This window comes from Bactrocera tryoni, chromosome 2 (assembly GCF_016617805.1).
Source record: "Bactrocera tryoni isolate S06 chromosome 2, CSIRO_BtryS06_freeze2, whole genome shotgun sequence".
NCBI lineage: Eukaryota > Metazoa > Arthropoda > Insecta > Diptera > Tephritidae > Bactrocera > Bactrocera tryoni.
In genome coordinates this window covers 63,201,216-63,409,993 of record NC_052500.1, presented here as the reverse complement: position 1 = coordinate 63,409,993, position 208,778 = coordinate 63,201,216, and the positions used below count along the sequence as shown (strand labels likewise).

The 208,778-nt window shown below is 35.7% G+C and overlaps 2 protein-coding genes and 1 long non-coding RNA gene across 4 annotated transcripts; 1 reads left to right on the top strand and 2 right to left on the bottom strand.

Moving 5' to 3' along the window:
* Positions 1-22,607: 22,607 nt before the first annotated feature.
* On the bottom strand, positions 22,608-72,830 carry LOC120768478. The gene is made up of 3 exons (XR_005704765.1): positions 72,494-72,830; positions 64,204-64,940; positions 22,608-22,653 (listed from the first exon to the last, which is right to left on the bottom strand). It is a non-coding gene; the product is annotated as an uncharacterized LOC120768478 (long non-coding RNA).
* Positions 72,831-91,208: 18,378 nt separating this feature from the next.
* Positions 91,209-185,416, bottom strand: LOC120769137 (nuclear hormone receptor FTZ-F1 beta). 2 transcript variants are annotated; one of them, XM_040096009.1, is made up of 7 exons: positions 184,687-185,416; positions 96,973-99,182; positions 94,400-94,705; positions 94,186-94,335; positions 93,980-94,082; positions 92,066-92,220; positions 91,209-91,964 (listed from the first exon to the last, which is right to left on the bottom strand). In XM_040096009.1, the coding sequence occupies exons 2-7, from the start codon at positions 98,965-98,967 to the stop codon at positions 91,881-91,883; spliced, it is 2,793 nt and encodes a 930-aa protein (XP_039951943.1). In that variant the 5' UTR covers positions 98,968-99,182; positions 184,687-185,416; the 3' UTR covers positions 91,209-91,880. The 2 variants fall into 2 exon arrangements, with proteins under 2 accessions (XP_039951943.1, XP_039951944.1); XM_040096010.1 differs by lacking the exon at positions 184,687-185,416 and adding an exon at positions 144,422-144,467.
* Positions 185,417-187,224: 1,808 nt separating this feature from the next.
* LOC120769528 (ras-related protein Rab-9A) lies at positions 187,225-201,225 on the top strand. Its single transcript, XM_040096567.1, has 3 exons — positions 187,225-187,799; positions 200,006-200,200; positions 200,272-201,225. The coding sequence occupies exons 1-3, from the start codon at positions 187,608-187,610 to the stop codon at positions 200,680-200,682; spliced, it is 798 nt and encodes a 265-aa protein (XP_039952501.1). The 5' UTR covers positions 187,225-187,607; the 3' UTR covers positions 200,683-201,225.
* Positions 201,226-208,778: the final 7,553 nt, after the last annotated feature.

Sequence of the window (208,778 nt, the reverse complement as noted above, 5' to 3'; positions counted from 1 at the left end):
AATTTTTTTTCTGTTATTTTTTCAAAAAAATTTATTGAAAAACGTTATATAACCGATCATTTATTTATTAAATTTATTTATTTTTTTATCAAATCTCCAATATTTGTCGCTACTTCAATTTCACACTATTTGTAATTTAAAAATATTTAATTTATAGCATTTTCCGATAAAACCTTGACCTTTGGCGCTTGCCACTAAAAAAAACTAAAAAGATTACAAAAAAAACGAACGGAAAATGGCAAAATCTGTCTGAAAATCGTTTTTTGAAGTTATAAATTCAGCTTGCGGCGCTTGGCGCCTGCAAGTGTGCTACCTCCAAATGCATATACATCAAAACAGAAATTGTTGACAACAATGCTGAGCACAACAGCGCAAGTATGCCAACATGCAAGCGACGCACACTCACACACACGCATATGAGCCACCACGAAAGATCCGCCACCAGTCACCGACGAACAACAAAGAATGTCAAAAGTTATTTTCTTTGCTGACTTTTGGAAAAGTAAATCTTTAAGGCGAAACAGTGCTGTGCGGGTGCGGCGGCAGAGCGTGAACCGCGAATGCACACAACAACGGTATGTGTGAGAGAGGAAGTGGTTGCAATGCGCAGGGAGTGTCGAGCGCAGCAGAGAGCCGGTACAACTACCGCAATTGCACTGCAGTGAAACAGCAATTTGTGTGCAGCGCCTAAACATGTGCTAAGTTGCCTTTAATATTCCAGTTTTTTGTTTTTTTTGTATAACAGCAATATTTTTTTTGGTTTTTTTGGTTTTTTTGCTGATATACATATATATATATAGATGTATATATGTATATATATTTTTTTTTAATTTTTACATTTGTTGCCAGACCATGCCATTGCTGCAAGGCTACATGAGGCCGTCAAGCTGCCAACAACTAGATAAGTACAATGGCAACAATAAAGAGAACACCAAGTGTTCACTGTTGGCAGAAAAATTACGATTCAGATTTTAGTGGGTCTTTGCGGTGTGCAGGCATAGGATGCTGTGTGTTAGCATTCGACGCGTCGGGGCCACCGTGCAACACTTGGCTTAGTCGCACGAAAGCAAGAGTGTAAAGAAAGGGATAAGCGTTGCAGCGAGCTGTGCGCTTAACGGATTTCGAGAAGTATACCTATGTATATGTGTATGGTCTGGGTAGCAGATCAGACGTTTGGCTGCTTGGCTTGTCGGAACTGCTTGCTTTGTGTGAAGAATTCCGTTTTGAAGAAAGAAACTTGAAAATAAAGCAGAAAACTGTTGGTATTGCGAGTTTTAGCAATTTTTATCCAAGTATTTAGCTTGAATTTATGCAAAAACAAAAGTTCATCGAATGGACGTATAAGCGCTAAAATGCAGACCATGAGATATACATTGTGACGAAAAAGTACTAAAAAATTGTAATTTAAATTACCCGGGTAATCGAATGATCGTCGATAACACCCCTTGTTCTGGACGTTCTTCGACCTCGTCAACTGATAAAAATACTAAAAAGTGAAGGATACGGTGCTTGAAACCCGTCAGGCAAGTGCAAGAGGGATGGCAAGAGAGCTCGATAGCTCTCGTGAGTCCGTTTGAATGATTTTGCTCGATATTTTGGAAATAAAATGCGTTCTTACTCGACTCGTCCCGAAAAAGCTGAATTTTTTTCAAAAAGAATACCCTAAAGAGGTCTCTTTGGACTTACATGGCCTTATGAGTTTGACATACAATCGAGCCGAAATCAAAAAACCCACGCCAAGACTTCTCAAAAATCAAGTCAAGCTGTTCATTGCTTTTTTCGATATTCGGGATTTGGTGCATCGTGAACTGGTTCCAGAGTGGTAGATGGTTAATAAGGAGTTCTATTTGGCCGTATTGAGGCGTTTCCGTGAGAACAGCCGTCAAAAATGGCCGGAATTGTGGAAGAACAATAGTTTTGCTTATTTCTGGGTACAAACATCCATTATGAATTGAAAATTATTTTAAAAGTTGCGTTAATGGAGGAATTATTAGATGAAGCTTGTTCCCAAACGCTCGCAAACACTTTGCTAGGCCCTCAAGCAGTAATTTTAAAATCTTTGAAAGCAGCCGTATACAATTCAAAAGTAAGGAAATCGGATGCCATATTAATTTGAATCAAGCGACATTGAAAGATCACTTTGCATGTCAACAGTGCTGCTTGGAAGCTACAAAAAGCATCCGTTTTTTCTTCGGGATGTGACTAATGAACAAAAATGGATCCATTACAACAACCCTGAACGTAAAAATAATATGTGAAACCTGATCAATCAGCCAAAGCAAAGGAATGCTCCGACGTTCGCTAGCTTTTATATTTCTGGATTCGGGAACACTAGTGTTGCAATTTGGCAACTGACAACTTTAACGTAAAGTTCGACATTTTTGATGTTATAATTATTCGAACACTTTGCCATACGAGCGCTATTAACTAACGATGTATTGATGGAGCTAATTCAATTTTTGGTGATAAAGCTCCACTGATGGAGTCAGGTATCTCGGTAGTATGGTGAATGCAATAGAGGACAAAGATCTTCCCAAGACGAATTTTGTAAAGATCGTCCAAAAGCAGTTGTTGTTCCGGAAACATTTAATGCTGTGCGGAAGAAATATTGCAACTTTGTCATGTGACCTATCGTGGGTTTGAGACAACTACTAAACTACAACTAAAGCCACATTGATAAGGTCCAATCAGTTTGTTGACGGTGGGCTTTAATCTTTCACACAATACGCTCGATAGAACCTTATACGGGATGTTGAGGAGGCTTATCCCACGGTAGTTGGCGCCGATTGAGGGGTCTCCCTTTTTGTGGATTGGGCAGAGCACACTTAAATTCTAATCGTTGGGCATGCTTTCGTCCGACCATATTTTACAAAGAAGCTGATGCATGCTTCTTATCAGTTCTTCTCCGCCGTGTTTGAATAGCTCGGCCGGCAATCCATCGGCCCCCACCGCTTTGTTGTTCTTCAGTCGGGTAATTGCTACTCAAACTTCTTCATCGTCGGGCAATGGAACGTCTGCTCCATCGTCATCAATTGAGGAATCGGGTTCGCCTTCTCCTGGCATTGTACTTTCACTGCCATTCAGCAGGCTGGAGAAGTGTTCCCTCCATAATTTTAGTATGCTTTGGACATCGGTCACTAGATCACCTTTGGGGGTTCTACAAGAAACTTCTCTTAGCCGCCACATCTTTTCGTAGAATTTTCGAGCATTACCCCTGTCGGCCAGCTTGTCAAGCTCCGTACTCACGCATTTCGGCCTCTTTCTTTTTCTGTCTGCAAATGCGTCTCGCTTCCCTCTTCAACTCTCGGTATCTATCCCATCCCGCACGTGTAGTCGGTCGTAACATTTCGAGGTAGGTAGTCTGTTTTCCCTCCGCTGCGACATGGCACTCCTCGTCGTACCAGCTGTTCTTTAGCATTTTCCAAAAATTAATGGTTTCGGTTGCAGCTGTACTTAAGGAATTTGAAATGCTGTCACACAGTTTACTTATACCGAGCTGTTGACGAGTGCTCTCAGAGAGCAGGAGTGTAAGCCGAGTAGAAAATCGTTCGGCTGTCTGTTGTGATTGCAGCTTCTCAACGTCGAACCTTCCGTGTGTTTATTGCCGTGCGTTTTTTGCTGCACAGAGGCGGGTGCGAATCTTAGCTGCAACAAGATAGTCGATGTTAGGACCTCGGAGCGCACGCACTTCTAAAACACTGGCGACGTGTCTTCCGTCTGTCACAACGTGATCGATCTGGTTGGTGGTTTTTCGATCCGGAGACAGCCAGGCGGCTTAATGAATCTTCTTATGCTGAAATCTAGTACTACAGATAATCATATTTCGAGCCCCGGCGAAGTCGATCAGCCTCAACCCATTCTGCGGAGTCTGAGTTTACCGACCGTAGTGCCAAAAGTACCTTCTTGCCCACTCTGGCTTATAAAGCTTACTAGCTTCTGCAAATTAGTCTTAAATCAATAAATCCTTCAAAATACAAGTCCAAAATACATACGTCTGTTGGATGTATGCCTAGAATTGTTGAACAGTTTGGTATTTGCCACTGAAAATTCAAACTTCAAAGCAAGATTTCATTAAAAATATTTATCGATACTAAATACGTCCATTGGATGTATGTGAAAATTTTAAGAAATACTAACTTTACTGAAAATTATTTTCAAGGCTTTGAATTGTTGAACAGTTTGGTATTTGCCACTGAATATTCAAACTTCAAAGCAAGATTTCATTAAAAATATTTATCGATACTAAATACGTCCATTGGATGTATGTGAAAAATTTAAGAAAAACTAACTTTACTGAAAATTATTTTCAAGGCTTTGAATTGTTGAACAGTTTGGTATTTGCCACTGAATATTCAAACTTCAAAGCAAGATTTCATTAAAAATATTTATCGATACTAAATACGTCCATTGGATGTATGTGAAAATTTTAAGAAATACTAACTTTACTGAAAATTATTTTCAAGCCTCCAAAATAATTATCAAAACTATGTATATACATAAATTAGACGTATGAATAAAAAAATTCATATTTAAGTTTGCATAAAAGCGTTAGTCATAAAAAATAAAATCACAAAAAAGTGCTTATTCAAATAATATATGAAAATGCTAACCATTCTTACCAATTATTATTATTATCACCACATAGTACATTATACTAGCATAAAGTAAGTACATGCCATAGCACCCACTTGCGCCCACAACCTCATCAGCATTTCTGCAAATTATAATATTCCTCTGTCTGCATTGTGTGCTTTGTGCATTGTTCTATTGTGTTATTGAAATTCAAACGCCCTCTGTGAACAAGATAATTAAAGTCTTCATAAAAATTTCTCAAGAAAGTGCCTAGTTGCGTTGCACAAAAGTGTATGTCTTGCTATGCATTGCCGCATTTTTTCTAGCATTGCTGCATTTCTTATTTGAACTTAGCCTGCTTGTCGAGCGGCTGCTTTATTGTTTGGGGACCAAATTAATGGCATTCGAGGTTCAAGCGGGCAAGGCGAGTCAAGCGCACAGCGCGAAGGTGCTCCTTCAGTCTAACAAACACACACACACAAACACTTACATGCTTATGTATATGTATGTAAATGGAAGCGGAAGTGGGCTATGCATTTTCTACATGTGTGTGTGAATTTTTCTTGGTATGTCTATGTATGCGTGTATGGATGTGTAAGCACAAAGGCGCGCTTGCAAAAGCATGGCAGCACTGAAAAGGCATAACAGCATGCAAGCGAGGCACTAAAGGCAGAAGAAGAAGCAGCAGAAGAATAGAACTAACGGCATAGTCAAATACAAATACAGAGAAGGAAATAAAACAAAAAAAAAACAACGAAAAAGCACACAAAAAAGTGGCATCCACAAATGAAACAGCTTGAGTTGTAAGAGAAAATTAAAAGGAAAAAAAATGTAAGGCATCCTTTAACTTGGCGCTGCATGCTGCAGCTGCATTGTGGCACTACACGTTTGCAAGAAATTTATGCATACTCGTACATCCTTTTGCATTCGTATTATTTAAGTCGCACTGCCAGTATTACATATGTAGATATATGTATATACATATGTATTCTCACACATATTTGTATTCTCAAACTTATACATATTATATATGCATGATGTATGTTTGTCGCCTTACTTGAGTTGCGCTTGTGCTTTCTCCACTGAAACCTTGACCGATTTAACAATAACAACAAACGCTAACATGTGCAGATTCACTTTCAATTGCCTGGCAAGCGCTTTCTATCTCTCATGGCATCTTACTTTTTTGTGTCTCTTTTAATATGCCTTTCTTTTGATTATGTAATTTCAATGATAATATATTGCATTACAGCAGAAAAAGTGGCATCTTAACGCTATCAGTGCTTGCCACAGCATGATTTACATGAACAAAGCATGGAAAGTATGATAATTCAATCGGCATAAATTTCGTTGGATTACTTATAATAAGAAAAAAAAGTTAACTACGGCTACGATGCTATAATACCCTTCACAGGCGCATTTCGTATAGCATAAAAGGGTATAAAGAGACCTTCATCTTGACTTCCATCGTTCAGTTTGTATGGCAGCTATATGCTATAGTGGTCTGATCTGAAGAAATTTTTCTGAGATTGTACCGTTACCGTGGAAAATAGTAAAAATGTAAAATTTCATGAATATAGCTTGTCAAATGAAAAAATTGTTCATACCAGCACTTAATTTTTAACGCTCAGATTGTATGACAGCTCTATGCTATAGTAGTCCGATCTGAAAATTTTTTTTCGGATATTGTAGCATGGTCTTGTGTAATAAACTGTACCAAATTTTGTGAAGATATCTTGTCAAATAATAAAGTTTACCATACGTGGACTCGATTTAGACCGATCAGTTTGTATGGCAGCTATATGCTATAGTGGTCTGATCTGAACAATTTTTTCGGATATTATAGCGTGACCTTGTGCAATAAACTATACCAAATTTTGTGAAGATATCTTGCCAAATAATGAAGTTTACCATACGTGGACTCGATTTAGACCGATCAGTTTGTATGACAGCTATATGCTATAGTAGTCCGATCTGAAAAATTTTTTCGGATATTGTAGCATGGTCTTGTGTAACAAACTGCACCAAATTTGTGAAGATATCTTGTCAAATAATAAAGTTTACCATACGTGGACTCGATTTAGACCGATCAGTTTGTATGGCAGCTATATGCTATAGTGGTCTGATCTGAACAATTTTTTCGGATATTATAGCATGACCTTGTACAATAGTCTACACCACATTTCGTAAAGATATCCTGAGAAAACAAAAGTTTTCCATACATGTACTTGATTTAGACCGATCAGTTTCTATAGTAGCTGTATGCTATAATGGTTCGATCTAAGCAATATGTTCGAAGATAGTAGCGATGTCATTGAAAATAAGCTATACCAAATTTCGTGAAGTTATCTCATCAAACAAAAAAGTTCTCCATACAACAACTTGAGTTTGATCAATCAGTTTCACTTCAGAGACTGCAGCGTTAACTTGGAAAATCAATATCGGTGGTTCTGACAAATGAGCAGAGCCTTGCGAAAAATAGGACGAGTATAAAATTTCAAATCGTTAGTAATTGTATTGCTCTGAAAGATGGATTACCTTACTTTCTTATAACCACCAGAAATACCTTTAAATAAGATTTCCAAACTTCAAACAACTTCGTAATTAGTTCATTAGTCGGTTGCAATATACAGAAATTCTCAGATATACATATGTATTTTGTATTTGTTTTCTGATAAAATTTGACACGGATCGGTCTATTTAAATAGCGCGAGCTGGATCTTTTGCAAAATCAACAGCCAGTAAAGGTCGCTAAAGAGCTGCTGGACAACTGATCTGATGATTAGCAAAGTTGTTCATTAAGTTTTGTCGTTCGTTAAGAGAGGGTGTTGCTTCTTCTTCTTAATTGGCGTAGAAACCGCTTAAGCGATTATAGCCGAGTTAACAACAGCGCGCCAGTCATTTCTTCTTTTCGCTACGTGGCGCCAATTGGATATTCCAAGCGAAGCCAGGTCCTTCTCCACTTGGTCCTTCCAACGGAGTGGAGGTCTTCCTCTTCCTCTGCTTCCCCCGGCGGGTACTGCGTCGAATACTTTCAGAGCTGGAGTGTTTTCGTCCATCCGGACAACATGACCTAGCCAGCGTAGCCGCTGTCTTTTAATTCGCTGAACTATGTCGATGTCGTCGTATATCTCGATTATTTTACACATGGCTCAAGCAGCTCACTACTTCCGGTCTTTGACCAAGTATCCTCTGGGTAGCCTAAGAACATCCGTTCGAAGGCGAGCTAAAGTGAGAAGGCGAAACATTCCCTACAAGGGTTGTGCGCTGGGTTTGGCACCCGCCACGTAAAAAAACACCCCCAGTGAAGAGAGGGCGTTGCTACTAGCCCAAAATTTGTTCATATGAAGAAACCAGAAATCATAGCCAGATATAGGATATGGTTTTGGAAGATCGTCGATTGACTGAAAGAGATTTAGTAGAGGCTTTAGACATTTCATTAAGCAGTGCAAGTCATACTTTAAGTGAAATTTTGGATTTTAGAAAGCTCTGTGCACAATAGGTGCCGCATTCGCTAACAATGGAACAAAAACACATTCGAATGCGACTTTCTCAGCAACATTTGGACCAGTTTAAAAAGGATAAAGTGGATTTTGTGCATAGATTCATCACTATTATAGAAACTCGAGTCTATCACCATGATCCTGAATCAAAAGAAGAGGCTAAAGAGTGGTGTGAACCTGGTTATTCGGCTTCGAAATGAGTTCGTGTCCGGAATTCGGCCAAGAAGGTTGTGGCATCAGTTCTTTGGAATGCGAGAGGAATTTCGTTTGTGGATTACTTGCAAACTGGCTAAGAAATAATTCTGAATATTTTTGCAACCTTTTGAACCAGTTGAAGGAAAAAATTCGTGAAAACCCGATTTGCAGAAGAAAAAAATCCTATTGCATCACCTGAGCATTTTGATAATGGCTAAAATCCATGAATTAAAGTTCGAATTGTTGGAGCATCCAACGTATTCACCATATTTGGCCCCAGCAAGTTCTATTTGTTTCCAGAACTAAAAAAATTTATGCGTGGCAAGCGTTTTTCTTCAAATGAAGAGGTCAGAACGACTATTGAAGCGTATTTTGCAGACCTTTCGGATTCTCACTTCAAGGATGTGGATCCCAGATCGGGGGGTCATTTGAGCAAGTGTATTAATGTTCAGCTAGATTATACTGAATAATAAAGTGTAATCTGAATCATAAAATTGTGTTTTTCTTATCAAACGACAAAACTTATTGAACAATCTGGTAGGTTCGAAGATATGAGCGCATTTGTAAGATTTTCTTAGCTCAGTGTACTCGTATTCGTCTCCCAAACTTTAAAAGGGTTTAAAAGGGTTTGATTTCCAAGTCGTTGAGGAAAATTTTTCCGAAACGGGTAGACCGCTCAATTTGAAATTTTTACACAAAGCGACTCCGAAGTGTAAATTAAATAATTTTTGTTGGATACCGCCTTTTTGATCAGAAAAAACTTCTATCCTTCATTTTCCATTGACTATTACCTTTATCTATCTATTGTAATAATACATCTCTTTTGTTTTAGATTTGAGGCAGTTTTTCACCCAAAAATCTTTCTCGCCGCTATTTTGAGCAGAATAGATATTGCCACCATGAAGAATCCACCACAGTTTTCATCGCCTTTCATTAGTTTTGGTCCAAGCTGGATAATTCTGTGGGTACTGTTTCTCAGGGCAATGATGAAAAATGTTAAGATTGCGTCTATTTTTTTCTTATTCCTGAAGATTATATACGTAAATCTGCCAAAACAGTGCAATCATAACATTCAAACGAAGTGGAAGGTGCATAGGTTCAGTATATGATAAAAGCTTTTCTCTTAATGAAATTTTAAAGTAAATGAATTACTTCCGAAGGAATAACAGTCAAGGTGCGAGACTACTTGGCATTAATTCATCTGGTAGAGTTTCAGTGTGGGCCGACCTTTTAAAACTAAAGTGATATTTTAAAATGACGGAATTTTCGATAGAAAATTTGGGTTTTTGCCGATTATATGCAGTTAAAATTTTCAAAAACTCTATTTTTTTAAATTTCATTTTCTCAATATACATATATGTAAGAATACATACAGGAAGTTTCATGTTGTTCCGGTAAATATTTTCGAAGTTATACGCAAATTTGAGAAGGTGTTTCACAGTGCCTGGAAAATGGTGTATTCAAAGTGACCAATATTCCTCGAAAACGGCTTATCCGTTTTGTCTCAAATTTTTATACGAGTTTATTTAATATATTTTTTAGTAATTAAACGCAAATTTCTTCTCATCGATAAATATTTTTTTATAAACAATTTTAAGTCGAAATTTTGGTCAAAAATCAAAGAACAAAAAAAAATACAAAAATTTTATTTTTCTTTGTGGTTCGATTTGCTTTACTAGATTTAACATTACTTTAACGAAATCAGTTTGCTTTTCAATTTCATAGCATCCAGTTTAGAGATATAGTGGTCATAGCAAAACGTCGTTTTTGGTAGAAGCTCCCGGAGAACAGCTGTAGTTCCTTTCCAAATAAATATTTTTACTAGTACTAAGTCTTAAAATGCAGCTAAAAAATAACATATTAATGTGTACAAATTTTCGGATCAATAAATTTAAATTTTTTCTCAGCAAAAATTCTGCAAAATTCGTTTTTTCGGCTTACTAACCTCTATAACCTTTCAATATTTAGAAAGCTTCACTTTACCGTTGACTTAACTCGGACTTATGTAAATCTAGAAATTTTTAATATTGAGTTTAAATAAGATTAATCAATTTTGGTAAATTATAGCATACTCATAGGCGCATTAACGGCTTCAGCTAAAGCCAATAACTACTGAAGCAAAAAAACAAGTCAAAAAAAAATAGAAAAATTATTTTGTGTGCTTACTTTCAATCAGCTAAATGCAATTGTTTTCATTTCTCTTCTCTCTACATTTTCATCTATGATTTTCACAATAATGCACACATATTTATTATAAATATTTTTTCCCCTTTCAACTGCAGTAAAATACTGCCGTTGACCGATGCATGAATTCACTTCGTTGTTGTGGTTTGCAAAATAAAAATAAATATATATTTTTTGCAATAAAAAACAACAACAGCAAAAATCATAACGCCACAATAGCATTTTTATGTAGTCTTCTTTCAAATCAGCAGACGCGCCAATGCACAAACAACAACAACAAGCAATGCAAACAACACAAATAACACAATATTGCAGACACATAAATCATAAAATATTGAAACTGATAAGCAAAGAGGTTAGCGGAGTGAAGGGGGTCGGCTTATGTATTTTTTCCATCGAAGTGCAGTGATTTGTGGGAAATGCCGGTGGAAAAAATATCCATGATTAGGTGTGCATGTATGTGATTTTTGAAATATTTCGCAATGGCAGCCATCGCTCGGATTGAAAATTCGTTAGCTTGTGCGGGGCTTTAATATTTTATATGAATTTATTTTTATTTTTAATTTTTTCTTTTTTTATATGTTATCGGTGAACACCTAGTATTTTGTGCATTCAAGCGCTTCAATGTTATTTTTATGATGAAATTTTGGAATTTTTAGCATGATATTTATATACTGATATACAAAATAACCCAAAAAATATTACAATATTTTTAAAAATTAAGCTTATCGAACACACGTGATAAAATATTTGTCAAATTGATGAGAAGACTCTCGCGAATATGTTAAGTTGAGAATTACTAAAACATCCAATCTCTTGCTTAGAACACTCTGGCGCTTTTAAGCCCCATTTTTGCTATGTGTTGCAATATTTCTCGAAAACGGAGAGTCCTATGAGTTTAATTATGCCTCCAAAGTACTGAAGTATTCTTTGAAACCCGCTTTTTATATTTAGAAAACTTTTTTCCATAATTTTAAACTTTTACCACGCTTAAATTGAGCACATAACCAAGACTTCAATATAGATAGATATATGTAGTACAGAAAAATGCCTAAAACGGGTGAAAAATATTCATCGTCAATGAAAATTGACGTTACTTTATTTTATATAGGGGAAAGAACAGAATATGTCTCAGCCAGTTGACTCAATTCATTATTTCTTAAAAACAAACTTCAAAAATATCTATGAACTAACCTAACTTTACCCATAACTGGATGACATACCCACAGCCAACATTAGAATAGCCAATGAAATTTCTCAAACGAAGCTACAAAATATACCATAGTTATATAAAATATCAATGTACTTATCTAACTTAATATAACCTATAACTGTATGATATACCCACTACCAACATTACAATAACTGATAAACTTTGCCAAGCATAGATATTTGTCATTTAGAAAACTGTCAAGAAAAAACCAAGAAATAATCATCGTCTATTTTGATCACCATTACTTGAGGTTATATGAGAGGAAGGACAGAAACTTTACTATTTGCAAAGGACCCCCATTACTATATAAAAATCACCTAAGATAACTTTCAATCGGAAAGTACAATATTAAACTACAAAAACGGCAGCAAATCTCTAAAGCAAAGATATTTTTCATACAGAAAAAAATCCTAGAAGTACCAAATGATTATCGTTACCATTCGGGTTATATGGGTAAGAGGTTAAAATCGGCTTATTCCAATATATGTCATTAATTCTTCTAAGGAACTTTCAGAAATATACCGTAGTTATATAGGTAAAAATCTATGACCTAATCTAACAGAACCCATAACCGAATGGCATACCCACAACTAAGAGTACAATAGTCAAACACAGCAGTCGAGCAAAGTTCGCAAGCAAAGCTATTTGTCACACAGAAAAAAGTACTTAGAAAAGTCGAGAAATGTTCATCGTCGAATATAATTACCGTTACTGGTGGATAGTATATGGCTAAAAATACGAACTCGGTTTGTACCACCCTTTGAAAGATATCATAATTTTATAAAATGCCACAGATCTAACCTCATTCAATATAAACTATAACTACCTAAACCTACCTATACTCCAACAACAATATCAGCCTTGAAATCCAACAGAGAATCACTATAGCCAGCAAGTGCTACTTTGGACTGAGTAGGCAATTAAGAAGTAAAGTCCTTTTTCAACGAACAAAGACCAAACTCCACAAGACCTTTGTTATTCCCGTCCCGGAGACATGGACAATGACATCATTCGATCACTCCATTAGGAGTGTTCGAGAGAAAACTTTTGCGGAAGACTTTTGGTGCTTTGTGCATTGGTAACGGCCATTACCGCAGTCAATGGAACGATGAGATATAAGGCAATATTGACATGTTGTCCGAGTGAAAGAGAACACTCCAGCTTTGAAGGTTAAAGAGAGGAGGAAAAAGAAGACATTCACTGTGTTGGAGAGATCAGGTGGAAAAAGAACTGGTGCCCAGGTCAAAAGCAATTTAAAAAAAGGCGAAACGTAAATCTGTGTTGACCGATACGATGCAAGCAAAAAGAGAAAGTAATAACTGAAACTTATTTTATTTAGTTAGAGTGGCATTAATTGATCACTGAGACCTTACAACACTCATGTTCATTTTTTAAGACCCAACTTCTGAACGAATATAGTTCCATGTCAATAGCGGACAATGAATGCAGCAAAAGAGATTAGCTCACTATACATAATATGGGACATACTATAACTAAAGAACAGAACTTTATAACATTGGCTAAGCTGGACTGTTTCTTCCGCTCTAAAAATATAATTTAACTGGAGCTTACAGCAAATGATCTAAAGTACTATAGAGGAACTACATGAAGATATCACACTTGAATATTCAGACAAACAGCTTTCAAGGTAGAAGAATTGTGTTCGCTCACTCAATACTAAGATGACAATTGGCTGGTATTCAAATCAGCAGAAGAGAAACTCAAACTCTTCGAAGCCTCAAACCATAGGAACAAAACTCCGATATCGATGAAGCAACAGCGGTGGGAAGATTGTTTTAAGTAACGGAATCTAATCAACATTAGGGATATTTGATACTTTGATATTTGTACTTTTCAGGTTTTGTTGAGTTTTTGAGTCGATACTAGACTAGCTAATTACCATTTCACATTTTCTAGAATTTTGTATGAGGTGTGAGATTATGTGTGCTGCAAGCTAGCTGTCAAACTGTAAGCTTCCAAAATACTTAATTGGCATTTTCGTAAATTAGACAAACTTGAAGGTCTTAATAGAAATCTTGAAACCAAAAATTGCTTATATTTTATTCTTCATTATTGACTATCATTGACAGAATCTAAAAAAAATATTATATTCTTTGTTGACTACTTCTTGAGGAGGTCATTTAAAGCTAAAAACAAACTTTGTTCTTATCTCTAAAATTTTCTCAAGCTTAAACTGTTGAGTCTTGAAGGTTGAATACTCCTGGTTAAATAGTTTTAAAAGCACACTTTGTTGTCTGTTGAAATTTTAATATTTCTTTTAACGTTCTCTAAATTATATAATTAACGTGTGTACAGATGTATTATTTCTCGGAGCAAAGACTCGTAAAGCTTTACAACGAAATACTGCTACATCATTTTTAAGACATTTAAATGTGCCATAATTTTCCACAAAAGTAATTAAAGTGAATGATGTGCAATGAATTTTCATACTTAGCTAAACAAATACAAAAGCAAAAATCATAAAATGAAAAATAAAATACAATAAAAATGAAACACCAAATAAAAATAATTGTTCGTGGCTGCCCAGGCATTTTCAGTAATTGGGAAATATGACAACGAAGAAAAAATTACTTTTTAACACAAAAACAATGAACAACGTGTATAATATACATATGTATATATGTATAAGTGTATATTTTATAGGTTCATAGGTAAATATGCGCAGTCATGACGCGCAAAAATATTATAAATATTATGAAATAAATATACCTTTAGACATTGACGGACAAAACTGACAACACATTACGACACTGACGTGGATTAGTCAACAAAGTGTTCAGTGTGTGCTTGGGAATTAGAATTTTTTGTGTTAGAACCTCAAAGATTTAGGTATTTTAAATAAGTACTGACACTATTTTGAATAAAAATATTGACATTTTTAAATAAAATTGATATTTAAAAATAAATGGACTGTAAAAAAAAATAATTTTTTTTCCGGTTATTGAACCAATTCAAGTTTTTTCGAGAGATTGTGTTATAACTAAAAACATGAACTCTGTTTCGAAGTTAGCATCTGAAGTCCTTAAAAATATTGATAAAATATACTTTTTTAATTTTGTGCATAATTCAGATTTATATGAGAGTTGCTTTGTGAGAGGAAAAATCAATTTTTCAAAAAATATACATATTTTACATACCAAAAATACTGGCGCCATTTTGTCCACACATAGCAATCTTTTATACGCCTGATCGATAATACAAGGTGGGTTCCAAAGTAAACAGGACTTTTTGAATCTAGCACCATCCGGTGGCGCCATCTATATGTCGACTAGTGCGTTAGAATCTACTATCTTTATCGATTGTTCAGTGAAAATTTCATGACCTTTCATTGATTTGAAATGAAGCTATCGCGTTTTAAGTGTCAGTACGTTTGTGTTATCGGTGCGAAAATGCGCTTCGAACAAAGAGCCAACATTAAATTTCGTTTTAAAATTGGTAAAACTTCTACCGAAACGTTACAATTGATGAAACAAGTTTATGGCGATAATTGCCTATCCCGTGGCAGAACACACAAGTGGTTTCAACGTTTTCAAAGTGGTCATGAGGACATAAATGACGAACACCATTTGGGCCAATCAAATTCCGTGATCAGTGAAAATTCCATCGAAAATGTGGTGAACTCATCAAAAATCAGCCGAAATCATCATTGAAATTCATGAAATGAAATCTCCAAAACATCGATTTATCGTATTTTGACCGAACATTTCGGCTTACGAAAAGTGTGTGCACGATTTGTTCCGCACAAATTGACTGACGACCAAAAATTGCTGAGAATCCAACATTCGATCGACGCTTGTGACCGATTATTTGACCAAAAATCACATTTTAACCATTAACCACTCACCGTATGCACCTGATATGGCACTGTGCGACTTCTTCCTTTTCGGAAAAATAAATTTGCCCATAAAGGGAAAACGTTATGCAGACGTGGAGGCCATTCAAAAGACTTACACTGGGATACTGGCGACCATACCGGCCAAGGAACACTCGTTCGACATACTTTTGGACCGTGTAAAAAGCTGTATTGAATCAGAAGGAGACTATTTTAAATAAAATAAATTGATTTTGCCGAAAAACCCATTTGTTCTGTTTTTTTAAGTCCTGTTTACTTTGGAAAGCACCTTATATTTATTCATCATCGAAATAAAAAAAAGAAATGATCATGGTTTCAATAAACTCAATTTCTGTTTTCGAAGGCAAATCTTGGGTTGTCAAAAAGTCTTCATATCAAACTTCAACTTATTTTTTTGATATTTATAATAAACTTTAATGAACCAAATATGTACCAATTTGGTCGGTCGCTTTTTGCTATTTTTCCGCTAGCGACATTATTCCATCAGTGAAAAATTTTCTCGGCGAAAACCTGCCGCAAGTAATTTTCACAGGCTTCTCTTGAAGCCAACTTTCCCAATTAAGGGAGTTCAGCATTGACCGAAACAAATGGAAATCCGATGGTGCAAGGCCAGGGCTATATGATGGATGCATCAAATCTTCCCAACCAAGCTTTCCTAGTTCTTGCCGAGTCATCAAAGATGTACGTGGTCTATCGTTGTCCTGATGGAAGACAAAGCACTTTCTGCTGATCAGTTCTAACCGTTTTTTTTCGATTTCTTGCTTCATTCTCATCATTTGTTGAGAGTAAAATGTAGACTCAATCGCTCGACCAGGCTGGAGCATCTGGTGATGATTCCTGGCCAATCTCAACAAACACTCAGCGTAACCTTTCGAGACGTCAATACTGGCTTTGCGACCATTTGTGGATCTTCACCATGTTAGGACCATGATCTTTTTCGCACATTATTGTTTTATTTGATCCACTTTTCATCTCCTGCTACTATTCGTTTCAGAAATGGTTCTATTTCATTTCGTTTCAGCAAAGAATCGCAGATATTAATTCGGTCCATTAAATTTTTCACAGACAATTCGATGTTTGGGTACCATACATCGAGCTTCTTTTTGTAGCCAGCCTTTTTTAGATGGTTCAAAACCGTTTGATGATGAATGTTAAGTTCCTTAGCGATGTCATGTGATGGTTCTGGTCAATATTTTCCATAATTTCATCGACTTTTTCAACGATAGGTCGACCAGAGCGAGGTGAATCTTTCACATGAACACGAACTGATACAGCATCGTCTCCGTAAATTTCACAAATTTCATTGGTGGCTTGCGTGGCATTCTTCCCTTTTTTATACAAAGGGGCCAAGGGGCGCTCCTGTTTACTTTGGAACGCGCCTTGTACTTCTATGAGTCTTGTTACTACTATGGGCAAAAAGTAGTAAGACTTTTTAATTTATATTTCGTGCGAAAGCCCATTCAACAAGATATTGTTTTGTGGGACGGTATGATTGTCAGTGACATCTACTCGAATTCCAAATGTCACTTCAAAATAATCATTAGTGCTTGTTTTTCTGAAGTACACAAAGTGCATTCGACGATGTTTACGATGAGTGAAATTATTCAAGAAAGAAGTTCCATTAAATTTTGTATGCGGACTCAAATTTCTGGTGCCAGTTCGTTCAAAATTATGTAAGGAGCCTTCGATAATAATTGTTTGTCGCGAATATGTATTTCAGATTCGTAGAAATCATTCAGAGAGTGTCTAGAACCCGTTGACGACTAACCACGTTCAGGACGGCCATCAACATCAAGTGATGATCAACACGTCAATGAAATAAAGTAACTGGTGCTTGAGAATAGGCGATTAACAGACAAAGATCTTACTGGCATCGTTGGAATATCGGAAAGATCAGAGAAAACCATTTTGAAAGATCCAAAATAACTCAAATTTTTTGAAAAACAGGATATCATGAAACAGTTTAGTACTGGTGATGAGTCTTGGATATATACATCCGACCCGGAAACAGACGATCAATCGACGAACATTTTTTGATTTTTCACAGTTTTCTACAATTATAGTGGTATGATGCACTCCGAATACCTTCACCGCCCAAACTGTCAACAAAGAATACTATTTGCGTATTGTGCGTCGCTTGCGCGAAGCTATACGTAAAAAGAGACCGGTATTAGGGGTTGAAGACATTAAACGTGAATCGCTAAGTGCATTGAAGGCTATTCTGGAAATTGACTTCAACAACTGTTTCGAGGATTGGGAAAAACGTTGGCACAAGTGTATTGGAAACAAAGGGGTTCGGTTTGAGGGGAACGATATAGATTTAGAAAAATAAATTAAATTAATAAAATTATGAAGAAAGTCTTACTAATATTTGCTCATAGTAGTATGTTAGTACACATAAAAGTCAAAGAAACTACCTACCAAAATTTTAATGACATTTATAGGGCGTAGAGCCTGAAGAATGAGATCCTCAGAGATCATAGTCATACAAAAAATGAGCTTGACGAATTTTATTATAACAAAATTTCTGAGATGATATTTTGAACGAAAATAAAGTACTTCGAGGCTATGTAATATACTATAAATGACGGCAATGAACTAGGTTATGTCAGAAAAGCGAGTTGACAAAGACTTCTACCAAAATTTTACGAAATAACGAAGGCAAATGTTGCGTTTAAAGCATATAAGTCTCAAGTCTTTATAGTTTCGAGTAATCTATCAGTTAATAAAAATACGTAAATAATGTTTAATAAAGATACAAAATCATGCATTCGCAGTTTTGATGGAAATCGGGATAAACCATTATTAAATGCCTTAAAAAATCAACCACAATCCTCCACATACTTTTCCCAATCTCAAATTGACGTAAATTATTTTTACTTTAATGTTTGTTGTACAATGAATTTCTTACTTTTTTATCATTTTCAAAGTCTTTTTATTAGTCTGTTACTTAAGTATTTGATTTTGAGTTGTTTTGCTTATAATTTATTAGTTCTAAAAAAATAAATGTAACTTTTCACTTTCTTCAGAAAGATTTCGACCCACAAAAACAGAAATTGATCACAAAACTTGATATAGGGTTTTCCAATATGAGTAATATGATTTATTTTCAAAAAAGAATACACTAACATCATTCAAATGACCTCCACAACTTCCTAATTCGCTAACTAATTCGATGAAGCCAAATTTCGAGTACTTTTTTAAACTAAATCATGTCATATGTCATAAATTGCAAGTTCAATATTGACTTTTAAAGCTTGAAGAGACTCTGGTTTATTGCTAAAGATCAAAGATTTCAAAAAAACCCACAACAAGTTAAAATACAACTTGAACAAAATACAATTTGAAATAATCAAATCTTCTAACTTCTCGCAATAATTCGGTTGTTGCAGGGGCTCTGAGTCATATAGCGCCGTCTTGTTGGAAACAGATGTTGGTAAGATCTACAGGGTCCGGCATTCGAAGTGTTTGGAAAATTATATATATTTATTTTAAAATACAAAATGTGTGAAAATAATCATAAATTCAGGACCAATTCACTTTTGCTCGATATGACCACCTTTTGCCTTAACTATGGTCTTGAGACGGTCAAAAAACGAATCGCCAGCTGCCCGAATGTGACTTGCCCGTATTTTGGCCCACTCACGGACAATGGCTTTTTTCAGCATCTCGGGACTGGTGTATTTTTTACTTCGGATCTTGCTCTCCAAAATGGCCCAGAGAGAATAATCCATTGGATTCGCATCTGGTGAATTCGAGAGCCATTGTGTGGTCGTAATGAGGTTCGGAACGTTGTTTTTCAGCCATTCTTGGTTCACTCGCGCTTTGTGAGACGGTGCTGAGTCTGGTTGAAACGTCCATGGTTTGCGACCGAAATGTTTGTTTGCCCACGGTTTCAAAACAGATCAAATTTGATTGGCACTTCGTCGCGGATTTCGCTCAAGTCGCCTCTTCACTATCCGAACCAACTCTCATGACGTTGCAGTCTTTTGATGACCACCTCCATGGCGTTTTGCGATGCTACCAGTAAAATTGTAACGAGTGATGGTGCGATAAACAAAAACTTTATTCACATTAAGGTGTTCGAGCTCACGAATAATTTCTGGCTGTGATTTTCCAGCTAAATATAAATCAATCACACTACTACGTTTGAATTCCATCGCTGATCATTTTTTTTGCGTTCACTTTTGGCAAAACGCTTTTGTACACTTGTGAACAATACTCCGAACTGTCATTCAGCAAATTTATAAACAGCTGATTCCAGTGCGACAGCTGCGCGAAAGGTCAGAAGTTGGTTACAGAGCCGGACCCTGTAGTTTTGCCAATTGCGCCCATAAAATGTTGGTTACATCGAGCTATACCGCTCTTCAGTTACAGCAACGGTGTCACCACTTTTATTTCGAAGTAAGTGCGGACGGATAATTCCACCAGACCAAAAACCACAGCAAACTTTCAATTTAGGTAAATGTAATGGTTTCTCGTGAATGCTTTGTGCTTTTTTTTCGAACCAGAATCGAAGTTGATTTTCTTAAAAAGTTGTATTCGTTTTTAAGTTTTGCGATGTTTCAGGTGCTCCAATGGCTTCAGTTCTAAAGTGAGAAGAATTTTATACCGATGCAAGCCAAAATCCTTCCTCAAACTTCGCCAGATTGTGATTTGAGTCAGTTTCAATTCTTAAGAACGTCTTGCAATCGACAAATAGCGGTCTTCAGCAACACTTAGCTGAACGACAGCAATATCTTCATTACTGCGAGCGGTTCTTAGGCTTATTGGTACTTGAACATTATGTAGAGAAAATGGACGAGCACAGGTGGACGATTATTACGACCATAAAATGACAAAAGCGCATGAAAAGTTGCAATTGGAGAACGATTAATTTGATAATAAAATCCAATAATTTGTAAATGTTGTTCTTGAGTGTCTTTCCATGATGAAAATGTAAACATTAATGAATGCAATGAAAAGAAATTACATATCATGACTTATAGGTTGTCAAAAAAGTCTTGCGGTATTTTCGCTAGTTGGCGCTGAAAGCGCATAGTTCCAGTTTTATTCGTCGCATTGGGTCATGCTATACCTTTTTGGAAAGCTCATTTCACGCGCTAACACGTGTTTGATTGATTGTCGTTTCTTTTAAGTCGTTCGTGAGTTATAGCGTTGCAAACATGGAGCAAAATAAAGAGAAAATACGGCATATTTTACAGTACTACTACGATAAAGGCAAAAATGCATCTCAAGCCGCCAATAAAATTTGTGCAGTTTATGGACCCGATACAGTTTCCATTTCCACCGCACAACGATGGTTTCAACGTTTTCGTTCTGATGTAGAGGTGGTCGAAGATGCGCCATGCTCCGGAAGGCCTGTCGTCGAAAATTGCGATAAAATCGCTGAATTAGTCGAAAGAAACCGGCATAATAGTAGCCGTAGCATCGGTCAAGAGCTGGGCATGAGTCATCAAAAATTCATTTCAATTTCAATAAAAAAAAATCAATAAAAATACCGCAAGACTTTTTTGACAACCCATTATTAAAAATGGCCGAAACGACACTTAGAAATTATATCAACCCTTTTGAAAATACTGACACTTGGAATAACACTTGATAATAGTACCTTTTTACATATATCAATTTTAGTCGTTGAAGTCGGTTTGAGATCAAAGAGTGAAGTTCAGAGCTTGCAGTTTGAATTTCGCGGCTATATATAAAACGCTCGTATCAATAATATACATCTTTGAAAGGTCTTGACATAACCTACAAAACGACGCTATGCACGATTAGTTTGGATATTGCGTTCAACAGTTATAGACGTGTAAGCAAGGAGTTCACTAACGCCGAAATTCGCGCTATTTTAAAGTTTTCCTTCGTTAAAGGATAGAGAAACGTTCCGTGAGATTAATGGTGTTTTGAGGGATGGCACTCTATTACTTCGAACTGCGGAGGAATGTTTCCACGATTCAGAGCGAGTGAAAACGACACCATGGATAAGGCAGCCGGCGGAAGACCTGTGACGACGAATACCGATCAAATCATGGAAAACATCGTGTTAGACCGGCATGTGGCATCTCGTGATATCGCCCAGAAGATGGGAGTTAGTCACTAAACCATTTGCAGAAGGCTGGATACACAAAAAAGCTTGATAATTGGGTGCCGCATGATTTGACGCAAAAAAACCTTTTGGACTGAAACAACGCCTGCGATACGCTGCTGAAACGGAACTAACTCGACACATTTTTGAAGCGTATGGTGACTGGCGACGAAAAATGCATCACATACGACAATATCAAGTGAAAAAGGTCGTGGTCGAAGGCCGGTGAATCGTCCGAAATAGTAGCCAAGCCGGGATTGACGGCAAGGAAGGTTTTGCTGTGTGTTTGGTGGGATTGGAGGGGAATCATCTCCTATGAGCTGCTCCCATATGGCCAGACGCTTAATTCTACCATCTACTGCGAACAACTGGACCGCTTGAAGCAGGCGATCGACCAGAAGCTTCCAGAATTGGCCAACAGGACGGGTGTAGTGTTCCACCAGAACAACGCCAGACCACACACTTCGTTGATGACTCGTCAGAAGCTACGGGAGCTCGAATGGGAGGTTTTATCGCATCCACCATATGTCCGGGCTGGACATAGCGCCAAGTGATTACCACCTGTTCCTGTCCATGCCGAACGCCCTTCTTTGTGTAAACTTGAACTCAAAAGGCGCTTTTGAAAAGTGGCTGTCCGGAGTCTTCGCAAATAAGGAGGGGGGGGAGGGGGGGCTGGGAGTGTGGGTTCTACGAGGGGGTATTATGAAGTTCCCGTCTAGATGGAAACAGATTATCGAAAGAAACGGCGAATATTTGAACTAAATCCGATCACTGTAACATTTTTTATAAAGCATTGAATAAAGAGCAAAAAAGCAGAAGGGAGATATTTGACAACAAAGATAAAAACAAAGGTAAAGATATATTTATATTATTTTATATTATATTAAATGCAACCGTGAAGAGTAATATTGTTGAGGTTTGTTCGTATACCTTAGTGAAATTCAATTCATATATCATTACATTATTTATTAATAGCCACATACCTTTATTTAAATTCGAAGAAATTTTCGCTCACGCGCATTGAAATCTGCAATAAATAATTCAAAATGTAAGTTCTAGTTGTTTTTGTGTTAATAAATTCATACAGTGTAATCCATTTATAATGGACTCGCTTAAGATGGAAACTCTGTTATTATATACCTCTGTGTCAAGTCCCAGTTCAAACATATGTAAAAAACTCGGTTAAAATAGACTCGGTTATAATGGACTCCGGTTATAATATACAATAAAACCGGATTTTGTCCATTATAACCGAAGCTTTCAAAATCAAATTTCAAAGTTGGCAATCAGTTGGCAATAAGCAAAATTTTGTACTTCCCCGAATTCGATCAAGAGACACAATCAGTCTCTGCAGCAGAAAATGTTTATTTTTTCTTGGAAATAAGTCAAAGAAGGCAAACAACTTCTGCGGTGGGCTATAAAGCTATAATCGAAATTGAAGGAGGAACTTCCCAAGCTGACATTTGCTTGAACAAAAACCTAAAAAAACAGACTGTTTCGAACATATTTTTTAATCGGGAAAAAATTAAAAATGATTGGAAAGTCAACGACAAGAGAAAAAAAATAAGATTTTCGACACATCCTCAAGTTGATGAATTACAGTTTAAATGGTTTCAGCAGAAAAGGGCCAATAATTTTCCAGTAAGTGGTCCAATGCTAATGATGAAAGCCAATGAATTCGGAGAAGCTGTCACTGCTAATATTAAATGCAGTTCCGGATGGCTAGACAGATTTAAAAAGAGGCATAATATTTGCTTCGGCAAAATTTGTGGTGAATCGGCTTCTGTGGACCAAGGTGTTACAAATGACTGGCTATTACAAACCTGGCCTACAATAAGTAACAATTATTCCATGGACAACATTTTTAACGTGGACGAAACGGGAATTTTCTATATGATGCTGCCTGACAAAACACATAAGATCAAAGGTGAAACATAGTGGTGGAAAAATGTCTAAAGAAGAATAACTGCCATGATTTGTGCTAATGCGTCGGGCACGGTAAAACGGAAAATATTGGTTATTGGTAAGTTTTAAATACAATCCGCTGTTTCTGAACAATGCCTGCTTTCAGGAAAATATAACAACCCCAGATGCTTTAAAAACGTTAAAACGTTGCCGGTAGATTATTGTGCTAACAACAAATCCTGGATGACTTTTCAGACCTTTACTGACTATTTAAAGAAATGGGATTGTGAACTTATAAAAGCCAAGACTGAAATTTTGCTATTAGTAGATAATTGCCCTGCTCATCCTCAAGTTCATCTTCACAACATTAAACCACATTTTCTTCCGCCTAATACTACATCGGTTCTTCAGCCTATGGATCAAGGCGTCATTAATAGCTTGAAACAATCTTATAGAAAGCAGCTTCTGATGAAAATTATGAAGAACACTCAGACAATGACTTAATTCAAGACTTTCTGCATGAGCTGCTTGAAGAAGACTCCGGTGATGAAGATTTAGCACAGCCCGAAACTATAATAAAAATAGAAGACGCTACCATTTATTCTAGGAAACTGAAGCTATATTTTCAACAAAAAGAGAATAGTTCAGATGCAATCAATTTGCTCAATAAACTCAAAATCAGACTACAAAAAGATTTTGCCAATAAGGCATTCACCCAAAAGAAAATCACTGACTTTTTTCAAAAGACTTAATTAAACTTATTATTTTCTTAATTTTGTATTTTTATTCATAAACTTTATTGCTTTAATAAAAAAAACACATTGAATTTACTTTTTGAGTTAAAAATTTTATATTCTGATTAGATGGACACTCGGTTATAATGGACAATTTGACATGGTCCCGTGGAGTCCATTATAACCGGATTACACTGTACATATAATAATTTGTATGATAAAGTTTAAATACCGGAAATATAACAAATAAATTAGTTAAATAAGTTTGTGTGTGTGTATGTGTGCATTTCCATATCAATTGTTGTCTTTAAAATTGCCATTGAAGCTTTGACAATGACGACTTAGGCAAATAATTTATTGAATGCACAAAGCTTAGTGCAAGCACAGCTGTCTACACACATACATACATACATATATGTGCAAATCTAAGCCAACAAAAAAGCAAACAAGCGATTAAATGAGGACGTTTGTTATTGCATATTTACTGAGCTAATATCTTTTTATGAATGAAAATTTTGCTTGCTTGCTTGTATGAGCGTGTGTATGTATGTATGTGCTTTTAAAATGCAGTCTGTGCAATTCACATGACAATAAAATAGAAATTATAAATAAATTACAATGGCAAAATCAAACAACGGCACTTGAGCGAAACACACACACATATAGTATATGTCGTGCTTGTGTCAACATGATAATGTTTATATCTAATTTTTACGCTTATCAAAGCGTTTTGCTGGAAATGAATGCAATTCATCAAAGCAAACTTCGACAGAACGATAAAGTTATGCATATTTATACATATATGTATATGTGAGTATACATATGTAGTACACAAATATCAGGGTGGATGAAAAAAAAACAATATTTTTTTTTCGTTTGGTACTCTGAAAAATAGGTTCCTAGACACCTCTAAGAAAGCCTCTCCAAGCATGAGTTCTTAACTGTAACGGGAAGGTCCTCCTTCTTACAGTTTTCTATTTTTTCTTATTATCAGATAGAAAAATTTATATCTCGCTTCCAACTACTGCAAAAAATATCTTGTTCCTTAGATTTTGTAGGAAATTGAATGCTCTACAAAAATGGTATCTTACGATTTTATCGTAAACCCAACCGTTTAAAAGATATTAACGGTTGAAGTTTGATTATTCTTGGCAAAATTTTTTATTTCGTATGAATTTTATTTTATTTTTATTTATTTATTTATTTAATGAAAAAAATCATTATGAATGATGAAACTCATAGGTTTTTGAAGCGGCTTTCTTAAAGGTTCAAACGAAAAAAAAAACGTTTTTTTTTTGATCCACCCTAATAAATATATACATATGTTTTACATAAATATATACACACACATACATACATATTCAATATTATTATTGGGCTTGTCTTTTATCAAGCAAATGTTTTACAAGTGATTTGTCATTACTTCTTCACACAATTAATGATTGCCTATTAAAGTGGGCTTACGGCATTATTATAGCAAAGTAATTCGACCAAATGTTGACAAACACTTGATTAATAGAATGACATTTATCGAAAAGTTCTGCAGATATAGTGATTAATGACCGGCATTTGTTCCATTATATCATTTCACTGGGGTTAAATTTACAGAGAAACGAGTAAGAAAGGTTTAAATTCGGGTACAACCGAACATTTTATGCTCTCTACAACTAGCAATCTTTTGATGACGACCATGGCAAACGAAATAAGGACTACGATTTGAGGGCATGTACCTTGAATGTCCGGTCCCTTAATTGGGAAGGTGCCGTTGCCCAGCTGGTTGATGTCCTCGTGAAAAAAAAGGCTGACATCACCGCCGTCCAAGAAATGCGATGGACGGGACAAGGACAGAGACGAGTAGGTCCTTGAAGCATTTACTACAGTGGCCATATAAAGGAGCGCAAGTTTGGTGTGGGATTCGTGGTGGCAGAGAGACTCCGTCGCCGAGTACTATCATTCACAGCGGTGAATGAACGTCTAGCCACAATCCACATCAAAGCGAGATTCTTCAAAATATCACTGATTTGCGCCCACGCCCCGACGGAAGAGAAGAACGATGTGACCAAAGATGCCTTTTATGAGCGCTTGGAGCGCACTTATGAGAGCTGCCACCGCCACGATGTCAAAATCGTACTTGGCGACTTTAACGCCAGGGTGGGGAAAGAAAAAATCTTTCTCACTACGGTCGGTAAATTCAGTCTCCACGAGGAAACATCCCCAAAAGGGGTTGAAGCTGGTCGACTTCGCCGGGACCTGAAATATGGTTATCTGTAGTACTAGATTCCAGCATAAGAAGATTCATCAAGCTACCTGTCTCTCTCCGGATCGAAAAACTACCAACCAGAACGATCATGTTGTGATAGACGAATCCTAACATCGACTCGGACCACTATCTTGTTGCAGCTAAGATTCGCACCCGCCTCTGTGCAGCAAAAAACGCGCGCCACCAAACACAAGGAAGGTTCGACGTCGAGAAGCTGCAATCACAACAGACAGCCGAACGATTTTCTACTCGGCTTGCACTCCTGCTCTCTGAGAGCACTCGTCAACAACTCGGTATAAGGGAACTGTGGGACGGCATTTCAAACTCCTTACGTACAGCTGTAACCGCAACCATTAGCTTTCGGAAAGTGCAAAAGAACAGCTGATACGACGAGGAGTGGCGTGTCGCAACAGAGAGAAAACAGGCTGCCTACCTCGCAACGTTACGATCGACCACAACACGTGCGGGATGAGATAGATACCGAGAGTTGAAGAGGGAAGCGAGACGCATTTGCAGACAGAAAAAAAAAGAGGCCGAAACGTGTGAGTACGAAGATCTGATTTTTCGAACGGAGTGGAGGTCCTCCTCTTGCTCTGCTTCACCCCGCGGGTACTGCATCGAATACTCTTAGAACTTTAGAACAGCGTAGCCGCAGTCTCCTAATTAGTTGAACTTTGCCAATGTCATCTTTATATCTCGTACAGACAACGGATCATAAATCTTCCGAAGAACATTTCTCTCGAAAACTCGTAACGCCGACTCATCAGTTGTCATCATCGTCTATGTCACTGCACCATAGAGCAGAACGGGAATAGTGAGTGACTCATAGAGTTTGGTTTTTGTTCGTCGGGAGAGGACTTTGCTTCCCAATTGCCCATTCAGTCCGAAGTAGCACCTCTGTTAATACTGATTCCAAGATAGACGAAATTGTCTACGACTTCGAAGTTACGACTGTTAACAGTGACTTGAGAGCCAAGTCGCGAATGCGACGACTGTTTGTTTGATAACAGTAGATATTTCGTCTTGCCCTCGTTCTGTCTCAGACCCATTTTCTTCGCTTCCTTATACAGTCTGTAGAAAGCAGAACAAACAGCGTGGTTGTTGAGGTCAATGAGATCAATATCATAGGCGTATGCCAGCAGCTGCTCCTTATCAGTTCTTCGCCACCGTATTTGTATAGCTCGGCCGGCGATCCATCGGCCCACGCCAGTTTGTTATTCTTGAGACGGGTAGTTGCTATTCGAACTTCTTCATGGTCGGTCAATGGAACGTCCGCTTTATCGTCATCGATTGGGGATTCGGGCTCACCATTTCCTGGTGTTATGTTTTCACTGCCATTCAGCAGGCTGAAGAAGTGTTCCCTCTATAACTTCAGTATGCTCTGGGCATCAGTCACTAGATCACCCTTGAATGTTCTACAAGGGTACGCTCCGGTCTTAAAACCTTTAGTTAATCGCCGTATATTTTCGAAGAAATTTTGAGTGTTACCTCTGCCGGCCAGCAGTTTTTGTTGTATTTGAACAATTTTAAATCACAAGGTGGAATGCTCTAGAGGAATTACTGGTGCAAAGTTGTATCTCGTTAAATTAATTGCTTCTTGATTTTTATGAAATGATTTAAAAAATTGTGTGATATGAAAAGTAGGAAAAAAGTGCCTACGCTTTTCAAGATGGACGAAAAGGCTCGAAAGAGCTAAAGGCTATCCCAAAAAGCGAGTTTGAGTAGTGTTTCGACGATTGAGGACTATTTCGCAGACAACAAAAATTAATGTAGATGAATGAATAAACATTTTTTCGAAAATCCAAATTACTTGTTACTTTTTGATCACACTTCACAATGTTAGCTTGGCAAAATCTCTCAACTTTGTGCTTAGAACAGTGAGGTCTACAAATTGCACGGCTTCTAAATTTCCCGTCACTTCTGTTTATTGGCTACAGAGACCTCTAAACTTTACGCGATAAGTGAAAGTATAAAGAGTTCTTGAAACAATTTTGTATGCTTAAGAAGTTTACTAAACAGCCTTAAATATGCTAAAATACAGTCTACACGAATATTAAATTATGGACCAAATACTCAGAACAGCTAGACCAGTAATCAAGCGAAAGCTTACATAATCAAAATAATCTTGTGAATATGTAATAATTATATTAAGAGGAGGACGAATTAAAGCTGTCAACGGCTTTCGACTTCGAACCGGAACTATTCACATGACTTTGTACCGCACTAACTGAGAGAATACCGAACTTGAAGTTCGTATCACATACAATTTATCGAAGCTTACCGGTGCTCAGACCGAGAAACTTGAATTATGAACTACTTAGAACTAATTGAAAACCTTTTTTTCGAAAATTTCATTAAACAAAATCATGCTCTATCTCAGCTCATGTCTTTTTTACAAAAAAAAAAAAATTACTTTGAGATTATATAATTATTATTTCATATAAAACTCCACGCAATCCACTGCAGCCGGAGACTCAATGCTATTGACCATTTTGTGCTAAGTATATTTAAACAAGATACTACGTCGATTATTTTGCCTTAAGACTTGTAAGTGCGCAAATCTAACTGTAGTTTCCATAATTCATGCCAGAAAACAGCATAACTCAAATATTTACAAACTTCTTAAAGCAAATGTACAAGGCAAATATGCATGTAAATATGTGTCTACAAGTAACCGCTGCGGGAGATTCTTAACAAACACATGACTACATACATACATACATATGTGTATACATGGATCATACATACGACCTACGCTTTTCCCACATTTCTTTGGGCCAAAATGGGTAACCTAAATAATTCAACATTCAGCCATGGCTAAGCAAATCTGCAAATAATGGAAGAATCTCAAACAATGCCAAAGACATATACAAGTGTATAAATGCATATATGTATGTATTAGGGTGAGGAAAAAAAAACAAGTTGAAATTTAAAAAAAAAATTAAAAATTTTAATTTTTTTAATTTTAAAAACTTGAAAATCTTTCCTATACAAGTGTATAAATGCATATATGTATTAGGGTGAGGAAAAAAAATTAAAAATTTTTTTAATTTTAAAAACTTGAAAATCTTTCCTATACAAGTGTATAAATGCATATATGTATGTATTAGGGTGAGGCAAAAAAAAAAAGTTGAAATTAAAAAAAGTTTGTAAAAATTTTAAATTTTTTGATTTCAAAAATTTGAATTTCTTTGCTGTACAAGTGGATAAATGCATATATGTACATATGTATTAGGGTGAGGAAAAAAAATATTTTAATTTTAAAAATTAAATATTTTTCCATAATAAAAGAAATCCTAGATACGGTGTGAAAATGGATGAAATCGGATGATAAACCCGCTCACTCCCCATATAACTGTACTGTTAAAAACTACTAAAAGCCCAATAAATCTCTAAATAAATAAGCGAGAGACGTTTAATTTTACCTGCGAGATAGTATGAGAGGGCTTTATGGTATCCAATGTGAAAATTGGACGATGGGCGTGACACCGCCCACTTTTAGGTGGAAACACTTATCCCGAGATCAAACCGAATGTGCTTAGAATGGACGAAAATAAGGTAAAACTCGCCCTAGACACCATATAACTAATAAGCCTTATATACCTGAAAGTATTACCCTGCCGTTCATCTTTGCAAGTTGCAAAAGTATGAAATGTTCGGTTAGACCCGAACTAAGCGCTTCGTTACTTGCTTAAAAAAATATAATGTTTTAGCCAAAAAAAATTTTGGCCATTTCGGAGAAGATTTTAACGGTATCTAAAAAATTTTAAAAATTAAGAGAAAAAATTAATTTGAAATTTGAAATTAATTTTTTTACCCATCCTAATTTTTTCGACATTTTGAACAAATTTAAAAAAATTTTTTAAAATTAAAAGAAAAATGTAGTTGAAAAAATGTTTATGATTTTTTATCTAAATAAAAAAAAAATAAAAAATTTTTAAATTAAAAAACAATTTTAAAATTAATTTTTATTTGAAAAAAATTTTTTGACCCACCCTAATAAGTCTGCACATCGGTATATGCACATATACATATGTATATACATATATGTATATAACAAAAAACTTTTAAAGTTAAAACAACAATTTTAAAATTAATTTTTAGTTGAAATTTTTTTTTTTTTTACCCACCCTAATATGTCTGTACGTCGATATATATGCATCTATGTGGCGGCAACAACAAATACCGGTAAGTGAATAAAGCCGCTTTCAGAGCAAGAGTTAGACAAAAGCATTGCTAGAGACGAAGTTGGTGAAGAATTAGAATACAAATTAGTAGCGTTGCTAGAAGAATGAACGCCAGTAACACCCGCTAGAGGAGACGACGACGAGTAGAGTAGAGCGGCGTGGGGAGGAAGCAAACGGGAAACTCATTGAAAATTCCATAAACGTAATTAGAACATGTAAATGTTGCAAAAAAACGTAAAGCCCGGCCTATTTGAATGGCTGACTGGCAGGCGGATGGCTTGAGGAATGCAGAGCAGTTGTTTGTGTGTATGTGTATGTGCATACAAATATCACCAAAGAAATGATTGCTTAATGGCTTCGTTTGGCTCATGGCTTTGCTGACGACGATTCTATGAATGAATTATTCGCCACTCTTTGAATACTTTGCCGCTTTTTCCCGCTACATTAGTTATTGTTGGTATTGCTGTCGTGGTTTTTGTGCAGCAGCAGCTGGGAACCAAGTAGTACATGAAGCACTTGCGTTTGCATAGAGAGATTGCGGATTGCAGAATTCGATACTTTGCTACTGTGCAATATATGTGAGTGTGTACATACATATGTATGTATGTAAATGTGAGCATGTCTCTATATAAGCACACTCTTGGCTATTGCCAACCATACTCCACTTAGCATTTGTCATTCGTAATCGCCGAGACTGCTTCCAGGCGAGCGAACATACTTTTGGCTATTGTTACTTGTCATTCCCTATTCACTTATATGTACATACATATACACGAATAGTAACATACAGCGCTCGAAAAGTCGATGAAGCTTTACGATTGAAAAGTACATACTTGGATTGAGTCACCGCTAAAGATAGAATCACTGTTGACGAGAAAAAGAGCCTTCTAACACACCCAAGAGAATATTTGACCTTAAATGGCCCTATAGGAGGATGGAGTTATGTGTAGAAGTTCACGAAAGTGAGGAAAGTTCTCTGATTCTTTTACTTTTGACTGAAGCAGCTCACGTCTTTCGGTCTTAGACCAAGTATCCTCTGGGTAGTCGAAAAAACATCCGGTTGAAGGCGAGCTAAAGTGAGAAGGCATCCTCAGGCAAAACGTCTCCATTGAAAATAAAACAACAGCCTCAGATGAAAGACTCCCCTTTTGATGACGATCACGGTAAACGAATTAAGGATTCCGATTTAAGTGCATGTACCTGGAATGCCGCCCAGCTGGTTGATGTCATAGTGAAAGTAAAGCTGACATCACCGCTGTCACAGAAGTGCGATGTGGATGAACGTATTTCCACAATCCGCATCAAAGTGAAGTTCTTCAACATATCGCTAATTTGCGCACACGGCCCGAGGAAAGGAATGGATGTAGTAAACAAAGATGTCTTCTATGAGTGCTTGGAGCGCAGCTATGAGAGCTGCCACCACCACGATGTCAAAATCGTGCTTTGCGACTTTAACGCCAGGGTCGGCAAAGAAAGTACTTTTGGCGCAACGGTCCGTAAATTCAGCCTCCATGATGAAACATCCCCAAATGGTTTGACGCTGATCCACTACGCCGGGGCCGGAAATATTGTTATCTGTAGTGCTACATTCGATCATAGGAAAATTCATCAAGCTACCTAGCCTTCTCCGGATCGAAAAGTCTCCAACCAGATCGATCATGTTGTGATAGACGGAAGTTAGGTCTCTAGTAATTTTGACGTGTGTACCCTCCGAGATCCTAACATCGAATCGGACCACTATCTTGTTGCAGCCAAACACACAACAACACAAGAAAGGTTCGATGTCGAGAAGCTGCAATCACAACAGACATCCAAACGGATGTTCTCCTGTCCTCTGAGAGCACTCATCAGCAACTCGATGTAAGGGAACTGTTTCAAGCTCCTTATGTGCAGCTACAAATGAAACCATTGGTTTTCGGAAAACGCAAAAGAACAGCTGGTACGACGAGGTGTGCCGTATCGCAGCGGAGAGAAAACAGACTGCCTACCTTACAACGTTACATTCGACCACAACTCATGCGGCATGGGATAGATACCGAGAGGTGAGGAGTGAAACGAGACGCATTTGCTGAAAAAAAAGGAGAGAGGCCGAAATGCGTGAGTCCGAAGAGCTTGATAAGCTGGCCGACAGGGATAATGCTCGAATATTCTAAGTAAAGATGTGGCGACTAACAGAAGGTTTCAAGACCGGATCATACTCTTGTGGAACCCTCAGAGGTGATCCAGTGACTGCTGTCCAGAGCATACTAAAATTATGGAGGGAATATTTCTCCAGCCTGCTGAATGGCAGTGAAAGCATAACACCAGAATATGGCGAATCCGATTGCCCAATCGATGACGATGGAGCAGATGTTCCACTGTCTGACAATGAAGAAGTCCGCTGGATTGCCGCCGAGCTATTCAAGTGCGGCGGCGAAGAACTGATAAAGTATATCCGACAATATTTTATGATATTTACTAGGCATTATCAAACGTCCCTCATCATTTTGACGCACCTTGAAATGCGCCGTCAAGTAAACACATACGTTTGTATACCTAAATTGTTTAAATGCATATCTGCGGTGATATTGGAAAATGCATGCTTCAAGGTGTAGTCGTATCTTTCGTATATGCAAATATCTAACCAAATATCTCTCGTATAAAACGAGCTTGCAGATGTTGCTGCAGTGGGAAATATGCAAATACCCCATATATCAATGGGGAATCACGAGATCTAGCGCAGCGTTGGAAGTAGGGCAGTTGGGAGAATTTATTCATTGGCTGCGTTGGTAAGTAGTCTGCTAGGAGATAAAGGAGTGTAAATATTTGCATATGACTATATAGATATATTTCTACAAACAGCGGTGGTAGTTATAACGGGTTTACGGGTTTACTTAATAATACTAATGCGGTGTTTACACTTTTATTAGATGTGATCGCATTTACTCTTTGGATTTGATGCAACGGGTACTACCAACCAAGAAATCCATGTTGGTGTCTTGTGAACAGTTGGATTTTGAACCTGGATAGCATGTGTATCGATCATTTCTCCTGCTATAAATGAACCAACAATTCAATAAATGGTATTATAAGATCCTGAAGGCTAAACTGTAAAGAGAATGGATTAACCGCCAGTACCGTCTATATACGTTTCGTTAACTTATCCGACAAAGCAGTAGTCATGGTGAAGGTCCAATAGCAATTGGCTGCCATTTTAATGACAATGGAGGATTTTAATTTCGCTCCCGACGCGCATAAAACATTTCTGAGTCCACGAAATATTTTTTATAGCTGCGACCCTACTTTATATGCTTTGGTTTCTCGTAAAGATCACGAAATCCGTTTGTATTTTCCCTACTCATGAAAGATGTTCTATAGTCTCTTCTTCTTCTACCATTTGGTAGCTTCTACAATAGCCAATAAGACAGTGATTTATTAGCCCCGCTAACAGAGTTTTTATAACATACGTTCTGAATTTTATTCATCTTCAGTCTTCACCGCGATTTAGCTTAATTTACATATAACATATTCGTCGATACAATATCTCCAATTTTTCCTGGAGTCTTATTGTAGGATGATGCCTGATTTGACTGGCGTTCATCCGCTTCACAATTGTCAGTACTAAAACTGTGTTCTAAAACCCATTGCCGCTTTATCGTGAAATGGAATGTTCGATCCATTAAGAGATCATTGTTTCACTAACTTTGATAAAACCCTAAGAGACTTTAGGGATTTCAAAGCCGCTTGGTTATCTGTATATATAAAAATATTCCATGTTGAGGGCACATACTTTTTCAGAATAAAAAGATTTTCTTTAATTGCTGTGAGCTCCGTTTGGTAGACACTACAGTAGTCTGCTAGTCAGAAGGTGATTCTGATTTCTAATTTTACTAAACAGATACTATTTCCCACCGCATAGATACTTATCCCTGTGGCCCTGTCCACCTCATCCCTATCCCACTGCTCTCTGGAACGGAAAGCAATATTGGGGACCGAATTTAAGTTTAAGTTTAGGGATTGTGGGGTTATGAAAATTCGTGATATGGGGTGGAAACGCGAAATTGCTAGGTATCTTAGAATACCCCTTATTACAGGCGACTAATAGAGAGAATCAAGCCCCATCCGAGCTCAATTGTCAGAGGTCAAAATATGTACAATAATTCATATTTATGAATCCTTATAACGTGAAGTTTTTGTATAATTCTCCGAAGACTTCAAGCAAAGAGTGTTATTAATTATTACACAAAATGGACCGAAACTCTGCCATATTTTATAAGGTTGCCATGGTCAAGTGTAAGCTCAACCAGCTACAATATATTAAAACTTCCTTTTGAAGCTGTGTAACTGAGAAAAAAAACTGAGAGATAATTGTTTCAATCTTACAGCTCAATCTTAAGCCGAGACTAGTCGGCAAAGCACATAGTAACTTGAAATCAACTCAGTCGGACTACAGGCTATCTAGAAACAGCAATAGTTATACTAAAAAATGAGAAAAAACTGAAAAATTCTTTTTTGAGCTCTACATCTTAGTCTCAAACCAAAACTAGTGGGCAAAGCACATAGTACGACCTTGAAATTAACACAGTCGCACTACAGTGAAAGCAAAAGTTAAAAATAACTCTTAAAGGCGTTGATTGGGTTTTGCAATTTTATAATTTTTTATTATTATTTTTAATACTATGATTTGTCTGAATTATTTTCCCAAAATTTCTATACAATCGCAATAAAATCATAGGAGAGCGGCCCGTCAGGCTAGACCGGTGGTCTCCATCAATCTTTGATTGTATTTTTCTCGAAACATCATTCTCAAGGTCTGTGCTCACGATTTGTCTGAAACTAGTGAAGCATCTTATTGAAATTTTTCAAAGTTCGTCTAAGTAGTATGACCTTGTGAATGACCCAAGAACGTTTGTGATTACAACTAATTTTTTTAAAGCAATTTGTGGTAAGAATTAGACCTGAAATCATACAAAAGAACTTTTTTTCTTCAAATCTTTCGATTAATCATGCACTATACGCGTCTACCAACCGATGAGTGTTGATTTTTTTATTTTAAATGGATAATTCGTCTGTTATGCTGAGCACCGCGAAGCGACGTTTTTGGGTGACGCCTCCGGAAAGCAGCTACCAATGGGTGAATTTCTAAAAAAAATGTATGAAAAATGCTGCTGGCATTTCTGGAATTATCACAAAAGCATATACAGAGTTGCCAGCCATATTATTTTTTAAGAAATAACCCACCAACAGCAATTAATATACAAATCACATATAGCATTTTTGGTATTGACGAGAGAATTTCATGCAACAAATGAACAATAAATCACACTAAAGCGAAGAAAGGACAAAACGATTTTACATTATTCAATGCAAAGCAAAGCGGAGCAAAGCGTACAAAAAGTACTGTTGAAAAGCGTCATCGCAAGTGTCAAATAGCTGGGATTGCTATGGAAACACGTTCAACTGCCAATTTGTCATTGTGTCAAGAATTAACATTTTCGTTACAACCGTTATGATTTGCATGAGTATTTTGCATTTTTAGTTTTATTTTGGATTTCTTGCGTTACGCTTGAGTTTCGGGTAAACGCTGTTCGTAGTAGGTATTCGTAGTAGTCACAGAGTGCATGCATTTTAACCTTAAATTGTGGCATTCATTTCCGTTTCTCTTTCGCTCTGCTTTCTATATTAATATATAAATATATATTCCGCTATTTTCACTTTTGCGTATTTAAGACACTCTTTCTATGCAAATTGTATTATTATTATATTCATTTGGGTGACAAGCTGTCAAAGCAATAAAAAGTTTGTTTACATACATACTATATATGTAAGTAGTTGTGTGAGGAGATAGGTCTCCCTTTGGATTGCATGAGCAAAAAAGTCGAACTTCAAACTTTTTTTGTTGAATTTTCTCTTCATAGACAAAAACTTGAAAAACGGTTGCTTAACCCTTATTTATAATTCAATCAAGTTAAATGCTAGTTGAGTAGGGAATTATAAATATTTTAAGCCCTATTAACTACTTTATATATTTTTTTTATTATTTTTTATAACGTCTATCCCTTATCATATTTGGGGAAATGAAAGTTTTTCGGTGTTTTATTAAAACTTAAATATTTTGAAAATTTTGCACACTGCTCTTTAAATGCAACACTGCTGTATACTTGTTCGATAACTTGTGGTCAATTTGAAGGCAATTTCATAATAATGCCACTCTCATAGAGACCCTCAAGCCTATTTGCAAACAACACTGGGATACCCGAGTTTCACAAGCTTCTCTTGAGTAGAATTTTTCACCAGGAAATCATATACGGGGTATCCGCACTAAAAGGTGTATGCATAAGAACCACCCAAACAAGCTTGCGGAACTTTTGACAAGTCACTAACGAAGTGTGTGGCCTTATGGAACACAATTCCTCTCCTATTGAGCAAAGCTGGCTGGTCGTAGACCGTTGTTTCTTTCGAACAGTCTAATTGTTGACGGTACCTGACCCTAATTAAGAGTTTGACCGTAGAGAAGCAGCTCATACCAAAAGACTCCTTACCAATCCCTCTAAAATATCTGACAAAACCTGTGCGTCAATTCGACTTGAGTGCTATGTGTGCGATCCACTTTTCATTGCCAGTAACAAGAGCTTATTTTGGGTCGCTTGTGGGAACCATGCATCGAGCTTCATTTTGCATCCAGTCTTATTAATCCCACGAAACATCTGACAAAACCTGGCCATCAATCCGCCTTTTCATCACCAGAAAGCAATCGCAAGCGTTTAAAGATGGATCGAACCATGAGGTTATTAGGTAAATTCTTGTGGAACCCACGCATAGAGCTTTTTTTTGTATACAGCTTTAGTATAATGAAGACAAACCGTGTTTTATGCAATGCCTACCTCATAGAAACTTGAAAAGTGCTTACATAATGGTCGAACTCGAAAATTTCCATTATTTTATTGATATTTTCGAAAATTGTACCACCTATTGCCAAACCCGAACTAAAAAGTGCAACCATAAGAACCTGCCAACCGGGAGCTTCTGACGAGTATCCACCGATATGCCGCTTTGGTCGTTCCCTGATGCAACACAATTCCAAATTTCAATTTTTAGATGATTGTTTCTTTGAGACTGTCCAATTGTTGACACTAAAGCTCCAAATTTTGATTTCGGTTCATCAGGTCGTTCAGGTTTTCAGCCACCTGACTTTCGTTTTTGCCTCAAACTTACTCCACCAATTCCTATTAAAGGATCAAAATCCGCTGAAAGAGCAATGAAGCCAGAGGTAATTGGTCCAGGTCCTTCTCCACCTGATCTTTCCAACGGAGTGGGGGTCGTCTTCTTCCTCTGCTTCCGCCGGCGAGGATTGCGTCTTGAGATGGACTATGTCAATGCCGTCGTATATCTCATACAACTCATCGTTCCATCGAATGCGATAGTCGCCGTGACCATCACGGTGAACCTTTCTCTCGGAAACTCGTAACGTCTACTGATCAGATGTTGTCATCGTCCATGCCTCTGGACCATATAGCAGGACGGGAATAATGAGTGACTTTTAGAGTTTGGTTTTTGTTCGCGTAGAGAGGCCTATACTTCTCAATTGCCTACTCAGTCCAAAGTATCACCTGTCGGCAAGAGTTATTCTGTGTTGTATTTGGAGGCTGACATTGTTGTAAATGTTAATGCTGGTTCCAAGATAGATGAAATTATTTACAACTTCAAAGTTATGACTGTCAACAGTGACGTGGAGCCTAGCCGCGAGTGCAACGACAATTTTTTTTTTTTTTTGGATGACAGGAGATATTTCGTTTTGCCCTCATTCACTGCCAGACTCATTTGCTTTGCTTCCTTATCCAAACTGGTTCAAGCAGAACTAACGGCGCGGGTGTTGAGGCCAATGATATCAATATCATCGGGATACACCAGCAGCTGTACCAAATACAGATATAATAATTGACAATTCCATTTCTAGAGGAATAAAGGATCTTTCTAGGTGAGACCAGGAAATCACAGTGTCCAAATGATTTCATAGTTATTCAGCGGCCAACGCAATAAGACAACTTTTTCATATTCCGAAAAAACATTACCACAACTGATAGGTATGTCAACTCATCTGTCAGAAGACCACATTTTGTTTTTTAATGACAATTCCACTTCTAAAAGAACAAGGAATCTTTGCACACTAACCTCTGAAACCCAGAGTGCGTAATTTACTGTGAAGAAATAGTTGTTATCAAAAACATAAAAGATAATTTAGCGTAACTTTAACAGGGTGCATGTTTCACAAGATGTCACATGAGTTCGCCGTCTTATCTTAAAAGTCATAGGATGTTCAAATTTGATTGAAATTTGACCGCGGTTCGGTGATTTTATTTACACTCATTGGATGAATCATGTGAATCAACACGCGCTCGTGAATGGAAACAATGTTTGCTAGAGTAGAAATGTGCGACAATCTTCCATCTGCGAGTAATTGCGGTAAAACATGACGCCAATTAGCGCGTGAGTGCGCAAAACCTTAGACGAGACATACGTACATATGTATATAAACAGGGTTAAATATTTACAATTGACATTAGAATACAGTGGCCACAGGGAAGAAAAGATAAGATACGAGAATTTAGAATTGAAAAATATTACAACAACGAGTAATTACCGAATAAAAGCAAAAAAATTAAAATTAGTCGCAATTTCGATGGGTTTAACATCATTATAGGTTGGCAAAAATTCCCCGCTGAAATCGGGATAATGTCAATTTATGTATATGCACCTTGTTTTATTTCTTTTTGTATGCGCAATTATCCAGATATTCAGCACCTTGTTTTGATCCGCTTCTCATGTTTATCGTATGGTATATCTGGTACCAGAATTTGTTTATGCGGATATCCGATTGTTGGAGCTGTTATTTGTTGATATCTGTGGACATTGTTATATCGAACGAATTGGTTGAAGAAATTTGTTGGAATTCCCAAACATTTGGTGAATCTATCATGTATCCTTATATTATTTTTTTGTATTCTGTGTATCATTTGCTTACTGCTTCCTAAAGTAATTAGCAAATTAACCAATATAAAATCATCCCTGCGTTAGTAAAAAACCTCCATAGGGACTCAGACAAAGCTGACGCTTTATTTACACCCACACAAATAAAACAAATAATAAAGTTAATTAAAAAAGAGTCAGTTGCTGTCTATCAAATTAAATTAACCTAATTACATTATTAAATTATCATGTGCGAGTACAACTACAACTAAAACAAGCACCACAAATGCTAATTATAACCATAAATTCAAACTATATTCGTCATACATGCATTGGGGTGTTTCAAAACAAATTTTGAATTTTTTCCAGCTCTTGCTCTGTCTAATTTTTCTATTTTATGTAAGAGAAATTCTCACTCGTTCTTTTTATGTTAGTTTTTCATATACTTAACACAGGAATAATCTTTCTTTTATGTCCTGAACAGGGTATATTCAGTTTGCCACGAAAATTTATAAAACACAGATAGGTTATTCGACGTGATTAGCGTGAGAAGCTGACTCGATTTAGTCAGGTACGAAACTGGTCGATAAAAAAAAAGTCCTTGCATGAAAAATTTTTTTATTTGACGAGATATCATCACGAAATTTGCCATGGATTATTCTCCAAAGCAAATTTGAAATTTCCAAAGATATTGTAAGTATCGAACTACTATGTCATATAGCTGCCATACAAACTGACCAATCAAAATCGTATCCTTATATGAAAAACTTTTTTATTTGACAAGATATCATCACGAAATTTGGCATGGATTATTATTCAAGATAACGCTTAAACATAGGGAAATCTTATTCAGATCGAACAACAATGTCATATTGTTGCTCAAAAATATGTCATTGTAAGAAAACGGTTTTATTTGATAACATATCATCATAAAATATTGCATAAATTCGTATCCAACACAACGCAGAAATATAGGGAAATCTTGATCAGATCGAACCATCATGTCATATAGCTGCCATACAAACTGACAAATCAAAATCTTATGCTTGTATGGCAACTTTTTTATTTGACCAAATATCTTCACGAAATTTCGTATGGATTATTGTTCAAACCCACACTAAAAGCTTCAAACATTTTGTACAGATCGAACGTCTTTATCATTTAGCTGCCATACAAACTGACCAGTTATACGATTTTTTCGAAGCACCCTAATGCAAAAATATATGTCGGTAAAGGCCAAAAACGAACGGATATTCAATTCAATTAGTATGATGATACTAACTAATAAATGCATTGCTGCATACTAACTATAATTATTGACGGTTGCTAATTGATGCACCATTTTTAATTAGAATATTGATTGCAACACACAACAACAAATAATAAATTTTATGCGGAATTTTCCGCTTTCTGTGAAAGAAAACGCGCATTCACGAACAAAAGCACGCGCCCACAGAGAAAATTGCTTTTTCCAAGTGCTTGTCAATATTTATTGAACGTAAATAATGTGTGGATACCACGCAAAACGAAACTCAATTTAATTGAAAACCAACCAATTGTCACCTTTTTTCATGTACACGACCTCTAAAGTGCATTGTAATCAAATAATTAGGGAAACAAACTACTACTTGAGGCTGAAAATATATTAAAAGTCATAAGTTATGACTATTACGGTATAAAAATTGCTATCGTTAATTAATTTAGCAGCAATTGAGTCATTAGATTGTGCAATGCTTTGACAGTGCTGTTATAAATTCGTACATATATACTATACTTTATATGCATTTATGTATGTGAAAGTCGACGAACGATAAATAATTAAAATGAAGTGGTTTCTGTAGCCGCTTTAAAAACCGCACTGTGTTTATTTATACAACGCATTGTTGCACTAAGTCTTTACAATGTAAATACGAGGCAATATACTAAACAGACTTATGCACATACATATTAATTGTGTTATAAAAATTTTAATTAATTTGTTAATCATGCGTATTATGTTTATACTGGTTATAGCAACTCTAATCGACACACAACAGTAATTAAGACGAAAAGACCTTAGAACAGCAATCAGGAAAAGCAAAGCTGCATGCTTTAAAGAAAGATGAAGCAGATGAAAATCCGTGAGAAGGAGCGTATGAAGCAGTAGTGACAAAAGTTAGAGTTAATAGAGGACAAATGCCGACCTGCCCTGTACTACTTAAGGATGTAGTAGAAAACTTGTTTATAGTACAACAAAAAAACTAGCAAAGGGAGAAATATCTTCGAATAACTTCGAGTCTCCTGTTTTTCTGCCAGTGAATCACAATGAGGTCGTACAAGCATCGGAGCGTTTGGGTAATGCAAAAGCAGCTGGTTTTGACGACATTCCAAATAGGACTTTAAAAATTGCTATAAAACTCACAACCAAATATTTCACGGATGTGTTCAATAAGTGCCTGCGAAATGACATTTTTCGAAATATATGGAAAATACTTGTTCGGTTCTGCTTTCAAAACTGAACAAGCCGCCAGGAAACCCAATTTCGTACAGGCTGCTCTGTACGAGGGCTGCTATATATATTCTGGCCTAGGGCAACACTAAGTGTTGCCAGGTGCAATCTGACATTTCCATTGGAAAGTTTGACATTTTTTAGCATAACATCACTCAGAACGTTTTGTCATTTAATCGTGAATTGTTTTATTTACAGGGAATTAAAAAAATCATCTCGGCCAAAAAATGGAATTAACTCGTGAACATTTTCGTGCGATCATTTTTCACAACTTTCGATGTGGATTATCATGACAAGAGTGCATCGATGAACTAAAATCTTTGTATGGCTATGAAGCACCATCCTATAGCACTGTGAAAAACTTGTACAACGAATTCAATCGTGGCCGACGCTCGCTCAAAGACGAATTCCGTGAAGGTCGTCCAAAAACAGCCGCTGTGCCAGAAAATATCGATGCCGTACGTGAACTGATAATGCAAGACCGTCATGTAACATACCTTTAGATAGAGGCATGCCTATGCATTTCTCCCACCAGCATACATTCGATATTGCATGAACACCTGGCCGTAAAAAAGGTTTGTTCTCATTGGATCCCGCACAATTTGACAATCGCTCAAAAAAAAAGGCTCGTGTGGATTGGTGTAAAGAAATGCTGAAAAAATACGATCGCGGTGCTTCAAAAGACGTTTATAAGATCAAACAGCAAAAAAAAATTAAAACAAAAAAATAAAAAAATAAAAAACATTTTCGTTGATAAATATGCCTATTTACATTATTAGGCCAGAAATATATATAGCAACCTACGTATGAACGATACCATTGGTAGAATTTTCGAAGAAATAATATGTGAACGAGTAGAAAAACACCTAGAAGAACTTAGAAGAAGTACAGAGCTTAACTGACAAGCAATACGATTTTCGCAGAAGACGCTCGACCATTGACACATGAAAAAAAATCATGCTGAGCCGTCGCAAATAGTGGCCAAGCCAGGATTGACGGTTAGAAAGGTTTTCATAATGTTTGATGCGATTGGCAGGAGATCATCTAATATGAGCTGCTCTTCTACGTCCAAACTCTTTATTCTGAACTGTCAACAATAAGATTTTAGATAACATATTTCTGCCGTATACCCTCAGAACCTCATACAAGGTGCGTGCCAAAGTAAAAAGGAATTCAAAAAAACATAGAACAAATGGTTTTTTCGGCAAAATCAACTTATTTTATTCAAAATAGTCTCCTTCTGCTTCACAACAGCAGAAGCACGGTCCAAAAGCATGTCGAACGAGTGTTTTAGCTCGTTGACCGGTATGACCGCCAGTACGCCGGTGCAAGCTTTTTGAATGGCCTCTTCGTCTGCGTAACGCTTTCCTTTCATGGGCAAATGCATTTTTCCGAAAAGAAGGAAGTCGCAAGGTGTCATATCAGGTGAATACGGGGAGTAGTTAATGGTTTAAATGTGATTTTTGGTCAAATAATCGGTCACACTGATGTCCTTCGAATGTTGGATTCTCATTTTTTGGTCGTCAGTCAATTTGTGCGGAACAAACCGTGCACACACCTTTCGTAAGCCGAAATGTTCCGTCAAAATGCGATAAATCGATGTTTTGGAGATGTTCAATTTCATTTCCATGAATTTCAATGATGATTTCGGCTGATTTCAGCTGATTTTTGATGAATTCACGCAGAGTTTCGTTGGAGTTTCCGCTGATCACGGATTTTGATTGGCCCACATGTTGATCGTCATTTATGTTCTCACGACCACTTTGAAAACGTTGAAACCACTCGTGCACTCTGCTACGGGATAGGCAATCATCGCCATCCTCTTTTTTCATTCGCCATAGCTTGTTTCATCAATTAAAAGGTTTCGGTAAAAGTTTTACCAATCTTAAAACAAAATTTAATGTTGGCTCTTTGTTCGAAACGCATTTTCGCACCGATAACACAAACATACTGACACTTAAAACGCAATAACTTCACTTGCAATCGATGAAATGTCACTGGACAATCGATAAAGTTCGCAGATTCTAACGCTCCAGTCGACATATAGAAAAAGTCCTGTTTACTTTGGAACGCACTTTGTATTTTAAGCAATATAGATGCTAACAGATTTATCTGAATTGAGCATTATTTTACTACTAGCTTATAAGCTACTTACAGTCAGGTAAAGAGGCACATAGGACTACCAGGAAATTTTCGCCATTATTAATAAAAAATTTTTTCAATTCTGCCATAATCGTAAATTAAATAATAATTGGAAACTACCGAAAATAAGTCAGCACTAATTTTCAATATTTATTTTCCTCGAAAAGCTCTTAAATAACGCCACTTAATTTGAAATAATTTAACCCCAATTACTGTTGAGCAGCAAAACGAGTATTAAATGCTCGGTTGCGCATGAAATTACAAATTTTTTCTTCAAGTAATTCTAAGATTTACGCACCGATCAGAAATAAATGAGCAATAGCCAAGCATACAACGAAAGATTTAGGCGAAATCTTTTGGAGCACATGTGTTGCATAAGTTATGCCAATTAATCGCATATACATACATTGGAGATTATAGCAATTGCGCCCTTTCTAACTTAATCTGCACATAGATATACATACATACATACATCCATACATATGTCATAAGTACACTGTAAATATATGTGTGAACAAATGTGCTTGATTGTATTGTTTTACAAATTAACATTTGTGTGCTGCAAATGTGTGTGTGCGTGTGTATGCAAACTACACTTGGTGGAAAATTCAGCAGGCCGGAAATGTGATAAACATGTGTAAGTTTATATGTAGGTCTGCCAGACCTACCAGAAACGGGAATTGAGAGCTGAATGTATGTATGTACATTTTGAACATATGAATGTATCGGTTATGCGACTAGCTATAATATTCAGAAAAGGCTGTGGACAACTGTTGAGTATCGCAAAAGATAATTTGCTCGATATTCTGAATAATTTCTTACAAATTTAATTTTTTGCTTGCTCTTTTTTCTTTGGTTCTGCTCTCCTTGTTTCGGATTTATTAATCCGTTGCTTTCAGTTATGGTAAGTAGTAACCGGTCTTCCTATATTTCCTGATGATTCCTGAAACTTTTGACCTCTCAAACCAAAGTACAGATACTGGATAGTTGAACGACGTCCAATAAGTAGAGGTAAGGATTCATTAGAAACAAAAATTTGTATATCGCAGATAATATATTCAGTTCAGAACAAAAAGTGTTGTTTGGAAGCTAAAAACCCAAAACTCAAGAACCAACAAATATTAATCGCACCATACTACTTTTCAAATAAAAACACCTAGATCTTCTTAAGCTCTTTACTCACGGATATTCTCCATACTACTTTTCAAATAAAAACCCCTAGATCTTCTTAAGCCCTTTACTCACGGATTTTCTCCATACTACTTTTCAAATAAAAACCCCTAGATCTTCTTAAGCTCTTTACTAACGGATTTTCTCCATACTACTTTTCAAATAAAAACCCCTAGATCTTCTTAAGCTCTTTACTCACGGATTTCTCCATACTACTTTTCAAATAAAAACCCGTACATCTTCTTAAGCTCTTTACTCAGGGATATTCTCCAAGCGAATACACATTTTGTTGGTTATAAGACCCATGTATATACTTTTTTACACCTCTTGCTTGACATAAGACCATAAAAAAGTCAGATGCAGTCAGATCAGCTGACATCGGAGGCCAGCGGAAAGTGTTTCTTGATATTAATTTGTTTTCAAAATTTCGTTAAAACTCTGCAATAATCAGTCTGGCTATGTGTGCAGTTGTCTTGCATGAACTAATCGCTATTGGAAGAGATAAGTCTTCGGGGCAATTCTGGGTAAAAAACTCATTCAACATCTTTAAAAACCGGTGCCCATTGCCACTTACTGTTACACCGTTTACTTCAAAGAAGTATGGCCCGACAATACACCTTGATGAAACTGAGTACCACACAGTGATTCGTTCTGAGTGCAGATCCGTCTCGTGGATAATTTTTGGCTTTGATCCACTCCATATACGGCAATTTTCGTTCTATCAACATTTCCGTTTAGATTAAAATGGGACTCATCAGACATAAAGAGGCAATTTATCAAGGCCAATAGGCACATCCAGAGGATTTACCGGCTTGCTATTTGAACTTTGTATGGAAAAAAATTAAGGTCATTATGACTTACGGCAAGTTGCACCGATAAGTTGCGAGTCAAAATCCTTGGATTTGCCTGAATTGACGATGCAACAGCCGCGATTGTGTTTTGAAAGCGAACATACGGATCTCGATGGTACGGTCGTCTTGCGATTCTTCCACATTCGGCAAACTTGCTTATCAACCTCATAATGGTCCATCTACTCGGGGGAGTGCCGCCAAAATCACAACTGAATTCCCTTTGAACAGAAATGAAAGACTACAAGGAATGGTACCGATGCACTCTCCAAACCTTCTTTTCGATATCCCAAGCACTCATTAAAAAAAATTGAACTAATAACTTGCCAAATAAACAAAAAGTAAGTCGATTACTCACACAGAAAAAGTTATTAGAGTTGGTTTTTAGAGCACGATTCGTTGGCCATGCTGTAGTTGCCTAGAATAAGGCATTCAATGAAGATCGTAAAGTCATCCAAAGCTTGCCTCGTGTGAATCGTCCATGCGTCTCTCTTAATGAGAACAACATCAAAACAGTTAAAGAAATCGTACTTCAAAACCGTCATTTAGGCATTAGAGGAATAGTAGATGATCTCAACATCTCTTAGAATCGACTCAACACATATTGATTAATATATTGGATATGAAACGTGCCAATGCTATACTCATTCTAAAAGCTAAAAATTTTGCAAAAGCGATGTCGAGTAAAAGACGCGTAGGAGATGCTTGGCAACATAGCTGAGAACCCGACATTCATCGATGGAATCATGACTGCTGGCAAAATTTGGGTTTATGAATATGACGTCGAAACTGTCCAACAATCTAGCGAATGGTGATACAAAAATGAGTCGAAACCGAAAAAAACCAAAATTCGGCATCACAGCCGGGCCTCGTAACAACTATTTATAAGGAAAAAGGGAATGAGGATTAGCATGCTTGTAATTGTAATGTCTCAGAAACCTATTTCGATAATAAAGATTTGTTTTAAAATACATGAAAAAATACATTTTTATCAGTTCATGTCAAATTTGATCAGATAGTAATGAAAAAGAAAGTTTTACGAACAGCGCTCACTGCTTTGTAGACAATATTGCCCATAACATTGAGATGTTTTTTCAGGAAAACTTATAGCATCTTATCTTGAACCACACTTATCTAGAGATCTACTAAACAGCTCTGTTTCCAAAACTAATTTCAGGAAGGAAGGACAACTGGAGTCTAAATTCACGCTACTTAATTTAAAATTTCGCCAATAATTCTATATTCTCACATACACAATCTCTCTTATCGATTTTATAGAATATATACGAAGTTTTAAAAGAGTTATATGAGCTCAAAACACCATTCAGGATATTAAAATTGAGCGGCTACGCTAGATAGATCCTTTTAAGATGTAAGCACTCACCAGTTAGGACTTCGAAGCAGGTTCTGGTGATGCTAATCGAGTTTTTGGAATATTTGAGATTAAGAGCAACTTATATTACATTTTGAGATAAAATTTTGAAATATTTAAAATATACAAAATTTGTTTATACAGGAATTAGTCCAACGAAAAAATAAATAAAAGACGTGAGAAAAATTTCAAAAGGACATTAAAACGATCATAGTGTTCTTTCCTCAAATATTGTGGTTACTGCTTCTTACCTCTTTAATATAAATTACGGAGAGAGAAAAAGAGAAAGTTCAATGACTAACCTTAAGGGTAATTGACAACTAATACAACGTAGATGAATTGACATTTTAGAAAAATTTTATGACCTAAACTAATGCAATGAAACTCCCTTATATTTTCTGTTGCTTTTAACCACAAAACTTAAACAGTGTTCATAAGGAGTTTAGGTTAAGGCCAGGTTCCTCCAAACAATTTTGAAAAAATCGAAATTTTTTTTCATAAATTGCTACTGTATACTCGTAGAAATAGTATATAATTAGTCCCGAAGGTCAGCAAGACAGAGAAGCAGGTATAAAAGTGTGAGGAGCGCTGCGGAAAATCCGGCCGATCGAACGCCTTCGGTAGCGGCAGCTACTGCGTGCTGTGGCTTAAACTGATTTTTCGCCGAACCACGTTTTTTTCACATGGATGACACTCTCATTTCAAAACTATTGAACTTATCGATATGAACCAAACGGCATTTTACTCTTCAGATGTCTGGCTATAGACTCAAGCAGAAACAGAAATATTCATTATTATTTAAAAAAGTTATAAGCAATTAAAAGTGAAAAAAAGGGTTAAAAAGATTCTAAAGTCCGCCATTTTGTTTTTTTTTTTTTTCATTGAAAATGTTTCATTCTGCTTGAGGCCATAGCTAATTCGATACAGAACAAGAAACCCTTTTGTTTTTTGCTTTGAGATAATTCTTTTCCAAGAAATGATGTCATCCATCAACGAATCGGATGAGTTTCAGTAGGCATTTTCAGGACCGCCATTTTGAAAAAAAAAAAAAAAAAAATTCAAGTAATTTAATATATGTATGTACTTTCATATGTAAAAAAAAATTGATTACTCAACATGTTTTGTAATAAAAATAAAATGGATTAAAAAAATTGCGTTTTTTAGAGGAACCTGGCCTTAAGTTAGCTTATTGAGTATCACACTTGAACTGCTTTGTGAAGTCAGAACACGGCTTAATATCTGTTGTGTAGAACATCCCAAAAAATGTATTTTTTTTTTTTAATTTACAAATGCTTTAAATGGCTAATGCCCAAGTTGAGTGTCACACTTTGTCTGCTTTAGGAGTATATAACATGGTATATACATATCTATTTCGATGTATTGACAAAAGGGCCTTATCAGAAATATTGCTATCGCCTTAGCTACAATTAGGACAAAGAAATGAGAGATGGACGGGTTTACAAAATTGGTCTTAAATCGACAGGCACAGGGCTATTTCAATGGAGTTTTCAAAACCTTGGAATTTGAAAGATCGACTTAACTGACTGCACAACTTTGAAAAGAAGAAGAATTGCACCAACATGATATCGGCAGAAAACTCTAAGTCTAAATTCTTTACAACCTAAGTTCAAAATGGAACTAAAAAATGTAAACAAATATTTCAATTGCATAACCACAATAATAAATTTGCTCGAAGGAAACAACTCAACCAGCGGTACGTGTGTGCGCTTCGTCTCTTTGCCATAAATACCGGTATAAAATGTGCGCGAATGTAAAACAAACTTTCTGAAATATGTATTTCCGTTATTAAACGTTGCATAAACAGTTATTGCACACGCCCACGCAATAGCAAGTAACGAACAAAACAACAACAACTATGCGAGCACATATAAAATTAGATACGAAAAGACTAGTGGAAGATATTCATTATGAAAGGTGGCGTTGTCATAACAACAACAGCAAACAAGGCGCTAATCGAGGGGTAAATTTTTGTACCGTTATGTCGGATATGTCGGTAACACAACGAAAGGATAACACGCCAAAAAGGTGCGAGAAATGTTAGATGAGCATGCATGCGGCTGCGTGTGCTGAGATGTGTATGTGTGTACAGAATGCTTATTTGCAGCGATTGCACATGAGCGGTGGGCACGCATGAAAAGGGACAGTTTATCAAGTGGCAGGCGTTTGACAGCTGAAATGGCCTGCTACGACAAACCGTACGGGTATTAAGGGTGTTCAAAATAGCAACTTATAAATTTAAGATTTATTATTTGTTATTTATAAGGGAAACTTTGACCGTCACCTTCTTAAATTAATGTAAAAATCTTGTGCTATCGAGACATTTTTTTCATTTTAACCTGTAAATTCAATAGAGTAGAGGCCCGCTAATCCGGACACGGCCTAATCCGGATTTCACTGTAATCCGGACAGGGTTAAAAAATTCAAAATTTCTATTATGTCACTTGTAATCCGGACCGACATTCTCTATCCGTATTCTCTAATCCGGATCACATATTTATTATTCACTACATTCGCTTTTATGCTTTATTGTTTTAAGTTTTTTTTTTTTGTTTTTGGACATGTGTATTATTTGTTATAATAAACAAACAGAAATTATAAATATTTTTTCTTAATACATAGTTCTGATATGTATTTTGTAATCCGGATTTCCTTATATTCCGGATAGGGGCCGGTTTTAATTGATCCGAATTAGCGGGCCTCTACTGAATAAGTTTTTTTGCACACCTTTTACTTTTATCCACTAGTTCGACAAAATTATGAACGATAAAATTTATTTTCCGCAATAAGTATAACAGATATAATCCTCAAAGGGCTGCGAAAACGCCAGAGCCTTACAAAAATAACTAAAGCCGCCTTGGAATTGAGATCCCGAACTGTCTTCAGAACTTACAAAAACCTTAAAAAAAATAGAAACAGCTAAATTGGTTTTTTAGAAATGGTAGAAATGAAAACCGCTTGAAAAGGAGAGTTTAAGTCAAATAGTCGTCAGAACTTTGGTGGTAACTCATGCATTATGCTCCATTCGTCTACCTTATTGAAAAGTCATGTGCTCCAAACCTAATACATTCAAATGAACAAGATGAATGTCTTCTCTTTAAAAATACCCTTTTAGTCGCCTAAAATCTCCCTCTGTTCTATAGACTTCAAAACATCTAAATTCCAAAAATTGAGCGTCTAGTGGAAAATTTTGAATTCACAGGCACAGTACAAAATTTACCCGTGCTAATGAGACAAATAAGTGCCCGTAGTTTCGAGAATATTGCTGCCGCCAGCGCATCATTTGAAGAAGACCCAAATCAGTGTCTTACACATCGTTCTCGAGCGTTAGACATCTCTGTGACATCGTTGTGGCGAAATTTTCGAAAAGATCTTGGCCTACATCCTTACAAGATCAAATTGACACAAGAACTGAAGCTGCTAGACCACCAGAACTATCGTATGTTCGTGAATTGCGTTGAGCCACAACTTGAAAATGATCTGGATTTTCATCAAAGAATGATCTTCGGCAATGAGGTTCATTTCTGGCTGAATGGCTTTGTCAAAGCAAAATATGCGTTATTAGTCAGGCAGCAAACCACACGTATTCTATAAGTCACCATTGCATCCCCAAAAAATTACGGTTTGGTGAGGCTTATGGACCGGCTGCGTCATTGAGCCGTACTTTTTCCGTGATTACCAAGACCGACATGATATCGGCCGATTTATGCTTGAAAACCGTCGAAAATTGGATTCAGCGTCTGGACTTCTATAAGCCACTTCCACACATAATGGTCGATGCCATACTTTTACAGAAATAAAAAAATTCATTGGTATCCGTTTCCTTTTTCTTAAAAAAACGCTCTTAACCGCTATACCCGTTATAAGAACTCTGACGTTTCCTTTCTAGATGTTACAAACTTCGTGGCAAACTTAATATACCCAGTTCAGGGTATAAAACTAATCGGCTGCTACTCTAACTTCCTTCCAGAAATTGTTAGACAGCTTTCGTAGCATTTTATGTTGGAACTTACGCTTCTAGGTGAATTGTTAAACGTCTCTCTTTGCTCTATCGAATTCGGAGAACTTAAAATTTTGGAAAATTCTAAACTTACGCTAACTTAAAAACTGGTTACTTCGCTAAAAATTTAATGAAATCAAATTACTTTGAAATTTGAAATCCAAAACTAATAAGTCCAGTATTGCCACTATTATTTACCGTCTTTTTTGTAAGTGTCAAACTAATGTTTGCAGAAAACGGGTTAGGGAGTTTAAAGACAAAGAAGATAATGCTTATATTCACAGCTCAAAATTCCGAATTGAATAAATTATGGGAATATAAAAATTAATATTATTGTATTCTTAAGTGAGTGCAAAACTGTGTGGATTTCTCCAGCTCGGTGAGTTTTCTAACCCGTGAAATGCCGACTAATAAAAAATTTTGATTTTTTTGAGCTTTGAAATGAATGACACTCAAACTTATAAAAAATTGTTTTGGAAAAACCATTAAAATATAGTGTTATCCTTTTATTTCGTTCGTTTTTGTACAGGATTTATAATTCTCAGCTGGTTTAAGCTAAAATCAATATTAAAGCGAGTATTTCAAAAAAGATCATTTTCCATCTATAAATAAGTTAAAAACTTTTAAAAATAAAAACTATTAGTTTTTGAGACTTGAAAAACATTAAAAAAAACATAGTTTTTGCGGCAATAAATATATTTCGCTACAAAATACTTTTTACATATGGTACATATGTATATCAATATTAACCACTTTGGAACATAATCTCAAAATTGCGCTTGAAAAAATTGTGGTTTAGAATATTGAACTATTGATATTAAAGGATAGTCAAATTACTCCTATATAACTTAATACATATTATACAGGGTGGCGCAAAAATCAGAAGATGCTATAAATTATGCAATTGACCTCTAATGTCAGTTCTGTTTTGGCATTTGTGTAGTAAGCACATGCGAAAAGATATGAAAAATGCCATAGAAAAGGGCTCAAATGACAATCAACTGTGGCGGTGGCTATTTACATGATATCATATTCTCGACTTGATGTAAAAAAATTAAAAGACCAAATAAAAGTAATCCACAAGCAGAATCAAAGTTTTTCATTTTTTAAAACAGTTTTTCATTTTCCTAAAAAATATCGGAAGGAAATTTTTGCGCCACCTGTTATATATCAGCTCAAAAAACAAATTAAGTAAATAAATAACATTTTTGCTCTTCCAAAATAATTAAGAACACCCCTAACATGTACAAATGTAGCATACTTATGGGTACAAACACATTACACCAGGGAAAATGAAATCAAAAGGATAACATGTGTGAGGCGAAATTCACTTGACAATTGAAATGAACAGTAAATGTTGGGTTCAATTTAAACACACAAAAATAAATAACAATACATTTGGACTGTAAGCTGCAAAAATACAAAAACCTTTCTACGCCTGAGTGAACAGCACAATGACCAAAAATTAGTCGGAGCGAGGTTAGGCTATGAATTTTTTATGAGCGCTTTAAGGGAATACTGATCATTTGAGTTGAAATTGGTAATATTTTTCCGGTTTGAACAATAATTTTTATACACTTGCAACATGTTGCTACAGACTACAATAGCTTTGTTACAGGATTTGGATTGCTTATAATAAAAAGTTAGAGGATTGGATGCCAACTATTTTTAAATTTTAAGTGAAAAAATCTATCTGATATCAGTAACTAGCGTGGTTTAGGTTGAAAATTATTGCTAAAGGGTTGCCAGCTGTTTCGAACTATCAAGTAAAAAAAATGATGAAATACTAAACACTACACTCTGGATACCACAATTAATTGATTTGAAAGCAGCTTGTCAAAATTTATATTTGAGAAGTGTTGCCACCTGTTTAAAAAAATTAATTTTCTATATAATTGAAAAATTAAAATTTGGTTATGGCACTAAAGAAGTTTAAGAAAACTATCCGAAAACAATAATTCTAGTAAGAGTTGCCACCTTTTGAAAAAATAATTTTCTATATTAATTGAAATATTACCATTTGTGTATGGAACTAAAGAGGTTTTTGAAAAATATCCAAAAACAATAATTCTAATAAGAGTTGCCACCAGTTTAAAAGTATTTTAAAAAACATGCTAAGGGTTAGATTTGTACAATATAGGTACAAATGAAAAATATTTAAGAAACAAGTGAAAATAGTTTGGAATACACGTTTAGCTTAAAAAAAATTTCAGAAGCGTTGCCAACGGTTTTAAAAATCTGAAATTAATTTACTGATAAAATAAATGAAATATTTCGATTTAAAATATTTAAGAAAAATATTAAATTACTTGGACTTAAGCAAAAAAAATACAATTTTGACATAAAACAAAATAATACAATTTTTGGGTGCATCTAAGTGAGAATCCTTTTGAGAAGAGTTCCCACATTTTTAAATTGTTTAAATTGATTATTTGCTCTTTCTCTGTATGATGTAACGGGTCAGACCAATAGCTGCTAAATTAGTATCGAACCTGGCGATTCAAGTGACCTCGAAAAGTGTTATAAGATTTTGAAAGTGATTAGAAAGGCAATTTTTGAACAATCACAGTCAAAATCTCTCAAATCACCAATAACAAAGTAAATGCAGCAGTTACCTGAGCATTGAAATATTTTCAGTAGAGTTAAATATATTCAGCTAGACTTTTTGTTTTGTATTCTTTCGCAGCTCGCTTAGAGACCCATTGAAATTTCAAATATTTTTTGTTTATAAAATTCTGATTCATATTTTTTTAGTTTTAGTTTTACGTTTCCACAAAGCCTAGGTTCAGAAACGTCACTTAAAACCTTTCTGATAATAATAAATAACCGAGTGTTCAGCGGTATAACCGATTAACAGCTATCTGCTAACGGTAATATTTGGAGATTTTAGGATGATGCCAGCTTCGATGGCTTCGGAATGCATAAAACGCAGAAGTTGCTGGCCGGCTATCGAAATATATTATTTTGGACCAACTACCCACTACGATGAAGTACTATTGATTAAAATAGCCATAAGAACTCTTCTGATGGAGAAGATGTGAAAGAATTTTTCAAGCTATCTAAAGAAATTAGCAAAAACAAGTTATTTTTTAGTTAAAGGTGACGACATCCTGGTCATTAATATACTAGTATAGTATAAGCAAGTAGAGATCGGGCCATTTTAACAAGCTCATGAATAATAAGCATAATGAAATATCTGAGGAGATCCCTATAATAAAAAAAACGTAACTATAATAGAAGCATCGCCTGTCGATGTAGGTGAGAGACACCATATATTTAAAGCGAGTGGTACATACATACAAGTATGTATATCTTACAATCTTCATATCATAAAAAAAGCTATGAAAAGCAAACTGCTACTTCCTAATCCTTAAAGATCATCAAAAATCTATCGGACAAACGAAACTTTTCTTGTTTTCGTCCTTTCAAAAAGCTTTATAAATTTCATTGAAATCTACCGAGCGGTTTTCGAGCTACAGTGGTTACTAATTAAAAAAAAAACATAGTCCTTTGAAGTTTTGCACGTGGTTTTTTATAAACGTTCCAGAGCGCACGAGAAGCCTAGATTTTTTAACTTAAATTTCGCGCGAAACTCCATTCTCATCGAAATATTTTATTTCCAAGGTTGGTATGACTGTTGGTTAGTATTTTTGCCAAATGTCACATCAAAATCAATCATTAGTGTTTAGTATACGCTTGTCTTTCTTAAGTACCATTCTTAAGTGCATTTGGTGATTTTTACTATGAGTGAAATTATTTAACAAGGAAATTCCATTAAATTTCGTGTACGGAATCAAATTTCTGATGCCGAAACGTTCAAAATGTTAGAAAAGACCCTCACTGATAATTGTTTTTGGCGAGCAAGTGTTTTTGATTAGTAAAATTCATTTCAAGAACGAATTGACGAAGAACCACGTCCAGGACGGGCATCAACATGAACTGATAATGCACACGTCAATAAATAAATGAATTGGTGCTTGAAAATCGACGATTACCAGTACGAGACTTTACTGCCACCGTTTGAATATCGGAAGAATCAGTGAAAATCATTTTGAAATACCATTTAGGCCTAAAAAAAGAGTAAAATCACGATTGGTTTCAAAATTACTCAATTTTTCCAAAAAACAAGATGGCGCTAACGTCTGTAAAACAATGCTTTCCGACTATCAGGATGTCATAAAATTAATTATTACTGGTGATGAGTCTTGTATCTATGTTTACGACCCGGAAACAGACCATCAATCGGCCGCATATCGTGGCTAAGGTAAGCCGCAGCTGAAAAAACCACGTCAAAGCAGGTCAAAAATTAAAGTTATGTTGACAGTTTTTTTCGATTTTCGAGCTGTGGTGCACTCCGAATTCCTACCGACCAACCAAACTGTCAAAAAGGAATAAACACCATATTCTTCTGATTTAGCTCCGTGGGACTTTGGCTACTTAACAAACTCAAATGGCAGCTCTAGAAAAACTATTTTGAGTAAATTTACTTTAAAAACGTTTTCGAGAGTTGGCAAAAACATCGGCACAAGTGTAATGGGGCCAAGTGGGATTGCTTTGAGGGGAACAACATAGATTTTGAAGAATAAATTAAGAATTTTAAAGAACAAATTCTTACTATTTTTTGCTCATAGAGAAAACCAAAACCGAAATTAGAAACATTTTCGGTATAATCTAAGTTCCCAATTTACGTCTTAACTTTAAGAGCATGTTGTAATAATAATAATAATATTTCCACAAAAACAAGGTTATTGCTTTTGTTACTAATAGTTTATTGACCCAGATGCTTGTTATCAACTTCTGTTTAGCCAAAGAGATTTTCGAATTTATTTAAAATGTTATGTAGGATTTGGAAGCTTTTTGAAATGGCTGAGATTGCGGCAATCCAAACTTTATAAGCATACATTTTATCATTGTTCTCAGAATTGCGCAGCATTTCGGTGTTGCCTGATAATATTTTGGCGCATTTTTATCTCTTTTAATTTGCGACACGTTAGGCAATGACTTCCAGCTACTGCGCTTATCTGGTTATTTTTGTATTTGACTTCCGAATACATATGTACGTGTGCTTATCACAGGCTTGTCACATAAAAAAAATAGTTGCATGAGATACTCTTTGCTACAAAGCAACGGTAATTGTAGTAATTAAATTAAACAAAAAAATGCGTTTGCAATGTTAGTTATTTTATCTGCAAATTTAATCAGCGTTTGTCATAGCATTTTTTATTTACAACTATAAAAACAGGTATCGCAATTTACGCTTTATTTATAGTAAGCACACGAGCAAAATTTATCTGAGAATTCTTTGGTGCGCCCATTAAATGCAAAATATGTTACCTTTGATTACGGTAAAAGCATATATGCATATATATAGTATTGTATTTACGTTTATAGCAGTATGTGAGTTGAGCTACTGATTGCGCCGTTTAACAGCGCAGGCACGTGATCTAGTGCTAAACGAACTTCCGGGCCAACATTTCATTCACTCAGCATACTCACCGTTCAATTGAAATTATTATCAAGAACAAGCAGACGTGATGTTGTGAACTTAAATTTATATGCAAATATTTCAATGCTGACTTTTCTTTAAACATTTACCAAGAAAATTATCGCTTTTTTTAAGAATTCATTCGAATTTTATATCGAGAAAAATGAAAAATGCAAAGCGAACGTATAAATGAGGCATTGTGGCAGCATATAGTACATTATATACAGAAATCATATGTAACATACATATGAACGTATGTAAGTATATAATATATTCTTTTCATACACACTATTATATAGTACGTACAAGTAAAAGTGATTGTAAGCGTCTGAATGCGGCTTATGTATGGATAGGGTGATTTTTTAGGGACGTAGAGTTTTCTGGTAGGAAATGTTATGAAAATAGACTCGACTGCACACATTCGTAAAGATCTTTGTAAGTTTCCAAATACAACTTAAAAGTATATAGGGTGTTTTTTTAGACAAATATATGAATTATTTTAAGAAATCTGACAAACCAGCTGTCAATATATGTATGTAAATACATATATCACTCTGAAAGTGCTTGTAAGCATCTAAATACGACTTATGTATGTATAGGGTGAGTTTTCAGGGGCGTAGAGTTTTCTAGTAGAAATTGTTGTGAAAATAGAATCCACTGCACACATTCGTAAAGGCCTTTGTAAGCTTCCAAATACAACCTAAAAGTAAATAGGGTGTTTTTTTAGACATATACAAGAAATATCTTAAGAAATCTGACAAACCAGCTGTCAATATATGTAAATCATCTCACTCTAAATGTGCTTGTAAGCATCTAAACTACTTATGTATGTATAGGGTGAATTTTTATGCGCGTAGAACTTTTTAGAAGGAAGGGTTATGAAAATAGACTCGACTGCACACATTCGTAAAAGTGTTTGTAAGCCGCAAAATACAACTTAAAGGTTTATAGGGTGTTTTTTTTATACATCTAGAATTTTTGAAGTAATAGCTGTCAAACCAGCTGTCAAGTTGAGCACATGTGTTTGACATTTCTGTTTCTTTTCTTCTATGTAAGCTATACAATACGTGAAACTACTTTCTACCTAAAGCCTGAGCTCTAGTGAAGCTTGGATTTTATTGAAAGCTAGAGCTTTTACAGAAAAAGCTCAGAATAAATATAAATTTCTGGGGGTCTCTTTCCGTCAATGACAAAAAATAATTAATAATTTTAGGAGGGTACAATATGAATACTTGTAATGATGTTCTGTAAAAGCGTGAGTTTTAGTGAAACTGTGACATTGGTGAAAGCTCGAGCTTTTTTAAATCAGTATCAAAAAAAGTTTTCAATGCTACAAAGCATCAATGTATTAAAACAGACTACGTTGTTGGTGCTTCGATAAAAGCCATACAGTATGTGAAACTACAGCTTTAATGAGGCAAAATGATTTTGACGACCGAAACTTATCAAAAACAAAAAAAATTGTTAACTTCGGCTGCATTGAAACTATAATACTCTTCACAGGAGCATTTATTACAGCAAACAAAAGTATAAAATGTTGTCTATCTTGATTTTAATCAAGAAATAAAGAATTTGTTCAGAGATGGTAATGTGGCCTTGGACAATAATCCATATGAATCTTTATGAAGATAATTTGTAAAAAAAACAAAGTTTTCCATATAAGATTTTGATTCAGTTCGTATGGCAGCTATATGTTATAAGGGGCCGACTTGAATTACACTCGTAAAAACTGTTTTTGTCACATGAACTTTGTTATGATTTTCATTTATGTTGGTGTACCACCATTAAAAATATATAACAGTTTTGTTTCTGTCATATCCAGTTTTCTTGTGACAGCTACATATTCATTTCTGATCTCATATACGTTTCTTTATTTACATAACTGCACTTAGTCGACTGTGTAACTATTGTGTTTGCTAAATTACATTTTATTTACATTAGTTAGATCGTAAATATGCCACGAAAGTGTTTGAACAACCGTGACAATTTTTGTTATGTGTGTGTGGAGAATTAACTTTTACATCTCAGCGTCGAAATTTCACATCACTAATTGAACAGTGCTATTTAGACTATTCTGGTTTTCCTGTGGGGAATCAAGTCGAATCCTGGGTTCCACATAATTTTTATGTAACGTGTGTGAGGCTCCTTTTAGGTTGGGCTAAACAAGATCCTAGACATTTGTCATTTGTTATACCAATGATTTGGACGGAACCAAAGGATCATGTAAGTGATTGTTATTTTTGTTTGACTCAAACAAAAGGTATTACTACCACATCCAAACATACTATCCAGTATCCAAACTTGTCTTCGGCCAAGAGACCGTAGGATAGTGCCGAACTGCCTGTGCCGATGCCTCCAAATCGATCAAAAAGTGAGAATTCTAGTCCGAAAGATGGAGATGGATTTTTATATCTAAAAGAGAAATTCCCTAAACTCAGCGAGGCGAAAATCAAAGAGGGAATATTTGTAGGCCCACAAATACGGCAATTGCTGAAGGATAAGAGCTTTGAAGAAAAACTGAATGATCAGGAAAAACTCGCCTGGAAATGTTTTGTGATTTTCTAGGTAACCATAAAGCGGAAAATTACAAAGATTTAATAAATGAACTTATGATATCATTTAAAGCTTTGGGGTGTAATATGTCCTTGAAAATACATATGCTAGACACTCATTTGGATTTCACCGGCTTTGCTGTGAGTGACGAACAAGGTGAGAGGTTCCATCAAGACATTTCCTTAATAGAGAAGCGTTATCAAGGGAAATGGAGTCCAGGAATGCTAGCAGACTATTGTTGGAGACTTAAAAGGGACCTACCGGAAGCCAAATATTCAAGAAAATCATAAGTATCTATTAGATATTAGGAAATAATTCTGTGAGTGTGGCTGAATTTTGTACTTTTTACGAAAATATATGTTTTGATGTCACAAGAAAACATGATGTGTACATTTTTTTTATTGATATATTATAATTTGGCGGCCCTAGTATATTCAAAATTTGATATAAATTTTCACGTGACAAAAAAAAATTACAAATTTGTTGACCAGTGTTATTATTCGGAGATTGTTCCTTTACTTTAAGCAATAATCCATGTCAAATTTCGTAAAATATCTTGTCAAATAAAATAATGTTCCATACAAGGACTTGATTATGATAGATCAGTTTGTATGATAACTATATGCTAAGTTTGTCCAGTAACGACGACTTCTTGTAAAGAAATGGACATGTGCAAAAATTCCTCTAATGTTATAGTTTTGAGACTATAAAGTGAGATATAGAGTTTAGTACACAGAGTTTTAGTGCATAAAATTTTGACCTAACCTTTGACGCTCTAATTTTTCTAAATATGCATTACTTATTCATAATTCATAAAATCATTATAATTTCACTAAGAGCTAAAGACCACCTATATTGATAAAGCATCAAGGTGGATTGGGACACCCTGTATTTAAATATAATTTTGCGTTAATTTTGGACCACCCTTTACAAGAGTTATTACCGTTAAAACATTTTCTACTTTTGTGAATTCTTCTGTTTTATTTAAAACAAAATTTCTACCTCCTAAAAAATACCCTTTATATATGCATTCACTTGCTCTTATATCTACATTGTACATTGTATGCGCACACGGATAAAAAACGACATAAGTATGTATAGCACACATCCAGTACGGATGTTCTCAAGTATGTTAATCGTATTCTTGTTATCAGCAAAAAGTACCAAGAAAGCAAAAGTCAGACTTAGAAAACCTCATTTCGCGTTCAAGTGATAAAAGTAGCACTTATGCTTAGCGAATAAACAGAGTATGAGTTTTGATGATATTACAGAAATACAAGTGTCTATAGTATAGTATGTAATAAACATCATATAATATAATAGACATATGTATTTCAACTAAATATGTATATTATAAATAATCTGGCGGTTATTACACTTGTGAAGGTCGCTCAAGCTTTATATTTCTATAATATCCGTAATAACCAAAAATATATAAAAACACGTTAAATCTCGAAACAAAAGCTGCTACTAAAATATTTGAAACAATATTCCTATTCACTTAAGACTCTAAAATCGTAGTACTAGATGGATAGAAATATTTGACCCCGAACTATATTAAGCTCTATTGTGCCCTCTCCTTTGATACAATGAATCACTTAAGTCCAGCACACTGATAAATTTTTATACCTTTTCGGATACATACATCAAAGGTTTACACAAAAGACAAAACTCATGTCAAGTAGGTGCTTTTTGCGTCTCCAGTGCCCAGTGTAATACCAGAAATTGTCAGAATTTGTCCCTCAGGAGCATTACGCTCTTGAGATTAGACTGTAACCACCCACTAGCCTCTCACTTTTCCTGGTGGTGCACCTTCTTTAACGGTGTGAGAACCAAAGCAATGCAAGGTTTCGGTTCTACTAATTTGGCCCCGAAACACTTGCGCCAACGATCACTCATTGTAAAAATTATCGAATGCACTTTATGTATTTAAGAAATATAAGTATATAGCAAACACTAATGATTATTTTCATGTGACATTTGGAACAGATGTCATTGACAGTTATACTAACCTAGAACAGAAATATTTGAAATGAAATGTGAAATTTAAAATAAAGAGTCTTACTACACAGTAGTATTTCTAAGCATCGACTTCTGCTGTGAAAATGTCCGGTAAACCAGCAGTTCTAATATCAAGGAAACGAAAGTTGGAAAAATTGCCGCAAAAGCTTTCGGGTTATAAAACTTTATATTGGGTATATTCGCCTTCTGTTGGAGATCTACTCAAACTACAGTTGTTTCGATGGTGGCGCTCCTTGTAATTTTCTGTAACTACGTCTATACTAACTCCAGCAGTTAAACTTCAGGCGCTTTTTTACTAAGTTTCTTTAAATTGGCATTTCAGAGATTAGCATTAAGCGTGTTTAAAGGAACAATTCGGAATTAAAAATAAAACAATACAGATAAAAGTGATTGTCATCGATAAAAGGCCGTAATTCATAACTGCATTGTGCTCTGCATATAAAAATGGTTCGAGAAGTCATTCGCGAAACGGCATCGAAACATGCTATAAGGTTACAAAATCGTGTAAACGCTGAAGTCCTACAACCAGGAGAGACTAAAAATAGCGGTCGGAGACTAGAAAGAACAAAGTTTCATGACCTAATCATAACATTATTACGTTTCAATAAAAAAAAACAATAAAACTGATAACTTCGATATGTTTGTTCATTGCCAAGATTTGTATGCTTCCAAACATCCAAATTCGATGTACTTTGGGTCAACTATGAAAGCAATCAATGTGGTTTTTTTTATCGAAACAATTAAATCCACATTTCAGGGTGAAAATTGCATCTTATTGGGACAATTAGCGCTCGAAATCTCATCGCTACGTTCAAAACTATCCAAAAATAACATTACGATCAAAGTCGTACTCATGCTGAATCTGCTTGATGATTCTATGAGTACATTCCCAAAATATCCAATTCTTAATCTTATTCTATAAGATTCTATAAACGAACTCATATTTGGAACTAAATCTTTCCATAACAGCTTTAGAAATACATTAAATAGCTGGAAGATAATTATAAGGTCACTCAGAAATAAAAAAATTGACAAAATGATGAAAGAATACACCGGGAGAAATTTCCATGATCAAAGTCTATTGGCGTGGTGTCAAAGTACTGAATCGTTCAGTCAATCTGAAATACTGGCGACCTATGGTTCCACAGACTTTTGATACTTATACTTAGGGTACCGCTCACCGATCCAAACAGGAGTAGATCGCCGGAACAACAACTCTAGGCAGGATAAAATCGGGTTATGTGAATTTAAGGTTTTACTTTTCTATCAACAAAAAAAAACATAAATTTGAGAGAGCATAAAGTAAATAGATGAGCTTTACTGAAAGCCTGTGCTTTAGGGAAACTTCAATTTTAGCGAAAGCTAGAGCTTTTACAGGAAAAAACTCAAAATCAAAATAAAATTCGGTCGTTTTAACACTCAGTATACAGAAGAGCCTACATTAAGCAGGCACTCACGCTATACGCCGCTTTCAATAACAAAAAATAATAAATTTAGGAGTGAATAATGATGTTTTGTGTAAGCTCGAGCTTTTACAGAAAAAATCTCAGAATCGGCATAAAACTCTGACGTTTTAAAGAATCAGTATACTAAAAAAGTCTAACTTAAAGAGGCACTCACACTTTACGGTCACTTTCCGACAATAGCAAAAAAAGTTTAGAAGGATATGCAGTGAACAGTGATATTTTGTAAAAGCGTGAGTTTTAGTGAAACTGTGGCTTTAGTGAAAGCTCGATTTTTTACTGAAGACATTTTAGAATCAATAAAAACTTTCTGACGTTATGAAGCATCAATGTACTAAAACAGCTTGAATTTTTACGACAAAAAGCTCGGAATCAATAAAAATATCTGTCTTTATAAAGAATCAGTATGCTGAAAGAGTCTGCATTAAGGCTAGATGTACCAGAACTATGGATATCCAACATTAATAAATTTATTACTCACTGAGCTATACTAAAAGAGAAGGCATTTATAAAATAAAGCTTAGAACCAATAAAAAATTTCTGACAAACTTTGTTAGAACTCCAGATTTTGTTTTTCTTCATACACCAAAATAATAATAATAATTCGCTTCGAAAGCTTTTTGAAAATGACAAAAAGTGAAGAAATCACATTAGGTTGAAACCCTTTGTAAATGGAGGAAGAAAAATAATTTACGCGCGATCTGAAGTCGGGAAGAGAAAGGTGAGACGTCGAATTTTTAAGAAGTGAAAACGGTTTCTCTTAATTTGCGACAAAGCTACGATTCCTATGAGAAGAAGTTACGGCGCAAAGTTGTAGGTAATGAATAGATATATTAATTTTGTACTGCTTTAACATAACCTTCAAATTTATGCAAAAAATTCAAAAAAGTAAGATTTTCGGTTTTGTTTAAAACTTTCAGCTTTACTTTACAGAAAATTGTAAGAATTTTTGTGTTTCCAAAAAAATATAATTATTTTACTTACATAAAAATGCAACTCCACTATATGCAATAGTAAGAAAAATTCCATTCCAAGGCGCTGAAGTTAAAATGTGTTAGCTCTTCACTTGTTGATAAATTTTTAAAATGATTACGATTTAATTTTTTTTGCACACTTTTCTCACAATTATGCAATTCATTAATTACTTTTACAATACACAGTGTTGCCAATGGTTAAACAATTTGATTTTGGTATTTTTTTCGCAAGTTTCGCGAGCTGCGCGTGTCATTGATATTTTTAGTAAAAATATTTTCTTATTTTACATATGTAAATATGAAAAGACAACGTGTTGCGTTGTAAAACATGCGCGTGTTTGTTGTTGTATGTACATACATATATCAACACCACATAGCTACTGATTTTTTAGCGCACAAAACAAAGCACAACAACACCAAAAACACTTGACATGTAAATATGTTTGTAAGCATGGACTTTTATGCGCACTTTATATAAAAACATAAATATATATGTACATACGTTCATATGTATATATGTACATATGCCTAGACTTTTACTAGCTGGGTTTGCGGTCACTTTTTTGTTTGTTGTTGTTTATTTTCTTGCTTTTTTTCACTGCTTATAAATATTACAGGGCACAGTGAGCGAATTCATTCACTTCTATTTTCTCGCTCACTTTGACGATTTATCATACACATATTGTATGTATGTTGTACGCTGGCTTGGTTTTGAGCATGAAAGCGGTGTTTGGACTTGTAAAATGCCTATAAAGAAATTGGAAGTGTTATGTAAGTAACTTGGTATGAACTTGTTTAATTAAATATATTGTTTTGGTTGTTGTTGTTGCAATGTTAGTTACAGAATTGGAGATTTTGTGGACTTTTGATAAATAAATGGCTATTCTAATTATTTTTATGAATTTTAAATTTTTTTAAATTACTAGTCTTTTTTAATTTTGTAAAATATTATTTAAAAAAATATTTTTTTTTAATTAGCGATTATTTTTTTATATTTTAATATTTCTTTTAGGAATTTTTTATTTATTTTTTAATTAATAAGAAAATCATCAATTAAAGGCCACTAAGTTAGGTTAAGTTAAAAATCTGAGTCGATTAAAAAATTAATTTTTTAATATTTTTCAATTGTCATTTTCTCGAAATCGTATTAAGAAATGCAACCCTGCTTTTTAGTATTACCGCCAATAAGTTATTATATGCAGAGAAACTAGTTAGTCATCACTTCAAAGCCGCTAAGTTAGGTTAGGTCAAAAGGCCGAGTTTGTTATAATCGCCAACAGAGATCTCCCTTGAACAACCTTGAACGCCCTTGTATTGTGATATCTCGACAAAACGCCTAGAAACAAATTTCTTGCGGCGCCTATCAGTTTCGGCTATCTCTTCTCGTTCTCCAAGAGTATGACTGAGCGGATTTTTTAACCTCAAGCTTGCAAAAGTGCTTAGATCTCATCTTTCTCCATACCATAAAAAGCATTCAACATTCAACAAAATTATAATCTAATGATTAATTAGAAAAATATTTAAGTAGAGCAGATCTTTTGGCGCCCACTGTAGACTAATTAACAACATAGTACTTTTAATTTCTAACTCCAACGAAAGGAAGAATTTGTACATCTTGAAACCAGCATAAATTCGACCAATAATGTAAGTCTGGAGATCAAGCTCAGAACTCTTTCCAACAGGTGCTACTTTGGGATTGTTAGGTATTTAAAAGCAAATCCCCTTCTCGACGAAGAAAAATTACGCTCTATAAGTCTCTCATTATTCCCGTCCTATTATAAGGCGTAGAAACGTGGACGATAACGACACGAGACGAGAAAACCGATTGGACCTTATCAGTGTGGCTTCAGACCTGGAAAATCAACAACCGACCAGATATTCACCATGCGCCAAATCCTGGAAAAGACCCGTGAAAGAAGAATCGACACACACCACCTCTTCGTCGATTTCAAAGCTGCTTTCGACAGCACGAAAAGGAGCTGCCTTTATGCCGTGATGTCTGAATTCGGTATCCCCGCAAAACTAATACGGCTGTGTAAGCTGACGTTGAGCAACAACAAAAGCTCCGTCAGAATCGGGAAGGACCTCTCCGAGCCGTTCGATACTAAACGAGGTTTCGGACAAGGCGATTCCCTATCGTGCGACTTCTTCAACCTGCTTCTGGAGAAAATAGTTCGAGCTGCAGAACTAAACAGAGAAGGTACCATCTTCTATAAGAGTGTACAGCTGCTGGCGTATGCCGATGATATTGATATCAACAACACCCGAAGCACGTTAAATGGGTCTGGCAGTGAAGGCGAAAGGTCTGGCAACGAGGGCAAGACCTGGTCATCAAACAAACAGTCGTCGCACTCGCGACTTGGCTCTCACGTCACTGTTGACAGTCATAACTTTGAAGTTGTAGATAATTTCGTCTATTTAGGAACCAGTATTAACACCACCAACAATGTCAGCCTGGAAATCCAACGCAGGATTGCTCTTGCCAACAGGTGCTACTTCGGACTGAGTAGGCAATTGAAAAGTAAAGTCCTCTCTCGACGAACAAAAGCCAAACTCTATTCATAATTTCCGTCCTGCTGTATGGTGCAGAGGCTTGGACGATGACAGCTACCGATGAGTCGACGTTACGAGTTTTCGAGAGAAAAGTTCTGCGAAAGATCTATGGTCCTTTGCGCATTGGCCACAGCGAATATCGCGTTCGATGGAACGATGAGCTGTACGAGATATACGACGACATTGACATAGTTCAGCGAATTAAAAGACAGCGGCTACGCTGGCTAGGTCATGTTGTCCGGATGGACGAAAACACTGCAGCTCTGACAGTATTCGACGCGATACCCGCCGGGGGAAGCAGAGGAAGAGGAAGACCTCCACTCCGTTGGAAGGAGCAAGTGGAGAAGGACCTGGCTTCGCTTGGAATATCCAATTGGCGCCACGTAGCGAAAAGAAGAAACAACTGGCGCGCTGTTGTTAACTCGGCTATAATCGCCTAAGCGGTGTCTACGCCAATTAAGAAGAAGAATAACTTTATCGCTTAAATTCTTAATTTTTTTTTTTATATTATGCTTTAACTGATTAATTGAATTATCGAAGTGCTGCTATATTCGCTGCGTTATTATTAGATAACGCACCTTTATTTATATAAATATTGTTTATTTTGACACTGATAGCTCGGTTTCTTTTGATATTTTGAAAGGCACTCATAAAAATAGTAGCAATTGGATAATACCGATAAACAGATTTATGAGCATTTAATTGCCGCATCTTATCTTTAATTCGTAGAACCAAAAAGAAAGTATAAATGGAAAAGCCAACTTTCAAAACGAAGAAACAAAAAGCTAGGGAGACGACCAGAGTATTATAATTAACTTAGAAACAAGCAAAAAGAACAAAAAGTCTAATCGTCTATTGGGTGAGTGATGACCTTTACTAATATCGAGATACACGTTTGAAAAGCTTAGAAGATAACATAAACTTGGAAATTTGCATTCTCCTCAAGAAGAAAAAAATTATGAAACTCGATACACATATTTTTTGGCTTCATAAAAAGGTTGGTGTTGCAAATGGGGGGAATCGAACCTAGCCACGCTCACAAAATACCAGTAATATAAAATCCATAAAGAGCTATATTTAAGCTCGACCTTACCATGATATGCCATCTCACGTAAATTGTCGAAATCGGATCATAACTTTTCAAACACCCAGATACCGAAACTGTGTCTATGGCTAACTTGTCACCGAAAATATCGGTCAATCTGTGAGATTCAAAGAGAATAAGGATACGTGCTGTATCGACGTAATCAGACCATAGAGAGAATGAGCTTTGATAAGTGGAATTTGCTGGGCCTTCAAAGTGGTCATTAGAGTCATGCGGGGCTCATTGCACGCTGGACATATATGTACATATTTAGTATGTGGAGGTCCATTCTGAATAAGTAACCTGTTACAGTGTCCAGAACGAAATTGGGTAAATACTTCCCCTAGATCACTACACCAAATGTAAAGGTTTTCAAACATCCGGTTGACTTTATACCATAAATGTCGATCAACGCTAATAATGATAATTATCACCAAGCACTAAATTCCATAAGATCTTAAAATTAGCGAAGAAAAGTTTTGGCCATTTCATGGGCTTTTCAAGAATTAATTGAAGTAAAAGCTCTAAAATATGTAGATCTAGATGAAGAGTCATACAACCACTACACTTTTTGTTGTTCTAAATTTCAAAATGAATACTGATTTCAATTTTCAACATTTATTACGGTTATTTCAAATTGCACTTTTTGGTTTTTTTGGTTTGTATTCATTATTATTATTTTTAACATTATAATTATTTTTTTTTAATTTTAATTATTATTATTACTTTTTAATTCTTGTTATTATTTTTTAATTCTTATTATTATTTTTAAATTTTTATTGCTGTTTTTTAATTTTTAATCGAGACACACTTTCGGCACCCAGCACACTTTGCGCCACCAACACGCTCCACTCCGCTAAGAAATAATTGATGAAACCAATTTGCAACGCTTTTTGCAAAAATATTTCCAAATTGTCAAACAGTAGCAAATGCGTTAAATTAGCATCACGAATTTTTATTGCTTGCGTCAATACAAATATGTACATTTATTTATATTAAAAACAAAAAAAATCACGAATTTTTGCCACTTGCCCGGTTTTTTGCTATTGGATTTCTAAAAAACAAACTCCAAGCACAATAGGCGAATTTCAAGCGAAGGCTGCTTTGAACAAACGAACGAACATCTTGAAAATAAACAAATGTCGCGGTGAGCTCTAACGGCTGCGTGTTTATTGTTGGTGTGCTGCTTGATTTTATTGTTACTGTATTTACTGCAACATGTTTCTCTTGTGACTCTTGCGAATGCATGCATAACAGTCACATACATATGCTGCTTGAACAGTGTATGTTATAGGAGTTAAGAGTGAATGTTAAAGGAGTTAACAGCGAATGTTAAGCAATTAGCAGTGAATTTTAATGAAACATGTTTACAGTAACAAGCTCCGCTAGAAAATTACATTAACAGCGTAATGTTAAAATGCTTACAGGGTATACGGCATGTGTAATGCAACTTGTATTTGCTTTTCTTATTAGAAAGCCACCAAATGCCGCTAATTGTACATAAACATATTGACAGCGTTCAAAAGAATTAAGCAGAAATCGTGTTTTGGGCGCATTTTGTACATTTTAAGTAATAAACATTTTTTTATAGACACAAAAGTGAACACAACTGCATATGTATGTACATATACTATATATATATATTTTATAATTTCTTTTAGTTTGCCGCAAAATGCCGCATGCATGTGATTTTGTGACTCAAAATTGCTTGCAAAAAATGTGCAAATTTAGTGCAGAGAGCGCGAGCATGACCATGCGTTGAGTAAATAAGCGCGTTAACTGTTAAAAATTTCTCTCGCTATTGCACAATTGTCAGATTTTAAAGCAGAGTACGAAAGTCTTGTCTGCTCTTAAGTTTAGTTTTCTTTATGCTTTGTTTTGCTGCACGATACTTATTATTTGGTTAAACATTTCATTGTTGTTAACATTAATTTGAATTTATTTTTATTGACAGTTAATTTAGCATGCTTTCTTTGCAACTAATCAATTACTCTTTGCAGACACAAATATACACAAACGATTGTGTGTCACTAAGTAAATAAATTAAAAACTGGTTTTCTAATTGAAAAGCATATGTTATGCCAAATTCATGTGAGACGATAAATTTGCGCATTCTTTTGGCTTAGATTAATATCATAACGAAATCAAGAAATTTCTGTGTTGTCTTTTCATCTTTGTTTCTTCTAGTTAAGTGCCGAAAATAGTCAAAAAAAAAAAGAAGAAACATTAACTTCCGTTATAGCTGTATATACACGTTGTGAAATTTTGTTATTTTCTTTCCAAAAAGCGGCTCATTTGCCTAAACTGACGTTATCGGACTGCTATAGCATATCAGGGTATTGTAAGCTGTTTTATTTTTATGTTCGCATCTGTATAAACGATTTTTCAGATCGGACCAGTACAACATCTAACTGCCATACAAACTGAACTATAAAAATCAACTTCTTGTATGGAAACTTTTTTTATTTGTAAAGGGTATTATAGCAGTTGTGCAACTGAGGTTAAGTTTTTCTTATTTTCTCTTATGGAATAAACAACATTAAATATTTTTTCAAAATTATTAATTGCAAATATTCGTTTCGTTATTTAAGCAGATATGTCTCTATAAAAAGTAGTTATTTCAAGAAATATTGTGAATAATTTAAAAAACGATGCTCCGTAAGTTTTTAATAAAACAATGCTTTTGAATTTAATAGTTAAAAACATATAATTTATGAAAAATATATGAATTGTTTTATTATTATCTGCCGAAATTTTAACACAAGCTGTGAAAGCTTTCAATAATGTAGGATTATTGCTTAAGTCACATGCTTATATATTCTTTTATTTATTAATTATTTTTCATATTATTTTTTATCAGATTTAATTTTATTTTCTTTGATTAGATACCACTCACTCGACATCTCCTTTCGATTAAATTTACATTGTATAGCATTTTATTTATTTATTAATTTTATATTTTTTTTAGTCATACCACCATAGCTCATTCTTATTATATTTCAATATATGTATGTGACCTGGTCAACGGAAAGGGGGCTTAGGTGTCAAAAAAATTAATGAGATAACGAGAAACTGACGAAACGAGTTGTTTATTTTTAACAGCTGTTTCCCAGAAAACTAGTTTTCGCACGTTAGCTCCCTTTTCGTAGACCAGGTCACATATGTATGTATATCGAAACATACAAAAAAAATGTTTGTTTCAATTCTATTTGCTTTTTGGTTTTTTTATATATATATTTTTAAGTCAAACTTTTTCTAAGTCTCTGTGGTAGCTTAACAGTTAAATCGCGGCTTAAATGTTATTTTAATACTTTTTACGTTTTTTTTTTAAGTGAAACTTTATTCGAATCACAGGGTTTTGTATTCAACTATTTTGAAAAAAAAATTATTGAAAATATTTAAAATTCTTTAAAAATTTAATTCTTTGGACGCAAAACCTTGTGCACAAGACTTGAAAATTTTCAGTATTTGAGGTTAATGAATAACACAGCTTATATATTATTGTATTCATTCATTAGTCTTTATTTTATGTTTTTATCTTATTTATTTTTTATATTTTATAATAAAATAATAGATTAATGCAATCGTCCTCCTTGACGAATTATTGCAAAAATCACAGCTTTAATGTTATTTTATTTAATTATGGCATTAGTCTTCATTTTATGTTCTATTAATTTTTGTTTTGTTTAGTTTTTAGATTTTACTTGATTTTTTAATGAAAATTAATAGAATCTTTCTTTCTGCAAAATTAGTGTAAAATTCGCGGCCAAATTTTATTTAATCATTATTTTTATTTTCTATTTTTAAAGTGAACCTTTTTTTTATTTATTTCTTCATTTTCATTTTTCTACTATTTTTTTTTTAATTTTCCATTTTTTTTTTTATTTTTGGACAAATATAATTTTCCCCCGCATACGCGAAATTTGATTTCCTCTCACAAAATTATAATTATAATGAAATAAATTTGAAAGAAACATGCAACCGAATTAAAAAATGTGCGAGTAAAAACAAATAGCGTTAAAGAATTCACTAAATTATGTTTGTAGAGCACACACACCGCTAGTGCAAAAAATCCGCTCGTCCATAAACTGCAAAATATCTGCGAAAACATCAATATTTTGCACGGAAACACACAACTTTTTCTCGGCCAATCGCCAATTTATTTATATGTATGTACATATGTATGTTGTTTTCTTTTCCTTTCCTTTCAGCTTTCTGCTGCCGCTGCTGTTGCTGTTGCTCTACAGCTGCGGTGGCACTCTGCGCAAACAGCTGATTTCAATTTATTATGCTATGTTTGCCTTGCCGCACCTACTTGCTGTTGTTTTTGCAGCAACAACTAAACGAAAACGAAATAACACAATATTATTTTGCTCGCTCCACGTTCGCACAAGCGCTTCTACCAGACCAACGACGAGACAGTGAGGCAACAGCGAATTCGCCAGCAGCGGCGGCAATGGCGCTAGCGCTACTTCCTTGACACAAAATAACACAGCATCAACGAATTTCAAGCGATTTTCGCATAAAACTCGTAAGCCAAAAAAAGTCTAAATTTTCTGCACTTTCCTAACTTGGCAAGAAAACACAACACAAACGCTAGATCCTTGCAGCAACAAACAACCACAAGTAATTGCAAAAAAGGCACACAGAAATAATAAACAACCTGATTTTCGCCTATAAATTTATGCCGTGTTGTTATTGCAGCTTTTACACATGTACGTACGTGTTTTGGCTTCACCCACTCGCTCGCTCGCTTGTTGTGTGACTTGATTTTTTGGTGTGTGTTTTAACTTTTATTACAATTTCCATCAATTTCTAATCATTTGTTGTTTACACACTAAATACGCACTACACTTTTTTGATTACATTCAATTATGTTTACTTTTTATTACGAACTAATAATATCTATGAAAATATTAAACTTTTACTACACAGCGACACGTTTTGTTGTTGCATGACCCAATACGCAACGGGAAACACTCGCGACCGTATGACCAATATCGTTGAAAATCCGTCTAAAACTGAATTCCAAGCAAATTCGGACGCAACATATTAATGTCAGTCCACGCTGCTCTCAGCGCTTCGCTATGTCGTTATGTTTGTTCACTGTTATATGCATATCTAGTTAACATACTCGCCTGCATGTACATGTTTGTGTGTATATTGGATAAACAACAAATGAATGGAGAAACAAACAAATTCTCACAACACTTTGCCATATGACATTCGCAGCTCAGCACTTAACACTTGTGAGCGTAATTTTTAACAGCATGTGACGCTGTCAAGTGACTGCATTATGGCGACTGCTGTTGAGCGTCGAATGCCAATTGGCATGGCTCTCTACAGTTGCATTCAGTTGCTCTCGCTCTCATATGTAAAGGGGCTAGTACATTTGTTTACGAATTATATCGTGCTCACTTGGTGTTTTATTACAGAGCGGCATATAGCGCATCTGTGTGCGTAATTCACTTGTACTTTTAGTTAGAAAGAGATAAGTATTGTGCTTTGTTATTAACTGTCAGCTGAAGTTTAATGGTGCGCTAATGCAACACTAGTAGAATGTGACAGTTAAGAGTGGTGGCGAGTTTTAGGCATCACTGTAGCTTTGTATTATGTTTACATTTGAAAAAATAAAAAGTAAGAATAAATAAATTAACAAAATTTAAATATAATTAAAGTTAAAATTAAAGCAAAATTAAAACCATAAAAAATTAAAAAAAATAGTAAAATAAAAAGGAAGAATAACAAAAATGAATTAAAATGAAAAAAAAAATAATAATAAATAAATTTAAAAATATATTTAATATAAAAATATCAAATAAAGTGAAATAAAAAAAAGGTAACAAAAATAAATAAAGACATAATTAAAAAAAATTAAATTAACTTAAAAAATGTGTTTAAAGCCAATTTCGAAAAGTATAATTCAATCCTGTTTTTGAAAATTATTAAAAAATATTTTTTGAAAATTATTAAAAAATAATTTTGAAAATTATTAAAAAATATTTTTTGAAAATTATTAAAAAAAAATTTTTAAAATTATTAAAAATATTTTTTGAAAATTATTTTAGAATTATTCATGCTTTAACGAAACAACAACTTGTTTAATTGAGTTGAAGAAAGAGATCAGTATCGTCACTGCTTCTTCCACTTGTTTACTCCACCACAGACACAGTCCACCACTAAGTCTTTTACCACCGACTGTCGTTTTGAAACCCTTTTCACTGCAGTCACCATTCATACTTACAACACGACCAAAAATTCTGCTTAGGACTTTTCTATCAAACGCTCACAAAAGCTCGGGTACTGACAGTGGCTTGTAGAGTCTTAATTTTGTATGTCTAAATTCTATATCTCTCAACAACCACACCAAGTACCTTGGGGCAGTCTTAGCAAACTGATGTGGAAGCACAACGTGGAAGAAAGAGTAAGGAAATTCAGCAATGCATTATATGCGTGCAGGCAGATGATTGACACAACTCTCCCTCTCTCATGCACTGCTGCACCTATTCTGCTTACGGTATATGTCGGACAGGCGTACAAAAATGCACCTACCGGAAGCCAATAGAAAGAGTTCAGGGGCTCGCTGCGCTGTGCATAACGGGAGCTTTAAGAACAATTCCAACAGCGGCTCTTGAACTGGTACTAAACCTGCCGCCTATGGACCTCTTTGCTGAAAACTCCGCAGCAAAATCGTCGGTACGACTACTGGCTGCAGGAGAATTTCAGGCATAGCTCGATGGGTAATGGCGGTTTGGCAAACACCGTCTACATGATCCCATTTTTCAACTGGGAAAGAAGGTTCAAAAAGAGGGTTGACGTTAAGGTTGGGTACGCGCAACACTCTAAACTGTCCATAGTAAGGCATAAGGCTATCTTTTAAGTTTGCCGCATCACTGCAGTATATTTCAAGCTAAGGTCTTTGTCTTTGCTATTGCGAATGCCGCGGAGCTGACCTCTAATGCTTCTGCTGGCAAATTTCTCGTACCGCATATCGGCCAGAAGTGTCTTGGGAACCAGGGCAACAGTGTAAAGTGGATATTGCTAGCAACTTTACTTCTACTGGGTGCCTGACCTTAATGGCATCGAGGGAAATGAAATAGTTGACAAGATTGCCAAGAATGGTGTACGACTAGCACCAAGGAACGTGATCAATATGCATTGTCTATACGACGATCTGAACACAAGAATGGTAAAGAAAATCAAAACTGCGCTGCGTAGCATAACTGCTGAGAATTTCTGGATAATCCCCCAATTTGCTACACTCTCCAGCATGATACTGATTAAATTTTCCGTTTCTATTGGGCCAAAAGGTCTTCTACGGCGGTAAGTTCTCGTTGCAATCGCACACATCCAAAAAATGTGTGTTCAGCGTCGTCTTCTGTCGCGTCACTATATAGGCATGACGGCTCTTTGACTTTATTCTGAGTAGATTAGTTGTGTAAAAGTCGACTTCTCCGAATTTACGGCTTGCCCATAGGTTTAGATCTTTTATTAGACTGGCCGTCCATCTGCCGCGACTTTCATTCTTCCAACTTCATTGCCATGTTGTCATTGCATCTTTCTTTATTTGTTATATTGCACTCTTTTTATTTTCGGATGTTTTCTTTAGCTCCTACAGCTTTTTCCTTTCGTATGCCAGAAGACCAATTTGGGACATTACTCATAACTAATATTGCCTCACTTGACACTGTTCGATTGGCTGATGCAACTCTGAGAGCTGCAGTGCGGTGCGTCGACATTAGGAGCTTTCTCTTCCCTTGTCTGGAACCCACTATGTTGGCAATTAGTCTGTTAAGTTGGGAGGTGATTTTCGTTAAGAAACGATTTTTTTCTGTGGCTTACTGGATTTATACTCAGAAAGTTAGTGTGGGGTCCAGCCTTTCGCCAGGTAGTTTACTGATTTTTGTGCCCTAAGAATATCCATAGTCGTTTGTAAACTTATGTGCTTATTTTTTAGCAGTAGTAGCTTTGTTTTTTCCATATCATGACCTCATTTAGTTTTCTTCGCACTCCTTCTGTGTCTCGTGCTGTAATTACTGCTGCAATGTCGTCCACGTAGCCAATTAAGCATGATTCGACTGTCATTTCGAGTTTTAGCATATCGTGGATCCTTGTGCTGCTCTTGAGGTGACAGCAAAATAGTCGGTGATTTTAATACTTTTTTAGAGAGCGTCGATCATATCCACCCATTTAGCGCTGTTGAAGGCTTTTCAGACTCTTAAAGTTACCAGCAACATTTATTTTGTATTTATGACATCTACATATGCTGTTTTATAGCATCAAAAGTTGATCTGCCGAGAGTTATCCAGGTTGATAGGCTCTTCGAGACTGGACTTAAGTAGCCTTTCATAGCATGGCAAGTTGGGATCTCCTTTTCCTTTACTGATCAGCACCAACCGTTGTTTTTTCCAGGGTTTAGAGAATATTCCGGCTTCGAGGTAGGCGTTGTACATTTTCAATAGTAATGCCGGCCGCTCTGCAGCGATTATTTTCAGGATTTCTGCTGGGATCCCATCCGGGCCGGGTGATTTGTTGATCTTGACCTTGCCAATGGCTAGTTGCAGCTCTTCGAGGGTGAACTGGTGGATTTGCGGAAGCCTTAGAGTCTATTGATCACTAGCCCTTTTTTCGTGTGTGAGGAGGAGTGAATTTAGTGGATTTTGGCAGCGTTTAAATCTGGTGACTTTGTTCGTACACCGAGTTTCTTCTGTACTATTTTAATAATATTTAATATTCTCGCGTAGTTCCTTCCATTTTTTCTTTTTGCTATCATAGATGGCATGCTTCTGCTTCTTTTTTGCTGCAATGTATTGCTCGGCTTCTTGGAATGCGGCTCTTCTACCCCTTTATCTCGTGTAGGATCTGCGAATGCGGAGGCATGTGCGTCTGAGCTATCATGCTTTGTGTTTGCTGAGCGAAGCCTTGGGCAATAATTTTTGGCTATATATTAAACATCGTGTGCTCGACAGATTTCCTTGCAGTTTTGGGGGAATTGCTAGATGAATTCTGGCTGTCTATTGTGGACATTAATTTCGAAGAGTTTAGTTTCGAAATGTTCCACTTTCGTTTTCCAGTATTTTTTTCTGTGCTGATTATCGTTTGTTCGTAAAAGAAATGTACTGATGATTGCTGCCAGTGTAATCTTCTAGAACTTTCCATTTCTTTATTGACCATGGTGATAGGGAAATGTCTAGTGTGGTTTTCTTGCATCCTGGCCTTCTAAACGTTATTGCATTTCCCATATTGAGCACTATTAGACCAAGCCCCGCAGTCATTTCAAGAATGCGCTTTCCTCTCGAGTCCGTGCTTGGCATACCTCATTCTAAGGCTTTCGAGCTGAGGTGATACGGCTTTCGAATTTAGGTCGCCGGCCGTTATTAGTTGATCTTCTATAGACCTCGCTGTGTCCTCAATATTATCGAGCTTTTCTTGGAATTCCTGTATGTTATCGCTTGCTGTAGAAAGGTCGCATTGAGTCCAGACAAAACCGTAGTCGTACAACCTTTGTTTACAGTGATGGTGTTACTGCCTGGTGGTAACCATATAGCTGCGGTCTATCTTCTAGCCAAGTACATCTATCTTTCTCTTTGTATTGCTCGCTTATGAACATTTTGTGGAGCCCGGGATATGGTCCACTTTCTCGTGTTTAGCTTCTTCGCAAAGGCTCTCTTTCAATTTGTGACCTGACCGCATTTTATGCCTTTCGGGCCCTTTGCAATCTCAGGTTAAGTGCCCCGGCCCAAAGCAGCTAAAGTCTCTTTTGGGGTTTTCTTTGGGTCGCAACTTACAGTTAACCCAACCAATTTAAATGCATGCCTATCGCATCAATAAGTCAGCTTTATCCTGATCGAACGTTATGTATGCCCCAAGAAAGCTGAACCAGGTCATGATACGGACGCAAGCATGGCTCGACACACACAACCTCCAGCTCGCTGCGGAGAAAACAGAGCTACTACCGCTAACAAAAAAGCACATACCTCTCGAGATAAGCATGCACACGACTTCGGATACTCTTAGGACACAAAAAGCAGTAAACACCTAGGCGTAAGACTAGACCCCAGACTAACCTTCTGGGTACAAATCCAGCACGCCGCAGGTAAGGCAGCGAAGATCACTTTTCAACTGGGCCGATTAATGGCTTACATAGGAGGCCCCAGCCAAGAAAAGAGAAAACTCTTAATGTCGACGACAATCAGCGTCCCGATATACGGAGCATAAATCTGGGCAGACGCGCTTAAAAAGGAAAACCGGAGTGAGGCAGTGGCCAGAGTGTACCACACCGCAGCCCTCAGAGTTGCATCAGCCTACAGAGCAGTATCAGGCGACGCAATATTAGTTATAAGCGGCAATTCTCCAATCGTCCTTCTAGCATATGAAAGGAAAAAGCTGTGGGTGCTAAAGGAATCACCCGGCAATAACAAGAGCGCACAACCCAGCTGTTATCCAGCCACGGATACTTCAAAAGTACCTCTACAGAATAGGAAAAGTCGAAGAGCCATGACGGCTCTCCAACGACGCGACAGAAGACGACGCTGAACACACATTCTTTGAATTTGAGCGCTGGCAAGGAGAACGCACTGCCGTAAAAAACCTGGTCGGCCCAATAAACGCTGACAATTTAATCAGCGTCATGTTGGAGAGCGAAGCAAAGGGGGATTATCCAGAAATACGCAGCACACTCTTGCTACGCATCAAAAAGCGGGACCTAGGCGCAGGTGTGCAGATGTAAATCTCTCAATGAGAAAAATGGAACGCCTCCCTGAAGTAATGCAAACGCGGTCCCAGGGTGGGCGACGGTTCCTTAGAGGGTTCTTAGTGACCTGCAATTGGCGCATACCGCTGCTGTGACAATAGGACCGATGATGCGGAAGGCATTTTCCACCCCCTCACCGGCCAAAAAAACGATACCTGCTCTCTTGTGTTGGCTGCTGTTAAGTTTATCGTCGAGTCGAGATGGGGCCCTTCTTTTACAGCCCCTGCTACTTCCTCTTTTTCTGTAATTTGTTTTGAAATAATTTATGTTATAAATATTGCTATCAATATAACCTCAAAACTCTTAGGGAAAAGCACAGTTTTTTATTCAATTGTATTAAAGTATAAAATTTGTATTTTATTAAACTATTTTAGTTTTTTTTAGTTCATACAAAAGTTAAACACACAGAAAATTAGCATTTAACACACAAACACCATGTACATACATATTTTGAGAATAAATTATACTGCTATGTATATACTTATATACAAATTTATGTCTACATATTTTGTCTATGTTAATACTACAACGCTGAGCTACAAATCAACAGACATATTTACATACATTTAGGTCCAGGTATACCCAATCATTTAGTATATTTTGTAAAATTTTCCAAATTTTTCCAGTTGGGGATATTTTCGTTTTTGTTTGTAAATAGATCGCAAAATATATAATTGTATACATATATGCAAGTATTTATGTATATGTATATATATGTTATATAACATATATGTATATATTATGTGTTACTTTTATAGTTATTTGGAAGAGGCAAAAATACGTCACAAAATAAAGTAGTCGGTCTTAATGGGTATATAAAATCGGAACATATATCCATATATAGTAATTGTGGCGATTTCTTTTGGCAATACAGCAAGTTAGAAATAGACTTACGAATATATATATATACTATTTACATAATTTTTTATTAAAAAAAACTTTTCTTTAAAATTAAGTTTTAAAAGTAATTTTCTATTATTATAATTTATAATATTTTTTCATATTATTATTTTTCGTTTTTAATATTTTCTATATTTTTCCTTACTGTTTCCTTAGTTCTCAAGTGAAAAGGCACATTTCATTTATTTTCACTATTTTCTAACACATTGTACGACATCCACTAAAGCTGAAGGAACCAAATACACGGATCAATTTACTAAGCAATGTAAGTCTGCTATTTATAAAGCTTAAACTAGTTACTTTTCTTACATTACTAGTTCATGCTTAAACTTCAAATAACTTTGACTAATATACTAGTATAATAATTTGGCCCTTCATCCTGTTTCTTCAACCAACGACTTGATATATGTACTTAAGGAAGTCGTTGATCCATCCAAGCAATCTGTGGTATGGTAATAGAGAGTTTTAGGCAATTCGAAAACTCTTCCAAGACCCAGCGTATTTTTGCGAAACCCTTTCCCTATCTTGCATAAATATTTTAGTTTACTTCACTTTCTCTAACTGATTTGAATCCATGACCGAGCAATGATTGACTGAAAACTAATATCCGTACCTCTTGGCTATGATGTTCCTTCAAACGTTTCAGAAGAACTTTATCGGGAAACAACCAACTTCTAATTCAAAACTAATTCTCGTTAAAAGAATTTTTAATAGATTTGACAATCAGATATAAATACCGGCCATTTCAGAGCTCGAAGATTTGGCAGTCTGAAAACAAATGACCTCCAAGATAGTTCATAATAGTTTTAGCGATCAAATAATGAAATAATAATAATCCCGAACGGATTTAAATATTGTGAAGGATTGCCATTGTGGCAATTAATCAAACTGATTACTGTCAAATATTGACAGAAGTTTAAGACGTGTTCGGACTAAGTTCGCCCAACAGTCGGCTCTACTTAACCTGAACGGATTTATGCCTTATGAAGGATTGTCATTGTGGCAATCAATTAAATTCATTACTGTTCAAACAACTTTGGCCGGAACTTAAAAAATCAGAGACCACTATTGTCTATTTCAGGAGTAGAGCTCGAAGTACTTGGTTTTTACGTTTTATCAAACAGACAATGCTTTGAATGCTTTGTTTTCCAGGCCATTGTGATAAAAGTATGCTTCACACTTAAGATTTATATGACCTAATTTTAAGATATTTTTAAAGCAAATACAGCTAACAATCGGTTCGGATTTATACTTTGTCAGGACTTGTCATTGTGGAAATCAATTTAGATTCAAAATTTATTCCGTTAAAACAATTCTAGCCAGATTTTAAGAACTCGAAAGACAACTACCGAACATGTTAAGGGAAGATTTCGTAGTGTTTGATAAACGTTTGACCTACGAGATGTCCTACAAGTTTTATCAAGCAGCCAATGCTATGATATCTGCTTAAATTGTTTAGTTCTCAGATCTTTGGGAAAAAGTTGTGTTCACTTTTAGGATTTATGTGACGAAAGCTTAAGTGGTTTTCAAAGCAGTTCCGCTAACAGTTGGGTGTACTTAACCGGAATGGTCGCAGGTTTATACGCGATCAAGGATTTTCGTTGTGGAATCACGTCCCTGCCATATGTCACCTCCAAATAATCATTAGCTTTTAGTGTACGCTTGATTTTCTGAAGTACATAAAGTGCATTCGCTGATTTTTACGATGAGTGAAATAATTCAACAAAGAAGTTCCTTAAATTTTGTGTGCGGAATCAAGTTTCTGTTGCCGAAACGTTCAGAATGTTGGAAAATGCCTTCGGTGATAATTGTTTGTCGGAAAAAAAGTGACAATCAGTTTTTTTAATTACAAAAAAAAAGCATTGAAATGAAATTTAAAACTTAATTGCATTTTATATAATTTTGAACGAGATTTTTTTCGAAAAAATTTCATAAAATAATATTTAAAAAAATAATTATAAATTAAAAATAAAATGAAAATTTTCTCTTTTGTTTGATTAAATTTTTTATATTATTTTTATTTTATTTTATAAACTTAAAATAAAAAAAATTAATAAAAAATATAAGTTCATAATTTAAAATATTAGGTTGCAAAAAAAAAAAAATAAATCAATTGTAATAATCCCTCTTTTATCCAGAAGTACAGTGTATAAGTAATACATAACAAATAAAGAAAACACTGCAAATTAATTTAAAAAAATATTGCATTGACATCATTTATTCAGATATTTTTTTGTAATTAAATTAATAAAAATTATAATAAATTTTTAGCAAAAAATTATTTCACTATTCAATGAATCTTTATTGTAACAATGCGCAACATTGTAAATTAATTACATTTTATTCACTATGTAAAAATTAACACTAAATAAAGTAAAATTTTTTAATGAATAACTCATTTTAAAAATATGTGTATATATGTATGTATGTATACAAGTATATGGAAATAAATTTATGTATGTAAATAATAGTTTTCAACGCTCCACATTTCACACGCTTTCTCACTAACTAACAGGCGCTCACTACACATTTCCTTAAGTGAATAATACAAAAAAATTAAATTAATTAAACACTATTTAAAATTAATTTTAAATACTTCAATTAGCAGCAATAAATCGTATTGTTTTGTGCTTAAGATAAATGATAAATTAAAAATATGTTTTTTTATAAAAACTATAAAGTTTTATAAAATATAATAAAAATATTTTTTTATAAAATTTATAATATTTCTTTAATTTTTATATTTTTTATAAGAATTTTCTTAACTTTTTTTTGAAAATATTTTTTTTTAATGTTTATATGCATGTACATAAAACTTAAGGCAACGAAATACTTGCGTAAACAAATTTACTAAACATTAACTTTTTTAATTCTCTATTTTCTATTAAAAAAAATAATAATAATTAAAATAATATGTGCTTCTTTAGTATGATATGCAGTTATTTATTTTTTATTATAAACATTTTTATAGAACTTTTATCATTTTTGAATTAAAAATGCATGGTTATAAATTTTTAAGTTAAAAAACAACAAGTTGTTAATCAATAAAAAAAAGTAATTTAAAAATTTTTAAATTTTGGTAATTCCATTAATTATAAATTAATTCAATTAATTTAAAATTAATTGAAATTTATAAAAAAATTAATTAATTTTTAATTACATTGATTCATTAACTTAATTAATGAAAAATTAATTCGAATTTATTTAATAAAATACTTTTAATTTCATTAATTCAATTGATTTAATTTAATTCAATTAATATTAAATTTTTCATTAATTTTTTTAAATTAAATTAAATTAATTAATAATTATGAATCAATTCAAATAATTACAAATTAATTAAAAATGAATTCAAATTTATTTAAAAAATACTTGTAATTTCATTAATTCAATTGCTTTACTTTAATTCAATGAATTAAATTTTTCACATATTTTTTTTAATCAAAAGTATAACATTTAATAATTGTGAATCAATTCAAATAATTACAAATTAGTTAAAAATGAATTCAAATATATTTCATAAAAATTAATTCGTTGTCAATTTCATGAATTCAGATAAATAAAATTAATTAAATTTTTCATTAATTGCATTAATTTTCATTTCAAAAAATTGAATTAATTAGATATTTGAATGAATCAATAAAATTAAAAGTTTATTAAATTTTCATAAATTTTTTTAATCAAAAGTATAATATTTAATAATTGTGAACCAAATCAAATAATTACAAATTAATGAAAAATCAATTCAAATTTATTTCATAAAAATTAATTAGTTGTCAATTTCATGAATTCAGTTAAATAAAATTAATTAAATTTTTCATTAATTGCATTAATTTTTATTTAAAATTTAAAAAAAAACTCAATTGATTAAATATTTGAATGAATCAATAAAATTAAAAGTTAATCAAATTTTTCATTAATTTTTTTAATCAAAAGTATAATATTTAATAATTGTGAATCAATTCAAATAATTACAAATTAACTAAAAATGAATTCAAATTTATTTCATAAAAATTAATTAGTTTTCAATTTCATGTATTCAGTTAAATAAAATTAATTAAATTTTTCATTAATTGCATTAATTTTCAATTAAAAAAGTTCAATTAATTAGAAATTTGAATGAATCAATAAAATTAAAAGTTAATTAAATTTTCATTAATGTTTTTAATTAAAATTATAATCTTTAATAATTATGAATTAATTCAAATAATTACAAATTAATTAAAAATGAATTCAAATTTATTTAATAACAATTAATTAGTTTTCAATTTCATGTATTCAGTTAAATAAAATTAATTAAATTTTTCATTAATTGAATTAATTTTCATTTCATAATGAATGAATCAATAAAATTAAAAGTTAATTAAATTTTCATTATTTTTTTTAAATTAATATTAGAATCTTTAATAATTATGAATTAATTCAAATTATTTCAAATTATTTAAAAATGAATTCAAATTTATTTAATAAAAATTAATTACATTTTTCATTAATTTTTTTTTAATAAGAAGTGTCAAGTTTTTAATTTTTTTATTATTTTAGTTTATTGATTAAAAACATTTTAATCTTTTTATGAATTGAAAATTTTAATTAAAAAAACATTATTTAATATAAAGATCGGAATATTAATTTTTTTAATTTTAAATTTTAATTGTTATTTTAAATTAAATTAATTTTTAATTTTTTTATTAAAAATATCGAATTTAAAATTTTTATAATTATTTTAGTTAACTGATTAACAATATTTTGTTTTTATAAATTAAAAATATTTTCCTAATAAAAGAAAATTATTTAATAATATATTATTTAACTGTTAAAAAATTTATTTAACAAAGTATGATTTAATTGAAAAAAATATTTCTTTCATATTAAAAATATATTAAATTTTTTATTTATTTTTTAATATAAAATTGATTTTTTTCAGTATATTTTATTTTTCTCTTTATTTCACCTGGTTTTATTGCTAAGTTTTTACTTCACAGGATACTAAATAAAAGTCCAAATATAATGTACCAAATTAAAAAAATACATATATAGTACATGTATGTATGTATGTATGTATGAATTTGAATAAAAAAAATTGTTTCGAAAAATTATATTTTTTTATAAGTTTATGCAAAATTAATAAATTTAAACACTTTTATATAAATTAAAAATTTCAGTATAATTTGAAAAAATCAAAATATTTTTTTAATTAAAATTAATTTTGTAATCCTTTTTAGCAAAAGCTTTTGTAATTTTAAGAGTGTTTTCAGAGAATCGGATTAGGTGGGATATTCGCTGTAAACAAATGTGTGTGGCGGCTTGTTGTGGCATATTTCGGTATACACATTTAAATAGTTTTTAATCCTGTTACAGGATTTACACCGTTAACGGTAAATTATATTCTAACGAAAGTCACATATTTGTAATAAAACAGTTGGCGTAAAAAATTTAACATAACTTAATTAACTTAAATTAAATTAAAGGCAAAATCTTGAATACGAAGTGCGCTTGCAACGAACCGTTATGCAACCATATTAAATTATAGCTATGCATGCGCATATTTTCGTTTATTTAATTTCTAAAGCATTAAAATTGCAACACATTTCGCTAAGGCAATGAGAAAGAAATAAAAAGCAAAAACAACTTAAGTGAACATATATATATTTTAAATATTTGCTTAAAAGAATCACTGGTTGCTGCTGGTGCTAGCAGTTTAATAATAACTGACTTTAACAGACAGAAATAAGATTTTTCTAAGGTTTGGAAATCTCGCAAATATTTTTTTTTAATTTTTTTGTTATATTAATTTTTTTTTTATACATTTATATCAAAATATAGTTTTTTTTTGTTTAAAATTATGTTGTTTATAAACGTTTTTATTAAATAAAAAACTTTTAAAAATAAAATATTAAACAAATATGATAAAATTTGTAAGTTACTTTAAAGATATTGAAGTACTCTGTTAAATTATTAATGTGTAATGAGAATTTACTGCGCCTTTTCACATCGATTTGACTTTTTTTTTTAAATAAATTTTCTGTTTTGTTTGTTTGAAATTAGCAAAAAAATATTTGAAATAATTAAAAATTTAAATTTACGGATTTCTAAAGTTAAGTAAGAAAATATTTTAAAAAGAGATAATAAAATTATAAATTTTAATTACAGACAGCTAAAAAAAATAGATACTGAAAATTTAAAACCAAAAAATTTCCTAAAAATAAATTACGAAAAATTAATGAAACTATATATTTCAAACACAGAAAGCTAAAAAATACATACCAAATATTAAAAGCAACAAACGTTTAAAACTTTCAATATTAAAAGTTTACTAAATATTAAAAAAATTTAAAAAAACAATTTTTTCTAAACTTAAAAAACCCAAATTTAAATAAAAAGAAAACCAAAAACTAAAATGAAATTATATATTTTATTTAGAGATAGCAAAAAAGTAAATATCAAAAATTAAAAATAAGAAATGTTTGATTTTTTCAATATTAAAAGCTTATTAATTAAAAAAAAAAAAATATTAAAAATTGATTTAATTAAAAAAAAATTATAAATTAAAAAAAGAAAAACAAAAAACTAATAAAAGTATATATTCAGATTAAAATATTCAGATTAAAATATATACTTTTATTAAGTTTTTTTTATTTAATTTCTTTTTTTAATTTTTTTTTAAATAAATTTTAATCTGAATATATACTTTTATTGGTTTTTGTTGTTTTTTTTTTTAATTTTTAATTTTTTTAATTTAAATAATTTTTTTTTTTAATTAATAAGCTTTTAATATTGAAAAGTTTAAACATTTCTTATTTTTAATTTTTGATAACTACTTTTTTGCCATCTCTAAATAAAATATATAGTTTCATTTTAGTTTTTGGTTTTCTTTTTATTTTAAATTTGGGTTTTTTAAGTTTAGAAAAAATTGTTTCTTTAAATTTTTTTAATATTTAATAAACTTTTAATATTGAAAGTTTTAAACGTTTTAAACGTATTTTAATCTGAATATATACTTTTATTAGTTTTTTGTTGTTTCCTTTTTTTTAATTTTTAATTTTTTTAATTTAAATTAGTTAAAAATAGATCCAAAAAATTAAAAACAAAAAAAAAATAACAAAACATAAATAATTTAATAATTAATAATATTAAAAATTCATTTTTCACACAAAACAAAACAACAAATGATATATTGTTTTTGTGCTGTCAATTTAAATTCAAATTATTAATAATAATTAATTACTAAATGTCAAAGAAACATTATATTGCTAATTTTTATTAGTCCAATCCAAAAAACATTCATTGAAAGGAAACCAGCTCCCGTAATAAATTTACAAAAAAAAAACAATAAAAAAATTCTGTTGTACAACTAAAATGTTTCTTAATCATTCTTATATAAAATAAAACGAAAATCATAAAGAAACTTCGATAAAACTTTAGTTCAACACAAAACAAGCTGCCTATGCTTAAACTAAACCTATTTACCAATTTATTTGCTGTTAAATAATTTTTAATTAATTATTTTGTGAAAATTTAAACGAAATCTATAAATTAATAATTTTTGCTTTCATTTAAAATTATTTTGCAAGCATACATAAAACATGGTAAATTTTTCTTTTATTCTCTTTTATAATTTATAGAATTGTTATATGTTTTTATTATAAAAGCATTTGTGCGTTTTTCAATATTTAGTCTCTTGTATTAAAAATGAATACTAGAATTTCAAAAATTGTGATTTTCAGCCTTTTTAAGCTGGCGCTGAAAATTATTCGCTTTCGTACTGAATGTTATGAGCTCAAATTCGGAGAAAATAAAATATTTTTTTAGTATTTGTATACAAAAAAATTTTGCTTATGCAATTTTTTTAGTATATATATAAAAAAAATTGTTTAATTAATTTATTTAGCATATTTTATCATGTGGTTGAGGCATTTTTACTAATTTTTTTTGGCAATATCTGTAAAAAAAAAATTAAAAAATTATCGCTTACAATTATAAAAACATTTGATATTTATTTTTAATAAATTGTGTAAATAAATAGGTTTTAACCAAAAGATAAAATTGTCTTGTTTTTTGGAGACATACTATTTCCAAAACATATTTCACGCATAGGTTAGGTTTTGTGTTTTAAGAATTTGGTGCCGCCGATTTTAGTTTATGTTTTAATCACCAATTATTCTTTTAAAATTCAAAGGAAATAAATTTCAAGTATATATGTATACATCAATTTTTTTATAAATTTGGTTTAGGCGATTTTAGGTTATATGTTAAAAATCTCACAATTTGGTTTATTTTTTTACCATCGCACTTAGCAAAACTCGCAATGCATACTTTTAGGATGAACTAAATTGATTTAGAAAAGAAAAAAATGTAAAATTACTATCCAAATAGCCTTTTTAGCTTTCAAAAATATTGTTTTTGTTGTTATGATTATTAAAAAATCGCCAGAAGTTTATAGATTTATTAAAAACGATTGAATAAAAAGTTCGGTACTAATGCGACCAAAAGTTCAATGCTAGATATTTGAAAGATTTTTTAGTGTATGAAAATCATTTAGAATTTAAATGAAAATATAAATTTTTAATTAAATCATTCTCTTTGCTGATTATTATTTTTCTTGCAGTAAATATTTTTTAATGACCAAAAAAGTATTATTATTATTATAAAACCGTGTTCGTTCTGAATTTTCAGCGAGCATTTTGAGATTTTCTTTTTTGTTGCTACGGCATGCGTTTTGTTTCCACAGCAACAATTATCATTATTAACATATATACATATTTGGGCGGATCAAAAAAAAAACGAGTTTTTTCGCTTCATACTCCAAAAAACAGTGGTTGATAGACAACTCTAAGAAAAGCTCTTCAAGTATGCGCTCTTAATTGTAACTTGAAGGAGCGCCGCCTAACGGTTTTCTTTCTATTTTTTGCTTACTATTAGATAGAAAAGCTTGTATCTCGCTTCCAACTGTATGAGAAGATATTTCGTTTTGTGGATTTTGTAGGAAATTGCTCTTCCAAACAGGCCTACGACGATTTTTCCGTAAACCTAATCTATTAACGATTACAATTTAATTATTAAGGAAAAAAACTATATGAATTTTTCAATGAAAAAAATTTTAATTGTACAGCTCATAGTCCTGTGGAAATATTTCAGTTTTTTTCAGAGTACCAAGCGAAAAAATTCTTTTTTTTTACACACCTTTATACATACATAAGTATTAACCGTTGCGAAGACAGATTCTACGTAACCGGAATGAACCCGATTTTTTATCCGGTCAAAGACTGTCAACTCAGCAGAATTCTGCCGCTACAGTAACCACATGTGTTATTTTTAACACAGTTTAAATACCGGTCAATACAATTTTTAGAAATTCGCTTCAAACAGCTTTTGACTGCAAAAGCTCAAAGCTTAACTTAAATTTCAATATTTTCACGTAATATTTCAATAGGAAATTAATGGATTTTTCAAGATAAATAGTTTTTTACTAGCACGAAATATTATAATTAAGGCTTTTTGAAAAAAAAAATTACAAAAAAATTACAAAAAATTAAAAAATATATAAAATTACAAAAGATATAAAACTACAAAAAATATAAAATTACAAAAAATTAAAAATTTTCAACTAAAATTTTATTTTAAAAAGATCAATAACATAAAAAAGTATATGCTAAGAAATATTGATATTAAAATTTTATTTAAAAATTATTAAATATGTAAACCAAATATAATTTTAATTAAAAATACACTTTAAGGAATATTTAAAGATGTTTCTAATTACAAAAAAAAAAATTTTATAAAAAAAGATATGAATATTTGCATGGAAAACATAAATATTCGAACAATGAAATTAAATATTTTTTTATACAAAAACAAAAAACAGACATTAAAAAAATTTCTACATAAAAAAAATTTGATAAAAAAGTATGTAAACATTTGCATAAAAAACATAAATATTTGAACAAAGAAATTAAATATTTTTATACAAAAACAAAAAAAAACAGACATTAAGAAAAATTTCTACACTTTGCTAATTAAACAAAAATCCTATTTTTGAAGATTTTTTTTGGTAAATTTCATTATTTTTGAAGTTTTTTTTTGTAAATTTCATTAGTTTTGAAGTTTTTTTTTGTAAATTTCATTATATTTCTGATCTGATTAATTATAAAAAACATATTTTAAATTAAAATTATATATATTACATATTTTTTCAATTTAATTGTAAAAATACAAAAGTAGCAAGTTATTTTTCCAATTTTATTTAAATAAATTATTTGTTTTTAATTAACATAAATAAAGAAAAAATAATTTTGCTTATAATAATTAAAAAAATTATTTTATTTAAATCAAAATTGGAAAAATAACTTGCTACTTTTGTTTTTAATTCTTTTCAAAAGCGAATAATTTTCAGGCCCACAAAATCATAAACATTTTACTGTTTTTGCTTGTACTTTCAAATTATTTTTTTTAGTTTGAATAAATCAATTGTTTTAATTTACTTTAATTTCATTAAATTAAATTTTTTTATTTTTTTATTGATTTTAATTCGAAATATATTTAATTGAATTAAAAATTAATAAAAAATAAAAACAGTATAAAAAATAATATATTTTATAGGTATACATATGTTGTAATTATTATTACTTTACTTCAACTTAAAAAAGAATTTTTTTTTCAATATTAAAAGCTTATTAATTAAAAAAAATATCTATTAAAAATTTATCTAAATTAAAAAAAATTTAAAATTAAAAAAAAGAAACAAAAAAACTAATAAAAGTATATATTTTCATCTGAGTTAGCTAAAAATAGATCCAAAATATTAAAAACAAAAAAAATAACAAAACATAAATCATTTAATAATTAATAATATTAAAAATTCATTTTTCATTGTATTGTACTTAAATAAAATTTTAGAAAAAAGTCCTGCTTTTAATTCTTTCCAAAATCGGTTAACTTCCATGCGCACAAAATGCTAAAAACCTTGCTATTTTTTTTTAATTTTAAAGAATTTTTAATACATAAATTTTTTAATTTTCATTAATTTCATTAAATGAAAAAATTGTTATTTTGTTTAAAAATTAATAAAAATAAAAAACAGCTTTCAATTCTTAATTAAAACATTAATATATTTTATAAAATTTAATCAATTTAAAATTAAGTTAAAATTACAAAAAAATTAATTTTATTAAAATTAATTTAAGTAAAATTAATTTAATTTAAAATTAATGAAAATTAAAAAAGTCTTTCAATTTTATTTTGACTTATTTTAACGTGTGCTCTTCCGATCTTTTAATTAAAATATTATTTTATTTAATTAAAAAAATATTTTATTTAATTAAAAAATTATTTTATTTAATTAAAAAACAAAAAAGAAAAACTTTCAATCTACCTTTTGCAATTCTTCAAAAGCGAATAATTTTCAAGCTCATAAAAATTTACTCTTTCATACACATGTATACACATACATACAAAGAACCTGGCTCTCTACCACTTACGATTTTCATTTTTTTATGCAAATTTCTTTGCAAATGCAACCTTAAGCACTACACACAAGTTTTCTTTTATAAATTTGGCAAATATTTTACTGTTACTATGGTCCACAATTTCAAACACGCACAAGCCTGTGTCTGTCAAAAGCTTATGGAACACACTCCACTTAAAGGAAGGTTTCTACATACATAATTTCATACGCAATTTTCACACTCTCATTTTCTATAGCAATAAACAGCGAAAAAAAATACTTTAATTCCTTTTTATATGTTGCATTTTACTATCAGTTTCTTTAACGTTTACTCATTTAGGCACATGTTTTTCATATTCAAGTTTCTTTTGTTTTTCTTTTAAGTTGATTTAATTACATGCTTACTTATGTAATCAGATGCTAAGTCTAGTTACTTAATTTAATACACTTAAAATACTTAAAATAGGGTGTTTTTTATGGGCATAGTAAAAAATACTAAAATGTTAGATACTACTTGTGTTTTTAATTTAAAACTGCACAATCGATTACTAAAGTTATACTCTTGCGTAGTATAACTGCTAAAATATTTTAGTTTTCGCACTGTTTGCCATTCTTAGATATCTAACATTCACTAATATAAACTTTTTTCATTTCATATTTTTATTTATTTTAAGCTGTCTTCGTTCTATTTACGCGGCATGTCGTGTATATTTTGTTGTTTCATGCGCTTGCGCAAACTTTTTCGGAAACTTTAGCGGCATATTTGATAAACTAACGGTAAAACATGCGCTCGCCGCCATTTTAAGCACAACCAATAGCCTTCCAGGCGGCTAAATCCATTGCACTTTGCCAATTCAGCAGCTGGCAATTTGCATACGTTGACGCCCTTGCTGCTTCTTCTCGTCGTTGTTGTTGTTGTTGTTGCGCTCTACTACACGCACTATGCAACAACATTTGTCAATGCTCTCCGCGCAACAATTCCATCAGCAAATTGAAATCACCGCCGTCACGTGATTTAATCGTGAGCATTTCCTTGCCGAGCTGTGGTAATGCCGAGGGAAGAGTGGTTGGTGAGTTTGGTAATTAAATTAGGCTTATATGTGGTATGTAAATTATTTAGTACGTGGCTAGTTATTGCTTACCTGGCATGTCTTTTGCAGATCTGGTATGCGCAGCAGCAACTCGCCGAATTTCGACGGCGTGTCTGGGTAGTGCGCAAGCGTGTAGGCTTGTAAGGCCTGCAGCGCCTTCTCCTGGCATTCACGCACCTTGACGGGCTCGTGCAGTTCACTGGTGTCTGTGGGATACGAAGATAGTGTTGAAATTATTTTCGAAAATGTTTAAGTTAAATATATATTTATGAATTATAAAAAATTAATTGCAAATTCACTAATAATAATAATAATAATAATAATAATAATAATAATAATAATAATATGGTCGACGCGTAATGCTCGAAAACTCTATGAGAAGATGCGGCAATCTAACAGAAGGTTTCAAAACCGGAGTATACTTTCGTAAAACCCCTAGAGGTGATCTAGTGACTGATACCCAGAGCATACTGAAACTAGGGAGAGAACACTGCTCCAGCCTACTATATTCCAGTAAAAGCATAACACCAGGAGATGATGAACCCAATTGCCTAATCGATGACGATTCAAAAACTTATAAGAAACATGCATTTGCTTCTCTGTAGAATATGGTCGGACGAAAGCATGTCCGATGACTGGAATTGAGCCGTTCCCACGACAGTCGGGTCTACGTAATCGGAACGGACCCGGATATTTTTTTATCAGGTCAAAGACTGTCGACTCGGTAGATTTCTGCCACTACAACAACAACAACTGGAATTTAAGTCTGCTCTTCGCAATCTACAAAAAAGGAACCCAACCCATAATCTGCGTCAACTACCGTGGGATCAACATCGCATACATATAAGGTTCTATCGAGCGTGGTATATGAAAAATTACAACTCAACGTCAACAACCTAATTGGACCTTATCAGTGTGGCTTTAGACCAAATCAACAACCGACCAGATATTCAACATGCGCCAAGTCTTGGAAAAGAGGATCGACTGCAGCGGATTGCTTTTGACTGCACAAAAGGGAGCTGGTTTTATGCCGCTCTATTTGAATTTGGTATCCTCGCAAAACTAATACGGACGTTGAGTAATACCAAAAGCTCCGTCAGAATCGGGAAGGACAAACAGTCGTTGCATTCGTGACTTGGCTGCCACGTCTTTGTTGACAACGTCCGGTATGTTTTACGTGGGCACCTGCTGACGACAGCCTTACTTAACGGCGCTCAAAAGCGCAGCGGATCAAATCAATGCGTTGAATGCTAAGCATTTTTAGTACCAATTGGCGGTGTGGAATGGACACTCTAACCACCTTGGTAGGGTTCGAGTCGCATCTAAAATCTCTGCCGTGCTTTGGGTCCGGCACCCGGTTGCAATGCAACTCCACATTGAACTGACAAAGTCAGTTCTTCGTCTTTGTTGACAGTAATAACTTCGGAGTCGTAGTAAATTTCATCTATCTTGGAACCAGGATGAACACAAGCAACAATGTCAGCCTCGAAATCCAACGCAGAACAACTCTTTTCAACAGGTGCAATTTCCATCTGAGTAGGTAATTGAGAAGTAATTTTCTCTCTCGACGAATAAATATCAAATTCTGCAAATCACTTATCATCCCCCTAACATGACCCAGAGCGATGTATGATGACATCTGATGAGTCGGCGGAGTTTTCGAGAGAAAGGTGGAAGATTTATGGTTTTTTGCGCATTGGTAACGGAGAATATTGCAGTCGATAGAACAATGGGCTATACCACGACATTGACATAGTTCAGCGAAATAAGAGAGCGTCTACGCTGGCTAGGTCATGTTGTCCAAATGGATGAAACACTCTAGCTCTTGGCGTATTCGACGCGGTGCCCGTCGTGGGAAGCAGAGGAAGTCATCCACTCCGTTGGAAAGACCAGATGGAAAAGGCGCCACATTGCAAATATAAATATATAGTATAGTATACAGCTTAAATTATATACAACATTTACCCGATTGCAGCAGCACAATCACTTTCATGGCAACATATTCATAGCGATCGACGCGCAAACGTCGCAAATTCTCTGTCATGTTCAACATGCGTTCAATGCAGGCCTATTTAAGCAAAAAAGAGAATGAGAGAGACAAAATTAGAAATTGTACAAACAGCTACACACTCAAACTTTATTATTCTGACATTTCTTTGTTTGCTGCTCACCTGTAAGCCACTGGATTTCGCCTGCGCCAAGCTGATCTTCTTGCCTTGTGACATTTTGATTTCGCCCGGTGTATCGATCGAGCGATAGCAGCATGAGAAGAGCAACAGCTCACACCACGAATTGATGAGCAGGCAAATTTGATCGTCGATCTGCAAAATAAGTGAGAAAAACAATAAAAAAGTGTGCTCTGAAATTAAATAGATTTGGATATACCGATATATGCTTGAAGAGCGGCAAGCTCTTGCACCATTTCACGATCTTATACAGCCGATGATCGGCCACATTGCACAGGTGGGCAATTAAATCGGGATTGGTGTTTTCGCCGTTGCCAAACCCGGCACTGGCCAGTAGTGGGTTTGTCATTTGTGGATTGCCGGTTGGAGCGCCTCCGGCGGACGCTGTGGATGATGAAGACGAAGATGCATTGGAAGAGGAAGAAGACGATGTAGAGATCGGTTGATTGAGACGTGCCAATTCTGCTTCATTATATTGCCACAGGTGCTCAACATCCATGATTTCCTAGAAAACGTAAAGGAACAGATTTTTTACTTGTGCTTGATTCAATTATGAAATTTAAATTTATATATGATACTTTGTGCCTGAAAAGTATGTTGTGTTTTTGAGGAGGTTTCTTCTTTATTACTTTAATATGAGGAAAATCACAGCTGTACCAGAAAACTTCAGTGGTGATTTTGTCTTAGACCGTCAAGAACATTCTAGGCTGCCAAACTAATTTTAAGATTTGGAACTAGCAGCTTTACTCAAGGAAGATTGCGGCTAAACACACAAAAAGCTTGCTTAGGAGACGCTTAAGCAACCATTTCAAGCGTTTAAGAGCATCCGAGCAGTGGATACACATTCAAAAGTAAGGAAAATGAATGACGTATGAATTGAAGCCCAGATTGTATGAAAAATGTATCCATTATGACAACCTTAAACCCAAAAATATTTATATGAAAATTGACCAACCATCTGTATTTGATGGCATCGGAAGCGCGTACTGTACTGAGCTTCTAAATCCGGAAGAAATCATTAATGAGGGACGTTACCGACAACAACTTATTAAATTAAACCGAGCGATTGCAGAAAAACGATCGGTATTCGCCAACAAGCACGAGGAAATATTTTTCAAGAGTTGGATCTCGGTTGTCATTCTTACGGGTTCCTTCTGGCTTAGAGTAGGGTTATACTAATAGCCGAAACAGCCAAAAACGGTACTCCCTTCTTTCCTTTGCCTTCCTTAGCGAGCAAAATGTGTTAAAACGACTTGCCCAATCGTATGAGTTCTTACTGAACATTGTCCAATAGACATTCAAGCTTAAGACTAAACAATCAGTCAAAGTTGTAGGGAAGAAGGTGAAAAGGGAACATCCATTGATCGGTCAAAGCGCTTTGTTGATTTATGCGGGTCTTAATTATCAAGCCAACACTCTCATCTGATGAAGCCAGGATTCTCATCTGATATTGTCACAACGACCAATAAGCCTTTGGATTAGAGCCAGAAGCTAAAACTGACTCAAAAGAATTATTCTGTTTCTGACAGAATGATTGGCCACATTCTTTATAGTTCGCTACCTATAAACGTTTATCAATTTATTGAGAAAAGCATTTTAATCTCAAGAATTTCTAGATTTTCTTGTGGAATTGCTAGTTACCTTCGACAGGTTTTATCTAAATCCATTTACCTTCTGTTCCAGAGAAGAATGATACGGATATCTCCAAACTAGACAACCGAGTGGGAGTCTTATCTACTAAACTATATACCGAAATCGCCTTCCGTCTACCAAACCACTGCAGTGTCTTCCAAAGGGAGATCACAGCAATAAAGAGAGACTCTAACAAGGAGTGTGCTCATAACAAGGAATATATCTAAATATACAGTAGTCAGGCGGCTTTGAGATCACCAAAGTCTCTTAGACGAAGTCAGTGAAATAATGACTTGATCTCTTAGTGGATCTAAAGTGCTATATCACAATGAACGTGCTATGGCGCCCAGTAAATGGTGATAGCGCAGGGAACTGTGAAGCAGATATATTAGCCAGAACTGGCACCACCCGAAAATTATACTCTGGAAAAGAGGGAAATCTTATGCCTCTGGCATATGCTCTCTACGCAGACATGCCAGTAGACTAGGAACGCCTTACAACGCCTATTGTAGAAGCTGTCAGGAGGTAGAAGAAGAGGAAGGTACCAAACATTTTCTACGCGATTGTAAAGCTCTATATAGAAAAATAATCGCAACTATCGGTAGATAGTTTCTTGAAGACGTCTCGGAGGTTGTTTAGGTAAAACTTTTCACGCACGGTGGTAACACAATGGGTCTTCCAAAGGCCTAGGTGTGTCGTAAGACTACTTCCGACAAGGAAAATACCGCCTTACAGTTTCTTTTCACAATGTAAGCTTTCATTGAATATCTTATTATTTAACTTGAACAGACTGAAGGAAGCGGGTTCGTAGTACTCAATGAACAAAGACGGTTAGAACTTGTTTGGGATCTAGCTATGATCCTCAAGCAGTGGACTACAAATTGACCACTTTCGAACAGCTGGGTCTGATGTGTTCGTCAACAGTCTATGGACCGTCATTCGATCTGTCCTTTATCGTTCTCCTAATTGAAAGCAGCCACAGGATAAGGAACTAAGAGAAGAGAGAATTATTTTCAGTTTAAGGGTTGTCTCACATTTTTTAAACTGTGGCACTCTCAAACAGCAGAAATAGTTTTCCACTACTGTAAGTACAGATGCTTTTCTTAATTCCAGTTCATCTCCATGAAATAACAAACTCACCTGCAACAGCGTTGGAATGTTTGTTGCGCGCGCTGAAGCGCCACTGTCGTCGCATTGCTCCGACTTGATTATGGATTGTCCGGCGCCGAGACCACCTGAGAGCCCGTTCAACGTGTGCTGTTGTTGTTGCTGCGCAGACATTGAGTGAGCCATTGGCGCACCCAACCGTCCATGCTGTTGTTGTTGCTGATTAGCCGCTGCCGCTGCAGCTGCCGCAACCGCCGCCGCCACACCCTGCTGCTCCGGACACATTAACGGACTCAGCATCGAGTTGGGCAGCGTATATGAGCACTGGTATGTGGAACGACCACCACGTGTACGATCTTCACGTATCGCTTCGAGTTTCATGCCCTTCTGCAGGCATTTCTCAAAACGACAGGCTGGACATTTTTTACGCGTCGAAATACTAACCGGACACGGACCACCGCGTACACACACATAATTCTTGCGATTCTGTACGGTACGCTTGAAGAAGCCCTTACACGATTCGCACGAGAAAATACCATAATGGAAGCCAGAAATTTTATCGCCACAAATCGGACACGGCGAATTGATGAGCTGCTGACGTGAAATACCAGCCGGTGAAGCGGGCAAACCTTCCAAACCGATATTCAGCGGCGAGACCTTTGTGTCCATGCTAAGATTTTGCGCTTCCGTACTGCAGTTACCACCAGCATTACCGTTACCAGTTACAGCGCCAGCAGCGCCATCCGCTACCGAGATGGGTCGATAGATCACCGAATGATGTAATGAACCATTGTAGTTGCCATAGAGTGCGGGCGCCGGTGGCGCATGTCTGCCCTGTATGGGTGAATGTGTCGGGCTGAACTCCGAGCTGTAGGAGTAGCATGAGCTATGCGATGCATCGCTATTGTTGCGACTCAGCGAAGGCGTGTATGGCGCATGACGCGATGTCAACGGCGACTGGGACGGTGAACTGTGCGTATAGACGGAATGTATGGCAGAATCGGGGCTGGGATTGGCAGGCAGTGGCAATGTGGCAGACTTGTTGCGCGTCAAAAGCGGCGAATTGACATTAGCTCCAGTAGGCATTAAACCTGCAGCAGCAGCCGCCGCCTCGGGTTCATACTTCAAATTGATGGGATCACTTTGTGTGGGCGCCAACTTTGTATGCGTGGCGGAATAAAGACTACCCGCGCTACTGCTGCTGCCCAAACCGCTGCGCATGGTGGTACCCAGTCCAGCTAAAGCGCCACCATGCACTTCCACGGATATCTGTTCCATTTGCTCGGGTTTTATGGGATGCGTAGGCGTCGGCGCTAATGTGTGTCCTGGCGTTGTTGTCGTCGCCTCGCTCTTAATCACCGCTACACCTATGCTTGTTGCATTGAAATTATGTGTCGCCACACCACTGTTACTCAACGAGTTCTCCGTCTCCATTAGCTCCGTTTCAGTCGTCTCCGTTTCGGAGAGTTCACCCTCCCATGACATGGGTCGCGGCCCATTCTTATTGTGATTTCCGTTATTAGCGCTGCCACCGCCGCCAATACTGACCGCACCACCCGCGCCCATTGTGCCACTGCTGCTGTCCGCATTGTTGTGCGCACGTCGCGTCACTTTTAAATTTTCAATATTCGTCAACTCAGCTTCGGAGTCAGAATCTTCTGCTTTCGTCACTGGTATGCGTATACCCACGCCACTGCCGCCGCCTCCTCCACCGCTAGCACCGTTATAATAGCTAGCAGCGCCCGTTGTGGCGATGACAGGCACTATATTGTTGCCGTTGGGCATTAGTGTTCCCACAACTCCCTCATCCATTTCGCATTTGATATTCGTCACGGATATATTGTTTCGCGTTGTTGTTGTTGTGGTGGTTGTAGTTGTGCCATTCGTACTGTGTCCATTGCTGCCATTCGCGGCAAGCTGTGCATGCATATTCACAGGCAGCTGGAATGCACTCCCGGCCAGCGTTGAGCCAAAGGCAGCCACGGCGGGATTGGCGCCAGCGGCGCTCTCTGCCTTTGTGGAGGACATTATTACTTATGATTAAAAATTGTGTGTGCTTTTTGTGAAAGAAATAAATCGAGCTTGTGCGCTATTCCGTTATTCTTTGTTTTTTTTTGTTTTTAAAGATGGTTATGTGCCTATGCTTCTCTATAAAATCTTTTCTTGTTTCAAGGTGTGCTGCTGCAATTTGTAAAAGTTCGATAGATGTCGTTGATGTAGTCCCATGTTGGATGAATTTTTACCTGGAAAAGAAAATACTGTTTAGAAACAAATTTAAACCGTTATTTGTAAGCGGCGTATATGTGTTCAATATTAGCATAATTTGTGAGTTCTTGGTTGGAGACCAGACAGCAAACTTTTCATATGTAAATCTTAGATAATACGAAAATCAGTCTTAGAGGTATGGTTTATATTTACCTAAACCTCTAAACTCTTTATATAAAAAGCGGTTTCAGTCATTCGGGAGTGTAGAAACATTAAAGACTGTTTTCTTAATATCTGCTTAGCAGCCATCTGTCAGTTATATTCTGGTTAGTTTAACAAGGACTCCTTCTTTCGGTAAAGAACCTTTTTTTAACCGAAATTTAACTGACAGTTGGCTACTAACCAGCCATTGAGAAGCGGCCCTAAAGCTTTCCTTGTAACATTTGGATCACTGGTACGTAACGGAAATATTAAATTCGATGCTTCAGTTGTTTCAGAGAAACCTACTATTTTATCACGATTAATACAAAAAACAAGGCGAACTTTGATCTTTCAACTAAGAAATAACAACTAATAGATTGCTAAAATCCTCAATTGTTCTAAGCCTTACATCAAAGCCAAGATCAGAATCAACTTTTTTAACGGGATATTCAACCAGCAGAAACCTAACCTAACCTCTATAACGCTTGCTAGTCCTCAGTTGCTTGAGAAGAGGCGCACGGATCTTTTTCACGGATGTTTCGAAGGTAGGAGGGAACGTTGGAGAGGTGTCTTTTGTAAGGACCTAACCTCTATAACGCTTGCTAGTCCTCAGCTGCTTATGGACGGTTAGAAATCGCTGGAGAAGAGGCACAATGAACTTTTTCACGGATGATTCGAAGGTAGGAAGGAACGTTGTAGAGGAATTTTTTGTAAGAAGCTCTCCGTTAACCATAACTTCAGGCTACCGAACTAGTTTTAAAGTAGTTTGGAGTACTGCTCCAAAGTGTAGCTTGTTTAGGGAGGTGAGCAATAACTCCGACAGCATAGTGGCAATAAAAGTTATAGCTATCACAACGAAGAGCCTATTAGCTGTCCCAGTTAGATGCCTGTTTGGATTGATCATTTAACTTAACCTCACCTGGACGTCTGAAAATGTGAACTTCTAAGTGTTTAAGGCTTGATCTGACAAAGGCGAAAAAATCAATACGAAAGTGAGTTGAGAATTGAGGAAGTGAGCGAATCGTACGATTCTCAACTTTATCTCTACAACTAGGGACAGGTTGGTCTTACTGGGAGCGAAAAGTCGCCAAACCTCTTGCCATCTACTTTCCACAACGCAAAAAGTAAATGTTGCCCAGCTAACAATGAGGCTTTATCTTAATTGTTTCTCACGAAAGTTCGTTTTTTTTTTCTTAATTTTGGCAGTGAAACAAGATATGGGCCATGCTTTGCAGTCAGTCATTTCCGTCCAAAAGAATTCAGACGGTAGTTTGGCGTCACTTCCCAGAGTAGATGGATCATTATGAGGTTAGCAAACATGTTTGCGGAATATGGAAGAATCGCAAGAAGACCGTACTCTCGAGATCCGTATGTTCGTGTTCAAGAAACAATCGCGGCTTTTACATGGTCAATTCAAGCAAATCTAAAAGTTTCGACAGGCATCTAATAGGCCAAATAATAAGCCTGTTAAACATTCTAGATTTGCCTATTCGCCTGGAATTTGATCAATAACTTATTGATATGGCCGAAGAAGACTATAACTTGATAAATTGCCTGTTTATGTTTGATGGGACCCATTTCGATTCACACGGAAATGTAAACCAGCAAAATTGGCGTGAATCAAATCCAGAAATAATCCACGAGATGGAACTTTACCCATAACGAGTCACGGTGTGGAACTCCAAAGAAAATTTGAGAACAAATTAATATCAAAAAACTCCACTTTGCGCTGGCCCCCAAGGTCACCTGACCTGAATGGACCAGACTTTTTTAATGAGGTTATGTCAAGAAAGCGGTGTGCAAAACAAAACCCAGAAATTTGACTGAATTGAATTCAGTAAATCGTAAATTGAGGCAATGCCGACTGAAAGAATGTGTTTCGCGCGCTTCGCGCACTATTTGCTCAACATAATCGGCCTACCGAGCGTAATATTCGCAACACCATCACCCATCTCGAGACCCAGCATTCATTATGCATAATATTTGATCGAATAGATGTCGTCCAGCACGCAGAAAAAAAAATATAATAGCCGTAACTGTGAGTGTACACGCAGACCGTGGAAAGTCACAGCAATTCGGACTGACATATGGAATGACTTGGTGCACTTTACGTCGAGATTTTAAGTGTAAGCGTACAAAATACAACTTGTACAAGAACATAAACCGCTGGACCTTCCCAAGCGATATTGCTTCGCTCTAAGAGCTCTTGAAAAGTTCCAAGATACGACGATTTCGAGCCAAATTTCTTCCATGATGGCGGTGATAACGTAACCGTCAATGAATCAATTTCAAAATTTTGGCCGGTCGATTGGCCAACAAGATCGTGTGATATCACACCGTTAGACTTTTTGCTGTGGGGATACGTAAAGTCTAAAGTCCGTACGTACAATCTCGCATAGAGTCAGGCTTTGGGGCAAAACATTTCGAGTGTCACCAATTACTAGTCGGAATTCTCGAATGAGTCAACGACCATCTGAGTCGTAGCCAACATTTGAAAGAGATAATCCTTAAATAATAAATGCGAAAGAATCGAATGTTAATAAACATTCCCCATTCAATTTGAAGTTTCTGTGACTTTCTTTAAAAAAGTAGTGAACCTCGAAATAGATCACCCATTATAATAATAAATTTCATTTCAAGACGGTTGGAGCAGTTTATGAAATCACACGACAATACATTATAAGAAACTAAAATACAGTTCTGCTTTCTCCAGACTGGACAAGGAAGCAAAACAAATGGATCTAGCAGTGAACGATGGCAAGACGAAATATCTCCTGTCATCAAACAAACAGTCGTCGCACTCGCGACTTGGCACTCACGTCACAGTTGACAGTCATAACTTTGAAGTCGTAGATAATTTCGTCTATATTGGAACCAGCGTAAACACCAACAACAATGTCAGCCTAGAAATCCAACGCAGGATAACTCTTGCCAACAGGTGCTACTTCGGACTGAGTAGGCAATTGAGAAGCAAAGTCCTCTCTCGACAAACAAAAACCAAACCTCCACTCCGTTGGAAGGACCAGGTGGAGAAGGACCTGATTTCGCTTGAAATATCCAATTAGCGACACGTAGCGAAAAGAAGAAACGACTGGCGCGCTGTTGTTAACTCGGCTATAATCGCGTAAGCGGTGTCTACGCCAATTAAGAAGAAAATACAGAACACCTTCTCTTTGGTTCGAACATAAAACAGAGGGTTTTTTCACCTAAGATATAAAATCGTTCAAATTTATGCACAGACTCTACGCTTAAGTATCACATGAGTACATCAATATAAATATGTATGTATGTATGTATGTATATATTTTCAAGATTCCAAGAAGTATATTTAAAGAGTAAACGAGTATTGACACTTCTGTGACGCTTTCACCACTTCGTTGGAGTTTTGATAGAAATTTCTCCAAACAAGATAAAACCAAAAACAAAAGAAGTAAATAAAAATCTCTGTTATGAATATTAGATTTGCTCAAAAACAACGTTTTTTATGATTTTTCGCTTTGTTTCAGCAAAGCTCAACACACATTGTTTTCGAATGAAAGGTGGCTGGCTGGCTGGGCGTCTGCTATCGCGGCGGTGTCATCGGCGAAAAGAAACGTGTCAAAAACACGCGTCGCGTTCGCACACTTGGAGATATGACAGATTAAGCAATTGGTCGCTGCTTCAAGCGACCGTTGTTAGCCGCAATCAGAGCAAATATGTTTTGAAAATATAACAACAACAACAAGAACAAAAACACGTGGAAAAATAACTTCAGCTTTACAAGACAAAAGTGGCGAATAAATGAAAAGGTGAAGCTATTAAAAAAACTGATGATTCTACAACATGACAGCAGAACAATAGCAATAACAACAACAACAATAAGAATAAGTATAAACATCGACTGCAATAAGCCCGTTGGCAACAAAGCCGCTAGAGCAGCGACGAGCAGTTGAAAAAAGTGTCAACGACCCAAAAGCAATATTTATAAGAGAACAACAGCAACAACTGCAACAAATTAAATAACGCATCACATGGGTGCCAGCCACAGAACTGTGTATGCTGAACCTGCGCTTCGTAAATAAGCCATTTACAGAAACAAAAACAACAACAACACAAAAAGGTGGAAGTGGCAAGTTCAGAAATACACACACGTACAAACATACAAAAGAAAGCATGTAAAGAAGATGGCGCAAGCAGGCCAACAAAATTTTGTTTCCAATAAATTTAAGGTACATTAACCTTCAACAAAGACACTAAAGCGGGCCACAGCGAACGCATGAAGAAAGAAGCCGAGGAAGCAATCTGTGATGAATTCAATGGACAGTGGACAAAGCGACAACCACGCAACAGTTGGTGGATGAATAGTGGTGAGCTTAAAGAGTTTGTAAAATTTTTCATAAAGACAACAACTAAAACAATGTTGTAAAGAAGAACAGACAGAACAGACGAGTATAAAATTATTAATAAAGAAAACATAACGTTAAAGCTATAATACCCTTCACATGTGCATTTATTACATCGTAAAAGGGCATAAAAAAAAACACTTTATCTTGATGTTGATCTGTCAGTTTGTATGACAGCTATATGGTGCAGTGGTAAGGCTGAGCTCAGGCTACTACCGGGGTCACAGGTGGCGGACGGTGTACGCTAAGTAGGTTAGCTGCGAATATTAATACGCAGCTCGAACAAGATCTGCAGGAGAGGAGGGAGGGCTTGGCTCTAAATGCCGCCATGAACCTCTGGCGAAGAGGCAAGCACCGAGGTAGAACCTATTCCCGACGCAAACCCTGGACAAGGGCCCATCAGAAACGAAACCAATATGATTCTGATTATGGTTTACTGGAAACCCAAAATGAATCAGTCATGACAAAGGGATGGTTAGAGTAGCGTTCTAATACCTCAGTAGGTAAGAGTGACATCTCACGGAAATAGCTGGTGGCTAATGCTATTCTCATCTCCGTCTCAATAACCCTGAGAGGTCTTCAATTTAGTTCATATTTTTTGCCGTATAGATTCAGTTGTGACAAACTCCTGATTAGTGCCCGAACCTGGCTCTGAACATAAGCTCCCATAAGAACTTATGTCAACCTCGCGCGTGGCCTCCATGCTTGCATAGATAACCACGGGGTTCATATAGGGCAACTGTTACAACGCGCGGAGATACTTGAAGTGGAAACCCATTAGATCAAAAATGAACACACCACAATAACAATAGAAAGAGCAACAAAGAGAAAACACAACACATCAAAGGTGGTCAAGATAAGGAATATGGAACCGTCTTCCGTAGGAGTAGTTGAATACTTAGATCCCCTGTACTAACTAGTATTCCAAAACAACAAATAATGAAAATGGCGATGGCAAAACAAAATAACGTCAGCATGGCAGTTAAGAACGGAGCGGCACAGTTACACGGACGTAATCAGGAGTAAACTGGCATACCGCAGAAAGCGAGAAAAGGCGATCACAATTAATCAGGCGTGCCACTACCCCTGAACCAATTACCTCAAAGCGGCGCGCGACAAGCCCTGTGGAATCTCGAGAAACAGTACGACCGCGCAAGGAAAACGACGGTCAGTAGCAAAAAGTTTTGCCTAAAAGGACAAAGAAATCTGACATAGAAGCAGGAAAGGTGGCGGAAGCACTTAAAAACACAGAAGAAAGACAACAAGGGAAGAATACAACTGCAAGTCATAGAGCATATAATAGGCCAAGCGACAATCAAAAGCGGTGATCATTAAGGCAGCAGAAGGCAAGAGCTACACAGAAGTCCTCAAGAATGTTCGAAGCAAGGTAAATTTCAAAGAAACAGAGCCGGGGCGCTACTATTAGAATCGGACGCTACTATTAGAGTCGGCGAAGGGGAATACTAAAAAAGTCAGCTTTTGCGAGGCACTCAAGACCACCCGTCAGGCATCTGCAGCTGTGGCCTGTGTGTCTCAAACCAAAGACCACTATAGAGATTAGAAAAATCCCGTTATATTTGTTTCCACTGCCTTCTCTATGACGCATTTCTATATTTTTTTGAAATCAGAGTGCTCTTTCATTTTTTGTGGATAGAGGAAGAAAATGTTCAATTGAAAACAAGGGAACAAGACAGATGCTGTAGGTAATCGTTGCTATAGTGGCATAAAGCTCGGCAATGAATCGTGGTGGCTGGGATTATACGATATTTAAAAACCATACTCAAAAATTACAAAAAAAGGTTTAAATATTATTGCTTATTACTCTAATAGGATTTAGAAAGTATATCCGACACTAAACCCATAATATCATTCCAGGTACACTATCAAAATTTTTATACATAGTGGTCTGAGCACTATGATAAGTAGTGGTTTGCATCAGAAAGGTTCGACGTAATATGTCCTGGCCAGCGCTGGACTTGAATTCAATCGAAAATTTATGTTGAAATGTTAAACGAGTTGTTCATTCAGCAAATTTTTGTATCTTGGAATGTCTAGTTTGACCGGATTAAAAAAGAAACAAATAATATGTTTAAGAAATATATCCAAATGCTCACAAAGTATTAGTAAAAACCAAAAAAAAATATATAAATTCCAGAATCAACAAAACAAAAAAAAACAGAAATCACTACCGAATATTATTCTTTAAATCTCTGCTAAGTAGACAATTGAATAAGTGCTGCAGATTGAAATCATAATAACCAACCAACGCTAATAGAAAAGTAAAATGATAGGGGTAAACAAAAAGCATAATAGAACAAATAAACAACAATAATTATGAACAAATAGTAAACTGGTGTAAAAATTGACATTGAGCAGCAACAATAAGCAAGTTAAGTCAACGAAACCACCGAAAAGTACACCAAACCAGCTGAGAATGCTCATAAATTCAACGAATTCGCTGCACGAAGCTGAAAATGTTAAACGAATGGTCTTTTCTATGCAGATTATAGATCTGATCTGCCACTAGTATGGTAAAAAATACATCATGGCTGGTTAGATGGGCGCTCAATGCATAATTTGACATACTCATAACGGTGTTGATAACCACATACTGTCAGCGACTTAATATTAGAGTGCTGAAAGAGTAGTCTATTTTGGACAGCTGATGGTTGAGAGGAATTATATGCTTAAAATGTAATACATTTTTTTTTCAAATAAAAAATATTAAATAAAAAAAAAAATAAATAATATTAAAAAAATATATATATATAAATATTTAATGTCAGCGACTTAATATTAGAGTGCTGAAAAAATAGTCTATTTTGGAAAGGTTATTGAGAGGAAATACATCCTACATCTATATGTATATGCTTAAAAAGAAATTAGTTTTTGGTTATAAAAAAAATAATATTAAATAATAGAAGATTATAAAAAAGAAAAAATATAAAAAATAAAAATTTATTAAATATAAAAAATTATTAAACATAAATATTGTTTAAATAAAAAAAAATTATAAATAATAACAGAAACAATGTCGTTCGTCCCTTTTACTAGAATATTTAATTTTTTTTACTAAGAAATTAAAAAAAATAACTAATTAAACACGGGTATATAAATATAAAAAAATAAATTAAAAATTTGTTTCAATCCCTCATATAGAAATATTTAAATTTTTATTAACACTAAAGAAATAAAAATTATAATTAAAAAAATTATAAATAATAACTGAAACAATGTTGTACGTCCCTTTCACTACAATATTTAATTTTTTTTTGCTAAGAAATTTAAAAAAACCACTAATTAAACACGGGTATATAAATATAAAAATATAAATTAAAAATATTTCTCAATCCCTCATATAGAAATATTTAAATTTTTATTAACTCTAAATAAATAAAAATTATAATAAAAAAATTAATTCATTTTTTCTCAATTCCATACACCAGAACATTTAAATTTTGTATTCATATTAAATACCTAAATATTACAAAAAAAATATTAAAAAATTAACAATTAAATAAAATAATTTTTTTTTTCAGAAATTTTCTCTTTCTAATGCACTAAAATAAAAAAAATATTCAAACATTTTTGTCAATCATCTAGACAAGAATAAATATAAATAATTTTTCATTAAATTATAATAATAAAAAAATAAAATAAAATAAAAAAGTTTATAAAAAAATAATAATTAAAACTTTTTCGCCATTCCTAATACTAAAATAAAAAATAATTATACAATAAAATAAAACTAAATATAAATAATGTGGCAATAAAATATACATTTAAATTTTGATTCATATTAAATAACTAAATATTAAAACAAAAAATATTAAAAAAATAACAACAAAATAAAATAAAAAATTTGTATAGAAATTTTCTCTTTCCCATGCACTAAAATAAAATAAATATTCAAACAATCCCCTAGAACAGAATACATATAAATAATTTTTCGTTTAATTATAAAAAAAAAATAAAATGAAAAAGTTTATAAAAAAATAATAATTAAAATTTTTTCGCCATTCCTAATACTAAAATAAAAAATAATTATACAATAAAATAAAACTAAATATAAATAATGTGGCAATAAAAAATAATAAAAAATTTCATTTTTCCATCACTAAATACTAAAATAAAAATTAATAATAAGACAATAAAATAAAAATAAAAAGAAGTAACGATACAATAAAAAAATAATAAATTAATAAAAAAATGAGAACAAAGAATAAAAATAAATAACTATATAATAAATAACACTAAAATAAAAATAAATAACTATAAAATAAAATAAAAATAAAGGAAATAATGGTACAATAAAAGAATAATAATAAATAAAAATTTTAATTTTTTATTAGTGTTAAATAAGCAAAAATAAAATATTAAAAATAATTTAAAAGATCTCATACACTGTAATAAAAAATAATTCACATATTTTCTCAATCCCTGAAACCGAATATTTAATTTTTTATTAATAGGTACTAAATAAGAAAATAAATAAATAAAAATATTTAAAAAATAGGAATAATAAAATAATTCGAAAACTTATTTCAAACCTTTACTATAAATACAAAAAAAATATAATATATAGCAAAAAGTATCTCAAACCCTTACTCTAAAATAAAAAATTAATTATTTCAATTATTATAATTAAAATTTCAATTAATTCTTCCAATTCCAATTAAAATCAAGTTTTCTTTCAAATAAAAAAAATATCTTTATAATTTATTTTAAATCAAACAATATCTAAACCACACAAAAATCAACCAAATTACCACCAATTTGTAGACCATTATGAATGATTTATAGAGCTTAGCAACACTATATACAACAAGTAGCTGTTCATCCATATTTTTATGTATGCACATATCATATGACCATTTGACAGTTCAGCTGATCAGTGCTTGAAAGTTAAGCGACTGATAAAAATAAATTAATATTTCCTCGTTTTTGGGCTTTGTGTGCCAAAAGTGAGCAACTTTGTTTGAAATAATATAAACATTAAGTACTTGGCATATGTAGCTAAGCAGTGGGTTGGTTGGCTTTAATGAGTAAATATAAATTGATGATTTATCTTTTGATCGCTGAAAAATGCCAATTTGTTCTCTTGGCTCTTTTTGAATGGCTGACATTTGTATGCAGATTAACATAGAACAAAGACCGTTTTCTCAGGAACAATAGATATAAGTAAATCATTTTTGTAGTTGGCAGGTGGCAAGTAAAATTAGGAGAAATTTTTTGGCTGTTGATGACCAAATATGGTCCTTACATTTGTTATACGAAAAATATGTTTCAAAAATAAAACATATAACAGCAAAGAATTTAAATAAAGATAATAGCGTGTTAAATAATATTTCACCACGGGTCGTGTCTTTTATGTTAAATCTACTAAGCTAAGAAGTAAGGCAAGGGTCCTATGATAGTGTCCTGACTTGTCTGTAAGTTCAGCACCTGCGTCTTGCTAAATCCAGGACCATAATGGGGCTGCGTAGTTAAAAACCGGCCTCCGACTGTCTTCTATGTTGCTAGTAACGTTTTTTTGTCCTTTACTCACATGCTGCCGGCTAGCGAATTGAGGATCTTGTTGCGACTCTGTGCCTTGGTAATGATTGCGATGGTATGCACAGTGACGTAGCACTATCAAACGTAACTCCCAAAATTTTGAGATTGTTCACTCTAGTGTTTAGACTAGTAATTTTTATGAGTAGCGCATCTGGTCATGTGAGATTGGTTGAGGGTGGTTGACAGTGTCAAAAGCTTCTGACAAGTACGACATGAATAGGATGGTGCTCTTACAGATTGGTTTATGATTAATGTTATGATTTATCTGAGCGTTTATAGCGCTGTATTCTGTGGTGATGTGTATTGTCGAGGAGTGGCAAGGTCTCAAGTGTCTTCTATTCTGGAGAAAGGAAAATTATCACCTGATAACGCTTCGTAAAAAGAGACTTTCGTTACGAGCATGTCGGTGGCGGTGCATCATTGTCTAAACCATCAAGTAGAAATATTTTTAATAATTCAGATCACTTTTTTAATTGGTATATATTTCCACTAAAAGATTAGCATTTGCAAAAATATTTTGGACCAATTCATATCAGATGTATTGAGCCTATTTACATCGATCTAACCCTTTTTGATGGGGATGAATGATCCCACAATTCCAGCTAGTGGCTGTTTGATTCTTGTTACTTGTGCTATCGTTAAGGTAGATTTTCCAAACTATTTTGACAATTTTTCAAAAATTCCGTAAAATTAGTACCCTTAAAGGCCACGTGGCAAAATTTCAATCAAATGGTCCCTTTGTATACATGAAAACGGCATGCTAACTTTCTTCTCAATTCATCTTTAACACAATAGAAGAAAAGTTGGTTAGCAAATAGTCCTTGTTTTATGTAAATTGACTAAAGATCCATCATAACTGCTTTGGTAGAATACAATTTAAGCAAACGAATTAAAAGAAAAAATACGCTAGCCGCTTTAAATGTCAAAAATCAGTTTCAGTTTATGCCTTCTGACAAGTAGCATTTAAAGTTGCCACCAAGTTAAGAAAAGCCATAATTAATTTATTTTAAACCTATTAAAAAATCTTCTTCAAATCAATTAGCAACAAGTAAGGGGCAACATTCAAGGTCCATTTATTAAAAAAATCAAATATAAACTGGCAGACACTTTAAATGTTTACAACTTGAACAATGCACTGCTTTGAATATCACCACTAGCGAAGTCCATAAACGTTGAAAAATAGAAGCACCAACGACCACGGCAAACGCCACCGCATATTGGTGCAACAACCTTGGACTACAAAACACAACAGAGAGACACAATAAAAATTAACAATACAAAAAAAAAAAACAACAAAACAACAAAGCATAAAGCTGCTGCAATTACAAGAGAATGATGGCAGAAAACAATGGAAATATTTGATGGGCAAAAGTACCATAAAAATTCTTGCAGCGTGAGGCCAAGAACGGCCACGAAAAAGAGCAACAGAAAAAACAGTGAAGAAGATGAAAGGGCGCTCGTACGGTCAGTGGATGCGCAGGCAGCGCTAATGACGCAAACGAAACGATGTAATTTAAACGCTGCAACAGCTATGTATACTATACAAACGCTGAACGCTGCAATAATAAAAGAATAACTACAAATTAAGCTTTGCAATTACAACCAGAGGGAAGAACGTTAATTCTGGCTGTAGCGACCCTATAATACCCTCCAAATAAGGAAGTTTTCATACTAGAACTTGCTTTTGCCTTCAGTTTGTATGACAACTACATATGTACATACATATATGTTACAGTAGTATAATCCATCGGAGGATGGAGTCATGTGTAGAAGTTCACGCAAGTGAGGAAAGTTCTCTGATCGCCATTCACTTGGGAGTGGCTAGAAACGATTCTTTTACATATGACTCAAGCAGCTCACGATTTCCGGTCTTTGACCAAGTATCCTCTGGGTAGCCTAAGAACATCCGTTTGAAGGCGAGCTAAAGTGAGAAGGCGAAACATCCTCTCCGCAGGGTTTGGGACCCGCCACGTAAAAAATCATACCAATGAAAAGGAACAACAAGCCTCGGATGAGTGACTCCCCTTTTGTGCGCGCTGTTGTTAACTCGGCTATAATATTTGACGATAACTTGTCAAATAAAAAAAGTTTTGCATACAAGGACTTGAGTTTGATTAGTCCGATATTGGCGATTCCGACAAGTGAACAGCTCATTAGAATGAAAAGGTCTTGGGCAAAATCTTAAATTGATATCTCAAAAATTGTAGTCCCTAATTTTCGTAAATACAGATGTTGAACATTTACGTTTTCTTCCGGGTGTTACAAACTCTGGCAAGCTTAATATTCAGGGTATTAATATATGCACAAGTTAGCGATATTGTGATTGCAGATTAAATTTGCAGCAGCAACAACGTCCGCAACGGCAAGGCCAGGCCGGCAAAATGAGCAAAATACATATTATCATTTTTATCAGCAACAACAGCTACAACGCTGCCGAGTACAAAGCACCAGCAGAGCAGTGCAGTAACAACAATGCTTTTTATAAGCATATACAGACGAAAAAAAAAAAAAAAAAAACACTAAGAACAAACGAGCAGGCAAAAAAATAAGAGCACAACAACAAACGGCACATCAAGAGTCGAGTCTACAGTCAACAGCCGATGCCAAGCGCGATGACAACGATAAGTCAAGTAGAAGCAGCGCAGCGCAGCGCCAGCTCAAGCACTGCACTCAACGTCGCTACAGTCAACGTCAGTGCAGCCAAAGCAACCAGCATAGCTAACGAGTAGCGGGAAGACGACCTTAAACTACAGAGTAGAGATGAGAGCACAATACAAATGCACGTATTTAAATGACTGCTGTGCTGTGCTGTGTGTAGGTTAACACCGAATTTATAAAGGGTATGGGCAAAGCCCAAATGACGACGCAAGCAGCGCTGCCAGCAGCTCGGCCACTCAAGCGCACAAATACTGGCACACAGAGAACAGCAGCGTACATACAAAAGGACGACCTTCAAGTAATGTTGAATTTTGTACGCAAACGACCTTGCATACACGACAGCAACAACAAATACAACAATAAAAGCAACAGCAGCCAACAGGCCTACAGTCATAATATAATGAAACAGCAGACGAGCAAGAGATAGCAAGCAACACAATAATGCTAAAGTCAAAAAGGGAAAAGAAAGAAAGAAAAGAAAATACTAAACGCGAGAGACGTTTCGTATAGAAGTAGAAGAAGAAAAAGAAGACGAGAGAGCATAAGAACACAATAGCAAGCAGTAGTTACGAAAGATAACAACGAAAAGAGAGAGAAACAAACAAAATGCCACGAAAAGAGGTGAAGTAGCAAAATGCCCAAATGCTGAAACCGAACGACGAAAGGTCGTCACGTCGTAGTAGGAAACATTGAAGATTTTTCGTTTTATTTTGCTTCTTTGGAGAAATTGGGGGATGTTAGAACGCCGAGCACGCTGTTGGTGGCGTATTTCCAGCATGTGTAGTATAAAAGCTACTATAAAATCGCTTACATCTCGTACACACATACATATGTATGTATGTACATATGCAAATCGTGTAAGTAATATGTGAATGAGTGCGGAAATTGCTGTAAAGGTTGTTGCGCCTTTGTGACGAATGCACAAGAAAGAGGCAAATAGCGTAAATAAAAAAAATGATTTTTTTGTTTTGTGTTTTTGCTCTTGTGCACGAAACGTGTGTGGGGCGGTTTGTGACATTTCAATGAAGATGTGCCCATAGGTAGTGTGTGGAGGCAGCAAGATAAGCTGTAAAAAGCGGCATGTACGCCGTACATTTTTGTTGCTATCTACTACGGTTTGTTTGTATGTATTGAGTCGTTGGGCCAGCCAGCAATGGCTAGCGATAACGGCCAAGGTGAATTGATGAAATATGTACATAAAAGCCGGGCAGAAAAAATGGGCTTGGTAAGAAGAGTGTGGGAAAGCAAATGCGTAGAAAAATATGGCAAATCTGCCGAAGTGAAGTGGTGTAGACAAATTTATTTCGGAACAATTGGGAAGTAACTTTTTGTGAGACATTTTATTGATGTTTTTAAGGGACACATTATATTATTTAATATTAAACTGAAATCAAAACAGAAAAGGCTGTAACGAGGCGCACATAAAATATTCTGAAGAAAACTGTCCAATAAAAAAGGTCCTTACAAGAACTTGATTTTTTTCAGTCAGTTTGTATGGTAGCTTTATGCTATAGTTCAGTTCCGTCTTCGCTGCGGCTTGAATCTCCTCTATCGTTTAAAAACGGTGTCCCCGGAGCGGTCTTTAGAGCTTGGTGAACAGCCAGATCAGGTGAATACGGTGGTTGCGGAACGATATGGGTTGAGTTTTTGGCGAAATGATCACGAATTACGAGGGCAGTATGGGATGGTGCATTATCGTGGTGTAAAAACCAAGAATTGTCTTTCCACAATTCCGGCCTTTTTAGGCGGATAGCGTTACGCAAACGACGCATAACGTTCAAATAATATTCCTTGTTGACTGTTTGACCGGTTGGAAGGAATTCATAATGCACAACACCACGATAATCGAAGAAAACAGTCAACACACAACAAAATAAAGGTCATTTTTAAGCGACTTTGGCGCGATTTTTTTGGTCTCGGGTCTCTTTTGGCACGATATTCGCTCGATTGATCGGTTGTTTCGGGGTCGTAAGCATAGATCCAAGTCTCATCGCCAGTTATAATGCGTTTCATGGCACCCTGGTAGTCGGAAAGCATCGTTTCACACACTTCAAAGCGACGCCTTTTTTTTTCAAAAAATTCAATGTTTTCGGTACCAGTTGAGATTTGAGGCCCAAAACATCCTTCAAAATGGTATTGGCTGAGCCTTTCGATATGCCTACTTCATCAGCAAGGTCTCTAATTGTTAATCGACGGTTTTTCAACACCAAATCTTTGATTTGTTGAACGTGAGCTTCGTCGGTTGAGGTTGATGGTCGCCCTGGACGCTCTTCGTCTTCGACGGCCGGCTTGGAACTCACTATACCACTTGTAAACATTTTTTTTAGACATAGCCTCATCACCAAAGGCTTTCTGCACCATCCTCAACGTATCCGCAGCAGAAAATTTATTCCGTAAACAAAATTGAATGCAAATTCTTTGCTCAACAAATTTCGACATCGCAAAAAACGAAAAACTCACTTTTAGCAGCTCACAAAACGACACGTATCTCAAACACTAAAGAATATTTTGACATGAAATTTGACATAAATGTGACTGACAGTACTACCAATCTAAAAAAAAATAATTCTCCAAATCCTTCGACGCGCGCAGTTTAAATTCAAATGTCACCTTATTTTTTGGGCACAGAGTACATACTTGTATATTGTAAACTTTTGTGCTACTATTTGCAAAAGAGAACATGCCGCAAATGGATATTTCAGCAGCTTAATGATACGCCAGTGGATAGCACCGGTTGAGATTATTGGCACGACAGTCGGGTTTAAGTATCCGGAACGGACGCGGACCGACCAAGCACTGTCAACTCGGCACCATGCCTCGAAATTACTTCATTACTGTTTTCTGCCGCTACAACAACAACATGTTTCTGGGTTAATGGAATTGGGCATGTGGGCAGCTCGATCTCTTGAACTCAATCCTATTGAAAACCTTTGGACTGATATAAAGAAATGTGTTTGGTGTTTGTCAGGGTTGATTCCGGATAAATAGGGGTTTAACCAGATACAGTATCCAACACGAAGCTGCTCAAGGGTCACTCTGAATTCTCACGGCATCTCGAGCTCGTCGTCTGCAATGGGTGTTGGTTTGACTCTAAGCACGCCATCCACTGAAAGGGAGTCGGTGAAGGTGTTTATGGCACCACTGTGAATGACGGTCAGTGCATGTCTGAAGTTAGTTTTGTCGGAAGTCTGGTCGGCGTATTGTCTTGTGTCGTCAATATAGTTAATAAATGACCTCTTAACTTTTCTAGGAGGCGGTTCCGATTCAGGCAAGCGATTGCAGAGATGATTTCTACGAAAACACCCCAGCCGAAATTGTTTGGAGAGGAATTTATTATGCTCCTTAACTATATATGAGCCCCACCGTGTAGATTTTCGATAGTAGACATAAAGAGGCATCCCGTTATAGTCCGGAGTGCAGTGTTCTGGCATGTCTGAAGCTTCCTTGTCTGTATGTTGCCAACAACGTTTCTTTATCTTTTCCCTATGTGCAGTCGGCTGCGGCTAGTAGTCCAGTCATTTAAGCTTAAATTAGGTAAGAATCTCGGAATTCGATACACCCATTTATATGGCTGTAAATACTTGTATATTGACACCCTAGGTATACCTTACCATATGTAGGTTTTGAGACAACTTTAGCAACTATGGACTATAGCAACTCCCACGACAGCCGATTCTACGTTACCGGAAATGACCTGTATTTTATCCGGCAGAGTGCTGTTTTTTCAAAGATCTAACCACGGATCTACAATTTATGACATTCGATCTTGAATATTTTCTTTCTACATGTTGGAGCGATTATTTTGAATTAATTTTTGACATATTATGTAGCTTGGAATGACTTTTGACTAGATTAATGATTAGATTGACTTCAAAAAATACATATTTTAGAAAACATGTTATAGTCATTTACAGACAAACTTCAGCTTCTTAGTTTTAAATGTTTACCAATATCTATATATAACAAAGTATAGTATGGTATGTAAGCACATTTTTTGAAATACTATAGACATATGAAAAAAGTACATAAGCAAGTAAGAACGACAGAACAAATAAAGATAAGACCGAACACCTTGGGAAGGTCGAAGGAAACAAAAGCGTACAATGGTTTGAAGTTCAAATTACTGGGAGAAGATATGAAAAAATTTCAAACCACTAAAAAGAAAAAACAATTATACAGGCGAAATACTTTGAAGTCCATAGGCAGCAGAATGAGTGAAGAATGTACATACATAAGGAAGATAAAAACGAACCTCACTACAGAAGTTGCCAAGCAATAAAAATATTTCAAAATTGAAGAAAGGTGTGCAAATTCATGAAGGTGATAAGAAAATAATGCAAAACACAGTGCAATATAAAACAAGAAGGCAATAAAAGAGCATACCGGTAGTAGGCAGTAAAAGACGGGTGGTATTTACTTTCGAAGAAATGTTGTGAATTGAAATTTTTCTTTGTCTTTATTGTTGGTAAGTGATGGCCTAAATTGAACCATATCATGCTGGATAACATTACGGAACTTTAGAAGAATTGAACAGCCTTAATCAACGAAAATATCACAAAAAGAGTATATCAAGATATTAAACCGAACCAGGGCGTCATATTAGCACTAATTGGTGAAAATATGAAGTAGATACAGAAATAAGCCATTTCGTTCTCGGTACAGTTAGGAACACGTAACCGAAGCGGATATGTAATCCAATGCCAAGGACTGTCAATCAACAGCGTTCTTCGGAAGAAGTAATTGCTATAACAAAAACAAAAACTATTTAACAATAACAAGCTTACCGCAAAAGTACCAACCGGACAATAGGATCTGTTTGATTCAGATTTCTATACAGTTAAGTACACTGACCTCAGCAGTGTTTCCAATAACCAAAGTGACAATAGCAACATTTATAAGTAACTGACAGATTCGAGCTCACATGTTTGTACATAAAGAAGTTATAGCCGGGAATGAGCAGGCTGTGTGAGCTCGCCCGCTCCGCAGCATACACTAGCATGGTAGAACCTGAAACCTTCATGGTGGTGGGTCCTCATTTTATAAAGAAGCTGCTCCGAAAGGAAGAAGGAGTAGGCAGAGAGAAGTATTCGCAACAACTGCAAGGCATGCGTCAAACCAAGTAGCTAATGGAGGTTTAAAACATCAGCAGGTTCAAATATATAGTCAACCTCCATAGGGACAAACTCAGAATACTTGTCGCATTCTATACTGAGCACTGTAAGCACAAGAAGCACTTATGTAACATGGGCCTAGCTTCTGCTGCTGCGGCTAGGTGGGTCGTTGTGACATAGGAGAGGGCACAATAGACCTTAGGTCGCAGAACAATGCTCATCTACTATATTTATATTATGTACATACATTTAATTCTGACAAGTTTATATGCTTTTTAAAGACCAATCTCTGTAGCGGTTTAAAGCGCTATCAAAAGAGTGATCCGAGAAGATGATAAAATGAAGAAGGAAGCAGATTACCTCTCTTATGCCAAGTGAGTTTAATGCGCTGGACTGGTAATGTAAATAAGAGATGGGAAAATTTTCGAAGCAATTTTGCCACTGGGTCAAACCAAGTCTAGCGGTACATGAAAATTCCGAAAAGTCTCCGATTTTGAAAATTAGCAGTTCATTACGAAGGGGACCAGACGCATAACCCGTGATATAAATATTTCGTTAAAATTATGGTTTTTGTTAAAGGTATTGAAGGTTGAAATTTGGGGGACGATAAAACTGTAAAATTATTTTCTCATAAACTAGTGTAGATAAATCGATGAAATTTTATGAAGTCAAAGAAAAATGTTCGTGCTATATTATAAATATTTTTTCATGATCCATTTGTTTAAATAATAATATTTTACATAATTTTTTGTTAAACCATTGAAATGTTTCAGGTGTTCTTCACAAAGAACTACATATCTAACCTAACCTAATGCTGACAGTTCCTGAACTTTAAACTAATCAAGTTAGGATATCTCTTGACTGGAATGTGGTTGTAGAACCAAAATTACGAATCCTTGGTTAAGTTCACCAAAAAAAGTTAACTCAGAAAACTAGAAACGGAACTATGGTTTGTTGTTGATGTTTTCAGAGCTTTTGACCAGTTCTAACATTTCAGCCCGGCTTTTTTTTCAACTACTTTGGCGAACTCGGAACAAAGGCGAGCTGATAAGTATTTAAAATGTTCCTCCCGCAAAAAATTTCAAAAAAAATCACGCGCGTGAGCCTCGTCCCACCAAAGTTCGACCCAAGCAATTGCTTTGAGCTTAGCGCACCACCGCCCAAAATAAATGTAACCCCCACTAATGGGTGACTAACTGGAAAGCAAAATTGTGGTTGCGTGTACTTTCGCCTCGTTTGGCATGGAAAAGACGCTTTCGCTGTTAACACGCTCGTAGCATTGAGATGTCAATGTCATGGGTGTTATTGACATCGATTTCCGAAAGCCAAACGTTCATTCTAAAAAACAAAAAACAACAACGACAAACTAAAGCAGTAATGTCGCCCATGTGTCGGCAACCAAGTATTCCGACGAGCATGAACTTGGTGACTCCTTTACAGGCGCCCCGCTGTTGCACGCGTGTGTAAGTGGTGAGTGCGCGCTAGCTTTTGGTGGCATTGGTGGTGGGGTGGTGATACATACATACATATATGTACATGCATATATACACGTGTTACACACCCGTACATCCACTCAATAGAAGTACGCATTCATTCAAATCGATTCACCTCGCTGTGCCAACCCTCAATCCACTGCCGTCACCCACAACAACAATGCATATACTTGGTGCTTATGCTATTGTTGTTGTTTTTGTTTAACATTCTTTTGTTATATGAAAGTAAAGCAATTTGCTAACGCGCAAACTCACACTTTTACTCGCTTCATCCCCCGGCCAATTATGCAAATAACGGTGTAACTGCCCCTCCAAGGTCTGCGGCTAGTCAGTCGTTTGTCAAAGCTTTCCAGTCGCTTTGTTTTCTAGCTGTATATAGTTTACTCATATGCATAATGGAGTCATTATGTTGCTTGTTGTTGTTGTTATTATTATTTATGATTGTGGATTTTTTTTTTGCCATACTCGTATTTCTTGCGTTCGCTTTTGTTCTTTGTGGCTGTCATTACAAAGCGTTGACGGAATGTGAAGGTCAACCCCTTTTTGCAACGCTGTTCTTTACGCCCACTTCACCATCACGATTGCGTGTTACGTGCTGGAGAGGGTGGATGCTAAGCAAAATCAATAAATGTTCATTGAGTTTTCTAGATCTGGGGAGTAGCGAAAAATTTGCAAGGGGTACTCAAAACAGAACCGTAACAAAATAATAATAAAAAAAACTTTAAAAATAATTGGAAAAAAAATCGTTATATAATGTTATTATTTTGGGTTGTTGTATTTTATAATAATTTTTCTTCTGTAATCTTAAAACTACTCTTATAGAACCCCCATAGGTGATCTCATGACTATGGCCAGAGCGTACTGAAATTATGGAAGAAACAGATCTTCCGCGGACGTTCCATTGCCTGACTATGACGAAGTTCGAATAGTAATTACCAGTCTGAAAAACAACAAAGCGGCAGGGGCCGATGGATTGCCGGCTGAGCTATTCAAACATGGCGGCGAAGAACTGATAAGGAGCATGCATCAGCTTCTTTGTAAAATATGATCGGACGAAAGTATGCCCAACGATTGGAATTTAAGTGTGCTATGCCCACTCCATAAAAAAGGAGACCTCACAATCTGCGCCAACTACCGTGGGATAAGCCTACTTAACATCCCAAATAAGGTTCTATAAGGTTCTATTAGGGGCCCTATTGTGTGAAAGATTGAAGCCCACCGTCAGCAAACTGATTGGACCTTATCAGTGTGGCTTTAGGCCTGAACAATTAACAACTGACCAGACATTCATCAAGCGCAAATCTTGGAAAAGACCCGTGAAACAGGATTGACACACACCATCCATTCTTGTCCGAATTTGGTATCTCCGCAAAACTAATACGGCTATGTAAACTAAATTGTAACTGGTCTCAACAACCGCGCCGTTAGTTCTGCTTTCTGCAGACTGTATAAGGAAGCGTAGCAAATGGGTCCGGTAGTGAACGATGGCAAAACAAAATATCTCCTGACGTCAAACAAGCAGTTCGTTTATCTTGGAACCAGCTGGCGTTAATGCTGGTCAGCCTCAAAATCCAAAGCGGAATAACTCTACCCAACAGGTGCTACTTCGTAAGCAGTTGAGAAATAAAGTGCTCTCTCGATGAACAAGGACCAAGCTATACAAGTCACTCATCATCTTCGTCCTTTTTTTTTTGGTGCAGAAGCATGGACGATGACAACATCTGATGAGTCGGTGCTACGAGTTTTCGAGAGAAAAGTTCTGCGGAAGATTTATGGACCTTTGTGCATTGGTAACGGCAAACACTGCAGGCTATGGAACGTTGAGCCGTACGAGATATACAACGTCATTGATATAGTTCAGCGAATTAAGAGATATCGGCTACGCTGCTAATGTCATGTCGTCCGAATGGATGAAAATACTTCGGCTCTGAGAGTGTTCGACGCAGCACCCGCCGAGGGAAGCAGAGGAAGAGTAAGGCCTCCACTCCGTTGGAAAGACGAGGTGGAGAAGGACCTGACCAGAGTTGCCACAAACACGAAAAAATAAAAAGTATACATTATAAAATGTGGGCGAATATGAAACATTCAGAAAATATGCCAATATATTATATATCGTTGCCACCTGTAAAAAAACAGAGCAAATAATGCATAATTTGTGATAGCTTTAAGACATTTTGCAAATTTATTAAGGGAACTATGACTGTAGTAGTCAGTTAGACACATATTAGAATTGAGTTGCCACCTGCAAAAAATAATAGTGCTGATAGTATGAAATTTGAAATATGTGTTCCAAGTTAGAAGATATTTCGAAAATTCAATAAATATAAATATTACGAATAGTAAAATACTAGAAAAAATTTATTTTTGGAATGGAGTTGCCACCTAACAAGTAACGGTATATATTATGAATACTTGTAAAATTGTATATCTTTTCGAAAATCCATTCCGAAAATATACGAAAAGTCATAATTAGACATATTTAGAAATAGAGTTGCCATGCGTAGCGAAAAAAAAATTCAAATATTATAAAATGTATATGTACTCTAAGGTATTTCGAAAAAGGAAAGTAATCAAGTAGTTCCAAGTTAGACATGTTTTGGAATAGTGTTGCCAACTCTGAAAATAACAGTGTAAATACATATTTTGTATTTGTTTACCACCAAAAAAATTAAAAAATGTGTAAATATTTCGTTTCAGAAAATCATTCACAAAATATTCTTGAGTGTTGCCAGCTGTCAAAATAAAGTGTAAATATTTTGAATATTTTTTACTAAATATGAAGTCATTCAGTAATTCAATCGCAAAGTAATATATTAGATAAATTTTGGAATAGAGTTGCCACCAAGAGAAAAAATATTAAGTGTATACATTATAAAATGTGTGCGTTGTATGAAATGTGCAAGGGATTCTTTCAGAAAATATTCGCATAGTTACAAATTATACAAATTTTAGAATAGAGTTGCCACCTTTAGAAAAATTAACATTCTAAATAATGCGAAAATTTTACTAAATAAAAGGTGATTCAGAAAACTATACGAAAAATAATAAATTTATTTTTATTTTGGCATAAAGTTGCCACCAAGAGAAAAAATATTAAGTGTATACATTATAAAATGTGTGCGTTATATGAAATGTTTAAGGAATTCTTTCAGAAAATATTCGCATAGTTACAAATTATACAAATTTTAGAATAGAGTTGCCACCTTTAGAAATATTAATATTCTAAATAATGCGAAAATTTTACTAAATAAAAGGTGATTCAGAAAACTATACGAAAAATAATAAATTTATTTTTATTTTGGCATAAAGTTGCCACCTACTGAAAAATATAACTTAAATAAATATGTTTCAAATGTATTTGTTTGGTATAGAAAAAATAGAAAACTAAATAATAGACAAAAGTTGTATGCATAAGTATACAACCTTCAGCTAATTTCTTCAGAATTTATGTACAAACTTGACATGACAGACTATGACTAATACTGAAATTCTTTAGCTACCTTTCGTGTGAGACCCAGACATTGCTATTGTTGTACAAATAGTATGTAAATTATGCAGACGACTATTAAAATGCATGTAGTGGAGACCACGCCTTATAGCTATGCTAAAAAGGGGCTTGTCCGCATTACAAGTACAACAAAGGCGCGAAATTCGCACTACACAATGTCCTCGAATTTAATCAAGTAATGCAAATTTGTTTTTGTATTTAATCAACGAAATGTCAAGCATATGACAATTAAAACGAAAATATAGACAGATTATAGACACATATACATACATACATATGTATATAGTATGCACGTAAATATGAAAAATATTTATTAACTAAAAATTGGCAGCGCAACGCAAATTGCAGCAGCCTTCGTGTGTAGCCCACGCACCGAGTAAAGCGGTCGGCAGACAGCAGTCGTGGCGCATAAATTGAAGGATAGCAACAAGTTTGCATTGCAGTGGAGATGAGAGAGGCGAGCGGAGCATTCGGAAGCTGTTGCAATTGGCTCGTAGTGGTGGTGACGGTTTTGCGGTGCATATTGCGCATGCGCAAGTGTATAATTTGTGTAAGTAAATATTATATTGCTGCTGTTGTTGTTGTGGCATTCACATATTGGCAGCTGCAATAACTAGAACCACAACTTAGTGGTCGCGTTGAAGTTTTTGCTTTTGTTTTGGTTGCTTTTTTCGGCGGTTTCTTATTTTATTTAGCTTTAATCCTTAGCCTCATTTTCATTATGCTGCATGGAAACCTGAATCGAGACATATAGATACATACATACGTACACTATGCATGTGTTGGCGCGCATACTTCAGCGCGCAACGGAGTCAATTAAAAGTCGGCATTCAAAAGTAGTTTGTTTTTAGTGCTTATCGAATCGCCGAAACGACTCTTTTGCGGTGAGACATTGAAATGCGCTAAATTTAGCACAAATATATTACTTTGCCAAGATAATGAATATTTATGGAGTTGCAACGATACATACATATGTATGTGCCCACATGTGAAACTTAAGCATTAACTTACATACAGACATTTTAGGTAGTTTGTAATGTTTGAAGACTGAAAGGTAAATGGTAAGTAAACGTTGCCTTAAAATATAATTCGTGTGAAACTTCGTAAAGATATCTTGTCAACTAAGAAAGTTTTCCATAAAGGTTTGATCGATCAGTTTGTATGGCAGCTATATGCTACAGTGGTCCGGTCTGAACAATTTGACAGGATATTTTAGCTTTTCCGTGGACAATAATCTATGCCGAATTTTGTGAAGATATCTCGACAAATAAAAAAGTTTTCCATACAAGAACTTTATTTTGATCGATCAGTTTGTATGCCAGCTATATGCTATAGGTGTCCGATCTGAACAATTTGTTCGGAGCTTATAACGTTGCCTTAAAATATAATTCATGTGAAATTTCGTGAAGATATCTCGACAAATAAAAAAGTTTTCCATACAAAGACTTGAGTTTGATCGATTGTTCGGAGCTTGTAACGTTGCCTTAAAATATAATTCGTGTGAAACTTCGTAAAGATATCTTGTCAACTAAGAAAGTTTTCCATATAAGGACTTGAGTTTGATCGATCAGTTTGTATGACAGCTATATGCTACAGTGGTCCGGTCTGAACAATTTGACAGGATATTTTAGCTTTTCCGTGGACAATAATCTATGCCGAATTTTGTGAAGATATCTCGACAAATAAAAAAGTTTTCCATACAAGAACTTTATTTTGATCGATCAGTTTGTATGACTGCTATATGCTATAGGTGTCCGATCTTGAAAATTTTTTCGGACATTATGTTGTAGCTTGGATAAACATTTTTTTCTAAATTTCGTGAAGATATCTTGTCAACTAAAAAAGTTTTCCATATCAGGACTTAATTTTGTAGGTTCGGTTTGTATGGCAGCCATAGATAGATAAAATGTTATGAGGTAATGCCCTCTACGATATCACATGTCTTCCCAGAGTCCCAGCAGCCTGAATAGGTCTAGGAGTTTGCCGGGCGCTACTGAGGTGATGTGATCCCTGCTGATAAAAATGGAATCCAGGGCCTTAAGCCTTTTCCCACAGATTGCTGTGCAATCCAGGATTAGGTGTGCTGGTGTTTCCTGTTCCAGGTCGCAGAACCGGCAGTTAGCACAGGAGACTATGCAGCCATAGGCTATAGTGGACCGATTCCAATAATTTATGAGGAGATTATAGCTCTGTCATAGAGAATAGTCTATACCAAATTCCGTAAATATATCTTATAAAAAAAGTTGTCCGTACAACAACTTAATTTTGACCGATTAGTTTGTATAGCCAAACCTTACATAGGTTAGACGGCTAATGCCTCAAAATGATGGCGGGATCACTCTTAGACTGTTATGCATAGTCCACTCCGGCTACAATTCGCTGTAGTTTGATATTTCGACAACGCGCCTTGAAAGCATCACAACTCTGCTTAGATGCTTTACTTAAATTTCCGCTATTTCACCTGGAAATCTAAAAGTATGGTGTTCGAAGCGGAACAATGGCGAAAAAAGTATTGAGATGGTTATATATCTTACTCTTCCAAGCTCCTTATACAACTAGCAACCGGATAAAATTTACAATCTAACCGCATGATTCTCGATCAGACAGTGTCCACTTTGAACTTCCACAACACTGAATTTCTTGCGATCCGCTTTGGATCAGAAGAAATTAGCGACTACCAGAAGTTGACCAACGCGTGCTAAGCTGGTCTGAGGCCCAACCATCCAGTAGACAACCCCAAGAAGCCAACGGATCTTGGATAAAATTTCCAATCTAACTGCATGAATCCCGATCGAACAGTGTCCATTTAGAATTTCGACAACATTGAATCTCTTGCGATCCGCTATGAGCCAGAAGAAACTAGCGACTACTTAAAGTTGACCAAAACGTGCTGAGCTGGCCTGAGACTCAACCATCCAGTACAACGCCAAAACGCCAACGGAACTCTTACCCATTCGCATTCTTCAGCTAGTGATACTGAAGTTATTGATCTAGGAAGCTCATCAGCCTTGCTGTTTCATGCATTAACTCAATGCCAGAGATTAGGAGTCTAGAGATTCTTTCACTTGTGCTGAGCATACAGTAGAGCATAAGGTTAATATCGCTGCCGTCCTATCGAAGTAAATAGCCACCTCTCTGAGAAGACTGCGCTCGGGAGCAGTAGACCTAGTGCTATCTTCATGGCAGTGGTCGGGAAGCCTACAACTAGGTTGATCGACAGATTCCAACAGTGTACTACTACTCCAGCAAACCTCTGCGCAAGCTTTGATACAACTGCAATAAAGCTCACCGTCCCTCTAATCCAGCGATTCTTTCTTTCCCATATCTCTCTCGAAGGTGTGTGAGCAGAGATAATATAGCCTGGTCTAGAATTGGCGGTCTGATAATTATGATTGAAGCATTTTGAAAGAAATCAAAGTCTGTTAGGATTTTATAAGGCTCAGGCTCGCCGTCATCTAAGTATCTAGCTTCTCTGAGCCTCAGAACAGCTTTCGCGGCCATACATAATGAAATATTCACAAAGATATTGACATTCCTCAGCTTATGTCTTGTTACAATCCTATAATGAAACCCGTTTGAAAAGAGATCTACCAGTCTTCTGCAAAGGGGCAGAAATATCTTAACTTTTTTAAAACCCGAATTTTAAAACAACCAAACAAAAAAATACTCCATTTGGTTCAATCTTCAATCTCGAGCCCTATTTACTGCGATTGTGACGAAATTATGTTACGTAACACATTTTCGTTGCGTTTCATCGATTTTAGTTTAAGAAGTTTAGCATAAGTAAAACCAGATGTACTTAATAATTTGTGGAATAAAAACATCACTTTACATATGTATATGTATGTATATATTAGAACGGATCGATTTGCAGGGATCCGAAAAACGGAAAAATCATGTATGAGGGAAATATTCTACGGATTATTCTAAACAACAACTATGTGCCTCAAATCGGTTTCGAGCCAGCGCTTTTGAAGGCTTAGAAAAATTTGTCCGTCATTTTTTGAGATATCCGAATGAAATTTGATATATTGGTGCATTTTCGTATGCCATTAATCATTTGTCGGAAAACTGTATCACATATCTACCATACAACTGATTATTCAGATTAAACAAGGCTGGCTGGAAACCAGTTTTAAAGACACTGCCCCTTAGTCAAAGTTGTTCACAATGATCCGTAGAATATTTCCTATATATTTTATAGCAATAATAATCGACCCTCTCTAATGAGATACCATATGTCAGCTGCGCGAATGACGGACACATCATCAGCGCACTGCCGCTCATCAAGCAATTTATGACCTTAAACAAAATAAAGTCGCCCCACAGCAGCGGGCAAAAACGAAAAGAAGACGACCTTGTGCGTCCTTGTGCACATTGCGGCGTTGGGACTTCGGCACGCGGTGAGCAATGATTGCGCACAAAATATATTTATATACAATAAAAACAAACAGTTGTGCGTATGTGTGTGTGATTTCGGTCTTAAAAATGTTTCGATTTAGAGCAGTGAACAAAAAATGGAAACCTGCTTGTGATTTGTTAAGTTTCCATGAACAAAACATTCAAGTTTACTTAATGATATCATTTATTTACTTTTTCGATTGCTTATTGACGCAGTGTTGAATTTAACGACAAATGACGGATGTGAAAATTATCAAAACAAATATTGAATGGTGAATGCCATAAAAGAGTACAGAATGACTCTTGCAGGCGTTGAATTAGAAGGCAAAAGATATAAATAAAAGCAAACAATTATTAAAAAAAAAAAAAAAAATAATTTTAAAATATTAAAAAAAAAATTTAAAAATATTAAAAAAAATAGAAATAAAATTTAAAAAAAAATGCAAATAAAAGCAAACAATTATTTCAAACACAATTAAAAAATATAAAAGACAAAATTTATATATTAAAAAAAAAATTTTGAAAAAAATGTAAATAAAAGCAAAAGTATATTGAATACATTTTAAAACATAACAAAAAATTAAAATATTATTTGTTATATTAATTTTTGTTATATAATCAAATTTTAAAAACATGTTTAATATATTTAAAAAAACAATTTTAAAACAGTAAAGATATTAAAAAAAATACTTTAGACAAAATAAAAATAAAATTGAAATAAAAAATGTTAGCAAAAAATTAATATATTACAAAAATATATAAAGCAAAAAATTTATTTTAATTAAATTTTTTATCTTAAAAAAATAATATATTAAAATAGTTTTAATATACCAAAAAAAAAAAAAAAAAATTAAAAAATTAAAAAAAATGTGTATATATAAATAAAGCAAATAATTATTTAGAATATAAAAATATTACAAATTCAAAAAAATAAGAGGACAAAAAAATTAACGCATTAATATAATTTTGATATATTAAAAGAATTAAAAATATTAAAAACAATTAAAAATTAAATTGAAAAATAATTTTTTTAAATAATTTTAAAAATGCAAACAAAAATTTAAAATTATAAAAAATTCAAAATAAAATTTGAAAATATATAAAAATAATAGCAAACAATTATTTAGAAGATTTAAAAATATTTAAAATAAAATTAATATTAAAAATAAAATAAAAACATTTTGAAAAATTGAAAATAAAATAAAATAATGTTAATATAAATTTTTTATATTAAAGTAAAAAATAAATAAATAAATATATAACAATTTTAAAACATAAACAAAAATTTAATATATTATAAAACTTAAAAAACATGAAAACCATTACTTAAAGATATTAAAATAAAGATACGAAAATTGAATAAAGAATTACAAAGTAAACAAAAATATTAAAAATAATAAATATTTTAATAAAAGTTAAATTAATAAAAATTTCACAGCCTAAAAATAAGTTTAACTTAATATACATACCTTGCACAGGGTATAAAAAATTTAAAAATAAATAAAAACTACAAACCTAATTCTAAAAAAATTTCAAAAATCAAGCAAAAAACTTAATTGTTTAAAAATTATACCCGTTTGCAAACGCTTAATGACTTTAAAACGCTAAAAAAAAGAAACTTAATGAAAGACAATCAACGCCGCGCTCAGAAGGCAAAAAGTAAATATTGCAGGAACAAATATTCAATAGTTGCTTTTTCTTGTTTTTTACCCATTTCATTATTTTTTTATTCTTATTTCATTAGAACGTAACGCTGACCTTGGCGCTTCTTGTCAACAATGTATGTATAACAATGTACTACTCCCCACAAGTTGTTATCCATCACCTGCTTCACCAACTGTTTCGCTAGACTAACTGCTCAACGCAACACAATCGATTGTCTTTGTTTCACGTTTCTTATCAATAAAATGCAATAAGCAGCAGTAAATAATATTTGCTTACTTTCTTTCCAAACGTTTTTGTCTGTTCGGTTGCAAACAAAATTGAAAGAGATTTTAACTTTTTTTCTCTCAATTTTATTACTGTAAACTTTCATATCAGAAATTAATTTTTATTTACGTTTTTTTTTTCATATAAAGTATTTTGGTCTTTCTTAAAATGCGAGTTGTTATCATTTGACAAATGCCATCAGCCATCAAATATCAGTCTGCAGTTGAAGTGAAAATATGTATATCTAACAGGAAATCCTACGAAAAGTGCCTCTCTCAAAATACGTGTCTCTAAAATTCCACGCGATAAAATATTAGTGAAAAAACCTGACAAACCGAAGTTGTTTGTATGCACAGACACTTTAAACTCAGATACGTCATCAACATTTCTGAAAAGTTAACGTCAAACCCAAAAGAGTCTCAGTGACTTGTAAAGATCATCAGGTGTTTTAAGACTCCAGAAAGAGCTGAGCGAAGCTCGTTTTCTTATTTTTCGACCATTCTGAGTTCAGTCATCATTCTCTAAGTAAATCTAAAATCTTCTAAGGCTATGAAGCGTTAAATACATATACGATTTGTTCCTAGAGTTGCAGTAATATGAAGATAGGAAATATCACATACTATAAGGGTACGATTTCAAGACCGGAGCATACTCTTGTGAAATCCATAGAGATGATCACGTGACTAATGCCCAGAAAATATTGAAATTATGGAGGTAACGTTTCACCAGCCTTCTGAATGGCAGCGAAAGCATAACTCCGGGAGATGGTGAGCCCGAATCCGCAATCGATGACGATGGAGCGTTCTATTGCTCGACCATGAAGAAGTTCTAATAGCAATTACCCCTCTAAAGAACAACAAAGTGGCGGAAGCCGATGGATTACCGGTCGAGCTGTTCAAATACGGCGGCGTAGAACTGATGTATGCTCCTTGCATCAGCTTCTTTGTAGAATATGGTCGGATAAAAGCATGCCCGACGATTGGAATTTGAGTATGCTCTGCCCAATCCACAACGGATAAGCCTCCGCAACATCGCATATAAGGTTTTATCGATCGTACTGATTGGACCTTATCAGTGGAATTTAGGAAAGGAAAATCAACCAGTGACCATATATTCTGTCATATTTACCATGCGCCAAATCTTGAAAAAGACCGGTAAAAAAGGATCGACAAACTCTTTGTCGATTTCAAAGCAGCTTTTGATAGCACAAAAAAGAACGGCCTTTATGCCGCGATGTCTGAATTTAGTATCCCCGCAAAAATAATACGGCTGTGTAGACTGACGTTGAGTGATACTAAATGCTTTAACAGGAACGGGATGGACCTCTCCGCGCCAATTGGGAAATAAAGTCCTCTCTCAAAGACTTTCTGCAAGTCACTCAACAGCCCCGTCCTGCTGTATGGTGCCGAGCCATGGCCGAAGACAACATCTGATGAGTCGGCGTTCCGAGTTTTCGAGAAAAAGGTTCTGCGGAAGATTTATGGTCCCTTGGCCATTGGCAACAGCGAATACCGCAGTCAATGGAACGATGAGTTGTAGAAGATATATTACGGCGACATTAACATACATAGTCCAACGAATCAAGAGACAGCGGCTACGCTGGCCGAGGAAAGCAGAGGAAAAAAAAGAAGAGGTGGAAAAGGACCAGGACCTATAGCCACGAAAAGAAGAAGATAATTCACTGTAGATTTGAAAAAAGTTTTCAAAGTTAGACAATTATAAAGACGCCGTAGTACAATTCCGACATGTCAATTGAACATAACTTATACATCCCCGACTGATTTACATAAGTGTCTGGTCATAGTGAAATCGCTGGAGGTGATGAGCTCGCAAAAGATTCAAATGACATAGGATTGGAAACGGGCCTCCATTGTGAACTGCGAAATCTTTTTAATTATAGAGAGAAACGCAGAAACGAAGGTGTGATAGAAACATCCTGGAACTTTCTGCTTGCATTGCACAGCTTTTGACTAAGACTAAGGTTAAAAGATCTCACTTCAACGAATTTGTGATAATTTCAAAGTGCTTTGTGAAGGCATTATTGTTTGATCATAAACAATACATGGGAGTTTTAGGCAACGGAACTAACCGACGTTCTAAGCTGCGCAAGTGACATCTTTGTTTGCGTTTAGATCAACATTTAACTTAACCTAACCTAATTTCCCCTGATCTGGAGCTAGAACGTGTTTGCGTCGACTATTTATTTGATTTCGCAGTTATTTTTCTTATTAATTATTTGGTTACCTAATGCTATGTGGAACCATTGAAATACGTCTGGATACAAGAAGAAGCTCGATGTTTGGATGTAACATGAGTTAGCATAAAAAACTTCAGGAACCGAGTTTTCATCTGCAAGATGCACCAAATCGATCAATTACTGAAGCGGATGGTTAGATAGATAGATAGGGTAGTTGAGGCTTTGACTGCGACCAATGGCCCTCACCTATATCACATATGGTCACAAGCCCAGCATACTGAACAATTCCAGGAGCCTGCCGGGCCCGACTGAGATGATGGGATGGTTACTTGTGATGAAAAGTGGGTCCCTTACGAAAACGATATACGATAAACGGTAGTCAAGCTAGGATTGATGGCTAAACTCTCAACCCGGACATGTACTCTCAACAATTGCACCGTCTGAAGGAAGCAAGAAGCTGACAGTTTAGCCGATAGGACAGAAATTGTATTCTATTAGGACAGCGCTAGGCTACACACATCGATAGTGACTAAGCAGAAAGCATGAGAGCTAGGCCACCATCCAGTCCTGCACCAAGTGAGAAACATGACTTTCAACATAGTAATTAGGCAAGCAAAATTTCCGGTGTTATCCGACCACTGGAAGTAACTTTAAGTGTGCAGCTTTTTTAGACTTTCAAAGGTTTCTTCGAGCGGATGGAATTTTTATCACTTCAGCTTGAAAAACCGTCAATCCTTCTACTATTTAGCATTTTAAACTTTTTAGTTAAAAGTTTATAGAGTTTTTTTTTCATATTATTGTCAACCAGCTGGCAGCTAATTATGTCATACTTTTTTACAGCAGCTTTGCTCAGACATCATACTATATATAAACTACTCGAATAACACTTGAGAAATATGCGAACAATTGCATTCTAAACTTCATTTCAATTACAATGGAAGTAAACTGGTTGGTGTAGGTCACTTTACAGCATAACATACATGCTAACAAGCATTGCCTGATACCAATCAGGTGTTTAAATCAACATACCATTTGTGGCAACACCCACGATTATGACCTAAGCCAACAGGCAATAGCCGCCGCCACAGTCAATAAACCACGATTATTGCAACGCTAATTTTAAACGCCATTTTTTCTGCGAGAATTCACAAACATTTCGAAAAGTTCAGCTGACCCTAGTGGTATGTAGCAGAAAAAGCAGTAAATAAACAATGAAAAAACGCCCAAAGAATTCCATTCAAATGATTTAATAACTCTAAACTATTTAAATATGCAACAAGTGCGAGCAATCGACTTCAATGAATATCAAAACTCGTACAAAAGCAAAATCAGCAAAAAGTGTTAGGGTGCGGCCGGCTAGCGCTTTAAGCCAGAATTAGACGGTATATGGTGGAAAAAAACATAATGGAATAGAAATTCATGCCGGTAAAACACAAGATGTCTGTAGTATGTGAGCAGAGCTGTTTGGGTGTTGTAGACTGTGCCGGAGCTTACAGAATAGTTGGATAGATATCCAAGTGTACAACGCATTTAAAGAGTTTTAGGTATGTCCTTTGATTCTATAAAAAATTGGACGCAATTAGGATCGAAAGAATACCAGATGATTCTTCTTCATAGCTAAAAAGTTGGCAGGAGAGCAGAAAATACAAGCTAGGCGGCTGAAAATAAGCCGTGATCCAAGGAGGGATACTTTTTTCAATAGCCTTTTTTGACAGATCGCGTCAAGCTGTCATGTTCAGTATTATTTGGCATTTCATCATGGCAAGACTTACGTATAAACAACGACAAGAGCGATCAACTGTCGAAAATGTCGATAAAATAATGGAAATCATCGAGTCCAACAGTTTCGACTGGACAGGAGCTAAGTATTTCACAAAAGACTCTACTATGAGCTATCACTTTTAATTCGGACCTGTACTGTCAACAATAGAACCGTCCGAAGAAAGCAATCAACCAGAATCGTTCAGCTTCATCAAATAGGAGAGTACGGCAGGCGACACACGTCGATAGTGGCTCGACTGAAACTGCTTGATTGAGAGGTTTTCATGCATCCATTGATATACTGCGGACCTGGCGCCAAGTGACCTCTTCTGTACGTAACGAATGATATTGCTTGTAAAAAATTCCACTCTAAAGAAGCTTTTGAAAATCGACTGACACAGTTTTTGTTAATAGGGACGAAGGTTTCCGGTTTTTTTTGGAAGGAATGGAACAAAATTGGTACCTTCAGTTCTGCCATAGACCTAATTTTTGAAAAATCTTTTTGAAAATATTTCTCATGTTGAAATTGAACTTCATAAATAGTATAGTACTTCATTAAAATTTATGAGCAGATCTTATTATTGTATGACAGCTATATGATAAAGAACTCATTAGAAAACCTAGTCGGTGTGCACTTTCCAGGCTGTAAGGACGCGGTAAGTCCTAGCTATGAAAGAAATATAGCGGCAAACTTTACCGAACACATATTTACGCAGAATAAAATAGAATGGGTAATCCGCTTATTCGACCCGTAAAAAGCTCCCGGTACGGACGGAATCATTCCAGCAATGCCACAGAATGCGGTCTGTCTATCCGTGCCGTGGCTAAAACCGATTTTTAGGGGATGCGTGGAGTCTAGCTATGTGCCGCACTCTCGTAGAGAGGCTAGTGTAGTTTTTATACCGAATACAACCCAACCTACTCGAAAGAGTTTTAAACTATAAGCTTCACTTCCTTACTGCTGAAAACGTTAGAAAAAATCTTTGACGAGCACATTAGGGTCGCAGCGCCTCCAAGAAACTTGCCCAGGGCGCAACACACATACACGAAAGGCAGATTGGCAGAGGCTCCATAGACTGATATTTAATATCGAAAGCGCTCTTGAATAAAAAAAATACGCACTTGGAGCGTGCCTGGACATTTCTGCAACGTTCAACAACGTCTCTACGGAATCTATTCATGAATAGCAGCCAGTCAGTAGGTGTTGTTTCGCTATGCAACTTTGAATCTTGGACCCTGGAAGAATAAGTTCAAAGTAAACAGTAATAGAAAATAATGGTTGGCTTAAAGGTATTTTAGCTGTGCGCAACACTCTAAACATTTCTACGGATGGCTCAAAAAATGGAGAATGGAGTTGGTGCCGGGATATACCATACAGAGTTAGGCAAAAGGCATTCTTTTAAGTGGCCGGACCACTGCAGTATATTTCAAGCTGAGGTCATTGCTACACAGAAGGAGGTATCGATAGTAAGGCCACAAGTTTTTTCGATAGTAAGGCCACAGGGCCTGTTGAATTTCGCGTCAAGCGCAGGCACCCTTAAAGTTGATTACTCCTCATGGACATAGTAATTGAATGCCATCTGGTATCACAAAGGACCAAAACTGGTCTATGATTGGCTTATTGGTCTACCAGACTAACCTAACCAAACCTACATATATGGTATAGTGGTCCAGTTATATATTTGAGGATTGTAGCAGAGTCTGCGACAATGATGCATGAGAAGTATCATGAAAAAAATAGCGTGTTAAACAAAAAAGTTTTCCATGCAAAAACTTGAACGGTTGGTTTGACTAAAAAGCTAGCTTAAGTGGGTCCGATATCGGTGATTCCGATTTTCAAAACGATATGACAAGAACTAAGGAATTGGTACGGGAATATACAGACAGACAGACAAGGCTAAATCGACTCAGCTACTCACGCTCAACACTTAGGTATATATTTTATAGGGTCCCCGTGGCTTTCTACTAGGTGTTACACTATTCATATTACAGTTATATATCGTGCGATTTCAATCAGTATAAAAGTTAACTATTCCGTACCCAAATCAAGTGTGCTTATGCGATATGAACCGGAGTCAATATGCAGCAGTAATAAAACAGATTGTCAAAGCGCGCTTATGTACCGAACATTTCCTGTTGCATTAACATAAAAAATAATAATAAAAGCAACAACAGCACTCGATTAGACAAGAACGAAAGAGCAAAACGCAGGCCAACAGAGAGAATGCCAAAAAAAAGTGAACTTTATAGAAGAAAGAAGAAAGGCAAAAGGCTTAAAACAAAAACAACGAAAGCAACGGGCGACAAAAGCGGGCGACAAAAGCGGGCGAACGCACGGACAGAAGTCAATGTAAGTTTATATATAAATACATACATATATATGTATGTATATACATATGTACATGTGCCATATGTGTACTCCAACAACACCTGTTTGTGCGCTGCAGCCATGCCTTCAACTGCAACAAGGAAGTCGGTGCCGCTGCGCAGGCGCATTAGAATGGCGCTGGCCGCTGTCGGGTGGAAACATTGGCGCAGCACAAGCGCAGGAGGGAGGGGAGGTGCATCCACACACACACACACGCACACTTATTACATACATATGTATGTACGTGCAATAGGTGTCCGGAAAATCCAGTTGTTGTTTGCCGTAAGGTGTCAATAATCTGATGTTGCGATAAATACATGCTAACCGAAGTGTTGTTGTTGTTGTTCTGTGACATGGCTAGCAAGTTGTTGGGCGACATAGAAAAGCACTAAATTGAAGATATTAAATTTCTGCAATTTATAATTGCCACAAAAGTTACACGCAGCGGCAAGGCAACAACAAACAGAACAGGTTGCCAATTAGTGGCAATTGAAAATTGAGACAAGTTCCGGCATACGATCCATAGTAAAAATATAAATGCATAAATTATGCGTTCTTATTTATTGTTCGTGCTGCAGCCATTCTAAACACCGCTTAGTGGGGTCAATGTAGAAGCTAGACTAAGTTTACAAGCTATTTAGATAATGTAGAATAGTGCCTGTAGAGTGTTGGACCCGGTGTGGAGCTATGTTGTAGTAGTAGGAAGAAGCTTGCAAAGAATATTCTGGGTTCGAACTCTTTTTTGGAAACAAATACAAACTTTATGTTGACGTGAATGTTCCACAAAAGTGACCCTGAGGCATAAGCGGATTTAGAAAGTTTAAATTCTTACCACAAAGGATTAAGGCTGTATTCTAGCCCAGAAATTTCATATGAAACTATATCTCACAAAAAGGATCTGAATTATTTTCAAAGCTATAGCCCTATTAGTGTTGTGGCACTCGTTTGGTTTAGCCTTAAAACAAAATCGATTCAATCATATCTTCGTACATTATTCCTTTAAAAACAACATAGTAGTATGTATGAGAGAAAATAGTAAGACTTTGTTCATAATTTTAAAATTCTTAACTTATTCTTCAAAATCTATGTCGACTTCCTCAAAGTAATCTCAACGTTTTTGCAATCCTCGAAACAGTTGTTAAAGTAAATTTCTGGAACAGACCTCAATGCGCATAGCGATTCACGTTTAATGTCTTCAACTAACTCCAAGCGGTTTTTTCGGAGCGATCTTTTGAGTTTGCTGAATAGCTAGAAGACACACGGAGCTAACTCAAACAAATACGATAGTTGCAACACGACATTGGTTGAAAATTTAGCGAAAAACTCACGAAGAATCAATGCAGTGTACGACGTTGCATTCTCTTGGTGTAAAAACCAAGAGTTGGCGGCCCATAATTCCTTGCTCTTTTTGCGAATAGCTTCACAACGCACAGTACTCAAGTAGTATGCCTTGTTGACAGTTTGGCCGGTTGCTTTGATGTGGTTTTTCTTGGCTTCGGCTCACCTGTGCCACGATATTCGGCCCATTGATCGTCTGCTTCCGGATCGTAAGCATAGACATAGACGATCAGCAATCGTCCTTTCGTTTTTCTTAGGCCCAAATGATATTTCAAAATGATTTTCACTGGTCCTTCCGATATTCCAACGATGCCAGTAAGATCTCTGATTGTTAATCGTCGATCCTCAAGCATCAATTCCTTTATTTTATTGACATTTCGATCATCAGCTAATGTTGATCTCCGTTCTGGACATAGATATTGAAAAATATCTCACGAAAAGGATCTTTCACAATTCAAATTAGTTTCAAAGTTATGGCCGTCTTAAAGTCGTCACAACTTGTGTGAAATTAAAAAAAAATCATATTCCTTATACATTTGAAAATAACATAACAATAAAATTTCAATTCGATATCCCAAATCGATTTGAGTTGCAGTCTTCTAAAGTGAAGCCGTTTAGTTCGAACAACTCCTTCAGTTTCTCATTACTCCGACAGGATCTGAATTGCTTGGCATCGTCTGCTATAACAGCAGTGAAGCATAATAACTCTTGCCACCAGATGCTAGTATGGGAACGATAGGCAATGAATATCCCTCTCCAGACAAACGAAAACTAAGCTCTATAAGTCACTTATCATTCCCCGTACGGTGCAGAAACATGAACGTTGACGAAGCGAGGCGAGAAAGCGCTTGGATGAAACCATGAACTATGGATGCACAATGGACGCAAGGCCAACCACGCATCCAATGAAAATATCAAGGGCATAGGGACATGTTGGCACTTGGGATGTACATATGTATAACTGGCGTGACCTTGCAGAAGATAGAGGCAACTGACAAAGTTTGGAGTTCTCGGCATAGGCCGACCAACGGTTTACTATTTTACAGTTTTGGGGCTACGATAACTGTGTTCGTAATATGGTTAGATTTTATTTGCATTGACGGAAGAAATGGACAACGGATTTATATACATCTTTTCAACGTCCATAAAGCTGGGGGAGAAATTAAGTCCGAAATTTTCTTACAAAAAACATAACTGGCGTTCTAAGCAGACAAATTAGGTCTGGATCTTTATAGCTGTAAAACCGAAAGATATGGAAAAACAGTTGGAGTGAGATAAAAAAATGTGATATTTAAGAGATTTCAGGAAGTCAATGTAGAAAAGGAAGATCAATAATTTATTTTTCCTTTTTTTGCTGTGAAATGCGCAGCATTATGTAATCACGGAACACCGAATTACAGCACGCAACACGGATTAGAAGCATGACAATTCAGTTATATTTATTTGAACTGTTTGGAAAAAGCTCGTAAAAGCGAACGCTGACAATTGGAAGAGAATTGGCGTCAAGGAGATATGCGCGACTAGACAATGACGACAAAATATTTGCTTTAGAAATGGTACAGAGTGAAAAAAGTACTTATCAAGGCAAAAACAATAGCAAAAACCAGCTGCTGTTGCGAAAGTCAAGAAGTGAAATGTAAGCGGAGCTAAACCAGAAACATTAACGCAGAAGCAATCAGAAACGGAGCAGCAATGATTACAACAAACATTTTTAAGAGAACACATAGAGCTATCTCTATTCATATTCATAATTATAGTGATAGCAATGGGAACAACAACAACAACAACAATGCTGGTTAATGAACAAACAAGAACAACAAATAAAGCACATTAACTTGTCATACAATGCAATGGAGGTTAAGTGGCGACTGCCACGCAAAGGTGACAACTGCAATATGACTGGAAAGCAAACAAGCAAAAAAAGCGTTAAATTCGGCTGAACCGAAGCTATATACACTTCGTATGTGATTTTCTTATAGTAAATATGTATGTAAAAACCAACGATTTGCTAGTTCTTTCGATATATGATAGAGTGATCCGATCTGAACAATTTGTTAGGAAATTGTAGCATTGTCTTGGACAATAATCTGTGCTTAATTTCATGAAGGTATCGCGTCAAATAAAAAAGTTTTGCATACAAGGACTTGATTTTGATCGGTCAGTTTGTATGGCAGCTATGTGCTGTAGCGAACCGATCTAAACAATCTTTTCGGAGATTGTAACGGTGCTCCGGATAGTAATCTATGCCAAATTTCATGAAGATATTTTGACAAATAAACAAGTTTTTCATATTAGGACTTGAGATCGATCGGTCAGTTTGTATGGCAGCTATATGTTATAGCGATCCGATCTGAACAATTTATTTGCAGACTGTAGGATTGTATTCTACAATAATCTCTGCCGAGTTCCATGAAAATATCTCGGCAAATAAAAAAGTTTTTCATACAAGGACTTGATATCGATCGGTCAGTTTGTATGGCAGCTATATGCTGTAGCGAACCGATCTAAACAATCTTTTCGGAGATTGTAACGGTGCTCCGGATAGTAATCTATGCCAAATTTCATGAAGATATTTTGACAAATAAACAAGTTTTTCATATTAGGACTTGAGATCGAGCGGTAAGTTTGTATGGCAGCTATATGTTATAGCGATCCGATCTGAACAAATTTCTTGCAGACTGTAGCATTGTTTTCTACAATAATCTCTGCAGAATTTCATGAAGATATCTCGGCAAATAAAAAAGTTTTCCAAACAAGGACTTGATATCGACCGATCAGTTTATATGACAGCTAAATGCTATAGTGGTCCGATATTGGCGGTGTCGACAAATTAGCAGGTTCTGAGGTAGAAAAGAGTGTGTACAAAATTTGAGCTAGATATCTCATAAAGTGAGTCGCGTATATAAAAACGGATGGATATGGCTTAGATAAATCTGCACAGCGTGTTACGCTGATCATTCATATATATACATACATATATACGTTATAGGGTCTACGACTTTTCCTTCTAGGTGCTAGAAACTTAGTGGCAAACTTAATATACTACGTTAAGGGAATAAATATGATGTGTGGGAGCGGGCTGTGTGCCGCTGAAATGGAGTGAAAAGCAGGAAACTTTGAAAGCGCATACTGCAGGCCAAGCAAGAAAACAGCTAAGCCACCAGCTGCTATTAGGCAATGCAGTACAACAAAAGCAACAACAATAAAAGGTGACAACAACAAGAACAAATCGAACAGTAAACCGGTTTCCAATAAAGTCCAAAGAGCACATTAAAGCCCAAAGCAACAGAGCTAAAGTTGCTAGTTGACGCAGTATTACTTTGTTGTTGTTGTTATTATTATTTCATTGCAGCTGCACGCACCTGTTGAGCAATGCAATGCGACATGACGTTGCATGCAACATAAGCACACTAGAGAATTGACAGCAGCAAGCATAGGCAAGAGGGGAAGGACGGTGCCAAGGGAAGTCTAAGAAGTTGAAATGTTGCACGGCACATACGTGTTTGTATATGTGTGTGTGTGTGTGTGGCTGTGTGCGTATAATGGCAGCGCGATAAAATGCCAACATCAAGAAAAATGCAGTAATCTAAGCGAAATGGCAGTGACAGCCGTAAACATAACGACGCCAGGCAAACGATAAATGCACAAAAACAACAACAACAAAAATAACATTAACAACAACACGCAGAGTTTGCAGCAAATATGGAAAATTCTATTGCAACTGGTTTGGCGCACAAGTGGCCACACGACGTTTTCGCAATGCACCAACAGCAACAACATACCCACAAACAAGTGAATATTGGTGGCACGGCAACAGCGCGCTTTACTTGTTGCCACATGCAACTAACAAATAAAATTTACTCGCATGTTCGTGGCACTTTGGTAACATTCGCATAACACTTCCTTCATTCCCACACACTCACACACACACACACGCATACGCACGTGTGCACTCAGCTCGCCAGCGAGCGTGGCAACGTAATGTAGGGTGGTGCTGCCGGCACACGGACGCACGGTTCACGCATGCGCAGCATATAAATTTGTGGCACACCAACAGCAATAAGCAACTGTTGCCGCAGAACCGTACGCCAGCTGAACGCCTTTGGAACTCCCAGTCTGAAATGAAGCCGTTGGCTATGCATGCAGCGATTATAACATACAGCATTGTGCAAACAATTAGCAGTAGTTAATACATAAAGTTGCACTTAACGGTAAATATTGCAACAACGGTAAATTCTGCAATATTTATGTACTTTTTGGCTTTAACATCTGATCAAATTTGAACCGGACCAACAAAAAAAAAACTACATTTTCATGTATTTGAATATAACTCTTTCTTATCCCCTTCAAAATAAATTCCTGTATCAAGGTAAGCAGGGTTTTATTTTATATAAGAAGTAGGCGTGGTAAAGGGCCGATTTCGCTCAAATTCACACAGTAACAGAAGAAAATCAGAATATGCGCTTGATTTGGTTGAATATGTTTGAACAGGCTCTGAGATAGGAAATTTCACCTAAAGGTGCGCGGTACCATGCCCTTCGTCGCATACATATTGATACCAGCTCCTCTGAAACTCTTTCATACCAAATTTTACAATTTCCGATACATTTATTTAGTGAGTTTTCGCACTTTCAGTTATTTTCAACATAACCATTACATGGAAGTGGGCTTGGTTTTTATCCGATTTCATCCGTTTTCAAACTGTCGGAGGGGATACCGGAAATATTTGCTCTGAGCGAATTTGGTTTGTTTAAGTTTAGCGGATTGCGAATTAAATATAAAAATCATTAAAGTTCGGGGACACGCCCACTTAACAAAAAAAAAAACGTTAACTTCGGCTTCACCAAAGCTAATATACCCTTCACAGGTGCATTTCTTTTAGTAACTATGTGTTCAGTTCATATGGAAGCTATATGCTATAGTAAGCCGATCTGAATAATTTCCTCGGAGATTACATTGTTGCCTTAGAAAATAATCCATACCAAATTTCGTGAATATATCTTGTCAAATGCAAAAGTTTTTCATACAAGAACTTTTTTCCGATCGTTCAGTTTGTATGGCAGCTATATGCTATAGTAAGCCGATCTGAATAATTTCCTCGGAGATTACATTGTTGCCTTAGAAAATAATCCATACCAAATTTCGTGAATATATCTTGTCAAATGCAAAAGTTTTCCATACAAGAACTTGATTCCGATCGTTCAGTTTGTATGGCAGCTATATGTTATAGTGGTCCGATATCGGCAGTTCCGACAAATGAGCAGCTTCTTGAAGAGAAAATGACGTTGGCAAAATTTCAAAACGATATCTTAAAAACTGAAGGACTAGTTCGTATATATACAGACAGACGGACATAGCTAAATCGACTCAGCTCAATATACTGATTATTTATATGTATATATGCTTTACACAGAAATTTTCGAGCTAAATGTATACGAGTTTTAACTGAAAAAATTCAAAATGGTGGCAAAACTGCATGCCAAGTATTGAAAACGAATATTTATGCATGGAGAAGAAATATTTTTTTCAACCAGTTCTACTCAAAATAATAAAATAAAATATATGATATGCAATTTTTCTGCACACGACTACACCAGACTATGTATTACGCTCAGCTGTGCAACATAAGTATCTAACCGCCTTTACCAGTAGACTGTCTCGCAAATAAATACATTGTAGGAAGATATGGTTTTTCAATATTTATTGCAACAACTTTGCGCCCACTTTTCTAATTCCTCTTCAACGGCCAAGTCAAATGACACCTCCGTCTCAGACGTCGTACTCCTTACATGGGTGCCACCCATTAAATATCTAACTCCACAGTGTTGTATATCTGCCACTTTCGATATGTTTGTTGTAGGGCTTGCGACTCATTCGTATTCACCGCGCACATCACCTCGCTCTGGTGATTAATCAAAGGAAATATTTACATGTTGTGATTGTTACTTTGCTACGCGCAAATTTAACTCGCCTGTTGCATATTACTCTGAGATAGAGCTAATAGACGCGCTTGCCATAGAACGGTGTGTTGAAGTTGCAAAAAATGCACTTTTTAAAGTCTTTTTAGAGAGTTGCAAAGATTTACCGTGAATAAATGTTCTGAAGTTGTCCAAAATAATAGACAAATTTTCGGCTAATCTTTGTATAAAAAAGACTTAGCGATATATGTATGCTTCGAAACAATCCTACGTTTCAAATATCTTTCATCTTACATATCTTCGGAAATTAAACACGAAAATCTTGCTAGAGAGCAAACCTCTCAAAGTTCGGGCATTCTGTCAGAAATGCTGGTCGAATATGTTCAAAAACATCGAATAATAAGTGGCGACACGATAATTTTGCCTTTTCAAGTATTCCACTAACGTTTTCTAATGGACCATGTGAACTCAATAAATACCATATATTGCGACTGATCTATCTTTTTGATGCATAAACCAGTCTTAGAAAAACAATTTCACTTAAGTGGTTATATTCACCAGTGAATTACCACAAAATCCATTTTTTTCGAAACCAATCATTTTCTTAGATATTTTGTCCGGTAATGATTGAAGAAGGAGAATGGATCTATGTGTCGAAAGCCCTCTGAGCGCCTTGCACTTGAGAGTGGCCAGAAACGATTCTTTTACACATGGCTCAAGCAGTTGAAAAATTCCGGCCTTATACCAAGTATCCTCTGGGTAGCCAAAACACATCCGTTTGTTCTGCCTTTCGAAGGTCGGACAAAGAAACGAAGCAACGGCAAGTACCGCAGTCGATGGAACAACAATTTGTTAATTTTTGGATTTGAAATATTTTCAAGCAGCACAACCTTCCTCATCGCCAGAAACCTGACAGTTGTTAATAGGTCAATGTTTAAACCACGATAACTGTATATGAGAAAAACAATCAGAACTTTCAGGATTCGTACAATAAAAAATAACGAAATTGGTGACTACATCTTGAGCTTAATAATTAGTAGTAATAGTTGAGGAGAAGAGTTCTCTTCTTTAAAATCCTTCGCGCAATTCTTAGTAAATTTTAATTTGATGCTCTTATAATTCTGAAATTTATTCGTTCTTTAAAGATACGGAGGCTGCTATATATATTCTGGCCTAGGGCAACGCTAAGTGTTGCCAGGTGCAATCTGACATTTCAATTGGAAGGTTTGACATTTTTTAGCATAACATCACCCAGAACGTTTTGTCATTTAATCGTGAATTGTTTTATTTACAGGGAATTAAAAACTTCATGTCGGCCAAAAAATGGAATTAACTCGTGAACATTTTCGTGCGATAATTTTTCACAACTTTCGACGTGGATTATCACGACAAGAGTGCATCGATGAACTAAAATCTTTGTATGGCTATGAAGCACCATCCTATAGCACTGTGAAAAACTTGTACAACGAATTCAATCGTGGCCGACGCTCGCTCAAAGACGAATTCCGTGAAGGTCGTCCAAAAACAGCCGTTGTGCCAGATAACATCGATGCCGTACGTGAACTGATAATGCAAGACCGTCATGTAACATACCTTCATATAGAGGCATGCCTATGCATTTCTCCCGCCAGCATCCATTCGATATTGCATGAACACCTCGCTCAAAAAAGGCTCGTGTGGATTGGTGTAAGGAAATACTGAAAAAATACGATCGCGGTGCTTCAAAAGGCGTTTATAACATCGTCAGAGGTGACGAATCATGGATCTATGCGTATGAGCCCGAAACAAAACAGCAATCGACCGTGTGGGTCTTCCAAGACGAGCCAAATCCAACGAAAGTTGTTCGCGGAAGAAGCACTTCGAAGCAAATGTTCGCCTGTTTCTTCAGCAAAACTGGTCATGTGGCGACTGTTCCGCTTGAGCAACGTAGGACGGTCAATTCTGAGTGGTACACCACCATTTGTTTGCCTGAAGTCTTCGGAGAAATTCGAAAAACGAACAGGAGAAGACGAATCATTGTGTACCATGACAATGCGAGCTCTCACACATCGGCTCAAACCAGCGCCTTTTTGACCGACCAAAACGTCGAATTGATGGGTCATCCGCCGTACAGCCCTGACTTGGCACCCAATGACTTCTTTTTATTCCCACACATCAAGAAAATAATGCGTGGTCAACGATTTTCGTCGCCAGAAGATGCTGTTGAAGCATTCAAAAACCACGTTTTGGAGGTGTCTCAATCGGAGTGGAAAAAGTGCTTCGAAAATTGGTTTGAGCATGCAAAAGTGTATAAATCTTGATGGAGACTATTTTGAAAAACCATAAAACCATTTTCGGTGATAAATATTCCTATTTTCGTATAGCCCTCGTATATCCAACCAAGACAGCCGTTTCGATCAGGAACATATGTCAGTAAAGGTTCTCAAAGTGAATGTAAAAAAAATTTGATTGCTCACCTCTTAGTGTTATAGTATAGAATATGTTAGGATGTCAGCTGTGACCATAAATATGAGTTTTACCTGCAATGAAAGAATTGTAATAAGAATGTTAATATCAAGTAATTATCGGCAAGTAGAAAAAGTAATATTATGCAAGTTGTGATAAATCAAAAAAAAAAATCAAGGAAAAGCATGAAACTTTAACTTTAATTTAAATTTCGCGCGAAAACTTATTCGTCGAAATATTTCTTTTTCTAGTTTGGCTTAACTCTCAATGGGCTCTGTGCCAAATGTCACATCAAAATAATTATTAGTATTTAGTATACGCTGGTCTTTCTGAAGTACATATGTAAGTCGGCGATTTTTACGATGAGTATAATTTTTCAACAAAGAAGTTCCATTAAATTTTGTGTGCGGAATTAAATTTTTGGTGCTCAAACGTACAGAATATTGGAAAAGGCCTTCTGTGATAATTGTTTGTCGAGCGAAAGTGTTTTTGATTGGTACAAATTATTTAAAGAGGGTCTACAACGCGTTGACGACGACCACGTCCAGGACAGCCATCAACATCAACTGATGATCAACACGTCAATAAAATAAAGGAATTGGTGCTTGAGAATCGACGATCAACAGTCAGAGATCTTATTGGCATCGTTGGAGTATCAGAAAGATCAGTGAAAACCATTTCGAAAGATCATTTGCGCCAAAGGAAAGTTATAGCACGATTGTTTCCAAAATCACTAATTTTTTCTAAAAAACAGCGTCGCGTTAACGTCTATGAAACAATGCTTTTCGACTATCGGGCTGTCATAAAATGTATTATTACTAACGATGTTTCTTTGATCTATGCTTACGACTCGAAAACCAAGCATCAATCGGCCGAATATCGTGGCAAATGTGAGCCGAAATCGAAAAAAACCACGTCAAAAATGAAGGTTGTCAACATTTTTTTTTCAGGCTGTAAGGAGGGTTTACACCGTAATGCGATCGTCATCCTACGTGAGTGGTGTACCCACTAAAACACTCCCTCTTTTATCATGGATTTTTTGCCCTACCTCGGGACCGCTTTCGCATTACTTCAGGGCAAGGTTTCCAAGATGAACCCATTACAGCTCAATTTCTACTCTCCCTGCGTCCAGGGATGCCTACGATTTTATAGCCAGCATCAAGCTATTTGGCTCATCTTCTATTGGGTGTCCGCATCCATGTCTCTCTTTTTAGTGCGTAGAACATGTACCACGTACCCGACAATTATTTCCCAGTTTTCGCTGCTGGCTATCATTTTTTCTAAAATATTTTCCGTACTTAGTTTTCCGAGCTTGTTTTCTATAGTTCTTCGTGCTTCTTTCCATCGGTGGCACTTGAAAGAGGTATGTTTTGCATCATCTAGCGGTTCGTCTCCGTAAATACATGCTGGGCTTTCTGTTTTTCCCATGTTGTACAGGTATTTTCGGAAATACCTGTGACCGGACAGCATCTGTGTTATGTAGTAATTTACCTTGCCATGTTTTCTACTGTGCCACATCTCTATTTCTTTAATCAGTTTGGCGGTCCATCTTCCTTTGCTCTCCCTTGTCCACCGATCTGGCCAGAGTTAAAAAGTTTGCTTCCTCGCCTGTTGTCTTGTGGCCATGTGAATTTCAACTCCGTCTTTCTTCCATAGTCAAAGTTGTCTTCTCTCCTTTGCGAGAAGGTCTATTGGGATGACGCCGCTTATCACTAGCACTGCGGGTTCGACTCTCAGGGCTGCTGTCCTCTGCACTTTAGCAAGCACTTTCCTTCTATGTTCTACCTTTAATGTATCGGCCCATATTCCGCTCCCGTATAATAGAATTGACTGTGTTGTGTCCATAAGCAATTTCCTTCTGCTTGCAAGTGGACCTCCGATATTTGCCATAAGTCTTGACAGCGACATGGTTATATTGGCTGACTTTTTTGCAGCATGTTGTATTTGAGCCCAGTACGTCAATTTGTTGTCCATTCTTATTCCTACGTATTTTAGGGTTTTCATCGTTTGAATAGTTTCTAAATGAACTTGCATGTTTACCTCCAGCGGCATGTGTTTCCTAGTGAGCAGGATCAGTTCTGTTTTTCCTGCAGCTATGCTGAGTCCGTATGAGTCCAACCATGTCTGTGTTCGCAGCATAACTTGTGTCAGTCTGCGCCTGGCCATGTCGGTATTACGCCCGGTTATGGCGGCGCCGATGTCGTCTGCATAGCCAACGAGGTAGCAATCGTCAGGCATTTCAACGTATTGATCCTTGAGCTGTTCCAGAGGTTATTTCCTTACTTTGTGGGCCGTCACTCGTGCCGTACAGTAGTTTCCTGTTTTTAAGATAGCTTCGTATCACTTTCATCAAGTAGAGGGGCGTTTTGAAGCGGCTTTCTAGTGCGTCGATCATATTTGCCTATTTTGCGCTATTGAATGCATTTGTTAAGTCAATTGTTGCAAGGAGGACTATTGGCCTCGAGAAGTGGCCTGGTCTGAAGCCATGTTGTCGCTTTGATAAGCCTCCAGCATCGTTTATTATTGATTTTGAAGGACAAGTTAAGAACTGTAAAATGATGAAGAAAGTCTTATTATTCCTTTGTTTGTAAATTTTAATTTGGTTCTTTCATAGTTCTGAAATGAAAATTTTCGAGACCGACCGTCATTCGTTCAACTGCAAATAGTAGCGAAATAACAATGAAAGCAAACCATTTCTGAAGTGGGTAGTTAAAGGTGATGAAACGTGAGTCACTTCCGACCACGTCAAAGAGATGACTACGCCACGGTCAGAAATCTTTTGCTATGGGTTAAGTAAAACTGGGAGGAATTCATCTATTATGAGCTGCTCTCCTACGACCAAGCGCTTAATTCGAACATGTGCTGTCAGAAATGACACCGCCAATAGGAAGCAAACGCCCAGATACGGCCAGCTTTGGCCAATAGCATAAGAACCTTTTTCTCTTCAGAGTATCAATAGTGACTCGCCAGCAGTAACGGGAACTTGGTTGTGATGTTTCTATTCATCCACCTTATAGTTTGAACTTGGCAACAAGTGTGGTACCACCCGTTCCACTGTCTATAACATGACCTAACCGATGAAAAATTCGCCTCAAGAGAAGTTTGTGTTATATATTTAACCGAAAGCGGATCATTCTAACTATGCTAAGTAAAAGCTTCAATTAAGGACAGACGGTGGGATGTCTGAAGGTATGCGCCCCAAATGTTTAAGTCTTGATCTCCCGAAAGCGGGGTAGTCAAGAAGGAAGTGCTGGCTAGTTTCAACCGCATCTTCTTCCAAACAGCTTCTGCATGCGGCGTCCAGTAGAATTCCCAGTCTTACAGCGTGTATGCTAATAGGGTAGTGGCCCGTCAAGAGCCCCATCACTAACGAGAGGCTCGCAAACTGAGGGCAAAGAGATCATTAGATCTCCTGCGATCTATACTGGGCCAGAAGGCTTTTGCGACCGCGCTGGTACCAATGCTGGCCCAGCTTGTCCAAGAACCCGCGAGGCCCAGCTATCCAGTAGTAGAGCACAGGAGGATGCGGGGGCACCGACCCGTCCCCATTCTACCGATAACGATTCTAGGGTGCCTTTCCTTGCTAGCTCATCAGCTTTGCAATTACCTGCGATTCCGCTGTTGCCCGGCACCCATACAAGTCTTATAGTAAAAGCTCTAGCCGCCGGAGACAGTGATGCCAGACACTCTTCGACCAGCCTCTTACTAGACCTAAAATATTTTTATGTTCAAGATTCCAGCCAATAATTAGTTTTTAATTGAAATACCCTGTGTGGGAATATGAAATCATTTGAACAAGTATATATGTTAGCAAAATGCAAAAAAGCTTTGCAACAATTGCCTCTTAAGGTCATTCACTTGCATGCAAATATAAATTTACAACGCAAAACAAAAAGCATATGAATAAGATTATAATTACATTCGACAGCAACAAAGAAAACTGCAACCGAAATTATTTGAGCGTTTGTTAAGCGAAAAACCTTCATAACTTTTCCCTCCCATTGACCTCGTCAGAATGCAAAATAAAACGGCGCCGTTACAACTTGACGTGTTCGCATAAAAGCAAATGCAAATATCATATGCAAGCAACTACATATGTACAATATGTATATACATATGTGTGTGTGTATTTGTTTGATGTGTGAGTATGCATGTAGCGACAACACTGATTTTCTGTTTGTTTTCCTGAATACGATATTTGCATGCCAACCAAAGCGGCGACTGACGCTGGTGTAATTGTAGCGCATGTTTACATGTCAGCTAGTGTTGCTGTTGTTGTTGTTATTATTATTTTTTGTTGTTTTGCGCATTTACCTTTTTCTCCGCTTGTTATAACAACAGCAAAACATAAATGCACAAATGCATCAATGCAAATGAGCGGTCACAGTTGGACGCCCGCTACACGACGACGACGCAGCAGCAGCAGCAGCGGCAGCGACTGCGTTGGTGTAATACTGAAAATTATAATGTATGTGTATTTGCATTGCAAATATGTGCACATATTAGCGTGTAAGAAAAATCATTAAAGCGACCAGCGACCACCAGCATTTGCCAGCAAAGCGCCGCAGCAACAAGTTGCTGCACATAATATGCCACTTGCCGCGTGCTGCGCCTTCCGCTGTTCATGCTTTTGTGGTTAGCAGGCAGGCAGGCAAGCAGAATTGGTGGCACATACAATAGTAATAAGCGCATGCGCTCATGCAAAGCAGGTTGGAGCAAGCAGTGTGATTACTTTCAGCATATTTATATATAGCAATATGTATACATTAGGGTGTAGTTATTTTATGAGTGATTATGTCCTCAAAAATTAAGTTCATGTATGATAAAAATGTTTATGCGACAAGCTATCTTCACGAAATTTCATATGGGTTATCGTCCAAGGCCACGCCACAATATCCGAAGAAATTTTTTAGATCAGACTACTATAGCATATAGCTGCTATAGAAACTGAAATTAAAAATTAAGTTCTTGTATGAAAAACTTCTTTATTTAACCAGTTATCTTCACGAATCTTCGCATGGATTATTGAACAAAGCAACGCTACAAAATTCCAAGATATTTTTCAGATTGAACTACTATAGCATATAACTGCCATAGAAACTGAACGTTAAAAATTAAGTTTTTGTAGGAAAAACTTTTTTATTTAGCAAGCTATCTGCACAAAACTCGTCATGGATTATTGATGAAGAGTGCGGTACAATATCCGAAGAAATTTATTAGATCGGACCACTATAGCATATAACTGCCATAAAAACTGAACGTTAAAAATTAAGTTCTGGTATGAAAAATGTTTCTATTTGACAAATTTAGATATATATATATATATTATATATATTATATATATTTTTGATTTTTTTTTTCATAGCAAAATTCTTTTAAATATTATACACAGTTAAAAGTTATATCAAATATACTGAGCATTCAGACATTCTGTGTTGCTCATACGACATGGTGTACTGTATGAACGCAGTATATTTGATACATAACTTTAACTACGCATAACATTTAAAGAAGTGGTTGTATGAAAAAAATCGTTCATACCTTTTTTGTAGAGCGTAAATTTTGTACTAGAATATTACTTTTTTAAAGTTGTAGCTTTACTTTTTTAATGCAAAATATAACAAAATTCCATCCAATATGTAAATGGGAAAAATAAAATGTTTCTTTCAGGCTTTAAATTGAAAATAAAAGGTTTTTTTATGTTGAATACATTTTTTTAAGAAAAAATTGAAAATTTAAAAGTGAAAAAAAAAACTTTAAAGGTTTAAAAAAAAAAAATTAATACAATTTTTGGAATAATAACGCATGCCCTACTATATATACACACACATACTTGACTACATGCATATGTACATACTAGTATAGTATGTTTATATGCTTGCCTTAAGCATATTTGTCTTGCCTTGACTGCAACGGCGCGCCAAATGGCAATCCGCAATGCGCGCCGCACACAACGGAATGCGTATAAAATTGCCCAACAATGCAAAATAGTCGAATAAAAACAAATAATTTGCAGAAAAGCAGACACACAAAGTTTATTAAATAAAAACAGCTGCAAAAATATTGAAAAAAATTAATAAAATTATACATACATACAACAAAAAGTGCAAGAACATGAAGCATAACTGCAACAAAGGCTGACGCATAGCACTGCTAGCAAGCCTTAGCGCACACATAGACATACATACATATGGAATACATACATATATACACACATACATACATATGTACTATATGCATGACAGTTGTCAAGACCGAGTTGACTGACTGCACGCCTGCTTGGTTAGACGGTCGGTTGGTTAGGTGGCTGGTGCCTTGGTTGGCCGTTTGTAACATTACAACCATGTTGAAAGCAATGCAGTGACAGCGCAAATAGTAGCACTAGAGAACAAGAGGTAAAATAGCAAGTATAAGGTCTAGTAAAAAGAAATCCAAAAATATGGTTTTAAATTGAAGGTTTTATTAAGATTAGTTAGCATTGTCCAGACCATTTTGAAAGTAATTTCATAATTCTACTTCCATAGCAACCCTCGTCCTCATTAGCAAAAGAACTTGTTCTTCTTCTTTATTGGCGTAGACACCGCTTACTCGGTTATAGCCGAGTTTACAACCAATTGGAGATTCCAAGCGAAGTCAGGTTCTTCTCCGACTGGTCTTTTCAACAGACTGGAAGTCTTCCTCTTCTTCTGCTTTCCCCGACGGGTACTGCATCGAATACTTTCAGAGCTGGCGAGTTTCGCTGACACTGTGGTTGCAATTAATACTGGTTCCAATACAGACGAAATTATCTACGACTTCAAAGCTATGACTGTCAAGAGTGACGTGAGAGATTTTCTACTCAACTTGGCAAAAGAACTCGCACAGTAAATTCTCAAAAGCTTCCATTGCGGCGCATTTTTCGCCAGTAATATCATTCACCAAAGAATGGAACCGGTAGTAATCATTTGTGCTAGGTCCGGTTTATAAGTGGATGCATTAAAAACTCCCAATCAAGTTGATGAAGCTTCTGACGAGTCACTGTCGACATAGTTAACCTCTTATTGGTCAAAGCTGGCTGCTTCTGGGCGGTTACTTCCTTCAGACGCACCAATGGCTGACAGTACAGGAATGGATTAAGAGTTTGGCCATGGGCGAGCAGCCCTTAGCAGCTGATTCCCTTCCAATACCACCAAATGCGTAGTAAAAGTTTCCTGGTTCTCATTTTTGCCGGCTCACCGCCATGCAACTGCAACCCTTTTTGCTTCATGTTGTTGGAAGTGACCCACTTTACAACACCAGTAACTATCCTCTTCAGAAATGTCTGTTTTTTCTGCGTTTCAGCATTGAGTCGCAGATGGATGTTCGGTCCATGAGTTTCGTTTAATCATGAAATGCTCAAAAATAGAGTTTGTTTTCGTAACCAGTCATATTCAAATGGTTGTAAATGGTTTAAAGTGCAACCTTATCCCCCTCGGTTGAAATGCCATTGGGCATGGATCTGTGCATGAAGCCTCACGTCTCAAGAACTGCTCAACGGATTTCCAATAAATTTTTTTCTTATTCGCGCAGTTTGAAAACCGCAAAAACTTCTCATAGAATATGGAATCTCGTCGCCTTCATTGATATTAAAATGGATAGCTTAAAAAGAAGTACTGGTATTGGAAAACATCTTAATAAAACTCGTGCAACTAATAAGAGGAAACTCTCTTATAGTTATATCGATTAATACCTTCTTTAAATTACTGACCTTATCACATCGCCAATATATTTGCCTACAGCTAGACTTCATGCCGAAAGCACAGTGGGCAAAAAATATTAAAATTTATAATTGTTTGTCGCAAGCAAGTGTTTTTAATTGGTACAAATTATTCAAAGAGGGTCGAGAACGCATTGACGACGACGCACGTTCCGGGCGGCTATCAACATCAACTGATGATCAACACGTCAATAAAATGAAGGGATTGGTGCTTGAGAATCGACGATTAACAGTCAGAGACTTTACTGACATCGTTGGAATAACGGAGGGATCTATAAAAAACCATTTTGAAAGATCATTTAGGTCTAAGAAAAGTGAAAGCGCAGTTAGTACTGGCGATGAGTATTGGATCTATGCTTACGACCCGAGAAAAGATGATCAATCCTAAGTCGAAAAAACCAAGTAAAGACAGGTCAAATTTCAAGGTTAACAGGTTTCTTTGATTACCGAAGCAGCAACACAAAATTGACTTATTAAGCGTCAAGGAACTGTAAACGTAGGATGAGTTTTTACAGTTTAACCTCACTCCATTCATTACCGCTTTTATTTTGGTACAAGTTAGCAAAGTCGGTCTGTCCGATTTGTCAGTATAGTTTTGATTCTGAAATTATCACGTCATTTTCTCACCAAGAAGCTGCTGATTTGTTGAAACCATCTTTAGCGGTTCACTTTAGCCATTTAAATTGATCGATCAAATGCTGGATTAATTAATTCGACTTAAAAGTTGCTTATAACGTGGCTTAAATGAAGTATATACTTGGCAACTGTGCTACCAAAAATGTAATTTCTTTGCCCACCACTGTACGTTTCGACATTTGTATGCGTTTGCAGGCATATGTGCGATCTCACCAATTGCCTCGCACCTCACAACAATTCTCGTTTGTACGCTGCTGTGCGCGTTTCATTTAATTTTTTTTTTTTTTTTTTGTTGAAACAACAAACAGGTTAAGGTATGTGGCCATTGCAGCGCGTTAACAACAATAACAGTAACACCGAAATTGCATGCCAAAAGCAACCAGTTGCAGCGGCGCGACGACGGCGATGGCAGCACTTTTCTTGTTGGCATTCTTCAACGGCAACTGTGTGGTGGTCTTTGGGTGGCTTTGGCTGCCAACAAGCAACAACTATTAGTTGCAAGCGTTCAAGCTGCGTATTATATATTCATGCATACGAATGTAAGGCAATATTTCAATATGTTGTTATTGCGAAACATACGCGGCCAGTAGCGGTAGTTACATTTAATTAACTTAAAGTCAAGCATTAAAAGAGCCGAATGAAAAAATATGGCGAATATTGTATTAATGTGGCAATAAATCAGGTCGAAGTGACCCACTTCATTCAAATGCATGAATAATGCTTGAAAATGATCTTTGTATTAACCGGATATCGCAAATGTAGACAGTTGTTGGGGTGTTCAGATACGGTTAAAAATTATTTGAACTCAATAAAGTAGTAGTAAAGACTTTCGAATAAGTTTTACAATGTAAAAGACATACAAAAATGGTTTACTCAGCGGCAGGATAGTAAAAAAATTAGAATTAAAAATCATAAAAAGAATAGATGCAGTTGTATCGCAGCGCCACCTAGCGTATACATAAGTATTGGGTGAATGAAAGTAGAAATGAATTTCATAAACCAAAAAATAATAATAATTTTTGACTCTAACCTCTTCTTGCTTTCTTTCTTCTAATATATCCATACCAAAATCTGAATTAAAACAACTGCTCTAGAGTACGAGTACGAGCTACGCAAGCGCGAAGTACTGTAAATTCGCGATTTACAAATTGTGTGGCATCCAACGCGAACAATTTTTGTTTACAAACACATTTTCATGCAATATTGAATATTGCTAGTGCCACTAATGCTAATGCCCATAGTTGTTTCAATCTCACGATTGGTCACATGACGAACTTGCAATACCAGTTCGTGTACAGCATCAATATTTTCAGGAACAAAAACTGAATTTGGACGACCTTCCCGAAATTGGTCTTACGAGTGATCTACGGCCTCGATTGAATTCACCATACTATCCATAAACATGTATTCATGATTACAAATTTGAATCTTCGGGTTCAAAAAATGAAATAAAAATTTTCATTAAATACATTACAACTTTCTACTTGGCGAAGATATATCAGATCTACAGGTTTAAAATAATTTTGGTGCAAGCGCACTATGTTTTTATTTTTTTTTTTTCAGATACAGAGACTTGAAGAACAGTGTTATATAATAATTTAATAAAAACAAGAGTTTTGAGGTATAAAACCATATACCAGGTGTACCGGTTAAGATAAAAAATATTTCGATAGGACAGATTTGCTGTGAACGAGCCTCAATTTGTTTTCTGTTTAGTGGGCATAAGCTCTGTCAAACATATTTAATAACCTTACAGTCATTGTACAAACAACATATTTTTTCATTGTGTTAAATATGTCAAATTTTCTGCCGAAAAGTGATTTGCGAAAGCATTAATTTTTTGTTTCCATTTGAAGAAAAGTGCTCCGGAGTCGCATCGAATGCTTGTCAAGGCATGTGATGGTCATCCTCAATCAGAAGAATGTGCAAATGATGGTGTCAACAGTTTAGAAATAATGATTTCGTTGTGAGAAATGAAGAACTTGGAAGACCACCAAAAAAGTTTGAAAACGCCGAACTGCAAGCAATATTGCCTGAAGAGGATACTCGGCGTCAAAAGCAAGTGGCAGTTATGTTAAATGTACTACAACAAAAAACTTCAGATCATTTGAAAACTATGGGAAAGATGAAAAAGATCAAAACGTGTGATGGAAAATGGATGCCAGATGAGTTGAATGAAAGTCAAATAGAAAATCGAAAAAACGCTTGTGAAATTTCGCTTTAAAGACACGAAAGAAAAGCAGTTTTGCATCGAACTGTCACTGATGATAAAAAAAATGGATATACAAGGCGTGTTCCAAAGTAAACAGGACTTACAACAAAAAACAGAACAAATGGTTTTTTTGGCAAAATCAATTTATTTTATTCAAAACAATCTCCTTCTGCTTCAATACAGGTTTTGGCATGGTCCAAAAGCATGTCGAACGAGTGTTTTAGCACGTTGGCCGGTATGGTCGGCAGTATGCCGGTGCAAGCCTTTTGAATGGCCTCTACGTCTGCATAACGCTTTCCTTTCATGGACAAATGCATTTTTCCGAAAAGGAAGAAGTCGCACGGTGCCATATCAGGTGAATACGGCGAGTGGTTAATGGTTAAATCATGATTTTTGGTCACATAATCGTCCTTCGAATGTTGGATTCCGAGAAATTTTTGGTCGTCAGTCAATTTTTGCGTGCACACACCTTTCGCTAGCCCAGATTTTCGCTCAAAGTGCGATAAATCGATATTTTGGAGATGTTCAATTCCATTTATATGAATTTCAATGATGATTTCGGCTGATTTTTGATGAATTCGCGCTCAGTTTTGATGGAATTTTCGCTGATCACGGATTTTGATTGGCCCACATGTTGATTCCTGTCCTCACGACCACTTTGAAAACGTTGAAACCACTCGTGCACTCTGCTATGGGATAGGCAATCATCGCCATAAACTTGTTTCATCAATTGAAACGTTTCGGTAAAAGTTTTAAAAATTTTAAAACAAAATTTATTGTTGGCTCTTTGTTCGAAGCTCATTTTCGCACCGATAACACAAACATACTGACACTTAAAACGCAATAACTTCACTTCCAATCAATGAAATGTCATGAAATTCTCACTGGACAATCGGTAAAGATAGCAGATTCCAACACACCAGTCGACATATAGATGGCGCCGCCAGGGGGTGCAAGATTCAAAAAGTCCTGTTTACTTTGGAAAGAACCTTGTATTTTAAGAATCATAAACGAATAAAATCATTTCTTAGTCTGGGACAACCAACAACATTGCCGGCAAAAACAGATCGATTGAGTATGAAGAAATGCTCTGTGTTTGATGGAATCAGAAGTGCGTGGTATGTCATAAGCTTCTAAAACCTGGTGAAACTGTTAATGCTAATCCCTACAAGGCAACAAATGATCAATTTGAACCATGTATTAATCGAAAAACGATCAGAATGAACCAGAAGGCACGGCAAAGTAATTTTGTTACACGACAATGCACCAGCACACGAAGCTAATTTGGTTCAGGATACAATCAAAGTACTTGGCTGGGAGCTGCTACTTCACCCACCATATTCACCAAACTTGACCCCTTCTGAATGCCATTTGTTTTCATCGATGGAACACGCACTGGCTAAGCAGCATTTCGATTTCAACGCAGATGTCGAAAATTGGATGAAATATCTTAAGCATTTCGATTGTAGGATGAATTTCAAACAATATAGCGGAGCTGGACTTGAATGGTAGAAATTGTGTGTAAATAGCCAAGTTTGCTCAGTCAGACTACATTTCTCTATGAGATGCTATAGAACTGCGAACACCTTATTTCTTCATACGAAGTAATCATATTGGTCGACCTATCGTAGAAAAAGTCGTTGAAATTATGGAAAAGATTGACCAGGACCGTCACATGACATCGCTAAGGACCTTAATATTCATCATCAAACTGTTTTAAACCATCTAAAAAAGGCTGGCTACAAAAAGAAGGTCGATGTAAGGATACAAGATGAATTGTCTGTAAAAAATTTTATGGATCGAATTAACATCTGCAATTTTTTGCTGAAACAAAATGAAATCAAAGCATTTCTGAAGCGAATGTGAGACGATAAGTGGATCAAATACGACAATAATGTGCGAAAAAGATCATGGTGCAAGCGTGGTGAAGCTTAACAAATGTTCGCAAAGCCAGGATTGACGCCACGTAACGTTATGCTGAGTGTTTGGTGGCATTGTAAAGGAGTCATCCACCATGAGCTGATCCAGCCTGGTCGAACGGTTGATTCTACATTTTACTGAGATTGAAGCAAGCAATCGAGAAAAACAGCCAGAACTGATTAACAGGAAGGGCTTCGTCTTCCATCAGGACAACGCTAAACCACACACATTTTTGATGACTCTGAGAGAGTTTGGCTGGGAATTTTGGTTCAACATATAGCCCTGATCTTGCCCCATCGGACTACCATTTGTTTCGGTCAATGCAGAACTGCCGTAAGGGAGTAAAATTGGATCCAAGAGAGGCCTGTGAAAATTACTTGTCGCAGTTTTTCGCCGATAAACCAGAAAACTTTTACACTAATGGAATAATGTTTCTAGCGAAAAAATGTTAAAAAGTATTCGACCAAAATTGTACGTATTTGGTTCCTTAAAGTTCACAATTAATATAAAAAAAATAAGTTGAAGTTTGATTAGAAATACGAAAAACCTTTTTCGACTACCCCATATTTTGCTGAGATTGGTATTCAGTTTTTTATTCTTGGATCAAAAATATATCTCCTTTTCACCACATATTAATCGAAACGTGGTGTACGGTAAATATCTTCGTCCTAGCTGGATTCATTATACCCTGAACAGGGTAGATTAAGTTTGGCACGTAGTTCCTAACCTTGAGAAGGAAGCGTCAGAAACTCTACAACATAGTATATATAAATGATCAGCATGACGAGCAAAGTCAATTTAGCTGCATATTTCCGTCTGTCTTTACGTGATCTAATCTCTAAGTTTTTGAAATACAGATCTGAAGTTTCATACACGTCGTTTTCTCCCCACAAAGCTGATTACTTGTCGTAATCGCCGATATCAGACTACTATAACATATAGCTGCCATACAAACTGAACGATCGGAATCAAGTTCTTGTACAGAAGGCTTTTTTATTTGTCAAGATATCTCCACGAAATTTGTCATAGACTGTTGTTCAAGACAACGCTACAATCTCTGAACACACTGTTCAGATCGGTTTACTATAGCATATAGCTGCCATACAAACTGCTCGTTCAAAATCAATATGAAATTCTTTTATACCCTTTTATGGTAGAAGGGAGCTGCCTGTGAAGGCCATTACTTCTTCTCTGCACGACTCATAAAAATTATGTGAAAAGGTTCGTCAAATCAACTGTTATGCTTTCTGAAAATGAGCATATTCTCGAATTAAGCAATTAAATAAGTAACTACATTCACATGTGCTCACAATATGCTTACATTTCTTCCAAATAAGGCTAACAACCGAGCGACACGCGTTTTACATTTGTCTGCATATACTACATCGGGCAGCTACAATTACACGACAAAGGCACGACACTAAAGACTGAGTGCAATAAACCGCAAGGGCATGCAAATAGAGTCCACAAGCCGACAAAGACGCACGTCATGCGGCTTATCAGTGTAAAAAAAAAAACATATGTGTATGTAAATGTGCGCTACTTTGTATGCTTATTTACAAAAATAGCAACAAAAACCGCAATTATAGCAACGCAACGGAGACGACGACGACGACAAACACATGGGCGAAATAATGTCAATGCCATCCATTAGCGCTAGCGCAGAATTACAACGCGCACACTAGCATGCGAGCGAATTTGCAAAGCTGCATAAATTCATACATACATACATTCTCTGGTGAGCAGCTGACAACAGCAGCAACGGCTGCCAGTCATTGCTCGATTCATGTGCAATCGCTACAAACACACACACACACTCTAACATGAAATACCTATAATTCTCAAGTGACTTCTCGATTTAGACGCTTCCTCAAAAAGCATTCACCAAAAAAGTCACATTAACTCTTTCACACCAACAACTTACAAGGTAGCCTTAGCTGCATTGAAGCCATAATAACTTTCACAGGTGCGTTTCTTATAGCGTAAAAGTGTACAAAAGTTCTCTAATCAACTTCTTCGGAGATTATAGCCGTGACATGGCCGACAATCTCTGCTGAATTTCGCGAAAATATCTTATCAAATAGAAAAGTTTTCCATACAAGGATTAGTTTTTCGTCGGCCAATTTGTATGGCAGCTATATGCTTTGGTGGTCCGATCTGAACAATATTTTCGGGTATTGTAGTGTTGCCTTGCGCCATGATCTAAGCGAAATTTCATGAAGATATCTTATCAACCAAAAAAGTTTTCAATATAAGAACTTGATTTGAAGCAGGCAATTTGTATGACAACTATATGCTAAAGTGATCCGATCTGGACAATATGTTTAGAGATCGTTGCGTTGCCTTGAACAAGAATCCTTGCCAAATTTCACTAAGACATCTCGTCAAATAAAAAAGTTTTCCATATAAGGACTGGATTTTGATCAGCCAGTTTGTATGGCAACTATATGCAACAATGGTGTGATCTCGAAAATTTCTTCGGATATTATGGCGTTGCCTTGGGTAATAATCCATGTCAAATTTCGTGAAGATACCTTGTCAAATAAAAAGGTTTTCTATACACGGACTTGAGTTTGTTTAATCAGTTTGGATGGTAGCCATATGCCATAGTGGTCCGATCTGAACCATATGTTCAGGCATCGTAGCGTTGCCTTGGATAATAACCTGTACCCAATTTTATTAAGATATTTTGTCAAATAAAAAAGTTTTCCGTACAAGGACTAGATTTTGAACGGCCAGTTTATATGGCAGCTATATGCTATAGTGGCCCGATAAAGGCGATTCTGACAAATAACTATCTTCTTAAGGAGAAAAGAACGTGTGCAAACTTTAAGGTGGATATCTCAAAAACTGAGCGATTTTTCGCGTATATACAGCCGAACATGGCGAAATTGCCGCAACACGTTACGCTACTCATTTAGTATATGCATATGTATGTATGTATACACTTTATAGGGTCTCCAATGTTCAAGGCATAAAAACCACATTAATTCAATGTATAGTTCTTTGCTACTTGCAGTCAATTTCCGATTTGCCTATTTATTTTGCGACACGTGTGCGGTTACCCCATCGATATAATGTATAAATATGTACTATATATGGTCACCGTATGGCTCGTGTAATTGACACGCACTCTACAACACACACACACATACACAACAGTTCCATTGTAGTGTGCGTTTGCGTTATTTTTCGGGCAAGGTCATCAACGAGACAAAGTCAATGGCCGAAAATAACCTCTTCTACGTTTGGCTATTACAACTATTGTTGACTGCTAGGTGGTTTTCTTTATGCATACTCTTCTTTCTTTCTTTCTCATCTTTTGTTTCTCCATACATATTATATATATGTACGAGTAGATGTACATTGCGCTTTGTTTGCTCTTTCTATATTTAGTTGGAGTCGACGAACGAGTTTTTGCCTTTCTAAGCTGCGTGCAGAGGGGATTTGGTCGATTTCTTCTAGCCGTATTAAAATTGATGCCGCAAAAATGCTCTGTTGCTCTCTTTCTACCTTTTTCTCTGACTCATTTATCGCGTTGCCTTTGGCTTTCATAGGCGGCATTTTGTTCGATCTTCACCAGTTGTATTTTTCTGTTCATTTCTTTTATTTACTTTTGTATCTGGCTCAATTAGGTAGCCGATCGAAGATTGCTTTTTACTAATTTTTTCACCTTAGTTTGCTTACTTCCCTTTATACATTGCTTTATTATTCTCTTTGCTTCTGAAATAGTTGATATTTAGCGAATCTTTCATACTATAAGTCTTTTCTACGTGACTCGGCTTCGAACTATCTTCTTATATAGCTTGTATTTAGCTTTAGCGCCAATTACTTCATGCCTCGTTTTATACCGCTATGTTTCGTACCATATATTGTACTCTGGGTTTACCGATTTACTTCATATACATATTACATTTTCTGGTTGCTTCTAAAATAACTCTCCTTCAAATATAGACAGCAGCAACTATTATTCAAAGAGGGGACGGACATACATATGTATGTATGTAATTGATCTTAACTAATTTAACTAATATGGATGCGTAAACTGACGTTGAACAATACCAAAAGCTCCGTCAGAAACGGGAAGGACCTCTCCGAGCCGTTCGATACCAAACGAGATTTCAGACGTTTGACATCGATATCATTGGCCATAACAATCGCGCTGTTAGTTCTACTTTCCCCAGATTAGACAAAGAAGCGAAGCAAAAGGGTCTGTGGGCGAGGGTAAGACGAAATATCTCCTGTTATCAAACAAAGAGTCGTTGCAATCGCGAGTTGGCTCCCTCGTCACTGTTGATAGTGATAACTTCGAAGTCGTAGATAATTTCATCTACATATCTTGGAACCAGCACTAACACCGACAACTATGTAAGATTCGAAATTCAACGCAGAATAACTCTTGCCAACAGGTGCTACTTCGGACTGAGTAGGCTATTGAGAAGTAGAGTCCTTCTCTCGACAAACATGGACGATGACAACATCAGCCGGTTTTACAAGTTTTCGAGAGATAAGTTTTGCAGAAGCTTTATGGTTCTTTGCGCATTGGCAATGGCGAATATCGCAGGCGATGGAACGATGATCTGTACGAGATATACCATGGAATTGACATAGTTCAGCGAATTAAGAGACAGCGGCTACGCTAGCTAGATCATGTCGTTGGAATGCATGAAAATACTCCTGCTCTGAAAGTATTCAACGCAGTACACGCCGGAGGAAGCAGAGTTGGAGACGGACCTGGCTACATTTGGAATCTCCAATTGGCTTCAAACATTGAAAAGGAAGGCTGACTGACGCGCTGTTGAAAACTCGGCTATAACCGCATAAACGGTATCGACGCCAATAAAGAAGAAGAAGAATGATCGACAGAAAATTTTGACAACAGATTCTATTTTTTAAACTACTGCAAAAACAAAATCTCGCAAAACGCGTTTTTTCCGACTTCAAAGAGGATATAACCTCTTAGAGCGAACTGCCGAGAAGTATTACAAAAACCAAATATGACCCTAAATGGTATCGTAGTTCGTCAGAAATATTTTTGGAGATAAGGCGCCATATTTTATAAACAAAAAAACAAAACAAAAACAAAAAATTTAGATCAGCCGAATGTTTTTCGAGTTCTCTTGCTTCTCCTTACAACAGCCCAGTTATTTTATTTGTAGCGGTATCCGCACATAAAATGGGTCAAACATAATCACGTATTGTTTTTCGCCAAATCATGCCCCCGATACTCAGAGTTATTTATTTGTTCATGAGCACTCCTGCTGATAGCACTTCTTTTTTTATCAGCCTTTTAAACGAGTTAGAGATAAAGAAACACCAAACCCTTAGACAAAATGGGTCATGTTAAAGTGTGTTAAGTAAGAAAAAAGTAATAATCTTATGCGTGTAGCTTTATCTAATGTTTGTCACGTATTTCACGTATGTTTCATTAAGAGTTTTTCAATACCATAACGTTTAATAAATTAGTAAACTCGAATCAAGCGTCAAACTTCAGAAGCATTATCTCGTATGCAAACGTCATACTTTTTCCTTAGGAACTTGGTGTACCTTTCTTGGTGATAATGCAAAATATTTTAAACATATATCGAATCTTTAGAGACGAAAAATTTTTCAAAATGCGTTGTTAATCAAGTCCACCTTTCATAGGTATAATGGTATTCTTCGAAACAACTAAAAGTGCGAAAAAGAATGATAGAACAAGTAAAAAATATGCTCATGTGACGAATATGATTGAGTTATACTGTACGTATAGGTCTACAACTTTGCTTCCGTAACGAAAGAACTCCTCATCTTTCGAGTCGATCCAAGTATCAATCTAATTTTTGACTTCTTCATAAGAACTGAAGTCCTCGTTAGCTAGACCGTGTGCCATCGATCGGAACAAGTGGCAGTCAGATGGAGCAACGTCTGGAGAATACGGCGGGTGGGGTAAGATCTCCCATTTCAGCGTCTCCAAATATTTTTTGACCACCTTTGCGACGTGAGACTTTGACTTTATCGTGTCTTTCCTCGTACTGTGGCCGTTTTTCTTTTAGTGCTCGACCCAAACGCATCAATTGCGTTCGGGTTCGGTCTCCTGTGATGGTTTCACTTGGCTTTAGCAGCTCATAAAATATCACCCCCAGCTGGTCCCACCAAATGCAGAGCACGGTTGTGCCTTTGAAGCAGCTGTTCACATGCAAAGAAGCGCCGTTCGACATCACTTGGTTTCAAGTCGTAAGGAACCCAGTTTCCTTGTTTCTAAATCATCCCCATGGCTTTGAGGCGTTTTGATACGGCTTGCTGTGTCACTTCAGCTAATTCTTCTTGGGTTTGAAACGCATCTTGGCCGAGTAATGCTTCCAATTCAGCATATTCGAAAATCTTCTCCCTTCCACCACCATGTCGGTCTTCAACTTCATAATCACCATTCTTAAAACGATGAAACCATTCGCGACATGTTCTTTCACTTAGGACAGCCTCACCGAACGTATCCGAAAGCATTCGATGAGCCTCAGCCGCACTTTTCTTGGAATTAAAAAAGAAAAGAAAAATTTCCCACAAATGTCGAGAATTCGGCTCAAAAAGTGACATTTTCAATATAAGGATATTCAGTTGGGATGCAAACAGATCTCTACAAATATTTTGTTGGGTTAGTGTTGAAACAAATGTCCAAGATCGATATAAAACGATTTAATCGACCAGTGCTTGACCCTAGAGACATCTATTGGAAAGCGGCGGAAGCAAAGTTGTAGTACATGCCTATATCTATTAATAATAATATTATTACCCCAATAAAAATTTGGTATAATACTGGAGTTCCATAATCGTGTTCCATATATAATGGCATTGAATGTACATACATACTTTCACAAGAATAAAAAATTTCATTAATATCCCAAGCCGTTATTTCTTTATTTAAAAGCGCTCTTATTAAAAAAAACCGTTACTACCCCCTCTTTTTCTGCTTGGATTTATGCCCTTAAAAGGGTCAGATTAACAAAAAATTAATCAAATCGGTTCATAGCTTCACATAGCCCGCACAAAAGGAACACGGTAATCTACTTTCATCCGTTGGACTTTAAGCAATATTCTTTGAATACTTCAGCTTATAAGAAGGATATTTCACTGAAGCTTTTTATGTTATGTTAAATTTCGTACATGGTACAAAGCACTGATTTCTGAGACAACACATAATTCAGAATACAAACAGAAACTTGACGAAATGGTTGTCGTACGAAGAAGCGGAAAAGAAATTTCAAGTTCCCAGCTGCAAATAGCTGTTAAACAGCATACAAATCGATCAATTTCTGAAGTGGACGGTTACTAATGATGAAATTTGTTACTAAAGATTTATATGACATCGAAACTATCCAACAATCGAGCGATAGCTTCAAAAATGAGCTGAAACCGCAAAAACGAAAATTTGCTGAAGACCATCGAAATGGAAAAATTGATCAAGTGTTGACATGCTTGCTCAGGAGCCTATTTTGGAAGTGATAATAGAGATTTGTATTCGGATTCTTGAAAATATATATGTATGTTGTCAGTCTGGGTCATTTATTTTTGGTATTTTTAACGAAATTTCACTAAATAATTTTATTTCAGTATACTTCATTCGGGTTAGACACTCACTTCTGCGTAGATTATACAAATAAGTCATCAATGAACTCGAACTATCGAATTTTTATGTGTGTATATGTAGTACACCTTCTTCATCAATGGATTTCTTTGTCACGAGAGCGAAAATAATTTTTCTATCATGTTATTTTTGTTCAGTATTTTTTGACCTTTCAACTTTATTACGAAAATTCACGTTTTGTAAAGAATGTGTTTTGCGCGCTTCATACAAATTATAGTCAATATAATCGGCCTACCAAACGTATTATTCGTAACACCTCCACCCAACTTGAGACCCTGCAACCATTATTGGATAACATACGACCAAATAAACAATATAGCAGATGTAGCTGAGAGTGTACGAGAAGACTGTGGAGATTCGACTCGGCGCCGTTCGCAGCAACTCGGACTGACGCATGGAACGACTTGGCGCATTTTACGTCGAGATCGTACTTCACAAGCGACAACGCTTCGCTCTATGAGCTCTTGAATAGTTCCAAGAAGCTCCGACGTTTTCGAGCCAATTTTGTTCAACGATGACGTCCATTTCAGGGTATGCAAACAGGCAAAATAGTCGCATTGAGGACGAGAAGCAACCTTCAAGAGCTGCCACTTCATCCAGAAAAAACAACGGTATGGTGTGATTTGTGGGCTGGTGGAATTATCAATACATATACATATCTTCAAATATTATGCCGGTGAGAAGTTAGCCCTCAATGGCGACCGTTATCGCACCATGATAATCAACTATTTGATCCCTGAAATTGAAGCTCGTGATCTCGGCGATATTTGGTTTCAACAAGATGGCTCCACTTCCCACACATCGCATCAAACAATGGATTTATTCAGAGAACACTTCGGTGAGTAGCTAATTTAACGTTTTTAGCCGTTCGATTGGCCACCAAGATCGTGTGGTATCACACCGTTAGACTTTTTCCTGTTGGGATACATATGTAAAGTCTAAAGTCTTATCACGCTTCGATTCAGGCGTGTCATTTTGAATGACTCAAAAGTCGACTGGAAAGATTATGGAGTATGTATTTTTGAATGCGCATGGATCGAAAGTTGTAAGGTAGCTACAAACAGTGTATCCTCACTGAAGTGAACTCTGTTGAAAAAGAAAACACCAAAAAAAATTTGTGTCTGAGGGGACGTTTTCAATTGTCCTCTTACTGTTGTACAAAACTTAGTTTAAACAAGGAAAAACGTTAACTTTGGTTGCACCGAAGCTAAATACCCTTCACAGGTGCATTTCTGTTAGTAACTACATATGTGTTCAGTTTGTATGGCAGCTATATGCTATAGTTAACCGATCTGAACAATTTCTTCGGAGATTACATTGTTGTCCTAGAAAATAACCTGTGCCAACTTTTGTGAAGATACATTGTCAAATGCAAAAGTTTTCCATACAAGAACTTTTTTCCGATCGTTCAGTTTGTATGGCAGCTAGATGCTACAGTAAGCCGATCTGAACAATTTCTTCGGAGATTATATTGTTGTCCTAGAAAATAACCTGTGCCAACTTTTGTGAAGATACATTGTCAAATGCAAAAGTTTTCTATACAAGAACTTGATTCCAATCGTCCAGTTTGTATGGCAGCTATATGCTATAGTAAGGCGATCTGAACAATTTCTTCGGAGATTATATTGTTGTCCTAGAAAATAACCTGTGCCAACTTTTGTGAAGATACATTGTCAAATGCAAAAGTTTTCTATACAAGAACTTGATTCCGATGGTTCAGTTTGTATGGCAGCTATATGTTATAGTGGTCCGATATCGACAGCTCCGACAAATGAGCAGCTTCTTGAAGAGAAAATGACGTTGGCAAAATTTCAAAACGATATCTTAAAAACTGAGGGACAGACGGACATGGCTAAATCAACTCAGCTCAATATACTGATTATAATATACATATATGTATATAATGTATATACTTTATAGGGTCTCCGACGCTTCCTTCTGGGTGTTACAAACTTAATATACCCAGTTCAGTGTATAATAAACCAGTTAATGAAACTAAAAAATTCGGAAAAATATAAAAATAAATATGAATCGCTACTAGGTATTAAGTGTAATAGTAATTATTTACGTTTGATGCTGCAATTTCAACAAAAATTATGCAATTTCTTTGCGCTCGCAAAAAGAAAAATGAGACAAAATAAAAATGAGCACAAAATCTAAACAAAAGCGCTTGAAAGTAAATAAAGTCAATATATACTATAGGTATGTGTATGATATGAGTGTGCATGCGTATGTGTCTGTATGCCTGCGCCGCGACTTTGTAAACAAAATGTGGCGTCTGACGTTAATATGACCGCTGCGTTGATGTGTAAGCGCGTGTATTTCAGACGACGAAACGACCTTGATCGTGGGCGTCGTAAGTGCGCATACATATCTACATATACCTAGCTGTATATTTGTACATGTATTTATATATGTACATGCATATGTTTATAATTCGTGATAATGGCGCTAAAGTACAGCCAACAGTTGGTGATTAGCCGTTTGCTATTTATAAATATATACATGCATATAAACATATGTATGTATATTTATGTATGTATGTAAGTAACTCGTTGAGACAAATAAATGGCACAACAACAAAAAGCTGATGAGTCATTTAAACATGTTTACACTGTTCATATGTACGACAAGCAAACCGATGTGCGGTGAAACAGCTGAGTGCCGCTCTAGTAAAAACGGTATATATTATGTATGTAATCGTAATCATTACGGTATTTTAAACTGATAAGCGTAAGAGTTGAATGACAAAATTTAATGGCTTGCAGTTTCTCAGGGTTGCAAACTGATTATACATATGTATGTACATATTTGTTTGCTTCATACATGCGTATGGTATGTATGGTATATAGATAATCAATTTTTAAATTTTATTATGTATTTAATGCTCAAAGTACAAAAATATCTTGCTTTATTTTTATATAAACTTCACTTTGACGGCCTTTTATAGTATAGTAAAAAATATTTATAAATATAATAATATAAGCGAGGGTTTACTTTGAAACAATTTGGGTTCTCATGATCCTGTAACCGATCTTCAGGAGGGCCTCCGACAAAAGTTGGTGATGAATTTACTGCTTAAGGGGTCAGTAGGGTAATCTGACCTGTTTTTTGACATTTTTTTTTATATAAATTTTTATTCTACAATAGAACTTTTTTCGCATATCATGAGGTATGTAAGTATATCGTGGAGTGTATAAACAAATTGTTTCGGAATTTTTTGATGACATCTGTCGGAGAAATAGCTGGGAGAATGATATACGATTTTTCACTGGCGGGCACAATTTCTCATGTTTGGATCATCTGAAACGCAAAAACCCAATTTATTCTTAAAAAGTAGGTAAATGGTTATCGTCCCTACTAGAATCATGAAAAAATCTTAAAAAATAAAAGAGAAATTTTTTTCAATTATTCCCAATGTTTTTTACATACATTTTGTCATCAAACTTTCAATAAATTATAAAAAATATAGGGACGATAGCCAGGCGTTTTGTGAAAATTAAAACAAAACAAGAAAAAACGGTAACTTCGGCAGCACCGAAGCTAATATACCCTTCACAGATAACATTGGTGCCTTAGAAAATAATTTATACCAAATTTCGTAAATATATCTTGTTAAATGCAAAAGTTTTCCATACAAGAACTTGATTCCGATCGTTCAGTTTGTATGAAGCTATATGCTATAGTACGATAACCGATCTGACCAATTTCTTCGGTGTGATTACATTGAAAATATATACCAAATTTGGTGAAGATACATTGTCAAATGTGAAAGTTTTCCATACAAGAACTTGATTCCGATCGTTCAGTTTATATGGCAGCTATATGTTATAGTAGTCCCGATATCGGTCATGTTTCCGACAAATGAGCAGCTTCTTGAAGAGAAAATGACGTAGGCAAAATTTCAAAAAGGATATCTTAAAAACTGAGGGACTAGTTCGTATATATACAGACAGACGGACATTGCTAAATCGACTCAGCTCAATATACTAATCATTTATATATATACTTTATAGGGTCTCCGACACTTCCTTCTGGGTGTTACAAACTTCGTGACAAACTTAATATACCCTGTTCAGGGTATAACTAAGCAAACCGGTTGAGTAGTTCGACCGGAATCATGTCCGCCAGTTTAAAAAAGTGTGTTTTGAGAAAAACGCGTTTAAAATTTGAGGTACTGCCAGATGTGCACTCCGAACATCGAGCGGTATTATTACTTTTGGGCCTTTTTCAAAACCTTCCAATGGTAAAGTGGGTTTTTATATTAATTGTAATGGTATAAGGAAACAGAAAATGCAAAAAAAAAAAACAAAAAAAATTGTGAAAAAAGATTACCCTACTGACCCCTTAAAATTATTTGAAACTCTAGACACCAAAAAATTTGCTACTATAATAAGTACATATGTAGATGAATACAGGTCAGGAATGAAGAACTAGTAAAAATTTTGGCTTTAAAAAAGAATTTTTGTCAAAAAATACTATGTATGAGCAAAAAATAGTAAGACTTTGTTCATAATTTTAAATGCTTAATTTATTCTTCAAAATCTATGTCGTTCCCCTCAAAATAATCCCTCTTGTTCACAATACACGTATGTCAACGTTTTTTCCAATCCTCAAAACAGTACCCACATCTGCTGAATGGCAGTGAAAGCATAACACCAGGAGATGGTGTACCTGATTCCGCAATCGATGACGACGGAGCGAATAATTCGTGCTGCAGATCGGAATAGAGAAGGCACAATCTTACAAGGTCTGTCGCAAAAGAAACAGAACTTTATAAAAATAACTGTTTCTGGTGGCGCCACCTATTGGTGGATATATGAAATAAAAAGTTTGATCTCTTGTTGACATTTCGTAAAAATTTTAAGACAATTGGATAACTACAATCGATGTTATCGATCAAAAAGTCACAGCAGCTTTTGGTCATCGGTCGTAAAATGCAAAGAGCAAATATTAAATTTTGTTTTAAACTTGGGAAAACGTTTACTGAAACATTTCAAATGATGAAAAAAGTTTACGGTGATCAGTGCCTATCCCGTAGTAATGTGCATGAGTGGTTTAAGCGATTCCAAGAAGGTCGTGAGGACCTCTGTGACGATCAGAAGTCGGTCGTCTTCAGAAGCCAAAAATAAAGACAATGCTGATTTGTTTTTACGATTCCGAGGGTATTGTACACCGAGAGTTCGTCCCACCTGGCCAAACGATTAATGCTGTGTTTTACCTTGGTGTTATGAAGCGTCTTTTGTCACGCATTCGTCGTGCTCGACCACAATACCGTGAGGCAGGGTTCTGGCGCCTGTTGCCCGATAATGCGCCGTGTCATCGGTCGACGCTTGTCACTGATTTTTTGACAAAAAAACTCCCTATTCACCATTAATCACTCACCCTACTCACCTGATCTGGCACCCTATGATTTTTACCTATTTGGAAAACTTCATTTGCTCATGAAAGGACACTGGTTTCAGGACATTTCAGCTATCCAAAAGGCGACGACCGATATTCTCAAGAGCATTCTGAAAAATTACCTTAAACACTCATTTGAAATGCTAATTGACCGTGCTAAACGCTGTATCGAAGCACAAGGAAACTACTTTGAATAAAAAAATATAACTTTTGAAAAATATTAATTTTTTGTTGTTTTTTTAACAGTCCTGTTTCTTTTGCGACAGACCTTGTATATAAGAATGATAACATTCTCTCACAATGAACAAGGACCAAACTCTACAAGTCACTCATCATCCCCGTCCTGGTATGCATATGGTGTAGAGGCATGGACGATGACAAAATCTGATGAGTCGTTGTTACAAGTTTCCGAGTGAAAGGTTCTTCGGAAGATTTAAGGTGCTTTGGGCATTGCCAACGGCGAATACCGTAGTCGATAGCAGGATGAGCTCGACAAGACATAGAACGACATTGACACAGTTCAGCGAATTAAGAGACAGCGATTACACTGGCTAGGTTATTTCATCCGTATGGATAAAAAACACTCTCTGAGAGTATTCGACGCAGTACCCGCCGGGAGAAGCAGAGGAAGAGGAAAACCTTCACTCCGATGGAAAGACAAGATGGAGGAGGACCTCCCTTGGAATCTCCAATTGACGACAAATAGAGAAGGAGAGGTATGACTGGTGCGCTGTTGTAAACTCTTTTATAACCGCGTAAGCGGTGTCTCCGCCAATAAGGAAGAAGAAGGTTCTATGGGAACAGTATGGCACAGTATAAAAATTAAGAAGTTTGAAGAAGAAAAAGTCATCCAAAAATATTTTTCAAACGCAAATTTCTAATTCTATAAATCTTCTATAACACTATTTCCCGCCATTTGTGGACATTTTAGAATAAAGTAAAATAAAATATCAATACGATTGTATAGATATGAATGGATCTGTTAATACTATATTGGTGTAGTTACTAAATATGTATGTACAAGTATATGAGAATGTCGAGGGTCTTACCCTTAAAAATTATCAAAAAAATAACGATATAATTAGCGCTCTCTTTAATATTATCTATATATTGTACATTTCCAGTAGACAGGTTTCGGTTACCATTCTTGGAATTTTTTGTTGAAAGTATAGCAAATATCTTGTCACAAAAATATCATGAATGAAGAGAGTATAAATTATATTATTTATATGTGCATTATTGCTAATTCTCTAAATCTTTCATTTATTTGCAAATGACACATGCGATTTCACTTTTACCGTAGATTATATATAGATTTTATCGGAATGTTTAGTGTTTTTGTTGTGCTTTGTCATCGCTGCTGTTTTTTTCAAGGTCATTGGCGGCTGGCTTTGTTTATTTTTTGTTGTTTCTTTGCTTTTATAAACGATTGCTTGTGGTTTATGAACTAAAATTCATGGAAAAGAATGAATGTATTTATATACGAAGATAGTGTGCTTAACGGTTAGGCAACTCAAGGTTAACGACAGGATGGTTTCACAGCGATTAGAAAATGGAATGCTATGGTTTCTGAAGAAAATTAAGATCGGACAATTTGTGTTTTTATATAAGAAACAAAGAAAAAAACGCTTAAAAGTCGTTACGTTGCGTCCGGCTTAGCCAGAACTGATCTACAACACTTATTATTAATAACACTTGAGGATAAAAAAAATTTCGACAATATATCGTATGTACTTTTCTTTGGAAATATGCTCCACAAGTTAACTTAAGTTAATCCGGCAAACAGTTTCGGAGAAATGAAAGTGTTTGTAAGATTTGTTTAACTTAGTGTAAACGGCTCCCAAAAGCTGTTTTCAGAGTTAGGCTGGAAAGTTTTACAGGACCTTCTCAAGAATATTTGTCAGTTAATGATCGAAGAAAAAAGATTTTTAATAATAATAAAACGATATTCACTTAGCCGCACCGAAGTGTAAGTTTTTTATAAAAAAACATTGACTAGATCGAAGGATCATTACCTGTATTCCTAAATAGTAATATATTTTTTGGTTCTTGGACTCGAGTTAAGTTTAAAAAGAAAAATCTTGATTAACGCCAGACACTTTTTTCGGAGGTCCTCCTAGAGATCGGCTACGTGATCAGCTGGATCCAAAACCTTCAACTTTATAAAAGTACATTAATTTTTTCTTCAAAAATATTCACAAAAACTATTTTTCCGACTTGCACCTGGACTTAACACCTTAAATGGAATTTTATGAGGTGATAAGTTCCAGTATAGATCGTAGAAACTTTCTAAAGAAGGCGACAAAAGACAAAATTTTAGTCACGATTGGCTTTGAGATCCGTCTCATCCAACGCAGGATTGGGTCTTCAAGCTCCGTGTATGCTCGGCATTCCACGGAATCCACTTTTCCTATTTTGTTAAGGTGGGACCTTAAGGGTAGGTGCCTTGTGATTACCTCTACAATATTACTAAGTTCCCTTTTCCCTAGAAGTATAAGTTTTTTTGTGTGTACACCCTTAACACCACACCAAAACAACTTTGTGGCTATGCTTTGTGTTCCTCGTGTTCCAGCAACTGTGGTATTCCTAAGGAGTTCATAGCTTTAAACAACTCTTAAAGCAGCTGAATGGTCTGGGGCGGTTTAGGGTAATTGTGTTTCCAGTTGACCCCGTCAAGACTAAAAAAAGAAGTCTCTCTTATATAGTCGTAACCAAAATATTGGCTACTAGGTTTTCAAAGACCATACCGATAGTTCATTGCACTTGATTTTCATAATATAGAGAGAATTATGTGTCAAAATGGAGTACTGGCAGGTAAAATAGTGACAGTTTAAAAAATGCAATTCGACATAAATCACAGTCAAAACTTGAGTATCTCAAACCAAAGCAATAGAGAGAGCAATTAAGCAATTCCCACGACAGCCGGTTCTACGCACCGACTCGGATTTTATCCGACCAAGGGCTGTTTTTTCGGCGATCTAACCCCGTTTGGATCGGTAAGAGAGCAATTAAGCATTACTTTTAAAACTTTAATTTTGACATTTTATATTTTTCCGAAATATGCACAGATGCTAAAGTATAAGGGGTCCATGAACGGTTCCAAGCAGAGATGAATCTTAAAAGTAAGTAAAAATTTGCAAAATTTTGGTACCAAAAACTTTTTGGATAGACAATACCAGATGAACAGACTGAAAATTTCGTACTAATTTATGAAAATTAAAAAAACTGCTTTAAACTCGGCCTTTGGAACGCAATTTCCGAAGACCCTTCGGAAAAAAGATGCGCCCGTTGGCACCATAACTGTTTACAGGATCATCTAAAGTGAAAAAATACGAATTTTAGTTAAAACCTTAACTTAGAACTTGGACGAAGGAAAAAAAACTGAAAATTGGATATTTGGAAGACATTTTTACAAAAAAATAAAAGTTTCAGAGAAAATTTCGCGATGTTTTCTTCAAATAGTTGTAATCAAAGAAAAAAATTCTTCGTCCAAGCCTTTAAGAATTGTATCTCAAAGACTTGGTTAAAATTTCATGAAGATCGCTTGAGTAGCTCTCAAGAAATCTTGCCAACCGACTTCACAAGTTCTCAAGGCAGTATCTCCGAAAATATTACTCGGATCAGCTGGAAAATGTAGCACAATATTCTAGAGGTGTTATAGAATTTAATAAGACAATTAAAATAATTTGATTTTTTGAAAACCGCAAACCCATGTAACCCTTAAACCCTTAAAGAACCATCGGAATGAGTTAATTGAATAGCTCCTTTGAATTTTTAGGTTTTTGGAGCTTTTTAGGCGCTAATCAAGTTACGGATACTGCGCTGTATTTCAGTTCACATTTCAGCTTTCTAGTTAAGGAGTTCGGCTCAAAAGAGAAATATGTAAATAATAAACTGAATGCAATAAATCAAAAAAACAAAATTTCTGGAAGATGTCTCTTAGGTGTCCAAAATATAGACAGACCTAGTCTCAATTCATGTGCAACAACTAGAACGGTGTTTTATTATGTTTTCGTATAATGAGTCATCAACAAGAACTTCGCTTGTGGCAGAGGGCCAAGTAAATAGTTGCTACAATGAAAAAGCTTGGAAATTATTAAAACAAAAAAAACAAAACAAATAAAAAATAAAATAAGGTAAAATAAGTCTGGAATGAGATTTTTATTACATTTTGCACATCTGTGTACAAGTGTAATTGCGAGCGCTTACGAGTACGCGTTGCGCACAGTTCTTGCTCCAATAATTCATTACAAGATCCAAAAAAACCTGCTCAAGCCAACAACTTGTTGGGGGTATTGCCAACTACAATAAGAACAGCCATAAGCGATGAGTGTGGCTTTTGGAATTAACAACAACAAAAACATACGGGTGACAACAACAACAAAATGAGAATACAAAAACAACAATAAGAGCAGCCATAAGCGATGAGTGTGGCTTTTGGAATTAACAACAACAAAAACATACTGGTGACAACAACAACAACAACAAAATGAGAATACAAAAACAAAAATAAGAACAGCCATAAGCGATGAGTGTGGCTTTTGGAATTAACAACAACAAAAACATACTGGTGACAACAACAACAACAACAACAAAATGAGAATACAAAAACAACAATAACAATAATAACAGCGTTAACAAAACCTACAATAACAACAAAAAATCACAAAACAACAAATGAGTGCAACAACACAGCTGTAGTACAGAAAGCGGATTTCTGCTGTGCAACAACGCGGTCTGTTTCGGGCGACAGTTGCTTTGCTGTTTCAGTAACACCAGCTAACATATGTATGTTTGGATGTGTGTGTACAATTACCAGTCCGCATTTGCTTGTCGCGTGAGCTTGTTACGTTTGTGTTGCAGCAACACGTTCCGGCTCGTGTGCGCTGTGGCGGTTGTTGTGACGCAGCATGTTGGCAGCAATTTTCAACGGCACGACAATCACAGCGCATACAAACAACAACAAATAAAGTAAAATAACAAGAAACAATTTTAATCTCTATAATACCCTTCACAATTAAAAAAGTTACCATGCAAAAACTCGATTTTGATCGGTCAGTTTGTTTGACAGCCGTTGTCGGATCTGTACAATATTATTGCCGATTGTACCATTTCCTTGGACAATAGTTCACGCCAAAATTTTTATTTGCAACGATTTCAGTGTGGTCGGTTAATTTGTATGCCAACTATACGAGGGCTACATATATTCTGGCCTAGGGCAACACTAAGTGTTGCCAGGTGCACTCTGACATTTCCATTGGAAAGTTTGACATTTTTTAGCATAACATCACTCAGAACGTTTTGCCATTTAATCGTGAATTGTTTTATTTACAGGGAATTAAAAATTCATCTCGGCCAAAAATGGAATTAACTCGTGAACATTTTCGTGCGATCATTTTTCACAACTTTCGACGTGGATTATCACGACAAGAGTGCATCGATGAACTAAAATCTTTGTTGGCTATGGCTATGAAGAATTCACCATCCTCAAAGACGAATTCCGTGAAGGCACGTTGTGCCAGAAAAACTGGTACTTGAACTGATAATGCAAGACCGTCATGTAACCTACCTTCAGATAGAGGCATGCCTATGCATTTCTCCCACCAGCATACATTCAATATTGCATGAACACCTGGCCGTAAAAAAGGTTTGTTCTCGTTGGATCCCGCACAAAAAACAAAATAAAACATTTTCGTTGATAAATATGCCTATTTACATTATTAGGCCAGAAATATCTATAGCAACCTACGCGTGAAAATAGGTCGTCAATTAAAAGAGATTTCCTTACAAAGTTTTGATTTTGACCGATCAGTTTTTTTGCCAGCTTTATGTTATAATGGTCCGATCTTGAAAATTTCCTCGGACATTGTACCATATCCTTGGACAATAATTCGGACGAAATTTGATGAAGATATCTTGTCGAATAAAAAATTTTTCCATACAAGGCCTTGATTTTGATCGCTCAGTTTGTATGACAATATCGGCAATTCCGACAAATAAGCACTTTCTTGGGAAGAAAAGAGCTTATGCAAAATTTCAGAACGAGATCTCAAAATATGAAGGAGTTGGACAGATGGAGATGACCAAGTCGGCTCAACTCATCATTTTAATCATTGATATATACAAGTAGGTATATATTTGGGGTTTCTGACATTTCCTTCCGGGTGTTACAAAACCTCGTGGCAAAATTAATATACCTTGTTCGGGGTATAAAAAAATTACAGAGACTGCAAGAGAAAAATTGCTAAAGTAGAGCGAAATCAGTGCCGAGAGAAGCGAAAAAAAGGAAGGGTACATGAAGAAAACAACAAAAACCAGCCACACAGCAAACACGTTTCGACAAGACACCAGAAAAAGCAGGCCGCTAAGGTGACTAACAAACAGAGTCACCAACAAAACACCAAACAGGCAGCCGTAACAAGCAACACGCGGCGGCTCAAAACCGCGACGCCTGCGCGTCAGTTAAGCGCGAGAAATAGAGACAAAAAGAGGCCAACAGTGCCACAACAATTGAAGCAGGGTCTCTTATGGCACGACGGCAGCGCCAAGATGGGTGCATAACCGGGTGTCACAGACGTCGGTTACATAGAATTATGGGCAAAAGCGCGACAATGTGTGACGAAGATGATAACGACGACAGCAACAGCAAGTACAAAGAAAACATGAGTAACAACAATAAAAATAATGGAGAAAAATCAGAACAGTGAGACATAGTACAAAAGCAGGCAATGAGACCACGTTAATGAAGCTAATGTGGCTGATAATGAAGATGACGAGTATGATGATTAATGATGAGGACTATCATAATTAAGAAGAGTAGTATGATACTTAAAATATGTAGTATGAGTATAGCCTACTGATGACAAATACGATGATGGTCATGATTTGGAAGATGATGATCGCGGCGCAACAACGTTCCAAGCGCAACAACTGCAGGCAATTTTCAAGTGATTAGTCATCAACGCCGCAACTTTCTACGAGACATCGCCAACAAAAAAGCAAACAAACAAAGCAAAACAAAATCAAACAAGTTCAACAAGACTCCGCCGAGTCATACAAACACACCTCAATACCTTAAAGGCACTAAGAATTGTAAAATAAAAACAAATAAAAGAAATGCGCAGATCCAAGAAAAATACGCGATGCGATGCGACTGCCGTAGCGACCAATCGGCCGACCTGAGGCACCGACCAAGCAAAAGGTAAGCGCACAAACAGAAAGTGGCAACCAAAGTAGCATTAAAGCGCCCAACAACAAGCAGCGAGGTTTCAAGAAAACCTGCCGGATGGGCAAATACAGGCCGGTGTGTAGACGTGTCGACGAACGTACGAACGAACGTTGGTAAGAAGGCTAGTCAAGTTGTAGGTACGTAGTAAGTTTGTATCGAGGTAAAACATACATACATACTATGTTGACTTGCACCTCGTTTAGGCCGGACCTGACGCTTGGCTGGCTGTAGCATCATGGTCGCATAGCGAGACGACATGGTTTCGCTTCATCAATAGCCGAGCTGTAAAATATTGAACTAAATAAATATAAAAGCAGTAAATAAATAGAAAAAAAAAAGAAAATATTAAATTCGTGGAAGAGTATAAATAGAAGACGAATCGCAGCACCACGTCAGTATTTAGAAAAGGAGGCAGAGCAAACAATTAAGTTTTGTGGTTGCCTAATGGATCTTATTTTCATGAGGCTGGATACTAAGTTGATCCTACCTTTTTAGGAATCTAGAGAACCGAATTTTGCAAGCAAATCCAAATTAGAAGTGGCGTTAATTACCGACCCAAATAGGATTATAAAAACAGTCACCTAGATTTTCCAGTTTTATATCTTTTGCCAACTGATCCAAATAAAGTTAGAAAAAACAGCCTTTGGTCCGGCAAAAACCCTGGTAGCTTCCGGTATCGTAGTACCGACTCAAGCGGGAATTGATCTGTATCCTATATTCTTGATTTGTACTTTTTTTAGAATTTAAAAAATCTGTTTAGGTGGACTTTTATAAATGTAAGTGTACTGATCCACTTAACATATTAGATGTGTCTTCTGAGTGTAGTTAGTGGCGCGAGGAAACCCATATAACCCCTTAAAATTTTCGTTGGAAGTAGATATCTTTCTGGCACCGCGGTATATGTATCAATGCCCATTCTTCTTTATCTTTATGCAATCTTAACTTTAATAGAATGATTAGACGTAGGTTCGTTGCGATGCCCACAACTCCTAGGTAAGGATCAAAAAGACCGTCGCATATCGACAAAACGCCTATAGCCAGCCACAAATTTATGGAGGCGGTCAAAACCTAGGAGTATTCCAGCCGATACGCCGAGTTCCGACAAAGTATGTGCGTATCTGAGATGCTTTCAACCTTAGTCTGGTGAATGCTGGACAGATGGCTCCACCTCATACTTATCTCTGCAGTACTGAAAAGTTGCAGTTAAGACACCTTTTACCGGGACAATGTACAGTAAAGACACCTTTTATGCTCCAACCTCACAAGTATTGGTTACTGATCAACGCTTGGTGAGCTCACGCGAGGCTCATAGTTTCCACGCACTGGTCGTCACCATCCTGATGGGATTTAGGTAAGTATTCTCTGTTGTTGTTGTTGTTGTTTTAACGGTTTATCAGTCCCCTTTATGATGGTAAGGGTTATCTGTGTTGTCCTCGACGTCATCTAACGGGAGGCACAGGAACCGTGCTGTTTTGACGGGGTCGGACGAAAGGGAGGAGGGTGTTAGATGAGTGGGGTAGGTAGGGCATGCAAAGAGGTGGTCAGTGTCATGCGGAGACTCGTTGCATGCAGGACATACATTGGGTATGTCGGGGTCAATTCTGGATAGGTAGGAGTTTAACCTGCTACAATATCCAGAACGAAGCTGCGTTGTTGGTCACTCGCGTTTCTCGCGGAAACTCGAGCTCTTCGTCTTCGAGCAATGGGTTGTGGCCTGGAGGATTGGAGCGGGATGAAGGTTGGGGGGGTAAGTCAGAGTGTGAGCTATGTTGCCTGTTTGAGCTCCTGGGGACCGTGGAGGTCCTCTGTTGACCACTCGGGGTGAGCGGCGGGGCAGCACGCGAACAATATGCAGATTGCACAGGCGTAGAGGCTGGTGTCGCAGTATTGCGTAGGCAACATGGGGCCACGGATCTCGTGGTCCACTCCCTGTGAGTCTTAAGGCCTGAGCAGGAGGGGTTAAGATGGCTCCAGCCATTGCATGTATTACACCTGACCGAGGTGGAGTTTGGATGGAGCCTTTTTGCGCATACGCAGCAAAAAAGTTCCTCCGGGCCCGCGTTGGACTCGATGTAAAAGAATTATCAAATTGTTTGCATTAGAAGTAAATGTAGTCTCACCCTTTCTACATATGCTGGGAGGAGTGTTCTCTAAAAACTATCTAGCTATAACGGCATCTTTTGTTATTAGATCAGGTTATACATCTAGATGTACAAATCGGTCAGACCCAACAGAAGGTATGTACCGGAATATATTTATTTCGTTGTTAGTTTCATGATATTAAATCAATTTATACATCTAGAAGTCCGGGTCGACCAAAGCCGGCAGAAAGAAGACACAGGAACAAATATAATTCACGATAAAAGTATAGAACTACCAAAAGAAGTGTTTCAAAGAGAATCTCCTAAGGATAAGTCAGACCTGTACAGAATATACACAACATTCAATATGCGAAATTAATCTTTGACACCCACAGCTTCCTCCATTTAGTTTCGACTCCGTCAGCCAAATATCTGGGATAACATGACCCACATCCGCCGGTCTTAAGTAATCGGAACGGATCCATATTTCTATCCGATCAAGGACTCTCAACTGGGCACTATTCTTCGAAATTACCTCAGGAAAGTACTTTGGCGCTCCAACAACAACATTACCTGTTTTTTTTGGACCTACAATTACTTGTTGACGAACTTGGACTCATCACAACAACGACAAGCCCAAGTCTACATGAACTTTTGCGTATCAGTCTAACTTCAAACGATCTTCTAACGCTATTTTAAGCTTTTTGTGAGCCGCTTTCCACCGGCTACCATACCATGAGATCTATTCTTTCTATGTCACATTCTAAGTAATGTTTTCCTTTCTTACTTTTCTTTCTGCCAGCGCTCACATTGCCTCCATCTAATACTCGATGTTACCGAGTATCCACAAAAAGCTGCTTACAAAGTCGGTAGAAGCCATGGCTTCTACAGCTGCGACCATTAGACAGCACATCAAACTCTCTACTGCTACTTTTATTTTTGTTTTTGCCATTTGTGTTGTTTGCATTACTTCCTGATGTTATTGGCTTGCTGGTCGACTAGACTGAAATCTACTTGCTTTGCGCGAAAAATTTTTCATTAGTACCAAGCTTCTACATCGACGTCGTCGCGTTCTTCTACGTCTCACGTCAAGTATTTATTAATTTGCTTTCAAAGCACAGCAAGCACATGATTTCTCCTCATATATTTGCTTTAGCCTCTTCTGCTTCTGCGGCGTCTTCGTCGTCAATTTCTTAACCTTCAGCAGGCAGATTTTTATTGCTATTGCCACGATAAAGTCGTTATACCACCGACCGCTTGGTCGCCAGTTGCTGGCGCGTTTTTTTTGCTGTTCTTGTTGTGTTATTTTTCAATCAACCTCAATTCTTGGTGCTGTGTTAATTTGATTAGATTCTTCATGCTGCTTCTTGGCTTGATTTCATTTAGAGTTAAGTCGCAAGTTTTTTTTTGTTTTGCATAAGTAAAATCGCTTTGTGGTTATGTGAAAAAACATCGGTTTTAATTTGTGAAGTCAAAGAGTTGCTACTCAGCTCGTAACACGACGGGGTTGCTCATTGTGACTCAACTCTATTGTGGTCAGGAAATTGATACATACATATATTTGCTAAATCATAAACTTTAAATTGAAGCACTTACTTAGTTGGATTTCGACGAGGTTCCAGTGCGTTAAACTGGCGCTTTTAGGAGTTTGCGACAATATTACATCCCACAGGGGTATTAGAACAGATTGACTCTCTACCGAACCCTACTTGGACGTTGTAACGGGTGATTCAAGTAGAGGTACTTTTTGCAATACCCTCTTTCTGACAGATCACGCGTGAGTCGTGTCAAGCATGGAAAGACTTACACCTGAAAAACCTTTATAAATCGTTCAACTTTATTAAGAAAATTCACGTTCTGTAAAGAATATGTTGCGCGCGCTTCGCTCAACTTATGCTCAAGGTAATCGTCCTACTAAGCTTACTATTGGCAACACCATCACCCATCTTGGGAAACCGCATCATTATTGGATAATATTTTCCCGAATAGAAGACGTATAGCAGCCGTAGCTGAGAGTGTTCACGAAGACCGTGGAGAGTCGATTCGGCGCCGTTCGCAGCCACTCGGACTGACGCATGGAACGACTTGACACATTTTACGTCGAGATTTTAAATTGAAAGCGTACAATATAGAGCCGCTCGACCTTCCCAAGCGACATTGTTTCGCTCTATGGACTCTTGAAAAGTTTGAAGAAGATCCGACGAGCCAAGTTTTGTTCAGCGATAAGCAAAATTGCCGCATTTGGGACGAAGAACACTTCGGTGAGCAGTTAATTTCACGTTTTGGGACGGTCGATTGAACACCAAGATCTTGTTATGTCACACCGTTAGACTTTTTCCTGTGGGGATATGTAAAGTCTAAAGTCTATGTGGACCTTCTATTCAGGCCTTGGTATAGAACACCACGCGTGGCATCCGCCAGTTAGCAAAAATTGCTACAACATAGTTCTAGGAATAACAAAAACATATATATTTCGAACCATAACTACATGTAAAAGTGGGTGACATAGGACAATGTGAAATGAAAACGGTTGTGGTCGGATATTGTTGAGCCGCTAACCAAGCCAGTATTGATGGTCAGGAAGGTTTTGGCAGGCAGGGATTCATCTAAAATCTGGCACAGCCAAGTTCTTGCTGCGGACCTGTACTGTTAACAATTGGACCGCCTGTAGAATGCAATCTCACAGAGGTGGCCAACTTTGGCCAATAGAAGAGGAATACGGACAAAGATTGATAGGAACTCAACAGAAGCTCCGGGAGCCTGGTTGGTACGTTCTTATGCATTCATGTTGCCCAACGACTGCCAAGTCCTACAACAACAAAAACAACATAGCATACAGCCATACTGCCATACAAACGGATTGATCGAAAATCAAGTACAACCACTTCTTCCTAACCTCATTTCAAAGTGAACCAAGACATGGAGAATTCTTTTGCTTTAGAAAAGTATAAATAAGTTAATGGCAAATAATAAATGAAGAAGACTTGACAGAAATGCATTTGGTAAGACATTTAACGACTTGATATTTTGCTGATAATAAAATGAAATTTCATTGTACAAAGTATGACTCAAAACGGCCAACGGCTGCGGTTAACAGATACCGGAAATTACTGCAAAAATATTACAAAAAAAGTAAAAGAAAATAAAATCAAGACAAAAGTAAGCAGAGTGCACTGAGAGTGCAAAAGTGTATTTAATGTTCAAATTAAAAAAAAAAAAAAACATAATAAGAATTAAAAAAAAATAAAAAAAAGTATTTAATAAAATTAAAAAAAAAATTGTATTGGTCGTCCCAAGCTTTCTTTTTATATTGGTATTTTTATGTCTGTATATACATACATACATATGTACATATGTATGCAACCATTCCCGATATTTGTACTTTTTATTTTTATTCTTCTCATTTTTTGGCTTTAAGAAATAATAATAAAAACTGTGACCCAAATCTGCAGAGCAAGGTGGCCAAGCGGTTAACGCCATTGAAACACCACGAGCGCACGAGGAGTGGAGTTGTTTGTCGTGTGTATTTATTTTTGTTTTTGTTTTCGCTGTCATTTCACCGCTACTCTACACACCTATTTTGTTTAATTTCATTTTGCCTCGTGCTTTTTACTTTTTTGCTTTTGTTTTGGTATTGTCTTCTGTCGCTGCAATTTTATTCGGTTTCTGCGGTGAAGTTTTTATGTTCGATGCGCTTGCTTGCGCTTTACCTACTTGTGCTTTTTATGGATTTTTCATTTTTATTTGATTTTTCTTTTTTTTTGCTTTGTTGTAGCTTTTTTCATACACCTTTTGTTACCCTTCATTAATTTAACAATGTTTAACGCTGAACTCTTGCAAATTGAGGTTTATGAGTTTTAAGCTGTTGCATCGCCTTGTTGCTGTTGTTTCGCTTCTTATTATGCCCTTGTTGTTGTTGTTGTTGTTGTTGCCATTTCTCTTTTTTATTATGCTTTTGTCCTGACAGCCACCATTGAAGGTTAAAGTGCGACAGTTAATTGGTAGACAACTATCACCGTTAAATATTTAATGTACCGCTGAAGAAATGCTTAAAAGTCTGTAGCGAAAAGCTGCAAATTCGAATTGAATACATACATTTGTATGTATGTATGCATTTATGGCATGTATAAATTGAAATTTATCGGTTTTCGGTGTGGAAATCGCTTTCGAGGTGACATTTAAGTTATTTATTTGATATAGATTTTTCGTTACTGAGAACTTCATTTATTTATTTTTAATTTTACTCAGTGAACAGGACTTTTTTCGAACCAAGATACATACGGACGAACTTACATACATATATTATATAATATATTAAAAAGCCGTCAGGATACTTTTAATTATATGAACTTTTAACAGTGACAGCTGTTGCTTTATTAACATTTTGACAAATTTTGAGACAGAGAATCATTGAGACGTGTGTTTCCTTGAAAAATACTGCTGAAAGTAGCATTGCCGATTTCAGGATCGCTAAAAACCTACCTCAAAACATTTTTTACAACTTGGACTCGAATGACCATCGGTACAATTTGACAAATTCGAGCTTACATTTCAACTGTAGTTGAGTCTGATTTATTTATCATTTCTCAATAATTCAATATTTTTTACATAGCTCTATTAACATCAAGTAGAACAAATCGAAGGATATTACTCGTAGCAGAGTAATTAATAAATTTTTTAGACCAGCAGAAAGCAGCGCAAAAAAAAAGATATTTTGACGTGAGAATTTTCTATTGAAACTAGGCTACTTTTCTAATAATGTCAAAATAAAGTAAAAATAAAAAGAAAAAATAAATGTCGCAATAAACAAATTTTTAAAACAAATCCAGGTACCACTGCAACCAAAGACTTTATGCACTTAGTACATATGTACATATTTCCACATGTATGTATGTAAGAATGTAAATTTGCATAAAATAGAGTCCTTGTAAGAATGAAGCACATTCACGCTGCGCTTAGCAACCTTCAAAACTACGACATGCAACCGAAAGCAAGAACACAAAAACTCAACCGTGACTCCATTACAGTTAGCCTGAATATTAAAAATTTACACAAAAACTTTAATTAACACTACAATTTTACTATGAAAACCGTAAAATATGCTAAACCGAAAAAAAAACAAAAACAAAATAGAACACAAATTGTTAACACACACAGTCAGTTCCAATGGCTGATTTAAATTTTAACAACCAACAGGATTTCAAGTGTTTTTTCTCACTCCCCACCATACGTAACCTGTGCCATAAAACTCGTGGCAACATTGCAAAAGCGTTGCACCTTTAATGCTTTTTATTGTTGTCATTACAGTTGTTGTATGCAGGCATTGCATGTTGCTTGCATGCATCAACCATATACACACACACACACAATACACTTGCTTAAACAATGCATGTGTGCGTGTTCTCGTATTGTATTTTGTTTTTGTAGCTGTGTTGCTTACCTTTGTAGAGTTTATTGACATTTGCAATGCTTCGCTTTACATTTTTTCCAATCGTCCAACGCTTTGCTACGTACTTCTCTGCTTTACACACGCTACACACAACGCTGCAGCGTGCACGCTGCTCTCGTTTGCTCTCTACAACTGCCTACGCTGCAGCCAGTATTGTTTCGTTCACACGCTCTCTCTTTTGCTCTCACTGGCACATACGTAGGTTCGGTGCTGCTGCTGCGACGTTTTGTGCTCTTCTAACATACACTAGTGTGCGTTAGATTGTTTGTAATTACAATTTGTTTAATTATTTTCTTTATAAAAATTGCGTTATTTATTTTATGGGAATATCACTGCACACTAATTGGTAATATATTGCCGAAATTTTTGTTAATTCACTACATAAATGCTTGCTTGTGCGTCTGCTGTGCAAATACTGTCGTTATTTCTTATTGGAATCAATCACTCACTCTCTGCTAAAAACACACAATACGCAACGTTACTTTCCACTTTTTAATGCACACTATAGCGCGCTCACTTGCACACATGCCTGACCAGTTAAAGTGGCACTGATTTGCTTTTGCTACTATAACACTTTGTTATTGTTGTTGTTTCGTACAAAACTAGGCGCTTGGCGGATGACACTTGATTTTTTGTTTACACTGCATTGAGTGGGCACAATGAAATATGAAATAAAGAACAAACAACTATACATTTGTATACGATTGTTGGACACATGTACATATGTACGTATCGGTCGCTCTGGTTCTTCACTTCTTTGCTTTCCACTGTTCTCAATACTTGTTTTTTTGTTTAGATATGTTCACCTGCGCAGTATCGGAAGGGGAAGGGATGTATACAGCAATAAAAGCAGAATATTTTAAATAACCTTCAACTACTTTTTTATTTTTGCTTTTTCGCCGCACGTTGACTGCACGCTGCTAGCGCACTTCTTGTATTTTTTTTTTTGCCTCACTACAGCGCTGCGCGTAGATTTCACCACCACTACCACCTAACAACACCTATTCAGGACTTATTTTGCTTCTGCTTGGATTGTGTGTTTTCTTATTGTTGTTGCTGCTGGTAGGCAGAATTTCGTGTTGGCTCAATCCCGAGGGAATATTTGCACACTAATCTATCAACTTCGCAATAAAGTTAAAAATTCCATTAGTTATCTTTTTTTCGCTATATATACTAGCACATTAATTTTGATTCAGCCACACACTTATTAACAATTTATTACTATGTCGTATATTTTGAATCAAACATGTAGATATATTTCACACCTGAAATTACTTGCACATAAATACGTACATACGCATTTATGTACATTTTTTGCAAGATTTCCTCTTTGAATTTTTTCAATGAGAAGTAGCACACACGCTCATTTTGTTTTTGCGAAGTATATTTAACAAACAATAATTTCAGCTGGTGTAACGCAATCGACGTCGACTGCAATTGCATACGCTGCTCGCTTGTACACCGCCGTATACCAACCACCGACTGCTGCTGCACGGCCAACGTAGAACTCGTAATAATTCACTAATTTTTGTTTTCATTACATTTTACAATTACAACAAAATCGCGCACATTTTCATTCAACCATAAACTTGTAAATTTGTATACAAGTTTATTTTCAGCTTTTTGCGATTTCATACAAAATGCATTTCATTTATTATTACAGCGAATGTGTGTAATAAAAAGAAGCAATTACTCAAAGGAGTATTGTAATTTTCGCAACTTGCACGCAATAAATTCTTTGCTTTTCTGATTTATAAAAAATCCACTTGCAGAAAACACCGCCAACGCAAAAACACAGTTAACCAACGAATATCAAACAACCTATTTCAGATGTCACAAAAACAACACTGACAACATCGACAACACTGAACGCTTAGCAAAATTAAATACCCACAGCGCAGTGTTGTATGCGGCAGGTAGTTTTCTACAATACCTTTGTGGAAGCTATTCGATGGCCACAGGTGGTGTGTATGCAGGAATTACTATTGCTATTTAAGAGATGAATATATGTATTTATTTATGTCTTATTTAACGATAAACAATTTAATAATAACTTTGTTTGGCTGAAATATGCTGTAATTAACTACTTACTCAACTTATATCAACATGTACAATTTAGCAAAGACATGAACCAACGATTATTTTCCAATTGGAATAGTAATATGCACAGCGTATAAATGCAGATTGAGAAGGGTTACCAGCATTAATCAGTTTAATTAAATAACAAATTATGAATGTAAACTTAAATTAAATGTAAAACAATTGTAAGTTAAAAAATATGCAAAGGAAATACTAACAATTAATTTTAGCTCATTTATAAATGTGCTGGTTTTGACAAGTGCTGATTTACAATTATTTTGTTATTGCTCACTCATCATTGAAAAAAAAACATTTCAGGCCTTGCGAACAGCTGGGTATTATTTCTCCAATTGGAAAACAATCCACAACAAAAGCACCAACTACATCAAGTGGAGACCTTTTCGTTTAACTGAAACTCTACAGCTGGTTTATTTGCTAACTGGTGCTGGAACATACAGGTGGAAAGTCCTAACAAATTTAATTTTTATAGAAATTTGTGTAATTATATTAAATAATAGTGAGTTGAAAAACGGTGCAAATACAACAATAAAAGTTTTTATACAGTTTATAAGGGCAAGCAAGAAATGCAACAAAGTAATTAGTGTACGTTCAGTGCATCGTAAGCTGTCGTGAGCAGTCAGGTGGAACACCAGCAACAACAAATTAGTTATAATTGAAAACTACTTGTTCGTTAGTGCATTTATGTAAAGTATCACAACGGTTTTAGTAAAAAACAAAAAAAAAAATATCAAACGACAACCAGTGCTAACTACACATAACCAGTGATTTAACGTAATCGTTATAACAACAGATAATATTACAAACCTAGCACAATGACGAATATGCGTCCACCAAACAAAACCATACTCCTGAAAGTTGTCATACTGGGGGATGGTGGCGTAGGCAAATCCTGTCTGATGAATCGCTTTGTCTCGAATCGTTACGACGAAAACAACTTTCACACAATTGGCGTTGAGTTCATGAATAAAAACATCGATGTGGATGGCGAGAAATACACATTACAGGTAAGTGGAGCAAATGTCATACAATGCATGAAGGATGTCAAACAAGTTGGAAAAAAAGCTTGATTCAGAATTAAAAAACTAGAACGAGCATGATTTTTTGTTTGCTTTTTATTTATTTATAATTATGTGTGAATTATTAAATGAGCATACACCGCATTCAACAGGAAATCCTATGGCATTGAGCGACAAATGAAAGTCAGAGGCCTATCTATGCCGCTACTTTTTGAAATGTATACCGACTGCATACGAGTATGTACTTATGTATTTATGGATGAATGAGTATAAGTAGCTTCAGTCAACTAATGGGGTGGGAGGATCGGCAAAAAAAAAATAAAAAAATATGAATGAGTGTTTATAGCGAAATATTGCTAACTTTTGCTTAGACAAAATTATTGTTTCTGTTTTTCGTTATAATATACGCTAATATGCTTGTGTATCGTACACATGTGTATATTTTTTTCACTGTGAGTAAGAGTTTTGTAAACAAAGATCTACCTTTGTTTATACAATTTGAATTTAAGATAAAATAGTAAATAGTAGATACATATGTATGTATGTATAGTATACAATCAACGTGATAATTATACAAATTTTCAAGTGTTAAAAACAGTATATTCTGATTTCTGCGATTTTACAGTTATGAGACTTATATTTGGTTAGTTATCAGCCCTTTTAAATTATACTTATGAATGTTGCTCTCAACTTTTCAACGCATTTTGTTTTTCACATTTATTTGCTACATGCATATTAGAGGTGTTAAGGTTTTGCCTTGAGAAAATCGCAATTGACGCTTTCTCTTTGTCACGTGGCTTAATACTTGCATAATTATATAATTTACAATACATATACCGGCTTTTAAATATTAAAGCTTAAAATAACTAATTAATTAGTGCTTAGTGTAGTGATTTTTTACTTTCATTCTACGTAATGGCTTTTTCTTTATTTGTTTATTAAGCTAATTTGTATACAAACACAAAAAAGTTATTACGTACATCTACATATGTGCATATATACATACATACTTACATACATATGTACCGACTATGTAGGTGCTTTATTTACTTGTATCATGCCCTGAACCGCATATATTAAGTGTTCCACGAAGTTTGTAATGCCCAGAAGCAAAATTCGAATATCCTGTATTATATATCAATAGAATTTGTCGTAATCGCCAATATCGGACCATAATGTCACTCACCGATCAAAATCAAGATAACTACATATGTATAAGTATTAGTAAAAGTTTACTTTTCTCATGTTTTCATATATTTTTGTTTTACTTTTCCTTATCTGTCACAATATTTGACCTTAAAAATTTCGCGATAAAAGTATGACGTTTCTGATGTTAATTATAACCCATTGTATCAATGCGCACCTTAAATATGGCATACATGTACATATATACATACATATGTATGAGTAAATTAATACAACTGTCGTCGGTTTGCGCCGTTTGCCGTTGAACTGATGTTTCGCTTGTTGCTACTGATAACGTTATCAGCTCATTAAGTTGCCTTCTTCCCGACAGATTTGCATCAAAATTTTCTGCATATTATTAAATATACATACATATGTATTAGTGGTATTAGTTACAAAGATACAGCCTTGAAAAGTTACGAGTTCGAAGAATAGAATAGAATAGAAAGTAATGGAAACGGAATTTGTCTCGGGAGCAGCTTTTTTATGGTGTGGGGCCCCTCCGCAACGCATGGTTCTGGCCCTATAATTCTAGAAGCCGCAACAGAGTAGGCGAGTTCGTCGGCCAGACCGTTGCCGGCTACCTCTTTATGCCCCAGCGCCCAGATTAGGTGTAACCCGTTGAAAACTGAAAGGCGGTTCAGCCCTCCTATATACCCCTCTACTAATAGCGATTTGATCTCATAAGCTGACATCGCTTTTAGTGCCGCTTGACTATCGCCGAGTATAGCGATACGCTGGTTGCGACCCTTTCTGTCCAATGCTTTGCTACAATCATCCTGTGCCACGGTTTTTCCACTGCTCTGCTTAGTGTAAATATGACTAACTTTTTTGCTTGCTGCCTAAATTTTCTTTACAATGGAAAAAGCTGAATTTTTGCTCGTGACAATATGGAGGAAATTATAGTTTTTACGTTAAATATAGTCGGAATTTTCTCGTCATAAAAACTTAACTATAAGGAATTATTTTCAATAACAGCAATTTTTCTTAAACGACTGAGACTCTATTAAGTAAAATCACCAGGAACTAACACGCTACAAATATGCTCAATGACTGGCTAAGCTTCTGTTTCTATTGTTGTTGTGTCATATATTACAAATAACAGTTTTGTTGTTGATGCTAGCGTGATAGTACGATCATAATTCTAAAACTGTTCCGGTTACCTTAATCCGATTGAATTGGAAGTGGCGCTTCTACTTCCAATTGTGATGTGAACGTTAATGCTACAACTGGTTTCGGAAGCACGATATCAAGATATGTATATCTTTCACAATGTCTTTTAATCTGGCAAGGTCGAAGAATTTAAAATTAGTTGTTAAAATTGAAAAATCGAAACGTGCGATCAAATCAAGGGCATAAAATCTCTAGTGCGACTTTCGAACTGCAGCCAATGGACCAAGCAGTGAGTGCCTAAGACTTGTTTGGGGGAAAAGTCAAAAATCAGTTTTTGTAGCCGTAGAGTTCTGCCGAGTTGACAGTCCTTGACCGGATAAAGATCCGGGTCCATTCCGCTTACTGTTGTGGGAATGGAAAAAGAGAGTTAAATGAGTTGGTTTCATGTGTTGTATGCAAAGAGGTGTTTTGATTGACTGATTGATTGAAGATGAGGAATGCACCGCGACCTTTGGTCTATTGTGCCCTCTCCTAATTCACATAGACTCAAGAGGTGTTTAGTATCGTGCTGGGACTCATTGCATGCAAGACATGAATTAAGTATATCAGGGTCTAATTTGGATAAGCAGAAGTTTAACCTGTTACAATAACCAGAACGCTTCGGCCACTCTCGTTTAACGCGACCATTCATGTTTACGGTCTGCGATGTGTGGAGAGTATACTCCAAAGGCGCCTTTCCTGGATGGAAATATTTCTCGGGAAACATTCCAACAGGAACCAAAAGTATCTGGTCTTCACTATGGACGAGCTCGACGGGAGACATCATGCGACGACCAGAGATAGTCCGTAGTGTGATGTTCCGACTTATCTGTATCTTCCTATCCATCTGCGTCGTCCTGTGCCATCAAGGCGACCATATTGCGGGTGCGTATTTGATGGCTTACAACGCTACAGAATACAAATTTGACTGAATTTTTACAGAAAAACACAACCTTTTCAAACAATTCTACATACATTGTGACAAAAAAGCACCCGAAAATTTTAATTTAAATTCCCCGGATAAATGATATTACAAAAAACTGTATTTTGCTAAATTGGTAGGACTGTCCTTAATTACTATGTGAAATATGAGCGCGATCTGGCAACCAGTTGGTTTACAGCAGCTGCTTAGGTCGGTACGCCTCGGTAGTGCGTTGGGATTATTACAGTGGATAAAAAACTCGAGAGTCAAAGAATTTGTCTCAAATTTTGTATTTCTAACCAAATCCGTTCACGAAGAATCGTTGCGAAAGTTGGAAAAGCCTTATGGTGATTCAGTTTTATGAAAAACACGAGCCTACGAGTGGTACAAAGCCTTCAAAGACGGCCGATAGATCGTTGTGATGAAAATAATAAAAAAAAGTGAAGGAGTGAAGGTGTAGCAAGAGAGCTCGACATCTCTCGCGAGAAGATTCAAACGATTTCGGTGAATATTTTGGGTATGAAACGCGTTCTTACGCAACTCGTCCAGATAAAGCTGATTTTTTTTTTCAAAACGAGTCAACAATCATCGGAGCCACAATTATGCCCGAATTTAAAACAAAAAACGCAATGAATACCATCGATCAACCACCGTATTCACCAAATTTGGCTACTTGTGGTTTGTTCTTATCTCCTAAACCGAAACTGCCGCTCCGTGGAACCCGTTTTCAGGCGATCGAAGATATACAGTAGAGGCCCGCTAATCCGGACATGACTTAATCCGGATTCCACTGTGTTCCGGACAAGGTTAAAAAACTCAAAATTTCTATTATGTCCCTTTTAATCCGTACCGACATTCTCTATCCGTATTCTCTAATCCGGATCACATGTTTATTATTCACTACATTCGCTTTTATGCTTTATTGGTTTAAGTTTTTTTTTGTTTTTGTGGAACATGTGTATTATTTGTTATAATAAAGAAACAGAAATTTATAAATATTTTTTCATAATACATAGTTCTGATATGTCTTTGGTAATCCGGATTTCCTTATATTCCGGATAGGGGCCACTTTTATCCTTTGATCCGGATTAGCGGGCCTCTACTGTAACATAAAATTTGCCTGAGTGTATTACATCTGGTGGGGATTACTTTGAAGGCGACAAAATAAATATTGAATAATAATTAAATAGTTTGTTTTTTATTTACAATTTCCAGGTACTTTTGTCACAATGTATAGGAATTTGCGAACTCATCAATCAGTAGCTGCAACTATTTATATGCAATAAAATTGACACTCACTTGTCGCATTGGCTGTTAATCATTTTTACGTGTTTCATTCGCTGGGAAATTTAATAGTTGTATGTACGAGTATATACTAGAAAACCGACGAAGCAACGAAATCAAAGCCCGATACATTAGTTCGTCGTGTCGTTGCCTTTTATGTCTTAAATGCTTAATTATTCACCATATCCGATCAACAAATGTCGACGATCTAGCTTACAATAGCGGCATCAGATTCTATGTGCAATAAAAATGTATATAATATATAAATGCACATTGCTTACATACATACATATATATATATATATATACATACATATTTATGTAAATCGATTAGTTACATTTAATTTTTGCCGGCAATTTTCGTTTTAATTTACACACAAAAGTTGCCATGCCTTTACAATTTCGATTACAAAATCATTTCTTAATTGCTATGAGCGATTTTATTGTTTAATGTGTACATTTACAAAATTGAATCCCTAATTATTGAATCATGATTCGCCTATAATAAATATAATTACATCAGTGTGTTTATTCAACTTTTTTTTGTTGTTTAGAACGAGTGTTGATGTAACTTATATCGTATATAGAAAAAAACTAACACTAACTACTATAAGAAGTATTAAAAATACACAAGTAAGGTAGAGCTTAGTTCGGGTGCAACCGAACATTTCATAATCTTGCAACTATCAAGGGGTAAAGCTAGGGAAGTACCTTCAGCTACTTAAGACTTCTTAGTTATATGGTGTCTAGAGCAAGTTTTCATCCGAATTTATTCATTCTAAGCACAAAGATGCGCCGTTATAAGAAACATACGCTCTCAGCCGGATGTTCGAAAATTCTTAATATTAGTTATATGGGAGCTAAGTCAAGTTTTCGCCCAGTTTTAGGCACAAAGATATACTGTTATTAGTAAAGCACGCATTGACCGATATATGCGGTGTGAAGTCACCTGGAAGTTTGAAGTCCGATTTCGTCACACTGTAATATAAAAATATCGTTGCGTTGGGTTTGGGACCCGATGATATTGATATCATCGGCCTCAACACCCGCGCCGTTAGTTCTGCTTTCTCCAGAATGGACAAGGAAGCAATGCAAATGGATCTGGCAGTGAACGAGGGCAAGACGAAATATCTCCTGTCATCAAACAAACAGTCGTCGCACTCGCGACTGGGCTCTCACGTCACTGTTGACAGTCATAACTTTGAAGTCGTAGATAATTTCGTCTATCTTGGAACCAGCGTAAACACCAACAACAATGTCAGCCTAGAAATCCAAAGCAGGATAACTCTTGCCAACAGGTGCTACTTCGGACTGAGTAGGCAATTGAGAAGCAAAATCCTCTCTCGACGAACAAAAACCAAACTCTATAAGTAACTCATAATTCCCGTCCTGCTATATGGTGCAGAGGCCGGGACGATGACAACAACTGATGAGTCAACGTTGCGAGTTTTCGAGAGAAAAGTTATGCGAATATCGCATTCGATGGAGCGATGAGCTGTACGAGATATATGACGACATTGACATAGTTCAGCGAATTAAAAGACAGCGTCTATGCTGGCTAGGTCACGTTGTCCGAATGGACGAAAACACTCCAACTCTGAAAGTATTCGACGCAGTACCCGCCGGGGGAAGCAGAGGAAAAAGAAGACGTCCACTCGGTTGGAAGGACCAAGTGGAGAAGGACCTGGCTTCGCTTGGAACATCCAATTGGCGCCACGTGGCGAAAAGAAGAAACGACTGGCGCGCTGTTGTTAACTCGGCTATAATCGCGTAAGCGGTGTCTATGCCAATCAATAAAGAAGAAGAATATAAAAATATCAGAAAAATGTCACATACCAAATTTGGTTGAAATCGGTCGCACAGGTTTCGTGATATGAGATTTTATCTAAAAGTGGACGGTGCCACGCCCATCCTCTATTTTTGATCCCAGCTCACTTTTTAATTTTTTTTTTTTCCACAGGTGACCCGTGCTACTGCGTTCGCTGTGGCAAATTAAAGTTTTCTAAATTTCGTGCTTAGTTATGGTACTTTATAAGTCAACGGTTAATGACTTTTTGTGGGCGTGGCAGTGGTCCGATTATGTCCTTCTGCGAACTCGTGCTTACTTATTTTCCAAGGAAGGCGTATACCAAGTTTCTAGATACCTCAAATTTTACTCAAGTTCCAGCTTATACGGACGGACAAACGGACATACTGTCTTTACAGTCAGTCGCCGGATTTCAACTCGCCTCGTCTCTTCTCGGGAAAGTGTTGAAAAAAGTAAGCAACTTCCCTTCTACTGGGTGTCAGGCCACAAAGGCGTCGAGGGCAATTAAATAGTGAACGAATGGTGTACGGCTAATATCCGAAAACGTGACCTACATTGGGAAAACCATGCATGCCTATACGACGAACTTGACAAAAGCATGTTAAAGAAAATCAAAGCTCGGTGGAACGAGCTACCTGGTTGCAAAAGTCATGTGCAAACCGGTAGATCGGAAGTACACTAAATTCTTGCTGGCACTCGATAGAAAGGATTGTAGGAACATGATCGTTGTTGTTGTGGTAGTGACATAATTCTGCCACTGATTGTCCTTGGCCGGATACAAGTCCGGGTCCGCTCCGGTTACGTATGTATACCCGATTGTCGTGGGAACGTAGTACTAACTGGTCACTGTCTGGTGGCGATACACGCCCGCAAAATGGGGTTGACAGATCTAGAAGGCGGCAGGAAATATCTAGAGCAAAGGCACCAGGGAAACAATGGAACATCTCTTTTGCACTTGTCCCGCATTGACAAGACCACGCTGTAAGCATCTGGGGTCTCCACGATATGATACCCTGGAAGAGGGATCGATAGTGAGGCTATAGAGTCTGTTGAAATTCGTCTCAAGCGCAGGCATCCTAAAATATGACTACTCCTCTTGTACTTAGCAAGTGATCTCCATATGATATCGCAAAGGACCAAAACTGTTCTATGCGCGACTTACTAGTTTAACCTAACCTAACTTATATCTATCTCGATTATATTTAGATGATACATACTACATCCGTTAGGTGAACAAAACTAGTATACACTGTAGCAACATGTTGCCAGACTATAAAAATATTAAATGGGGGATACCCAAGACTGATATACATATACCTATATATATAATATAAGAATTTAAAATGTAGATAAGCATGCATAATAAGTCTGTGCACATAATTGTATCAGCAATTTCCCATTACTTTAGTTTTCCGTAGAAAATTCATGCAATATGTAAATTACCGACAATTTACGCCGTTGCTATAGCATAGTTGTGGTGTGGATAACATACTTGTATAAAATCATTCCTTTTGAGTCATACCTATACTTAGCTCCCTGATCATTCAAGGCTGTTCTCTCGTATGTGTGTTTTTTGAACCAATAGCCTCTTATGCAAACTGCCAGTTCTGGCTCTAAGATCTAGATATCCGAATAGGAAGTACATTGCTTCAGTGTTGCCTAGGAAGATTCTTGAATTCAGAATTCTAAGACGATTGGAAAGTTTGTATACCTGATTCTTGTGATAATGAGTAACGTAATAGGGGGCCTTAATGATCACGATATCTGAAAGTTTATTAGTCAATCGAAGGGCTTTGTCCGTTGACATTTTAGGTCAGTTTCGGTTATTCGTAAGAATAAAATTGAGTAATGATCATTGGTGGTTATTTTACATAAATCTATCAGGTCTGACTTGGATCGTCTGTAACATTTATTACAATGAAACTTATTTTTATTTTGGTTTTGGCAACGTTCTCCACTTCCCTGTTAAGGAATTTTCGAACCAGGTTCTCCGTTGCATCACTACCCGACTTGTTGCGATCTCTCAATATTAAGGTATATATCGGGTGATTTTTTTGAGGTTAGGATTTTCATGCATTAGTATTTGACAGATCACGTGGGATTTCAGACATGGTGTCAAAGAGAAAGATGCTCAGTATGCTTTGACATTTCATCATGAATAGACTTACTAACGAGCAACGCTTGCAAATCATTGAATTTTATTACCAAAATCAGTGTTCGGTTCGAAATGTGTTTCGCGCTTTACGTCCGATTTATGGTCTACATAATCGACCAAGTGAGCAAACAATTAATGCGATTGTGACCAAGTTTCGCACTCAGTTTACTTTATTGGACATTAAACCAACCACACGAATGCGTACAGTGCGTACAGAAGAGAATATTGCGTCTGTTTCTGAGAGTGTGGCTGAAGACCGTGAAATGTCGATTCGTCGCCGTTCGCAGCAATTGGGTTTGTGTTATTCGACCACATGGAAGATTTTACGCAAAGATCTTGGTGTAAAACCGTATAAAATACAGCTCGTGCAAGAACTGAAGCCGAACGATCTGCCACAACGTCGAATTTTCAGTGAATGGGCCCTAGAAAAGTTGGCAGAAAATCGGCTTTTTTATCGACAAATTTTGTTCAGCGATGAGGCTCATTTCTGGTTGAATGGCTACGTAAATAAGCAAAATTGCCGCATTTGGGGTGAAGAGCAACCAGAAGCCGTTCAAGAACTGCCCATGCATCCCGAAAAATGCACTGTTTGGTGTGGTTTGTACGCTGGTGGAATCATTGGACCGTATTTTTTCAAAGATGCTGTTGGACGCAACGTTACGGTGAATGGCGATCGCTATCGTTCGATGCTAACAAACTTTTTGTTGCCAAAAATGGAAGAACTGAACTTGGTTGACATGTGGTTTCAACAAGATGGCGCTACATGCCACACAGCTCGCGATTCTATGGCCATTTTGAGGGAAAACTTCGGAGAACAATTCATCTCAAGAAATGGACCCGTAAGTTGGCCACCAAGATCATGCGATTTAACGCCTTTAGACTATTTTTTGTGGGGCTACGTCAAGTTCTAAAGTCTACAGAAATAAGCCAGCAACTATTCCAGCTTTGGAAGACAACATTTCCGAAGAAATTCGGGCTATTCCGGCCGAAATGCTCGAAAAAGTTGCCCAAAATTGGACTTTCCGAATGGACCACCTAAGACGCAGCCGCGGTCAACATTTAAATGAAATTATCTTCAAAAAGTAAATGTCATGAACCAATCTAACGTTTCAAATAAAGAACCGATGAGATTTTGCAAATTTTATGCGTTTTTTTTTTTAAAAAAGTTATCAAGCTCTTAAAAAATCACCCGATACGATTAAGCTGATTGAAAAATACTACCAAATTGACAGTCCTTGATCGGAGAAAAATCCGAACTGGTCTAATTACTGAACCCAGGGGGCCTATTCTGTAACTCGATTCGAAAATGTATTCTATTCGAAATTCGGATCTACACCGTACACCGACGGCTCGAAGACGTCGGAGGGAATTGGCGCAGGGGTCGCAGGACCACGCACGAAACTCTCCATATCTATGGGTAAGTTTCCGAGCATATTCCAAGCGGAGGTATTTGCTATAAGTCGGTGCGTAGAGTTAAACCTCCAACGCGGCTGTCGCAACGAACGTATAGCTATACTAAGCGACAGCCAAGCGGCACTCAAGGCGATCTCGTAACACGAGTTAAAATCGCTATTGGTGCAGGAGTGTATAGACCGGCTCAATAGTCTTGCAGAATGCAACCAGGTGCACCTTATTTGGGTGTCAGGTGACAGAGGCATCGCCGGTAATGAACTGGCCGATGAGCTTGCCCGCTCTGCAGCATCCACCAGCATGGTAGGACCGGAACCTTTCATAGCGGTGGGTCCCCACACCCTAAAGGAACAGTTCCGCAATGATGAAGCAGTGGGTAGGGAGATACATTGGCAACACCTTCCAGGCTTGCGGCACGCAAAGTTGCTGATGAATGGCTATAACCTCAAAAGGTTTAAAATCATAATCAATCTCTCAAGAGATAAAGTCAGGCTACTGATCGCCTTCTACACCGGCCATTGCAAACTCAAGAAGCACTTATTCAACATGGGCCTAGCTTCTTGTGCGAATTACCGGTTCTGCGATTTGGAACCCGAAACTCCAGTACACCTGTAGAAGCAGAACCAAGGCCCTTGGATCCATGTTTCTAAATAGGGATCATATCGCCTCAATAGCACCTAGCAGTATATTTGAATTCATCAATTTGCTGGTGCTAGCTGAGACGCTGTGAGTCAGGAGAGGGCACAATAGACCCTAGGTCGCGGTGCAATCCTCATCAATTTATCTATCTAACCGACCACTGTCTTTTTCATGCAGAAGTGGCTGCTATTAATCAAGCAAGGTACATACTGCTGCCAAATGCAGTCTCAGTGCAGGTGCTCACTTCACTACGATAGCAAAACGGCAATGCTAGTGCTGAGCTCGCTAACTGTGCGCTCAAAGTTGGTCAGGGAGTGTCTGTACTCACTAGAAAAAGCAACAACCTACTTCATCATCAGACTGGTTTGAGTGTCCAGTCATAGTGGAATCGCTGGCAACTGCAAAACCAACGAGATAGTCAGAGGAGGCACCTTTGCCCGCGATTTGGATCTCCATTGTCATCTTGCGTTCTAGCACTGGACCACTGGATCTCACGTGTGCTTAGTTCCTGTGCGCTGCGAGTTTTTTTTCTTTTTGGCCCAGAATAGAAAGTAGGAGATCTAATGAACTAATTGGCCCTTATTTAATTTCAAAGTTCATTTTGCGCAAACGTAGTAGTTCTTACTGGACATTGTCCAATAGGCGTTCATGCGGTAAGGCTAAAAATCTTGTCGAACGTCAAAATCGTATGGAGGAAGCTGACTTACTCCTCTATTACTCAGCCTTTGCATGATCGAAGTTGAAATATCTCAGTCGTACCTTCGGCGAACCAGGATACATAGCCGAAACTGACATTAGCTGCCTTACAAAATTTATGATAGGCTCAAAACGCTTTGTCGTTTTGTGATGGTCTTTATGATAGTTAATGTATGAGTATGACAGAGGACCGGCGTTATAAGCGGTTCAAGTGAGAGGTCTGTAAGTGCCGACCTCTTAACCTAACCCTAACCTAATCTTTTAAGTAGCACAACAGACCGGCGTTCTAAACTGTCCAAGTAAGAGCCCTCTAAGGGTAGACTTCTTAACCTAACCCTAATCTTATCTTTCGTGACGTTAACAAATAGCTGCTAAACATACGCTGTATGGAGATCAAACTTCACATGAACCTAAAAAAACGTTTTATCAATCTAGGAAAGTGATCCAGTCCGGGTTAAATTTGATCAGATATAATAATTATACATACATATATTCAAAATAACGGATCATGCTACTCGAACAGAATTTAATTTATTGCTGACATCTGCGCTACATTTTATTCCCAAGTTTAATATGATTAAGAAGTTATTTGGAAATTTCTTATGAATTAATTAATAGGTTATCTAATTGGTTAGCTATTGTGTAAATATTCGCTTACTTGTAAATATATGTGCGCGTGTGAATGAAAAAAGTGCAACGAGATTGAATGATTTCATTATAATTCCATTTTATTAAGTTTAAGAAGCACATTCAATTAAACCCAAAGCACAACAAACAACAAGCAACTCATAAAATTCATTTTGCAAAATTCAAAGAAAACACATTTGGATCATTTCAACAGATAATGCAGAGATAAGTTTACATTAAAACCCACTTCGATTGAATTTACCATTTTCGACACCGATTCTTTCATAAATAATATTTGTACACCTAATTTCTTCAAGATCTGGGACACTGCTGGCCAGGAGCGTTTCCGCGCGCTACGCACACCCTTCTATCGCGGCTCGGATGTGTGTATGCTGTGCTATGCCGTCGATGATCGCGACAGTTTTCGCGGACTGAAGCAATGGCGCAGTGAGTTCCTCAACTATGCCGATGTAAAGGCGGATAAGTTTCCCTTCATTGTCGTTGGCAATAAAGTAAGTAAATCACATACATACATTCATTTGACTTTAATAACTATACTTTCGTATGAAAATACGACAAACAGCTCGACATGGCCGCAAAGTATCGTCAGGTGAACTACGAAGAAGTGGAACAATGGTGCCAGGACAATGGCATTACCAGTCTGATTGAGACTTCCTCGAAAGCAGCCAGCAATGTCACAGACGCATTCGTATTGGCCGTACGTCAGTGGAAGCATATGGAGCGCGTTGCCGAAATCGAGTTGCGCCAACAGAGCGATACTATCGATCTAACACGTAGCATACGTTTGGCGCACAATCGTTTCTGCTGCATTGGCGGTGGCAGTAGTGGTGGCAGCACCACATCAGCTGAAGCTGAATTGGAGGATGAGTCGATGCGTAGTGACCGCAGTGGCAGTCGTCCGTCGCCGCTACGTTTCGTCAAGCAGTCGAAAGCGGCTGCCAGGCAATCGCAAGCAACGAATTTCCAGCTGTAAATTTCAGTTTGTGGAATGTGAATTTGTGGCACACGCTCTTTCCTTTTTGTTTGCACTGTTTGCTTTCGTTATGTAAAAGCCAACATTATATAGGAGCGTGTTGTGCAAATTCAGTTGGTTTGAAAGCCAAGTAAAAGCAAGTAAGTCGTAAAACAATGTATCTGATAGACTACACCGAAGGCAGTTAAGCGTTTGTCGCGTGTTGATAGCGTGCGAATCGAGCAACGTTGTTTAACTTCATGTGTAATTCTAAAAACTAAAACGCGAAATGTAAACTAAATGTTAGTCATAAGCTAAATAAGGGTGGAATTTAATGTAAAGAATGCTCAAATTGTTTATTGAACAATTTATAATTATTTAAAGTGAAGCAGATTACTCATACAACGTGGTGTACCTACACCTGTGAAATTATTGCATTAACAAAATATTTTTGGTTAAAATTCCAGATTCCAGTAAAATTTATAATAATTTAGTTTTATTGAGATATTTTGCATTGCAGCAGCCGCATTGAGTATTAACTAGATATTATATAATATAAAAATTATATATAATTCAAATTACTAAAATTTTTAATTTATTAATATTCTAATTTTGCATGATTTTTCTTTCATTAAGAAATGCATAAATGGAAACAATTATAATTATTAGCTACGTACAGGGTTGCTAATTTTATTATCAAAAAATTTTTGTTAATAAATCGAAAATTTTGTTTTTAATCCCAAAATCAAAATTAAAAATTTATATCTTAATCCCAAACTCGGAATTAATATTATGGAAATTTATTTATTTAAAACGAAAATCGGAATTAAAAGTCGAATATATCATTTTTAATTCACTAATCAACTGGAAATAAATGCTTTTAACAATCCAAAAATCGGTATTGAAAATTGGAAAAATTATTTTTAGTCCTAAAATCGGAATTGGAAATACAATTATAATTGGAATTCGAGAATAAAATTTTTTTTTAATCCCAAAGTCGAAATTAAAAATTGGAAATTAATATTTTTTATCCCAAACTCAGAAAAAAAAACTAGATAGATATTAAAACAAGTAAGGAAGGGCTAAGTTCGGGTGTCACCGAACATTTTATACTCTCGCATGGTAAAGTGATAATCGAGATTTCATTATCCGTCATTTACATATTTTTCAAATACCGTATTTGTGTAAAGTTTTATTCCGCTATCATCATTGGTTCCTAATGTTTATACTCGTATTATACAAAGAAGGCATCAGATGGAATTCAAAATAGCTTTATATTGGAAGAAGGCGTGGTTGTGAACCGATTTCAGCCATATTTCGTACATGTCATCAGGGTGTTAAGAAAACATTATATACCGAATTTCATTGAAATCGGTCTAGTAGCTCCTGAGATATGCTTCTTGGTCCATAAGTGGGCGGCGCCACGCCCATTTTCAATTTTAAAAAAGCCTGGGGGCAGCTTCCTTCTGCCACTTCTTCCGTAAAATTTAGTGTTTCTGACGTTTTTTGTTAGTCGGTTAACGCACTTTTAGTGATTTTGAACATAACCTTTGTATGGGAGGTGGGCGTGGTTATTATCCGATTTCTTCCATTTTTGAACTGTATATGGAAATACCTGAAGAAAACGACTCTGTAGAGTTTGGTTGACATAGCTATAATAGTTTCCGAGATATGTACAAAAAACTTAGTAGGGGGCGGGGCCACGCCCACTTTTCCAAAAAATTACTTCCAAATATGTCCCTCCCTAATGCGATCCTTTGTGCCAAATTTCACTTTAATATCTTTATTTATGGCTTAGTTATGACACTTTATAGGTTTTCGGTTTCCGCCATTTTGTGGGCGTGGCAGTGGGCCCATTTTGCCCATCTTCGAACTTAACCTTCTTATGGAGCCAAGGAATACGTGTACCAAGTTTCATCATGATATCTCAATTTTTTCTCAAGTTACAGCTTGCACGGACGGACGGACAGACGGACGGACAGACAGACATCCGGATTTCGACTCTACTCGTCGCCCTGATCACTTTGGTATATATAACCCTATATCTGACTCTTTTAGTTTTAGGACTTACAAACAACCGTTATGTGAACAAAACTATAATACTCTCGTTAGCAACATTGTTGCGAGAGTATAAAAATTGGGGTATAAATTTAGAACTTGAAAATTTATATTTTAATACCAAACTCGAACTTTAAATTGTGGAAATTTATTAATTAAATCGAAAATCGGGTTTAAAAACTGGATATATCTTTTTAAAGCCCAAAAGCGAAATTAGAAATTGGAAATATCATCTTAAATCCTAAAGTCGGAATGAATATTTGAAAATATATATTTTTTTAATCCCAAAATTGGAATAAAAAATTGTATTTAAAATTTTTCTTTGTATCCCAAACTCAGAATTAAAAATTGATAAAATATTTTTTAATATTAAAAAAGACATTTCATAAAATAATAATATAAAAAAATAAAAATATAAAATACATTTTTTTTATTACTTTGGCAAGTATTCCAGAGATTAATTTTTTCAGTTGTTTAATCTGGTACTTTGTATTAAAGTTAAAAATTTCAACTTTTAAGCCAATTTTTTGGATTAAAAATTTTTATTTTAATTGAAACAATTATTCTTTGTTAATTGCTTTAGCGAAAATTCTAGGGATTTTTTGGATTAAAATTTTTGAATTGTTTAATCCAGTATTTTGTTTTAAAATTTAAAATTTCAATTTTTAATCCGATTTTTGCGATAAAAAATTTGTTTTTATTTTTAGTGATTTACATTTTTTATTGTTTAATCCGGTATTTATTATTAAAATTTAATTTTTTTATTTAAAATTTTAATTTTATCTAATTTTAAATTTTAAACTGATTTTTTGAATTGAAAACATATTTAAAATTTCTTTAATATACAATTAAAAATCTTTAATATAAAATTAAATTTTTTTTAATTTTAAATTTTGCTCTAATTTTTGGGATTGAAAACATATTTAAAATTTATGTTAAATAAATAAAATAAAATAAATAAATTTTTTAATCCGGTCTTTGGGATTAGATTATTTTTTCCACGATTTTCGAGATTGCAAAATAATAAAAAGATAATTTAACCTTAATTTATTTATCTTTTTTATGAATTTTTGCAACCCTGTTTACATTTTCATTAAAGTTTAAATTAAATTAGCAAGGAAAAGCTAAAACTAGAATGTAAGACAAAGCTTGCCTTTATAAAAAAACGTAAAAAATATATGTTTGCCTATATTAACCATTAAATATATTTACATAATGCAGAGTTTTCAAATATAATGGAAAATGTACAAAGTAAGACCTTGCTAAGGTTGAAACTAGCTCATTACTTGCATATTCCATTGAAACTGATGTGGAAAAGCTGCTTTGGAAACCGTTTATTTCAACTATGTATACATTTCTTAATTTGAGCAAAGTATACAACTTATTTATTTATTTTATTTTTTATTTTTTCAATTTATTTTTCATGTTTTTTTCAATTTATTTATTTTTTTTTCATTATTTTTTTTATTTTAAATTTTTTGTTTTTATTATCCATTATTTTTTTGTTATTTTCTAAACTACCTTAACCTCAATGTTTTGTTATTTGAAACGCAGCAGTTCTTTAGTTTAGTAAACAAAAATATTCATGAATATTGTTTAACCTTACATGACCTCAATATTACTTTTACCTTTTTAACCCGGCATAACCTCACTATTTTGCTTTACGAAACTTTAAATGCTGAAGTTTCTTTTTTTTATTTTAGTACAAAAATTCCCATTAATATTGTTCAATATAACATAACCTCAATATTACTCTTACCTTTTTATCCCAACAGAACTTCAATTATATTTTTTTTTTGTTTTTGTTTTAACGCTGACATTCCTCTTTTGCTTTTTACTTAGTCATACATACATAGCTTAGTTCTATGTATACTCGTACAGCAATTTAATAATATGGCAACTCATTTAATATACTTACATATATATGTACATGTATGTATGTATAGGTAGGTATCTATGCAATAATTGTATTCATAAACATGTTTTTATAATTTAAGTTTTAACGCACACATTTCAATTTACCAAAGCTAAAAATGCAATTTTTATATACCAAATATTAATTTTTAAGCTTAGCACAAAATATTAAAAAAATCTTTGTTTTAAGTGTCTCGAAAAACTAAAATAATAATTTAAAGCTGATTTTTAGTTATTTTAGTATATTTTCTTTAATGCTACGATTAAAAAATTTTGCAATAAATTTTTTTTTAATTTAAATTAAATTAAAAACTTTTTATTTAAATTTTTAATTTTTTTATTTAATTTTTCAATTTTTTCCCCTAAGCTTATAATTAATGAGAAATATATTTCTAATCTTGTATTAAAAAAAAAAATTGCAAAACTTTACAGAAAAATGTATTTTGAAAAATTGCTTCTAACGAGAAAATATCGTGATAAATATTTGTTGCTTTCAATTATTTATTTTCTACAAAACAATTTTAGAAAATACAACAAACAAGAAGTTGTAAGAAAAATTATGTTTCATACATTTTAATATATTTGTCAGTAATGTGCATTATTTTCAAATAGAAAAAAGTTTCTAAATGGACGAAATAATTAATTAAAAATAAACAAACACTAAAAAAAAAAATAATTAATTAAAAATAAACAAAAACTAAAAAAAATATATTTACTTTATTTTTATTTATTTTTTTTTATTATTCAATATTTTTTTTTTAAATTTTTTTTTATCTTCTTATTAAAAAGAAATATTTTATTAAATCTTATCCTTAAAAAAATTAAATATTTAAAAAAAGTTTCTAAAAGGAGAAATTAATTAATTTAAAATAAGCAAAAATACAAAAAATAATTTTCTTTTATATTTCTGTTTTAAAAATTTTACTTAAAATTATCAAAAACCGGTACACATAATATAGTTTTGGGAGATTAAAATGTTTTCAAAAACCATTATATTAGAAAAGACAAAAAACAGTTGCCTACGTTGCACTACTTAATTCAAAATCGTAGCCAAAACTTTTTGATTTACATAACCTAAAAATAAAATTAGTAAATTCATATTAAATTCTTGACTTTCATAGCCAAAGTATCGAATACGGCAAGAAAGTTGTTATAACCCATTAACAACAACAAAAACACCAAAAGATGCAGCCAAAAATAGTCTGCTCTACATAACCTTAAAAATAAAAAAAATTATATTCGCTTCTTGACTTTCACAATAGTTCCACTGGTCAAAACTTGCTTGAAGGATTTTGATCCTTTTTTTAAGTTAAAATATACAACTATAATTAAATTATTGCTATTACAAAATTACTTTAATTAAAAATTTGCGCTAAATTTATTTGTAAGTGCTCAGAAAAGTTAAAAAGTGATCTTAACAGTGCTCGATAACGTCAGAAAGTGATTTATCTACATTTTTTTCATAAAAAATTAAGAACTATCAAAAAATTTAACTTTTCAAATGTTACTTTTTAGAATCGTTCAATTAAACTTATCAAACAATTTCATTATTTATATTTCTGCTTCAAAGCAATATCTGAAACCAATTGTGCCTTGCTGCAATTTAAGTTTAAAACTTAATTATTGAAATATTTACAACAATCATTCGTAAAAATATTACAAACTGTCAACTATCACACAATACTTTTACCAGTTTCATCGATTATATTTGGTGAAAATTATATTTTTCTTACAAAGACATGCATATGTAATATGGAAAGCGTTGCAATTATTTACACCAATACTGTAGTAAATATTTGAAACCAATTATTTTTATTGTATTTATTTCGATTTTGATTTGCAAATCAAGTCGTGCCGATTTCAATTGATTAAATATTAAATTAAGTAACTGCATAGTATGTACGTATGTATGCATGTAAAAAAATTGTAAAACCAATAAAAATCTAAGATGGATGTAAAAATATTATATAACCATACGCAATTGTCTTAACTTAATAATCAAGTGAAATTAAAGTACAGTAAGTTGGTGACTTGAATTACCAGGACACCGAGTCTAACTCTGACAGTCTTTTTTTTGCTCACCCAAATTTAAGGGAGGTATTTTAGGGCACAATGCAACTCCTAAAGGCTTAGGTGCGTCATGAGACAGCCATTCTTCCTACCTACCTACGATAATAGTGCAAGATTTGCTAGAAGAGCATGCCGGTAGTTTTTTTTACTTACGGATCAAGACATGAGGTTCAAGCTTCCTTATAATTGCACAGTCCTCCAAGCGAAAGTGCCTAATATAAAGGTAGCAGTAGCCCCGCAGCTCAACTTCTTGCAGGTTTATGACTCTCCACTCCGATAGTAGGGCGGGCCATGCTTTCGCTGACCGTACTCTAGAAGCTAATCTCGACTTCTTATTTCTAACATCGAATTACTTCATGGTCAGACTAGTTTATGTTCGTGGTCACAGTGAAATTGCAGGAAACTGCAAGATTGATAACAGTCTGTAGTAATTACATACCTCAGTCGCACCAGCCGCAGAGTGAGAACGAGTAGGAGCTCCACTGAGTTTTGGCAGTTCATTCCTGAATGGTTGGGTCTTAAGCAAATTCACATAACACTGATAAAATAGTAGCAACTGTGCAAACGCTAGATATGTCTGCCCCAAGCTAAATCGTAAGAGGTTTAGTGGGCTTCTCATCCTCATTAAAATGCAACTTTGAACGGGATGCAGACGGTATGAATGAATGTTTTGTCAGATCCTATTTGCATAAACTACCTGGAAGAGTATCAGATAAAATCATCTCAACACTTCCATCTTGAGATAGAAACATATCAACACTCAAAAATATCAAAACAGTCAAAATCGACAACTTTGCTCTTTTTCGATTTTAATATTTTTTAAAATTTTGATTCCTTGCTCTTTTGTATTTTAGAAGCAAAGCAGTGTCATTATCTACCAAATTATCCACTGTAAAATTAATTTTAAAAATTCATTATATTTCTTAAATTTCCACTTTTGAAGCTGACGTTGTATGTGTTAATGCTGGTTCCAAGATAGACCAAGTTAGTTTTACCTTCTCGATTAAGCTCTGCAACTCGAATTATCGTTCTGTTAACTGTTGTGATTGCAGCTTCTCGACGTCGAAATTTCCTTATATTTGTTGATGTGAGTTTTTTGCTACACAGAGGATCTTAGCTGCAACAAGATAATGATCCGAGTCAATGTAGGAGCGTACGTACATCGAAGCATCTTCCGTCTATCACAACATGATCGATCTGGTTGGTGGTTTTTCGATCCGGAGACGTCCAGGTAGCTTGATCAATTCTCCTATGCTGGAATCTAGTACTACGATAACCACATTTCGGGCCCCGGCGAAGTCGATCAGCCTCAACCCATTTGGAAATGTTTCATCGTGGAGGCTGAATTTACCGACCAAGCATGATTTTGACATCGTGGCGGGGGTAGCTTTCATAGGTGTTTTTTTTTTATTTTCATTGGTAGTGTTTTTACGTGGCGGGTCCCAAAATATGAATATATGAATTTAGATGAAATCTCAAGCAGTTCATAGTAGATGATTCCCTGCCAATCCCACCAAACATTTACTAAGACTTTCCTGGCCGTTCATCCTGGCTTAGCCACCTTTTGTGCCGGCTTATCGCGTTTCTACTATGACCATTCACTTCAGTAATGGATCGTTTTTTTTTGGGATTCAGCAGCAATTTCCAGTGGGAAAATCAGTCCATAAGGTTTTACTGCGTCAACTCAAAAGACACCCATACATCGAGCTTCATTTTGTAGCCAGTCTTTCCATTCAAAAAAGTGCTTTTATTGTGATTTTGGAAAATAATGATTTAATTTCTACTAGATCTACATATATCTATATCCACTCTATGAAATATTCGATAAAGAAAGAACAAGATAAATAATTTCTTAAATTCTTTATTAAACTATTTACAAGATTTTTATTTTAGTTTATACTGCATTGAAGAGAAAAAATTCAAATATTTTTGGAATGCGTTTTGTTTAATACAAATAAAGTGTTCAGAAATTATTTTTTTACGACTTTTATTTTAAATTGTATAACCAAATTTTGTTTTCTATAAAAACAAAATATATATTTTTTTTATTATTTAAAATTAATTATTTAACTTTT

Bases quoted from the DNA above. Each gene is read 5' to 3' on its own strand.
- LOC120769137 (XM_040096009.1), bottom strand. From the start codon at position 98,967: ATGTCCTCCACAAAGGCAGAGAGCGCCGCTGGCGCCAATCCCGCCGTG. The intron at 94,083-94,185 runs GTGAGCAGCAAA...TTGCTTAAATAG, and splicing joins CGAAATCCAGTGGCTTACAG to GCCTGCATTGAACGCATGTT. The intron at 91,965-92,065 runs GTAAGCAATAAC...GCATTACCACAG, and splicing joins ATCTGCAAAAGACATGCCAG to CTCGGCAAGGAAATGCTCAC.
- LOC120769528 (XM_040096567.1), top strand. From the start codon at position 187,608: ATGACGAATATGCGTCCACCAAACAAAACCATACTCCTGAAAGTTGTC. The intron at 187,800-200,005 runs GTAAGTGGAGCA...AATTTCTTCAAG, and splicing joins GCGAGAAATACACATTACAG to ATCTGGGACACTGCTGGCCA. The intron at 200,201-200,271 runs GTAAGTAAATCA...TACGACAAACAG, and splicing joins TCATTGTCGTTGGCAATAAA to CTCGACATGGCCGCAAAGTA.